This window comes from Opisthocomus hoazin, chromosome 7, assembly GCF_030867145.1.
Source record: "Opisthocomus hoazin isolate bOpiHoa1 chromosome 7, bOpiHoa1.hap1, whole genome shotgun sequence".
Classification (NCBI taxonomy): domain Eukaryota; kingdom Metazoa; phylum Chordata; class Aves; order Opisthocomiformes; family Opisthocomidae; genus Opisthocomus; species Opisthocomus hoazin.
Window position 1 is genome coordinate 2,429,926 of NC_134420.1, and position 272,318 is coordinate 2,702,243.

General features: G+C 51.9%; 5 protein-coding genes across 6 annotated transcripts; 4 read left to right on the forward strand and 1 right to left on the reverse strand.

Moving 5' to 3' along the window:
* The first annotated feature begins 15,340 nt into the window (after nt 1-15,340).
* On the forward strand, nt 15,341-16,336 carry LOC104333427 (olfactory receptor 5F1). Its single transcript, XM_009938932.2, has one exon. The coding sequence runs from the start codon at nt 15,341-15,343 to the stop codon at nt 16,334-16,336; it is 996 nt and encodes a 331-aa protein (XP_009937234.2).
* A 1,843-nt stretch (nt 16,337-18,179) lies between these two features.
* Nucleotides 18,180-233,172, forward strand: LOC104333438 (actin, cytoplasmic 1-like). Its single transcript, XM_075426458.1, is given in 3 exon segments — nt 18,180-18,684; nt 232,823-232,940; nt 232,943-233,172. Coding segments are annotated over 3 exon segments (771 nt in total). The 5' UTR covers nt 18,180-18,261.
* A 6,394-nt stretch (nt 233,173-239,566) lies between these two features.
* On the forward strand, nt 239,567-240,502 carry LOC104339413 (olfactory receptor 5J3). Its single transcript, XM_009945566.2, has one exon. The coding sequence runs from the start codon at nt 239,567-239,569 to the stop codon at nt 240,500-240,502; it is 936 nt and encodes a 311-aa protein (XP_009943868.2).
* A 4,636-nt stretch (nt 240,503-245,138) lies between these two features.
* LOC104339412 (olfactory receptor 2D2) lies at nt 245,139-246,080 on the reverse strand. The gene has a single exon (XM_009945565.2). The coding sequence runs from the start codon at nt 246,078-246,080 to the stop codon at nt 245,139-245,141; it is 942 nt and encodes a 313-aa protein (XP_009943867.2).
* Nucleotides 246,081-256,639: 10,559 nt separating this feature from the next.
* On the forward strand, nt 256,640-260,901 carry LOC104339411 (olfactory receptor 5AS1). Of its 2 annotated transcripts, XM_075425599.1 has the most exons (2): nt 256,640-256,654; nt 259,975-260,901. In XM_075425599.1, the coding sequence occupies exons 1-2, from the start codon at nt 256,640-256,642 to the stop codon at nt 260,899-260,901; spliced, it is 942 nt and encodes a 313-aa protein (XP_075281714.1). The 2 variants fall into 2 exon arrangements, with proteins under 2 accessions (XP_075281714.1, XP_009943866.2); XM_009945564.2 differs by lacking the exon at nt 256,640-256,654 and having other exon boundaries at nt 259,963-260,901.
* The last annotated feature ends 11,417 nt before the right edge of the window (nt 260,902-272,318 follow it).

The window sequence follows — 272,318 nt, forward strand, 5'->3', positions numbered from 1 at the left end:
AGTAGTTCTGGAGCCTGAGTGACTTCTTTTTCCACATTGTTAGTGAAAGAAAATAATTTCCTCTACTTGCTCTGAAATCATTAGGTCTGTGGAAGAAAAGACTTCAGTGTCCACAGCAACTAGCATTAGGCCTCTAAGTTTTTAGACTGCTTCTTGTTTTTTGGACTGCTTCTTATAGACATTTTAGGAATAATGTGAAATAACAGAGACAAAGTCAGATTCTATTTAAGGCTGGGCTTAAATTTAGCAAAACAACATTTCAGGACAATGTGGAACTGGAAGATTACAGTCGAAGAATCCCAGCATAGTCTTATTCCAGTTTTGGTAACTCCCAGCACTGTAAAAATAAAAAGCAGCTCCAAAAAGGCTTGCATTGGGTTAACAATGGAACTTCTATGGGTATGTATAGATATCGGCAGATCAAAGGTCTATAGGGAAATCTGGCAAGTATCCCAGTCCCTACCAGAGAGATTGACAGGCAGTTACACAGCAGCTTCTGCTTGGCTGATACAAGAACTGCTGAAATGCCCACCCAGATTATTTCCCAATTCGGAAAGCAAGCAACTCTGCCTGTGTTGAAATCCGCTGTTCTAGCAGAATTGAACAGTAGCTACGACAGCAGAATTGGCCTTCTGTCATAACGAAGAAACTGGTAATGGGAAACAGGTCTTTCACCACTAATTTTTAAGACCTGAAGAACACAAGTTTCATACTAACCAGTGTAACTGCTGAATTCCCTCCTGCAAGAAGCAAGAATTAGTTGCTTTTGGTTGGGGTTTTCTTGACCTTAGTGCTTATTATACGCCAAAGACCTGTCTTACCTTAGCCCAACAGGGTGGCATGGCTATACCTGACTCAATCAGTATTTCAGGACACATGAGAGAGCATGGGGTTATGTTTACATTTGGTCACTTGGATCCCCCAATTTGAAGGACAAGGTGTGAGTTTTTGCTTTCTACACTTTACCTCTCTGTGATGTGAGGTACATGATCTCAGAAGTAATCAGCTTCACTTGTGTTGTTCATCCGATCTTTCTAGTTAACAAAGTAGATGTGTATGAACATGTCTATTCTAAGGGAAGATGAACAGTGCCCAAGAAGTGCTTTTTTTTTGACCATGAAGGAATTTTAGACTGATGAGATCGGATGGACTCACTTCTGGTGCAGATTTGGGTGAGATGCGCTCATCCATATTTGGAATAACTTGGGACAGCCTGTGGCTGAAGCTTATAGCTACAATCATGCTCAGCTATTTGATCAGAGCATGTCTTATATCTTGCTGTCACCACATCAATACATAATTCAATGGTATAGTGTTCAATACAATATAACACAAGGCAATACATCATCAACAACTAGCAGCAGTAAACAATAAATATCACACAGTCAAGGATCAACAAAAAACAAGCTCTTCAAATTACGCATATATATATATATATAACTGGTAATATTAAAAGTAAATGTTGAAAACCTGAAACTTTCTAAACAGTTTCATTTGTGTGGGATCATAATTTTCAAAGAAATAAATCCAGCACAAGAATTCTCTCCCTCTCTGACGTGCTATTACTGTGCTTTGGCACCAGATGGCAGAGGCACACATGTGAAATGTATCTAAACGCATCCACTGGTGGAGATTTTGTTCGTAGAACTTTCTTTAGACATATAAGGAGGCGACTTTTTTTAACGTTTCAGAAAATAGTCATAATTCTTTCATACAAGCAAATTAGTGAAATCATGCAAGGGACAATATATAGAGGAAGAAGAAACACAAGCCAGCCATTGTATCTGGGGAGACAGCAACAGTGTTTGGGGAAGAAGACTAAAGAAAAGACAACAGGATTTTGTTATGTGATGTGTTTTTAATAGCTGACATTTCCACCTTGGAGTAATTAAGTTTCTGTACTCCTTTAGCAAAATTTATCCTTTATGAGGATAGCAATTAGATCACCAAATCCCTCAGAAGTTCAGTGTGCCAAGAGGAGAACACAGTAAGTTTCTGTATGCTGGAATGACTTAGGGTTGGATTCATCCCACCTCAATTAGGGCATCCAAGTGCAGCATCTCATTCTGGAGCGTGGGTGGTTCAAGGGCTCTCAATAGAGAAAAAGATACCTTTAAAGTGGAAAAAATAGTGAGAGTTCAGTGTGAAAAAGTTGGTGCCATCTAGCAGTAAGCATGTACAAGTGTTATCTGAGTCTGATCTTGTCATCCAAGCTCCCTCCATACTCAGTGGAGAAAGGCAGTTCCTGGAAATCACAGAATCACACAGAATCACAGAATGGTCGGGGTTGGAAGGGACCTCTGTGGGTCATCTAGTCCAACCCTCCTGCCAAAGCAGGGTCACCCAGAGCAGGCTGCACAGCACCGCGTCCAGGTGGGTCTGGAATGTCTCCAGAGAAGGAGACTCCACAACCTCCCTGGGCAGCCTGGGCCAGGGCTCCGTCACTGATTCATCCCCCCCCTCAGGAAGACTCACTCTTTGAAAACACTGCTTTCTTTCTCTCTGATGAATATAGAGGAAGCCTGATTAAACAGGTCATTTATGTACAGTGAAAGTTCAGTAAGGAAATCTTCCTATATGTTTACCCCAAGTGTTTGACACATCCGAGTGTTTGAAACAGTTCGTTGTGGAGACTTACTTCATGGATTGGTGTGGTGTGGAAAATGGCGTTATGGCGTGGGACAAAACTGTGGGCTTCGAGGGTAAGGCAGGTGGATTTCCAGGGCAGGCATTTTTATGCATGTATTTGCCATTTCAGACATGCCTTGTCCACGTCTGTTAAGTGCAGTGCATCCCAAATACGGCTGGTTTGCTGTGCACGTGGAGATTGTCAGAGCAACACGGTATTTCACAGCTGCAGCCATCTCTGGGCATAGCTGTGCGGTAGATCCAGAAACACCTGGCTTACTGAGTATATACAAGTAGGATTCATCTCTCTGAAGTCAAGCTATTTAAATATTAGGTGACTTGATCTAATCTAGTTGTCTAGGCTCCCTTTACAATAGAGGAAAGAAACAGACCCTTTCAGAAGATAAATAATCATCTCTCTTACAAACTCTTCCTAGGGGTCCTGAGTTGTCTTCTGAATCTGCTTGTCCATAACCTTTCACTGCAGAGAGAGCTGATAACCTAGTTACTGACAGGTGAGATTTTTTGCATCCTGCATCTCCTCCATCTTACTTGCATCGAAACTTGTTGCTTGTGCTGCAGCAGTGATCTGAGATATTTGATCTGCCCAGGGCACAGGGACAGCTCTGAAAATGCTGTACAAAACGAGCTGAGTGGCCATAGCACCAGCTACATGTCTGTCTTTTGTAGCCATCACTGCAGTTTCTAATTCCAATTTGAGACTCGGACGATGGCAACACGGAAGACTCTAACAGCTTTCCTTTGCAGACTGTCCAGACTTTCAGCCTTGTGGCTCGGGGGCACACAGATACCAGCCCATTTGTAATGTCCCCAGGATAGATACGTGGGGGAGACTAGATGGAGAATAAACTTGTGCCTTGATCCCAACCTTCTTTTCTGAGCAGGTGAATTGCTGCAAGGAAGTGAGAGGCTTTCCACTTCCCTGTCTCTCCTCTGGCAGAGCGCGATCTTAAATTGGCCCTCACTCCCACACCAGGAGAAAGAGGAGGAAAATCAGAAGCACTGATGAGTCATTGATCCTCCTGGTCAAGACAGATAGCCAAATATCTCCTATCTCTGTAGAAATGGTATTCCTTTTCAATGGTGAATTCCTGCTTCTGTAATCTTCCTTTGTATTAGAGATAAATGTTTAGTAAAATGTCCGCTGGGTCAATTAGGGTAAATGTCAATTGAGAAAAATAAAAATGTATAATTTTGATAATATTGAATAATTTCAGTAAAGTTTTTGTTAGATGTTTCAGAGTGTGCATTATAGAAACCATGCACAATCATATAATATTTTATAATAGTATTTAAAAACAGATAAAACTAGACAGGAAAATAGGCATGAATGGTGTTTTGTCTTTCTGAGGCAAATGCTTCAATGTTACAAGATACCAACTCCCCAAACTTATCTGGCATTTTGAAACTTGTGATCTAAAATGTAATAATGGATTCATGTCAGACTATGCCAGCTGACTAGCTATGCAGCTAGCTTAAAAGAAGGAAAAACAGTTTAAAATGTGCATAGACCAGGATCACTTACATGATTGGGAGAAACGTCTCATTCGGTGCAAAATGCTGTATCTAAACTGAGGACAAACCCCCAGATCTTAGCTGATACGAATGAGCGCAGCTCCTGTGAAGACCAAGTAGCTAAGGTGTAGGTTAGAGGCAATCACCTGTAACGCAGAGAGGCTAGCGTTGGGTAAACGTGCTCTATTCTGCTGACATGGCCCAGCTCTGGTGAATCACCACCACCTCTGGTAAAATCCTTTGGCTAAACAGTACTCCACTGCAGTATTTTTTCCAGAACTTCTTGTGTTGTAGAGTATTAACACCTCCACTTAAGATACTGGGTAAAAACTTTTGTAGAAAAAATAACTTTTGCACCACTGAGGCTTATAAACCAAATCCTCAGAACAGGGTAAGCACAGCTACGGGAAACAGGTGGAAAAAGCTTCAGCTGTTGCAAATCAATGCAAGCCTAATCAGAGCTGTGGTCCAGTTGTTCAGCTGATGTTAATTTGTTTTGTTTCATTTGTTCAGCACGTGTAAATCAGGAGCATCAAGAGGTCAGAGCTGCTAGAAGCTGCTAGAGTGAGCTCATGTCTGAGGTAAGCAAGTGCTGTCTCTGGGAAAAGGTCAGAACTTCTCCTAGCAGAGAGAGGTAGTCAAGAGTGTGAGTGATGTTGCAGTGACAGCCCTTGGCCAAGTATCTTGAAGTTGGGGGGGGCCTCTGTACCCTAGAAATGCTGCTGCAGCTGCTTACATACAGCAAGTGCAAACTGGCAGTGGCTCTTCTGTCAGTTAAGGGACCTATTTTCCTATTTGTAAGGAGTCTGTGTAACTAAAAAACCAGATTACTCCTATTGTCATTCAGTCTCTCAAGAAGCCTGGGGGTTTTAGCAGATTGTGTTAAGTTAGAACTGTTGCTTTGGGATCTGCAGATTTTTGAATTAGGCTGAAAGGCCCTGTGTGTGTTATCCAGGTGAATGTAAGGAAACTAATAGATGGGGCAGCAGGATCAGAGGGGACTGGGATAGGAGACTGAGTCCTCCTGCTCAGAGAGGCAGAAGGGATGTCACCAGCAATCTTCACTGTTTCTGTTACTTACTGGTATTCATGAACCTATTCATAAATATCTAAACCTGGATTTGTGGAATATTTAATTAGTTTTAAGCTCTCCTGCTACATAGTGTCAGTCCCTGTTACCTGTTTCCTCACATTGAAATTGGCCTGCAAGGTGCTGGTTGGCCTCCCCAAAGGCACAGAGGCTTGGCATATCTACTCTAAATCATTTCTTAATACTGGTGTTGCTTTGTGCTGAACTTGCCACTGGATCTTACAGTGGAAGTAGTAAATCCAGGGATGTTTTTTAAAAGAGGAATAACCATAATGTAAAAGGCAAAAAGTGAAATTTCAAGTGGTTGATGTAGAAATAAGTCTGTATTTGTGCCTGTCACACTAATCTAAGCATGTAAGATTTATCAACTGAAAATAATTGGGAATGTAATTATTTCCCAGGAACAGCTTATGGGAAAGGTGTCTCTGAATCTGTGTGGGGGTGAGGGCAGGCTGAAACAGCAGAGGTGGCTGTGCTGTAAAACGGCACTGGTGCAGCTGGATGCTGGGGAGATTTCACAGGATGGCGATGGTGGTGAGTCTAGGAGCAGAACTATCCTGAGGACATGTCTGCTGAGGACATGTAGACTAGTTTTATCTTCGCAATATCTGATCACCTTGCTCAAATGAGGTATGTCCTAGCACCAGGTTGGGGTAGCGCTGTCAGTCATTGCCAACACTCAGTCTGCACCCCTGCCTGGAGGCCAGGCCAGTCCTCCAGCTGCTTGTCTTTATCCTGCCCTCAACTACACTTCTTGCTCTTGCTTTGGGCCCTTGCTTCCCTTACTCATGCCTTTTCCTTCCCCTGCATTATAATGTCTCTTTTTACTCTCTCCTTCCCTTCCCCTGCCTGTCTTCCATCCCAAGCCAGAATCCTCCCACACAGCCAAACCCACCCCACCACTGTGGTTTGCTTTCTTCCCCACACACCCCAGAGTCTTCCTCAACCAGGTCACTTGCTCTGCCCATTCTGCCCCAGCTTGGCATGTACTCCACAGCCTGTAGCAGTGTTGGCTGCAGCTGGTTCAATCACCCAGATGTATAGGTTCCCTCACCTCCAGGTTCTGGCGTCGCAGCAACAGTCAGATTATCCTTGGCCCTGAGGTTTTTTCCCTGTCTGAAAGACATTTCAATATAACGAGGCCAGAGCTGATGTTCACTGGTGGATGCAAGCGGTGCCTCTGCATGGTCTGCTGTTGTGTAAATACATTCTGGGGTGCCAAAGGTCTTTTTGGAACAGGGGACTGAATCCTGTGTTTCCAGGTATTTAACTAGCAGCCTGCATTTGGGTCTGTGGGTTGATACATATGGGGAGATGGGATGGAGATGCCTTTGGTTGTTGATATCGTAGGGAAAACGGGAGAGCACGTGAGGATTTGGGAGCCTTCATCAAACTATGGGGTGCTTGTGGGGCAGGGTTTGAGGTATGAGCCGCATTGGCAGAGCTGGAGGGGTTGGCTGACAGACTTCTCAGCAGTTACCTGAAAACTGCCAACCCTGAAAGCAGAGTGTTGTGCAGGAGCAACTTGGGGGTGGTCAAAAGACTGCAAGAGGTTGCCCAGAGAGGCTGTGGAGTCTCCATCCTTGAAGATATTAAGAACCTGGTTGGACGCGGTCCTGGACAGCCTGTTCTAGCTGATTCTACTTGAGCAGAGGCGTTGAACTGGATGATCTCAGGAAGTCCCTTCCAACCTCAGTGATTTAATGATTTAGTCATTCTGTGACATGTTAACAGACAGCCCTGAAGAGCTGCAACTTACTGCTCACTACCAAGGAGACTGGCAATTGTGTCCTGGTTTTCCTGTTTTGGGAGGGGGCTCTTCCTTTCCCGCCCCTTCATAACCACAACCTTCTGCCACTCTGTACATCTATCAGGATCTGGCCATGCTGGGGTCGTGGCTGTTTTGCTGCCACAGGTGATCTGCTGCCCAAGGCAACCTGTCTGCCCTGACACACCAGAAGAGGTGGCAAAGAGGGACCAAAGTGGACAGAATTTACATATTGGGTACAATAAGAGACCCTTTGGGTGGCGAGCAGGTAGATTTTTGAAAAGTGCATGCCCAAGTTGAGTGACTTTTTTTCTTGACAGTGTTTCAGTCTTTGTTGTAGTTTCGATCTCGGAGACCGCTGAGAAAATTCAAGACTCAGTCTTGCCTCAGAGTCACACTCCACAGCACAAGGTTGCGGAGCGAACCCTGTGGATTTTAAAACTAGAAAGGACCTTGCTCTTTGTCTGTGGGATGTACACTGTCCCATTTCGCTTACTTTACTCTGAAAGCTTTCTTCATATGAGGCAATCTGTTTCACAGTCTGTGTCAGTGATGGACATTTTTGTTCAACACAGGATTTCTCAATTGCCATCTTTTTCTCTCAGCGGTCCGGTATTTACCATTAAGAAGAAATGATTGTGCTGGGGAGCCAGAAGAGAAAGACCATGCAAAATGGGCATGCCAGGCTGTAACTACTAGTTGATGACTAACAGTTTTTGTCTGATGACAAAGTCCCCATCAGAACAAGTGCTGAATTTCAGCTGTTTCTTTTTGTTCTATCTGTGATTGCAAAGCTGTAATTTCCTACTTTCTTTTTTTTTTAAGTTCCGCATATCCTCTAGGGGAAGTGCCTGCTGTTTCCTTTGCTTTTGTATGAGCAAACACTATGCAGATCATGGCCTGTATTGGTTTGAAATAATCACTGATTTTGACAAGGAAGCTAAATGTAAATTCTGTGTCGCTTTTGGGAGCCTGTGTCTCAAGACAAGCAATTTAATAGAATTGATTTGTCTCTCCAGGAAATAGCTTGGGATGACTTTTAATAAGGCCTCAGTAGATGCTGTTAAAAAGTTGGTGCCTGACAAATTGTGATGGTGCAACTTGGCAAGTTAGTTTATAAGTGTGTGTAAATTGGGTCCACTGTGCATCATTAAAAGCTCAACTTCTTTTTCTCCTGGAAATTAGCAGCTCTCTGAGCTTACACTTGGGTTTGGCTATTGCCCTAATCTAGAGGACAGTGAAAGACAGCCTCAAAGGAAAAAAAAGTCCCTTGAAAATTGGCAGGATCTGTACATTTCATTTGTTAAATCCCACAAGAACTGAAGAGATCTGGTCTAATCAATTTTATTTAAAGATTATGGGTCAAGCAGAGCTATCTGCGTTGCACTGTTGGGGGTGCAGCTTTAAAATTGCTTGGATTGGGCTGGTTTCAAATATCTTTTGTGGGGTGACACTGGAAACTAATGAATCTGGTCTTCACAGCAAGAACTAAACTCAGAAATGGTTCTTGGCAAAGATAAGGCCAGTCCAGAGCCGTCCCAGGGCTCCTGCAGAACTCTTCTGGCTGGTCTTTCTTGCCAGAACCACTTGCCATTCACTAGGCCATGGCAAGCATACAGTAAATTAAACTTATTACAGTAACAGCACGGCTGAGGAAGCTTTTGTAAGTGTTGATAATTCTTCATGAGAGCTTAAAGACTGTGTTTGCATGTGGCACACACTGGTGGCATATATATTTCACAGGCATGATAGTCCTTGGGGGTTAGGCCTTTGTAATGTTGGACTAGCAATGTCACAAATAACCTTGTTAAATGGAATGCCTGATTAGATTAGGTGAAAAGAATCTCTCTAATACTGTCCTGTGCTTCTACTTCTGACAACACAGCTAAGAACATTCCTGCAAATACACAAGTGAGCACTAGATATGGAGTTGAGAGAGAGCAGCAAAAGGTGCTCACCATAGCCACTGGTGACTGCCACCTGGATGGGGCCAATGCATCCCACCCCAAAAGAAGCATTGAAGATTTGACACAAACCTATCCTTGAAGATGTTTATACCTGCACGCATTACCACATTGCCATGTTGCAGAAGTTTGCGTTTTGGTGAGACAGCTACCTACCACATGTACACGACGCTGGTGGCCAGCAATAAACAGTTTAGCAGAATGTCACGCATTATCACAAACCCAAGTGTGGTAGGGGTTGGAAGGGACTTCTGTGGATCATGTAGTCCAAACCCCCCTGTCAAAGCAGGGTCACCAAGAACAGGCTTGGTAATACCTTGCCAAGGTGGGTTTTGATTCTGTCCAGAGAAGGAGACTCTACAACCTCTCTGGGCAGCCTATTCCAGTGCTCTGTCACCCTCAGAGTGAAGAAGTTCTTCCTCATGTTCAGGTGAAACTTCCTATGGCTCAGTTTAAGCCTGTTGCCCCTTGTCCTGTTGCTGGGCACCACTGGAAAGAGTCTGGCCCCATCCTCCTGACCCCCACCCTTCAGATATTTAGAGGCATTTCTAAGGTCCCCTCTCAGCCTTCCCTTCTCCAGGCTAAACAAGCCCAGCTCCCTCAGCCTTTCATCATAGGAGAGATGCTCCAGTCACCTCATCATCCTTGCAGCCCTCCGCTGGACTCTCTCCAGTAGTTCCCCATCTTTCTTAGACTGGGGAGCCCAGAACTGGACACAGTGGGGCCTCACCAGGGCAGAGCAGAGGGGGCTGGATGGCCGGCTCCTCCTCTGAGATGTGCTGGCTGTGCGGCTCCTGCTCTCTCTCCTTGGGGTGTCCCACTTTGCAGGCCTGGGCCTGGGGCCACCCCGCACTGTGCTGCTGGGGGAACTGCAGGTCCAGGGCAGCAAGCTGGAGTGGGCGGCACAGCTCCAGCAGGGACAGGGACTCCTCAGTGGGGTTGGTATCCCCCCACAGCCTCCACACTTCCTTCTCCCTGGTGTTGCCCACAATGGCGTTCGCCTTCACCTGCAGCGAGGGGCACAGCCTGCTCCGCAGCAAGGGCTGGCTCTGGCCTGGTCGGATGAGCTTGGGCAGGACACAGCAGCCCTGCTGCTGCACTGCTTGCTGCTGGGACAGCTGCACTGGCACGGGCAGGACCCCCAGCTGCACCTCCAGCCTTTTCCTGGCCACGTGCATCTTCAGGACTGAACGGGCTCTGCTCACACACCCGGCTCTGAGGGAGCAGGCAGAGCTCCTCTCCATGGAGGCTTCTCCATCCTGAGTCAGGCACATGTCTCTCCCGCTCTCGCAGGACTTGAAGCTCTCGAGGGAGCAGGATGAGGTGCAGCCAGAGCAGGAGAGGTGGCCCCACCCCACCACTGCCTCCAGCTCCTGGCATATGTCCTGCCAGGTGTCCGCATTTGGTGTGGCTGAGGCCCCGTTCCCAGTATATGCCAACAGCAGCAGCTTCTGCAGCTCCTGGGCAGCCTTCATGCAGTGGGTGCAGCTGGGGCTGCAGGGACAGGGCACCCACAGGAGCACCTGCAAGGCAGGGAGAGGTTGACTGAGCTGTGGGGGCCAGGGGCACTGGGACCACCCAGGGACCGTCCACCTGGGCTGCTCGGCAGCGGGGCTCGGCTACTCTGAGAGGCCCTGGCCTGTCCTGGGGATGTTCCTGTGCAGCCCCGGGGGGACCCGCAGGGGTCTCCAAACTGTCTCCGCTTGCTGCCTCCATCTCCGGCGTTGCTGGCTGCAGCTGTCACCTTGTGGGCACAGGAGTGTGGCAGTGTCACCTGCCTGGGGCCAGCCCCTGCCAGCGCTGGCCACGAGCGGCCCCTTGGCCCCGAGAGGACTCGTGCCTGTTGGCAATGGCTGATGGCGAGCAGGATGGCCCTGGAGCCAGGAACAGGATGCTGAGGCCAAGAAGAAAGCTGTTGTTGCTCAAGTGCAGAGTCTGACAGTGGAAGCTGTGGGAGGGTGGCACATGTCTTACACTGCTGCTACTGCGAGGTCACAGTTCTGTGGGTGGGGGCACCTCAGTCCCGCATCACGCCAGCGCTAGCTGCTAATACCAGCCGGACTGTCATTGTTTGAGGGTTGTGTTTCACATGTTATGCTTCTATTTCCCTCTGCCAAATTCATGTTAACGAGTGGCAATCCTAAATCTGTACAATTATAGCTTGCTTTGTTAGCCATTGTTTCTGCAATGCACTCGGGCGTTAGCATGGTTATGACCATTACCACATTGATTAGTACAAATAAAGTAAGCCAGGTTCTACAGGCTGTACGTCAGGGTTGTCAACGTATAATTTGGATGAGATTCAAGCTGATTACTCCTTCAAGAAGGAAAAGTATTCTTGCAGTGACTGACCCAGTCTCCATGGAGGTGTTTTGGTATCATTCCCGCTACTGTTCCTGGAAAGGTCAATAACACAAGTCTTAGCGGGGAGACTCTAGACTGGCTACCCCTTCCAGAGAGTGGCTAGGGTATGTCTACCTAGTGCTAGCACTATGTTTAGCTCCACTGAGCTACAGCAGGTGAACGCTTATAGCCCTGAAGAAGTCCACTAAAATTAAAAGGTAATAGGGCTCCCCGCTGTCCCAAGGGTCTGTGCCCCGTGCCCAATACGCTCGGTGTCAGGGGCTGGTCACTCATTCAAGGACACTCCTGGTCCTCAAAAGCTACCTGCTTTGCCGTGATCTGACTTAATAGGGTCCCCCCCAGTTAGGAAGATGTGCCACAGATACTCAGTCTCACTCTTGGCAGGCTTCTGCCCAGACTTTTCTTGCAGATTGGCCAGTTCAAGGGGATCCCATGGAGTGGTTTTGATGGTGTCTCTGCAGTTGGCCCCTTGGCGTCCAGCAGATACCTCAGCTTTAGTGATAGGGACTGCCTTAAATTCTGATTCATCTCTCTCCCTCTTCTCGCTAAATTCTTGGTCAAGGTCCTGCCACGTATGTCCATCCCAGTCTTCTGGGGACACAATTAGCTTACGGATCTTCACAGGATCTGGGGTTTTGGGGGCCCAAGTTATCGTGAATTCTTGTTTGTCCTCTACTCTTTCTTGCTTTTCCTTTTCCTCTCCCAGGTGTTTCTGCAATGGTTCTATTTGCAGAGAGCAAACTTGAACTGGGGAGCCCAGAACTAGATGCAGTATTCCAGATGGGGCCTCACCAGGGCAGAGCAGAGGGGGAGAGACCCTCCCTCGACCTACTGGACACACTCTTCTTAATGCACCCTAGGATCCCATTGACCTTCTTGGCAGCAAGGGCACCCTGTTGGCTCATTATGTTGTACTAAGCTTGGATTATCAGCACTGGGCTTTAGACATATGGTGTCAGTTTAAAAATACCGAAAGGAAACAGTAGGAGGCCTCTTTCCGGGGCCAACATTAGCACATCATCTCTTGGCTGTTGGTACAGCAATGTAATTTGAAGCCTTCCTCCACGCAGGGATTTGACATGAGATCTTGCCCTCTTGTGGCTGCTCAACAAAAAGATAGGTAACAGTCAGTCAGTGGAAGTGGCACGACACCAGTTTAGGAAGAAAAAAGGGCACAGTCGCAATTCTTCTCACACCTATGGATGAGTTTTATTTCTCATTGTATCTTGTTTCTGGCATCTGGGTTTATTACAAAATAATTAGCTCCATTCTTTGTTGCAAAACTTCACGGGAAGTATGATGGTCCTAGAGCTAACTGCAGTACACAGAGCGAGATCGGGACCATGTGGGTTTATTCCAGCCAGGACCATGGCAGGACAGGCCCGTGCTTTGTAACCCTTGGAGAGCTCCAATTTATCTTCTGACAGATACACAGAAGTCTTAATTTTCTAAGTTGCACACTGCAAACACAGCAAACAGGCTTTAAGAATGATCGACAAATAGTATGATTCATGTTAACAGTGCAGAAGTTAAGGGCAGGCAATACTTGGAATAGGGACAGGTCTGGTTCTGTTCCTGTACATCATACGGGAAGTGGAGCTCCCATAAATGAAGGTGTAATGCGTGGATGCTTTCTGGAACCAGAGGGGAATCACAGAATCACAGAATAGTAGGGGTTGGAAGGGACCTCTGTGGGTCATCTAGTCCAACCCTCCTGCCGAAGCAGGGAATTTTCATTAGCTTTTCAAAGTAGTGTTGGTAATTTACATTTCTTCCTATGCCAGGGTACACATCTACTTCAAGAGGTGCATGGATTTCACAAGTGGTTTCTCTTCTGTCATTTCTGTAGGGGCTATACAAAACTAAAAGGTTGCTCCTGTGCAAGAATTAGAGATTGCTCATGAAGTCAGCATGGAAGGCATTTACACTGGCACATGATGCTGTGCTCTCTCCCCTTGCAACACCTGTACAACTGCTCCACAGCAGTCACTCAGGTTCTGCTCTTTACCCTGCAAAGACACTGTTGCCACTGCCCTCGTCTAGGGTATGCGCTTTTGCAGAGTAGCTGTTGTGACATTTATTGTGACCCAATATGTGTAAGCAACTGACTTCAGTCTCCAGAGCCAGATTTGTGATCAAGTAATTTTAAGGCTGTAGTTTAGTTTAAAGAAATCAGAACAGTGGAGCCTTGTGAGATGTAAAACTTCAGTAACCTGGATGGCACCTGAGGTGGGCTGGCAGGACCTAGGGAGAACACCATCATCTGTTTCTTTTTCCTGGGGTTAGACTCAAGTATCATACCACAGCCCTTTAAAAAGGTCCTACAACATGAAAGTCACAGGAATCAAAGGATTCAGGGTGAAGAAACAGTTTATCATATTTCTAGCCCCCTTTGACAATATTCTTTAAAAGGTAGTTCCAGGAAAGCTTCAGAGACGCTGCTCCCCAGATACATCCTCATGCGTTTATAAAGCCTCATTAAAGAAAAGAGGCGCTTGCCCTTGCAGTCAGGTTAGCAGCTTTGCCAGTGCTTGCAGACATCTGTATGAATATTCCTACGCTGCTAAATCTGGACCCATCACTTCCTTAATAGATGATGTTCCTGAGTCTACAGTGAAATAATTTTTCTGACATACGTAGATGTTCTAATCAGATGTAGAAAGAAGAAAAAGGATAGTTGCATTTCCTGGAGGTACAGACAACTTTATATGACCAGTAATTAGTTCTCTGTAGCAGTGAGCATTTCTGTGTTAAGTTTCTGTTGTATTTCACCTGAATAAGTTTCCCATTTTAAGAACAAGTGATGCTGTGATTTAAAGCACTGTATGCCCTTTATTTCTACTGACTACAACACTTCTTATGGCAGTTTAAGCTCTCGCTTCTGTCCCTTTCAAGCTGGAAGCAATCTTCAATGAGAACATGAGACAGTAGACAAGCCTGTCTCAGACGGGGTATGATAGTCACCTATTTAATTTGTTCTCTGTATCCCTTACAAATGAGAATGTGTTACAGTATTCATACTGTCTCATAATCATGCTCTAATCTGCAAACAAGGAGGTGCTTGTGCTGAACTTTGCTTCATCTCTCTATAGGACTACTAAGTAAATCGTTACCATAGGTACTGAGTTACATATGATATAGCAATGCAGGGTAGATGGAAAGATCCTTCAATGCCAACTCTTCCTAGACTTCTTTGAACTGGGAAAAGGGGGGCTTCGGGGAGAAGTCCAGCTAGATTCTAAAAGTACTAATACTGTTATGGAAATCTGTAGGGTAAAATTTATAGGATTGAGGGAGACCTTTAACTGGTTACTAGATCCCACTGAATAAAGCTGAAAAAACCAAAGTGCATCTGGGGTATACTACCTGTCTGTTGATTACCAGGGATTTAATTCTCCTGTGACAGCATTACTTGCTTAAAAAAAATTAGGTCTTTACCTCAGCTAGTAATGTAGACCCCTTTGGTGATACTATTACCACTAAACAATTTATACTGAAACAATTTATAGAGATGTGTACTGTGCTCCCCTTGCTCACAGTACAGCTACCTTCAAAGCCCAGTCAGGCTGCTGGGGGCTGTGTCCAACCAAGCTAGCCACCACAGAGGCGATATCTTTGTCTTCAGCTTTCAGCTGTTCAGTCTGAGAAGATGGTTTGCAAGAATTAAACTTTTTTGATTAATCAATCACTGTTAAGTTTAATGCCTATATTTTGCCTTTTGCATTAGGTATATGTGAGTAAAATTTAGATTCTGAATATGGCAATGCAAACTTGCAAATATTTTTGAACTAAAAACAGACAAAAAAAAAATCACACTCTTTAGAATGGAGATGCAATTTTGACTAAGTTATGACTTCTTTTTTCTGCCAGGTAAACCTCTGACAAAAAAAAAATCACACTCTTTAGAATGGAGATGCAATTTTGACTAAGTTATGACTTCTTTTTTCTGCCAGGTAAACCTCTGCAATCATTTCCGCAACAAAAGATAGGATGCAGAGGGTCAACTTATCAACGGTATCTGAATTTGTTCTTGTAGGCCTTTCTGATGCTCCGGAAGTCCGTTTTCTTCTCTTTGTGTTTTTTTTGATAATTTATTTGGCCACCATGACAGGCAACATCACAATCCTTGTTGCCATTAGCACAGACGCTCGTCTGCACACCCCCATGTACTTCTTCCTTGGCAACTTATCTTTGCTGGATATCTTATGCCCAACTATCACTGTGCCAAAGATGCTGGAGGCCTTGTTGCTTGAGAACAAGGTGATTTCATTCACTGGCTGTATGCTCCAGCTGTTCTTCCTCATTGATGTTGTAGGTACAGAGATTTTTCTCTTGGCTGTGATGGCGTATGACCGTTACGTTGCAATATGTCATCCGCTGCAGTACATGAATATCGCGACTATGAAACTGTGTGCTCACCTAGCCATCGGCACCTGGGTAGTAGGATTTTTTAATTCTCTGTTGCACACATCTATGATTTTTACACTCTTTTTTTGTGATTCTAATGAAGTTGATCAATATTACTGTGATATTCCTCCTGTGCTGGCCCTCTCCTGCTCGCCTACTTATAGTAGCGAACTGGTACTTCTCACAGTTGCTGGGGTCCTTGGAAGCGGTGCCTGTGTGGTCACTCTGATCTCGTATATCTATATCCTCTTGGCTATCCTGTGCATGAACTCTTCGGAGAGCAGGCAGAAAGCTTTCTCCACTTGTGGTTCTCACTTGACAGTAGTATGTCTTTTCTATGGGACCACCATTTGCACATATGTGCGGCCTTCCTCCACCTACTCACCTAATCAGGATAGGATAGTTTCCATGCTCTATGGAATCCTCACCCCCCTGCTAAACCCCATAATCTACAGTTTGAGGAACAAAGAAGTTAAATGTGCCCTAAGAAGAGTGATCAGTCAGGTAAGAACTGCTTTAACAAGACAAGAACATCCCTCTCCGTCTCTGGTGTCCTCTGGAGCCCTAGCAATTGGATAGACGCTGCAGTTTGACTGATCTTCTCTAACTTTAGCCATCTAAAAGTTAGATGCTGGAATCAAAACTCCTTCTCTGGACTCCCTTCACAGTTAAAAGGGGGAGGTGTGCACCTCCAGAAGGTCAACTGGATGGAACAGCTTTAAGTCATGATCACAGGAGGAGGTGACTTCAGCTGGTAATGTTTTTCTCCACTGACCACAGAGGAAGCTTAGATGAGAGCTTCAGCCTTAGACACAGGTGTTGGATGCATATCTTAGAGTGTGAATGCTGGGAATTGGTGCTGTAGGCACACTTAGATACACGTTCTTCTGTACTAACACATTTTATAGGGCTGGTGCCTCAAATTGACCCCATTGCTCCTGCAGAAAACGTAAGCACATCCTTTGCAGGAACCTGCAGACTGGAAGGAAGGCTCCTCTGCCATCATTTAAGGTCATTGCTCTAGGTGTGTTTTCAACGAACATGCCAAGAATCCAACTGCAACACCCACAGTGTCACCAGTCGCAATCTGGCCATCGTTTGCACGGGGGTGAAAGGGAGGCTTTGCAGTCATGGGCTTTGTGACCATCGCACAGCCATGCTCTCGCTTTTCTCACCATTGGCAGACTGAAGGAAGGTTTACAGAGTGTGCCTGAGATCTGTGTGAGTCCATAACTAGGAACAGTGCTTCACTCCAGGCAAAAAGGGAAGGCATGGCTGACAAAAAGGTGGAAATGGATGTGCGGGAGTGGAGGGGTGCTGTGCAGTCTCCTCTGTGAGCTGGAGCTATAAATCTGTATATAAGCTACGTGGCTCTGTGCTGGGGTGATAAACTCGTACAGCTTGAGCTGGACCTTGGGCTGTGTTAAAGTGCTGTGGCATGTCATTCTAGCTGTTGTGCCTGGGGTTAAATAACTGATGTGACTTACTTGTTTGCACACTACTTCTACTTCTTACTAAAAACAAATGTCAAGGACTTTCTCAGTGGCGTTTTTTGTGGTTGCTGTCTTGGTGTAAAGGATGAGCTAATGACTTTTCTGCAGGAACTCATATCTTAGTGGTAGCAAATGCACATCCTTAATATTAAACCAGTGGAAATAATTTAAGCTTCATCCATTCTCAGCTGTCATGTTCACAATGGGCTCAAAAGTCAACTGTAATGACCAAAGAGTTTTTCTCTAGGGTAATACATTCTGCATTTTCTGGGGCTTGCTTTTTTTTTTTTTTTTTAAAGTATATTTCACTGACTTAACAAAATGCATATAAGTCCATCCAAGACCACTCAAATTTTGAAGTCAAGCATTAAGAAGTTGGTAAGGCCACCCATATAGCTGCAACGCCACAGAGCTTCCCACCGAGTTCGATGTCCTGACCTACAGGACAGTTGGAATTCAGTTTTCTAAACACAAGTGCATGCAAGATGACCCAAGGTATCTTTCCTGGTCCATAGCTCCTGTTCCATAAAAAGTATAGACTACTTAGAGTCATGTTTCATTTCCACCAACTGGGTGAAAAGGTGAGATGTCCACTACTGCCTAACAGGGGCTATTTACCTATTATAAGCAGAGCAGCAGATGTTTACACAGGGTTTCCTGTGATTTGAACTATAACAGTGGAAACCGTTTAAAAAAAAGTCATTTATTCCAAAGCGATATGAAGAATCGCAAGACATGCATCAATGTGGACAAAGTAGAGCTAACGTGGACAGCAGAGCTAACGGACGGCCCTTTCAGTCCCCCCAAGACAGCTGAGGGCCAGGGCTGGCTCTGCAGCCCCTCCAGCAATCTCAGGCCAGCCTGTGGCCAAGTGCATCCTCTGTCCCCAACTGGGATGATATGGAACAGATCTGACACCATGCTTTCTACAGTGAGCTGAGAGTAGCCCCTGAGGAGCACCCTGTGCTGCTCACAGAGGCTCCCCTGAACCCCAAGGCCAGCAAAGAGAAGATGACACAGATCACATTTGCGACCTTCAACACCCCAGCCGTGTATGTAGCCATCCAGGCTGTGTTGTCCCTGTATGCCTCTGGTTGTACCACTGGTACTGTGATGGACTCTGGTGATGGTGTTACCAACACTGTGCCCAGCTGTGATAGTTATGCCCTCCCCCATACCTTCCTCTGTCTGGATCTGGCCGGCCTTGACCTGACGGACTATCTCGTGAAGCTCCTGACAGAGAGAGGCTACCGCTTCACCACCACAGCCGAGAGAGAAATCGTGCATGGCATCAAGGAGAAGCTGTGCTATGTCACCCTGGATTTTGAGCAGGAGATGGCCACAGCTGCCTCTAGCTCTTCCCTGGAGCAGAGCTACGAACTCCCGGATGGCCAGGTCATCATCATTGGCAAGGAGAGGTTCAGGTGCCCTGAGGCCCTCTTCCAGCCATCTTTCTTTGCTATGGAGTCCCGATGCAGCTTTGCAGGTAGAGCTCTGGTGGGAAAATGCTGCTTCCCTGGGGCCAGGCTGCCGGCTGTGCCCTGCTCATGCCAGTGCCGGATGCTTCCCCCTCCAGGCAGACAGGGCACCTGATACAGAGGATTCCCTAGCGTCTCCCCACCCGGGAGAACGCGGTGACTTGAGGGACAGGGGACAATGGTGACAAGCTCCTGACCGGCGCAGCAGGCCCATCTCCTCCGAGACCACCCCACCTTCCCTGGTGCCATTGCAGGTGGAGCTGAACGATGACAAGGATGATGGCTCATCTAGCTTGGAAATGTTGCCAAGGTTCGGTTGGCCTACGCCCTGTGTCAAAACCACTTCCATAAAGAAAAAGAGATGGATCACTGTCGTAGGAGACTCCCTTCCGAGGGGATCAGAAGGTCCAATATGCCGCTCTGATCCAGTACTTAGGCAAGTCTGCTGCCCTGCCTGGGCCCCAGGTTGAAGACGAAAAGACTTCCTACCCTAGTACTGCCCTCGGGTTATTATCCATTCCTGCTTTTTTGCGTAGCCTTCACTGCCTTCGTACTCACCGTGGTAGCATAGAACCATGCATTTACACGGAGACCACCCCAGGATGTGTCTCTGTGCAGAAGACGGCATTGGGTGGAACTTTGCCGAGGCCGCACCGAGCAGTGACTGCTGGCAGGAGAGCAGAGCCCCAAGGGGTCAGGGCAGAGGGTAAAGCCTGGAGGAGGCCAGGCCTGGGATAACGAGCAACGGGGCGCAGGCTGCACCTGGAGACCTCCCCAGACAAAGGGCGGCACGGCTGCACGCTCTCCCACCAGAAGGGCTCCTCTGACCTCAGGCTGCACGAGACTCACGAGGGGAAAGGGGTGCACAGCGCCAGGAGAAGGAGGAGAAAGCACCATGGGTGGCGGCGATCGCAATGCCAGCTGCGCTGCTTGTAAGGAGAGACTAAGACCTTTCCTGCTGTTTGCACAGTTTTATTTTCTTCTTTAATAACTAAATTACAAACAAGGGCCTCCAAGTCCCCTTGGGGGCCACCGTGTGCCCCAGCTGCTGACCCGGCCCTGGTGTTGCCAGCTCCTGGGGCACCCTACTGCTGCCGGCGGCATGGCCTCTTGTGGGCTGACAAGTCCTGGGAGCCGCTGGCCCTCCTCTTCGGGGGGTGCTGGGGCCCCCCGTGTGAGCAGTCCCTGCCCTGGGTGGGAGCAGAGGGACCTGCCACTGCCTGCCCCAGCTCCTCATAGGGCTCCTCCTGAGCGCTGGGGCTGCGGGCAGGAGTCCCCCCCGAGGAGGCAGTGGGTCCAGGGGTGGCCGCGGGGCTGTCCTCCTGCTGCTCAGCCCTGTTGGCATCATTGTGCTCCTCGGCACCATCAGCATCCTGCTGCTCCTCAGCACCATGGGCCTCCTCCTGCTCCTCGGCACCACGGGTGTCCAGGAGCTCCATCTCACGCAGGAGCTGCTCACTGCACCGGTCTGCGGTGACGCTGATGAGCCGGTGCACAAACGTCACCGTCTGGTGCTGCAGCAAGGGCTGCAGCTCCCGGACCAAGGCCTCCTCGTCCAGCCCGTAGCGGCACAGGTTTGCTATGACGGTGCTCTGTGCCACATCCACCTCCCACCAGCGGGCCCCGTACAGCACCGACAGCTCCTGGTGCAGCCAGGGCAGCACGGGCTCGAGCGTCTCCAGGGACTCCCGGAACAGGTAGGCCCAGAACCTGGGCTGGAAGAGAGCCACATAAGTCCTGGGCGATGGCTCCGCAGCCCCCTGCGCATCCTCACGGTTGACAACCGATGGATCTGAGCGGCGTTGAACACCCATCTCCAAAAAATCATGCTCTGACCGCACAGAAAAGATGATGCTGTTGACAGTCTGCCTGCAAAGGGGGCATGATGGTTTCCTCTTTGCCCACCGCACAATGCAGCCCAGGCAGAACTGGTGGAGGCAGGGGGTCACATAAGCCACATCATGTTCAGCATCGCGGCAGATGGGGCAGCTCCACTCTGCCACTGCGGCCATGTTTGCTCCTTGCTGCTGGCTGGGGAGGGACGAGGACAAGGAGCTGCTCTCCCTCACTGGTGTCACACGCTGCAAGATGGAGAGAGGCCACGGTCACTCGCTATCCCGCAGAGGAGAGGGGAGGAGATGAAGAAATGCCCAGGCCCCTCAAGAAGGACACTCTCCCGGCTCCGCGAGCCCTCTTGCCCACCCCATGGCCACAGCGGGGGGACATTTCCCAGCACACCTCACCTGCGCTGCTGCAAGCACAGCCCGCGGTGCCCGGCTGCCTGGAGCAGGCAGGGCCGGGGAAACACAGGCGATGGCTGCAGGACGGGCACCCGGGGATGTCGACCGCAGCCCCCACTGAACCCCCAGCAGCAGGAGAAGCCTCGCTCCACCGTCGAGACCTTGCAGGCTCGCTGGGCGCCAGGAGTCCAGGCAGGAGTCCAGGCAGGAGCCAGTCACAGTCCCTCGCTCGCTGACATCGCCATCCACCGCTCCGTGAGGTCACAGTGGGCTGTCTCCTCATCCGGCGCTCGCATGGGCAGCGCTCCGTCTGGCACTGGGACTCAGGCAGAGGAGAAGTGCAATCATTCCCATGCTCCTTGAACTGAGAAACTGGCCACTCCTCTACAGCTTGAGCATACTTGGTTGCAAGCAAAGTTGTCTAGAGATGCCCTAGCTGAAGCACGGCAGATGAGAAGAAGCCGTCAGTAGTCTTTACCGCCTAGGAAGCCGTGTTAGGAAGCTCAAAAGCAAAGACACAGTTTGCACAGAAAATGCCCTGAATGTGGCAGAAGCACAAATCTCACTTGCAGAGATCTGGGGAGAGTTGTTCAGTACGGGAAGGAGATGCCCCAAAAGATTTTCTCTGGGTTTCTTTGCCTCGTCACCATACGTAGCTTCAGTTCAATGTAAATGGCAGCACAAGGGAACATTCTGTTTGCCTGCAATTCATTGATTTGATAATAAACCGAGAAACACCTCGGAAGGAAGACTTGAGATGGCAATAGTTGAAATCGTACAATCTCCTGAAGAATCTGTGAGAAATACACGCTCTGACTGATGAGTTGGGGCTTCAGGGCAAGCTATGATAGACAGTGTGGAAGTTCCAATGCTGTTAATACGAGGCTTTAGCACAAGCCATAGAAGAATTTTCTTTTTTGAAAAAAGGCGTATTGAACAGGATTACTGGATTTCAAAGTTATGCCAAACTTTGACAAACACTTAATGCCTGGCTTTAACATCCTGCTTTCTGCCTTTCCAAACTCTGGCAGAAGTTTCACACTAGCCACCTCCAGCTAACACAGGGAGAGATCGCGGTGCTGCTTTTTGGGATACTCATAACCAATGCTGACACCTGACGTATCTGAAACCTTGTCATGGATACCACATTAAAAATATATGAAAGTCTTTATTTTAGCACACAGCAACATTTTGGCATACCCTTTTCCCCAAACCTGCAATTAGGCTCTTCCAAAATTTGCATTCTTTCCTGCATTTTCTTCACTTCTCACAATATCCTCCTGTCCCAGACCAGACAGAAAAACCCAACAGAGACACAGCCGCAGTATCGTGAGCTAACAAGCTAGTCGGACCAAGGACATTGAGATAACAAATTTTCCAGGCAGTGTCAAAGCGCTGGCACACCATGTGCCCGTGCCTCCACTCCCCTCCTCCCCACGCGCTGCCCGCTGATCCTCGCACGCTGCTGTCCTGTCTCCGATAAAGTTCTTACAGGCTTCACAGAAAGAGATCTTTCAGCAGTTCAGAAGTTTCCCTACCCAAGAGGCAGGTACCAATTTATCTTGCTTTGTCAGTCAGTGGAGCAACTTTTCCACCTAAGCTACTACCTTTTCCTATCCCTTTGCCCATTTTGAGCTCCCCAAGAGTATTCCTCGACTTACGGGGCACGACCAGCGAGCACTGAAAAGCCCCATCCCAGATTTCAATGGAAAGATTCCACCAACACATTATTTCTATTCTGGAGCCTTCCTGAACAACTCAATAGTAACAAGAGAACAAAGGTCGTGCTAGCCTGATGCAAATTGTCTTTTCAGCAGAATGAAGTTTCTTGACAGCTTTCTCCAGGTTTTGTCCTTCCTCTCCTGTACCATCCATAGCAGTCTGAAAACCACTGATGACTCTTTCGGGAATTTCTTTCAAGTCAGGTGTCATCTTATTAACCTCCGTTACAGATTTACGTATTTACTTATTTTTTTTAGTTAGACTTCCTGCAGAAGATGTTTAGTACTGCTAATCCTGCATCGTATTGAAGGTTAGGATGCCAAGTTGATGCCATCATTGAAAATAATCATCTTGTACTTCCTGCTTCATGGCACAGAAATCCAGCTCGGAGATGAATGTGGTACATCTCTGGCTACCCAAAGCTAATGTTTTTGTAATTGTGTGCGATTGTGTGCAAATCATGAACAATGTCTTACTGTTTTTATGACTCTCTGACTTTCTACGCTCACCACCTTTTTCATTTGCATGCATCTCTTGAACTTTACACCTCCCTGAATAGAAGAAGTTCAAAAAATGTTTGGCTTGGGGAAGAAGATTCCACAGAACTTCTTCACAAAACATCATTGCAGAAACACTGCTTTATGACAGGTAAAAGGAATGTGTCTCTCAGTTTATTACCAAATTGATGAATTCCAGGAAAACAGAATTTTTCCTTCATCACAGATTTGGGAAAATAATAGAATAGAATAGAATGGAATGGAAGGGAATGGAATGGAATGGAATATTTTAATTATATTTTCTCTCCCCTGTCCAGCTGAAGAGGGCTGTGATAGAGTGGCTTTTGTGGGCACCTGGCGTCCAGCTAAGGTCAAACCACCACACATTGTTTTATTCTTCAGAAAACATGCCGCCATCTCATACACACTTAGAAATGAAACTTTTTGTGATTAGCAAGAGATTGATGTTCCCCATATGCAAGAAACAGAGACTAGGATTTGTACCGAGGTTACACATCGGTCGGCACAAATTCTAAGAGTGGAGCCCACAAAGCCAGTCATGAAAAAGTGTCCGTGTACTGTAACAATTGTTTGTACCTCTCTGTAAGGAGACCCCGCAGCGAGCTGCCAACAGCCGGCGCAGACTCTCAGGTTCTCACTGCAGTTGATATTCTAGTACACTTCCGCTATGCAGACGATCAAGTGTGTAGTTGTGGGTGACGGTGCTGTTGGTAAAACCTGTCTCTTCATTTCTTACACAACAAATTTTACGGGAACAGGAAAGCCTTCTATCGGTATGTCAGCGATAGAAGGCAGACTAGGGAAAATGTGGGCCCTCTCCGGAAGGATGCTGGAGACCTGGTTATCCTGGAAGTGGAGAAAGCTGAGGTGCTGAACAACTTTTTTGCCTCAGTCTCCAACAGCAAGTGCTCTAGGCACACCGCTGAAATTGCAGAAGGCAAAGGCGGGGACTGGGAAAATGAAGACCCGCCCACTGTAGGAGGAGACCAGGTCTGAGACTGCCCAACATTTCCATGGGGCCTGATGAGATGCACCCGCGGGTCTTGAGGGAACTGGCGGACGAAGTTGCCAAACCACTCTCCATCACATTTGAGAGGTCATGGCGGTCTGGGGAGGTCCCCACCGAGTGGAGAAGGGGCAACAGCAGCCCAGTGCCATGGACAGGGTGGGCAGAAAGGCCGCTGCGGCTGTGCCAGCTTGAGCAGAGAGTGACAGTATCCACTGAGCAGAAAGCTGTGTCCTCTCTAAAGCCTGCACCTGCCACGACCGGTGCAGCTCTGCAGGCAGAGCTCTGGTGGGAAAATGCTGCTTCCCTGGGGCCAGGCTGCCGGCTGTGCCCTGCTCATGCCAGTGCCGGATGCTTCCCCCTCCAGGCAGACAGGGCGCCTGATACAGAGGATTCCCTAGCGTCTCCCCACCCGGGAGAACGCGGTGACTTGAGGGATAGGCGACAATGGTGACAAGCTCCTGACCGGCGCAGCAGGCCCATCTCCTCCGAGACCACCCCACCTTCCCTGGTGCCATTGCAGGTGGAACTGAACGATGACAAGGATGATGGCTCATCTAGCTTGGAAATGTTGCCAAGGTTCGGTTGGCCTACGCCCTGTGTCAAAACCACTTCCATAAAGAAAAAGAGATGGATCACTGTCGTAGGAGACTCCCTTCCGAGGGGATCAGAAGGTCTGGGATAATGAGCAACGGGGCGCAGGCTGCACCTGGAGACCTCCCCAGACAAAGGACGGCACGGCTGCACCCTCTCCCACCAGAAGGGCTCCTCTGACCTCAGGCTGCACGAGACTCACGAGGGGAAAGGGGTGCACAGCGCCAGGAGAAGGAGGAGAAAGCACCATGGGTGGCGGCGATTGCAATGCCAGCTGCGCTGCTTCTAAGGAGAGACTAAGACCTTTCCTGCAGTTTGCACAGTTTTATTTTCTTCTTTAATAACTAAATTACAAACAAGGGCCTCCAAGTCGCCTTGGGGGCCACCGTGTGCCCCAGCTGCTGACCCGGCCCTGGTGCCGCCGGCTCCTGGGGCACCCTACTGCTGCCGGCGGCATGGCCTCTTGTGGGCTGACGAGTCCTGGGAGCCGCTGGCCCTCCTCTTCGGGGGGTGTCGGGGCCCCCCGTGTGAGCAGTCCCTGCCCTGGGTGGGAGCAGAGGGACCTGCAACTGCCTGCCCCAGCTCCTCACAGGGCTCCTCATGTGCGCTGGAGCTGGGGGCAGGAGTCCCCCCCGAGGAGGCAGTGGGTCCAGGGGTGGCCGCGGGGCTGTCCTCCTGCTGCTCAGCACTGTTGGCATCATTGTGCTCCTCGGCACCACGGACATCCTGCTGCTCCTCAGCAGCATCAGCATCCTCCTGCTCCTCAGCACCATGGGCCTCCTCCTGCTCCTCGGCACCACGGGTGTCCAGGAGCTCCATCTCACGCAGGAGCTGCTCACTGCACCGGTCTGCGGCAACGCTGATGAGCCGGCGCACAAACGTCACCGTCTGGTGCTGCAGCAAGGGCTGCAGCTCCCGGACCAAGGCCTCCTCGTCCAGCCCGTAGCGGCACAGGTTTGCTATGACGGTGCTCTGTGCCACATCCACCTCCCACCAGCGGGCCCCGTACAGCACCGACAGCTCCTGGTGCAGCCAGGACAGCACGGGCTCGAGCGTTTCCAGGGACTCCCGGAACAGGTAGGCCCAGAACCTGGGCTGGAAGAGAGCCACATAAGTCCTGGGCGATGGCTCCGCAGGCCCCTGCGCATCCTCACGGTTGACAACTGATGGATCTGAGCGGCGTTGAACACCCATCTCCAAAAAATCATGCTCTGTCTGCACAGAAAAGATGATGCTGTTGACAGTCTGCCTGCAAAGGGGGCATGATGGTTTCCTCTTTGCCCACCGCACAATGCAGCCCAGGCAGAACTGGTGGAGGCAGGGGGTCACATAAGCCACATCATGTTCAGCATCGCAGCAGATGGGGCAGCTCCACTCTGCCACTGCGGCCATGTTTGCTCCTTGCTGCTGGCTGGGGAGGGACGAGGACAAGGAGCTGCTCTCCCTCACTGGTGTCACACGCTGCAAGATGGAGAGAGGCCACGGTCACTCGCTGTCCCGCAGAGGAGAGGGGAGGAGATGAAGAAATGCCCAGGCCCCTCAAGAAGGACACCCTCCCGGCTCCGCGAGCCCTCTTGCCCACCCCATGGCCACAGCGGGGGGACATTTCCCAGCACACCTCACCTGCGCTGCTGCAAGCACAGCCCGCGGTGCCTGGCTGCCTGGAGCAGGCAGGGCCGGGGAAACACAGGCGATGGCTGCAGGACGGGCACCCGGGGATGTCGACCGCAGCCCCCAGAGAACCCCCAGCAGCAGGAGAAGCCTCGCTCCACCGTCGAGACCTTGCAGGCTCGCTGGGCGCCAGGAGTCCAGGCAGGAGTCCAGGCAGGAGCCAGTCACAGTCCCTCGCTCGCTGACATCGCCATCCACCGCTCCGTGAGGTCACAGTGGGCTGTCTCCTCATCCGGTGCTCGCATGGGCAGCGCTCCGTCTGGCACTGGGACTCAGGCAGAGGAGAAGTGCAATCATTCCCATGCTCCTTGAACTGAGAAACTGGCCACTCTTCTACAGCTTGAGCATACTTGGTTGCAAACGAAGTTGTCTAGAGATGCCCTAGCTGAAGCATGGCAGATGAGAAGAAGCAGCCGTCAGTAGTCTTTACCGCCTAGAAACCGTGTTAGGAAGCTCAAAAGCAAAGACACAGTTTGCACAGAAAATGCCCTGAATGTGGCAGAAGCACAAATCTCACTTGCAGAGATCTGGGGAGAGTTGTTCAGTACGGGAAGCAGATGCCCCAAAAGATTTTCTCTGGGTTTCTTTGCCTCGTCACCATACGTAGCTTCAGTTCAATGTAAATGGCAGCACAAGGGAACATTCTGTTTGCCTGCAATTCATTGATTTGATAATAAACCGAGAAACACCTCGGAAGGAAGACTTGAGATGGCAATAGTTGAAATCGTACAATCTCCTGAAGAATCTGTGAGAAATACACGCTCTGACTGATGAGTTGGGGCTTCAGGGCAAGCTATGATAGACAGTGTGGAAGTTCCAATGCTGTTAATACGAGGCTTTAGCACAAGCCATAGAAGAATTTTCTTTTTTGTAAAAAGGTGTATTGAACAGGATTACTGGATTTTCGAAGTTATGCCAAACTTTGACAAACACTTAATGCCTGGCTTTCACATCCTGCTTTCTGCCTTTCCAAACTCTGGCAGAAGCATCACACCAGCCACCTCCAGGAAACACAGGGAGAGATCGTGGTGCTGCTTTTTGGGATACTCATAACCAATGCTGACACCTGAAGTATCTGAAACCTTGTCATGGATACCACATTAAAAATATATGAAAGTCTTTATTTTAGCACACAGCAACATTTTGGCGTACCCTTTTCCCCAAACCTGCAATTAGGCTCTTCCAAAATTTGCATTCTTTCCTGCATTTTCTTCACTTCTCACAATATCCTCCTGTCCCAGACCAGACAGAAAAACCCAACAGAGACACAGCCGCAGTATCGTGAGCTAACAACAAGCTAGTCGGACCAAGGACATTGAGATAACAAATTTTCCAGGCAGCGTCAAAGCCTTGCACACCATGTGCCCGTGCCTCCACTCCCCTCCTCCCCACGCGCTGCCCGCTGATCCTCGCACGCTGCTGTCCTGTCTCCGATAAAGTTCTTACAGGCTTCACAGAAAGAGATCTTTCAGCAGTTCAGAAGTTTCCCTACCCAAGAGGCAGGTACCAATTTATCTTGCTTTCTCAGTCAGTGGAGCAACTTTTCCACCTAAGCTACTACCTTTTCCTATCCCTTTGCCCATTTTGAGCTCCCCAAGAGTATTCCTTGACTTACGGGGCACGACCAGCGAGCACTGAAAAGCCCCATCCTAGATTTCAATGGAAAGATTCCACCAACACATTATTTCTATTATGGAGCCTTCCTGAACAACTCAATAGTAACAAGAGAACAAAGGTCGTGCTAGCCTGATGCAAATTGTCTTTTCAGCAGAATGAAGTTTCTTGACAGCTTTCTCCAGGTTTTGTCCTTCCTCTCCTGTACCATCCATAGCAGTCTGAAAACCACTGATGACTCTTTCGGGAATTTCTTTCAAGTCAAGTGTCATCTTATTAACCTCCGTTACAGATTTACGTATTTACTTATTTTTTTTAGTTAGACTTCCTGCAGAAGATGTTTAGTACTGCTAATCCTGCATCGTATTGAAGGTTAGGATGCCAAGTTGATGCCATCATTGAAAATAATCATCTTGTACTTCCTGCTTCATGGCACAGAAATCCAGCTCGGAGATGAATGTGGTACATCTCTGGCTACCCAAAGCTAATGTTTTTGTAATTGTGTGCGATTGTGTGCAAATCATGAACAATCTCTTACCGTTTTTATGACTCTGTGACTTTCTACGCTCACCACCTTTTTCATTTGCATGCATCTCTTGAACTTTACACCTCTCTGAATAGAAGAAGTTCAAAAAATGTTTGGCTTGGGGCAGAAGATTCCACAGAACTTCTTCACAAAACATCATTGCAGAAACACTGCTTTATGACAGGTAAAAGGAATGTGTCTCTCAGTTTATTACCAAATTGATGAATTCCAGGAAAACAGAATTTTTCCTTCATCACAGATTTGGGAAAATAATAGAATAGAATAGAATGGAATGGAATGGAATGGAATGGAATGGAATGGAATGGAATGGAATGGAATGGAAGGGAATGGAATGGAATATTTTAATTATATTTTCTCTCCCCTGTCCAGCTGAAGAGGGCTGTGATAGAGTGGCTTTTGTGGGCACCTGGCGTCCAGCTAAGGTCAAACCACCACACATTGTTTTATTCTTCAGAAAACATGCCGCCATCTCATACACACTTAGAAATGAAACTTTTTGTGATTAGCAAGAGATTGATGTTCCCCATATGCAAGAAACAGAGACTAGGATTTGTACCGAGGTTACACATCGGTCGGCACAAATTCTAAGAGTGGAGCCCACAAAGCCAGTCATGAAAAAGTGTCCGTGTACTGTAACAATTGTTTGTACCTCTCTGTAAGGAGACCCCGCAGCGAGCTGCCAACAGCCGGCGCAGACTCTGAGGTTCTCACTGCAGTTGATATTCTAGTACACTTCAGCTATGCAGACGATCAAGCGTGTAGTTGTGGGTGACGGTGCTGTTGGTAAAACCTGTCTCTTCATTTCTTACACAACAAATTTTACGGGAACAGGAAAGCCTTCTATCGGTATGTCAGCGATAGAAGGCAGACTAGGGAAAATGTGGGCCCTCTCCGGAAGGATGCTGGAGACCTGGTTATCCTGGAAGTGGAGAAAGCTGAGGTGCTGAACAACTTTTTTGCCTCAGTCTCCAACAGCAAGTGCTCTAGGCACACCGCCGAAACTGCAGAAGGCAAAGGCGGGGACTGGGAAAATGAAGACCCGCCCACTGTAGGAGAAGACCAGGTCTGAGACTGCCCAACAATTCCATGGGTCTTGATGAGATGCACCCGCGGGTCCTGAGGGAACTGGCGGACGAAGTTGCCAAACCACTCTCCATCACATTTGAGAGGTCATGGCGGTCTGGGGAGGTACCACCGAGTGGAGAAGGGGCAACATCACCCCAGTGCCGTGGACAGGGTGGGCAGAAAGGTCGCTGCAGCTGTGGCAGCTCGAGCAGAGAGTGACAGTATCCACCGAGCAGAAAGCTGTGTCCTCGCTAAAGCCTGCACCTGCCATGATGATGCAGCTTTGCAGGCAGAGCTCCGGTGGGAAAATGCTGCTTCCCTGGGGCCAGGCTGCCGGCTGTGCCCTGCTCATGCCAGTGCCGGATGCTTCCCCCTCCAGGCAGACAGGGCGCCTGATACAGAGGATTCCCTAGCGTCTCCCCACCCGGGAGAACGCGGTGACTTAAGGGATAGGGGACAATGGTGACAAGCTCCTGACCGGCGCAGCAGGCCCATCTCCTCCGAGACCACCCCACCTTCCCTGGTGCCATTGCAGGTGGAACTGAACGATGACAAGGATGATGGCTCATCTAGCTTGGAAATGTTGCCAAGGTTCGGTTGGCCTACGCCCTGTGTCAAAACCACTTCCATAAAGAAAAAGAGATGGATCACTGTCGTAGGAGACTCCCTTCCGAGGGGATCAGAAGGTCTGGGGATAATGAGCAACGGGGCGCAGGCTGCACCTGGAGACCTCCCCAGACAAAGGGCGGCATGGCTGCACCCTCTCCCACCAGAAGGGCTCCTCTGACCTCAGGCTGCACGAGACTCACGAGGGGAAAGGGGTGCACAGCGCCAGGAGAAGGAGGAGAAAGCACCATGGGTGGCGGCGATCGCAATGCCAGCTGCGCTGCTTCTAAGGAGAGACTAAGACCTTTCCTGCAGTTTGCACAGTTTTATTTTCTTCTTTAATAGCTAAATTACAAACAAGGGCCTCCAAGTCCCCTTGGGGGCCACCGTGTGCCCCAGCTGCTGACCCGGCCCTGGTGCCACCGGCTCCTGGGGCACCATACTGCTGCCGGCGGCATGGCCTCTTGTGGGCTGACGAGTCCTGGGAGCCGCTGGCCCTCCTCTTCGGGGGGTGCTGGGGCCCCTCGTGTGAGCAGTCCCTGCCCTGGGTGGGAGCAGAGGGACCTGCCACTGCCTGCCCCAGCTCCTCATAGGGCTCCTCATGTGCGCTGGAGCTGGGGGCAGGAGTCCCCCCCGAGGAGGCAGTGGGTCCAGGGGTGGCCGCGGGGCTGTCCTCCTGCTGCTCAGCCCTGTTGGCATCATCGTGCTCCTCGGCACCATCAGCATCCTGCTGCTCCTCAGCACCATGGGCCTCCTCCTGCTCCTCGGCACCACGGGTGTCCAGGAGCTCCATCTCACGCAGGAGCTGCTTACTGCACCGGTCTGCGGCAACGCTGATGAGCCGGTGCACAAACGTCACCGTCTGGTGCTGCAGCAAGGGCTGCAGCTCCCGGACCAAGGCCTCCTCGTCCAGCCCGTAGCGGCACAGGTTTGCTATGACGGTGCTCTGTGCCACATCCACCTCCCACCAGCGGGCCCTGTACAGCACCGACAGTTCCTAGTGCAGCCAGGACAGCACGGTCTCGAGCGTCTTCAGGGACTCCCAGAACAGGTAGGCCCAGAACCTGGGCTGGAAGAGAGCCACATAAGTCCTGGGCGATGGCTCCGCAGCCCCGTGCGCATCCTCACGGTTGACAACCGATGGATCTGAGCGGCGTTGAACACCCATCTCCAAAAAATCATCCTCTGACCGCACAGAAAAGATGATGCTGTTGACAGTCTGCCTGCAAAGGGGGCATGATGGTTTCCTCTTTGCCCACCGCACAATGCAGCCCAGGCAGAACTGGTGGAGGCAGGGGGTCACATAAGCCACATCACGTTCAGCATCGCGGCAGATGGGGCAGCTCCACTCTGCCACTGCGGCCATGTTTGCTCCTTGCTGCTGGCTGGGGAGGGGCGAGGACAAGGAGCTGCTCTCCCTCACTGGTGTCACACGCTGCAAGATGGAGAGAGGCCACGGTCACTCGCTGTCCCGCAGAGGAGAGGGGAGGAGATGAAGAAATGCCCAGGCCCCTCAAGAAGGACACCCTCCCGGCTCCGCGAGCCCTCTTGCCCACCCCATGGCCACAGCGGGGGGACATTTCCCAGCACACCTCACCTGCGCTGCTGCAAGCACAGCCCGCGGTGCCCGGCTGCCTGGAGCAGGCAGGGCCAGGGAAACACAGGCGATGGCTGCAGGACGGGCACCCGGGGATGTCGACCGCAGCCCCCAGAGAACCCCCAGCAGCAGGAGAAGCCTCGCTCCACCGTCGAGACCTTGCAGGCTCGCTGGGCGCCAGGAGTCCAGGCAGGAGTCCAGGCAGGAGCCAGTCACAGTCCCTCGCTCGCTGACATCGCCATCCACCGCTCCGTGAGGTCACAGTGGGCTGTCTCCTCATCCGGCGCTCGCATGGGCAGCGCTCCGTCTGGCACTGGGACTCAGGCAGAGGAGAAGTGCAATCATTCCCATGCTCCTTGAACTGAGAAACTGGCCACTCTTCTACAGCTTGAGCATACTTGGTTGCAAGCGAAGTTGTCTAGAGATGCCCTAGCTGAAGCATGGCAGATGAGAAGAAGAAGCCGTCAGTAGTCTTTACCGCCTAGGAAGCCGTGTTAGGAAGCTCAAAAGCAAAGACACAGTTTGCACAGAAAATGCCCTGAATGTGGCAGAAGCACAAATCTCACTTGCAGAGATCTGGGGAGAGTTGTTCAGTATGGGAAGGAGATGCCCCAGAAGATTTTCGCTGGGTTTCTTTGCCTCGTCACCATACGTAGCTTCAGTTCAATGTAAATGGCAGCACAAGGGAACATTCTGTTTGCCTGCAATTCATTGATTTGATAATAAACCGAGAAACACCTCGGAAGGAAGACTTGAGATGGCAATAGTTGAAATCGTACAATCTCCTGAAGAATCTGTGAGAAATACACGCTCTGACTGATGAGTTGGGGCTTCAGGGCAAGCTATGATAGACAGTGTGGAAGTTCCAATGCTGTTAATACGAGGCTTTAGCACAAGCCATAGAAGAATTTTCTTTTTTGAAAAAAGGTGTATTGAACAGGATTACTGGATTTCAAAGTTATGCCAAACTTTGACAAACACTTAATGCCTGGCTTTAACATCCTGCTTTCTGCCTTTCCAAACTCTGGCAGAAGCATCACACCAGCCACCTCCAGGAAACACAGGGAGAGATCGTGGTGCTGCTTTTTGGGATACTCATAACCAATGCTGACACCTGAAGTATCTGAAACCTTGTCATGGATACCACATTAAAAATATATGAAAGTCTTTATTTTAGCACACAGCAACATTTTGGCGTACCCTTTTCCCCAAACCTGCAATTAGGCTCTTCCAAAATTTGCATTCTTTCCTGCATTTTCTTCACTTCTCACAATATCCTCCTGTCCCAGACCAGACAGAAAAACCCAACAGAGACACAGCCGCAGTATCGTGAGCTAACAACAAGCTAGTCGGACCAAGGACATTGAGATGACAAATTTTCCAGGCAGTGTCAAAGCGCTGGCACACCATGTGCCCGTGCCTCCACTCCCCTCCTCCCCACGCGCTGCCCGCTGATCCTCGCACGCTGCTGTCCTGTCTCCGATAAAGTTCTTACAGGCTTCACAGAAAGAGATCTTTCAGCAGTTCAGAAGTTTCCCTACCCAAGAGGCAGGTACCAATTTATCTTGCTTTCTCAGTCAGTGGAGCAACTTTTCCACCTAAGCTACTACCTTTTCCTATCCCTTTGCCCATTTTGAGCTCCTCAAGAGTATTCCTTGACTTACGGGGCACGACCAGTGAGCACTGAAAAGCCCCATCCCAGATTTCAATGGAAAGATTCCACCAACACATTATTTCTATTCTGGAGCCTTCCTGAACAACTCAATAGTAACAACAGCACAAAGGTCGTGCTAGCCTGATGCAAATTGTCTTTTCAGCAGAATGAAGTTTCTTGACAGCTTTCTCCAGGTTTTGTCCTTCCTCTCCTGTACCATCCATAGCAGTCTGAAAACCACTGATGACTCTTTCGGGAATTTCTTTCAAGTCAAGTGTCATCTTATTAACCTCCGTTACAGATTTACGTATTTACTTATTTTTTTTAGTTAGACTTCCTGCAGAAGACGTTTAGTACTGCTAATCCTGCATCGTATTGAAGGTTAGGATGCCAAGTTGATGCCATCATTGAAAATAATCATCTTGTACTTCCTGCTTCATGGCACAGAAATCCAGCTCGGAGATGAATGTGGTACATCTCTGGCTACCCAAAGCTAATGTTTTTGTAATTGTGTGCGATTGTGTGCAAATCATGAACAATCTCTTACCGTTTTTACGACTCTGTGACTTTCTACGCTCACCACCTTTTTCATTTGCATGCATCTCTTGAACTTTACACCTCTCTGAATAGAAGAAGTTCAAAAAATGTTTGGCTTGGGGAAGAAGATTCCACAGAACTTCTTCACAAAACATCATTGCAGAAACACTGCTTTATGACAGGTAAAAGGAATGTGTCTCTCAGTTTATTACCAAATTGATGAATTCCAGGAAAACAGAATTTTTCCTTCATCACAGATTTGGGAAAATAATAGAATAGAATAGAATGGAATGGAATGGAATGGAATGGAATGGAATGGAATGGAATGGAATGGAATGGAATGGAAGGGAATGGAATGGAATATTTTAATTATATTTTCTCTCCCCTGTCCAGCTGAAGAGGGCTGTGATAGAGTGGCTTTTGTGGGCACCTGGCGTCCAGCTAAGGTCAAACCACCACACATTGTTTTATTCTTCAGAAAACATGCCGCCATCTAATACACACTTAGAAATGAAACTTTTTGTGATTAGCAAGAGATTGATGTTCCCCATATGCAAGAAACAGAGACTAGGATTTGTACCGAGGTTACACATCGGTCGGCACAAATTCTAAGAGTGGAGCCCACAAAGCCAGTCATGAAAAAGTGTCCGTGTACTGTAACAATTGTTTGTACCTCTCTGTAAGGAGACCCCGCAGCGAGCTGCCAACAGCCGGCGCAGACTCTGAGGTTCTCACTGCAGTTGATATTCTAGTACACTTCAGCTATGCAGACGATCAAGCGTGTAGTTGTGGGTGACGGTGCTGTTGGTAAAACCTGTCTCTTCATTTCTTACACAACAAATTTTACGGGAACAGGAAAGCCTTCTATCGGTATGTCAGCGATAGAAGGCAGACTAGGGAAAATGTGGGCCCTCTCCGGAAGGATGCTGGAGACCTGGTTATCCTGGAAGTGGAGAAAGCTGAGGTGCTGAACAACTTTTTTGCCTCAGTCTCCAACAGCAAGTGCTCTAGGCACACCGCCGAAACTGCAGAAGGCAAAGGCGGGGACTGGGAAAATGAAGACCCGCCCACTGTAGGAGAAGACCAGGTCTGAGACTGCCCAACAATTCCATGGGTCTTGATGAGATGCACCCGCGGGTCCTGAGGGAACTGGCGGACGAAGTTGCCAAACCACTCTCCATCACATTTGAGAGGTCATGGCGGTCTGGGGAGGTACCACCGAGTGGAGAAGGGGCAACATCACCCCAGTGCCGTGGACAGGGTGGGCAGAAAGGTCGCTGCAGCTGTGGCAGCTCGAGCAGAGAGTGACAGTATCCACCGAGCAGAAAGCTGTGTCCTCGCTAAAGCCTGCACCTGCCACGACCGGTGCAGCTCTGCAGGCAGAGCTCCGGTGGGAAAATGCTGCTTCCCTGGGGCCAGGCTGCCGGCTGTGCCCTGCTCATGCCAGTGCCGGATGCTTCCCCCCCCAGGCAGACAGGGCGCCTGATACAGAGGATTCCCTAGCGTCTCCCCACCCGGGAGAACGCGGTGACTTGAGGGATAGGGGACAATGGTGACAAGCTCCTGACCGGCGCAGCAGGCCCATCTCCTCCGAGACCACCCCACCTTCCCTGGTGCCATTGCAGGTGGAACTGAACGATGACAAGGATGATGGCTCATCTAGCTTGGAAATGTTGCCAAGGTTCGGTTGGCCTACGCCCTGTGTCAAAACCACTTCCATAAAGAAAAAGAGATGGATCACTGTCGTAGGAGACTCCCTTCCGAGGGGATCAGAAGGTCTGGGGATAATGAGCAACGGGGCGCAGGCTGCACCTGGAGACCTCCCCAGACAAAGGGCGGCACGGCTGCACCCTCTCCCACCAGAAGGGCTCCTCTGACCTCAGGCTGCACGAGATTCACGAGGGGAAAGGGGTGCACAGCGCCAGGAGAAGGAGGAGAAAGCACCATGGGTGGCGGCGATCGCAATGCCAGCTGAGCTGCTTCTAAGGAGAGACTAAGACCTTTCCTGCAGTTTGCACAGTTTTATTTTCTTCTTTAATAGCTAAATTACAAACAAGGGCCTCCAAGTCCCCTTGGGGGCCACCGTGTGCCCCAGCTGCTGACCCGGCCCTGGTGCCACCGGCTCCTGGGGCACCATACTGCTGCCGGCGGCATGGCCTCTTGTGGGCTGACGAGTCCTGGGAGCCGCTGGCCCTCCTCTTCGGGGGGTGCTGGGGCCCCTCGTGTGAGCAGTCCCTGCCCTGGGTGGGAGCAGAGGGACCTGCAACTGCCTGCCCCAGCTCCTCATAGGGCTCCTCATGTGCGCTGGAGCTGGGGGCAGGAGTCCCCCCCGAGGAGGCAGTGGGTCCAGGGGTGGCCGCGGGGCTGTCCTCCTGCTGCTCAGCCCTGTTGGCATCATCGTGCTCCTCGGCACCATCAGCATCCTGCTGCTCCTCAGCACCATGGGCCTCCTCCTGCTCCTCGGCACCACGGGTGTCCAGGAGCTCCATCTCACGCAGGAGCTGCTTACTGCACCGGTCTGCGGCAACGCTGATGAGCCGGCGCACAAACGTCACCGTCTGGTGCTGCAGCAAGGGCTGCAGCTCCCGGACCAAGGCCTCCTCGTCCAGCCCGTAGCGGCACAGGTTTGCTATGACGGTGCTCTGTGCCACATCCACCTCCCACCAGCGGGCCCTGTACAGCACCGACAGTTCCTAGTGCAGCCAGGACAGCACGGTCTCGAGCGTCTTCAGGGACTCCCAGAACAGGTAGGCCCAGAACCTGGGCTGGAAGAGAGCCACATAAGTCCTGGGCGATGGCTCCGCAGCCCCGTGCGCATCCTCACGGTTGACAACCGATGGATCTGAGCGGCGTTGAACACCCATCTCCAAAAAATCATCCTCTGACCGCACAGAAAAGATGATGCTGTTGACAGTCTGCCTGCAAAGGGGGCATGATGGTTTCCTCTTTGCCCACCGCACAATGCAGCCCAGGCAGAACTGGTGGAGGCAGGGGGTCACATAAGCCACATCACGTTCAGCATCGCGGCAGATGGGGCAGCTCCACTCTGCCACTGCGGCCATGTTTGCTCCTTGCTGCTGGCTGGGGAGGGGCGAGGACAAGGAGCTGCTCTCCCTCACTGGTGTCACACGCTGCAAGATGGAGAGAGGCCACGGTCACTCGCTGTCCCGCAGAGGAGAGGGGAGGAGATGAAGAAATGCCCAGGCCCCTCAAGAAGGACACCCTCCCGGCTCCGCGAGCCCTCTTGCCCACCCCATGGCCACAGCGGGGGGACATTTCCCAGCACACCTCACCTGCGCTGCTGCAAGCACAGCCCGCGGTGCCCGGCTGCCTGGAGCAGGCAGGGCCAGGGAAACACAGGCGATGGCTGCAGGACGGGCACCCGGGGATGTCGACCGCAGCCCCCAGAGAACCCCCAGCAGCAGGAGAAGCCTCGCTCCACCGTCGAGACCTTGCAGGCTCGCTGGGCGCCAGGAGTCCAGGCAGGAGTCCAGGCAGGAGCCAGTCACAGTCCCTCGCTCGCTGACATCGCCATCCACCGCTCCGTGAGGTCACAGTGGGCTGTCTCCTCATCCGGTGCTCGCATGGGCAGCGCTCCGTCTGGCACTGGGACTCAGGCAGAGGAGAAGTGCAATCATTCCCATGCTCCTTGAACTGAGAAACTGGCCACTCTTCTACAGCTTGAGCATACTTGGTTGCAAGCGAAGTTGTCTAGAGATGCCCTAGCTGAAGCATGGCAGATGAGAAGAAGAAGCCGTCAGTAGTCTTTACCGCCTAGGAAGCCGTGTTAGGAAGCTCAAAAGCAAAGACACAGTTTGCACAGAAAATGCCCTGAATGTGGCAGAAGCACAAATCTCACTTGCAGAGATCTGGGGAGAGTTGTTCAGTATGGGAAGGAGATGCCCCAGAAGATTTTCGCTGGGTTTCTTTGCCTCGTCACCATACGTAGCTTCAGTTCAATGTAAATGGCAGCACAAGGGAACATTCTGTTTGCCTGCAATTCATTGATTTGATAATAAACCGAGAAACACCTCGGAAGGAAGACTTGAGATGGCAATAGTTGAAATCGTACAATCTCCTGAAGAATCTGTGAGAAATACACGCTCTGACTGATGAGTTGGGGCTTCAGGGCAAGCTATGATAGACAGTGTGGAAGTTCCAATGCTGTTAGTACGAGGCTTTAGCACAAGCCATAGAAGAATTTTCTTTTTTGAAAAAAGGTGTATTGAACAGGATTACTGGATTTCAAAGTTATGCCAAACTTTGACAAACACTTAATGCCTGGCTTTAACATCCTGCTTTCTGCCTTTCCAAACTCTGGCAGAAGCATCACACCAGCCACCTCCAGGAAACACAGGGAGAGATCGTGGTGCTGCTTTTTGGGATACTCATAACCAATGCTGACACCTGAAGTATCTGAAACCTTGTCATGGATACCACATTAAAAATATATGAAAGTCTTTATTTTAGCACACAGCAACATTTTGGCGTACCCTTTTCCCCAAACCTGCAATTAGGCTCTTCCAAAATTTGCTTTTTTTCTTGCATTTTCTTCACTTCTCACAATATCCTCCTGTCCCAGACCAGACAGAAAAACCCAACAGAGACACAGCCGCAGTATCGTGAGCTAACAACAAGCTAGTCGGACCAAGGACATTGAGATGACAAATTTTCCAGGCAGTGTCAAAGCGCTGGCACACCATGTGCCCGTGCCTCCACTCCCCTCCTCCCCACGCGCTGCCCGCTGATCCTCGCACGCTGCTGTCCTGTCTCCGATAAAGTTCTTACAGGCTTCACAGAAAGAGATCTTTCAGCAGTTCAGAAGTTTCCCTACCCAAGAGGCAGGTACCAATTTATCTTGCTTTCTCAGTCAGTGGAGCAACTTTTCCACCTAAGCTACTACCTTTTCCTATCCCTTTGCCCATTTTGAGCTCCTCAAGAGTATTCCTTGACTTACGGGGCACGACCAGTGAGCACTGAAAAGCCCCATCCCAGATTTCAATGGAAAGATTCCACCAACACATTATTTCTATTCTGGAGCCTTCCTGAACAACTCAATAGTAACAACAGCACAAAGGTCGTGCTAGCCTGATGCAAATTGTCTTTTCAGCAGAATGAAGTTTCTTGACAGCTTTCTCCAGGTTTTGTCCTTCCTCTCCTGTACCATCCATAGCAGTCTGAAAACCACTGATGACTCTTTCGGGAATTTCTTTCAAGTCAAGTGTCATCTTATTAACCTCCGTTACAGATTTACGTATTTACTTATTTTTTTTAGTTAGACTTCCTGCAGAAGACGTTTAGTACTGCTAATCCTGCATCGTATTGAAGGTTAGGATGCCAAGTTGATGCCATCATTGAAAATAATCATCTTGTACTTCCTGCTTCATGGCACAGAAATCCAGCTCGGAGATGAATGTGGTACATCTCTGGCTACCCAAAGCTAATGTTTTTGTAATTGTGTGCGATTGTGTGCAAATCATGAACAATCTCTTACTGTTTTTATGACTCTGTGACTTTCTACGCTCACCACCTTTTTCATTTGCATGCATCTCTTGAACTTTACACCTCCCTGAATAGAAGAAGTTCAAAAAATGTTTGGCTTGGGGAAGAAGATTCCACAGAACTTCTTCACAAAACATCATTGCAGAAACACTGCTTTATGACAGGTAAAAGGAATGTGTCTCTCAGTTTATTACCAAATTGATGAATTCCAGGAAAACAGAATTTTTCCTTCATCACAGATTTGGGAAAATAATAGAATAGAATGGAATGGAATGGAATGGAATGGAATGGAATGGAATGGAATGGAAGGGAATGGAAGGGAATGGAATGGAATATTTTAATTATATTTTCTCTCCCCTGTCCAGCTGAAGAGGGCTGTGATAGAGTGGCTTTTGTGGGCACCTGGCGTCCAGCTAAGGTCAAACCACCACACATTGTTTTATTCTTCAGAAAACATGCCGCCATCTCATACACACTTAGAAATGAAACTTTTTGTGATTAGCAAGAGATTGATGTTCCCCATATGCAAGAAACAGAGACTAGGATTTGTACCGAGGTTACACATCGGTCGGCACAAATTCTAAGAGTGGAGCCCACAAAGCCAGTCATGAAAAAGTGTCCGTGTACTGTAACAATTGTTTGTACCTCTCTGTAAGGAGACCCCGCAGCGAGCTGCCAACAGCCGGCGCAGACTCTGAGGTTCTCACTGCAGTTGATATTCTAGTACACTTCAGCTATGCAGACGATCAAGCGTGTAGTTGTGGGTGACGGTGCTGTTGGTAAAACCTGTCTCTTCATTTCTTACACAACAAATTTTACGGGAACAGGAAAGCCTTCTATCGGTATGTCAGCGATAGAAGGCAGACTAGGGAAAATGTGGGCCCTCTCCGGAAGGATGCTGGAGACCTGGTTATCCTGGAAGTGGAGAAAGCTGAGGTGCTGAACAACTTTTTTGCCTCAGTCTCCAACAGCAAGTGCTCTAGGCACACCGCCGAAACTGCAGAAGGCAAAGGCGGGGACTGGGAAAATGAAGACCCGCCCACTGTAGGAGAAGACCAGGTCTGAGACTGCCCAACAATTCCATGGGTCTTGATGAGATGCACCCGCGGGTCCTGAGGGAACTGGCGGACGAAGTTGCCAAACCACTCTCCATCACATTTGAGAGGTCATGGCGGTCTGGGGAGGTACCACCGAGTGGAGAAGGGGCAACATCACCCCAGTGCCGTGGACAGGGTGGGCAGAAAGGTCGCTGCAGCTGTGGCAGCTCGAGCAGAGAGTGACAGTATCCACCGAGCAGAAAGCTGTGTCCTCGCTAAAGCCTGCACCTGCCACGACCGGTGCAGCTCTGCAGGCAGAGCTCCGGTGGGAAAATGCTGCTTCCCTGGGGCCAGGCTGCCGGCTGTGCCCTGCTCATGCCAGTGCCGGATGCTTCCCCCCCCAGGCAGACAGGGCGCCTGATACAGAGGATTCCCTAGCGTCTCCCCACCCGGGAGAACGCGGTGACTTGAGGGATAGGGGACAATGGTGACAAGCTCCTGACCGGCGCAGCAGGCCCATCTCCTCCGAGACCACCCCACCTTCCCTGGTGCCATTGCAGGTGGAACTGAACGATGACAAGGATGATGGCTCATCTAGCTTGGAAATGTTGCCAAGGTTCGGTTGGCCTACGCCCTGTGTCAAAACCACTTCCATAAAGAAAAAGAGATGGATCACTGTCGTAGGAGACTCCCTTCCGAGGGGATCAGAAGGTCTGGGGATAATGAGCAACGGGGCGCAGGCTGCACCTGGAGACCTCCCCAGACAAAGGGCGGCACGGCTGCACCCTCTCCCACCAGAAGGGCTCCTCTGACCTCAGGCTGCACGAGACTCACGAGGGGAAAGGGGTGCACAGCGCCAGGAGAAGGAGGAGAAAGCACCATGGGTGGCGGCGATCGCAATGCCAGCTGCGCTGCTTCTAAGGAGAGACTAAGACCTTTCCTGCAGTTTGCACAGTTTTATTTTCTTATTTAATAGCTAAATTACAAACAAGGGCCTCCAAGTCCCCTTGGGGGCCACCATGTGCCCCAGCTGCTGACCCGGCCCTGGTGCCACCGGCTCCTGGGGCACCATACTGCTGCCGGCGGCATGGCCTCTTGTGGGCTGACGAGTCCTGGGAGCCGCTGGCCCTCCTCTTCGGGGGGTGACGGGGCCCCCTGTGTGAGCAGTCCCTGCCCTGGGTGGGAGCAGAGGGACCTGCCACTGCCTGCCCCAGCTCCTCATAGGGCTCCTCATGTGCGCTGGAGCTGGGGACAGGAGTCCCCCCCGAGGAGGCAGTGGGTCCAGGGGTGGCCGCGGGGCTGTCCACCTGCTGCTCAGCCCTGTTGGCATCATTGTGCTCCTCGGCACCACGGACATCCTCCTGCTCCTCAGCACCATGGGCCTCCTCCTGCTCCTCAGCACCATGGGCCTCCTCCTGCTCCTCGGCACCACGGGTGTCCAGGAGCTCCATCTCACGCAGGAGCTGCTCACTGCACCGGTCTGCGGCAACACTGATGAGCCGGCGCACAAACGTCACCGTCTGGTGCTGCAGCAAGGGCTGCAGCTCCCGGACCAAGGCCTCTTCGTCCAGCCCGTAGCGGCACAGGTTTGCTATGACGGTGCTCTGTGCCACATCCACCTCCCACCAGCGGGCCCCGTACAGCACCGACAGCTCCTGGTGCAGCCAGGGCACCACGGGCTCGAGCATCTCCAGGGACTCCCGGAACAGGGAGGCCCAGAACTCAGGCTGGAAGCCAGCCACATAAGTCCTGGGCGATGGCTCCGCAGGCCCCTGTGCATCCTCACGGTTGACAACCGATGGATCTGAGCGGCGTTGAACACCCATCTCCAAAAAATCATGCTCTGACCGCACAGAATGGATGATGCTGTTGACAGTCTGCCTGCAAAGGGGGCATGATGGTTTCCTCTTTGCCCACCGCACAATGCAGCCCAGGCAGAACTGGTGGAGGCAGGGGGTCACATAAGCCACATCATGTTCAGCATCGCGGCAGATGGGGCAGCTCCACTCTGCCACTGCGGCCATGTTTGCTCCTTGCTGCTGGCTGGGGAGGGACGAGGACAAGGAGCTGCTCTCCCTCACTGGTGTCACACACTGCAAGATGGAGAGAGGCCATGGTCACTCGCTGTCCCGCAGAGGAGAGGGGAGGAGATGAAGAAATGCCCAGGCCCCTCAAGAAGGACACCCTCCCGGCTCCACGAGCCCTCTTGCCCACCCCATGGCCACAGCGGGGGGACATTTCCCAGCACACCTCACCTGCGCTGCTGCAAGCACAGCCCGCGGTGCCTGGCTGCCTGGAGCAGGCAGGGCTGGGGAAACAGAGGCGATGGCTGCAGGACGGGCACCCGGGGATGTCGACCGCAGGCCCCAGAGAACCCCCAGCAGCAGGAGAAGCCTCGCTCCACCGTCGAGACCTTGCAGGCTCGCTGGGCGCCAGGAGTCCAGGCAGGAGTCCAGGCAGGAGCCAGTCACAGTCCCTCGCTCGCTGACATCGCCATCCACCGCTCCGTGAGGTCACAGTGGGCTGTCTCCTCATCCGGCGCTCGCATGGGCAGCGCGCCGTCTGGCACTGGGACTCAGGCAGAGGAGAAGTGCAATCATTCCCATGCTCCTTGAACTGAGAAACTGGCCACTCTTCTACAGCTTGAGCATACTTGGTTGCAAGCGAAGTTGTCTAGAGATGCCCTAGCTGAAGCATGGCAGATGAGAAGAAGCCGTCAGTAGTCTTTACCGCCTAGGAAGCCGTGTTAGGAAGCTCAAAAGCAAAGACACAGTTTGCACAGAAAATGCCCTGAATATGGCAGAAGCACAAATCTCACTTGCAGAGATCTGGGGAGAGTTGTTCAGTACGGGAAGCAGATGCCCCAAAAGATTTCCTCTGGGTTTCTTTGCCTCGTCACCATACGTAGCTTCAGTTCAATGTAAATGGCAGCACAAGGGAACATTCTGTTTGCCTGCAATTCATTGATTTGATAATAAACCGAGACACACCTCGGAAGGAAGACTTGAGATGGCAATAGTTGAAATCGTACAATCTCCTGAAGAATCTGTGAGAAATACACGCTCTGACTGATGAGTTGGGGCTTCAGGGCAAGCTATGATAGACAGTGTGGAAGTTCCAAAGCTGTTAGTACGAGGCTTTAGCACAAGCCATAGAAGAATTTTCTTTTTTGAAAAAAGGTGTATTGAACAGGATTACTGGATTTCAAAGTTATGCCAAACTTTGACAAACATTTAATGCCTGGCTTTCACATCCTGCTTTCTGCCTTTCCAAACTCTGGCAGAAGCATCACACCAGCCACCTCCAGCTAACACAGGGAGAGATCGTGGTGCTGCTTTTTGGGATACTCATAACCAATGCTGACACCTGAAGTATCTGAAACCTTGTCATGGATACCACATTAAAAATATATGAAAGTCTTTATTTTAGCACTCAGCAACATTTTGGCGTACCCTTTTCCCCAAACCTGCAATTAGGCTCTTCCAAAATTTGCATTCTTTCCTGCATTTTCTTCACTTCTCACAATATCCTCCTGTCCCAGACCAGACAGAAAAACCCAACAGAGACACAGCCGCAGTATCGTGAGCTAACAACAAGCTAGTCGGACCAAGGACATTGAGATAACAAATTTTCCAGGCAGTGTCAAAGCGCTGGCACACCATGTGCCCGTGCCTCCACTCCCCTCCTCCCCACGCGCTGCCCGCTGATCCTCGCACGCTGCTGTCCTGTCTCCGATAAAGTTCTTACAGGCTTCACAGAAAGAGATCTTTCAGCAGTTCAGAAGTTTCCCTACCCAAGAGGCAGGTACCAATTTATCTTGCTTTCTCAGTCAGTGGAGCAACTTTTCCACCTAAGCTACTACCTTTTCCTATCCCTTTGCCCATTTTGAGCTCCTTAAGAGTATTCCTCGACTTAGGGGGCACGACCAGCGAGCACTGAAAAGCCCCATCCTAGATTTCAATGGAAAGATTCCACCAACACATTATTTCTATCCTGGAGCCTTCCTGAACAACTCAATAGTAACAACAGCACAAAGGTCGTGCTAGCCTGATGCAAATTGTCTTTTCAGCAGAATGAAGTTTCTTGACAGCTTTCTCAGGTTTTGTCCTGAGACGACTTTTTTTTTTTGTCCAGTCATGACTTTTTTTTTTAGTTAGACTTCCTGCAGAAGACGTTTAGTACTGCTAATCCTGCATCGTATTGAAGGTTAGGATGCCAAGTTGATGCCATCATTGAAAATACTCATCTTGTACTTCCTGCTTCATGGCACAGAAATCCAGCTCGGAGATGAATGTGGTACATCTCTGGCTACCCAAAGCTAATGTTTTTGTAATTGTGTGCGATTGTGTGCAAATCATGAACAATCTCTTACCGTTTTTATGACTCTGTGACTTTCTACGCTCACCACCTTTTTCATTTGCATGCATCTCTTGAACTTTACACCTCCCTGAATAGAAGAAGTTCAAAAAATGTTTGGCTTGGGGAAGAAGATTCCACAGAACTTCTTCACAAAACATCATTGCAGAAACACTGCTTTATGACAGGTAAAAGGAATGTGTCTCTCAGTTTATTACCAAATTGATGAATTCCAGGAAAACAGAATTTTTCCTTCATCACAGATTTGGGAAAATAATAGAATAGAATAGAATGGAATGGAAGGCAATGGAATGGAATGGAATGGAATATTTTAATTATATTTTCTCTCCCCTGTCCAGCTGAAGAGGGCTGTGATAGAGTGGCTTTTGTGGGCACCTGGCGTCCAGCTAAGGTCAAACCACCACACATTGTTTTATTCTTCAGAAAACATGCCGCCATCTCATACACACTTAGAAATTAAACTTTTTGTGATTAGCAAGAGATTGATGTTCCCCATATGCAAGAAACAGAGACTAGGATTTGTACCGAGGTTACACATCGGTCGGCACAAATTCTAAGAGTGGAGCCCACAAAGCCAGTCATGAAAAAGTGTCCGTGTACTGTAACAATTGTTTGTACCTCTCTGTAAGGAGACCCCGCAGCGAGCTGCCAACAGCTGGCGCAGACTCTGAGGTTCTCACTGCAGTTGATATTCTAGTACACTTCAGCTATGCAGACGATCAAGCGTGTAGTTGTGGGTGACGGTGCTGTTGGTAAAACCTGTCTCTTCATTTCTTACACAACAAATTTTATGGGAACAAGAAAGCCTTCTATCGGTATGTCAGTGATAGAAGGCAGACTAGGGAAAATGAGGGCCCTCTCCGGAAGGATGCTGGAGACCTGGTTATCCTGGAAGTGGAGAAAGCTGAGGTGCTGAACAACTTTTTTGCCCAAGTTGCAAAAGGCAAAGGGGATACTGGGAAAATGAAGACCGGTAGGAGAAGACCAGGTCTGAGACTGCCCAACAATTCCATGGGGCCTGATGAGATGCACCCGCGGGTCCTTAGGGAACTGGCGGACGAAGTTGTCAAACGACTCTCCATCACATTTGAGAGGTCATGGCGGTCTGGGGAGGTCCCCACCGAGTGGAGAAGGGGCAACATCACCCCAGTGCCGTGCACAGGGTGGGCAGAAAGGCCGCTGCGGCTGTGCCAGCTCGAGCAGGGAGTGACAGTATCCACCGAGCAGAAAGCTGTGTCCTCTCTAAAGCCTGCACCTGCCACGACCGGTGCAGCTCTGCAGGCAGAGCTCCGGTGGGAAAATGCTGCTTCCCTGGGGCCAGGCTGCCGGCTGTGCCCTGCTCATGCCAGTGCCGGATGCTTCCCCCTCCAGGCAGACAGGGCGCCTGATACAGAGGATTCCCTAGCGTCTCCCCACCCGGGAGAACGCGGTGACTTAAGGGATAGGGGACAATGGTGACAAGCTCCTGACAGGCGCAGCAGGCCCATCTCCTCCGAGACCACCCCACCTTCCCTGGTGCCATTGCAGGTGGAGCTGAACGATGACAAGGATGATGGCTCATCTAGCTTGGAAATGTTGCCAAGGTTCAGTTGGCCTACGCCCTGTGTCAAAACCACTTCCATAAAGAAAAAGAGATGGATCACTGTCGTAGGAGACTCCCTTCCGAGGGGATCAGAAGGTCTGGGATAATGAGCAACGGGGCGCAGGCTGCACCTGGAGACCTCCCCAGACAAAGGGCGGCACGGCTGCACGCTCTCCCACCAGAAGGGCTCCTCTGACCTCAGGCTGCACGAGACTCACGAGGGGAAAGGGGTGCACAGCGCCAGGAGAAGGAGGAGAAAGCACCATGGGTGGCGGCGATTGCAATGCCAGCTGCGCTGCTTCTAAGGAGAGACTAAGACCTTTCCTGCAGTTTGCACAGTTTTATTTTCTTCTTTAATAGCTAAATTACAAACAAGGGCCTCCAAGTCCCCTTGGGGGCCACCGTGTGCCCCAGCTGCTGACCCGGCCCTGGTGTTGCCAGCTCCTGGGGCACCCTACTGCTGCCGGCGGCATGGCCTCTTGTGGGCTGACGAGTCCTGGGAGCCGCTGGCCCTCCTCTTCGGGGGGTGACGGGGCCCCCTGTGTGAGCAGTCCCTGCCCTGGGTGGGAGCAGAGGGACCTGCCACTGCCTGCCCCAGCTCCTCATAGGGCTCCTCATGTGCGCTGGAGCTGGGGACAGGAGTCCCCCCCGAGGAGGCAGTGGGTCCAGGGGTGGCCGCGGGGCTGTCCACCTGCTGCTCAGCCCTGTTGGCATCATTGTGCTCCTCGGCACCACGGACATCCTGCTGCTCCTCAGCAGCATCAGCATCCTCCTGCTCCTCAGCACCACGGGCCTCCTCCTGCTCCTCAGCACCATGGGCCTCCTCCTGCTCCTCAGCACCATGGGCCTCCTCCTGCTCCTCGGCACCACGGGTGTCCAGGAGCTCCATCTCACGCAGGAGCTGCTCACTGCACCGGTCTGCGGCGACGCTGATGAGCCGGTGCACAAACGTCACCGTCTGGTGCTGCAGCAAGGGCTGCAGCTCCCGGACCAAGGCCTCTTCGTCCAGCCCGTAGCGGCACAGGTTTGCTATGACGGTGCTCTGTGCCACATCCACCTCCCACCAGCGGGCCCCGTACAGCACCGACAGCTCCTGGTGCAGCCAGGGCACCACGGGCTCGAGCATCTCCAGGGACTCCCGGAACAGGGAGGCCCAGAACTCAGGCTGGAAGCCAGCCACATAAGTCCTGGGCGATGGCTCCGCAGGCCCCTGTGCATCCTCACGGTTGACAACCGATGGATCTGAGCGGCGTTGAACACCCATCTCCAAAAAATCATGCTCTGACCGCACAGAATGGATGATGCTGTTGACAGTCTGCCTGCAAAGGGGGCATGATGGTTTCCTCTTTGCCCACCGCACAATGCAGCCCAGGCAGAACTGGTGGAGGCAGGGGGTCACATAAGCCACATCATGTTCAGCATCGCGGCAGATGGGGCAGCTCCACTCTGCCACTGCGGCCATGTTTGCTCCTTGCTGCTGGCTGGGGAGGGACGAGGACAAGGAGCTGCTCTCCCTCACTGGTGTCACACACTGCAAGATGGAGAGAGGCCATGGTCACTCGCTGTCCCGCAGAGGAGAGGGGAGGAGATGAAGAAATGCCCAGGCCCCTCAAGAAGGACACCCTCCCGGCTCCACGAGCCCTCTTGCCCACCCCATGGCCACAGCGGGGGGACATTTCCCAGCACACCTCACCTGCGCTGCTGCAAGCACAGCCCGCGGTGCCTGGCTGCCTGGAGCAGGCAGGGCTGGGGAAACAGAGGCGATGGCTGCAGGACGGGCACCCGGGGATGTCGACCGCAGGCCCCAGAGAACCCCCAGCAGCAGGAGAAGCCTCGCTCCACCGTCGAGACCTTGCAGGCTCGCTGGGCGCCAGGAGTCCAGGCAGGAGTCCAGGCAGGAGCCAGTCACAGTCCCTCGCTCGCTGACATCGCCATCCACCGCTCCGTGAGGTCACAGTGGGCTGTCTCCTCATCCGGCGCTCGCATGGGCAGCGCGCCGTCTGGCACTGGGACTCAGGCAGAGGAGAAGTGCAATCATTCCCATGCTCCTTGAACTGAGAAACTGGCCACTCTTCTACAGCTTGAGCATACTTGGTTGCAAGCGAAGTTGTCTAGAGATGCCCTAGCTGAAGCATGGCAGATGAGAAGAAGCCGTCAGTAGTCTTTACCGCCTAGGAAGCCGTGTTAGGAAGCTCAAAAGCAAAGACACAGTTTGCACAGAAAATGCCCTGAATATGGCAGAAGCACAAATCTCACTTGCAGAGATCTGGGGAGAGTTGTTCAGTACGGGAAGCAGATGCCCCAAAAGATTTCCTCTGGGTTTCTTTGCCTCGTCACCATACGTAGCTTCAGTTCAATGTAAATGGCAGCACAAGGGAACATTCTGTTTGCCTGCAATTCATTGATTTGATAATAAACCGAGACACACCTCGGAAGGAAGACTTGAGATGGCAATAGTTGAAATCGTACAATCTCCTGAAGAATCTGTGAGAAATACACGCTCTGACTGATGAGTTGGGGCTTCAGGGCAAGCTATGATAGACAGTGTGGAAGTTCCAAAGCTGTTAGTACGAGGCTTTAGCACAAGCCATAGAAGAATTTTCTTTTTTGTAAAAAGGTGTATTGAACAGGATTACTGGATTTTCGAAGTTATGCCATGTGGAGCCCTGGCTGGACGAGGAGGGACATAGTTTGGTGCCGCTGAGCAACCCAGGCTTTGAAACTAGAGATGGGCCATGAGAGCGGCGAACACGGAACCCTGTTGGGAAGGTAGAGCGACGAGCTCGGAACACTGGAGCATGGGGACTGTTACATTGCCACTTCCTGCCACGCTGTTGCTTCCTGTCATATCACTGCTTCCGCATCGAGAGATGAAGCTTTGCACCAATCGCAGCGAGTTATAGCAGTTTTGCCTATATATGGTTAAGCGTATCTAACCAATCAGATGCTGTTATTGCTTTGCTATATAAACCTGTTTTGCTGACTAATAAAGGAGAACAATCGTACTCATATTGGGATTGAATTGTTACTGCTGTTTTCCGTCTCCCATGCCAACAATGCCAAACTTTGACAAACAGTTAATGCCTGGCTTTCACATCCTGCTTTCTGCCTTTCCAAACTCTGGCAGAAGCATCACACCAGCCACCTCCAGCTAACACAGGGAGAGATCGTGGTGCTGCTTTTTGGGATACTCATAACCAATGCTGACACCTGAAGTATCTGAAACCTTGTCATGGATACCACATTAAAAATATATGAAAGTCTTTATTTTAGCACTCAGCAACATTTTGGCGTACCCTTTTCCCCAAACCTGCAATTAGGCTCTTCCAAAATTTGCATTTTTTTCTTGCATTTTCTTCACTTCTCACAATATCCTCCTGTCCCAGACCAGACAGAAAAACCCAACAGAGACACAGCCGCAGTATCGTGAGCTAACAACAAGCTAGTCGGACCAAGGACATTGAGATAACAAATTTTCCAGGCAGTGTCAAAGCGCTGGCACACCATGTGCCCGTGCCTCCACTCCCCTCCTCCCCACGCGCTGCCCGCTGATCCTCGCACGCTGCTGTCCTGTCTCCGATAAAGTTCTTACAGGCTTCACAGAAAGAGATCTTTCAGCAGTTCAGAAGTTTCCCTACCCAAGAGGCAGGTACCAATTTATCTTGCTTTCTCAGTCAGTGGAGCAACTTTTCCACCTAAGCTACTACCTTTTCCTATCCCTTTGCCCATTTTGAGCTCCTTAAGAGTATTCCTCGACTTAGGGGGCACGACCAGCGAGCACTGAAAAGCCCCATCCTAGATTTCAATGGAAAGATTCCACCAACACATTATTTCTATCCTGGAGCCTTCCTGAACAACTCAATAGTAACAACAGCACAAAGGTCGTGCTAGCCTGATGCAAATTGTCTTTTCAGCAGAATGAAGTTTCTTGACAGCTTTCTCAGGTTTTGTCCTGAGACGACTTTTTTTTTTTGTCCAGTCATGACTTTTTTTTTTAGTTAGACTTCCTGCAGAAGACGTTTAGTACTGCTAATCCTGCATCGTATTGAAGGTTAGGATGCCAAGTTGATGCCATCATTGAAAATACTCATCTTGTACTTCCTGCTTCATGGCACAGAAATCCAGCTCGGAGATGAATGTGGTACATCTCTGGCTACCCAAAGCTAATGTTTTTGTAATTGTGTGCGATTGTGTGCAAATCATGAACAATCTCTTACCGTTTTTATGACTCTGTGACTTTCTACGCTCACCACCTTTTTCATTTGCATGCATCTCTTGAACTTTACACCTCCCTGAATAGAAGAAGTTCAAAAAATGTTTGGCTTGGGGAAGAAGATTCCACAGAACTTCTTCACAAAACATCATTGCAGAAACACTGCTTTATGACAGGTAAAAGGAATGTGTCTCTCAGTTTATTACCAAATTGATGAATTCCAGGAAAACAGAATTTTTCCTTCATCACAGATTTGGGAAAATAATAGAATAGAATAGAATGGAATGGAAGGCAATGGAATGGAATGGAATGGAATATTTTAATTATATTTTCTCTCCCCTGTCCAGCTGAAGAGGGCTGTGATAGAGTGGCTTTTGTGGGCACCTGGCGTCCAGCTAAGGTCAAACCACCACACATTGTTTTATTCTTCAGAAAACATGCCGCCATCTCATACACACTTAGAAATTAAACTTTTTGTGATTAGCAAGAGATTGATGTTCCCCATATGCAAGAAACAGAGACTAGGATTTGTACCGAGGTTACACATCGGTCGGCACAAATTCTAAGAGTGGAGCCCACAAAGCCAGTCATGAAAAAGTGTCCGTGTACTGTAACAATTGTTTGTACCTCTCTGTAAGGAGACCCCGCAGCGAGCTGCCAACAGCCGGCGCAGACTCTGAGGTTCTCACTGCAGTTGATATTCTAGTACACTTCAGCTATGCAGACGATCAAGCGTGTAGTTGTGGGTGACGGTGCTGTTGGTAAAACCTGTCTCTTCATTTCTTACACAACAAATTTTATGGGAACAAGAAAGCCTTCTATCGGTATGTCAGTGATAGAAGGCAGACTAGGGAAAATGTGGGCCCTCTCCGGAAGGATGCTGGAGACCTGGTTATCCTGGAAGTGGAGAAAGCTGAGGTGCTGAACAACTTTTTTGCCTCAGTCTCCAACAGCAAGTGCTCTAGGCACACCGCCCAAGTTGCAGAAGGCAAAGGGGATACTGGGAAAATGAAGACCGGTAGGAGAAGACCAGGTCTGAGACTGCCCAACAATTCCATGGGGCCTGATGAGATGCACCCGCGGGTCCTTAGGGAACTGGCGGACGAAGTTGCCAAACCACTCTCCATCACATTTGAGAGGTCATGGCGGTCTGGGGAGGTCCCCACCGAGTGGAGAAGGGGCAACATCACCCCAGTGCCGTGCACAGGGTGGGCAGAAAGGCCACTGCGGCTGTGCCAGCTCGAGCAGGGAGTGACAGTATCGACCGAGCAGAAAGCTGTGTCCTCTCTAAAGCCTGCACCTGCCACGACTGGTGCAGCTCTGCAGGCAGAGCTCCGGTGGGAAAATGCTGCTTCCCTGGGGCCAGGCTGCCGGCTGTGCCCTGCTCATGCCAGTGCCGGATGCTTCCCCCTCCAGGCAGACAGGGCGCCTGATACAGAGGATTCCCTAGCGTCTCCCCACCCGGGAGAACGCGGTGACTTGAGGGATAGGGGACAATGGTGACAAGCTCCTGACCGGCGCAGCAGGCCCATCTCCTCCGAGACCACCCCACCTTCCCTGGTGCCATTGCAGGTGGAGCTGAACGATGACAAGGATGATGGCTCATCTAGCTTGGAAATGTTGCCAAGGTTCAGTTGGCCTACGCCCTGTGTCAAAACCACTTCCATAAAGAAAAAGAGATGGATCACTGTCGTAGGAGACTCCCTTCCGAGGGGATCAGAAGGTCCAATATGCCGCTCTGATCTGACTTCTTAGGCAAGTCTGCTGCCCTGCCTGGGCCCCAGGTTGAAGACGAAAAGACTTCCTACCCTAGTACTGCCCTCGGGTTATTATCCATTCCTGCTTTTTTGCGTAGCCTTCACTGCCTTCGTACTCACCGTGGTAGCGTAGAACCATGCATTTACACGGAGACCACCCCAGGATGTGTCTCTGTGCAGAAGACGGCATTGGGTGGAACTTTGCCGAGGCCGCACCGAGCAGTGACTGCTGGCAGGAGAGCAGAGCCCCAAGGGGTCAGGGCAGAAGGTAAAGCCTGGAGGAGGCCAGGCCTGGGATAATGAGCAACGGGGCGCAGGCTGCACCTGGAGACCTCCCCAGACAAAGGGCGGCACGGCTGCACGCTCTCCCACCAGAAGGGCTCCTCTGACCTCAGGCTGCACGAGACTCACGAGGGGAAAGGGGTGCACAGCGCCAGGAGAAGGAGGAGAAAGCACCATGGGTGGCGGCGATCGCAATGCCAGCTGCGCTGCTTCTAAGGAGAGACTAAGACCTTTCCTGCAGTTTGCACAGTTTTATTTTCTTCTTTAATAACTAAATTACAAACAAGGGCCTCCAAGTCGCCTTGGGGGCCACCGTGTGCCCCAGCTGCTGACCCGGCCCTGGTGTTGCGAGCTCCTGGGGCACCCTACTGCTGCCGGCGGCATGGCCTCTTGTGGGCTGACGAGTCCTGGGAGCCGCTAGCCCTCCTCTTCGGGGGGTGACGGGGCCCCCCGTGTGAGCAGTCCCTGCCCTGGGTGGGAGCAGAGGGACCTGCAACTGCCTGCCCCAGCTCCTCATAGGGCTCCTCATGTGCGCTGGAGCTGGGGACAGGAGTCCCCCCAGAGGAGGCAGTGGGTCCAGGGGTGGCCGCGGGGCTGTCCTCCTGTTGCTCAGCCCTGTTGGCATCATTGTGCTCCTCGGCACCACGGACATCCTGCTGCTCCTCAGCAGCATCAGCATCCTCCTGCTCCTCAGCACCACGGGCCTCCTCCTGCTCCTCAGCACCATGGGCCTCCTCCTGCTCCTCGGCACCATGGGCCTCCTCCTGCTCCTCGGCACCATGGGTGTCCAGGAGCTCCATCTCACGCAGGAGCTGCTCACTGCACCGGTCTGCGGCAACGCTGATGAGCCGGCGCACAAACGTCACCGTCTGGTGCTGCAGCAAGGGCTGCAGCTCCCGGACCAAGGCCTCCTCGTCCAGCCCGTAGCGGCACAGGTTTGCTATGACGGTGCTCTGTGCCACATCCACCTCCCACCAGCGGGCCCCGTACAGCACCGACAGCTCCTGGTGCAGCCAGGGCAGCACGGGCTCGAGCGTCTCCAGGGACTCCCGGAACAGGTAGGCCCAGAACCTGGGCTGGAAGAGAGCCACATAAGTCCTGGGCCATGGCTCCGCAGCCCCCTGCGCATCCTCACGGTTGACAACCGATGGATCTGAGCGGCGTTGAACAACCATCTCCAAAAAATCATGCTCTGACCGCACAGAATAGATGATGCTGTTGACAGTCTGCCTGCAAAGGGGGCATGATGGTTTCCTCTTTGCCCACCGCACAATGCAGCCCAGGCAGAACTGGTGGAGGCAGGGGGTCACATAAGCCACATCATGTTCAGCATCGCGGCAGATGGGGCAGCTCCACTCTGCCACTGCGGCCATGTTTGCTCCTTGCTGCTGGCTGGGGAGGGGCGAGGACAAGGAGCTGCTCTCCCTCACTGGTGTCACACGCTGCAAGATGGAGAGAGGCCACGGTCACTCGCTGTCCCGCAGAGGAGAGGGGAGGAGATGAAGAAATGCCCAGGCCCCTCAAGAAGGACACCCTCCCGGCTCCGCGAGCCCTCTTGCCCACCCCATGGCCACAGCGGGGGGACATTTCCCAGCACACCTCACCTGCGCTGCTGCAAGCACAGCCCGCGGTGCCCGGCTGCCTGGAGCAGGCAGGGCCGGGGAAACACAGGCGATGGCTGCAGGACGGGCACCCGGGGATGTCGACCGCAGCCCCCAGAGAACCCCCAGCAGCAGGAGAAGCCTCGCTCCACCGTCGAGACCTTGCAGGCTCGCTGGGCGCCAGGAGTCCAGGCAGGAGTCCAGGCAGGAGCCAGTCACAGTCCCTCGCTCGCTGACATCGCCATCCACCGCTCCGTGAGGTCACAGTGGGCTGTCTCCTCATCCGGCGCTCGCATGGGCAGCGCTCCGTCTGGCACTGGGACTCAGGCAGAGGAGAAGTGCAATCATTCCCATGCTCCTTGAACTGAGAAACTGGCCACTCTTCTACAGCTTGAGCATACTTGGTTGCAAGCGAAGTTGTCTAGAGATGCCCTAGCTGAAGCATGGCAGATGAGAAGAAGAAGCCGTCAGTAGTCTTTACCGCCTAGGAAGCCGTGTTAGGAAGCTCAAAAGCAAAGACACAGTTTGCACAGAAAATGCCCTGAATGTGGCAGAAGCACAAATCTCACTTGCAGAGATCTGGGGAGAGTTGTTCAGTATGGGAAGCAGACGCCCCAAAACATTTTCTCTGAGTTTCTTTGCCTCGTCACCATACGTAGCTTCAGTTCAATGTAAATGGCAGCACTAGGGAACATTCTGTTTGCCTGCAATTCATTGATTTGATAATAAACCGAGAAACACCTCGGAAGGAAGACTTGAGATGGCAATAGTTGAAATCGTACAATCTCCTGAAGAATCTGTGAGAAATACACGCTCTGACTGATGAGTTGGGGCTTCAGGGCAAGCTATGATAGACAGTGTGGAAGTTCCAAAGCTGTTAGTACGAGGCTTTAGCACAAGCCATAGAAGAATTTTCTTTTTTGAAAAAAGGCATATTGAACAGGATTACTGGGTTTTCGAAGTTATGCCATGTGGAGCCCTGGCTGGACGAGGAGGGACATAATTTGGTGCCGCTGAGCAACCCAGCCTTTGAAACTAGAGATGGGCCATGAGAGCGGCGAACACGGAACCCTGTTGGCAAGGTAGAGCGACGAGCTCGGAACACTGGAGCATGGGGACTGTTACATTGCCACTTCCTGCCACGCTGTTGCTTCCTGTCATATCACTGCTTCCGCATCGAGAGATGAAGATTTGCACCAATCGCAGCGAGTTATAGCAGTTTTGCCTATATATGGTTAAGCGTATCTAACCAATCAGATGCTGTTATTGCTTTGCTATATAAACCTGTTTTGCTGACTAATAAAGGAGAGCAATCGTACTCATATTGGGATTGAATTGTTACTGCTGTTTTCCGTCTCCCATGCCAACAATGCCAAACTTTGACAAACAGTTAATGCCTGGCTTTCACATCCTGCTTTCTGCCTTTCCAAACTCTGGCAGAAGCATCACACCAGCCACCTCCAGCTAACACAGGGAGAGATCGTGGTGCTGCTTTTTGGGATACTCATAACCAATGCTGACACCTGACGTATCTGAAACCTTGTCATGGATACCACATTAAAAATATATGAAAGTCTTTATTTTAGCACTCAGCAACATTTTGGCGTACCCTTTTCCCCAAACCTGCAATTAGGCTCTTCCAAAATTTGCATTCTTTCCTGCATTTTCTTCACTTCTCACAATATCCTCCTGTCCCAGACCAGACAGAAAAACCCAACAGAGACACAGCCGCAGTATCGTGAGCTAACAACAAGCTAGTCGGACCAAGGACATTGAGATAACAAATTTTCCAGGCAGTGTCAAAGCGCTGGCACACCATGTGCCCGTGCCTCCACTCCCCTCCTCCCCACGCGCTGCCCGCTGATCCTCGCACGCTGCTGTCCTGTCTCCGATAAAGTTCTTACAGGCTTCACAGAAAGAGATCTTTCAGCAGTTCAGAAGTTTCCCTACCCAAGAGGCAGGTACCAATTTATCTTGCTTTCTCAGTCAGTGGAGCAACTTTTCCACCTAAGCTACTACCTTTTCCTATCCCTTTGCCCATTTTGAGCTCCTTAAGAGTATTCCTCGACTTAGGGGGCACGACCAGCGAGCACTGAAAAGCCCCATCCTAGATTTCAATGGAAAGATTCCACCAACACATTATTTCTATCCTGGAGCCTTCCTGAACAACTCAATAGTAACAACAGCACAAAGGTCGTGCTAGCCTGATGCAAATTGTCTTTTCAGCAGAATGAAGTTTCTTGACAGCTTTCTCCAGGTTTTGTCCTTCCTCTCCTGTACCATCCATAGCAGTCTGAAAACCACTGATGACTCTTCCGGGAATTTCTTTCAAGTCAGGTGTCATCTTATTAACCTCCGTTACAGATTTACGTATTTACTTATTTTTTTTAGTTAGACTTCCTGCAGAAGATGTTTAGTACTGCTAATCCTGCATCGTATTGAAGGTTAGGATGCCAAGTTGATGCCATCATTGAAAATAATCATCTTGTACTTCCTGCTTCATGGCACAGAAATCCAGCTCGGAGATGAATGTGGTACATCTCTGGCTACCCAAAGCTAATGTTTTTGTAATTGTGTGCGATTGTGTGCAAATCATGAACAATCTCTTACCGTTTTTATGACTCTGTGACTTTCTACGCTCACCACCTTTTTCATTTGCATGCATCTCTTGAACTTTACACCTCCCTGAATAGAAGAAGTTCAAAAAATGTTTGGCTTGGGGAAGAAGATTCCACAGAACTTCTTCACAAAACATCATTGCAGAAACACTGCTTTATGACAGGTAAAAGGAATGTGTCTCTCAGTTTATTACCAAATTGATGAATTCCAGGAAAACAGAATTTTTCCTTCATCACAGATTTGGGAAAATAATAGAATAGAATAGAATGGAATGGAAGGCAATGGAATGGAATGGAATGGAATATTTTAATTATATTTTCTCTCCCCTGTCCAGCTGAAGAGGGCTGTGATAGAGTGGCTTTTGTGGGCACCTGGCGTCCAGCTAAGGTCTAACCACTACACATTGTTTTATTCTTCAGAAAACATGCCGCCATCTCATACACACTTAGAAAGTAAACTTTTTGTGATTAGCAAGAGATTGATGTTCCCCATATGCAAGAAACAGAGACTAGGATTTGTACCGAGGTTACACATCGGTCAGCACAAATTCTAAGAGTGGAGCCCACAAAGCCAGTCATGAAAAAGTGTCCGTGTACTGTAACAATTGTTTGTACCTCTCTGTAAGGAGACCCCGCAGCGAGCTGCCAACAGCTGGCGCAGACTCTGAGGTTCTCACTGCAGTTGATATTCTAGTACACTTCAGCTATGCAGACGATCAAGCGTGTAGTTGTGGGTGACGGTGCTGTTGGTAAAACCTGTCTCTTCATTTCTTACACAACAAATTTTATGGGAACAAGAAAGCCTTCTATCGGTATGTCAGTGATAGAAGGCAGACTAGGGAAAATGAGGGCCCTCTCCGGAAGGATGCTGGAGACCTGGTTATCCTGGAAGTGGAGAAAGCTGAGGTGCTGAACAACTTTTTTGCCCAAGTTGCAAAAGGCAAAGGGGATACTGGGAAAATGAAGACCGGTAGGAGAAGACCAGGTCTGAGACTGCCCAACAATTCCATGGGGCCTGATGAGATGCACCCGCGGGTCCTTAGGGAACTGGCGGACGAAGTTGTCAAACGACTCTCCATCACATTTGAGAGGTCATGGCGGTCTGGGGAGGTCCCCACCGAGTGGAGAAGGGGCAACATCACCCCAGTGCCGTGCACAGGGTGGGCAGAAAGGCCGCTGCGGCTGTGCCAGCTCGAGCAGGGAGTGACAGTATCCACCGAGCAGAAAGCTGTGTCCTCTCTAAAGCCTGCACCTGCCACGACCGGTGCAGCTCTGCAGGCAGAGCTCCGGTGGGAAAATGCTGCTTCCCTGGGGCCAGGCTGCCGGCTGTGCCCTGCTCATGCCAGTGCCGGATGCTTCCCCCTCCAGGCAGACAGGGCGCCTGATACAGAGGATTCCCTAGCGTCTCCCCACCCGGGAGAACGCGGTGACTTAAGGGATAGGGGACAATGGTGACAAGCTCCTGACAGGCGCAGCAGGCCCATCTCCTCCGAGACCACCCCACCTTCCCTGGTGCCATTGCAGGTGGAGCTGAACGATGACAAGGATGATGGCTCATCTAGCTTGGAAATGTTGCCAAGGTTCAGTTGGCCTACGCCCTGTGTCAAAACCACTTCCATAAAGAAAAAGAGATGGATCACTGTCGTAGGAGACTCCCTTCCGAGGGGATCAGAAGGTCTGGGATAATGAGCAACGGGGCGCAGGCTGCACCTGGAGACCTCCCCAGACAAAGGGCGGCACGGCTGCACGCTCTCCCACCAGAAGGGCTCCTCTGACCTCAGGCTGCACGAGACTCACGAGGGGAAAGGGGTGCACAGCGCCAGGAGAAGGAGGAGAAAGCACCATGGGTGGCGGCGATCGCAATGCCAGCTGCGCTGCTTCTAAGGAGAGACTAAGACCTTTCCTGCAGTTTGCACAGTTTTATTTTCTTCTTTAATAGCTAAATTACAAACAAGGGCCTCCAAGTCCCCTTGGGGGCCACCGTGTGCCCCAGCTGCTGACCCGGCCCTGGTGTTGCCAGCTCCTGGGGCACCCTACTGCTGCCGGCGGCATGGCCTCTTGTGGGCTGACGAGTCCTGGGAGCCGCTGGCCCTCCTCTTCGGGGGGTGACGGGGCCCCCTGTGTGAGCAGTCCCTGCCCTGGGTGGGAGCAGAGGGACCTGCCACTGCCTGCCCCAGCTCCTCATAGGGCTCCTCATGTGCGCTGGAGCTGGGGACAGGAGTCCCCCCCGAGGAGGCAGTGGGTCCAGGGGTGGCCGCGGGGCTGTCCACCTGCTGCTCAGCCCTGTTGGCATCATTGTGCTCCTCGGCACCACGGACATCCTGCTGCTCCTCAGCAGCATCAGCATCCTCCTGCTCCTCAGCACCACGGGCCTCCTCCTGCTCCTCAGCACCATGGGCCTCCTCCTGCTCCTCAGCACCATGGGCCTCCTCCTGCTCCTCGGCACCACGGGTGTCCAGGAGCTCCATCTCACGCAGGAGCTGCTCACTGCACCGGTCTGCGGCGACGCTGATGAGCCGGTGCACAAACGTCACCGTCTGGTGCTGCAGCAAGGGCTGCAGCTCCCGGACCAAGGCCTCTTCGTCCAGCCCGTAGCGGCACAGGTTTGCTATGACGGTGCTCTGTGCCACATCCACCTCCCACCAGCGGGCCCCGTACAGCACCGACAGCTCCTGGTGCAGCCAGGGCACCACGGGCTCGAGCATCTCCAGGGACTCCCGGAACAGGGAGGCCCAGAACTCAGGCTGGAAGCCAGCCACATAAGTCCTGGGCGATGGCTCCGCAGGCCCCTGTGCATCCTCACGGTTGACAACCGATGGATCTGAGCGGCGTTGAACACCCATCTCCAAAAAATCATGCTCTGACCGCACAGAATGGATGATGCTGTTGACAGTCTGCCTGCAAAGGGGGCATGATGGTTTCCTCTTTGCCCACCGCACAATGCAGCCCAGGCAGAACTGGTGGAGGCAGGGGGTCACATAAGCCACATCATGTTCAGCATCGCGGCAGATGGGGCAGCTCCACTCTGCCACTGCGGCCATGTTTGCTCCTTGCTGCTGGCTGGGGAGGGACGAGGACAAGGAGCTGCTCTCCCTCACTGGTGTCACACACTGCAAGATGGAGAGAGGCCATGGTCACTCGCTGTCCCGCAGAGGAGAGGGGAGGAGATGAAGAAATGCCCAGGCCCCTCAAGAAGGACACCCTCCCGGCTCCACGAGCCCTCTTGCCCACCCCATGGCCACAGCGGGGGGACATTTCCCAGCACACCTCACCTGCGCTGCTGCAAGCACAGCCCGCGGTGCCTGGCTGCCTGGAGCAGGCAGGGCTGGGGAAACAGAGGCGATGGCTGCAGGACGGGCACCCGGGGATGTCGACCGCAGGCCCCAGAGAACCCCCAGCAGCAGGAGAAGCCTCGCTCCACCGTCGAGACCTTGCAGGCTCGCTGGGCGCCAGGAGTCCAGGCAGGAGTCCAGGCAGGAGCCAGTCACAGTCCCTCGCTCGCTGACATCGCCATCCACCGCTCCGTGAGGTCACAGTGGGCTGTCTCCTCATCCGGCGCTCGCATGGGCAGCGCGCCGTCTGGCACTGGGACTCAGGCAGAGGAGAAGTGCAATCATTCCCATGCTCCTTGAACTGAGAAACTGGCCACTCTTCTACAGCTTGAGCATACTTGGTTGCAAGCGAAGTTGTCTAGAGATGCCCTAGCTGAAGCATGGCAGATGAGAAGAAGCCGTCAGTAGTCTTTACCGCCTAGGAAGCCGTGTTAGGAAGCTCAAAAGCAAAGACACAGTTTGCACAGAAAATGCCCTGAATATGGCAGAAGCACAAATCTCACTTGCAGAGATCTGGGGAGAGTTGTTCAGTACGGGAAGCAGATGCCCCAAAAGATTTCCTCTGGGTTTCTTTGCCTCGTCACCATACGTAGCTTCAGTTCAATGTAAATGGCAGCACAAGGGAACATTCTGTTTGCCTGCAATTCATTGATTTGATAATAAACCGAGACACACCTCGGAAGGAAGACTTGAGATGGCAATAGTTGAAATCGTACAATCTCCTGAAGAATCTGTGAGAAATACACGCTCTGACTGATGAGTTGGGGCTTCAGGGCAAGCTATGATAGACAGTGTGGAAGTTCCAAAGCTGTTAGTACGAGGCTTTAGCACAAGCCATAGAAGAATTTTCTTTTTTGTAAAAAGGTGTATTGAACAGGATTACTGGATTTTCGAAGTTATGCCATGTGGAGCCCTGGCTGGACGAGGAGGGACATAGTTTGGTGCCGCTGAGCAACCCAGGCTTTGAAACTAGAGATGGGCCATGAGAGCGGCGAACACGGAACCCTGTTGGGAAGGTAGAGCGACGAGCTCGGAACACTGGAGCATGGGGACTGTTACATTGCCACTTCCTGCCACGCTGTTGCTTCCTGTCATATCACTGCTTCCGCATCGAGAGATGAAGCTTTGCACCAATCGCAGCGAGTTATAGCAGTTTTGCCTATATATGGTTAAGCGTATCTAACCAATCAGATGCTGTTATTGCTTTGCTATATAAACCTGTTTTGCTGACTAATAAAGGAGAACAATCGTACTCATATTGGGATTGAATTGTTACTGCTGTTTTCCGTCTCCCATGCCAACAATGCCAAACTTTGACAAACAGTTAATGCCTGGCTTTCACATCCTGCTTTCTGCCTTTCCAAACTCTGGCAGAAGCATCACACCAGCCACCTCCAGCTAACACAGGGAGAGATCGTGGTGCTGCTTTTTGGGATACTCATAACCAATGCTGACACCTGAAGTATCTGAAACCTTGTCATGGATACCACATTAAAAATATATGAAAGTCTTTATTTTAGCACTCAGCAACATTTTGGCGTACCCTTTTCCCCAAACCTGCAATTAGGCTCTTCCAAAATTTGCATTCTTTCCTGCATTTTCTTCACTTCTCACAATATCCTCCTGTCCCAGACCAGACAGAAAAACCCAACAGAGACACAGCCGCAGTATCGTGAGCTAACAACAAGCTAGTCGGACCAAGGACATTGAGATAACAAATTTTCCAGGCAGTGTCAAAGCGCTGGCACACCATGTGCCCGTGCCTCCACTCCCCTCCTCCCCACGCGCTGCCCGCTGATCCTCGCACGCTGCTGTCCTGTCTCCGATAAAGTTCTTACAGGCTTCACAGAAAGAGATCTTTCAGCAGTTCAGAAGTTTCCCTACCCAAGAGGCAGGTACCAATTTATCTTGCTTTCTCAGTCAGTGGAGCAACTTTTCCACCTAAGCTACTACCTTTTCCTATCCCTTTGCCCATTTTGAGCTCCTTAAGAGTATTCCTCGACTTAGGGGGCACGACCAGCGAGCACTGAAAAGCCCCATCCTAGATTTCAATGGAAAGATTCCACCAACACATTATTTCTATCCTGGAGCCTTCCTGAACAACTCAATAGTAACAACAGCACAAAGGTCGTGCTAGCCTGATGCAAATTGTCTTTTCAGCAGAATGAAGTTTCTTGACAGCTTTCTCAGGTTTTGTCCTGAGACGACTTTTTTTTTTTGTCCAGTCATGACTTTTTTTTTTAGTTAGACTTCCTGCAGAAGACGTTTAGTACTGCTAATCCTGCATCGTATTGAAGGTTAGGATGCCAAGTTGATGCCATCATTGAAAATACTCATCTTGTACTTCCTGCTTCATGGCACAGAAATCCAGCTCGGAGATGAATGTGGTACATCTCTGGCTACCCAAAGCTAATGTTTTTGTAATTGTGTGCGATTGTGTGCAAATCATGAACAATCTCTTACCGTTTTTATGACTCTGTGACTTTCTACGCTCACCACCTTTTTCATTTGCATGCATCTCTTGAACTTTACACCTCCCTGAATAGAAGAAGTTCAAAAAATGTTTGGCTTGGGGAAGAAGATTCCACAGAACTTCTTCACAAAACATCATTGCAGAAACACTGCTTTATGACAGGTAAAAGGAATGTGTCTCTCAGTTTATTACCAAATTGATGAATTCCAGGAAAACAGAATTTTTCCTTCATCACAGATTTGGGAAAATAATAGAATAGAATAGAATGGAATGGAAGGCAATGGAATGGAATGGAATGGAATATTTTAATTATATTTTCTCTCCCCTGTCCAGCTGAAGAGGGCTGTGATAGAGTGGCTTTTGTGGGCACCTGGCGTCCAGCTAAGGTCAAACCACCACACATTGTTTTATTCTTCAGAAAACATGCCGCCATCTCATACACACTTAGAAATTAAACTTTTTGTGATTAGCAAGAGATTGATGTTCCCCATATGCAAGAAACAGAGACTAGGATTTGTACCGAGGTTACACATCGGTCGGCACAAATTCTAAGAGTGGAGCCCACAAAGCCAGTCATGAAAAAGTGTCCGTGTACTGTAACAATTGTTTGTACCTCTCTGTAAGGAGACCCCGCAGCGAGCTGCCAACAGCCGGCGCAGACTCTGAGGTTCTCACTGCAGTTGATATTCTAGTACACTTCAGCTATGCAGACGATCAAGCGTGTAGTTGTGGGTGACGGTGCTGTTGGTAAAACCTGTCTCTTCATTTCTTACACAACAAATTTTATGGGAACAAGAAAGCCTTCTATCGGTATGTCAGTGATAGAAGGCAGACTAGGGAAAATGTGGGCCCTCTCCGGAAGGATGCTGGAGACCTGGTTATCCTGGAAGTGGAGAAAGCTGAGGTGCTGAACAACTTTTTTGCCTCAGTCTCCAACAGCAAGTGCTCTAGGCACACCGCCCAAGTTGCAGAAGGCAAAGGGGATACTGGGAAAATGAAGACCGGTAGGAGAAGACCAGGTCTGAGACTGCCCAACAATTCCATGGGGCCTGATGAGATGCACCCGCGGGTCCTTAGGGAACTGGCGGACGAAGTTGCCAAACCACTCTCCATCACATTTGAGAGGTCATGGCGGTCTGGGGAGGTCCCCACCGAGTGGAGAAGGGGCAACATCACCCCAGTGCCGTGCACAGGGTGGGCAGAAAGGCCACTGCGGCTGTGCCAGCTCGAGCAGGGAGTGACAGTATCGACCGAGCAGAAAGCTGTGTCCTCTCTAAAGCCTGCACCTGCCACGACTGGTGCAGCTCTGCAGGCAGAGCTCCGGTGGGAAAATGCTGCTTCCCTGGGGCCAGGCTGCCGGCTGTGCCCTGCTCATGCCAGTGCCGGATGCTTCCCCCTCCAGGCAGACAGGGCGCCTGATACAGAGGATTCCCTAGCGTCTCCCCACCCGGGAGAACGCGGTGACTTGAGGGATAGGGGACAATGGTGACAAGCTCCTGACCGGCGCAGCAGGCCCATCTCCTCCGAGACCACCCCACCTTCCCTGGTGCCATTGCAGGTGGAGCTGAACGATGACAAGGATGATGGCTCATCTAGCTTGGAAATGTTGCCAAGGTTCAGTTGGCCTACGCCCTGTGTCAAAACCACTTCCATAAAGAAAAAGAGATGGATCACTGTCGTAGGAGACTCCCTTCCGAGGGGATCAGAAGGTCCAATATGCCGCTCTGATCTGACTTCTTAGGCAAGTCTGCTGCCCTGCCTGGGCCCCAGGTTGAAGACGAAAAGACTTCCTACCCTAGTACTGCCCTCGGGTTATTATCCATTCCTGCTTTTTTGCGTAGCCTTCACTGCCTTCGTACTCACCGTGGTAGCGTAGAACCATGCATTTACACGGAGACCACCCCAGGATGTGTCTCTGTGCAGAAGACGGCATTGGGTGGAACTTTGCCGAGGCCGCACCGAGCAGTGACTGCTGGCAGGAGAGCAGAGCCCCAAGGGGTCAGGGCAGAGGGTAAAGCCTGGAGGAGGCCAGGCCTGGGATAATGAGCAACGGGGCGCAGGCTGCACCTGGAGACCTCCCCAGACAAAGGGCGGCACGGCTGCACGCTCTCCCACCAGAAGGGCTCCTCTGACCTCAGGCTGCACGAGACTCACGAGGGGAAAGGGGTGCACAGCGCCAGGAGAAGGAGGAGAAAGCACCATGGGTGGCGGCGATCGCAATGCCAGCTGCGCTGCTTCTAAGGAGAGACTAAGACCTTTCCTGCAGTTTGCACAGTTTTATTTTCTTCTTTAATAACTAAATTACAAACAAGGGCCTCCAAGTCGCCTTGGGGGCCACCGTGTGCCCCAGCTGCTGACCCGGCCCTGGTGTTGCGAGCTCCTGGGGCACCCTACTGCTGCCGGCGGCATGGCCTCTTGTGGGCTGACGAGTCCTGGGAGCCGCTAGCCCTCCTCTTCGGGGGGTGACGGGGCCCCCCGTGTGAGCAGTCCCTGCCCTGGGTGGGAGCAGAGGGACCTGCAACTGCCTGCCCCAGCTCCTCATAGGGCTCCTCATGTGCGCTGGAGCTGGGGACAGGAGTCCCCCCAGAGGAGGCAGTGGGTCCAGGGGTGGCCGCGGGGCTGTCCTCCTGTTGCTCAGCCCTGTTGGCATCATTGTGCTCCTCGGCACCACGGACATCCTGCTGCTCCTCAGCAGCATCAGCATCCTCCTGCTCCTCAGCACCACGGGCCTCCTCCTGCTCCTCAGCACCATGGGCCTCCTCCTGCTCCTCGGCACCATGGGCCTCCTCCTGCTCCTCGGCACCACGGGTGTCCAGGAGCTCCATCTCACGCAGGAGCTGCTCACTGCACCGGTCTGCGGCAACGCTGATGAGCCGGCGCACAAACGTCACCGTCTGGTGCTGCAGCAAGGGCTGCAGCTCCCGGACCAAGGCCTCCTCGTCCAGCCCGTAGCAGCACAGGTTTGCTATGACGGTGCTCTGTGCCACATCCACCTCCCACCAGCGGGCCCCGTACAGCACCGACAGCTCCTGGTGCAGCCAGGGCAGCACGGGCTCGAGCGTCTCCAGGGACTCCCGGAACAGGTAGGCCCAGAACCTGGGCTGGAAGAGAGCCACATAAGTCCTGGGCCATGGCTCCGCAGCCCCCTGCGCATCCTCACGGTTGACAACCGATGGATCTGAGCGGCGTTGAACAACCATCTCCAAAAAATCATGCTCTGACCGCACAGAATAGATGATGCTGTTGACAGTCTGCCTGCAAAGGGGGCATGATGGTTTCCTCTTTGCCCACCGCACAATGCAGCCCAGGCAGAACTGGTGGAGGCAGGGGGTCACATAAGCCACATCATGTTCAGCATCGCGGCAGATGGGGCAGCTCCACTCTGCCACTGCGGCCATGTTTGCTCCTTGCTGCTGGCTGGGGAGGGGCGAGGACAAGGAGCTGCTCTCCCTCACTGGTGTCACACGCTGCAAGATGGAGAGAGGCCACGGTCACTCGCTGTCCCGCAGAGGAGAGGGGAGGAGATGAAGAAATGCCCAGGCCCCTCAAGAAGGACACCCTCCCGGCTCCGCGAGCCCTCTTGCCCACCCCATGGCCACAGCGGGGGGACATTTCCCAGCACACCTCACCTGCGCTGCTGCAAGCACAGCCCGCGGTGCCCGGCTGCCTGGAGCAGGCAGGGCCGGGGAAACACAGGCGATGGCTGCAGGACGGGCACCCGGGGATGTCGACCGCAGCCCCCAGAGAACCCCCAGCAGCAGGAGAAGCCTCGCTCCACCGTCGAGACCTTGCAGGCTCGCTGGGCGCCAGGAGTCCAGGCAGGAGTCCAGGCAGGAGCCAGTCACAGTCCCTCGCTCGCTGACATCGCCATCCACCGCTCCGTGAGGTCACAGTGGGCTGTCTCCTCATCCGGCGCTCGCATGGGCAGCGCTCCGTCTGGCACTGGGACTCAGGCAGAGGAGAAGTGCAATCATTCCCATGCTCCTTGAACTGAGAAACTGGCCACTCTTCTACAGCTTGAGCATACTTGGTTGCAAGCGAAGTTGTCTAGAGATGCCCTAGCTGAAGCATGGCAGATGAGAAGAAGAAGCCGTCAGTAGTCTTTACCGCCTAGGAAGCCGTGTTAGGAAGCTCAAAAGCAAAGACACAGTTTGCACAGAAAATGCCCTGAATGTGGCAGAAGCACAAATCTCACTTGCAGAGATCTGGGGAGAGTTGTTCAGTATGGGAAGGAGATGCCCCAGAAGATTTTCGCTGGGTTTCTTTGCCTCGTCACCATACGTAGCTTCAGTTCAATGTAAATGGCAGCACTAGGGAACATTCTGTTTGCCTGCAATTCATTGATTTGATAATAAACCGAGAAACACCTCGGAAGGAAGACTTGAGATGGCAATAGTTGAAATCGTACAATCTCCTGAAGAATCTGTGAGAAATACACGCTCTGACTGATGAGTTGGGGCTTCAGGGCAAGCTATGATAGACAGTGTGGAAGTTCCAAAGCTGTTAGTACGAGGCTTTAGCACAAGCCATAGAAGAATTTTCTTTTTTGAAAAAAGGCATATTGAACAGGATTACTGGGTTTTCGAAGTTATGCCATGTGGAGCCCTGGCTGGACGAGGAGGGACATAATTTGGTGCCGCTGAGCAACCCAGCCTTTGAAACTAGAGATGGGCCATGAGAGCGGCGAACACGGAACCCTGTTGGCAAGGTAGAGCGACGAGCTCGGAACACTGGAGCATGGGGACTGTTACATTGCCACTTCCTGCCACGCTGTTGCTTCCTGTCATATCACTGCTTCCGCATCGAGAGATGAAGCTTTGCACCAATCGCAGCGAGTTATAGCAGTTTTGCCTATATATGGTTAAGCGTATCTAACCAATCAGATGCTGTTATTGCTTTGCTATATAAACCTGTTTTGCTGACTAATAAAGGAGAGCAATCGTACTCATATTGGGATTGAATTGTTACTGCTGTTTTCCGTCTCCCATGCCAACAATGCCAAACTTTGACAAACAGTTAATGCCTGGCTTTCACATCCTGCTTTCTGCCTTTCCAAACTCTGGCAGAAGCATCACACCAGCCACCTCCAGCTAACACAGGGAGAGATCGTGGTGCTGCTTTTTGGGATACTCATAACCAATGCTGACACCTGACGTATCTGAAACCTTGTCATGGATACCACATTAAAAATATATGAAAGTCTTTATTTTAGCACACAGCAACATTTTGGCGTACCCTTTTCCCCAAACCTGCAATTAGGCTCTTCCAAAATTTGCTTTTTTTCTTGCATTTTCTTCACTTCTCACAATATCCTCCTGTCCCAGATCAGACAGAAAAACCCAACAGAGACACAGCCGCAGTATCGTGAGCTAACAACAAGCTAGTCGGACCAAGGACATTGAGATAACAAATTTTCCAGGCAGTGTCAAAGCGCTGGCACACCAAGTGCCCGTGCCTCCACTCCCCTCCTCCCCACCCGCTGCCCGCTGATCCTCGCACGCTGCTGTCCTGTCTCCGATAAAGTTCTTACAGGCTTCACAGAAAGAGATCTTCCAGCAGTTCAGAAGTTTCCCTACCCAAAAGGCAGGTACCAATTTATCTTGCTTTCTCAGTCAGTGGAGCAACTTTTCCACCTAAGCTACTACCTTTTCCTATCCCTTTGCCCATTTTGAGCTCCTTAAGAGTATTCCTCGACTTATGGGGCACGACCAGCGAGCACTGAAAAGCCCCATCCCAGATTTCAATGGAAAGTTTCCACCAACACATTATTTCTATTCTGGAGCCTTCCTGAACAACTCAATAGTAACAACAGCACAAAGGTCGTGCTAGCCTGATGCAAATTGTCTTTTCAGCAGAATGAAGTTTCTTGACAGCTTTCTCAGGTTTTGTCCTGAGATGACTTTTTTTTTTTGTCCAGTCATGACTTTTTTTTTTAGTTAGACTTCCTGCAGAAGACGTTTAGTACTGCTAATCCTGCATCGTATTGAAGGTTAGGATGCCAAGTTGATGCCATCATTGAAAATAATCATCTTGTACTTCCTGCTTCATGGCACAGAAATCCAGCTCGGAGATGAATGTGGTACATCTCTGGCTACCCAAAGCTAATGTTTTTGTAATTGTGTGCGATTGTGTGCAAATCATGAACAATCTCTTACCGTTTTTATGACTCTGTGACTTTCTACGCTCACCACCTTTTTCATTTGCATGCATCTCTTGAACTTTACACCTCCCTGAATAGAAGAAGTTCAAAAAATGTTTGGCTTGGGGAAGAAGATTCCACAGAACTTCTTCACAAAACATCATTGCAGAAACACTGCTTTATGACAGGTAAAAGGAATGTGTCTCTCAGTTTATTACCAAATTGATGAATTCCAGGAAAACAGAATTTTTCCTTCATCACAGATTTGGGAAAATAATAGAATAGAATGGAATGGAATGGAATGGAATGGAATGGAAGGGAATGGAATATTTTAATTATATTTTCTCTCCCCTGTCCAGCTGAAGAGGGCTGTGATAGAGTGGCTTTTGTGGGCACCTGGCGTCCAGCTAAGGTCAAACCACCACACATTGTTTTATTCTTCAGAAAACATGCCGCCATCTCATACACACTTAGAAATTAAACTTTTTGTGATTAGCAAGAGATTGATGTTCCCCATATGCAAGAAACAGAGACTAGGATTTGTACCGAGGTTACACATCGGTCGGCACAAATTCTAAGAGTGGAGCCCACAAAGCCAGTCATGAAAAAGTGTCCGTGTACTGTAACAATTGTTTGTACCTCTCTGTAAGGAGACCCCGCAGCGAGCTGCCAACAGCCGGCGCAGACTCTGAGGTTCTCACTGCAGTTGATATTCTAGTACACTTCAGCTATGCAGACGATCAAGCGTGTAGTTGTGGGTGACGGTGCTGTTGGTAAAACCTGTCTCTTCATTTCTTACACAACAAATTTTATGGGAACAAGAAAGCCTTCTATCGGTATGTCAGCGATAGAAGGCAGACTAGGGAAAATGTGGGCCCTCTCCGGAAGGATGCTGGAGACCTGGTTATCCTGGAAGTGGAGAAAGCTGAGGTGCTGAACAACTTTTTTGCCTCAGTCTCCAACAGCAAGTGCTCTAGGCACACCGCCGAAATTGCAGAAGGCAAAGGCGGGGACTGGGAAAATGAAGACCCGCCCACTGTAGGAGAAGACCAGGTCTGAGACTGCCCAACAATTCCATGGGGCCTGATGAGATGCACCCGCGGGTCCTGAGGGAACTGGCGGACGAAGTTGCCAAACCACTCTCCATCACATTTGAGAGGTCATGGCGGTCTGGGGAGGTACCACCGAGTGGAGAAGGGGCAACATCACCCCAGTGCCGTGGACAGGGTGGGCAGAAAGGTCGCTGCAGCTGTGGCAGCTCGAGCAGAGAGTGACAGTATCCACCGAGCAGAAAGCTGTGTCCTCGCTAAAGCCTGCACCTGCCACGACCGGTGCAGCTCTGCAGGCAGAGCTCCGGTGGGAAAATGCTGCTTCCCTGGGGCCAGGCTGCCGGCTGTGCCCTGCTCATGCCAGTGCCGGATGCTTGCCCCTCCAGGCAGACAGGGCGCCTGATACAGAGGATTCCCTAGCGTCTCCCCACCCGGGAGAACGCGGTGACTTGAGGGACAGGGGACAATGGTGACAAGCTCCTGACCGGCGCAGCAGGCCCATCTCCTCCGAGACCACCCCACCTTCTCTGGTGCCATTGCAGGTGGAGCTGAACGATGACAAGGATGATGGCTCATCTAGCTTGGAAATGTTGCCAAGGTTCGGTTGGCCTACGCCCTGTGTCAAAACCACTTCCATAAAGAAAAAGAGATGGATCACTGTCGTAGGAGACTCCCTTCCGAGGGGATCAGAAGGTCTGGGATAATGAGCAACGGGGCGCAGGCTGCACCTGGAGACCTCCCCAGACAAAGGACGGCACGGCTGCACCCTCTCCCACCAGAAGGGCTCCTCTGACCTCAGGCTGCACGAGACTCACGAGGGGAAAGGGGTGCACAGCGCCAGGAGAAGGAGGAGAAAGCACCATGGGTGGCGGCGATCGCAATGCCAGCTGCGCTGCTCGTAAGGAGAGACTAAGACCTTTCCTGCAGTTTGCACAGTTTTATTTTCTTCTTTAATAACTGAATTACAAACAAGGGCCTCCAAGTCGCCTTGGGGGCCACCGTGTGCCCCAGCTGCTGACCCGGCCCTGGTGTTGCCAGCTCCTGGGGCACCCTACTGCTGCCGGCGGCATGGCCTCTTGTGGGCTGACGAGTCCTGGGAGCCGCTGGCCCTCCTCTTCGGGGGGTGCTGGTGCCCCCCGTGTGAGCAGTCCCTGCCCTGGGTGGGAGCAGAGGGACCTGCAACTGCCTGCCCCAGCTCCTCATAGGGCTCCTCATGTGCGCTGGAGCTGGGGGCAGGAGTCCCCCCCGAGGAGGCAGTGGGTCCCCCCGAGGAGGCAGTGGGTCCAGGGGTGGCCGCGGGGCTGTCCTCCTGCTGCTCAGCCCTGTTGGCATCATCGTGCTCCTCGGCACCATCAGCATCCTGCTGCTCCTCAGCAGCACCATGGGCCTCCTCCTGCTCCTCGGCACCACGGGTGTCCAGGAGCTCCATCTCACTCAGGAGCTGCTCACTGCACCGGTCTGCGGCAACGCTGATGAGCCGGCGCACAAACGTCACCATCTGGTGCTGCAGCAAGGGCTGCAGCTCCCGGACCAAGGCCTCCTCGTCCAGCCCGTAGCGGCACAGGTTTGCTATGACGGTGCTCTGTGCCACATCCACCTCCCACCAGCGGGCCCCGTACAGCACCGACAGTTCCTAGTGCAGCCAGGACAGCACGGTCTCGAGCGTCTTCAGGGACTCACAGAACAGGTAGGCCCAGAACCTGGGCTGGAAGAGAGCCACATAAGTCCTGGGCCATGGCTCCGCAGCCCCGTGCGCATCCTCACGGTTGACAACCGATGGATCTGAGCGGCGTTGAACACCCATCTCCAAAAAATCATGCTCTGACCGCACAGAAAAGATGATGCTGTTGACAGCCTGCCTGCAAAGGGGGCATGATGGTTTCCTCTTTGCCCACCGCACAATGCAGCCCAGGCAGAACTGGTGGAGGCAGGGGGTCACATAAGCCACATCATGTTCAGCATCGCGGCAGATGGGGCAGCTCCACTCTGCCACTGCGGCCATGTTTGCTCCTTGCTGCTGGCTGGGGAGGGGCGAGGACAAGGAGCTGCTCTCCCTCACTGGTGTCACACGCTGCAAGATGGAGAGAGGCCACGGTCACTCGCTGTCCCGCAGAGGAGAGGGGAGGAGATGAAGAAATGCCCAGGCCCCTCAAGAAGGACACCCTCCCGGCTCCGCGAGCCCTCTTGCCCACCCCATGGCCACAGCGGGGGGACATTTCCCAGCACACCTCACCTGCGCTGCTGCAAGCACAGCCCGCGGTGCCCGGCTGCCTGGAGCAGGCAGGGCCGGGGAAACACAGGCGATGGCTGCAGGACGGGCACCCGGGGATGTCGACCGCAGCCCCCACTGAACCCCCAGCAGCAGGAGAAGCCTCGCTCCACCGTCGAGACCTTGCAGGCTCGCTGGGCGCCAGGAGTCCAGGCAGGAGTCCAGGCAGGAGCCAGTCACAGTCCCTCGCTCGCTGACATCGCCATCCACCGCTCCGTGAGGTCACAGTGGGCTGTCTCCTCATCCGGCGCTCGCATGGGCAGCGCTCCGTCTGGCACTGGGACTCAGGCAGAGGAGAAGTGCAATCATTCCCATGCTCCTTGAACTGAGAAACTGGCCACTCTTCTACAGCTTGAGCATACTTGGTTGCAAGCGAAGTTGTCTAGAGATGCCCTAGCTGAAGCACGGCAGATGAGAAGAAGCCGTCAGTAGTCTTTACCACCTAGGAAGCCGTGTTAGGAAGCTCAAAAGCAAAGACACAGTTTGCATAGAAAATGCCCTGAATATGGCAGAAGCACAAATCTCACTTGCAGAGATCTGGGGAGAGTTGTTCAGTACGGGAAGCAGATGCCCAAAAACATTTTCTCTGGGTTTCTTTGCCTCGTCACCATACGTAGCTTCAGTTCAATGTAAATGGCAGCACAAGGGAACATTCTGTTTGCCTGCAATTCATTGATTTGATAATAAACCGAGAAACACCTCGGAAGGAAGACTTGAGATGGCAATAGTTGAAATCGTACAATCTCCTGAAGAATCTGTGAGAAATACACGCTCTGACTGATGAGTTGGGGCTTCAGGGCAAGCTATGATAGACAGTGTGGAAGTTCCAAAGCTGTTAGTACGAGGCTTTAGCACAAGCCATAGAAGAATTTTCTTTTTTGTAAAAAGGTGTATTGAACAGGATTACTGGATTTTCGAAGTTATGCCATGTGGAGCCCTGGCTGGATGAGGAGGGACATAGTTTGGTGCCGCTGAGCAACCCAGGCTTTGAAACTAGAGATGGGCCTTGAGAGCGGCGAACACGGAACCCTGTTGGGAAGGTAGAGCGACGAGCTCGGAACACTGGAGCATGGGGACTGTTACATTGCCACTTCCTGCCACGCTGTTGCTTCCTGTCATATCACTGCTTCCGCATCGAGAGATGAAGCTTTGCACCAATCGCAGCGAGTTATAGCAGTTTTGCCTATATATGGTTAAGCGTATCTAACCAATCAGATGCTGTTATTGCTTTGCTATATAAACCTGTTTTGCTGACTAATAAAGGAGAACAATCGTACTCATATTGGGATTGAATTGTTACTGCTGTTTTCCGTCTCCCATGCCAACAATGCCAAACTTTGACAAACAGTTAATGCCTGGCTTTCACATCCTGCTTTCTGCCTTTCCAAACTCTGGCAGAAGCATCACACCAGCCACCTCCAGCTAACACAGGGAGAGATCGTGGTGCTGCTTTTTGGGATACTCATAACCAATGCTGACACCTGACGTATATGAAACCTTGTCATGGATACCACATTAAAAATATATGAAAGTCTTTATTTTAGCACTCAGCAACATTTTGGCGTACCCTTTTCCCCAAACCTGCAATTAGGCTCTTCCAAAATTTGCTTTTTTTCTTGCATTTTCTTCACTTCTCACAATATCCTCCTGTCCCAGACCAGACAGAAAAACCCAACAGAGACACAGCCGCAGTATCGTGAGCTAACAACAAGCTAGTCGGACCAAGGACATTGAAATAACAAATTTTCCAGGCAGTGTCAAAGCGCTGGCACACCATGTGCCCGTGCCTCCACTCCCCTCCTCCCCACGCGCTGCCCGCTGATCCTCGCACGCTGCTGTCCTGTCTCCGATAAAGTTCTTACAGGCTTCACAGAAAGAGATCTTTCAGCAGTTCAGAAGTTTCCCTACCCAAAAGGCAGGTAGCAATTTATCTTGCTTTCTCAGTCAGTGGAGCAACTTTTCCACCTAAGCTACTACCTTTTCCTATCCCTTTGCCCATTTTGAGCTCCTTAAGAGTATTCCTCGACTTAGGGGGCACGACCAGCGAGCACTGAAAAGCCCCATCCCAGATTTCAATGGAAAGTTTCCACCAACACATTATTTCTATTCTGGAGCCTTCCTGAACAACTCAATAGTAACAACAGCACAAAGGTCGTGCTAGCCTGATGCAAATTGTCTTTTCAGCAGCATGAAGTTTCTTGACAGCTTTCTCAGGTTTTGTCCTGAGACGACTTTTTTTTTTTGTCCAGTCATGACTTTTTTTTTTAGTTAGACTTCCTGCAGAAGACGTTTAGTACTGCTAATCCTGCATCGTATTGAAGGTTAGGATGCCAAGTTGATGCCATCATTGAAAATAATCATCTTGTACTTCCTGCTTCATGGCACAGAAATCCAGCTCGGAGATGAATGTGGTACATCTCTGGCTACCCAAAGCTAATGTTTTTGTAATTGTGTGCGATTGTGTGCAAATCATGAACAATCTCTTACCGTTTTTATGACTCTGTGACTTTCTACGCTCACCACCTTTTTTATTTGCATGCATCTCTTGAACTTCACACCTCCCTGAATAGAAGAAGTTCAAAAAATGTTTGGCTTGGGGAAGAAGATTCCACAGAACTTCTTCACAAAACATCATTGCAGAAACACTGCTTTATGACAGGTAAAAGGAATGTGTCTCTCAGTTTATTACCAAATTGATGAATTCCAGGAAAACAGAATTTTTCCTTCATCACAGATTTGGGGAAAATAATGGAATGGAATGGAATGGAATGGAATGGAATGGAATGGAATGGAATGGAATGGAATGGATTGGAATGGAATGGAATATTTTAATTATATTTTCTCTCCCCTGTCCAGCTGAAGAGGGCTGTGATAGAGTGGCTTTTGTGGGCACCTGGTGTCCAGCTAAGGTCAAACCACCACACATTGTTTTATTCTTCAGAAAACATGCCGCCATCTCATACACACTTAGAAATTAAACTTTTTGTTATTAGCAAGAGATTGATGTTCCCCATATGCAAGAAACAGAGACTAGGATTTGTACCGAGGTTACACATCGGTCGGCACAAATTCTAAGAGTGGAGCCCACAAAGCCAGTCATGAAAAAGTGTCCGTGTACTGTAACAATTGTTTGTACCTCTCTGTAAGGAGACCCCGCAGCGAGCTGCCAACAGCCGGCGCAGACTCTGAGGTTCTCACTGCAGTTGATATTCTAGTACACTTCAGCTATGCAGACGATCAAGCGTGTAGTTGTGGGTGACGGTGCTGTTGGTAAAACCTGTCTCTTCATTTCTTACACAACAAATTTTACGGGAACAAGAAAGCCTTCTATCGGTATGTCAGTGATAGAAGGCAGACTAGGGAAAATGTGGGCCCTCTCCGGAAGGATGCTGGAGACCTGGTTATCCTGGAAGTGGAGAAAGCTGAGGTGCTGAACAACTTTTTTGCCTCAGTCACGTTGTCACTAACTGCAGGCTTGAGCGTCTGATGATCAGGCTGGAAGAAACGACCATAAATGCACAGCATGATCTGTGAGCTGAAGGGGTGTGGCAAGGACATTTCTTTGGAGAAATTGCCCTCCTCTTTTTCTCCCCTATACACCTGTGATTCTCCTTTATAAAATGCATTTGTAGGACAACAGGAGTGGAGCTCCCTTGGCAGCTGAATCCTAAAGCAAGCGTTCTTGAGAAACCTTCTGGTTTGTGCTTTCTGGGACCAACTGAAAGGAAGAATATCTCGGTCCCGTAAGGACCTGTATGCCAACACAGTGCTGTCGGTGGTACCACAGTGCACCCTGGCATTGCTGACAGGATGCGGAAGCAGATCCCAGCCCTGGCACCCAGCGCAATGAAAATCAAGATCATTGCCCCACCTGAGCGCAAGGACTCTGCCTGGATCCGAGGCTCCATCCTGGCCTCCCTGTCCACCTCCCAGCTGGTGTGGATCAGCAAGCAGGAGTACGATGAATCTGGACCCTCCACTGCCCACTGCTAATGCTTCTAAAATGGACTGTTATCAACACCCACACCCTTGTGATGAAATGAAACCCACAAATGCGCTTTCTGGGACCAACTGAAAGGAAGAAAATCTCCTTTTAATTAACGGATTAACCTCCAGTGCTGTATGTGAGAAAAAAGAATTCTTCTTTTAAGCTTGGCAACTTTAAAAAATTCGAACTCTTAATGAGAAAACAGAGAAGTCCACCCACATGCTTGCAAAGAGTGGGGAGATGAGAAGATAGAGTGGACCGACCGCAGTTGCTGAGGGTTCCCCCATCTTGGGAAGGTCTTGCCATGTCCCGGGCTGGCAACGCTGTCTCTCCATGCACTGCTGGGCGCATCCAAAGCAGGGCTCCACACAGAGACACGGTGGCCGAGCACGATGCACGGTGGGTGGGGCTGGGGTGGGTTGGGTTCCTAAACTGGGGGAACCTCAGGGGAGCTGACAGACCTGGGCAGGAGCCCGCGGCCCCAGCCCCAGCAGCTGAGGAGACCTGGGCAGGGCCAAGCCTTCCTCCCCAGGGAGCGTGAGCGACCAGCAGTGCCATGGACAGGGTGGGCAGAAAGGCCGCTGCGGCTGTGCCAGCTCGAGCAGGGAGTGACAGTATCCACCGAGCAGAAAGCTGTGTCCTCTCTAAAGCCTGCACGTGCCACGATGATGAAGCTTTGCAGGCAGAGCTCCGGTGGGAAAATGCTGCTTCCCTGGGGCCAGGCTGCCGGCTGTGCCCTGCTCATGCCAGTGCCGGATGCTTCCCCCTCCAGGCAGACAGGGCGCCTGATACAGAGGATTCCCTAGCGTCTCCCCACCCGGGAGAACGCGGTGACTTGAGGGACAGGGGACAATGGTGACAAGCTCCTGACCGGCGCAGCAGGCCCATCTCCTCCGAGACCACCCCACCTTCCCTGGTGCCATTGCAGGTGGAGCTGAACGATGACAAGGATGATGGCTCATCTAGCTTGGAAATGTTGCCAAGGTTCGGTTGGCCTACGCCCTGTGTCAAAACCACTTCCATAAGAAAAAGAGATGGATCACTGTCGTAGGAGACTCCCTTCCGAGGGGATCAGAAGGTCTGGGATAATGAGCAACGGGGCGCAGGCTGCACCTGGAGACCTCCCCAGACAAAGGACGGCACGGCTGCACCCTCTCCCACCAGAAGGGCTCCTCTGACCTCAGGCTGCACGAGACTCACGAGGGGAAAGGGGTGCACAGCGCCAGGAGAAGGAGGAGAAAGCACCGTGGGTGGCGGCAATCGCAATGCCAGCTGCGCTGCTTCTAAGGAGAGACTAAGACCTTTCCTGCAGTTTGCACAGTTTTATTTTCTTCTTTAATAACTAAATTACAAACAAGGGCTTCCAAGTCCCTTTGGGGGCCACCGTGTGCCCCAGCTGCTGACCCGGCCCTTGTGTTGCCGGCTCCTGGGGCACCCTACTGCTGCCGGCGGCATGGCCTCTTGTGGGCTGACGAGTCCTGGGAGCCGCTGGCCCTCCTCTTCGGGGGGTGACGGGGCCCCCCGTGTGAGCAGTCCCTGCCCTGGGTGGGAGCAGAGGGACCTGCAACTGCCTGCCCCAGCTCCTCATAGGGCTCTTCCTGAGCGCTGGGGCTGGGGGCAGGAGTCCCCCCGGAGGAGGCAGTGGGTCCAGGGGTGGCCGCGGGGCTGTCCTCCTGCTGCTCAGCCCTGTTGGCATCATCGTGCTCCTCGGCACCATCAGCATCCTGCTGCTCCTCAGCACCACGGGCCTCCTCCTGCTCCTCGGCACCACGGGTGTCCAGGAGCTCCATCTCACGCAGGAGCTGCTCACTGCACCGGTCTGCGGCGACGCTGATGAGCCGGCGCACAAACGTCACCGTCTGGTGCTGCAGCAAGGGCTGCAGCTCCCGGACCAAGGCCTCCTCGTCCAGCCCGTAGCGGCACAGGTTTGCTATGACGGTGCTTTGTGCCACATCCACCTCCCACCAGTGGGCCCCGTACAGCACCGACAGCTCCTGGTGCAGCCAGGGCAGCACGGGCTCGAGCGTCTCCAGGGACTCCCGGAACAGGGAGGCCCAGAACCTGGGCTGGAAGAGAGCCACATAAGTCCTGGGCCATGGCTCCGCAGCCCCCTGCGCATCCTCACGGTTGACAACCGATGGATCTGAGCGGCGTTGAACAACCATCTCCAAAAAATCATGCTCTGACCGCACAGAATAGATGATGCTGTTGACAGTCTGCCTGCAAAGGGGGCATGATGGTTTTCTCTTTGCCCACCGCACAATGCAGCCCAGGCAGAACTGGTGGAGGCAGGGGGTCACATAAGCCACATCATGTTCAGCATCGCGGCAGATGGGGCAGCTCCACTCTGCCACTGCGGCCATGTTTGCTCCTTGCTGCTGGCTGGGGAGGGACGAGGACAAGGAGCTGCTCTCCCTCACTACTGGTGTCACACGCTGCAAGATGGAGAGAGGCCATGGTCACTCGCTGTCCCGCAGAGGAGAGGGGAGGAGATGAAGAAATGCCCAGGCCCCTCAAGAAGGACACCCTCCCGGCTCCGCGAGCCCTCTTGCCCACCCCATGGCCACAGCAGGGGGACATTTCCCAGCACACCTCACCTGCGCTGCTGCAAGCACAGCCCACGGTGCCCGGCTGCCTGGAGCAGGCAGGGCCGGGGAAACACAGGCGATGGCTGCAGGACGGGCACCCGGGGATGTCGACCGCAGCCCCCAGAGAACCCCCAGCAGCAGGAGAAGCCTCGCTCCACCGTCGAGACCTTGCAGGCTCGCTGGGCGCCAGGAGTCCAGGCAGGAGTCCAGGCAGGAGCCAGTCACAGTCCCTCGCTCGCTGACATCGCCATCCACCGCTCCGTGAGGTCACAGTGGGCTGTCTCCTCATCCGGCGCTCGCATGGGCAGCGCTCCGTCTGGCACTGGGACTCAGGCAGAGGAGAAGTGCAATCATTCCCATGCTCCTTGAACTGAGAAACTGGCCACTCTTCTACAGCTTGAGCATACTTGGTTGCAAGCGAAGTTGTCTAGAGATGCCCTAGCTGAAGCATGGCAGATGAGAAGAAGAAGCCGTCAGTAGTCTTTACCGCCTAGGAAGCCGTGTTAGGAAGCTCAAAAGCAAAGACACAGTTTGCACAGAAAATGCCCTGAATATGGCAGAAGCACAAATCTCACTTGCAGAGATCTGGGGAGAGTTGTTCAGTACGGGAAGCAGATGCCCAAAAACATTTTCTCTGGGTTTCTTTGCCTCGTCACCATACGTAGCTTCAGTTCAATGTAAATGGCAGCACTAGGGAACATTCTGTTTGCCTGCAATTCATTGATTTGATAATAAACCGAGAAACACCTCGGAAGGAAGACTTGAGATGGCAATAGTTGAAATCGTACAATCTCCTGAAGAATCTGTGAGAAATACACGCTCTGACTGATGAGTTGGGGCTTCAGGGCAAGCTATGATAGACAGTGTGGAAGTTCCAAAGCTGTTAGTACGAGGCTTTAGCACAAGCCATAGAAGAATTTTCTTTTTTGTAAAAAGGTGTATTGAACAGGATTACTGGATTTTCGAAGTTATGCCATGTGGAGCCCTGGCTGGACGAGGAGGGACATAATTTGGTGCCGCTGAGCAACCCAGGCTTTGAAACTAGAGATGGGCCATGAGAGCGGCGAACACGGAACCCGGTTGGGAAGGTAGAGCGACGAGCTCGGAACACTGGAGCATGGGGACTGTTACATTGCCACTTCCTGCCACGCTGTTGCTTCCTGTCATATCACTGCTTCCGCATCGAGAGATGAAGCTTTGCACCAATCGCAGCGAGTTACAGCAGTTTTGCCTACATATGGTTAAGGGTATCTAACCAATCAGATGCTGTTATTGCTTTGCTATATAAACCTGTTTTGCTGACTAATAAATGAGAACAATCGTACTCATATTGGGATTGTATCGTTACTGCCTTTTTCCGTCTCCCATGCCAACAATGCCAAACTTTGACAAACATTTAATGCCTGGCTTTCACATCCTGCTTTCTGCCTTTCCAAACTCTGGCAGAAGCATCACACCAGCCACCTCCAGCTAACACAGGGAGAGATCGTGGTGCTGCTTTTTGGGATACTCATAACCAATGCTGACACCTGGGCTATCTGAAACCTTGCCGTGGATACCACATTAAAAATATATGAAAGTCTTTATTTTAGCACTCAGCAACATTTTGGCGTACCCTTTTCCCCAAACCTGCAATTAGGCTCTTCCAAAATTTGCATTTTTTTCTTGCATTTTCTTCACTTCTCACAATATCCTCCTGTCCCAGACCAGACAGAAAAACCCAACAGAGACACAGCCGCAGTATCGTGAGCTAACAACAAGCTAGTCGGACCAAGGACATTGAGATAACAAATTTTCCAGGCAGTGTCAAAGCGCTGGCACACCATGTGCCCGTGCCTCCACTCGCCTCCTCCCCACCCGCTGCCCGCTGATCCTCGCACGCTGCTGTCCTGTCTCCGATAAAGTTCTTACAGGCTTCACAGAAAGAGATCTTTCAGCAGTTCAGAAGTTTCCCTACCCAAAAGGCAGGTAGCAATTTATCTTGCTTTATCAGTCAGTGGAGCAACTTTTCCACCTAAGCTACTACCTTTTCCTATCCCTTTGCCCATTTTGAGCTCCTTAAGAGTATTCCTTGACTTAGGGGGCACGACCAGCGAGCACTTAAAAGCCCCATCCTAGATGTCAATGGAAAGATTCCACCAACACATTATTTCTATTCTGGAGCCTTCCTGAACAACTCAATAGTAACAATAGCACAAAGGTCGTGCTAGCCTGATGCAAATTGTCTTTTCAGCAGAATGAAGTTTCTTGACAGCTTTCTCCAGGTTTTGTCCTTCCTCTCCTGTACCATCCATAGCAGTCTGAAAACCACTGATGACTCTTTCGGGAATTTCTTTCAAGTCAGGTGTCATCTTATTAACCTCCGTTACAGATTTACTTATATTTTTTCAGTTAGACTTCCTGCAGAAGATGTTTAGTACTGCTATTCCTGCATCGTATTGAAGGTTAGGATTCCAAGTTGATGCCATCATTGAAAATAATCATCTTGTACTTCCTGCTTCATGGCACAGAAATCCAGCTCGGAGATGAATGTGGTACATCTCTGGCTACCCAAAGCTAATGTTTTTGTAATTGTGTGCGATTGTGTGCAAATCATGAACAATCTCTTACTGTTTTTATGACTCTGTGACTTTCTACGCTCACCACCTTTTTCATTTGCATGCATCTCTTGAACTTTACACCTCCCTGAATAGAAGAAGTTCAAAAAATGTTTGGCTTGGGGAAGAAGATTCCACGGAACTTCTTCACAAAACATCATTGCAGAAACACTGCTTTATGACAGGTAAAAGGAATGTGTCTCTCAGTTTATTACCAAATTGATGAATTCCAGGAAAACAGAATTTTTCCTTCATCACAGATTTGGGGAAAATAATGGAATGTAATGGAATGGAATGGAATGGAAGGGAATGGAATGGAATATTTTAATTATATTTTCTCTCCCCTGTCCAGCTGAAGAGGGCTGTGATAGAGTGGCTTTTGTGGGCACCTGGCGTCCAGCTAAGGTCAAACCACCACACATTGTTTTATTCTTCAGAAAACATGCCGCCATCTCATACACACTTAGAAATTAAACTTTTTGTGATTAGCAAGAGATTGATGTTCCCCATATGCAAGAAACAGAGACTAGGATTTGTACCGAGGTTACACATCGGTCGGCACAAATTCTAAGAGTGGAGCCCACAAAGCCAGTCATGAAAAAGTGTCCGTGTACTGTAACAATTGTTTGTACCTCTCTGTAAGGAGACCCCGCAGCGAGCTGCCAACAGCCGGCGCAGACTCTGAGGTTCTCACTGCAGTTGATATTCTAGTACACTTCAGCTATGCAGACGATCAAGCGTGTAGTTGTGGGTGACGGTGCTGTTGGTAAAACCTGTCTCTTCATTTCTTACACAACAAATTTTATGGGAACAAGAAAGCCTTCTATCGGTATGTCAGCGATAGAAGGCAGACTAGGGAAAATGTGGGCCCTCTCCGGAAGGATGCTGGAGACCTGGTTATCCTGGAAGTGGAGAAAGCTGAGGTGCTGAACAACTTTTTTGCCTCAGTCACGTTGTCACTAACTGCAGGCTTGAGCGTCTGATGATCAGGCTGGAAGAAACGACCATAAATGCACAGCATGATCTGTGAGCTGAAGGGGTGTGGCAAGGACATTTCTTTGGGGAAATTGCCCTCCTCTTTTTCTCCCCTATACACCTGTGATTCTCCTTTATAAAATGCATTTGTAGGACAACAGGAGTGGAGCTCCCTTGGCAGCTGAATCCTAAAGCAAGCGTTCTTGAGAAACCTTCTGGTTTGTGCTTTCTGGGACCAACTGAAAGGAAGAAAATCTCGGTCCCGTAAGGACCTGTATGCCAACACAGTGCTGTCGGTGGTACCACAGTGCACCCTGGCATTGCTGACAGGATGCGGAAGCAGATCCCAGCCCTGGCACCCAGCGCAATGAAAATCAAGATCATTGCCCCACCTGAGCGCAAGGACTCTGCCTGGATCCGAGGCTCCATCCTGGCCTCCCTGTCCACCTCCCAGCTGGTGTGGATCAGCAAGCAGGAGTACGATGAATCTGGACCCTCCACTGCCCACTGCTAATGCTTCTAAACTGGACTGTTATCAACACCCACACCCTTGTGATGAAATGAAACCCACAGATGCGCTTTCTGGGACCAACTGAAAGGAAGAAAATCTCCTTTTAATTAACTGGTTGACCTCCAGTGCTTTATGTGAGAAAAAAGAATTCTTCTTTTAAGCTTGGCAACTTTAAAAAATTCGAACTCTTAATGAGAAAACAGAGAAGTCCACCCACATGCTTGCAAAGAGTGGGGAGATGAGAAGATAGTGTGGAACGACCGCAGTTGCTGAGGGTTCCCCCATCTTGGGAAGGTCTTGCCATGTCCCGGGCTGGCAACGCTGTCTCTCCATGCACTGCTGGGCGCATCCAGAGCAGGGCTCCACACAGAGACACGGTGGCCGAGCACGATGCACGGTGGGTGGGGCTGGGGTGGGTTGGGTTCCTAAACTGGGGGAACCTCAGGGGAGATGACAGACCTGGGCAGGAGCCCGCGGCCCCAGTCCCAGCAGCTGAGGAGACCTGGGCAGGGCCAAGCCTTCCTCCCTAGGGAGCGTGAGCGACCAGCAGTGCCATGGACAGGGTGGGCAGAAAGGCCGCTGCGGCTGTGCCAGCTCGAGCAGGGTGTGACAGTATCCACCGAGCAGAAAGCTGTGTCCTCTCTAAAGCCTGCATCTGCCACGACCGGTGCAGCTCTGCAGGCAGAGCTCCGGTGGGAAAATGCTGCTTCCCTGGGGCCAGGCTGCCGGCTGTGCCCTGCTCATGCCAGTGCCGGATGCTTCCCCCTCCAGGCAGACAGGGCGCCTGATACAGAGGATTCCCTAGCGTCTCCCCACCCGGGAGAACGCGGTGACTTGAGGGACAGGGGACAATGGTGACAAGCTCCTGACCGGCGCAGCAGGCCCATCTCCTCCGATACCACCCCACCTTCCCTGGTGCCATTGCAGGTGGAGCTGAACGATGACAAGGATGATGGCTCATCTAGCTTGGAAATGTTGCCAAGGTTCGGTTGGCCTACGCCCTGTGTCAAAACCACTTCCATAAAGAAAGAGAGATGGATCACTGTCGTAGGAGACTCCCTTCCGAGGGGATCAGAAGGTCCAATATGCCGCTCTGATCTGACTTCTTAGGCAAGTCTGCTGCCCTGCCTGGGCCCCAGGTTGAAGACGAAAAGACTTCCTACCCTAGTACTGCCCTCGGGTTATTATCCATTCCTGCTTTTTTGCGTAGCCTTCACTGGCTTCGTACTCACCGTGGTAGCGTAGAACCATGCATTTACACGGAGACCACCCCAGGATGTGTCTCTGTGCAGAAGACGGCATTGGGTGGAACTTTGCCGAGGCCGCACCGAGCAGTGACTGCTGGCAGGAGAGCAGAGCCCCAAGGGGTCAGGGCAGAGGGTAAAGCCTGGAGGAGGCCAGGCCTGGGATAATGAGCAACGGGGCGCAGGCTGCACCTGGAGACCTCCCCAGACAAAGGACGGCACGGCTGCACCCTCTCCCACCAGAAGGGCTCCTCTGACCTCAGGCTGCACGAGACTCACGAGGGGAAAGGGGTGCACAGCGCCAGGAGAAGGACGAGAAAGCACCATGGGTGGCGGCGATCGCAATGCCAGCTGCACTGCTTCTAAGGAGAGACTAAGACCTTTCCTGCAGTTTGCACAGTTTTATTTTCTTCTTTAATAACTAAATTACAAACAAGGGCTTCCAAGTCCCCTTGGGGGCCACCGTGTGCCCCAGCTGCTGACCCGGCCCTGGTGTTGCCAGCTCCTGGGGCACCCTACTTCTGCCGGCGGCATGGCCTCTTGTGGGCTGACGAGTCCTGGGAGCCGCTGACCCTCCTCTTCGGGGGGTGCCGGGGCCCCCCGTGTGAGCAGTCCCTGCCCTGGGTGGGAGCAGAGGGACCTGCCACTGCCTGCCCCAGCTCCTCATAGGGCTCCTCCTGAGCGCTGGAGCTGGGGGCAGGAGTCCCCCCCGAGGAGGCAGTGGGTCCAGGGGTGGCCACGGGGCTGTCCTCCTGCTGCTCAGCACTGTTGGCATCATTGTGCTCCTCGGCACCATCAGCATCCTGCTGCTCCTCAGCACCATGGGCCTCCTCCTGCTCCTCGGCACCACGGGTGTCCAGGAGCTCCATCTCATGCAGGAGCTGCTCACTGCACCGGTCTGCGGTGACGCTGATGAGCCGGCGCACAAACGTCACCGTCTGGTGCTGCAGCAAGGGCTGCAGCTCCCGGACCAAGGCCTCCTCGTCCAGCCCGTAGCGGCACAGGTTTGCTATGACGGTGCTCTGTGCCACATCCACCTCCCACCAGCGGGCCCCGTACAGCACCGACAGCTCCTGGTGCAGCCAGGGCAGCACGGGTTCGAGCGTCTCCAGGGACTCCCGGAACAGGGAGGCCCAGAACTCGGGCTGGAAGCCAGCCACATAAGTCCTGGGCCATGGCTCCGCAGGCCCCTGTGCATCCTCACGGTTGACAACCGATGGATCTGAGCGGCGTGGAGCAAATATCTCCAAAAATCATGCTCTGACCGCACAGAATAGATGATGCTGTTGACAGTCTGCCTGCAAAGGGGGCATGATGGTTTCCTCTTTGCCCACCGCACAATGCAGCCCAGGCAGAACTGGTGGAGGCAGGGGGTCACATAAGCCACATCATGTTCAGCATCGTGGCAGATGGGGCAGCTCCACTCTGTCACTGCGGCCATGTTTGCTCCTTGCTGCTGGCTGGGGAGGGGCGAGGACAAGGAGCTGCTCTCCCTCACTGGTGTCACACGCTGCAAGATGGAGAGAGGCCACGGTCACTCGCTGTCCCGCAGAGGAGAGGGGAGGAGATGAAGAAATGCCCAGGCCCCTCAAGAAGGACACCCTCCCGGCTCCACGAGCCCTCTTGCCCACCCCATGGCTACAGCGGGGGGACATTTCCCAGCACACCTCACCTGCGCTGCTGCAAGCACAGCCCGCGGTGCCCGGCTGCCTGGAGCAGGCAGGGCCGGGGAAACACAGGCGATGGCTGCAGGACGGGCACCCGGGGATGTCGACCGCAGCCCCCAGAGAACCCCCAGCAGCAGGAGAAGCCTCGCTCCACCGTCGAGACCTTGCAGGCTCGCTGGGCGCCAGGAGTCCAGGCAGGAGTCCAGGCAGGAGCCAGTCACAGTCCCTCGCTCGCTGACATCGCCATCCACCGCTCCGTGAGGTCACAGTGGGCTGTCTCCTCATCCGGCGCTCGCATGGGCAGCGCTCCGTCTGGCACTGGGACTCAGGCAGAGGAGAAGTGCAATCATTCCCATGCTCCTTGAACTGAGAAACTGGCCACTCCTCTACAGCTTGAGCATACTTGGTTGCAAGCGAAGTTGTCTAGAGATGCCCTAGCTGAAGCATGGCAGATGAGAAGAAGCCGTCAGTAGTCTTTACCGCCTAGGAAGCCGTGTTAGGAAGCTCAAAAGCAAAGACACAGTTTGCACAGAAAATGCCCTGAATATGGCAGAAGCACAAATCTCACTTGCAGAGATCTGGGGAGAGTTGTTCAGTACGGGAAGCAGATGCCCAAAAAGATTTTCTCTGAGTTTCTTTGCCTCGTCACCATACGTAGCTTCAGTTCAATGTAAATGGCAGCACAAGGGAACATTCTGTTTGCCTGCAATTCATTGATTTGATAATAAACCGAGAAACACCTCGGAAGGAAGACTTGAGATGGCAATAGTTGAAATCGTACAATCTCCTGAAGAATCTGTGAGAAATACACGCTCTGACTGATGAGTTGGGGCTTCAGGGCAAGCTATGATAGACAGTGTGGAAGTTCCAATGCTGTTAATACGAGGCTTTAGCACAAGCCATAGAAGAATTTTCTTTTTTGTAAAAAGGTGTATTGAACAGGATTACTGAATTTTCAAAGTTATGCCAAACTTTGACAAACATTTAATGCCTGGCTTTAACATCCTGCTTTCTGCCTTTCCAAACTCTGGCAGAAGCATCACACCAGCCACCTCCAGGAAACACAGGGAGAGATCGTGGTGCTGCTTTTTGGGATACTCATAACCGATGCTGACACCTGAAGTATCTGAAACCTTGTCATGGATACCACATTAAAAATATATGAAAGTCTTTATTTTAGCACTCAGCAACATTTTGGCGTACCCTTTTCCCCAAACCTGCAATTAGGCTCTTCCAAAATTTGCTTTTTTTCTTGCATTTTCTTCACTTCTCACAATATCCTCCTGTCCCAGACCAGACAGAAAAACCCAACAGAGACACAGCCGCAGTATCGTGAGCTAACAACAAGCTAGTCGGACCAAGGACATTGAGATGACAAATTTTCCAGGCAGTGTCAAAGCGCTGGCACACCATGTGCCCGTGCCTCCACTCCCCTCCTCCCCACGCGCTGCCCGCTGATCCTCGCACGCTGCTGTCCTGTCTCCGATAAAGTTCTTACAGGCTTCACAGAAAGAGATCTTTCAGCAGTTCAGAAGTTTCCCTACCCAAGAGGCAGGTACCAATTTATCTTGCTTTCTCAGTCAGTGGAGCAACTTTTCCACCTAAGCTACTACCTTTTCCTATCCCTTTGCCCATTTTGAGCTCCTTAAGAGTATTCCTCGACTTAGGGGGCACGACCAGCGAGCACTGAAAAGCCCCATCCTAGATTTCAATGGAAAGATTCCACCAACACATTATTTCTATTCTGGAGCCTTCCTGAACAACTCAATAGTAAGAACAGCACAAAGGTCGTGCTAGCCTGATGCAAATTGTCTTTTCAGCAGAATGAAGTTTCTTGACAGCTTTCTCCAGGTTTTGTCCTTCCTCTCCTGTACCATCCATAGCAGTCTGAAAACCACTGATGACTCTTTCGGGAATTTCTTTCAAGTCAGGTGTCATCTTATTAACCTCCGTTACAGATTTATGTATTTACTTATTTTTTTTAGTTAGACTTCCTGCAGAAGATGTTTAGTACTGCTAATCCTGCATCGTATTGAAGGTTAGGATGCCAAGTTGATGCCATCATTGAAAATAATCATCTTGTACTTCCTGCTTCATGGCACAGAAATCCAGCTCGGAGATGAATGTGGTACATCTCTGGCTACCCAAAGCTAATGTTTTTGTAATTGTGTGCGATTGTGTGCAAATCATGAACAATCTCTTACCGTTTTTATGACTCTGTGACTTTCTACGCTCACCACCTTTTTTATTTGCATGCATCTCTTGAACTTTACACCTCTCTGAATAGAAGAAGTTCAAAAAATGTTTGGCTTGGGGAAGAAGATTCCACAGAACTTCTTCACAAAACATCATTGCAGAAACACTGCTTTATGACAGGTAAAAGGAATGTGTCTCTCAGTTTATTACCAAATTGATGAATTCCAGGAAAACAGAATTTTTCCTTCATCACAGATTTGGGAAAATAATAGAATAGAATAGAATAGAATGGAATGGAATGGAATGGAATGGAATGGAATGGAATGGAATGGAAGGGAATGGAATGGAATATTTTAATTATATTTTCTCTCCCCTGTCCAGCTGAAGAGGGCTGTGATAGAGTGGCTTTTGTGGGCACCTGGCGTCCAGCTAAGGTCAAACCACCACACATTGTTTTATTCTTCAGAAAACATGCCGCCATCTAATACACACTTAGAAATGAAACTTTTTGTGATTAGCAAGAGATTGATGTTCCCCATATGCAAGAAACAGAGACTAGGATTTGTACCGAGGTTACACATCGGTCGGCACAAATTCTAAGAGTGGAGCCCACAAAGCCAGTCATGAAAAAGTGTCCGTGTACTGTAACAATTGTTTGTACCTCTCTGTAAGGAGACCCCGCAGCGAGCTGCCAACAGCCGGCGCAGACTCTGAGGTTCTCACTGCAGTTGATATTCTAGTACACTTCAGCTATGCAGACGATCAAGCGTGTAGTTGTGGGTGACGGTGCTGTTGGTAAAACCTGTCTCTTCATTTCTTACACAACAAATTTTATGGGAACAAGAAAGCCTTCTATCGGTATGTCAGTGATAGAAGGCAGACTAGGGAAAATGTGGGCCCTCTCCGGAAGGATGCTGGAGACCTGGTTATCCTGGAAGTGGAGAAAGCTGAGGTGCTGAACAACTTTTTTGCCTCAGTCTCCAACAGCAAGTGCTCTAGGCACACCGCCCAAGTTGCAGAAGGCAAAGGGGATACTGGGAAAATGAAGACCGGTAGGAGAAGACCAGGTCTGAGACTGCCCAACAATTCCATGGGGCCTGATGAGATGCACCCGCGGGTCCTTAGGGAACTGGCGGACGAAATTGTCAAACCACTCTCCATCACATTTGAGAGGTCATGGCGGTCTGGGGAGGTCCCCACCGAGTGGAGAAGGGGCAACATCACCCCAGTGCCGTGCACAGGGTGGGCAGAAAGGTCGCTGCAGCTGTGGCAGCTCGAGCAGGGAGTGACAGTATCCACCGAGCAGAAAGCTGTGTCCTCGCTAAAGCCTGCACCTGCCACGATGATGCAGCTTTGCAGGCAGAGCTCCGGTGGGAAAATGCTGCTTCCCTGGGGCCAGGCTGCCGGCTGTGCCCTGCTCATGCCAGTGCCGGATGCTTCCCCCTCCAGGCAGACAGGGCGCCTGATACAGAGGATTCCCTAGCGTCTCCCCACCCGGGAGAACGCAGTGACTTGAGGGATAGGGGACAATGGTGACAAGCTCCTGACCGGCGCAGCAGGCCCATCTCCTCCGAGACCACCCCACCTTCCCTGGTGCCATTGCAGGTGGAGCTGAACGATGACAAGGATGATGGCTCATCTAGCTTGGAAATGTTGCCAAGGTTCGGTTGGCCTACGCCCTGTGTCAAAACCACTTCCATAAAGAAAAAGAGATGGATCACTGTCGTAGGAGACTCCCTTCCGAGGGGATCAGAAGGTCCAATATGCCGCTCTGATCTGACTTCTTAGGCAAGTCTGCTGCCCTGCCTGGGCCCCAGGTTGAAGACGAGAAGACTTCCTACCCTAGTACTGCCCTCGGGTTATTATCCATTCCTGCTTTTTTGCGTAGCCTTCACTGCCTTCGTACTCACCGTGGTAGCGTAGAACCATGCATTTACACGGAGACCACCCCAGGATGTGTCTCTGTGCAGAAGACGGCATTGGGTGGAACTTTGCCGAGGCCGCACCGAGCAGTGACTGCTGGCAGGAGAGCAGAGCCCCAAGGGGTCAGGGCAGAAGGTAAAGCCTGGAGGAGGCCAGGCCTGGGATAATGAGCAACGGGGCGCAGGCTGCACCTGGAGACCTCCCCAGACAAAGGGCGGCACGGCTGCACGCTCTCCCACCAGAAGGGCTCCTCTGACCTCAGGCTGCACGAGACTCACGAGGGGAAAGGGCTGCACAGCGCCAGGAGAAGGAGGAGAAAGCACCATGGGTGGCGGCGATCGCAATGCCAGCTGCGCTGCTTCTAAGGAGAGACTAAGACCTTTCCTGCAGTTTGCACAGTTTTATTTTCTTCTTTAATAACTAAATTACAAACAAGGGCCTCCAAGTCGCCTTGGGGGCCACCGTGTGCCCCAGCTGCTGACCCGGCCCTGGTGTTGCCAGCTCCTGGGGCACCCTACTGCTGCCGGCGGCATGGCCTCTTGTGGGCTGACGAGTCCTGGGAGCCGCTAGCCCTCCTCTTCGGGGGGTGACGGGGCCCCCCGTGTGAGCAGTCCCTGCCCTGGGTGGGAGCAGAGGGACCTGCAACTGCCTGCCCCAGCTCCTCATAGGGCTCCTCATGTGCGCTGGAGCTGGGGACAGGAGTCCCCCCAGAGGAGACAGTGGGTCCAGGGGTGGCCGCGGGGCTGTCCTCCTGCTGCTCAGCCCTGTTGACATCATCGTGCTCCTCAGCACCACGGACATCCTGCTGCTCCTCAGCACCATGGGCCTCCTCCTGCTCCTCGGCACCACGGGTGTCCAGGAGCTCCATCTCACGCAGGAGCTGCTCACTGCACCGGTCTGCGGCAACGCTGATGAGCCGGCGCACAAACGTCACCGTCTGGTGCTGCAGCAAGGGCTGCAGCTCCCGGACCAAGGCCTCCTCGTCCAGCCCGTAGCGGCACAGGTTTGCTATGACGGTGCTCTGTGCCACATCCACCTCCCACCAGCGGGCCCCGTACAGCACCGACAGCTCCTGGTGCAGCCAGGGCAGCACAGGCTCGAGCGTCTCCAGGGACTCCCGGAACAGGTAGGCCCAGAAACTGGGCTGGAAGAGAGCCACATAAGTCCTGGGCCATGGCTCTGCAGCCCCCTGCGCATCCTCACGGTTGACAACCGATGGATCTGAGCGGCGTTGAACACCCATCTCCAAAAAATCATGCTCTGACCGCACAGAATAGATGATGCTGTTGACAGTCTGCCTGCAAAGGGGGCATGATGGTTTCCTCTTTGCCCACCGCACAATGCAGCCCAGGCAGAACTGGTGGAGGCAGGGGGTCACATAAGCCACATCATGTTCAGCATCGTGGCAGATGGGGCAGCTCCACTCTGTCACTGCGGCCATGTTTGCTCCTTGCTGCTGGCTGGGGAGGGACGAGGACAAGGAGCTGCTCTCCCTCACTGGTGTCACACGCTGCAAGATGGAGAGAGGCCACGGTCACTCGCTGTCCCGCAGAGGAGAGGGGAGGAGATGAAGAAATGCCCAGGCCCCTCAAGAAGGACACCCTCCCGGCTCCGCGAGCCCTCTTGCCCACCCCATGGCCACAGCGGGGGGACATTTCCCAGCACACCTCACCTGCGCTGCTGCAAGCACAGCCCGCGGTGCCCGGCTGCCTGGAGCAGGCAGGGCCGGGGAAACACAGGCGATGGCTGCAGGACGGGCACCCGGGGATGTCGACCGCAGCCCCCACTGAACCCCCAGCAGCAGGAGAAGCCTCGCTCCACCGTCGAGACCTTGCAGGCTCGCTGGGCGCCAGGAGTCCAGGCAGGAGTCCAGGCAGGAGCCAGTCACAGTCCCTCGCTCGCTGACATCGCCATCCACCGCTCCGTGAGGTCACAGTGGGCTGTCTCCTCATCCGGCGCTCGCATGGGCAGCGCTCCGTCTGGCACTGGGACTCAGGCAGAGGAGAAGTGCAATCATTCCCATGCTCCTTGAACTGAGAAACTGGCCACTCCTCTACAGCTTGAGCATACTTGGTTGCAAGCGAAGTTGTCTAGAGATGCCCTAGCTGAAGCATGGCAGATGAGAAGAAGCCGTCAGTAGTCTTTACCGCCTAGGAAGCCGTGTTAGGAAGCTCAAAAGCAAAGACACAGTTTGCATAGAAAATGCCCTGAATATGGCAGAAGCACAAATCTCACTTGCAGAGATCTGGGGAGAGTTGTTCAGTACGGGAAGCAGATGCCCCAAAAGATTTTCTCTGGGTTTCTTTGCCTCGTCACCATACGTAGCTTCAGTTCAATGTAAATGGCAGCACAAGGGAACATTCTGTTTGCCTGCAATTCATTGATTTGATAATAAACCGAGAAACACCTCGGAAGGAAGACTTGAGATGGCAATAGTTGAAATCGTACAATCTCCTGAAGAATCTGTGAGAAATACACGCTCTGACTGATGAGTTGGGGCTTCAGGGCAAGCTATGATAGACAGTGTGGAAGTTCCAAAGCTGTTAGTACGAGGCTTTAGCACAAGCCATAGAAGAATTTTCTTTTTTGTAAAAAGGTGTATTGAACAGGATTACTGGATTTTCGAAGTTATGCCATGTGGAGCCCTGGCTGGATGAGGAGGGACATAGTTTGGTGCCGCTGAGCAACCCAGGCTTTGAAACTAGAGATGGGCCTTGAGAGCGGCGAACACGGAACCCTGTTGGGAAGGTAGAGCGACGAGCTCGGAACACTGGAGCATGGGGACTGTTACATTGCCACTTCCTGCCACGCTGTTGCTTCCTATCATATCACTGCTTCCGCATCGAGAGATGAAGATTTGCACCAATCGCAGCGAGTTATAGCAGTTTTGCCTATATATGGTTAAGCGTATCTAACCAATCAGATGCTGTTATTGCTTTGCTATATAAACCTGTTTTGCTGACTAATAAAGGAGAACAATCGTACTCATATTGGGATTGAATTGTTACTGCTGTTTTCCGTCTCCCATGCCAACAATGCCAAACTTTGACAAACAGTTAATGCCTGGCTTTCACATCCTGCTTTCTGCCTTTCCAAACTCTGGCAGAAGCATCACACCAGGCACCTCCAGCTAACACAGGGAGAGATCGTGGTGCTGCTTTTTGGGATACTCATAACCAATGCTGACACCTGACGTATATGAAACCTTGTCATGGATACCACATTAAAAATATATGAAAGTCTTTATTTTAGCACACAGCAACATTTTGGCGTACCCTTTTCCCCAAACCTGCAATTAGGCTCTTCCAAAATTTGCTTTTTTTCTTGCATTTTCTTCACTTCTCACAATATCCTCCTGTCCCAGATCAGACAGAAAAACCCAGCAGAGACACAGCCGCAGTATCGTGAGCTAACAACAAGCTAGTCGGACCAAGGACATTGAGATGACAAATTTTCCAGGCAGTGTCAAAGCGCTGGCACACCATGTGCCCGTGCCTCCACTCCCCTCCTCCCCACGCGCTGCCCGCTGATCCTCGCACGCTGCTGTCCTGTCTCCGATAAAGTTCTTACAGGCTTCACAGAAAGAGATCTTTCAGCAGTTCAGAAGTTTCCCTACCCAAGAGGCAGGTACCAATTTATCTTGCTTTCTCAGTCAGTGGAGCAACTTTTCCACCTAAGCTACTACCTTTTCCTATCCCTTTGCCCATTTTGAGCTCCTTAAGAGTATTCCTCGACTTAGGGGGCACGACCAGCGAGCACTGAAAAGCCCCATCCCAGATTTCAATGGAAAGATTCCACCAACACATTATTTCTATTCTGGAGCCTTCCTGAACAACTCAATAGTAACAACAGCACAAAGGTCGTGCTAGCCTGATGCAAATTGTCTTTTCAGCAGCATGAAGTTTCTTGACAGCTTTCTCAGGTTTTGTCCTGAGACGACTTTTTTTTTTTGTCCAGTCATGACTTTTTTTTTTAGTTAGACTTCCTGCAGAAGACGTTTAGTACTGCTAATCCTGCATCGTATTGAAGGTTAGGATGCCAAGTTGATGCCATCATTGAAAATAATCATCTTGTACTTCCTGCTTCATGGCACAGAAATCCAGCTCGGAGATGAATGTGGTACATCTCTGGCTACCCAAAGCTAATGTTTTTGTAATTGTGTGCGATTGTGTGCAAATCATGAACAATCTCTTACTGTTTTTATGACTCTGTGACTTTCTACGCTCACCACCTTTTTTATCTGCATGCATCTCTTGAACTTTACACCTCCCTGAATAGAAGAAGTTCAAAAAATGTTTGGCTTGGGGAAGAAGATTCCACGGAACTTCTTCACAAAACATCATTGCAGAAACACTGCTTTATGACAGGTAAAAGGAATGTGTCTCTCAGTTTATTACCAAATTGATGAATTCCAGGAAAACAGAATTTTTCCTTCATCACAGATTTGGGAAAATAATGGAATGTAATGGAATGGAATGGAATGGAAGGGAATGGAATGGAATATTTTAATTATATTTTCTCTCCCCTGTCCAGCTGAAGAGGGCTGTGATAGAGTGGCTTTTGTGGGCACCTGGCGTCCAGCTAAGGTCAAACCACCACACATTGTTTTATTCTTCGGAAAACATGCCGCCATCTAATACACACTTAGAAATGAAACTTTTTGTGATTAGCAAGAGATTGATGTTCCCCATATGCAAGAAACAGAGACTAGGATTTGTACCGAGGTTACACATCGGTCGGCACAAATTCTAAGAGTGGAGCCCACAAAGCCAGTCATGAAAAAGTGTCCGTGTACTGTAACAATTGTTTGTACCTCTCTGTAAGGAGACCCCGCAGCGAGCTGCCAACAGCCGGCGCAGACTCTGAGGTTCTCACTGCAGTTGATATTCTAGTACACTTCAGCTATGCAGACGATCAAGCGTGTAGTTGTGGGTGACGGTGCTGTTGGTAAAACCTGTCTCTTCATTTCTTACACAACAAATTTTATGGGAACAAGAAAGCCTTCTATCGGTATGTCAGCGATAGAAGGCAGACTAGGGAAAATGTGGGCCCTCTCTGGAAGGATGCTGGAGACCTGGTTATCCTGGAAGTGGAGAAAGCTGAGGTGCTGAACAACTTTTTTGCCTCAGTCACGTTGTCACTAACTGCAGGCTTGAGCGTCTGATGATCAGGCTGGAAGAAACGACCATAAATGCACAGCATGATCTGTGAGCTGAAGGGGTGTGGCAAGGACATTTCTTTGGAGAAATTGCCCTCCTCTTTTTCTCCCCTATACACCTGTGATTCTCCTTTATAAAATGCATTTGTAGGACAACAGGAGTGGAGCTCCCTTGGCAGCTGAATCCTAAAGCAAGCGTTCTTGAGAAACCTTCTGGTTTGTGCTTTCTGGGACCAACTGAAAGGAAGAAAATCTCGGTCCCATAAGGACCTGTATGCCAACACAGTGCTGTCTGGTGGTACCACAGTGCACCCTGGCATTGCTGACAGGATGCGGAAGCAGATCCCAGCCCTGGCACCCAGCGCAATGAAAATCAAGATCATTGCCCCACCTGAGCGCAAGGACTCTGCCTGGATCCGAGGCTCCATCCTGGCCTCCCTGTCCACCTCCCAGCTGGTGTGGATCAGCAAGCAGGAGTACGATGAATCTGGACCCTCCACTGCCCACTGCTAATGCTTCTAAAATGGACTGTTATCAACACCCACACCCTTGTGATGAAATGAAACCCACAAATGCGCTTTCTGGGACCAACTGAAAGGAAGAAAATCTCCTTTTAATTAACTGGTTAACCTCCAGTGCTTTATGTGAGAAAAAAGAATTCTTCTTTTAAGCTTGGCAACTTTAAAAAATTCAAACTCTTAATGAGAAAACAGAGAAGTCCACCCACATGCTTGCAAAGAGTGGGGAGATGACAAGATAGTGTGGACCGACCGCAGTTGCTGAGGGTTCCCCCATCTTGGGAAGGTCTTGCCATGTCCCGGGCTGGCAACGCTGTCTCTCCATGCACTGCTGGGCGCATCCAGAGCAGGGCTCCACACAGAGACACGGCGGCCGAGCACGATGCACGGTGGGTGGGGCTGGGGTGGGTTGGGTTCCTAAACTGGGGGAACCTCAGGGGAGCTGACAGACCTGGGCAGGAGCCCGCGGCCCCAGCCCCAGCAGCTGAGGAGACCTGGGCAGGGCCAAGCCTTCCTCCCTAGGGAGCGTGAGCGACCAGCAGTGCCATGGACAGGGTGGGCAGAAAGGCCGCTGCGGCTGTGCCAGCTCGAGCAGGGAGTGACAGTATCCACCGAGCAGAAAGCTGTGTCCTCTCTAAAGCCTGCACCTGCCACGACCGGTGCAGCTCTGCAGGCAGAGCTCCGGTGGGAAAATGCTGCTTCCCTGGGGCCAGGCTGCCGGCTGTGCCCTGCTCATGCCAGTGCCGGATGCTTCCCCCTCCAGGCAGACAGGGCGCCTGATACAGAGGATTCCCTAGCGTCTCCCCACCCGGGAGAACGCGGTGACTTAAGGGATAGGGGACAATGGTGACAAGCTCCTGACCGGCGCAGCAGGCCCATCTCCTCCGAGACCACCCCACCTTCCCTGGTGCCATTGCAGGTGGAGCTGAACGATGACAAGGATGATGGTTCATCTAGCTTGGAAATGTTGCCAAGGTTCGGTTGGCCTACGCCCTGTGTCAAAACCACTTCCATAAAGAAAGAGAGATGGATCACTGTCGTAGGAGACTCCCTTCCGAGGGGATCAGAAGGTCTGGGATAATGAGCAACGGGGCGCAGGCTGCACCTGGAGACCTCCCCAGACAAAGGACGGCACGGCTGCACGCTCTCCCACCAGAAGGGCTCCTCTGACCTCAGGCTGCACGAGACTCACGAGGGGAAAGGGGTGCACAGCGCCAGGAGAAGGAGGAGAAAGCACCATGGGTGGCGGCGATCGCAATGCCAGCTGCGCTGCTCGTAAGGAGAGACTAAGACCTTTCCTGCAGTTTGCACAGTTTTATTTTCTTCTTTAATAGCTAAATTACAAACAAGGGCCTCCAAGTCCCCTTGGGGGCCACCGTGTGCCCCAGCTGCTGACCCGGCCCTGGTGTTGCCGGCTCCTGGGGCACTCTACTTCTGCCGGTGGCATGGCCTCTTGTGGGCTGACGAGTCCTGGGAGCCGCTGGCCCTCCTCTTCGGGGGGTGCCGGGGCGCCCCGTGTGAGCAGTCCCTGCCCTGGGTGGGAGCAGAGGGACCTGCCACTGCCTGCCCCAGCTCCTCATAGGGCTCCTCCTGAGCGCTGGAGCTGGGGGCAGGAGTCCCCCCCGAGGAGGCAGTGGGTCCAGGGGTGGCCACGGGGCTGTCCTCCTGCTGCTCAGCACTGTTGACATCATTGTGCTCCTCGGCACCATCAGCATCCTGCTGCTCCTCAGCACCATGGGCCTCCTCCTGCTCCTCGGATGAGCCGGCGCACAAACGTCACCGTCTGGTGCTGCAGCAAGGGCTGCAGCTCCCGGACCAAGGCCTCCTCGTCCAGCCCGTAGCGGCACAGGTTTGCTATGACGGTGCTCTGTGCCACATCCACCTCCCACCAGCGGGCCCCGTACAGCACCGACAGCTCCTGGTGCAGCCAGGGCACCACGGGCTCGAGCATCTCCAGGGACTGCCGGAACAGGGAGGCCCAGAACTCGGGCTGGAAGCCAGCTACATAAGTCCTGGGCCATGGCTCTGCAGGCCCCTGCGGAGTATCTGAAGCTACGTATGATGACACGTGAAGTATCTGAAACCTTGTCATGGATACCACATTAAAAATATATGAAAGTCTTTATTTTAGCACACAGCAACATTTTGGCGTACCCTTTTCCCCAAACCTGCAATTAGGCTCTTCCAAAATTTGCATTCTTTCCTGCATTTTCTTCACTTCTCACAATATCCTCCTGTCCCAGACCAGACAGAAAAACCCAACAGAGACACAGCCGCAGTATCGTGAGCTAACAACAAGCTAGTCGGACCAAGGACATTGAGATAACAAATTTTCCAGGCAGTGTCAAAGCGCTGGCACACCATGTGCCCGTGCCTCCACTCCCCTCCTCCCCACGCGCTGCCCGCTGATCCTCGCACGCTGCTGTCCTGTCTCCGATAAAGTTCTTACAGGCTTCACAGAAAGAGATCTTTCAGCAGTTCAGAAGCTTCCCTACCCAAAAGGCAGGTACCAATTTATCTTGCTTTCTCAGTCAGTGGAGCAACTTTTCCACCTAAGCTACTACCTTTTCCTATCCCTTTGCCCATTTTGAGCTCCTCAAGAGTATTCCTTGACTTAGGGGGCACGACCAGCGAGCACTGAAAAGCCCCATCCTAGATTTCAATGGAAAGATTCCACCAACACATTATTTCTATTCTGGAGCCTTCCTGAACAACTCAATAGTAACAAGAGAACAAAGGTCGTTGTCCTGGGTTTGGCCAGAACAGGGTTAATTTTCACTGGAATCCAGGAAGGGGCACAGCCGGGGGGTGGGGGCTGACCCCACCTGGCCAAACAGAGCCTGGTATTCCATACCATGTGCCGTCACGCTGGGTTCCGGTGGGGGGGGGGGCGGTGCGGCGGGAAGGCTCTCGCGGCTTGGGCGGGCGCAGCGCCGGTCCGGTTTTCGGGAGAGCGGCTGTTGTACGGTTCGTGGTTGTGTTTTCTCCTTATTTGTATCGTTGTTGTTCCTGTTTTCCCTCTGTTTGCTGTTCTGTTAAACTGCCCTTATCCCGACCCACCAGTTTCTGCCTCTTTCTTTCCATTCTCCTCCGCACGCCGGCGGGGGGAGGGGCGGCCGCGTGGCGCTTTTGTTGCCGGCGGCAGCCGAAACCAAAACATTTAATTGGCGCCCAGACGTGGAGCGGGGATAACGGCAGGGCTGAGCAGCGGGTGTTAAAACTGCTTTCATAGATTTTGTTAAAATTTATCATACGCATTTACTGTGTTAGTTAAAGTCGCCGGTAAAAATGTTTCTGTCTGTGATCAGATGGCTGTGGTTTTTGAATCCGTACTTGCACTATGTTTTCCCTGTGGTGCTGTTCATTACCTCGGGGAAAAGGATCAGGGTGATGATTTTGCTATACTGTATGATGTCGACTTATGACATGATAACGTCAATGTGCATGAAATTAGGCTTGTGTTTGCATGCGGCACTGCGCTCATTTCCGTACCTCGGGTCCTATGTCTTAGATTTTGTTAGTAATCAAACCCAATCTGTGGGGAAAACCGAAGGGGATACCTTCCCCCACTCTTTCGCCCCCCCTCTCTCCCTCAGGCTGGTCCTAACGGCTTTTGAGAATTTTGAGTACCCGTGGGATGCTCAGGGCAGCACTCTCCTTTTGTTATGCCTCCTGAATGGGTTGCAGGTTTTGTTTAGGGTTAAGCAAGTCGTTAAGAACATCCTGCAGAGACCTGCCCCGGGGCTGGATAGCTGTGAGTGGCTGGGTGTGTGGGACAGCATGGGCAGATGTCTAGAGCAGTGGGCACCTGCGGTGTGTTTTAAACTCACCCCTGAACAAATACAGAATCCGGACAATCTGGTAAAATATCTGAAAAAAGTGTGCTGCCACCCTGGGAACTCCAGAGAGACACAGATCACCACAATGTGCTGGGCTCTGGCCCACGCCTACCGAGCCCTGTTCAACACTGTTCAGTGCCTTAGGAGGGAAAGGGGGGGAAATGAAGCGGCAGGCACTGCAGCTGGCGCTGCCTCCCCAGCCGGCCCTGCAGCCCCTCCAGCCCAGCAGGCAGTCCCAGCCCCCCCGACTGGCACCACGGCTGCTGCAGCCACAGCTGCAGGGTCTGCCTCGATTTCCCCAGCGGGCACAGCAGCTGCTCCAGCCCCAGCTCCAGCCACAGGCACAGTGACTGAGCCCAATGACCAACCTGTGCAGGTAGCAGTCGCCCCTGTAAAACTAAAGAAAGACGCAAAGAGAGCAGATCGCTCCGGGAGGGATGACGATGAGCCAGGGTCATCACGGGAGATAGAGACAGAGATCATCACCCGGTCCCTGTCCCTGGGCGAGCTGCGAGACATGCGGAAAGATTTCAGCCGCCATCCAGGAGAGCACATTGCCACCTGGCTGCTGCGGTGCTGGGATAACGGGGCCAGCAGCTTGGAGTTAGAGGGCAAGGAAGCCAAGCAGCTGGGATCCCTGGCCAGGGATGGGGGCATTGACAAGGCCATTGGGAAAAAGGAACAAGTCCTCAGCCTCTGGAGGAGACTTCTCTCAGGGGTGAGGGAGAGATACCCCTTCAGTGACGATTTTGTATGCTATCCTGGCAAGTGGACCAATATGGAAAGGGGTATTCAGTACTTGAGGGAATTGGCTGTGCGGGAGCTGGTTTACTGTGACACAGACGATGAGCAGGTACCCACAGACCCAGATGAACTCCAGTGCTCACAATCCATGTGGAGGAAGTTTGTGCGGAGTGCACCCTCCTCGCATGCCAACTCACTGGCAGTTGTAAACTGGAAAGGTAAAGACACACCAACAGTGGACGAGGTGGCTGTCAGACTCCGCCAATATGAGGAAAGTCTCTCTTCCTCCCTTGTCTCAGCTGTAAATAAATTGTCCCAGAAGGTCCAGCGACTCGAACAGAGTATGTCCTACTCCCCACCTGTACGGGCCAGTGTCTCAGCTATTAGGGGCAAGCGTTTCTCTGCTCAGGAGAGGGAATACAGAGGCTATACACCCCGGGGCACCCTGTGGTTCTACTTGCGTGACCACGGAGAGGACATGAGGAAGTGGGATGGAAAACCCACCTCAAGTCTAGAGGCCCGAGTACGTGAGTTGCGAGGTAAAACAATCACCAAAGGGGATTCTGTTAGGAAAAGTGCCGCTCCAGTTTCCAAAAGCCAGCTCTCCAGACCAGGTAGAAAGTTTGACCTTGATTCTGATCCTCTGGAGGGGACCTCCAAGTCATTTTTACAGCAGGTGAGCAGCAATTTCTCTGACGAGGATTAGAGGGGCCCTGCCTCCAGCCAGGTGGAGGAAAGGGACAACCGTGTCTATTGGACGGTGTGGATTCGGTGGCCTGGCACGTCAGATCCACAAGAGTATAAAGCTCTAGTGGACACTGGTGCACAGTGTACTTTAATGCCATCAGAGTTCAAAGGGTCAGAGTCCATTTGCATTTCGGGAGTGACAGGGGGGTCCCAAGAGCTGAGTCTACTGGAGGCTGAAGTGAGCCTCACTGGGCAGGACTGGCAGAAGCACCCCATTGTAACTGGCCCCGAGGCTCCGTGCATCCTTGGGATAGACTATCTTAGGAGAGGCTATTTCAAGGACCCAAAGGGGTATCGGTGGGCTTTTGGCATAGCTGCTGTGGAGACGGAAGAAATTAAACAGCTGTCCATTTTGCCTGGTCTCTCAGAGGATCCTTCCGTTGTGGGGTTGCTGAGGGTTGAAGAACAACAGGTACCCATCGCAACCACAACGGTGCACCGGCGACAGTATCGTACCAACCGAGACTCCCTTCTCCCCATTCATCAGCTGATCCGCCAGCTGGAGAGTCAAGGAGTGATCAGTAAAACTCGCTCACCCTTTAATAGTCCCATATGGCCAGTGAGAAAATCTACTGGAGAGTGGAGACTGACAATAGACTACCGTGGCCTGAATGAAGTCACACCACCGCTGAGTGCTGCCGTGCCAGACATGCTAGAACTTCAATATCAGCTGGAGTCAAAGGCAGCCAAGTGGTATGCTACAATTGACATCGCTAATGCATTCTTCTCCATCCCTTTGGCAGCAGAGTGCAGGCCACAGTTTGCTTTCACCTGGAGGGGCATCCAGTACACCTGGAATCGACTGCCCCAGGGGTGGAAACACAGTCCCACCATTTGCCATGGACTAATCCAGACTTCACTGGAAAAGGGTGAAGCCCCAGAACATCTGCAGTACATCGACGACATCATTATATGGGGCGACACAGCGGAGGAGGTTTTCGAGAAAGGGGAGAAAATAGTTCAAATCCTTCTGAAAGCCGGTTTCGCCATTAAGCGAAGTAAAGTCAAGGGACCTGCGCAAGAGATCCAGTTTTTGGGAATAAAGTGGCAGGATGGGCGCCGTCAAATCCCAATGGATGTTATCAACAAAATAGCAGCTATGTCTCCACCCACCAGCAAAAAGGAAGCACAGGCCTTCCTGGGTGTTGTGGGTTTTTGGAGGATGCACATCCCAAATTACAGCCAGATTGTAAGTCCTCTGTACCACGTGACCCGGAAGAAGAATGATTTTGAATGGGGCCCTGAGCAACGACAGGCATTTGAACAGATTAAACGGGAGATAGTTCATGCCGTAGCCCTTGGTCCAGTCCGGTCAGGGCAAGATGTTAAAAACGTGCTCTACACCGCAGCCGGGGAGAATGGCCCAACCTGGAGTCTCTGGCAGAAAGCACCAGGGGAGACTCGAGGTCGACCCCTGGGGTTCTGGAGCCGGGGATACAAAGGATCCGAGGCCCGCTATACTCCCACTGAAAAAGAGATTCTGGCAGCATATGAAGGCGTTCGAGCTGCTTCAGAAGTGGTCGGCACTGAAGCACAGCTCCTCCTAGCTCCACGATTGCCGGTCCTGGGCTGGATGTTCAAAGAGAGGGTCGCCTCTACGCATCATGCCACCGATGCTACGTGGAGTAAGTGGGTCGCTCTGATCACCCAGCGCGCCCGAATGGGAAACCCCAGTCGCCCAGGAATTCTGGAGGTAATAATGGACTGGCCAGAAGGCAAAGATTTTGGAGCATCGCCAGAGGAGGAGGTGACACGTGCTGAAGAGGCCCCACTGTATAACCAGCTGCCAGAAGATAAGAAACAGTATGCCCTGTTCACGGATGGGTCCTGTCGCATTGTGGGGAAGCAGCGGAGGTGGAAGGCTGCTGTATGGAGCCCTACACGACAAGTCGCGGAAACTGCTGAGGGAGAAGGTGAGTCCAGCCAGTTTGCAGAGGTGAAAGCCATCCAGCTGGCTTTAGACATTGCCAGTCGAGAGAAGTGGCCAGTGCTCTATCTTTACACTGACTCTTGGATGGTGGCCAATGCCTTGTGGGGGTGGCTGCAGCAATGGAAGAAGAACAACTGGCAGCGCAGAGGCAAACCTATCTGGGCTGCCCCGTTGTGGCAAGATATTGCTGCCCGGCTAGAGCAGTTGGCTGTAAAAGTCCGTCACGTGGACGCCCACGTCCCTAAGAGTCGGGCCACTGAAGAACATCAAAACAACCACCAGGTAGATCAGGCTGCTAAGATTGAAGTGGCTCAGGTGGATCTGGACTGGCAACATAAGGGTGAACTCTTTATAGCTCGGTGGGCCCATGACACCTCGGGCCACCAAGGAAGAGACGCGACATACAGATGGGCTCGTGACCGAGGGGTGGACTTGACCATGGACACTATTGCACAGGTTATCCATGAATGTGAAACATGCGCTGCAATCAAGCAAGCCAAGCGGGTAAAGCCTCAGTGGTATGGAGGACGATGGCTAAAATATAAATACGGGGAGGCTTGGCAGATTGACTACATCACACTGCCACAAACCCGCCAAGGCAAGCGCTATGTGCTCACAATGGTGGAGGCCACCACCGGATGGCTGGAAACCTACCCTGTGCCCCATGCCACTGCCCGGAATACCATCCTGGGCCTGGAAAAACAAGTCCTGTGGCGGCATGGCACTCCCGAAAGAATCGAGTCGGACAACGGGACTCACTTTCACAACAGCCTCATAGACACCTGGGCCAAAGAACACGGTATCGAGTGGGTGTATCACATCCCCTACCATGCACCAGCCTCTGGAAAGATCGAACGTTACAATGGGCTGCTAAAAACCACTTTGAGGGCAATGGGGGGTGGGACTTTCAAAAATTGGGATACCCATTTAGCAAAGGCCACCTGGTTGGTTAACACCAGAGGGTCCACCAACCGGGCTGGTCCTGCCCAGTCAAAACCTCAGCGCCCAGTAGAAGGGGATAAAGTCCCTGTAGTGCACATGCGGAACATGTTAGGGAAGACGGTTTGGGTCAGTCCTGCCTCGGGCAAAGGCAAGCCCGTCCGCGGGATTGCTTTTGCTCAAGGACCTGGGTGTACCTGGTGGGTAATGCGGAAGGATGGGGAAGTCCGATGTGTACCTCATGGGGATTTAATTTTGGGCGAGAATAGTCCATAAATAAATTGTATAAAGTTAGTTGTTAAATAACCCTGTCACTGTCTGTTATCACTGTTATAATTGTTATATTTTGTACCAGTAGTAGCATAGTAAGAATCGTCCAGATTAAAGAAGGATGGACTTTTTCGATGAAAACCTAGCAGAGCACAGCGATGATGGAACTGGACCTGGTTTTCAACAACTAGCATCCAGCAACTTCATCAAGATCAACATCTCCTGCAGACTGTGGGCACGGGCCGCACCAGATACATCAGCCGTAAGCTCCGGATGCAGCAAGTGACCGCCCATCACCACACATCACCTCCCCTGCCACGGAAGACCGTAACGACAGATGGAGCCCGAAGTCATGGATTAAATGAACTCAACGGACACTTTAGAGTGATGATCCATAGACTAAAGGAATGATATCTGGAGACAGGAGAAGTGGTGGTGATCAACTGGACAATGGGGGACCTGGGAATGACGTAGATGGTATGGAATAAGGGGTGGATAATGTCCTGGGTTTGGCCAGAACAGGGTTAATTTTCACTGGAATCCAGGAAGGGGCACAGCCGGGGGGTGGGGGCTGACCCCACCTGGCCAAACAGAGCCTGGTATTCCATACCATGTGATGTCACGCTGGGTTCCGGTGGGGGGGGGGGCGGTGCGGCGGGAAGGCTCTCGCGGCTTGGGCGGGCGCAGCGCCGGTCCGGTTTTCGGGAGAGCGGCTGTTGTACGGTTCGTGGTTGTGTTTTCTCCTTATTTGTATCGTTGTTGTTCCTGTTTTCCCTCTGTTTGCTGTTCTGTTAAACTGCCCTTATCCCGACCCACCAGTTTCTGCCTCTTTCTTTCCATTCTCCTCCGCACGCCGGCGGGGGGAGGGGCGGCCGCGTGGCGCTTTTGTTGCCGGCAGCAGCCGAAACCAAAACAGTCGTGCTAGCCTGATGCAAATTGTCTTTTCAGCAGAATGAAGTTTCTTGACAGCTTTCTCCAGGTTTTGTCCTTCCTCTCCTGTACCATCCATAGCAGTCTGAAAACCACTGATGACTCTTTCGGGAATTTCTTTCAAGTCAAGTGTCATCTTATTAACCTCCGTTAGAGATTTACGTGTTTACTTATTTTTTTTAGTTAGACTTCCTGCAGAAGATGTTTAGTACTGCTAATCCTGCATCGTATTGAAGGTTAGGATGCCAAGTTGATGCCATCATTGAAAATAATCATCTTGTACTTCCTGCTTCATGGCACAGAAATCCAGCTCGGAGATGAATGTGGTACATCTCTGGCTACCCAAAGCTAATGTTTTTGTAATTGTGTGCGATTGTGTGCAAATCATGAACAATCTCTTACCGTTTTTATGACTCTGTGACTTTCTACGCTCACCACCTTTTTCATTTGCATGCATCTCTTGAACTTTACACCTCCCTGAATAGAAGAAGTTCAAAAAATGTTTGGCTTGGGGAAGAAGATTCCACAGAACTTCTTCACAAAACATCATTGCAGAAACACTGCTTTATGACAGGTAAAAGGAATGTGTCTCTCAGTTTATTACCAAATTGATGAATTCCAGGAAAACAGAATTTTTCCTTCATCACAGATTTGGGAAAATAATAGAATAGAATGGAATGGAATGGAATGGAATGGAATGGAATGGAATGGAATGGAATATTTTAATTATATTTTCTCTCCCCTGTCCAGCTGAAGAGGGCTGTGATAGAGTGGCTTTTGTGGGCACCTGGCGTCCAGCTAAGGTCAAACCACCACACATTGTTTTATTCTTCAGAAAACATGCCGCCATCTCATACACACTTAGAAATTAAACTTTTTGTGATTAGCAAGAGATTGATGTTCCCCATATGCAAGAAACAGAGACTAGGATTTGTACCGAGGTTACACATCGGTCGGCACAAATTCTAAGAGTGGAGCCCACAAAGCCAGTCATGAAAAAGTGTCCGTGTACTGTAACAATTGTTTGTACCTCTCTGTAAGGAGACCCCGCAGTGAGCTGCCAACAGCCGGCGCAGACTCTGAGGTTCTCACTGCAGTTGATATTCTAGTACACTTCAGCTATGCAGACGATCAAGCGTGTAGTTGTGGGTGACGGTGCTGTTGGTAAAACCTGTCTCTTCATTTCTTACACAACAAATTTTATGGGAACAAGAAAGCCTTCTATCGGTATGTCAGTGATAGAAGGCAGACTAGGGAAAATGTGGGCCCTCTCCGGAAGGATGCTGGAGACCTGGTTATCCTGGAAGTGGAGAAAGCTGAGGTGCTGAACAACTTTTTTGCCTCAGTCACGTTGTCACTAACTGCAGGCTTGAGCGTCTGATGATCAGGCTGGAAGAAACGACCATAAATGCACAGCATGATCTGTGAGCTGAAGGGGTGTGGCAAGGACATTTATTTGGAGAAATTGCCCTCCTCTTTTTCTCCCCTATACACCTGTGATTCTCCTTTATAAAATGCATTTGTAGGACAACAGGAGTGGAGCTCCCTTGGCAGCTGAATCCTAAAGCAAGCGTTCTTGAGAAACCTTCTGGTTTGTGCTTTCTGGGACCAACTGAAAGGAAGAAAATCTCGGTCTCGTAAGGACCTGTATGCCAACACAGTGCTGTCGGTGGTACCACAGTGTACCCTGGCATTGCTGACAGGATGCGGAAGCAGATCCCAGCCCTGGCACCCAGCGCAATGAAAATCAAGATCATTGCCCCACCTGAGCGCAAGGACTCTGCCTGGATCCGAGGCTCCATCCTGGCCTCCCTGTCCACCTCCCAGCTGGTGTGGATCAGCAAGCAGGAGTACGATGAATCTGGACCCTCCACTGCCCACTGCTAATGCTTCTAAAATGGACTGTTATCAACACCCACACCCTTGTGATGAAATGAAACCCACAAATGCGCTTTCTGGGACCAACTGAAAGGAAGAAAATCTCCTTTTAATTAACGGATTAACCTCCAGTGCTTTATGTGAGAAAAAAGAATTCTTCTTTTAAGCTTGGCAACTTTAAAAAATTCGAACTCTTAATGAGAAAACAGAGAAGTCCACCCACATGCTTGCAAAGAGTGGGGAGATGACAAGATAGTGTGGACCGACCGCAGTTGCTGAGGGTTCCCCCATCTTGGGAAGGTCTTGCCATGTCCCGGGCTGGCAACGCTGTCTCTCCATGCACTGCTGGGCGCATCCAGAGCAGGGCTCCACACAGAGACACGGCGGCCGAGCACGATGCACGGTGGGTGGGGCTGGGGTGGGTTGGGTTCCTAAACTGGGGGAACCTCAGGGGAGCTGACAGACCTGGGCAGGAGCCCGCGGCCCCAGCCCCAGCAGCTGAGGAGACCTGGGCAGGGCCAAGCCTTCCTCCCCAGAGAGCGTGAGCGACCAGCAGTGCCATGGACAGGGTGGGCAGAAAGGCCGCTGCGGCTGTGCCAGCTCGAGCAGGGAGTGACAGTATCCACCGAGCAGAAAGCTGTGTCCTCTCTAAAGCCTGCACCTGCCACGACCGGTGCAGCTCTGCAGGCAGAGCTCCGGTGGGAAAATGCTGCTTCCCTGGGGCCAGGCTGCCGGCTGTGCCCTGCTCATGCCAGTGCCGGATGCTTCCCCCTCCAGGCAGACAGGGCGCCTGATACAGAGGATTCCCTAGCGTCTCCCCACCCGGGAGAACGCGGTGACTTGAGGGATAGGGGACAATGGTGACAAGCTCCTGACCGGCGCAGCAGGCCCATCTCCTCCGAGACCACCCCACCTTCCCTGGTGCCATTGCAGGTGGAGCTGAACGATGACAAGGATGATGGCTCATCTAGCTTGGAAATGTTGCCAAGGTTCGGTTGGCCTACGCCCTGTGTCAAAACCACTTCCATAAAGAAAAAGAGATGGATCACTGTCGTAGGAGACTCCCTTCCGAGGGGATCAGAAGGTCCAATATGCCGCTCTGATCTGACTTCTTAGGCAAGTCTGCTGCCCTGCCTGGGCCCCAGGTTGAAGACGAAAAGACTTCCTACCCTAGTACTGCCCTCGGGTTATTATCCATTCCTGCTTTTTTGCGTAGCCTTCACTGGCTTCGTACTCACCGTGGTAGCGTAGAACCATGCATTTACACGGAGACCACCCCAGGATGTGTCTCTGTGCAGAAGACGGCATTGGGTGGATCTTTGCCGAGGCCGCACCGAGCAGTGACTGCTGGCAGGAGAGCAGAGCCCCAAGGGGTCAGGGCAGAAGGTAAAGCCTGGAGGAGGCCAGGCCTGCGATAATGAGCAACGGGGCGCAGGCTGCACCTGGAGACCTCCCCAGACAAAGGACGGCACGGCTGCACCCTCTCCCACCAGAAGGGCTCCTCTGACCTCAGGCTGCACGAGACTCACGAGGGGAAAGGGGTGCACAGCGCCAGGAGAAGGAGGAGAAAGCACCATGGGTGGCGGCGATCGCAATGCCAGCTGCGCTGCTTCTAAGGAGAGACTAAGACCTTTCCTGCAGTTTGCACAGTTTTATTTTCTTCTTTAATAACTGAATTACAAACAAGGGCCTCCAAGTCCCCTTGGGGGCCACCGTGTGCCCCAGCTGCTGACCCGGCCCTGGTGTTGCCAGCTCCTGGGGCACCCTACTGCTGCCGGCGGCATGGCCTCTTGTGGGCTGTCGAGTCCTGGGAGCCGCTGGCCCTCCTCTTCGGGGGGTGCTGGTGCCCCCCGTGTGAGCAGTCCCTGCCCTGGGTGGGAGCAGAGGGACCTGCAACTGCCTGCCCCAGCTCCTCATAGGGCTCCTCATGTGCGCTGGAGCTGGGGGCAGGAGTCCCCCCCGAGGAGGCAGTGGGTCCAGGGGTGGCCGCGGGGCTGTCCTCCTGCTGCTCAGCCCTGTTGGCATCATCGTGCTCCTCGGCACCATCAGCATCCTGCTGCTCCTCAGCAGCACCATGGGCCTCCTCCTGCTCCTCGGCACCACGGGTGTCCAGGAGCTCCATCTCACTCAGGAGCTGCTCACTGCACCGGTCTGCGGCAACGCTGATGAGCCGGCGCACAAACGTCACCGTCTGGTGCTGCAGCAAGGGCTGCAGCTCCCGGACCAAGGCCTCCTCGTCCAGCCCGTAGCGGCACAGGTTTGCTATGACGGTGCTCTGTGCCACATCCACCTCCCACCAGCGGGCCCCGTACAGCACCGACAGTTCCTAGTGCAGCCAGGACAGCACGGTCTCGAGCGTCTTCAGGGACTCACAGAACAGGTAGGCCCAGAACCTGGGCTGGAAGAGAGCCACATAAGTCCTGGGCCATGGCTCCGCAGCCCCGTGCGCATCCTCACGGTTGACAACCGATGGATCTGAGCGGCGTTGAACACCCATCTCCAAAAAATCATGCTCTGACCGCACAGAAAAGATGATGCTGTTGACAGCCTGCCTGCAAAGGGGGCATGATGGTTTCCTCTTTGCCCACCGCACAATGCAGCCCAGGCAGAACTGGTGGAGGCAGGGGGTCACATAAGCCACATCATGTTCAGCATCGCGGCAGATGGGGCAGCTCCACTCTGCCACTGCGGCCATGTTTGCTCCTTGCTGCTGGCTGGGGAGGGGCGAGGACAAGGAGCTGCTCTCCCTCACTGGTGTCACACGCTGCAAGATGGAGAGAGGCCACGGTCACTCGCTGTCCCGCAGAGGAGAGGGGAGGAGATGAAGAAATGCCCAGGCCCCTCAAGAAGGACACCCTCCCGGCTCCGCGAGCCCTCTTGCCCACCCCATGGCCACAGCGGGGGGACATTTCCCAGCACACCTCACCTGCGCTGCTGCAAGCACAGCCCGCGGTGCCCGGCTGCCTGGAGCAGGCAGGGCCGGGGAAACACAGGCGACGGCTGCAGGACGGGCACCCGGGGATGTCGACCGCAGCCCCCAGAGAACCCCCAGCAGCAGGAGAAGCCTCGCTCCACCGTCGAGACCTTGCAGGCTCGCTGGGCACCAGGAGTCCAGGCAGGAGTCCAGGCAGGAGCCAGTCACAGTCCCTCGCTCGCTGACATCGCCATCCACCGCTCCGTGAGGTCACAGTGGGCTGTCTCCTCATCCGGCGCTCGCATGGGCAGCGCTCCGTCTGGCACTGGGACTCAGGCAGAGGAGAAGTGCAATCATTCCCATGCTCCTTGAACTGAGAAACTGGCCACTCTTCTACAGCTTGAGCATACTTGGTTGCAAGCGAAGTTGTCTAGAGATGCCCTAGCTGAAGCATGGCAGATGAGAAGAAGCCGTCAGTAGTCTTTACCGCCTAGGAAGCCGTGTTAGGAAGCTCAAAAGCAAAGACACAGTTTGCACAGAAAATGCCCTGAATGTGGCAGAAGCACAAATCTCACTTGCAGAGATCTGGGGAGAGTTGTTCAGTACGGGAAGCAGATGCCCAAAAACATTTTCTCTGGGTTTCTTTGCCTCGTCACCATACGTAGCTTCAGTTCAATGTAAATGGCAGCACAAGGGAACATTCTGTTTGCCTGCAATTCATTGATTTGATAATAAACTGAGAAACACCTCGGAAGGAAGACTTGAGATGGCAATAGTTGAAATCGTACAATCTCCTGAAGAATCTGTGAGAAATACACGCTCTGACTGATGAGTTGGGGCTTCAGGGCAAGCTATGATAGACAGTGTGGAAGTTCCAAAGCTGTTAGTACGAGGTTATAGCACAAGCCATACAAGAATTTTCTTTTTTGAAAAAAGGTGTATTGAACAGGATTACTGGATTTTCAAAGTTATGCCAAACTTTGACAAACACTTAATGCCTGGCTTTCACATCCTGCTTTCTGCCTTTCCAAACTCTGGCAGAAGCATCACACCAGCCACCTCCAGGAAACACAGGGAGAGATCGTGGTGCTGCTTTTTGGGATACTCATAACCGATGCTGACACCTGAAGTATCTGAAACCTTGTCATGGATACCACAATAAAAATATATGAAAGTCTTTATTTTAGCACACAGCAACATTTTGGCATACTCTTTTCCCCAAACCTGCAATTAGGCTCTTCCAAAATTTGCATTCTTTCCTGCATTTTCTTCACTTCTCACAATATCCTCCTGTCCCAGACCAGACAGAAAAACCCAACAGAGACACAGCCGCAGTATCGTGAGCTAACAACAAGCTAGTCGGACCAAGGACATTGAGATAACAAATTTTCCAGGCAGTGTCAAAGCGCTGGCACACCATGTGCCCGTGCCTCCACTCCCCTCCTCCCCACGCGCTGCCCGCTGATCCTCGCACGCTGCTGTCCTGTCTCCGATAAAGTTCTTACAGGCTTCACAGAAAGAGATCTTTCAGCAGTTCAGAAGTTTCCCTACCCAAGAGGCAGGTACCAATTTATCTTGCTTTCTCAGTCAGTGGAGCAACTTTTCCACCTAAGCTACTACCTTTTCCTATCCCTTTGCCCATTTTGAGCTCCTCAAGAGTATTCCTCGACTTACGGGGCACGACCAGCGAGCACTGAAAAGCCCCATCCTAGATTTCAATGGAAAGATTCCACCAACACATTATTTCTATTCTGGAGCCTTCCTGAACAACTCAATAGTAAGAACAGCACAAAGGTCGTGCTAGCCTGATGCAAATTGTCTTTTCAGCAGAATGAAGTTTCTTGACAGCTTTCTCCAGGTTTTGTCCTTCCTCTCCTGTACCATCCATAGCAGTCTGAAAACCACTGATGACTCTTTCGGGAATTTCTTTCAAGTCAAGTGTCATCTTATTAACCTCCGTTATAGATTTACGTATTTACTTATTTTTTTTAGTTAGACTTCCTGCAGAAGATGTTTAGTACTGCTAATCCTGCATCGTATTGAAGGTTAGGATGCCAAGTTGATGCCATCATTGAAAATAATCATCTTGTACTTCCTGCTTCATGGCACAGAAATCCAGCTCGGAGATGAATGTGGTACATCTCTGGCTACCCAAAGCTAATGTTTTTGTAATTGTGTGCGATTGTGTGCAAATCATGAACAATCTCTTACCGTTTTTATGACTCTCTGACTTTCTACGCTCACCACCTTTTTCATTTGCATGCATCTCTTGAACTTTACACCTCTCTGATTAGAAGAAGTTAAAAAAATGTTTGGCTTGGGGAAGAAGATTCCACAGAACTTCTTCACAAAACATCATTGCAGAAACACTGCTTTATGACAGGTAAAATGAATGTGTCTCTCAGTTTATTACCAAATTGATGAATTCCAGGAAAACAGAATTTTTCCTTCATCACAGATTTGGGAAAATAATAGAATGGAATGGAATGGAATGGAAGGGAATGGAATATTTTAATTATATTTTCTCTCCCCTGTCCAGCTGAAGAGGGCTGTGATAGAGTGGCTTTTGTGGGCACCTGGCGTCCAGCTAAGGTCAAACCACCACACATGTTTTTATTCTTCAGAAAACATGCCGCCATCTCATACACACTTAGAAATGAAACTTTTTGTGATTAGCAAGAGATTGATGTTCCCCATATGCAAGAAACAGAGACTAGGATTTGTACCGAGGTTACACATCGGTCGGCACAAATTCTAAGAGTGGAGCCCACAAAGCCAGTCATGAAAAAGTGTCCGTGTACTGTAACAATTGTTTGTACCTCTCTGTAAGGAGACCCCGCAGCGAGCTGCCAACAGCCGGCGCAGACTCTGAGGTTCTCACTGCAGTTGATATTCTAGTACACTTCAGCTATGCAGACGATCAAGCGTGTAGTTGTGGGTGACGGTGCTGTTGGTAAAACCTGTCTCTTCATTTCTTACACAACAAATTTTATGGGAACAAGAAAGCCTTCTATCGGTATGTCAGTGATAGAAGGCAGACTAGGGAAAATGTGGGCCCTCTCCGGAAGGATGCTGGAGACCTGGTTATCCTGGAAGTGGAGAAAGCTGAGGTGCTGAACAACTTTTTTGCCTCAGTCACGTTGTCACTAACTGCAGGCTTGAGCGTCTGATGATCAGGCTGGAAGAAACGACCATAAATGCACAGCATGATCTGTGAGCTGAAGGGGTGTGGCAAGGACATTTCTTTGGAGAAATTGCCTTCCTCTTTTTCTCCCCTATACACCTGTGATTCTCCTTTATAAAATGCATTTGTAGGACAACAGGAGTGGAGCTCCCTTGGCAGCTGAATCCTAAAGCAAGCGTTCTTGAGAAACCTTCTGGTTTGTGCTTTCTGGGACCAACTGAAAGGAAGAAAATCTCGGTCTCGTAAGGACCTGTATGCCAACACAGTGCTGTCGGTGGTACCACAGTGTACCCTGGCATTGCTGACAGGATGCGGAAGCAGATCCCAGCCCTGGCACCCAGCGCAATGAAAATCAAGATCATTGCCCCACCTGAGCGCAAGGACTCTGCCTGGATCCGAGGCTCCATCCTGGCCTCCCTGTCCACCTCCCAGCTGGTGTGGATCAGCAAGCAGGAGTACGATGAATCTGGACCCTCCACTGCCCACTGCTAATGCTTCTAAAATGGACTGTTATCAACACCCACACCCTTGTGATGAAATGAAACCCACAAATGCGCTTTCTGGGACCAACTGAAAGGAAGAAAATCTCCTTTTAATTAACGGATTAACCTCCAGTGCTTTATGTGAGAAAAAAGAATTCTTCTTTTAAGCTTGGCAACTTTAAAAAATTCGAACTCTTAATGAGAAAACAGAGAAGTCCACCCACATGCTTGCAAAGAGTGGGGAGATGAGAAGATAGTGTGGACCGACCGCAGTTGCTGAGGGTTCCCCCATCTTGGGAAGGTCTTGCCATGTCCCGGGCTGGCAACGCTGTCTCTCCATGCACTGCTGGGCGCATCCAGAGCAGGGCTCCACACAGAGACACGGTGGCCGAGCACGATGCACGGTGGGTGGGGCTGGGGTGGGTTGGGTTCCTAAACTGGGGGAACCTCAGGGGAGCTGACAGACCTGGGCAGGAGCCCGCGGCCCCAGCCCCAGCAGCTGAGGAGACCTGGGCAGGGCCAAGCCTTCCTCCCCAGAGAGCGTGAGCGACCAGCAGTGCCATGGACAGGGTGGGCAGAAAGGTCGCTGCGGCTGTGCCAGCTCGAGCAGGGAGTGACAGTATCCACCGAGCAGAAAGCTGTGTCCTCTCTAAAGCCTGCACCTGCCACGACCGGTGCAGCTCTGCAGGCAGAGCTCCGGTGGGAAAATGCTGCTTCCCTGGGGCCAGGCTGCCGGCTGTGCCCTGCTCATGCCAGTGCCGGATGCTTCCCCCTCCAGGCAGACAGGGGCGCCTGATACAGAGGATTCCCTAGCGTCTCCCCACCCGGGAGAACGCAGTGACTTGAGGGATAGGGGACAATGGTGACAAGCTCCTGACCGGCGCAGCAGGCCCATCTCCTCCGAGACCACCCCACCTTCCCTGGTGCCATTGCAGGTGGAGCTGAACGATGACAAGGATGATGGCTCATCTAGCTTGGAAATGTTGCCAAGGTTCGGTTGGCCTACGCCCTGTGTCAAAACCACTTCCATAAAGAAAGAGAGATGGATCACTGTCGTAGGAGACTCCCTTCCGAGGGGATCAGAAGGTCCAATATGCCGCTCTGATCTGAATTCTTAGGCAAGTCTGCTGCCCTGCCTGGGCCCCAGGTTGAAGACGAAAAGACTTCCTACCCTAGTACTGCCCTCGGGTTATTATCCATTCCTGCTTTTTTGCGTAGCCTTCACTGGCTTCGTACTCACCGTGGTAGCGTAGAACCATGCATTTACACGGAGACCACCCCAGGATGTGTCTCTGTGCAGAAGACGGCATTGGGTGGATCTTTGCCGAGGCCGCACCGAGCAGTGACTGCTGGCAGGAGAGCAGAGCCCCAAGGGGTCAGGGCAGAGGGTAAAGCCTGGAGGAGGCCAGGCCTGCGATAATGAGCAACGGGGCGCAGGCTGCACCTGGAGACCTCCCCAGACAAAGGACGGCACGGCTGCACCCTCTCCCACCAGAAGGGCTCCTCTGACCTCAGGCTGCACGAGACTCACGAGGGGAAAGGGGTGCACAGCGCCAGGAGAAGGAGGAGAAAGCACCATGGGTGGCGGCGATCGCAATGCCAGCTGCGCTGCTTCTAAGGAGAGACTAAGACCTTTCCTGCAGTTTGCACAGTTTTATTTTCTTCTTTAATAGCTAAATTACAAACAAGGGACTCCAAGTCGCCTTGGGGGCCACCGTGTGCCCCAGCTGCTGACCCGGCCCTGGTGCCGCCGGCTCCTGGGGCACCCTACTGCTGCCGGCGGCATGGCCTCTTGTGGGCTGTCGAGTCCTGGGAGCCGCTGGCCCTCTTCTTTGGGGGGTGCTGGTGCCCCCCGTGTGAGCAGTCCCTGCCCTGGGTGGGAGCAGAGGGACCTGCAACTGCCTGCCCCAGCTCCTCATAGGGCTCCTCATGTGCGCTGGAGCTGGGGGCAGGAGTCCCCCCCGAGGAGGCAGTGGGTCCAGGGGTGGCCACGGGGCTGTCCTCCTGCTGCTCAGCACTGTTGACATCATTGTGCTCCTCGGCACCATCAGCATCCTGCTGCTCCTCAGCACCATGGGCCTCCTCCTGCTCCTCGGCACCACGGGTGTCCAGGAGCTCCATCTCACGCAGGAGCTGCTCACTGCACCGGTCTGCGGCAACGCTGATGAGCCGGCGCACAAACGTCACCGTCTGGTGCTGCAGCAAGGGCTGCAGCTCCCGGACCAAGGCCTCCTCGTCCAGCCCGTAGCGGCACAGGTTTGCTATGACGGTGCTCTGTGCCACATCCACCTCCCACCAGCGGGCCCCGTACAGCACCGACAGTTCCTAGTGCAGCCAGGACAGCACGGTCTCGAGCGTCTTCAGGGACTCACAGAACAGGTAGGCCCAGAACCTGGGCTGGAAGAGAGCCACATAAGTCCTGGGCCATGGCTCCGCAGCCCCGTGCGCATCCTCACGGTTGACAACCGATGGATCTGAGCGGCGTTGAACACCCATCTCCAAAAAATCATCCTCTGACCGCACAGAAAAGATGATGCTGTTGACAGCCTGCCTGCAAAGGGGGCATGATGGTTTCCTCTTTGCCCACCGCACAATGCAGCCCAGGCAGAACTGGTGGAGGCAGGGGGTCACATAAGCCACATCATGTTCAGCATCGCGGCAGATGGGGCAGCTCCACTCTGCCACTACGGCCATGTTTGCTCCTTGCTGCTGGCTGGGGAGGGGCGAGGACAAGGAGCTGCTCTCCCTCACTGGTGTCACATGCTGCAAGATGGAGAGAAGCCATGGTCACTCGCTGTCCCGCAGAGGAGAGGGGAGGAGATGAAGAAATGCCCAGGCCCCTCAAGAAGGACACCCTCCCGGCTCCACGAGCCCTCTTGCCCACCCCATGGCCACAGCGGGGGGACATTTCCCAGCACACCTCACCTGCGCTGCTGCAAGCACAGCCCGCGGTGCCCGGCTGCCTGGAGCAGGCAGGGCCGGGGAAACACAGGCGATGGCTGCAGGACGGGCACCCGGGGATGTCGACCGCAGCCCCCAGAGAACCCCCAGCAGCAGGAGAAGCCTCGCTCCACCGTCGAGACCTTGCAGGCTCGCTGGGCGCCAGGAGTCCAGGCAGGAGTCCAGGCAGGAGCCAGTCACAGTCCCTCGCTCGCTGACATCGCCATCCACCGCTCCGTGAGGTCACAGTGGGCTGTCTCCTCATCCGGCGCTCGCATGGGCAGCGCTCCGTCTGGCACTGGGACTCAGGCAGAGGAGAAGTGCAATCATTCCCATGCTCCTTGAACTGAGAAACTGGCCACTCTTCTACAGCTTGAGCATACTTGGTTGCAAGCGAAGTTGTCTAGAGATGCCCTAGCTGAAGCACGGCAGATGAGAAGAAGCCGTCAGTAGTCTTTACCGCCTAGGAAGCCGTGTTAGGAAGCTCAAAAGCAAAGACACAGTTTGCACAGAAAATGCCCTGAATATGGCAGAAGCACAAATCTCACTTGCAGAGATCTGGGGAGAGTTGTTCAGTACGGGAAGCAGATGCCCAAAAACATTTTCTCTGGGTTTCTTTGCCTCGTCACCATACGTAGCTTCAGTTCAATGTAAATGGCAGCACAAGGGAACATTCTGTTTGCCTGCAATTCATTGATTTGATAATAAACCGAGAAACACCTCGGAAGGAAGACTTGAGATGGCAATAGTTGAAATCGTACAATCTCCTGAAGAATCTGTGAGAAATACACGCTCTGACTGATGAGTTGGGGCTTCAGGGCAAGCTATGATAGACAGTGTGGAAGTTCCAATGCTGTTAATATGAGGCTTTAGCACAAGCCATAGAAGAATTTTCTTTTTTGAAAAAAGGTGTATTGAACAGGATTACTGGATTTTCAAAGTTATGCCAAACTTTGACAAACACTTAATGCCTGGCTTTAACATCCTGCTTTCTGCCTTTCCAAACTCTGGCAGAAGCATCACACCAGCCACCTCCAGGAAACACAGGGAGAGATCGTGGTGCTGCTTTTTGGGATACTCATAACCAATGTTGACACCTGAAGTATCTGAAACCTTGTCATGGATACCACATTAAAAATATATGAAAGTCTTTATTTTAGCACACAGCAACATTTTGGCGTACCCTTTTCCCCAAACCTGCAATTAGGCTCTTCCAAAATTTGCATTCTTTCCTGCATTTTCTTCACTTCTCACAATATCCTCCTGTCCCAGATCAGACAGAAAAACCCAACAGAGACACAGCCGCAGTATCGTGAGCTAACAACAAGCTAGTCGGACCAAGGACATTGAGATGACAAATTTTCCAGGCAGTGTCAAAGCGCTGGCACACCATGTGCCCGTGCCTCCACTCCCCTCCTCCCCACGCGCTGCCCGCTGATCCTCGCACGCTGCTGTCCTGTCTCCGATAAAGTTCTTACAGGCTTCACAGAAAGAGATCTTTCAGCAGTTCAGAAGTTTCCCTACCCAAAAGGCAGGTACCAATTTATCTTGCTTTCTCAGTCAGTGGAGCAACTTTTCCACCTAAGCTACTACCTTTTCCTATCCCTTTGCCCATTTTGAGCTCCTTAAGAGTATTCCTCGACTTACGGGGTACGACCAGCGAGCACTGAAAAGCCCCATCCTAGATTTCAATGGAAAGATTCCACCAACACATTATTTCTATTCTGGAGCCTTCCTGAACAACTCAATAGTAACAACAGCACAAAGGTCGTGCTAGCCTGATGCAAATTGTCTTTTCAGCAGAATGAAGTTTCTTGACAGCTTTCTCCAGGTTTTGTCCTTCCTCTCCTGTACCATCCATAGCAGTCTGAAAACCACTGATGACTCTTTCGGGAATTTCTTTCAAGTCAAGTGTCATCTTATTACCCTCCGTTACAGATTTACGTATTTACTTATTTTTTTTAGTTAGACTTCCTGCAGAAGATGTTTAGTACTGCTAATCCTGCATCGTATTGAAGGTTAGGATGCCAAGTTGATGCCATCATTGAAAATAATCATCTTGTACTTCCTGCTTCATGGCACAGAAATCCAGCTCGGAGATGAATGTGGTACATCTCTGGCTACCCAAAGCTAATGTTTTTGTAATTGTGTGCGATTGTGTGCAAATCATGAACAATCTCTTACTGTTTTTATGACTCTGTGACTTTCTACGCTCACCACCTTTTTCATTTGCATGCATCTCTTGAACTTTACACCTCTCTGAATAGAAGAAGTTCAAAAAATGTTTGGCTTGGGGAAGAAGATTCCACAGAACTTCTTCACAAAACATCATTGCAGAAACACTGCTTTATGACAGGTAAAATGAATGTGTCTCTCAGTTTATTACCAAATTGATGAATTCCAGGAAAACAGAATTTTTCCTTCATCACAGATTTGGGAAAATAATAGAATGGAATGGAATGGAATGGAATGGAATGGAATATTTTAATTATATTTTCTCTCCACTGTCCAGCTGAAGAGGGCTGTGATAGAGTGGCTTTTGTGGGCACCTGGCGTCCAGCTAAGGTCAAACCACCACACATTGTTTTATTCTTCAGAAAACATGCCGCCATCTCATACACACTTAGAAAGTAAACTTTTTGTGATTAGCAAGAGATTGATGTTCCCCATATGCAAGAAACAGAGACTAGGATTTGTACCGAGGTTACACATCGGTCGGCACAAATTCTAAGAGTGGAGCCCACAAAGCCAGTCATGAAAAAGTGTCCGTGTACTGTAACAATTGTTTGTACCTCTCTGTAAGGAGACCCCGCAGCGAGCTGCCAACAGCCGGCGCAGACTCTGAGGTTCTCACTGCAGTTGATATTCTAGTACACTTCAGCTATGCAGACGATCAAGCGTGTAGTTGTGGGTGACGGTGCTGTTGGTAAAACCTGTCTCTTCATTTCTTACACAACAAATTTTATGGGAACAAGAAAGCCTTCTATCGGTATGTCAGTGATAGAAGGCAGACTAGGGAAAATGTGGGCCCTCTCCGGAAGGATGCTGGAGACCTGGTTATCCTGGAAGTGGAGAAAGCTGAGGTGCTGAACAACTTTTTTGCCTCAGTCACGTTGTCACTAACTGCAGGCTTGAGCGTCTGATGATCAGGCTGGAAGAAACGACCATAAATGCACAGCATGATCTGTGAGCTGAAGGGGTGTGGCAAGGACATTTCTTTGGAGAAATTGCCTTCCTCTTTTTCTCCCCTATACACCTGTGATTCTCCTTTATAAAATGCATTTGTAGGACAACAGGAGTGGAGCTCCCTTGGCAGCTGAATCCTAAAGCAAGCGTTCTTGAGAAACCTTCTGGTTTGTGCTTTCTGGGACCAACTGAAAGGAAGAAAATCTCGGTCCCATAAGGACCTGTATGCCAACACAGTGCTGTCGGTGGTACCACAGTGTACCCTGGCATTGCTGACAGGATGCGGAAGCAGATCCCAGCCCTGGCACCCAGCGCAATGAAAATCAAGATCATTGCCCCACCTGAGCGCAAGGACTCTGCCTGGATCCGAGGCTCCATCCTGGCCTCCCTGTCCACCTCCCAGCTGGTGTGGATCAGCAAGCAGGAGTACGATGAATCTGGACCCTCCACTGCCCACTGCTAATGCTTCTAAAATGGACTGTTATCAACACCCACACCCTTGTGATGAAATGAAACCCACAAATGCGCTTTCTGGGACCAACTGAAAGGAAGAAAATCTCCTTTTAATTAACGGATTAACCTCCAGTGCTTTATGTGAGAAAAAAGAATTCTTCTTTTAAGCTTGGCAACTTTAAAAAATTCGAACTCTTAATGAGAAAACAGAGAAGTCCACCCACATGCTTGCAAAGAGTGGGGAGATGAGAAGATAGTGTGGACCGACCGCAGTTGCTGAGGGTTCCCCCATCTTGGGAAGGTCTTGCCATGTCCCGGGCTGGCAACGCTGTCTCTCCATGCACTGCTGGGTGCATCCAAAGCAGGGCTCCACAAAGAGACACGGTGGCCGAGCATGATGCACGGTGGGTGGGGCTGGGGTGGGTTGGGTTCCTAAACTGGGGGAACCTCAGGGGAGCTGACAGACCTGGGCAGGAGCCCGCGGCCCCAGCCCCAGCAGCTGAGGAGACCTGGGCAGGGCCAAGCCTTCCTCCCCAGGGAGCGTGAGCGACCAGCAGTGCCATGGACAGGGTGGGCAGAAAGGCCGCTGCGGCTGTGCCAGCTCGAGCAGGGAGTGACAGTATCCACCGAGCAGAAAGCTGTGTCCTCTCTAAAGCCTGCACCTGCCACGACCGGTGCAGCTCTGCAGGCAGAGCTCCGGTGGGAAAATGCTGCTTCCCTGGGGCCAGGCTGCCGGCTGTGCCCTGCTCATGCCAGTGCCGGATGCTTCCCCCTCCAGGCAGACAGGGCGCCTGATACAGAGGATTCCCTAGCGTCTCCCCACCCGGGAGAACGCGGTGACTTGAGGGATAGGGGACAATGGTGACAAGCTCCTGACCGGCGCAGCAGGCCCATCTCCTCCGAGACCACCCCACCTTCCCTGGTGCCATTGCAGGTGGAACTGAACGATGACAAGGATGATGGCTCATCTAGCTTGGAAATGTTGCCAAGGTTCGGTTGGCCTACGCCCTGTGTCAAAACCACTTCCATAAAGAAAAAGAGATGGATCACTGTCGTAGGAGACTCCCTTCCGAGGGGATCAGAAGGTCTGGGATAATGAGCAACGGGGCGCAGGCTGCACCTGGAGACCTCCCCAGACAAAGGACGGCATGGCTGCACCCTCTCCCACCAGAAGGGCTCCTCTGACCTCAGGCTGCACGAGACTCACGAGGGGAAAGGGGTGCACAGCGCCAGGAGAAGGAGGAGAAAGCACCATGGGTGGCGGCGATCGCAATGCCAGCTGCGCTGCTTCTAAGGAGAGACTAAGACCTTTCCTGCAGTTTGCACAGTTTTATTTTCTTCTTTAATAACTAAATTACAAACAAGGGCCTCCAAGTCCCCTTGGGGGCCACCGTGTGCCCCAGCTGCTGACCCGGCCCTGGTGTTGCCAGCTCCTGGGGCACCCTACTTCTGCCGGCGGCATGGCCTCTTGTGGGCTGACGAGTCCTGGGAGCCGCTGGCCCTCCTCTTCGGGGGGTGCCGGGGCCCCCCGTGTGAGCAGTCCCTGCCCTGGGTGGGAGCAGAGGGACCTGCCACTGCCTGCCCCAGCTCCTCATAGGGCTCCTCATGTGTGCTGGAGCTGGGGGCAGGAGTCCCCCCCGAGGAGGCAGTGGGTCCAGGGGTGGCCGCGGGGCTGTCCTCCTGCTGCTCAGCCCTGTTGGCATCATTGTGCTCCTCGGCACCACGGACATCCTGCTGCTCCTCAGCACCATGGGCCTCCTCCTGCTCCTCAGCACCATGGGCCTCCTCCTGCTCCTCGGCACCATGGGCCTTCTCCTGCTCCTCGGCACCACGGGTGTCCAGAAGCTCCATCTCACAGAATCACAGAATCACAGAATAGTAGGGGTTGGAAGGGACCTCTGTGGGTCATCTAGTCCAACCCCCCTGCCGAAGCAGGGTCACCTACAGCAGGCTGCACAGGACCTTGTCCAGGCGGGTCTTGAATATCTCCAGAGAAGGAGACTCCACAACCTCCCTGGGCAGCCTGTTCCAGTGCTCCGTCACCCTCAGAGGGAAGAAGTTCTTCCTCATGTTCAGACGGAACTTCCTGTGCCTCAGTTTGTGCCCATTGCCCCTTGTCCTGTCACTGGGCACCACTGAAAAGAGCTTGGCCCCATCCTCCTGACACCCACCCTTCAGATATTTGTAGGCATTTATAACGTCCCCTCGCAGCCTTCTCTTCTTCAGGCTGAACAAGCCCAGTTCCCTCAACCTCTCCTCGTAGGGGAGATGCTCCAGTCCCCTCACCATCCTCGTAGCCCTCCGCTGGACTCTCTCCAGTAGCTCTTCATCTTTCTTGAACTGGGGAGCGCAGAACTGGACACAGTACTCCAGATGAGGCCTCACCAGGGCAGCGTAGAGGGGAAGGAGAACCTCCCTCGTCCTGCTGGCCACACTCTTCTTGATGCACCCCAGGATCCCATTGGCTTTCTTGGCAGCCAGGGCACACTGCTGGCTCATGGTTAACCTGTCGTCCACCAGGACACCCAGGTCCCTCTCCGCAGAGCTGCTCTCCAGCAGGTCCACCCCAAGCCTGTACTGGTGCATGAGGTTGTTCCTCCCCAGGTGCAGGACCCTGCACTTGCCCTTGTTGAACCTCATCAGGTTCCTCTCTGCCCAGCTTTCCAGCCTATCCAGGTCACGCTGAATGGCAGCACAGCCTTCTGGTGTATCTACCACACCTCCCAGTTTGGTGTCGTCAGCAAACTTGCTGAGGGTACATTTAACTCTTCATCCAGGTCGTTGATGAAGAAGTTAAACAAGACTGGGCCCAGTACTGACCCCTGGGGGACACCACTTGTCGCCAGCCTCCAACTAGACTCAGCGCCGCTGATGACAACCCTCTGAGTTCTGCCGTTCAGCCAGTTCTCTATCCACTTCACCGACCACTCATCCAGCCCACACTTCCTCAGCTTCCCTAGGAGGATATCATGGGAGACTGTGTCGAAAGCCTTGCTGAAGTCAAGGTAGACAACATCCACGGCTCTCCCTTCGTCTACCCAGCCAGTCATGTCATCATAGAAAGCTATCAGATTGGTCAGGCATGATTTCCCTTTGGTGAATCCATGCTGACTACTCCTGATAACCTTCTTTTCTTCCACTTGCTTCATGATGGCCTCCGGGATAAGCTGCTCCATCACCTTTCCTGGGATGGAGGTGAGGCTGACCGGCCTGTAGTTCCCTGGGTCCTCCTCCTTGCCCTTTTTGAAGATTGGAGTGACATTGGCCTTTCTCCAGTCCTCGGGCACCTCTCCTGTCCTCCAGGACCTCTCAAAGATGATGGAGAGTGGCTCAGCAATGACATCCGCCAGCTCCCTCAGCACTCGTGGGTGCATTCCATCGGGGCCCATGGATTTGTGGACATCCAGATCACTTAAGCGATCCCTCACACAGTCCTCCTCGACCAAGGGAAAGTCGTCCTCTTTGTAGGCTTCTTCTCTTACCTCCGGGGCCTGGGATTTCTGAGGGCCAGTCTTAGCACTGAAGACTGAAGCAAAGAAGGCATTCAGTAGCTCTGCCTTCTCTGTATCCTCCGTCACCAGGACACCCGCCTCATTCAGCAGCGGCCCCACGTTGTCCCTAGCCTTCCTTTTGCTGCTGATGTAGTTGAAGAAGCCCTTCTTGTTGTTTTTGACATCCCTTGCCAGCTTCAATTCCAGGTGAGCCTTGGCCTTCCTCGTCGCATCCCTGCATGCTCTCACCACGTTTCTGTACTCTTCCCAAGTGGCCTGTCCCTCTTTCCACATTCCATGGACCTTTCTCTTCTGCCTGATCTCCGCTAGAAGCTCCTTGTTTAACCATGCAGGTCTCCTGCCTCCTTTGCTAAATTTCTTTCTCAGGGGGATGCATTGCTCCTGTGCATGGAAGAAGTGTTGTTTAAAGAGCGACCAGCACTCATGGACCCCCCTGCCTTCGAGAGCCCTGGCCCACGGGATTCCTCCCAGTAGCTCCTTGAAGAGGGCAAAGTCAGCCCTCCTGAGGTCCAGGGTTTTGATCCTGCTTATCGCCCTGCTTCCTCCACGCAGGATCCTGAACTCAACCATTTCATGGTCACTGCAGCCGAGTCCACCTCCAACCTTCACATCCTCCACCAGTCCCTCCTTGTTTGTTAACACGAGGTCCAGCAGTGCGCCTTTCCTTGTTGGTTCCTCCACCACTTGCATCAGAAAGTTATCATCGATGCTCTGTAGGAACCTCCTGGATTGCGCCTGCCTAGCTGTATGGTCTTCCCAGCTGATGTCAGGGTGGTTGAAGTCCCCCATGAGAACCAGGGCCTGTGACTGTGAGGCTGCTTGCAGCTGCCTGTAGAAGGCCTCATCAACCTCCTCCTCCTGGTCAGGTGGCCTGTAGTATACACCCACCGTAATGTCACCCTTAGGAGCCTGTCCCTTAATTCTAACCCACAAGCTTTCAACTCGTTCCTCATTTGCCCCCAGGCCAAGCTCAATGCATTCCAGTTGCTCCCTCACATATAGAGCAACTCCCCCTCCTCTCCTTGTTGGTCTGTCTTTCCTAAAGAGTCTGTAGCCATCTATGACAGCATGCCAGTCATGCGAGTTGTCCCACCACGTTTCTGTGATGGCGACCAAGTCGTAGCCGTCCTGCTGTATAATGGCGTCCAGCTCCTCCTGTTTATTGCCCATGCTACGTGCATTGGTGTAAACACACTTGAGCTGGGCTGTCAATCTCACCCCTGGCCTTGGCACTCCAAGCCTAGGCTCATCCCTAGTGAGCTGGGCAATATCCCCTTCCCCCTTCGAACCTAGTTTAAAGCCCTCTCAATGAGCCCCGCCAGCTCGTGGCCAAGAATTCTTTTTCCCCTTTGTGATAGCTGCGATCCACCTGTTGCCAGCAGGCCCGGTGCTGTGTACACCTCCCCATGATCAAAGAAGCCAAAATTTGACCGATGGCACCAGTCCCTGAGCCACCTGTTAACCAGGCGAGTTTTCCTGCCCCTTTCAGTGCTGTCCCCTGCCACTGATGGGATGGAGGAAAACACCACCTGCGCCCCTGATCCCTCAACCAGTCGCCCCAGTGCCCTGAAGTCCCTTTTGATGGCCTTGGGACTTCTCTCTGCGATCTCGTCCCCGCCAACCTGCATTACCAAGAGGGGGTAGTAATCAGAAGGCCGCACCAGACCAGGGAGTTTCTTCGCAACATCCCTAACCCGGGCCCCAGGGAGGCAGCAGACTGCCCTGTGGGATGGGTCCGGTCGGCAGATCGGGCCCTCTGTTCCCCTCAGAAGGGAATCACCTATGACAATGACCCTCCTTTTTTTCTTAGTTGAGGCAGTCGTAATTCTTGGGGCTGTCTGACTCGTTCTAGGCAACCCCTTGGATGGAGCCTCACCTTCACCCACATCCTCTGTGGCCAGTCCCTCACATTCCAGAGCCCCATACCTGTTGCTTAAGGGCAACTGGGCAGGTGAGGGAGGCCGGGGGGAGATTCGCTTGCCCCCCCGAGCAGGGACCCGTTTCCATTCCCCCCCATCTCTTAGGCCCCCTCTTTCTGCTCGGTGGCAAGAGGGTTGGGGGTTCTCTGCTTTCTGTGGAGCCGCCTCCTGCTGCCTGGGCCTCAGGGAGGGCAGGGTGCGGCTCCACCAGTCGATCTCCCTCTCACACTCCCGGATGCTCCTCAGCCTCTCCACTTCCTCCTTCAGCTCTGCCACCAGGCTGAGCAGGTCATTCCCCTGCTCGCACCGAACACAGCCGTTGTCTCTGCTGTCCTCCGGTACGAGCGCCAGGCTCAGGCACTCCCTGCAGCCGGAGACCTGGACACCCGCGTGCTTGCGTGGGGCCTCCGTCTGGGTCCCCACACTCCTTCGAGCACAGCTTTACCACGGGTGGTAACCCTGGCCAGAATATCTCCTGGAAGAGCGATGCCCACTACTTGAGTTGCCAGAAGGGGCGGCTGTACCCTGCCAGTCGCCTTCCCCGCTCGCCCTGCCCGCGCGAACTCCCGCGAGAACTGCCGCGAGAACTGCCGCGCCGCTCCCGGGCTGCTGCGCCGCCTCTGTTCGCCCGCGCTCCTGGTCGCTCGCGCTCCCTGGGAGCTGCTCTGATCCGTGAGGGGGTTTGGCCGCTGCCACACTCGGGTCCGCCCCCGCTGAGGCAGAGCGGCCGCTCGTTGGCACTTCCCGCTTTCCCGCTGGGGGGGGGGCTGGGGTCTCCTCTCTCTCTCTCCCGGCGCTTTTTGCCGCCTCGCCGCTGCGGTTTTGCCACCGGAGAGAGGGTCCCTCGGCGCGAGCCTCTGCTCCAGAACCCTTCACCTTCAGCAGCTTCGCAGGAGCTGCTCACTGCACCGGTCTGCGGCAACGCTGATGAGCCGGCGCACAAACGTCACCGTCTGGTGCTGCAGCAAGGGCTGCAGCTCCCGGACCAAGGCCTCCTCGTCCAGCCCGTAGCGGCACAGGTTTGCTATGACGGTGCTCTGTGCCACATCCACCTCCCACCAGCGGGCCCCGTACAGCACCGACAGCTCCTGGTGCAGCCAGGGCAGCACGGGCTCGAGCGTCTTCAGGGACTCACAGAACAGGTAGGCCCAGAACCTGGGCTGGAAGAGAGCCACATAAGTCCTGGGCCATGGCTCCGCAGCCCCGTGCGCATCCTCACGGTTGACAACCGATGGATCTGAGCGGCGTTGAACAACGATCTCCAAAAAATCATGCTCTGACCGCACAGAAAAGATGATGCTGTTGACAGTCTGCCTGCAAAGGGGGCATGATGGTTTTCTCTTTGCCCACCGCACAATGCAGCCCAGGCAGAACTGGTGGAGGCAGGGGGTCACATAAGCCACATCATGTTCAGCATCGCGGCAGATGGGGCAGCTCCACTCTGCCACTGCGGCCATGTTTGCTCCTTGCTGCTGGCTGGGGAGGGGCGAGGACAAGGAGCTGCTCTCCCTCACTGGTGTCACACGCTGCAAGATGGAGAGAGGCCATGGTCACTCGCTGTCCCGCAGAGGAGAGGGGAGGAGATGAAGAAATGCCCAGGCCCCTCAAGAAGGACACCCTCCCGGCTCCACGAGCCCTCTTGCCCACCCCATGGCCACAGCGGGGGGACATTTCCCAGCACACCTCACCTGCGCTGCTGCAAGCACAGCCCGCGGTGCCTGGCTGCCTGGAGCAGGCAGGGCCGGGGAAACACAGGCGATGGCTGCAGGACGGGCACCCGGGGATGTCGACCGCAGCCCCCAGAGAACCCCCAGCAGCAGGAGAAGCCTCGCTCCACCGTCGAGACCTTGCAGGCTCGCTGGGCGCCAGGAGTCCAGGCAGGAGTCCAGGCAGGAGCCAGTCACAGTCCCTCGCTCGCTGACATCGCCATCCACCGCTCCGTGAGGTCACAGTGGGCTGTCTCCTCATCCGGCGCTCGCATGGGCAGCGCTCCGTCTGGCACTGGGACTCAGGCAGAGGAGAAGTGCAATCATTCCCATGCTCCTTGAACTGAGAAACTGGCCACTCTTCTACAGCTTGAGCATACTTGGTTGCAAGCGAAGTTGTCTAGAGATGCCCTAGCTGAAGCATGGCAGATGAGAAGAAGAAGCCGTCAGTAGTCTTTACCGCCTAGGAAGCCGTGTTAGGAAGCTCAAAAGCAAAGACACAGTTTGCACAGAAAATGCCCTGAATGTGGCAGAAGCACAAATCTCACTTGCAGAGATCTGGGGAGAGTTGTTCAGTATGGGAAGCAGATGCCCCAAAAGATTTTCTCTGGGTTTCTTTGCCTCGTCACCATACGTAGCTTCAGTTCAATGTAAATGGCAGCACAAGGGAACATTCTGTTTGCCTGCAATTCATTGATTTGATAATAAACCGAGAAACACCTCGGAAGGAAGACTTGAGATGGCAATAGTTGAAATCGTACAATCTCCTGAAGAATCTGTGAGAAATACACGCTCTGACTGATGAGTTGGGGCTTCAGGGCAAGCTATGATAGACAGTGTGGAAGTTCCAAAGCTGTTAGTACGTGGCTTTAGCACAAGCTATAGAAGAATTTTCTTTTTTGAAAAAAGGTGTATTGAACAGGATTACTGGATTTTCAAAGTTATGCCAAACTTTGACAAACATTTAATGCCTGGCTTTCACATCCTGCTTTCTGCCTTTCCAAACTCTGGCAGAAGCATCACACCAGCCACCTCCAGCTAACACAGGGAGAGATCGTGGTGCTGCTTTTTGGGATACTCATAACCGATGCTGACACCTGAAGTATCTGAAACCTTGTCATGGATACCACATTAAAAATATATGAAAGTCTTTATTTTAGCACACAGCAACATTTTGGCGTACCCTTTTCCCCAAACCTGCAATTAGGCTCTTCCAAAATTTGCATTCTTTCCTGCATTTTCTTCACTTCTCACAATATCCTCCTGTCCCAGACCAGACAGAAAAACCCAGCAGAGACACAGCCGCAGTATCGTGAGCTAACAACAAGCTAGTCGGACCAAGGACATTGAGATGACAAATTTTCCAGGCAGTGTCAAAGCGCTGGCACACCATGTGCCCGTGCCTCCACTCCCCTCCTCCCCACGCGCTGCCCGCTGATCCTCGCACGCTGCTGTCCTGTCTCCGATAAAGTTCTTACAGGCTTCACAGAAAGAGATCTTTCAGCAGTTCAGAAGTTTCCCTACCCAAGAGGCAGGTACCAATTTATCTTGCTTTCTCAGTCAGTGGAGCAACTTTTCCACCTAAGCTACTACCTTTTCCTATCCCTTTGCCCATTTTGAGCTCCTTAAGAGTATTCCTCGACTTACGGGGCACGACCAGCGAGCACTGAAAAGCCCCATCCTAGATTTCAATGGAAAGATTCCACCAACACATTATTTCTATTCTGGAGCCTTCCTGAACAACTCAATAGTAAGAACAGCACAAAGGTCGTGCTAGCCTGATGCAAATTGTCTTTTCAGCAGAATGAAGTTTCTTGACAGCTTTCTCCAGGTTTTGTCCTTCCTCTCCTGTACCATCCATAGCAGTCTGAAAACCACTGATGACTCTTTCGGGAATTTCTTTCAAGTCAAGTGTCATCTTATTAACCTCCGTTACAGATTTACGTATTTACTTATTTTTTTTAGTTAGACTTCCTGCAGAAGATGTTTAGTACTGCTAATCCTGCATCGTACTGAAGGTTAGGATTCCAAGTTGATGCCATCATTGAAAATAATCATCTTGTACTTCCTGCTTCATGGCACAGAAATCCAGCTCGGAGATGAATGTGGTACATCTCTGGCTACCCAAAGCTAATGTTTTTGTAATTGTGTGCGATTGTGTGCAAATCATGAACAATCTCTTACTGTTTTTATGACTCTGTGACTTTCTACGCTCACCACCTTTTTCATTTGCATGCATCTCTTGAACTTTACACCTCTCTGAATAGAAGAAGTTCAAAAAATGTTTGGCTTGGGGAAGAAGATTCCACAGAACTTCTTCACAAAACATCATTGCAGAAACACTGCTTTATGACAGGTAAAAGGAATGTGTCTCTCAGTTTATTACCAAATTGATGCATTCCAGGAAAACAGAATTTTTCCTTCATCACAGATTTGGGAAAATAATAGAATAGAATAGAATGGAATGGAATGGAAGGGAATGGAATGGAATATTTTAATTATATTTTCTCTCCCCTGTCCAGCTGAAGAGGGCTGTGATAGAGTGGCTTTTGTGGGCACCTGGCGTCCAGCTAAGGTCAAACCACCACACATTTTTTTATTCTTCAGAAAACATGCCGCCATCTAATACACACTTAGAAATGAAACTTTTTGTGATTAGCAAGAGATTGATGTTCCCCATATGCAAGAAACAGAGACTAGGATTTGTACCGAGGTTACACATCGGTCGGCACAAATTCTAAGAGTGGAGCCCACAAAGCCAGTCATGAAAAAGTGTCCGTGTACTGTAACAATTGTTTGTACCTCTCTGTAAGGAGACCCCGCAGCGAGCTGCCAACAGCCGGCGCAGACTCTGAGGTTCTCACTGCAGTTGATATTCTAGTACACTTCAGCTATGCAGACAATCAAGCGTGTAGTTGTGGGTGACGGTGCTGTTGGTAAAACCTGTCTCTTCATTTCTTACACAACAAATTTTATGGGAACAAGAAAGCCTTCTATCGGTATGTCAGTGATAGAAGGCAGACTAGGGAAAATGTGGGCCCTCTCCGGAAGGATGCTGGAGACCTGGTTATCCTGGAAGAGGAGAAAGCTGAGGTGCTGAACAACTTTTTTGCCTCAGTCTCCAACAGCAAGTGCTCTAGGCACACCGCCCAAGTTGCAGAAGGCAAAGGGGATACTGGGAAAATGAAGACCGGTAGGAGAAGACCAGGTCTGAGACTGCCCAACAATTCCATGGGGCCTGATGAGATGCACCCGCGGGTCCTTAGGGAACTGGCGGACGAAGTTGTCAAACCACTCTCCATCACATTTGAGAGGTCATGGCGGTCTGGGGAGGTCCCCACCGAGTGGAGAAGGGGCAACATCACCCCAGTGCCGTGCACAGGGTGGGCAGAAAGGCCGCTGCGGCTGTGCCAGCTCGAGCAGGGAGTGACAGTATCCACCGAGCAGAAAGCTGTGTCCTCTCTAAAGCCTGCACCTGCCACGACCGGTGCAGCTCTGCAGGCAGAGCTCCGGTGGGAAAATGCTGCTTCCCTGGGGCCAGGCTGCCGGCTGTGCCCTGCTCATGCCAGTGCCGGATGCTTGCCCCTCCAGGCAGACAGGGCGCCTGATACAGAGGATTCCCTAGCGTCTCCCCACCCGGGAGAACGCGGTGACTTGAGGGATAGGGGACAATGGTGACAAGCTCCTGACCGGCGCAGCAGGCCCATCTCCTCCGAGACCACCCCACCTTCCCTGGTGCCATTGCAGGTGGAACTGAACGATGACAAGGATGATGGCTCATCTAGCTTGGAAATGTTGCCAAGGTTCGGTTGGCCTACGCCCTGTGTCAAAACCACTTCCATAAAGAAAAAGAGATGGATCACTGTCGTAGGAGACTCCCTTCCGAGGGGATCAGAAGGTCCAATATGCCGCTCTGATCTGAATTCTTAGGCAAGTCTGCTGCCCTGCCTGGGCCCCAGGTTGAAGACGAAAAGACTTCCTACCCTAGTACTGCCCTCGGGTTATTATCCATTCCTGCTTTTTTGCGTAGCCTTCACTGGCTTCGTACTCACCGTGGTAGCGTAGAACCATGCATTTACACGGAGACCACCCCAGGATGTGTCTCTGTGCAGAAGACGGCATTGGGTGGAACTTTGCCGAGGCCGCACCGAGCAGTGACTGCTGGCAGGAGACCAGAGCCCCAAGGGGTCAGGGCAGAGGGTAAAGCCTGGAGGAGGCCAGGCCTGGGATAACGAGCAACGGGGCGCAGGCTGCACCTGGAGACCTCCCCAGACAAAGGGCGGCACGGCTGCACGCTCTCCCACCAGAAGGGCTCCTCTGACCTCAGGCTGCACGAGACTCACGAGGGGAAAGGGCTGCACAGCGCCAGGAGAAGGAGGAGAAAGCACCATGGGTGGCGGCGATCGCAATGCCAGCTGCGCTGCTTCTAAGGAGAGACTAAGACCTTTCCTGCAGTTTGCACAGTTTTATTTTCTTCTTTAATAACTAAATTACAAACAAGGGCCTCCAAGTCGCCTTGGGGGCCACCGTGTGCCCCAGCTGCTGACCCGGCCCTGGTGTTGCCAGCTCCTGGGGCACCCTACTGCTGCCGGCGGCATGGCCTCTTGTGGGCTGACGAGTCCTGGGAGCCGCTAGCCCTCCTCTTCGGGGGGTGACGGGGCCCCCCGTGTGAGCAGTCCCTGCCCTGGGTGGAAGCAGAGGGACCTGCAACTGCCTGCCCCAGCTCCTCATAGGGCTCCTCATGTGCGCTGGAGCTGGGGACAGGAGTCCCCCCAGAGGAGGCAGTGGGTCCAGGGGTGGCCGCGGGGCTGTCCTCCTGCTGCTCAGCACTGTTGGCATCATTGTGCTCCTCGGCACCACGGACATCCTGCTGCTCCTCAGCAGCATCAGCATCCTCCTGCTCCTCAGCACCACGGGCCTCCTCCTGCTCCTCAGCACCATGGGCCTCCTCCTGCTCCTCGGCACCATGGGCCTTCTCCTGCTCCTCGGCACCATGGGTGTCCAGGAGCTCCATCTCACGCAGGAGCTGCTCATTGCACCGGTCTGCGGCAACGCTGATGAGCCGGCGCACAAACATCACCGTCTGGTGCTGCAGCAAGGGCTGCAGCTCCCAGACCAAGGCCTCCTCGTCCAGCCCGTAGCGGCACAGGTTTGCTATGACGGTGCTCTGTGCCACATCCACCTCCCACCAGCGGGCCCCGTACAGCACCGACAGCTCCTGGTGCAGCCAGGACAGCACGGGCTCGAGCGTCTCCAGGGACTCCCGGAACAGGTAGGCCCAGAAACTGGGCTGGAAGAGAGCCACATAAGTCCTGGGCGATGGCTCTGCAGCCCCCTGCGCATCCTCACGGTTGACAACCGATGGATCTGAGCGGCGTTGAACACCCATCTCCAAAAAATCATGCTCTGACCGCACAGAATAGATGATGCTGTTGACAGTCTGCCTGCAAAGGGGGCATGATGGTTTCCTCTTTGCCCACCGCACAATGCAGCCCAGGCAGAACTGGTGGAGGCAGGGGGTCACATAAGCCACATCATGTTCAGCATTGCGGCACATGGGGCAGCTCCACTCTGCCACTGCGGCCATGTTTGCTCCTTGCTGCTGGCTGGGGAGGGACGAGGACAAGGAGCTGCTCTCCCTCACTGGTGTCACACGCTGCAAGATGGAGAGAGGCCACGGTCACTCGCTGTCCCGCAGAGGAGAGGGGAGGAGATGAAGAAATGCCCAGGCCCCTCAAGAAGGACACCCTCCCGGCTCCACGAGCCCTCTTGCCCACCCCATGGCCACAGCGGGGGGACATTTCCCAGCACACCTCACCTGCGCTGCTGCAAGCACAGCCCGCGGTGCCCGGCTGCCTGGAGCAGGCAGGGCCAGGGAAACACAGGCGATGGCTGCAGGACGGGCACCCGGGGATGTCGACCGCAGCCCCCACTGAACCCCCAGCAGCAGGAGAAGCCTCGCTCCACCGTCGAGACCTTGCAGGCTCGCTGGGCGCCAGGAGTCCAGGCAGGAGTCCAGGCAGGAGCCAGTCACAGTCCCTCGCTCGCTGACATCGCCATCCACCGCTCCGTGAGGTCACAGTGGGCTGTCTCCTCATCCGGCGCTCGCATGGGCAGCGCTCCGTCTGGCACTGGGACTCAGGCAGAGGAGAAGTGCAATCATTCCCATGCTCCTTGAACTGAGAAACTGGCCACTCCTCTACAGCTTGAGCATACTTGGTTGCAAGCGAAGTTGTCTAGAGATGCCCTAGCTGAAGCATGGCAGATGAGAAGAAGAAGCCGTCAGTAGTCTTTACCGCCTAGGAAGCCGTGTTAGGAAGCTCAAAAGCAAAGACACAGTTTGCACAGAAAATGCCCTGAATATGGCAGAAGCACAAATCTCACTTGCAGAGATCTGGGGAGAGTTGTTCAGTACGGGAAGCAGATGCCCCAAAAGATTTTCGCTGGGTTTCTTTGCCTCGTCACCATACGTAGCTTCAGTTCAATGTAAATGGCAGCACAAGGGAACATTCTGTTTGCCTGCAATTCATTGATTTGATAATAAACCGAGAAACACCTCGGAAGGAAGACTTGAGATGGCAATAGTTGAAATCGTACAATCTCCTGAAGAATCTGTGAGAAATACACGCTCTGACTGATGAGTTGGGGCTTCAGGGCAAGCTATGATAGACAGTGTGGAAGTTCCAATGCTGTTAATACGAGGCTTTAGCACAAGCCATAGAAGAATTTTCTTTTTGAAAAAGGTGTATTGAACACGATTACTGGATTTTCGAAGTTATGCCATGTGGAGCCCTGGCTGGACGAGGAGGGACATAGTTTGGTGCCGCTGAGCAACCCAGGCTTTCGAACTAGAGATGGGCCATGAGAGCGGCGAACACGGAACCCTTTTGGGAAGGTAGAGCGACGAGCTTGGAACACTGGAGCATGGGGACTGTTACATTGCCACTTCCTGCCACGCTGTTACTTCCTGTCATATCACTGCTTCCGCATCGAGAGATGAAGCTTTGCACCAATCGCAGCGAGTTATAGCAGTTTAGCCTATATATGGTTAAGGGTATCTAACCAATCAGATGCTGTTATTGCTTTGCTATATAAACCTGTTTTGCTGACTAATAAATGAGAACAATCGTACTCATATTGGGATTGTATTGTTACTGCTGTTTTCCGTCTCCCATGCCAACAATGCCAAACTTTGACAAACAGTTAATGCCTGGCTTTCACATCCTGCTTTCTGCCTTTCCAAACTCTGGCAGAAGCATCACACCAGCCACCTCCAGCTAACACAGGGAGAGATCGTGGTGCTGCTTTTTGGGATACTCATAACCGATGCTGACACCTGACGTATCTGAAACCTTGTCATGGATACCACATTAAAAATATATGAAAGTCTTTATTTTAGCACACAGCAACATTTTGGCGTACCCTTTTCCCCAAACCTGCAATTAGGCTCTTCCAAAATTTGCTTTTTTTCTTGCATTTTCTTCACTTCTCACAATATCCTCCTGTCCCAGATCAGACAGAAAAACCCAACAGAGACACAGCCGCAGTATCGTGAGCTAACAACAAGCTAGTCGGACCAAGGACATTGAGATAACAAATTTTCCAGGCAGTGTCAAAGCGCTGGCACACCATGTGCCCGTGCCTCCACTCCCCTCCTCCCCACGCGCTGCCCGCTGATCCTCGCACGCTGCTGTCCTGTCTCCGATAAAGTTCTTACAGGCTTCACAGAAAGAGATCTTTCAGCAGTTCAGAAGTTTCCCTACCCAAAATGCAGGTAGCAATTTATCTTGCTTTCTCAGTCAGTGGAGCAACTTTTCCACCTAAGCTACTACCTTTTCCTATCCCTTTGCCCATTTTGAGCTCCTTAAGAGTATTCCTCGACTTAGGGGGCACGACCAGCGAGCACTGAAAAGCCCCATCCCAGATTTCAATGGAAAGTTTCCACCAACACATTATTTCTATTCTGGAGCCTTCCTGAACAACTCAATAGTAACAATAGCACAAAGGTCGTGCTAGCCTGATGCAAATTGTCTTTTCAGCAGAATGAAGTTTCTTGACAGCTTTCTCAGGTTTTGTCCTGAGACGACTTTTTTTTTTTGTCCAGTCATGACTTTTTTTTTTAGTTAGACTTCCTGCAGAAGATGTTTAGTACTGCTAATCCTGCATCGTATTGAAGGTTAGGATGCCAAGTTGATGCCATCATTGAAAATAATCATCTTGTACTTCCTGCTTCATGGCACAGAAATCCAGCTCGGAGATGAATGTGGTACATCTCTGGCTACCCAAAGCTAATGTTTTTGTAATTGTGTGCGATTGTGTTTAAATCATGAACAATCTCTTACTGTTTTTATGACTCTGTGACTTTCTACGCTCACCACCTTTTTCATTTGCATGCATCTCTTGAACTTTACACCTCTCTGAATAGAAGAAGTTCAAAAAATGTTTGGCTTGGGGAAGAAGATTCCACAGAACTTCTTCACAAAACATCATTGCAGAAACACTGCTTTATGACAGGTAAAAGGAATGTGTCTCTCAGTTTATTACCAAATTGATGCATTCCAGGAAAACAGAATTTTTCCTTCATCACAGATTTGGGAAAATAATAGAATAGAATAGAATGGAATGGAAGGCAATGGCATGGAATGGAATGGAAGGGAATGGAATGGAATATTTTAATTATATTTTCTCTCCCCTGTCCAGCTGAAGAGGGCTGTGATAGAGTGGCTTTTGTGGGCACCTGGCGTCCAGCTAAGGTCAAACCACCACACATTGTTTTATTCTTCAGAAAACATGCCGCCATCTAATACACACTTAGAAATGAAACTTTTTGTGATTAGCAAGAGATTGATGTTCCCCATATGCAAGAAACAGAGACTAGGATTTGTACCGAGGTTACACATCGGTCGGCACAAATTCTAAGAGTGGAGCCCACAAAGCCAGTCATGAAAAAGTGTCCGTGTACTGTAACAATTGTTTGTACCTCTCTGTAAGGAGACCCCGCAGCGAGCTGCCAACAGCCGGCGCAGACTCTGAGGTTCTCACTGCAGTTGATATTCTAGTACACTTCAGCTATGCAGACGATCAAGCGTGTAGTTGTGGGTGACGGTGCTGTTGGTAAAACCTGTCTCTTCATTTCTTACACAACAAATTTTATGGGAACAAGAAAGCCTTCTATCGGTATGTCAGCGATAGAAGGCAGACTAGGGAAAATGTGGGCCCTCTCCGGAAGGATGCTGGAGACCTGGTTATCCTGGAAGTGGAGAAAGCTGAGGTGCTGAACAACTTTTTTGCCTCAGTCTCCAACAGCAAGTGCTCTAGGCACACCGCCCAAGTTGCAGAAGGCAAAGGGGATACTGGGAAAATGAAGACCGGTAGGAGAAGACCAGGTCTGAGACTGCCCAACAATTCCATGGGGCCTGATGAGATGCACCCGCGGGTCCTTAGGGAACTGGCGGACGAAGTTGTCAAACCACTCTCCATCACATTTGAGAGGTCATGGCGGTCTGGGGAGGTCCCCACCGAGTGGAGAAGGGGCAACATCACCCCAGTGCCGTGCACAGGGTGGGCAGAAAGGCCGCTGCGGCTGTGCCAGCTCGAGCAGGGAGTGACAGTATCCACCAAGCAGAAAGCTGTGTCCTCTCTAAAGCCTGCACCTGCCACGACCGGTGCAGCTCTGCAGGCAGAGCTCCGGTGGGAAAATGCTGCTTCCCTGGGGCCAGGCTGCCGGCTGTGCCCTGCTCATGCCAGTGCCGGATGCTTGCCCCTCCAGGCAGACAGGGCGCCTGATACAGAGGATTCCCTAGCGTCTCCCCACCCGGGAGAACGCGGTGACTTGAGGGATAGGGGACAATGGTGACAAGCTCCTGACCGGCGCAGCAGGCCCATCTCCTCCGAGACCACCCCACCTTCCCTGGTGCCATTGCAGGTGGAGCTGAACGATGACAAGGATGATGGCTCATCTATCTTGGAAATGTTGCCAAGGTTCGGTTGGCCTACGCCCTGTGTCAAAACCACTTCCATAAAGAAAAAGAGATGGATCACTGTCGTAGGAGACTCCCTTCCGAGGGGATCAGAAGGTCCAATATGCCGCTCTGATCTGACTTCTTAGGCAAGTCTGCTGCCCTGCCTGGGCCCCAGGTTGAAGACGAAAAGACTTCCTACCCTAGTACTGCCCTCGGGTTATTATCCATTCCTGCTTTTTTGCGTAGCCTTCACTGGCTTCGTACTCACCGTGGTAGCGTAGAACCATGCATTTACACGGAGACCACCCCAGGATGTGTCTCTGTGCAGAAGACGGCATTGGGTGGAACTTTGCCGAGGCCGCACCGAGCAGTGACTGCTGGCAGGAGACCAGAGCCCCAAGGGGTCAGGGCAGAGGGTAAAGCCTGGAGGAGGCCAGGCCTGGGATAACGAGCAACGGGGCGCAGGCTGCACCTGGAGACCTCCCCAGACAAAGGACGGCACGGCTGCACCCTCTCCCACCAGAAGGGCTCCTCTGACCTCAGGCTGCACGAGACTCACGAGGGGAAAGGGCTGCACAGCGCCAGGAGAAGGAGGAGAAAGCACCATGGGTGGCGGCGATCGCAATGCCAGCTGCGCTGCTTCTAAGGAGAGACTAAGACCTTTCCTGCAGTTTGCACAGTTTTATTTTCTTCTTTAATAACTAAATTACAAACACGGGCTTCCAAGTCCCTTTGGGGGCCACCGTGTGCCCCAGCTGCTGACCCGGCCCTGGTGTTGCCAGCTCCTGGGGCACCCTACTGCTGCCGGCGGCATGGCCTCTTGTGGGCTGACGAGTCCTGGGAGCCGCTGGCCCTCCTCTTCGGGGGGTGACGGGGCCCCCCGTGTGAGCAGTCCCTGCCCTGGGTGGGAGCAGAGGGACCTGCAACTGCCTGCCCCAGCTCCTCATAGGGCTCCTCCTGAGCGCTGGGGCTGGGGGCAGGAGTCCCCCCGGAGGAGGCAGTGGGTCCAGGGGTGGCCGCGGGGCTGTGCTCCTGCTGCTCAGCACTGTTGGCATCATCGTGCTCCTCGGCACCATCAGCATCCTGCTGCTCCTCAGCACCATGGGCCTCCTCCTGCTCCTCGGCACCACGGGTGTCCAGGAGCTCCATCTCACGCAGGAGCTGCTCACTGCACCGGTCTGCGGCGACGCTGATGAGCCGGCGCACAAACGTCACCGTCTGGTGCTGCAGCAAGGGCTGCAGCTCCCGGACCAAGGCCTCCTCGTCCAGCCCGTAGCGGCACAGGTTTGCTATGACGGTGCTCTGTGCCACATCCACCTCCCACCAGCGGGCCCCGTACAGCACCGACAGCTCCTGGTGCAGCCAGGGCAGCACGGTCTCGAGCGTCTCCAGGGACTCCCGGAACAGGGAGGCCCAGAACCTGGGCTGGAAGAGAGCCACATAAGTCCTGGGCCATGGCTCCGCAGCCCCCTGCGCATCCTCACGGTTGACAACCGATGGATCTGAGCAGCGTTGAACAACCATCTCCAAAAAATCATGCTCTGACCGCACAGAATAGATGATGCTGTTGACAGTCTGCCTGCAAAGGGGGCATGATGGTTTCCTCTTTGCCCACCGCACAATGCAGCCCAGGCAGAACTGGTGGAGGCAGGGGGTCACATAAGCCACATCATGTTCAGCATCGTGGCAGATGGGGCAGCTCCACTCTGCCACTGCGGCCATGTTTGCTCCTTGCTGCTGGCTGGGGAGGGACGAGGACAAGGAGCTGCTCTCCCTCACTGGTGTCACACGCTGCAAGATGGAGAGAGGCCACGGTCACTCGCTGTCCCGCAGAGGAGAGGGGAGGAGATGAAGAAATGCCCAGGCCCCTCAAGAAGGACACCCTCCCGGCTCCGCGAGCCCTCTTGCCCACCCCATGGCCACAGCGGGGGGACATTTCCCAGCACACCTCACCTGCGCTGCTGCAAGCACAGCCCGCGGTGCCCGGCTGCCTGGAGCAGGCAGGGCCGGGGAAACACAGGCGATGGCTGCAGGACGGGCACCCGGGGATGTCGACCGCAGCCCCCAGAGAACCCCCAGCAGCAGGAGAAGCCTCGCTCCACCGTCGAGACCTTGCAGGCTCGCTGGGCGCCAGGAGTCCAGGCAGGAGTCCAGGCAGGAGCCAGTCACAGTCCCTCGCTCGCTGACATCGCCATCCACCGCTCCGTGAGGTCACAGTGGGCTGTCTCCTCATCCGGCGCTCGCATGGGCAGCGCTCCGTCTGGCACTGGGACTCAGGCAGAGGAGAAGTGCAATCATTCCCATGCTCCTTGAACTGAGAAACTGGCCACTCTTCTACAGCTTGAGCATACTTGGTTGCAAGCGAAGTTGTCTAGAGATGCCCTAGCTGAAGCATGGCAGATGAGAAGAAGCCGTCAGTAGTCTTTACCACCTAGGAAGCCGTGTTAGGAAGCTCAAAAGCAAAGACACAGTTTGCATAGAAAATGCCCTGAATATGGCAGAAGCACAAATCTCACTTGCAGAGATCTGGGGAGAGTTGTTCAGTACGGGAAGCAGATGCCCAAAAACATTTTCTCTGGGTTTCTTTGCCTCGTCACCATACGTAGCTTCAGTTCAATGTAAATGGCAGCACAAGGGAACATTCTGTTTGCCTGCAATTCATTGATTTGATAATAAACCGAGAAACACCTCGGAAGGAAGACTTGAGATGGCAATAGTTGAAATCGTACAATCTCCTGAAGAATCTGTGAGAAATACACGCTCTGACTGATGAGTTGGGGCTTCAGGGCAAGCTATGACAGACAGTGTGGAAGTTCCAAAGCTGTTAGTACGAGGCTTTAGCACAAGCCATAGAAGAATTTTTTTTTTGAAAAAGGTATATTGAACACGATTACTGGATTTTCGAAGTTATGCCATGTGGAGCCCTGGCTGGACGAGGAGGGACATAGTTTGGTGCCGCTGAGCAACCCAGGCTTTCGAACTAGAGATGGGCCATGAGAGCGGCGAACACGGAACCCTGTTGGGAAGGTAGAGCGACGAGCTCGGAACACTGGAGCAGGGGGACTGTTACATTGCCACTTCCTGCCACGCTGTTGCTTCCTGTCATATCACTGCTTCCGCATCGAGAGATGAAGCTTTGCACCAATCGCAGCGAGTTATAGCAGTTTTGCCTATATATGGTTAAGGGTATCTAACCAATCAGATGCTGTTATTGCTTTGCTATATAAACCCTGTTTTGCTGACTAATAAATGAGAACAATCGTACTCATATTGGGATTGTATCGTTACTGCCTTTTTCCGTCTCCCATGCCAACAATGCCAAACTTTGACAAACACTTAATGCCTGGCTTTCACATCCTGCTTTCTGCCTTTCCAAACTCTGGCAGAAGCATCACACCAGCCACCTCCAGGAAACACAGGGAGAGATCGTGGTGCTGCTTTTTGGGATACTCATAACCGATGCTGACACCTGAAGTATCTGAAACCTTGTCATGGATACCACATTAAAAATATATGAAAGTCTTTATTTTAGCACACAGCAACATTTTGGCGTACCCTTTTCCCCAAACCTGCAATTAGGCTCTTCCAAAATTTGCATTCTTTCCTGCATTTTCTTCACTTCTCACAATATCCTCCTGTCCCAGACCAGACAGAAAAACCCAGCAGAGACACAGCCGCAGTATCGTGAGCTAACAACAAGCTAGTCGGACCAAGGACATTGAGATGACAAATTTTCCAGGCAGTGTCAAAGCGCTGGCACACCATGTGCCCGTGCCTCCACTCCCCTCCTCCCCACGCGCTGCCCGCTGATCCTCGCACGCTGCTGTCCTGTCTCCGATAAAGTTCTTACAGGCTTCACAGAAAGAGATCTTTCAGCAGTTCAGAAGCTTCCCTACCCAAAAGGCAGGTACCAATTTATCTTGCTTTCTCAGTCAGTGGAGCAACTTTTCCACCTAAGCTACTACCTTTTCCTATCCCTTTGCCCATTTTGAGCTCCTCAAGAGTATTCCTCGACTTAGGGGGCACGACCAGTGAGCACTGAAAAGCCCCATCCTAGATTTCAATGGAAAGATTCCACCAACACATTATTTCTATTCTGGAGCCTTCCTGAACAACTCAATAGTAACAATAGCACAAAGGTCGTGCTAGCCTGATGCAAATTGTCTTTTCAGCAGAATGAAGTTTCTTGACAGCTTTCTCCAGGTTTTGTCCTTCCTCTCCTGTACCATCCATAGCAGTCTGAAAACCACTGATGACTCTTTCGGGAATTTCTTTCAAGTCAGGTGTCATCTTATTAACCTCCGTTACATATTTACTTATATTTTTTCAGTTAGACTTCCTGCAGAAGATGTTTAGTACTGCTAATCCTGCATCGTATTGAAGGTTAGGATGCCAAGTTGATGCCATCATTGAAAATAATCATCTTGTACTTCCTGCTTCATGGCACAGAAATCCAGCTCGGAGATGAATGTGGTACATCTCTGGCTACCCAAAGCTAATGTTTTTGTAATTGTGTGCGATTGTGTGCAAATCATGAACAATCTCTTACCGTTTTTATGACTCTGTGACTTTCTACGCTCACCACCTTTTTCATTTGCATGCATCTCTTGAACTTTACACCTCCCTGAATAGAAGAAGTTCAAAAAATGTTTGGCTTGGGGAAGAAGATTCCACAGAACTTCTTCACAAAACATCATTGCAGAAACACTGCTTTATGACAGGTAAAAGGAATGTGTCTCTCAGTTTATTACCAAATTGATGAATTCCAGGAAAACAGAATTTTTCCTTCATCACAGATTTGGGAAAATAATAGAATAGAATGGAATGGAATGGAATGGAATGGAATGGAATATTTTAATTATATTTAATCTCCCCTGTCCAGCTGAAGAGGGCTGTGATAGAGTGGCTTTTGTGGGCACCTGGCGTCCAGCTAAGGTCAAACCACCACACATTGTTTTATTCTTCAGAAAACATGCCGCCATCTCATACACACTTAGAAAGTAAACTTTTTGTGATTAGCAAGAGATTGATGTTCCCCATATGCAAGAAACAGAGACTAGGATTTGTACCGAGGTTACACATCGGTCGGCACAAATTCTAAGAGTGGAGCCCACAAAGCCAGTCATGAAAAAGTGTCCGTGTACTGTAACAATTGTTTGTACCTCTCTGTAAGGAGACCCCGCAGCGAGCTGCCAACAGCCGGCGCAGACTCTGAGGTTCTCACTGCAGTTGATATTCTAGTACACTTCAGCTATGCAGACGATCAAGCGTGTAGTTGTGGGTGACGGTGCTGTTGGTAAAACCTGTCTCTTCATTTCTTACACAACAAATTTTATGGGAACAAGAAAGCCTTCTATCGGTATGTCAGCGATAGAAGGCAGACTAGGGAAAATGTGGGCCCTCTCCGGAAGGATGCTGGAGACCTGGTTATCCTGGAAGTGGAGAAAGCTGAGGTGCTGAACAACTTTTTTGCCTCAGTCTCCAACAGCAAGTGCTCTAGGCACACCGCCGAAATTGCAGAAGGCAAAGGCGGGGACTGGGAAAATGAAGACCCGCCCACTGTAGGAGAAGACCAGGTCTGAGACTGCCCAACAATTCCATGGGTCTTGATGAGATGCACCCGCGGGTCCTGAGGGAACTGGCGGACGAAGTTGCCAAACCACTCTCCATCACATTTGAGAGGTCATGGCGGTCTGGGGAGGTACCACCGAGTGGAGAAGGGGCAACATCACCCCAGTGCCGTGGACAGGGTGGGCAGAAAGGTCGCTGCAGCTGTGGCAGCTCGAGCAGAGAGTGACAGTATCCACTGAGCAGAAAGCTGTGTCCTCGCTAAAGCCTGCACCTGCCACGACCGGTGCAGCTCTGCAGGCAGAGCTCCGGTGGGAAAATGCTGCTTCCCTGGGGCCAGGCTGCCGGCTGTGCCCTGCTCATGCCAGTGCCGGATGCTTGCCCCTCCAGGCAGACAGGGCGCCTGATACAGAGGATTCCCTAGCGTCTCCCCACCCGGGAGAACGCGGTGACTTGAGGGATAGGGGACAATGGTGACAAGCTCCTGACCGGCGCAGCAGGCCCATCTCCTCCGAGACCACCCCACCTTCCCTGGTGCCATTGCAGGTGGAACTGAACGATGACAAGGATGATGGCTCATCTAGCTTGGAAATGTTGCCAAGGTTCGGTTGGCCTACGCCCTGTGTCAAAACCACTTCCATAAAGAAAAAGAGATGGATCACTGTCGTAGGAGACTCCCTTCTGAGGGGATCAGAAGGTCTGGGATAATGAGCAACGGGGCGCAGGCTGCACCTGGAGACCTCCCCAGAGAAAGGGCGGCACGGCTGCACCCTCTCCCACCAGAAGGGCTCCTCTGACCTCAGGCTGCACGAGACTCACGAGGGGAAAGGGGTGCACAGCGCCAGGAAAAGGAGGAGAAAGCACCATGGGTGGCGGCGATCGCAATGCCAGCTGCGCTGCTTCTAAGGAGAGACTAAGACCTTTCCTGCAGTTTGCACAGTTTTATTTTCTTCTTTAATAACTAAATTACAAACAAGGGCCTCCAAGTCCCCTTGGGGGCCACCGTGTGCCCCAGCTGCTGACCCGGCCCTGGTGTTGCCAGCTCCTGGGGCACCCTACTTCTGCCGGCGGCATGGCCTCTTGTGGGCTGACGAGTCCTGGGAGCCGCTGGCCCTCCTCTTCGGGGGGTGCCGGGGCCCCCCGTGTGAGCAGTCCCTGCCCTGGGTGGGAGCAGAGGGACCTGCAACTGCCTGCCCCAGCTCCTCATAGGGCTCCTCCTGAGCGCTGGGGCTGGGGGCAGGAGTCCCCCCCGAGGAGGCAGTGGGTCCAGGGGTGGCCACGGTTCTGTCCTCCTGCTGCTCAGCCCTGTTGACATCATCGTGCTCCTCGGCACCATCAGCATCCTGCTGCTCCTCAGCACCATGGGCCTCCTCCTGCTCCTCGGCACCACAGGTGTCCAGGAGCTCCATCTCACGCAGGAGCTGCTCACTGCACCGGTCTGCGGCAACGCTGATGAGCCGGTGCACAAACGTCACCGTCTGGTGCTGCAGCAAGGGCTGCAGCTCCCGGACCAAGGCCTCCTCGTCCAGCCCGTAGCGGCACAGGTTTGCTATGACGGTGCTCTGTGCCACATCCACCTCCCACCAGCGGGCCCCGTACAGCACCGACAGCTCCTGGTGCAGCCAGGGCAGCACGGGCTCGAGCGTCTCCAGGGACTCCTGGAACAGGGAGGCCCAGAACCTGGGCTGGAAGAGAGCCACATAAGTCCTGGGCCATGGCTCCGCAGCCCCGTGCGCATCCTCACGGTTGACAACCGATGGATCTGAGCGGCGTTGAACACCCATCTCCAAAAAATCATCCTCTGACCGCACAGAAAAGATGATGCTGTTGACAGTCTGCCTGCAAAGGGGGCATGATGGTTTCCTCTTTGCCCACCGCACAATGCAGCCCAGGCAGAACTGGTGGAGGCAGGGGGTCACATAAGCCACATCATGTTCAGCATCGTGGCAGATGGGGCAGCTCCACTCTGCCACTGCGGCCATGTTTGCTCCTTGCTGCTGGCTGGGGAGGGACGAGGACAAGGAGCTGCTCTCCCTCACTGGTGTCACACGCTGCAAGATGGAGAGAGGCCACGGTCACTCGCTGTCCCGCAGAGGAGAGGGGAGGAGATGAAGAAATGCCCAGGCCCCTCAAGAAGGACACCCTCCCGGCTCCACGAGCCCTCTTGCCCACCCCATGGCCACAGCGGGGGGACATTTCCCAGCACACCTCACCTGCGCTGCTGCAAGCACAGCCCGCGGTGCCCGGCTGCCTGGAGCAGGCAGGGCCGGGGAAACACAGGCGATGGCTGCAGGACGGGCACCCGGGGATGTCGACCGCAGCCCCCAGAGAACCCCCAGCAGCAGGAGAAGCCTCGCTCCACCGTCGAGACCTTGCAGGCTCGCTGGGCGCCAGGAGTCCAGGCAGGAGTCCAGGCAGGAGCCAGTCACAGTCCCTCGCTCGCTGACATCGCCATCCACCGCTCCGTGAGGTCACAGTGGGCTGTCTCCTCATCCGGCGCTCGCATGGGCAGCGCTCCGTCTGGCACTGGGACTCAGGCAGAGGAGAAGTGCAATCATTCCCATGCTCCTTGAACTGAGAAACTGGCCACTCTTCTACAGCTTGAGCATACTTGGTTGCAAGCGAAGTTGTCTAGAGATGCCCTAGCTGAAGCATGGCAGATGAGAAGAAGCCGTCAGTAGTCTTTACCGCCTAGGAAGCCGTGTTAGGAAGCTCAAAAGCAAAGACACAGTTTGCACAGAAAATGCCCTGAATGTGGCAGAAGCACAAATCTCACTTGCAGAGATCTGGGGAGAGTTGTTCAGTACGGGAAGCAGATGCCCCAAAAGATTTTCTCTGGGTTTCTTTGCCTCGTCACCATACGTAGCTTCAGTTCAATGTAAATGGCAGCACAAGGGAACATTCTGTTTGCCTGCAATTCATTGATTTGATAATAAACCGAGAAACACCTCGGAAGGAAGACTTGAGATGGCAATAGTTGAAATCGTACAATCTCCTGAAGAATCTGTGAGAAATACACGCTCTGACTGATGAGTTGGGGCTTCAGGGCAAGCTATGATAGACAGTGTGGAAGTTCCAAAGCTGTTAGTACGTGGCTTTAGCACAAGCTATAGAAGAATTTTCTTTTTTGAAAAAAGGTGTATTGAACAGGATTACTGGATTTTCAAAGTTATGCCAAACTTTGACAAACATTTAATGCCTGGCTTTCACATCCTGCTTTCTGCCTTTCCAAACTCTGGCAGAAGTATCACACTAGCCACCTCCAGCTAACACAGGAAGAGATCGTGGTGCTGCTTTTTGGGATACTCATAACCAATGCTGACACCTGAAGTATCTGAAACCTTGTCATGGATACCACATTAAAAATATATGAAAGTCTTTATTTTAGCACACAGCAACATTTTGGCGTACCCTTTTCCCCAAACCTGCAATTAGGCTCTTCCAAAATTTGCATTCTTTCCTGCATTTTCTTCACTTCTCACAATATCCTCCTGTCCCAGACCAGACAGAAAAACCCAACAGAGACACAGCCGCAGTATCGTGAGCTAACAACAAGCTAGTCGGACCAAGGACATTGAGATAACAAATTTTCCAGGCAGTGTCAAAGCGCTGGCACACCATGTGCCCGTGCCTCCACTCCCCTCCTCCCCACGCGCTGCCCGCTGATCCTCACACGCTGCTGTCCTGTCTCCGATAAAGTTCTTACAGGCTTCACAGAAAGAGATCTTTCAGCAGTTCAGAAGTTTCCCTACCCAAAATGCAGGTACCAATTTATCTTGCTTTCTCAGTCAGTGGAGCAACTTTTCCACCTAAGCTACTACCTTTTCCTATCCCTTTGCCCATTTTGAGCTCCTCAAGAGTATTCCTCGACTTACGGGGCACGACCAGCGAGCACTGAAAAGCCCCATCCTAGATTTCAATGGAAAGTTTCCACCAACACATTATTTCTATTCTGGAGCCTTCCTGAACAACTCAATAGTAACAAGAGAACAAAGGTCGTGCTAGCCTGATGCAAATTGTCTTTTCAGCACAATGAAGTTTCTTGACAGCTTTCTCAGGTTTTGTCCTGAGATGACTTTTTTTTTTGTCCAGTCATGACTTTTTTTTTAGTTAGACTTCCTGCAGAAGACGTTTAGTACTGCTAATCCTGCATCGTATTGAAGGTTAGGATGCCAAGTTGATGCCATCATTGAAAATAATCATCTTGTACTTCCTGCTTCATGGCACAGAAATCCAGCTCGGAGATGAATGTGGTACATCTCTGGCTACCCAAAGCTAATGTTTTTGTAATTGTGTGCGATTGTGTGCAAATCATGAACAATCTCTTACCGTTTTTATGACTCTGTGACTTTCTACGCTCACCACCTTTTTTATTTGCATGCATCTCTTGAACTTCACACCTCTCTGAATAGAAGAAGTTCAAAAAATGTTTGGCTTGGGGAAGAAGATTCCACAGAACTTCTTCACAAAACATCATTGCAGAAACACTGCTTTATGACAGGTAAAAGGAATGTGTCTCTCAGTTTATTACCAAATTGATGAATTCCAGGAAAACAGAATTTTTCCTTCATCACAGATTTGGGAAAAATAATGGAATGGAATAGAATGGAATGGAATGGAATGGAATGGAATGGAATATTTTAATTACATTTTCTCTCCCCTGTCCAGCTGAAGAGGGCTGTGATAGAGTGGCTTTTGTGGGCACCTGGCGTCCAGCTAAGGTCAAACCACCACACATTTTTTTATTCTTCAGAAAACATGCCGCCATCTCATACACACTTAGAAATTAAACTTTTTGTGATTAGCAAGACATTGATGTTCCCCATATGCAAGAAACAGAGACTAGGATTTGTACCGAGGTTACACATCGGTCGGCACAAATTCTAAGAGTGGAGCCCACAAAGCCAGTCATGAAAAAGTGTCCGTGTACTGTAACAATTGTTTGTACCTCTCTGTAAGGAGACCCCGCAGCGAGCTGCCAACAGCCGGCGCAGACTCTGAGGTTCTCACTGCAGTTGATATTCTAGTACACTTCAGCTATGCAGACGATCAAGCGTGTAGTTGTGGGTGACGGTGCTGTTGGTAAAACCTGTCTCTTCATTTCTTACACAACAAATTTTATGGGAACAAGAAAGCCTTCTATCGGTATGTCAGTGATAGAAGGCAGACTAGGGAAAATGTGGGCCCTCTCCGGAAGGATGCTGGAGACCTGGTTATCCTGGAAGTGGAGAAAGCTGAGGTGCTGAACAACTTTTTTGCCTCAGTCTCCAACAGCAAGTGCTCTAGGCACACCGCCGAAATTGCAGAAGGCAAAGGCGGGGACTGGGAAAATGAAGACCCGCCCACTGTAGGAGAAGACCAGGTCTGAGACTGCCCAACAATTCCATGGGTCTTGATGAGATGCACCCGCGGGTCCTGAGGGAACTGGCGGACGAAGTTGCCAAACCACTCTCCATCACATTTGAGAGGTCATGGCGGTCTGGGGAGGTACCACCGAGTGGAGAAGGGGCAACATCACCCCAGTACCGTGGACAGGGTGGGCAGAAAGGTCGCTGCAGCTGTGGCAGCTCGAGCAGGGAGTGACAGTATCCACCGAGCAGAAAGCTGTGTCCTTGCTAAAGCCTGCACCTGCCACGATGATGCAGCTCTGCAGGCAGAGCTCCGGTGGGAAAATGCTGCTTCCCTGGGGCCAGGCTGCCGGCTGTGCCCTGCTCATGCCAGTGCCGGATGCTTCCCCCTCCAGGCAGACAGGGCGCCTGATACAGAGGATTCCCTAGCGTCTCCCCACCCGGGAGAACGCGGTGACTTGAGGGATAGGGGACAATGGTGACAAGCTCCTGACCGGCGCAGCAGGCCCATCTCCTCCGAGACCACCCCACCTTCCCTGGTGACATTGCAGGTGGAACTGAACGATGACAAGGATGATGGTTCATCTAGCTTGGAAATGTTGCCAAGGTTCGGTTGGCCTACGCCCTGTGTCAAAACCACTTCCATAAAGAAAAAGAGATGGATCACTGTCGTAGGAGACTCCCTTCCGAGGGGATCAGAAGGTCCAATATGCCGCTCTGATCTGACTTCTTAGGCAAGTCTGCTGCCCTGCCTGGGCCCCAGGTTGAAGACGAGAAGACTTCCTACCCTAGTACTGCCCTCGGGTTATTATCCATTCCTGCTTTTTTGCGTAGCCTTCACTGCCTTCGTACTCACCGTGGTAGCGTAGAACCATGCATTTACACGGAGACCACCCCAGGATGTGTCTCTGTGCAGAAGACGGCATTGGGTGGAACTTTGCCGAGGCCGCACCGAGCAGTGACTGCTGGCAGGAGAGCAGAGCCCCAAGGGGTCAGGGCAGAAGGTAAAGCCTGGAGGAGGCCAGGCCTGGGATAATGAGCAACGGGGCGCAGGCTGCACCTGGAGACCTCCCCAGACAAAGGGCGGCACGGCTGCACCCTCTCCCACCAGAAGGGCTCCTCTGACCTCAGGCTGCACGAGACTCACGAGGGGAAAGGGGTGCACAGTGCCAGGAGAAGGAGGAGTAAGCACCGTGGGTGGCGGCGATCACAATGCCAGCTGTGCTGCTTCTAAGGAGAGACTAAGACCTTTCCTGCAGTTTGCACAGTTTTATTTTCTTCTTTAATAACTAAATTACAAACAAGGGCCTCCAAGTCCCCTTGGGGGCCACCGTGTGCCCCAGCTGCTGACCCGGCCCTGGTGTTGCCAGGTCCTGGGGCACCCTACTGCTGCCGGCGGCATGGCCTCTTGTGGGCTGACGAGTCCTGGGAGCCGCTGGCCCTCCTCTTTGGGGGGTGACGGGGCCCCCCGTGTGAGCAGTCCCTGCCCTGGGTGGGAGCAGAGGGACCTGCCACTGCCTGCCCCAGCTCCTCATAGGGCTCCTCATGTGCGCTGGAGCTGGGGACAGGAGTCCCCCCCGAGGAGGCAGTGGGTCCAGGGGTGGCCGCGGGGCTGTCCTCCTGCTGCTCAGCCCTGTTGGCATCATTGTGCTCCTCGGCACCACGGACATCCTGCTGCTCCTCAGCAGCATCAGCATCCTCCTGCTCCTCAGCACCACGGGCCTCCTCCTGCTCCTCAGCACCATGGGCCTCCTCCTGCTCCTCAGCACCATGGGCCTCCTCCTGCTCCTCGGCACCACGGGTGTCCAGGAGCTCCATCTCACGCAGGAGCTGCTCACTGCACCTGTCTGCGGCAACGCTGATGAGCCGGTGCACAAACGTCACCGTCTGGTGCTGCAGCAAGGGCTGCAGCTCCCGGACCAAGGCCTCCTCGTCCAGCCCGTAGCAGCACAGTTTTGCTATGACGGTGCTCTGTGCCACATCCACCTCCCACCAGCGGGCCCCGTACAGCACCGACAGCTCCTGGTGCAGCCAGGGCAGCACGGGCTCGAGCATCTCCAGGGACTCCCGGAACAGGGAGGCCCAGAACTCGGGCTGGAAGCCAGCCACATAAGTCCTGGGCGATGGCTCCGCAGGCCCCTGTGCATCCTCACGGTTGACAACCGATGGATCTGAGCGGCGTTGAGCAAATATCTCCAAAAAATCATCCTCTGACCGCACAGAATAGATGATGCTGTTGACAGTCTGCCTGCAAAGGGGGCATGATGGTTTCCTCTTTGCCCACCGCACAATGCAGCCCAGGCAGAACTGGTGGAGGCAGGGGGTCACATAAGCCACATCATGTTCAGCATCGTGGCAGATGGGGCAGCTCCACTCTGCCACTGCGGCCATGTTTGCTCCTTGCTGCTGGCTGGGGAGGGACGAGGACAAGGAGCTGCTCTCCCTCACTGGTGTCACACGCTGCAAGATGGAGAGAGGCCACGGTCACTCGCTGTCCCGCAGAGGAGAGGGGAGGAGATGAAGAAATGCCCAGGCCCCTCAAGAAGGACACCCTCCCGGCTCCGCGAGCCCTCTTGCCCACCCCATGGCCACAGCGGGGGGACATTTCCCAGCACACCTCACCTGCGCTGCTGCAAGCACAGCCTGCGGTGCCTGGCTGCCTGGAGCAGGCAGGGCCGGGGAAACACAGGCGATGGCTGCAGGACAGGCACCCGGGGATGTCGACCGCAGCCCCCAGAGAACCCCCAGCAGCAGGAGAAGCCTCGCTCCACCGTCGAGACCTTGCAGGCTCGCTGGGCGCCAGGAGTCCAGGCAGGAGTCCAGGCAGGAGCCAGTCACAGTCCCTCGCTCGCTGACATCGCCATCCACCGCTCCGTGAGGTCACAGTGGGCTGTCTCCTCATCCGGCGCTCGCATGGGCAGCGCGCCGTCTGGCACTGGGACTCAGGCAGAGGAGAAGTGCAATCATTCCCATGCTCCTTGAACTGAGAAACTGGCCACTCTTCTACAGCTTGAGCATACTTGGTTGCAAGCGAAGTTGTCTAGAGATGCCCTAGCTGAAGCATGGCAGATGAGAAGAAGCCGTCAGTAGTCTTTACCGCCTAGGAAGCCGTGTTAGGAAGCTCAAAAGCAAAGACACAGTTTGCACAGAAAATGCCCTGAATGTGGCAGAAGCACAAATCTCACTTGCAGAGATCTGGGGAGAGTTGTTCAGTATGGGAAGCAGATGCCCCAAAAGATTTTCGCTGGGTTTCTTTGCCTCGTCACCATACGTAGCTTCAGTTCAATGTAAATGGCAGCACAAGGGAACATTCTGTTTGCCTGCAATTCATTGATTTGATAATAAACCGAGAAACACCTGGGAAGGAAGACCTGAGATGGCAATAGTTGAAATCGTACAATCTCCTGAAGAATCTGTGAGAAATACACGCTCTGACTGATGAGTTGGGGCTTCAGGGCAAGCTATGATAGACAGTGTGGAAGTTCCAATGCTGTTAATACGAGGCTTTAGCACAAGCCATAGAAGAATTTTCTTTTTTGAAAAAGGTGTATTGAACAGGATTACTGGATTTTCAAAGTTATGCCAAACTTTGACAAACACTTAATGCCTGGCTTTCACATCCTGCTTTCTGCCTTTCCAAACTCTGGCAGAAGCATCACACCAGCCACCTCCAGCTAAGACAGGGAGAGATCGTGGTGCTGCTTTTTGGGATACTCATAACCAATGCTGACACCTGGGCTATCTGAAACCTTGCCGTGGATACCACATTAAAAATATATGAAAGTCTTTATTTTAGCACACAGCAACATTTTGGCGTACCCTTTTCCCCAAACCTGCAATTAGGCTCTTCCAAAATTTGCATTCTTTCCTGCATTTTCTTCACTTCTCACAATATCCTCCTGTCCCAGACCAGACAGAAAAACCCAGCAGAGACACAGCCGCAGTATCGTGAGCTAACAACAAGCTAGTCGGACCAAGGACATTGAGATAACAAATTTTCCAGGCAGTGTCAAAGCGCTGGCACACCATGTGCCCGTGCCTCCACTCCCCTCCTCCCCACGCGCTGCCCGCTGATCCTCGCACGCTGCTGTCCTGTCTCCGATAAAGTTCTTACAGGCTTCACAGAAAGAGATCTTTCAGCAGTTCAGAAGCTTCCCTACCCAAAAGGCAGGTAGCAATTTATCTTGCTTTCTCAGTCAGTGGAGCAACTTTTCCACCTAAGCTACTACCTTTTCCTATCCCTTTGCCCATTTTGAGCTCCTTAAGAGTATTCCTTGACTTACGGGGCACGACCAGCGAGCACTGAAAAGCCCCATCCTAGATTTCAATGGAAAGATTCCACCAACACATTATTTCTATTCTGGAGCCTTCCTGAACAACTCAATAGTAAGAACAGCACAAAGGTCGTGCTAGCCTGATGCAAATTGTCTTTTCAGCAGAATGAAGTTTCTTGACACCTTTCTCCAGGTTTTGTCCTTCCTCTCCTGTACCATCCATAGCAGTCTGAAAACCACTGATGACTCTTTCGGGAATTTCTTTCAAGTCAGGTGTCATCTTATTAACCTCCGTTACAGATTTACTTATATTTTTTCAGTTAGACTTCCTGCAGAAGATGTTTAGTACTGCTAATCCTGCATCGTATTGAAGGTTAGGATTCCAAGTTGATGCCATCATTGAAAATAATCATCTTGTACTTCCTGCTTCATGGCACAGAAATCCAGCTCGGAGATGAATGTGGTACATCTCTGGCTACCCAAAGCTAATGTTTTTGTAATTGTGTGCGATTGTGTGCAAATCATGAACAATCTCTTACCGTTTTTATGACTCTCTGACTTTCTACGCTCACCACCTTTTTCATTTGCATGCATCTCTTGAACTTTACACCTCCCTGAATAGAAGAAGTTCAAAAATGTTTGGCTTGGGGAAGAAGATTCCACAGAACTTCTTCACAAAACATCATTGCAGAAACACTGCTTTATGACAGGTAAAATGAATGTGTCTCTCAGTTTAGTACCAAATTGATGAATTCCAGGAAAACAGAACTTTTCCTTCATCACAGATTTGGGGAAAATAATAGAATAGAATGGAATGGAATGGAATGGAATGGAATGGAATATTTTAATTATATTTTCTCTCCCCTGTCCAGCTGAAGAGGGCTGTGATAGAGTGGCTTTTGTGGGCACCTGGCGTCCAGCTAAGGTAAAACCACCACACATTTTTTTTATTCTTCAGAAAACATGCCGCCATCTTATACACACTTAGAAATTAAACTTTTTGTGATTAGCAAGAGATTGATGTTCGCCATATGCAAGAAACAGAGACTAGGATTTGTACCGAGGTTACACATCGGTCGGCACAAATTCTAAGAGTGGAGCCCACAAAGCCAGTCATGAAAAAGTGTCCGTGTACTGTAACAATTGTTTGTACCTCTCTGTAAGGAGACCCCGCAGCGAGCTGCCAACAGCCGGCGCAGACTCTGAGGTTCTCACTGCAGTTGATATTCTAGTACACTTCAGCTATGCAGACGATCAAGCGTGTAGTTGTGGGTGACGGTGCTGTTGGTAAAACCTGTCTCTTCATTTCTTACACAACAAATTTTATGGGAACAAGAAAGCCTTCTATCGGTATGTCAGCGATAGAAGGCAGACTAGGGAAAATGTGGGCCCTCTCCGGAAGGATGCTGGAGACCTGGTTATCCTGGAAGTGGAGAAAGCTGAGGTGCTGAACAACTTTTTTGCCTCAGTCACGTTGTCACTAACTGCAGGCTTGAGCGTCTGATGATCAGGCTGGAAGAAACGACCATAAATGCACAGCATGATCTGTGAGCTGAAGGGGTGTGGCAAGGACATTTCTTTGGAGAAATTGCCCTCCTCTTTTTCTCCCCTATACACCTGTGATTCTCCTTTATAAAATGCATTTGTAGGACAACAGGAGTGGAGCTCCCTTGGCAGCTGAATCCTAAAGCAAGCGTTCTTGAGAAACCTTCTGGTTTGTGCTTTCTGGGACCAACTGAAAGGAAGAAAATCTCGGTCTCGTAAGGACCTGTATGCCAACACAGTGCTGTCGGTGGTACCACAGTGTACCCTGGCATTTCTGACAGGATGCAGAAGCAGATCCCAGCCCTGGCACCCAGCGCAATGAAAATCAAGATCATTGCCCCACCTGAGCGCAAGGACTCTGCCTGGATCCGAGGCTCCATCCTGGCCTCCCTGTCCACCTCCCAGCTGGTGTGGATCAGCAAGCAGGAGTACGATGAATCTGGACCCTCCACTGCCCACTGCTAATGCTTCTAAACCGGACTGTTATCAACACCCACACCCTTGTGATGAAATGAAACCCACAAATGCGCTTTCTGGGACCAATTGAAAGGAAGAAAATCTCCTTTTAATTAACGGATTAACCTCCAGTATATTATGTGAGAAAAAAGAATTCTTCTTTTAAGCTTGGCAACTTTAAAAAATTCAAACTCTTAATGAGAAAACAGAGAAGTCCACCCACATGCTTGCAAACAGTGGGGAGATGAGAAGATAGTGTGGACCGACCGCAGTTGCTGAGGGTTCCCCCATCTTGGGAAGGTCTTGCCATGTCTCGGGCTGGCAACGCTGTCTCTCCATGCACTGCTGGGCGCATCCAAAGCAGGGCTCCACACAGAGACACGGTGGCCGAGCACGATGCACGGTGGGTGGGGCTGGGGTGGGTTGGGTTCCTAAACTGGGGGAACCTCAGGGGAGCTGACAGACCTGGGCAGGAGCCCGCGGCCCCAGCCCCAGCAGCTGAGGAGACCTGGGCAGGGCCAGGCCTTCCTCCCTAGGGAGCGTGAGCGACCAGCAGTGCCATGGACAGGGTGGGCAGAAAGGCCGCTGCGGCTGTGCCAGCTTGAGCAGGGAGTGACAGTATCCACCGAGCAGAAAGCTGTGTCCTCTCTAAAGCCTGCAACTGCCACGACCGATGCAGCTCTGCAGGCAGAGCTCCGGTGGGAAAATGCTGCTTCCCTGGGGCCAGGCTGCCGGCTGTGCCCTGCTCATGCCAGTGCCGGATGCTTCCCCCTCCAGGCAGACAGGGCGCCTGATACAGAGGATTCCCTAGCGTCTCCCCACCCGGGAGAACGCGGTGACTTGAGGGACAGGGGACAATGGTGACAAGCTCCTGACCGGCGCAGCAGGCCCATCTCCTCTGAGACCACCCCACCTTCCCTGGTGCCATTGCAGGTGGAGCTGAACGATGACAAGGATGATGGTTCATCTAGCTTGGAAATGTTGCCAAGGTTCGGTTGGCCTACGCCCTGTGTCAAAACCACTTCCATAAAGAAAAAGAGATGGATCACTGTCGTAGGAGACTCCCTTCCGAGGGGATCAGAAGGTCTGGGATAATGAGCAACGGGGCGCAGGCTGCACCTGGAGACCTCCCCAGACAAAGGGCGGCACGGCTGCACCCTCTCCCACCAGAAGGGCTCCTCTGACCTCAGGCTGCACGAGACTCACGAGGGGAAAGGGGTGCACAGCGCCAGGAGAAGGAGGAGAAAGCACCATGGGTGGCGGCGATCGCAATGCCAGCTGCGCTGCTTCTAAGGAGAGACTAAGACCTTTCCTGCAGTTTGCACAGTTTTATTTTCTTCTTTAATAACTAAATTACAAACAAGGGCCTCCAAGTCCCCTTGGGGGCCACCGTGTGCCCCAGCTGCTGACCCGGCCCTGGTGTTGCCAGCTCCTGGGGCACCCTACTTCTGCCGGCGGCATGGCCTCTTGTGGGCTGACGAGTCCTGGGAGCCGCTGGCCCTCCTCTTCGGGGGGTGCCGGGGCCCCCCGTGTGAGCAGTCCCTGCCCTGGGTGGGAGCAGAGGGACCTGCCACTGCCTGCCCCAGCTCCTCATAGGGCTCCTCCTGAGCGCTGGGGCTGGGGGCAGGAGTCCCCCCCGAGGAGGCAGTGGGTCCAGGGGTGGCCACGGGGCTGTGCTCCTGCTGCTCAGCACTGTTGACATCATTGTGCTCCTCGGCACCATCAGCATCCTGCTGCTCCTCAGCACCATGGGCCTCCTCCTGCTCCTCGGCACCACGGGTGTCCAGGAGCTCCATCTCACGCAGGAGCTGCTCACTGCACCGGTCTGCGGCAACACTGATGAGCCGGCGCACAAACGTCACCGTCTGGTGCTGCAGCAAGGGCTGCAGCTCCCGGACCAAGGCCTCCTCGTCCAGCCCGTAGCGGCACAGGTTTGCTATGACGGTGCTCTGTGCCACATCCACCTCCCACCAGCGGGCCCCGTACAGCACCGACAGCTCCTGGTGCAGCCAGGGCAGCACGGGCTCGAGCGTTTCCAGGGACTCCCGGAACAGGGAGGCCCAGAACTCGGGCTGGAAGCCAGCCACATAAGTCCTGGGCCATGGCTCCGCAGGCCCCTGCGGAGTATCTGAAGCTACGTATGATGACACCTGAAGTATCTGAAACCTTGTCATGGATACCACATTAAAAATATATGAAAGTCTTTATTTTAGCACACAGCAACATTTTGGCGTACCCTTTTCCCCAAACCTGCAATTAGGCTCTTCCAAAATTTGCATTCTTTCCTGCATTTTCTTCACTTCTCACAATATCCTCCTGTCCCAGACCAGACAGAAAAACCCAACAGAGACACAGCCGCAGTATCGTGAGCTAACAACAAGCTAGTCGGACCAAGGACATTGAGATAACAAATTTTCCAGGCAGTGTCAAAGCGCTGGCACACCATGTGCCCGTGCCTCCACTCCCCTCCTCCCCACGCGCTGCCCGCTGATCCTCGCACGCTGCTGTCCTGTCTCCGATAAAGTTCTTACAGGCTTCACAGAAAGAGATCTTTCAGCAGTTCAGAAGTTTCCCTACCCAAGAGGCAGGTACCAATTTATCTTGCTTTCTCAGTCAGTGGAGCAACTTTTCCACCTAAGCTACTACCTTTTCCTATCCCTTTGCCCATTTTGAGCTCCTTAAGAGTATTCCTCGACTTAGGGGGCACGACCAGCGAGCACTGAAAAGCCCCATCCTAGATTTCAATGGAAAGATTCCACCAACACATTATTTCTATTCTGGAGCCTTCCTGAACAACTCAATAGTAACAAGAGAACAAAGGTCGTGCTAGCCTGATGCAAATTGTCTTTTCAGCAGAATGAAGTTTCTTGACAGCTTTCTCCAGGTTTTGTCCTTCCTCTCCTGTACCATCCATAGCAGTCTGAAAACCACTGATGACTCTTTCGGGAATTTCTTTCAAGTCAAGTGTCATCTTATTAACCTCCGTTATAGATTTACATATTTACTTATTTTTTTTAGTTAGACTTCCTGCAGAAGATGTTTAGTACTGCTAATCCTGCATCGTATTGAAGGTTAGGATGCCAAGTTGATGCCATCATTGAAAATAATCATCTTGTACTTCCTGCTTCATGGCACAGAAATCCAGCTCGGAGATGAATGTGGTACATCTCTGGCTACCCAAAGCTAATGTTTTTGTAATTGTGTGCGATTGTGTGCAAATCATGAACAATCTCTTACCGTTTTTATGACTCTGTGACTTTCTACGCTCACCACCGTTTTCATTTGCATGCATCTCTTGAACTTTACACCTCCCTGAATAGAAGAAGTTCAAAAAATGTTTGGCTTGGGGAAGAAGATTCCACAGAACTTCTTCACAAAACATCATTGCAGAAACACTGCTTTATGACAGGTAAAAGGAATGTGTCTCTCAGTTTATTACCAAATTGATGAATTCCAGGAAAACAGAATTTTTCCTTCATCACAGATTTGGGAAAATAATAGAATGGAATGGAATGGAATGGAATGGAATGGAATGGAATATTTTAATTATATTTTCTCTCCCCTGTCCAGCTGAAGAGGGCTGTGATAGAGTGGCTTTTGTGGGCACCTGGCGTCCAGCTAAGGTCAAACCACCACACATTGTTTTATTCTTCAGAAAACATGCCGCCATCTCATACACACTTAGAAATGAAACTTTTTGTGATTAGCAAGAGATTGATGTTCCCCATATGCAAGAAACAGAGACTAGGATTTGTACCGAGGTTACACATCGGTCGGCACAAATTCTAAGAGTGGAGCCCACAAAGCCAGTCATGAAAAAGTGTCCGTGTACTGTAACAATTGTTTGTACCTCTCTGTAAGGAGACCCCGCAGCGAGCTGCCAACAGCCGGCGCAGACTCTGAGGTTCTCACTGCAGTTGATATTCTAGTACACTTCAGCTATGCAGACGATCAAGCGTGTAGTTGTGGGTGACGGTGCTGTTGGTAAAACCTGTCTCTTCATTTCTTACACAACAAATTTTATGGGAACAAGAAAGCCTTCTATCGGTATGTCAGTGATAGAAGGCAGACTAGGGAAAATGTGGGCCCTCTCCGGAAGGATGCTGGAGACCTGGTTATCCTGGAAGTGGAGAAAGCTGAGGTGCTGAACAACTTTTTTGCCTCAGTCTCCAACAGCAAGTGCTCTAGGCACACCGCCGAAATTGCAGAAGGCAAAGGCGGGGACTGGGAAAATGAAGACCCGCCCACTGTAGGAGAAGACCAGGTCTGAGACTGCCCAACAATTCCATGGGTCTTGATGAGATGCACCCGCGGGTCCTGAGGGAACTGGCGGACGAAGTTGCCAAACCACTCTCCATCACATTTGAGAGGTCATGGCGGTCTGGGGAGGTCCCCACCGAGTGGAGAAGGGGCAACATCACCCCAGTGCCGTGCACAGGGTGGGCAGAAAGGCCGCTGCGGCTGTGCCAGCTCGAGCAGGGAGTGACAGTATCCACCGAGCAGAAAGCTGTGTCCTCGCTAAAGCCTGCACCTGCCACGACCGGTGCAGCTCTGCAGGCAGAGCTCCGGTGGGAAAATGCTGCTTCCCTGGGGCCAGGCTGCCGGCTGTGCCCTGCTCATGCCAGTGCCGGATGCTTCCCCCTCCAGGCAGACAGGGCACCTGATACAGAGGATTCCCTAGCGTCTCCCCACCCGGGAGAACGCGGTGACTTGAGGGATAGGGGACAATGGTGACAAGCTCCTGACCGGCGCAGCAGGCCCATCTCCTCCGAGACCACCCCACCTTCCCTGGTGCCATTGCAGGTGGAACTGAACGATGACAAGGATGATGGCTCATCTAGCTTGGAAATGTTGCCAAGGTTCGGTTGGCCTACGCCCTGTGTCAAAACCACTTCCATAAAGAAAAACAGATGGATCACTGTCGTAGGAGACTCCCTTCTGAGGGGATCAGAAGGTCTGGGATAATGAGCAACGGGGCGCAGGCTGCACCTGGAGACCTCCCCAGACAAAGGGCGGCACGGCTGCACCCTCTCCCTCCAGAAGGGCTCCTCTGACCTCAGGCTGCACGAGACTCACGAGGGGAAAGGGGTGCACAGCGCCAGGAAAAGGAGGAGAAAGCACCATGGGTGGCGGCGATCGCAATGCCAGCTGCGCTGCTTCTAAGGAGAGACTAAGACCTTTCCTGCAGTTTGCACAGTTTTATTTTCTTCTTTAATAACTAAATTACAAACAAGGGCCTCCAAGTCCCCTTGGGGGCCACCGTGTGCCCCAGCTGCTGACCCGGCCCTGGTGATGCCGGCTCCTGGGGCACCCTACTTCTGCCGGCGGCATGGCCTCTTGTGGGCTGACGAGTCCTGGGAGCCGCTGGCCCTCCTCTTCGGGGGGTGACGGGGCCCCCCGTGTGAGCAGTCCCTGCCCTGGGTGGGAGCAGAGGGACCTGCAACTGCCTGCCCCAGCTCCTCATAGGGCTCCTCCTGAGCGCTGGGGCTGGGGGCAGGAGTCCCCCCCGAGGAGGCAGTGGGTCCAGGGGTGGCCACGGTTCTGTCCTCCTGCTGCTCAGCCCTGTTGACATCATCGTGCTCCTCGGCACCATCAGCATCCTGCTGCTCCTCAGCACCATGGGCCTCCTCCTGCTCCTCGGCACCACAGGTGTCCAGGAGCTCCATCTCACGCAGGAGCTGCTCACTGCACCGGTCTGCGGCAACGCTGATGAGCCGGTGCACAAACGTCACCGTCTGGTGCTGCAGCAAGGGCTGCAGCTCCCGGACCAAGGCCTCCTCGTCCAGCCCGTAGCGGCACAGGTTTGCTATGACGGTGCTCTGTGCCACATCCACCTCCCACCAGCGGGCCCCGTACAGCACCGACAGCTCCTGGTGCAGCCAGGGCAGCACGGGCTCGAGCGTCTCCAGGGACTCCCGGAACAGGGAGGCCCAGAACCTGGGCTGGAAGAGAGCCACATAAGTCCTGGGCCATGGCTCCGCAGCCCCCTGTGCATCCTCACGGTTGACAACCGATGGATCTGAGCGGCGTGGAGCAAATATCTCCAAAAAATCATGCTCTGACCGCACAGAATAGATGATGCTGTTGACAGTCTGCCTGCAAAGGGGGCATGATGGTTTCCTCTTTGCCCACCGCACAATGCAGCCCAGGCAGAACTGGTGGAGGCAGGGGGTCACATAAGCCACATCATGTTCAGCATCGTGGCAGATGGGGCAGCTCCACTCTGTCACTGCGGCCATGTTTGCTCCTTGCTGCTGGCTGGGGAGGAACGAGGACAAGGAGCTGCTCTCCCTCACTGGTGTCACACGCTGCAAGATGGAGAGAGGCCACGGTCACTCGCTGTCCCGCAGAGGAGAGGGGAGGAGATGAAGAAATGCCCAGGCCCCTCAAGAAGGACACCCTCCCGGCTCCGCGAGCCCTCTTGCCCACCCCATGGCCACAGCGGGGGGACATTTCCCAGCACACCTCACCTGCACTGCTGCAAGCACAGCCCGCGGTGCCCGGCTGCCTGGAGCAAACAGGGCCGGGGAAACACAGGCGATGGCTGCAGGACGGGCACCCGGGGATGTCGACCGCAGCCCCCAGAGAACCCCCAGCAGCAGGAGAAGCCTCGCTCCACCGTCGAGACCTTGCAGGCTCGCTGGGCGCCAGGAGTCCAGGCAGGAGTCCAGGCAGGAGCCAGTCACAGTCCCTCGCTCGCTGACATCGCCATCCACCGCTCCGTGAGGTCACAGTGGGCTGTCTCCTCATCCGGCGCTCGCATGGGCAGCGCTCCGTCTGGCACTGGGACTCAGGCAGAGGAGAAGTGCAATCATTCCCATGCTCCTTGAACTGAGAAACTGGCCACTCTTCTACAGCTTGAGCATACTTGGTTGCAAGCGAAGTTGTCTAGAGATGCCCTAGCTGAAGCATGGCAGATGAGAAGAAGAAGCCGTCAGTAGTCTTTACCACCTAGGAAGCCGTGTTAGGAAGCTCAAAAGCAAAGACACAGTTTGCACAGAAAATGCCCTGAATGTGGCAGAAGCACAAATCTCACTTGCAGAGATCTGGGGAGAGTTGTTCAGTACGGGAAGCAGATGCCCCAAAAGATTTTCTCTGGGTTTCTTTGCCTCGTCACCATACGTAGCTTCAGTTCAATGTAAATGGCAGCACAAGGGAACATTCTGTTTGCCTGCAATTCATTGATTTGATAATAAACCGAGAAACACCTCGGAAGGAAGACTTGAGATGGCAATAGTTGAAATCGTACAATCTCCTGAAGAATCTGTGAGAAATACACGCTCTGACTGATGAGTTGGGGCTTCAGGGCAAGCTATGATAGACAGTGTGGAAGTTCCAAAGCTGTTAGTACGTGGCTTTAGCACAAGCTATAGAAGAATTTTCTTTTTTGAAAAAAGGCGTATTGAACAGGATTACTGGATTTTCAAAGTTATGCCAAACTTTGACAAACATTTAATGCCTGGCTTTCACATCCTGCTTTCTGCCTTTCCAAACTCTAGCAGAAGTATCACACTAGCCACCTCCAGCTAACACAGGGAGAGATCGTGGTGCTGCTTTTGGGATACTCATAACCAATGCTGACACCTGAAGTATCTGAAACCTTGTCATGGATACCACATTAAAAATATATGAAAGTCTTTATTTTAGCACACAGCAACATTTTGGCGTACCCTTTTCCCCAAACCTGCAATTAGGCTCTTCCAAAATTTGCATTCTTTCCTGCATTTTCTTCACTTCTCACAATATCCTCCTGTCCCAGACCAGACAGAAAAACCCAACAGAGACACAGCCGCAGTATCGTGAGCTAACAACAAGCTAGTCGGACCAAGGACATTGAGATAACAAATTTTCCAGGCAGTGTCAAAGCGCTGGCACACCATGTGCCCGTGCCTCCACTCCCCTCCTCCCCACGCGCTGCCCGCTGATCCTCGCACGCTGCTGTCCTGTCTCCGATAAAGTTCTTACAGGCTTCACAGAAAGAGATCTTTCAGCAGTTCAGAAGTTTCCCTACCCAAAATGCAGGTACCAATTTATCTTGCTTTCTCAGTCAGTGGAGCAACTTTTCCACCTAAGCTACTACCTTTTCCTATCCCTTTGCCCATTTTGAGCTCCTCAAGAGTATTCCTCGACTTACGGGGCACGACCAGCGAGCACTGAAAAGCCCCATCCCAGATTTCAATGGAAAGTTTCCACCAACACATTATTTCTATTCTGGAGCCTTCCTGAACAACTCAATAGTAACAACAGCACAAAGGTCGTGCTAGCCTGATGCAAATTGTCTTTTCAGCACAATGAAGTTTCTTGACAGCTTTCTCAGGTTTTGTCCTGAGATGACTTTTTTTTTTTGTCCAGTCATGACTTTTTTTTTTTAGTTAGACTTCCTGCAGAAGACGTTTAGTACTGCTAATCCTGCATCGTATTGAAGGTTAGGATTCCAAGTTGATGCCATCATTGAAAATAATCATCTTGTACTTCCTGCTTCATGGCACAGAAATCCAGCTCGGAGATGAATGTGGTACATCTCTGGCTACCCAAAGCTAATGTTTTTGTAATTGTGTGCGATTGTGTGCAAATCATGAACAATCTCTTACCGTTTTTATGACTCTCTGACTTTCTACGCTCACCACCTTTTTTATTTGCATGCATCTCTTGAACTTCACACCTCTCTGAATAGAAGAAGTTCAAAAAATGTTTGGCTTGGGGAAGAAGATTCCACAGAACTTCTTCACAAAACATCATTGCAGAAACACTGCTTTATGACAGGTAAAAGGAATGTGTCTCTCAGTTTATTACCAAATTGATGAATTCCAGGAAAACAGAATTTTTCCTTCATCACAGATTTGGGGAAAATAATGGAATGGAATAGAATGGAATGGAATGGAATGGAATGGAATGGAATGGAATATTTTAATTACATTTTCTCTCCCCTGTCCAGCTGAAGAGGGCTGTGATAGAGTGGCTTTTGTGGGCACCTGGCGTCCAGCTAAGGTCAAACCACCACACATTGTTTTATTCTTCAGAAAACATGCCGCCATCTCATACACACTTAGAAATGAAACTTTTTGTGATTAGCAAGAGATTGATGTTCCCCATATGCAAGAAACAGAGACTAGGATTTGTACCGAGGTTACACATCGGTCGGCACAAATTCTAAGAGTGGAGCCCACAAAGCCAGTCATGAAAAAGTGTCCGTGTACTGTAACAATTGTTTGTACCTCTCTGTAAGGAGACCCCGCAGCGAGCTGCCAACAGCCGGCGCAGACTCTGAGGTTCTCACTGCAGTTGATATTCTAGTACACTTCAGCTATGCAGACGATCAAGCGTGTAGTTGTGGGTGACGGTGCTGTTGGTAAAACCTGTCTCTTCATTTCTTACACAACAAATTTTATGGGAACAAGAAAGCCTTCTATCGGTATGTCAGTGATAGAAGGCAGACTAGGGAAAATGTGGGCCCTCTCCGGAAGGATGCTGGAGACCTGGTTATCCTGGAAGTGGAGAAAGCTGAGGTGCTGAACAACTTTTTTGCCTCAGTCACGTTGTCAGTAACTGCAGGCTTGAGCGTCTGATGATCAGGCTGGAAGAAACGACCATAAATGCACAGCATGCTCTGTGAGCTGAAGGGGTGTGGCAAGGACATTTCTTTGGAGAAATTCCCCTCCTCTTTTTCTCCCCTATACACCTGTGATTCTCCTTTATAAAATGCATTTGTAGGACAACAGGAGTGGAGCTCCCTTGGCAGCTGAATCCTAAAGCAAGCGTTCTTGAGAAACCTTCTGGTTTGTGCTTTCTGGGACCAACTGAAAGGAAGAAATCTCGGTCCTGTAAGGACCTGTATGCCAACACAGTGCTGTCGGTGGTACCACAGTGCACCCTGGCATTGCTGACAGGATGCGGAAGCAGATCCCAGCCCTGGCACCCAGCGCAATGAAAATCAAGATCATTGCCCCACCTGAGCGCAAGGACTCTGCCTGGATCCGAGGCTCCATCCTGGCCTCCCTGTCCACCTCCCAGCTGGTGTGGATCAGCAAGCAGGAGTACGATGAATCTGGACCCTCCACTGCCCACTGCTAATGCTTCTAAACTGGACTGTTATCAACACCCACACCCTTGTGATGAAATGAAACCCACAGATGCGCTTTCTGGGACCAACTGAAAGGAAGAAAATCTCCTTTTAATTAACTGGTTGACCTCCAGTGCTTTATGTGAGAAAAAAGAATTCTTCTTTTAAGCTTGGCAACTTTAAAAAATTCGAACTCTTAATGAGAAAACAGAGAAGTCCACCCACATGCTTGCAAAGAGTGGGGAGATGAGAAGATAGTGTGGACCGACCGCAGTTGCTGAGGGTTCCCCCATCTTGGGAAGGTCTTGCCATGTCCCGGGCTGGCAACGCTGTCTCTCCATGCACTGCTGGGCGCATCCAGAGCAGGGCTCCACACAGAGACACGGTGGCCGAGCACGATGCACGGTGGGTGGGGCTGGGGTGGGTTGGGTTCCTAAACTGGGGGAACCTCGGGGAGCTGACAGACCTGGGCAGGAGCCCGCGGCCCCAGCCCCAGCAGCTGAGGAGACCTGGGCAGGGCCAAGCCTTCCTCCCCAGGGAGCGTGAGCGACCAGCAGTGCCATGGACAGGGTGGGCAGAAAGGCCACTGCGGCTGTGCCAGCTCGAGCAGGGAGTGACAGTATCCACCGAGCAGAAAGCTGTGTCCTCTCTAAAGCCTGCACCTGCCACGATGATGCAGCTTTGCAGGCAGAGCTCCGGTGGGAAAATGCTGCTTCCCTGGGGCCAGGCTGCCGGCTGTGCCCTGCTCATGCCAGTGCCGGATGCTTCCCCCTCCAGGCAGACAGGGCACCTGATACAGAGGATTCCCTAGCGTCTCCCCACCCGGGAGAACGCGGTGACTTGAGGGATAGGGGACAATGGTGACAAGCTCCTGACCGGCGCAGCAGGCCCATCTCCTCCGAGACCACCCCACCTTCCCTGGTGCCATTGCAGGTGGAACTGAACGATGACAAGGATGATGGCTCATCTAGCTTGGAAATGTTGCCAAGGTTCGGTTGGCCTACGCCCTGTGTCAAAACCACTTCCATAAAGAAAAAGAGATGGATCACTGTCGTAGGAGACTCCCTTCCGAGGGGATCAGAAGGTCTGGGATAATGAGCAACGGGGCGCAGGCTGCACCTGGAGACCTCCCCAGACAAAGGACGGCATGGCTGCACCCTCTCCCACCAGAAGGGCTCCTCTGACCTCAGGCTGCACGAGACTCACGAGGGGAAAGGGGTGCACAGCGCCAGGAGAAGGAGGAGAAAGCACCATGGGTGGCGGCGATCGCAATGCCAGCTGCGCTGCTTCTAAGGAGAGACTAAGACCTTTCCTGCAGTTTGCACAGTTTTATTTTCTTCTTTAATAACTAAATTACAAACAAGGGCCTCCAAGTCCCCTTGGGGGCCACCGTGTGCCCCAGCTGCTGACCCGGCCCTGGTGTTGCCAGCTCCTGGGGCACCCTACTTCTGCCGGCGGCATGGCCTCTTGTGGGCTGACGAGTCCTGGGAGTCGCTGGCCCTCCTCTTCGGGGGGTGCCGGGGCCCCCCGTGTGAGCAGTCCCTGCCCTGGGTGGGAGCAGAGGGACCTGCAAGTGCCTGCCCCAGCTCCTCATAGGGCTCCTCAAGTGTGCTGGAGCTGGGGGCAGGAGTCCCCCCCGAGGAGGCAGTGGGTCCAGGGGTGGCCGCGGGGCTGTCCTCCTGCTGCTCAGCCCTGTTGGCATCATTGTGCTCCTCGGCACCACGGACATCCTGCTGCTCCTCAGCACCATGGGCCTCCTCCTGCTCCTCAGCACCATGGGCCTCCTCCTGCTCCTCGGCACCATGGGCCTTCTCCTGCTCCTCGGCACCACGGGTGTCCAGGAGATCCATCTCACAGAATCACAGAATCACACAATAGTAGGGGTTGGAAGGGACCTCTGTGGGTCATCTAGTCCAACCCCCCTGCCGAAGCAGGGTCACCTACAGCAGGCTGCACAGGACCTTGTCCAGGTGGGTCTTGAATATCTCCAGAGAAGGAGACTCCACAACCTCCCTGGGCAGCCTGTTCCAGTGCTCCGTCACCCTCAGAGGGAAGAAGTTCTTCCTCATGTTCAGACGGAACTTCCTATGCCTCAGTTTGTGCCCATTGTCCCTTGTCCTGTCACTGGGCACCACTGAAAAGAGCTTGGCCCCATCCTCCTGACACCCACCCTTCAGATATTTGTAGGCATTTATAAGGTCCCCTCGCAGCCTTCTCTTCTTCAGGCTGAACAAGCCCAGTTCCCTCAACCTCTCCTCGTAGGGGAGATGCTCCAGTCCCCTCACCATCCTCGTAGCCCTCCGCTGGACTCTCTCCAGTAGCTCTTCATCTTTCTTGAACTGGGGAGCGCAGAACTGGACACAGTACTCCAGATGAGGCCTCACCAGGGCAGTGTAGAGGGGAAGGAGAACCTCCCTCGTCCTGCTGGCCACACTCTTCTTGATGCACCCCAGGATCCCATTGGCTTTCTTGGCAGCCAGGGCACACTGCTGGCTCATGGTTAACCTGTCGTCCACCAGGACACCCAGGTCCCTCTCCGCAGAGCTGCTCTCCAGCAGGTCCACCCCAAGCCTGTACTGGTGCATGAGGTTGTTCCTCCCCAGGTGCAGGACCCTGCACTTGCCCTTGTTGAACCTCATCAGGTTCCTCTCTGCCCAGCTTTCCAGCCTATCCAGGTCACGCTGAATGGCAGCACAGCCTTCTGGTGTATCTACCACACCTCCCAGTTTGGTGTCGTCAGCAAACTTGCTGAGGGTACATTCTAACTCTTCATCCAGGTCGTTGATGAAGAAGTTAAACAAGACTGGGCCCAGTACTGACCCCTGGGGGACACCACTTGTCGCCAGCCTCCAACTAGACTCAGCGCCGCTGATGACAACCCTCTGAGTTCTGCCGTTCAGCCAGTTCTCTATCCACTTCACCGACCACTCATCCAGCCCACACTTCCTCAGCTTCCCTAGGAGGATATCATGGGAGACTGTGTCGAAAGCCTTGCTGAAGTCAAGGTAGACAACATCCACGGCTCTCCCTTCGTCTACCCAGCCAGTCATGTCATCGTAGAAAGCTATCAGATTGGTCAGGCATGATTTCCCTTTGGTGAATCCATGCTGACTACTCCTGTTAACCTTCTTTTCTTCCACTTGCTTCATGATGGCCTCCAGGATAAGCTGCTCCATCACCTTTCCTGGGATGGAGGTGAGGCTGACCGGCCTGTAGTTCCCTGGGTCCTCCTCCTTGCCCTTTTTGAAGATTGGAGTGACATTGGCCTTTCTCCAGTCCTCGGGCACCTCTCCTGTCCTCCAGGACCTCTCAAAGATGATGGAGAGTGGCTCAGCAATGACATCCGCCAGCTCCCTCAGCACTCGTGGGTGCATTCCATCGGGGCCCATGGATTTGTGGACATCCAGATCACTTAAGCGATCCCTCACACAGTCCTCCTCGACCAAGGGAAAGTCGTCCTCTTTGTAGGCTTCTTCTCTTACCTCCGGGGCCTGGGATTCCTGAGGGCCAGTCTTAGCACTGAAGACTGAAGCAAAGAAGGCATTCAGTAGCTCTGCCTTCTCTGTATCCTCCGTCACCAGGACACCCGCCTCATTCAGCAGCGGCCCCACGTTGTCCCTAGCCTTCCTTTTGCTGCTGATGTAGTTGAAGAAGCCCTTCTTGTTGTTTTTGACATCCCTTGCCAGCTTCAATTCCAGGTGAGCCTTGGCCTTCCTCGTCGCATCCCTGCATGCTCTCACCACGTTTCTGTACTCTTCCCAAGTGGCCTGTCCCTCTTTCCACATTCCATGGACCTTTCTCTTCTGCCTGATCTCCGCTAGAAGCTCCTTGTTTAACCATGCAGGTCTCCTGCCTCCTTTGCTAAATTTCTTTCTCAGGGGGATGCATTGCTCCTGTGCATGGAAGAAGTGTTGTTTAAAGAGCGACCAGCACTCATGGACCCCCCTGCCTTCGAGAGCCCTGGCCCACGGGATTCCTCCCAGTAGCTCCTTGAAGAGGGCAAAGTCAGCCCTCCTGAGGTCCAGGGTTTTGATCCTGTTTATCGCCCTGCTTCCTCCACGCAGGATCCTGAACTCAACCATTTCATGGTCACTGCAGCCGAGTCCACCTCCAACCTTCACATCCTCCACCAGTCCCTCCTTGTTTGTTAACACGAGGTCCAGCAGCGCGCCTTTCCTTGTTGGTTCCTCCACCACTTGCATCAGAAAGTTATCATCGATGCTCTGTAGGAACCTCCTGGATTGCGCCTGCCTAGCTGTATGGTCTTCCCAGCTGATGTCAGGGTGGTTGAAGTCCCCCATGAGAACCAGGGCCTGTGACTGTGAGGCTGCTTGCAGCTGCCTGTAGAAGGCCTCATCAACCTCCTCCTCCTGGTCAGGTGGCCTGTAGTATACACCCACCGTAATGTCACCCTTAGGAGCCTGTCCCTTAATTCTAACCCACAAGCTTTCAACTCGTTCCTCATTTGCCCCCAGGCCAAGCTCAATGCATTCCAGTTGCTCCCTCACATATAGAGCAACTCCCCCTCCTCTCCTTGTTGGTCTGTCTTTCCTAAAGAGTCTGTAGCCATCTATGACAGCATGCCAGTCATGCGAGTTGTCCCACCACGTTTCTGTGATGGCGACCAAGTCGTAGCCGTCCTGCTGTATAATGGCTTCCAGCTCCTCCTGTTTATTGCCCATGCTACGTGCATTGGTGTAAACACACTTGAGCTGGGCTGTCAATCTCACCCCTGGCCTTGGCACTCCAAGCCTAGGCTCATCCCTAGTGAGCTGGGCAATATCCCCTTCCCCCTTCGAACCTAGTTTAAAGCCCTCTCAATGAGCCCCGCCAGCTCGTGGCCAAGAATTCTTTTTCCCCTTTGTGATAGCTGCGATCCACCTGTTGCCAGCAGGCCCGGTGCTGTGTACACCTCCCCATGATCAAAGAAGCCAAAATTTGACCGATGGCACCAGTCCCTGAGCCACCTGTTAACCAGGCGAGTTTTCCTGCCCCTTTCAGTGCTGTCCCCTGCCACTGATGGGATGGAGGAAAACACCACCTGCGCCCCTGATCCCTCAACCAGTCACCCCAGTGCCCTGAAGTCCCTTTTGATGGCCTTGGGACTTCTCTCTGCGATCTCGTCCCCGCCAACCTGCATTACCAAGAGGGGGTAGTAATCAGAAGGCCGCACCAGACCAGGGAGTTTCTTCGCAACATCCCTAACCCGGGCCCCAGGGAGGCAGCAGACTGCCCTGTGGGATGGGTCCGGTCGGCAGATCGGGCCCTCTGTTCCCCTCAGAAGGGAATCACCTATGACAATGACCCTCCTTTTTTTCTTAGTTGAGGCAGTCGTAATTCTTGGGGCTGTCTGACTCGTTCTAGGCAACCCCTTGGATGGAGCCTCACCTTCACCCACATCCTCTGTGGCCAGTCCCTCACATTCCAGAGCCCCGGACCTGTTGCTTAAGGGCAACTGGGCAGGTGAGGGAGGCCGGGGGGAGATTCGCTTGCTCCCCCCGAGCAGGGACCCGTTTCCATTCCCCCCCATCTCTTAGGCCCCCTCTTTCTGCTCGGTGGCAAGAGGGATGGGGGTTCTCTGCTTTCTGTGGAGCCGCCTCCTGCTGTCTGGGCCTCAGGGAGGGCAGGGAGCGGCTCCACCAGTCGATCTCCCTCTCACACTCCCGGATGCTCCTCAGCCTCTCCACTCCCTCCTTCAGCTCTGCCACCAGGCTGAGCAGGTCATTCCCCTGCTCGCACCGAACACAGCCCCTGTCTCTGCTGTCCTCCGGTACGAGCGCCAGGCTCAGGCACTCCCTGCAGCCGGAGACCTGGACACCCGCGTGCTTGCGTGGGGCCTCCGTCTGGGTCCCCACACTCCTTCGAGCAACAGCTTTACCACGGGTGGTAACCATGGCCACAATATATCTCCTGGAAGAGCGATGCCCACTACTTGAGTTGCCAGAAGGGGCGGCTGTACCCTGCCAGCCGCCTTCCCCGCTCGCCCTGCCCGCGCGAACTCCCGCGAGAACTGCCGCGAGAACTGCCGCGCCGCTCCCGGGCTGCTGCGCCGCCTCTGTTCGCCCGCGCTCCTGGTCGCTCGCGCTCCCTGGGAGCTGCTCTGATCCGTGAGGGGGTTTGGCCGCTGTCACACTCGGGTCCGCCCCCGCTGAGGCAGAGCTGCCGCTCGTTGGCACCTCCCGCTTTCCCGCTGAGGGGGGGGAGGGGGGCTGGGGTCTCCTCTCTCTCTCTCCCGGCGCTTTTTGCCGCCTCGCCGCTGCGGTTTTGCCACCGGAGAGAGGGTCCCTCGGCGCGAGCCTCTGCTCCAGAACCCTTCACGTTCAGCAGCTTCGCAGGAGCTGCTCACTGCACCGGTCTGCGGCAACGCTGATGAGCCGGCGCACAAACGTCACCGTCTGGTGCTGCAGCAAGGGCTGCAGCTCCCGGACCAAGGCCTCCTCGTCCAGCCCGTAGCGGCACAGGTTTGCTATGACGGTGCTCTGTGCCACATCCACCTCCCACCAGCGGGCCCCGTACAGCACCGACAGCTCCTGGTGCAGCCAGGGCAGCACGGGCTCGAGTGTCTCCAGGGACTCCCGGAACAGGTAGGCTCAGAACCTGGGCTGGAAGAGAGCCACATAAGTCCTGGGCGATGGCTCCGCAGCCCCGTGCGCATCCTCACGGTTGACAACCGATGGATCTGAGCGGCGTGGAGCAAATATCTCCAAAAAATCATCCTCTGACCGCACAGAATAGATGATGCTGTTGACAGTCTGCCTGCAAAGGGGGCATGATGGTTTCCTCTTTGCCCACCGCACAATGCAGCCCAGGCAGAACTGGTGGAGGCAGGGGGTCACATAAGCCACATCATGTTCAGCATCGCGGCAGATGGGGCAGCTCCACTCTGCCACTGCGGCCATGTTTGCTCCTTGCTGCTGGCTGGGGAGGGACGAGGACAAGGAGCTGCTCTCCCTCACTGGTGTCACACGCTGCAAGATGGAGAGAGGCCATGGTCACTCGCTGTCCCGCAGAGGAGAGGGGAGGAGATGAAGAAATGCCCAGGCCCCTCAAGAAGGACACCCTCCCGGCTCCGCGAGCCCTCTTGCCCACCCCATGGCCACAGCGGGGGGACATTTCCCAGCACACCTCACCTGCGCTGCTGCAAGCACAGCCCGCGGTGCCCGGCTGCCTGGAGCAGGCAGGGCCGGGGAAACACAGGCGATGGCTGCAGGACGGGCACCCGGGGATGTCGACCGCAGCCCCCAGAGAACCCCCAGCAGCAGGAGAAGCCTCGCTCCACCGTCGAGACCTTGCAGGCTCGCTGGGCGCCAGGAGTCCAGGCAGGAGTCCAGGCAGGAGCCAGTCACAGTCCCTCGCTCGCTGACATCGCCATCCACCGCTCCGTGAGGTCACAGTGGGCTGTCTCCTCATCCGGCGCTCGCATGGGCAGCGCTCCGTCTGGCACTGGGACTCAGGCAGAGGAGAAGTGCAATCATTCCCATGCTCCTTGAACTGAGAAACTGGCCACTCTTCTACAGCTTGAGCATACTTGGTTGCAAGCGAAGTTGTCTAGAGATGCCCTAGCTGAAGCATGGCAGATGAGAAGAAGAAGCCGTCAGTAGTCTTTACCGCCTAGGAAGCCGTGTTAGGAAGCTCAAAAGCAAAGACACAGTTTGCATAGAAAATGCCCTGAATATGGCAGAAGCACAAATCTCACTTGCAGAGATCTGGGGAGAGTTGTTCAGTATGGGAAGCAGATGCCCCAAAAGATTTTCTCTGGGTTTCTTTGCCTCGTCACCATACGTAGCTTCAGTTCAATGTAAATGGCAGCACAAGGGAACATTCTGTTTGCCTGCAATTCATTGATTTGATAATAAACCGAGAAACACCTCGGAAGGAAGACTTGAGATGGCAATAGTTGAAATCGTACAATCTCCTGAAGAATCTGTGAGAAATACACGCTCTGACTGATGAGTTGGGGCTTCAGGGCAAGCTATGATAGACAGTGTGGAAGTTCCAATGCTGTTCATACGAGGCTTTAGCACAAGCCATAGAAGAATTTTCTTTTTTGAAAAAAGGTGTATTGAACAGGATTACTGGATTTTCAAAGTTATGCCAAACTTTGACAAACACTTAATGCCTGGCTTTCACATCCTGCTTTCTGCCTTTCCAAACTCTGGCAGAAGCATCACACCAGCCACCTCCAGGAAACACAGGGAGAGATCGTGGTGCTGCTTTTTGGGATACTCATAACCAATGCTGACACCTGACGTATCTGAAACCTTGTCATGGATACCACATTAAAAATATATGAAAGTCTTTATTTTAGCACACAGCAACATTTTGGCGTACCCTTTTCCCCAAACCTGCAATTAGGCTCTTCCAAAATTTGCTTTTTTTCTTGCATTTTCTTCACTTCTCACAATATCCTCCTGTCCCAGATCAGACAGAAAAACCCAACAGAGACACAGCCGCAGTATCGTGAGCTAACAACAAGCTAGTCGGACCAAGGACATTGAGATAACAAATTTTCCAGGCAGCGTCAAAGCCTTGCACACCATGTGCCTGTGCCTCCACTCCCCTCCTCCCCACGCGCTGCCCGCTGATCCTCGCACGCTGCTGTCCTGTCTCCGATAAAGTTCTTACAGGCTTCACAGAAAGAGATCTTTCAGCAGTTCAGAAGTTTCCCTACCCAAGAGGCAGGTACCAATTTATCTTGCTTTCTCAGTCAGTGGAGCAACTTTTCCACCTAAGCTACTACCTTTTCCTATCCCTTTGCCCATTTTGAGCTGCCCAGGAGTATTCCTTGACTTACGGGGCACGACCAGCGAGCACTGAAAAGCCCCATCCCAGATTTCAATGGAAAGATTCCACCAACACATTATTTCTATTCTGGAGCCTTCCTGAACAACTCAATAGTAACAAGAGAACAAAGGTCGTGCTAGCCTGATGCAAATTGTCTTTTCAGCAGAATGAAGTTTCTTGACAGCTTTCTCCAGGTTTTGTCCTTCCTCTCCTGTACCATCCATAGCAGTCTGAAAACCACTGATGACTCTTTCGGGAATTTCTTTCAAGTCAGGTGTCATCTTATTAACCTCCGTTACAGATTTACGTATTTCCTTATTTTTTTTAGTTAGACTTCCTGCAGAAGACGCTTAGTACTGCTAATCCTGCATCGTATTGAAGGTTAGGATGCCAAGTTGATGCCATCATTGAAAATAATCATCTTGTACTTCCTGCTTCATGGCACAGAAATCCAGCTCGGAGATGAATGTGGTACATCTCTGGCTACCCAAAGCTAATGTTTTTGTAATTGTGTGCGATTGTGTGCAAATCATGAACAATCTCTTACCGTTTTTATAACTCTGTGACTTTCTACGCTCACCACCTTTTTCATTTGCATGCATCTCTTGAACTTTACACCTCCCTGAATAGAAGAAGTTCAAAAAATGTTTGGCTTGGGGAAGAAGATTCCACAGAACTTCTTCACAAAACATCTTTGCAGAAACACTGCTTTATGACAGGTAAAAGGAATGTGTCTCTCAGTTTATTACCAAATTGATGAATTCCAGGAAAACAGAATTTTTCCTTCATCACAGATTTGGGAAAATAATAGAATAGAATAGAATGGAATGGAATGGAATGGAATGGAATGGAATGGAATGGAATGGAATGGAATATTTTAATTATATTTTCTCTCCCCTGTCCAGCTGAAGAGGGCTGTGATAGAGTGGCTTTTGTGGGCACCTGGCGTCCAGCTAAGGTCAAACCACCACACATTGTTTTATTCTTCAGAAAACATGCCGCCATCTCATACACACTTAGAAATGAAACTTTTTGTGATTAGCAAGAGATTGATGTTCCCCATATGCAAGAAACAGAGACTAGGATTTGTACCGAGGTTACACATCGGTCGGCACAAATTCTAAGAGTGGAGCCCACAAAGCCAGTCATGAAAAAGTGTCCGTGTACTGTAACAATTGTTTGTACCTCTCTGTAAGGAGACCCCGCAGCGAGCTGCCAACAGCCGGCGCAGACTCTGAGGTTCTCACTGCAGTTGATATTCTAGTACACTTCAGCTATGCAGACGATCAAGCGTGTAGTTGTGGGTGACGGTGCTGTTGGTAAAACCTGTCTCTTCATTTCTTACACAACAAATTTTATGGGAACAAGAAAGCCTTCTATCGGTATGTCAGTGATAGAAGGCAGACTAGGGAAAATGTGGGCCCTCTCCGGAAGGATGCTGGAGACCTGGTTATCCTGGAAGTGGAGAAAGCTGAGGTGCTGAACAACTTTTTTGCCTCAGTCACGTTGTCACTAACTGCAGGCTTGAGCGTCTGATGATCAGGCTGGAAGAAACGACCATAAATGCACAGCATGATCTGTGAGCTGAAGGGGTGTGGCAAGGACATTTATTTGGAGAAATTGCCCTCCTCTTTTTCTCCCCTATACACCTGTGATTCTCCTTTATAAAATGCATTTGTAGGACAACAGGAGTGGAGCTCCCTTGGCAGCTGAATCCTAAAGCAAGCGTTCTTGAGAAACCTTCTGGTTTGTGCTTTCTGGGACCAACTGAAAGGAAGAAAATCTCGGTCCCGTAAGGACCTGTATGCCAACACAGTGCTGTCGGTGGTACCACAGTGCACCCTGGCATTGCTGACAGGCTGCGGAAGCAGATCCCAGCCCTGGCACCCAGCGCAATGAAAATCAAGATCATTGCCCCACCTGAGCGCAAGGACTCTGCCTGGATCCGAGGCTCCATCCTGGCCTCCCTGTCCACCTCCCAGCTGGTGTGGATCAGCAAGCAGGAGTACGATGAATCTGGACCCTCCACTGCCCACTGCTAATGCTTCTAAACTGGACTGTTATCAACACCCACACCCTTGTGATGAAATGAAACCCACAAATGCGCTTTCTGGGACCAACTGAAAGGAAGAAAATCTCCTTTTAATTAACTGGTTGACCTCCAGTGCTTTATGTGAGAAAAAAGAATTCTTCTTTTAAGCTTGGCAACTTTAAAAAATTCGAACTCTTAATGAGAAAACAGAGAAGTCCACCCACATGCTTGCAAAGAGTGGGGAGATGAGAAGATAGTGTGGACCGACCGCAGTTGCTGAGGGTTCCCCCATCTTGGGAAGGTCTTGCCATGTCCCGGGCTGGCAACGCTGTCTCTCCATGCACTGCTGGGCGCATCCAGAGCAGGGCTCCACACAGAGACACGGCGGCCGAGCACGATGCACGGTGGGTGGGGCTGGGGTGGGTTGGGTTCCTAAACTGGGGGAACCTCAGGGGAGCTGACAGACCTGGGCAGGAGCCCGCGGCCCCAGCCCCAGCAGCTGAGGAGACCTGGGCAGGGCCAAGCCTTCCTCCCCAGGGAGCGTGAGCGACCAGCAGTGCCATGGACAGGGTGGGCAGAAAGGATGCTGCGGCTGTGCCAGCTCGAGCAGGGAGTGACAGTATCCACCGAGCAGAAAGCTGTGTCCTCTCTAAAGCCTGCACCTGCCACGACCGGTGCAGCTCTGCAGGCAGAGCTCCGGTGGGAAAATGCTGCTTCCCTGGGGCCAGGCTGCCGGCTGTGCCCTGCTCATGCCAGTGCCGGATGCTTCCCCCTCCAGGCAGACAGGGCGCCTGATACAGAGGATTCCCTAGCGTCTCCCCACCCGGGAGAACGCGGTGACTTGAGGGACAGGGGACAATGGTGACAAGCTCCTGACCGGCGCAGCAGGTCCATCTCCTCCGAGACCACCCCACCTTCCCTGGTGCCATTGCAGGTGGAGCTGAACGATGACAAGGATGATGGCTCATCTAGCTTGGAAATGTTGCCAAGGTTCGGTTGGCCTACGCCCTGTGTCAAAACCACTTCCATAAAGAAAAAGAGATGGATCACTGTCGTAGGAGACTCCCTTCCGAGGGGATCAGAAGGTCCAATATGCCGCTCTGATCTGACTTCTTAGGCAAGTCTGCTGCCCTGCCTGGGCCCCAGGTTGAAGACGAAAAGACTTCCTACCCTAGTACTGCCCTCGGGTTATTATCCATTCCTGCTTTTTTGCGTAGCCTTCACTGGCTTCGTACTCACCGTGGCAGCGTAGAACCATGCATTTACACGGAGACCACCCCAGGATGTGTCTCTGTGCAGAAGACGGCATTGGGTGGAACTTTGCCGAGGCCGCACCGAGCAGTGACTGCTGGCAGGAGAGCAGAGCCCCAAGGGGTCAGGGCAGAAGGTAAAGCCTGGAGGAGGCCAGGCCTGGGATAATGAGCAACGGGGCGCAGGCTGCACCTGGAGACCTCCCCAGACAAAGGACGGCACGGCTGCACCCTCTCCCACCAGAAGGGCTCCTCTGACCTCAGGCTGCACGAGACTCACAAGGGGAAAGGGGTGCACAGCACCAGGAGAAGGAGGAGAAAGCACCATGGGTGGCGGCGATCGCAATGCCAGCTGCGCTGCTTCTAAGGAGAGACTAAGACCTTTCCTGCAGTTTGCACAGTTTTATTTTCTTCTTTAATAACTAAATTACAAACAAGGGCCTCCAAGTCGCCTTGGGGGCCACCGTGTGCCCCAGCTGCTGACCCGGCCCTGGTGTTGCCAGCTCCTGGGGCACCCTACTGCTGCCGGCGGCATGGCCTCTTGTGGGCTGACGAGTCCTGGGAGCCGCTAGCCCTCCTCTTCGGGGGGTGACGGGGCCCCCTGTGTGAGCAGTCCCTGCCCTGGGTGGGAGCAGAGGGACCTGCAACTGCCTGCCCCAGCTCCTCATAGGGCTCCTCATGTGCGCTGGAGCTGGGGACAGGAGTCCCCCCCGAGGAGGCAGTGGGTCCAGGGGTGGCCGCGGGGCTGTCCACCTGCTGCTCAGCCCTGTTGGCATCATTGTGCTCCTCGGCACCACGGACATCCTGCTGCTCCTCAGCAGCATCAGCATCCTCCCGCTCCTCAGCACCACGGGCCTCCTCCTGCTCCTCAGCACCATGGGCCTCCTCCTGCTCCTCGGCACCACGGGTGTCCAGGAGCTCCATCTCACGCAGGAGCTGCTCACTGCACCGGTCTGCGGCAACACTGATGAGCCGGTGCACAAACGTCACCGTCTGGTGCTGCAGCAAGGGCTGCAGCTCCCGGACCAAGGCCTCCTCGTCCAGCCCGTAGCGGCACAGGTTTGCTATGACGGTGCTCTGTGCCACATCCACCTCCCACCAGCGGGCCCCGTACAGCACCGACAGCTCCTGGTGCAGCCAGGGCAGCACGGGCTCGAGCATCTCCAGGGACTCCCGGAACAGGGAGGCCCAGAACTCAGGCTGGAAGCCAGCCACATAAGTCCTGGGCGATGGCTCCGCAGGCCCCTGTGCATCCTCACGGTTGACAACCGATGGATCTGAGCGGCGTGGAGCAAATATCTCCAAAAAATCATGCTCTGACCGCACAGAATAGATGATGCTGTTGACAGTCTGCCTGCAAAGGGGGCATGATGGTTTCCTCTTTGCCCACCGCACAATGCAGCCCAGGCAGAACTGGTGGAGGCAGGGGGTCACATAAGCCACATCATGTTCAGCATCGTGGCAGATGGGGCAGCTCCACTCTGCCACTGTGGCCATGTTTGCTCCTTGCTGCTGGCTGGGGAGGGACGAGGACAAGGAGCTGCTCTCCCTCACTGGTGTCACACGCTGCAAGATGGAGAGAGGCCACGGTCACTCGCTGTCCCGCAGAGGAGAGGGGAGGAGATGAAGAAATGCCCAGGCCCCTCAAGAAGGACACCCTCCCGGCTCCGCGAGCCCTCTTGCCCACCCCATGGCCACAGCGGGGGGACATTTCCCAGCACACCTCACCTGCGCTGCTGCAAGCACAGCCCGCGGTGCCCGGCTGCCTGGAGCAGGCAGGGCCGGGGAAACACAGGCGATGGCTGCAGGACGGGCACCCGGGGATGTCGACCGCAGCCCCCAGAGAACCCCCAGCAGCAGGAGAAGCCTCGCTCCACCGTCGAGACCTTGCAGGCTTGCTGGGCGCCAGGAGTCCAGGCAGGAGTCCAGGCAGGAGCCAGTCACAGTCCCTCGCTCGCTGACATCGCCATCCACCGCTCCGTGAGGTCACAGTGGGCTGTCTCCTCATCCGGCGCTCGCATGGGCAGCGCGCCGTCTGGCACTGGGACTCAGGCAGAGGAGAAGTGCAATCATTCCCATGCTCCTTGAACTGAGAAACTGGCCACTCTTCTACAGCTTGAGCATACTTGGTTGCAAGCGAAGTTGTCTAGAGATGCCCTAGCTGAAGCATGGCAGATGAGAAGAAGCCGTCAGTAGTCTTTACCGCCTAGGAAGCCGTGTTAGGAAGCTCAAAAGCAAAGACACAGTTTGCACAGAAAATGCCCTGAATATGGCAGAAGCACAAATCTCACTTGCAGAGATCTGGGGAGAGTTGTTCAGTACGGGAAGCAGATGCCCCAAAAGATTTTCGCTGGGTTTCTTTGCCTCGTCACCATACGTAGCTTCAGTTCAATGTAAATGGCAGCACAAGGGAACATTCTGTTTGCCTGCAATTCATTGATTTGATAATAAACCGAGAAACACCTCGGAAGGAAGACTTGAGATGGCAATAGTTGAAATCGTACAATCTCCCGAAGAATCTGTGAGAAATACACGCTCTGACTGATGAGTTGGGGCTTCAGGGCAAGCTATGATAGACAGTGTGGAAGTTCCAAAGCTGTTAGTACGAGGCTTTAGCACAAGCCATAGAAGAATTTTCTTTTTTGTAAAAAGGTGTATTGAACAGGATTACTGGATTTTCGAAGTTATGCCATGTGGAGCCCTGGCTGGACGAGGAGGGACATAGTTTGGTGCCGCTGAGCAACCCAGGCTTTGAAACTAGAGATGGGCCATGAGAGCGGCGAACACGGAACCCTGTTGGGAAGGTAGAGCGACGAGCTCGGAACACTGGAGCATGGGGACTGTTACATTGCCACTTCCTGCCACGCTGTTGCTTCCTGTCATATCACTGCTTCCGCATCGAGAGATGAAGCTTTGCACCAATTGCAGCGAGTTATAGCAGTTTTGCCTATATATGGTTAAGCGTATCTAACCAATCAGATGCTGTTATTGCTTTGCTATATAAACCTGTTTTGCTGACTAATAAAGGAGAACAATCGTACTCATATTGGGATTGAATTGTTACTGCTGTTTTCCGTCTCCCATGCCAACAATGCCAAACTTTGACAAACAGTTAATGCCTGGCTTTCACATCCTGCTTTCTGCCTTTCCAAACTCTGGCAGAAGCATCACACCAGCCACCTCCAGCTAACACAGGGAGAGATCGTGGTGCTGCTTTTTGGGATACTCATAACCAATTCTGACACCTGACGTATCTGAAACCTTGTCATGGATACCACATTAAAAATATATGAAAGTCTTTATTTTAGCACACAGCAACATTTTGGCGTACCCTTTTCCCCAAACCTGCAATTAGGCTCTTCCAAAATTTGCTTTTTTTCTTGCATTTTCTTCACTTCTCACAATATCCTCCTGTCCCAGATCAGACAGAAAAACCCAACAGAGACACAGCCGCAGTATCGTGAGCTAACAACAAGCTAGTCGGACCAAGGACATTGAGATGACCAATTTTCCAGGCAGTGTCAAAGCGCTGGCACACCATGTGCCCGTGCCTCCACTCGCCTCCTCCCCACGCGCTGCCCGCTGATCCTCGCACGCTGCTGTCCTGTCTCCGATAAAGTTCTTACAGGCTTCACAGAAAGAGATCTTTCAGCAGTTCAGAAGTTTCCGTACCCAAAATGCAGGTAGCAATTTATCTTGCTTTCTCAGTCAGTGGAGCAACTTTTCCACCTAAGCTACTACCTTTTCCTATCCCTTTGCCCATTTTGAGCTCCTTAAGAGTATTCCTCGACTTAGGGGGCACGACCAGCGAGCACTGAAAAGCCCCATCCCAGATTTCAATGGAAAGATTCCACCAACACATTATTTCTATTCTGGAGCCTTCCTGAACAACTCAATAGTAACAAGAGAACAAAGGTCGTGCTAGCCTGATGCAAATTGTCTTTTCAGCAGCATGAAGTTTCTTGACAGCTTTCTCAGGTTTTGTCCTGAGACGACTTTTTTTTTTTGTCCAGTCATGACTTTTTTTTTTAGTTAGACTTCCTGCAGAAGACGTTTAGTACTGCTAATCCTGCATCGTATTGAAGGTTAGGATGCCAAGTTGATGCCATCATTGAAAATAATCATCTTGTACTTCCTGCTTCATGGCACAGAAATCCAGCTCGGAGATGAATGTGGTACATCTCTGGCTACCCAAAGCTAATGTTTTTGTAATTGTGTGCGATTGTGTGCAAATCATGAACAATCTCTTACCGTTTTTATGACTCTGTGACTTTCTACGCTCACCACCTTTTTCATTTGCATGCATCTCTTGAACTTTACACCTCCCTGAATAGAAGAAGTTCAAAAAATGTTTGGCTTGGGGAAGAAGATTCCACGGAACTTCTTCACAAAACATCATTGCAGAAACACTGCTTTATGACAGGTAAAAGGAATGTGTCTCTCAGTTTATTACCAAATTGATGAATTCCAGGAAAACAGAATTTTTCCTTCATCACAGATTTGGGGAAAATAATGGAATGTAATGGAATGGAATGGAATGGAAGGGAATGGAATGGAATATTTTAATTATATTTTCTCTCCCCTGTCCAGCTGAAGAGGGCTGTGATAGAGTGGCTTTTGTGGGCACCTGGCGTCCAGCTAAGGTCAAACCACCACACATTTTTTTATTCTTCAGAAAACATGCCGCCATCTCATACACACTTAGAAAGTAAACTTTTTGTGATTAGCAAGAGATTGATGTTCCCCATATGCAAAAAACAGAGACTAGGATTTGTACCGAGGTTACACATCGGTCGGCACAAATTCTAAGAGTGGAGCCCACAAAGCCAGTCATGAAAAAGTGTCCGTGTACTGTAACAATTGTTTGTACCTCTCTGTAAGGAGACCCCGCAGCGAGCTGCCAACAGCCGGCGCAGACTCTGAGGTTCTCACTGCAGTTGATATTCTAGTACACTTCAGCTATGCAGATGATCAAGCGTGTAGTTGTGGGTGACGGTGCTGTTGGTAAAACCTGTCTCTTCATTTCTTACACAACAAATTTTATGGGAACAAGAAAGCCTTCTATCGGTATGTCAGTGATAGAAGGCAGACTAGGGAAAATGTGGGCCCTCTCCGGAAGGATGCTGGAGACCTGGTTATCCTGGAAGTGGAGAAAGCTGAGGTGCTGAACAACTTTTTTGCCTCAGTCTCCAACAGCAAGTGCTCTAGGCACACCGCCCAAGTTGCAGAAGGCAAAGGGGATACTGGGAAAATGAAGACCGGTAGGAGAAGACCAGGTCTGAGACTGCCCAACAATTCCATGGGGCCTGATGAGATGCACCCGCGGGTCCTTAGGGAACTGGCGGACGAAGTTGTCAAACCACTCTCCATCACATTTGAGAGGTCATGGCGGTCTGGGGAGGTCCCCACCGAGTGGAGAAGGGGCAACATCACCCCAGTGCCGTGCACAGGGTGGGCAGAAAGGCCGCTGCGGCTGTGCCAGCTCGAGCAGGGAGTGACAGTATCCACCGAGCAGAAAGCTGTGTCCTCTCTAAAGCCTGCACCTGCCACGACCGGTGCAGCTCTGCAGGCAGAGCTCCGGTGGGAAAATGCTGCTTCCCTGGGGCCAGGCTGCCGGCTGTGCCCTGCTCATGCCAGTGCCGGATGCTTCCCCCTCCAGGCAGACAGGGCGCCTGATACAGAGGATTCCCTAGCGTCTCCCCACCCGGGAGAACGCGGTGACTTGAGGGACAGGGGACAATGGTGACAAGCTCCTGACCGGCGCAGCAGGTCCATCTCCTCCGAGACCACCCCACCTTCCCTGGTGCCATTGCAGGTGGAGCTGAACGATGACAAGGATGATGGCTCATCTAGCTTGGAAATGTTGCCAAGGTTCGGTTGGCCTACGCCCTGTGTCAAAACCACTTCCATAAAGAAAAAGAGATGGATCACTGTCGTAGGAGACTCCCTTCCGAGGGGATCAGAAGGTCCAATATGCCGCTCTGATCTGACTTCTTAGGCAAGTCTGCTGCCCTGCCTGGGCCCCAGGTTGAAGACGAAAAGACTTCCTACCCTAGTACTGCCCTCGGGTTATTATCCGTTCCTGCTTTTTTGCGTAGCCTTCACTGGCTTCGTACTCACCGTGGCAGCGTAGAACCATGCATTTACACGGAGACCACCCCAGGATGTGTCTCTGTGCAGAAGACGGCATTGGGTGGAACTTTGCCGAGGCCGCACCGAGCAGTGACTGCTGGCAGGAGAGCAGAGCCCCAAGGGGTCAGGGCAGAAGGTAAAGCCTGGAGGAGGCCAGGCCTGGGATAATGAGCAATGGGGCGCAGGCTGCACCTGGAGACCTCCCCAGACAAAGGACGGCACGGCTGCACGCTCTCCCACCAGAAGGGCTCCTCTGACCTCAGGCTGCACGAGACTCACGAGGGGAAAGGGGTGCACAGCACCAGGAGAAGGAGGAGAAAGCACCATGGGTGGCGGCGATCGCAATGCCAGCTGCGCTGCTTCTAAGGAGAGACTAAGACCTTTCCTGCAGTTTGCACAGTTTTATTTTCTTCTTTAATAACTAAATTACAAACAAGGGCCTCCAAGTCCCCTTGGGGGCCACCGTGTGCCCCAGCTGCTGACCCGGCCCTGGTGTTGCCAGCTCCTGGGGCACCCTACTGCTGCCGGCGGCATGGCCTCTTGTGGGCTGACGAGTCCTGGGAGCCGCTGGCCCTCCTCTTTGGGGGGTGACGGGGCCCCCCGTGTGAGCAGTCCCTGCCCTGGGTGGGAGCAGAGGGACCTGCAACTGCCTGCCCCAGCTCCTCATAGGGCTCCTCATGTGCGCTGGAGCTGGGGACAGGAGTCCCCCCAGAGGAGGCAGTGGGTCCAGGGGTGGCCGCGGGGCTGTCCACCTGCTGCTCAGCCCTGTTGGCATCATTGTGCTCCTCGGCACCACGGACATCCTGCTGCTCCTCAGCAGCATCAGCATCCTCCTGCTCCTCAGCACCACGGGCCTCCGCCTGCTCCTCAGCACCATGGGCCTCCTCCTCCTCCTCGGCACCATGGGCCTTCTCCTGCTCCTCGGCACCATGGGTGTCCAGGAGCTCCATCTCACGCAGGAGCTGCTCATTGCACCGGTCTGCGGCAACGCTGATGAGCCGGCGCACAAACGTCACCGTCTGGTGCTGCAGCAAGGGCTGCAGCTCCCGGACCAAGGCCTCCTCGTCCAGCCCGTAGCGGCACAGGTTTGCTATGACGGTGCTCTGTGCCACATCCACCTCCCACCAGCGGGCCCCGTACAGCACCGACAGCTCCTGGTGCAGCCAGGGCAGCACGGGCTCGAGCGTCTCCAGGGACTCCCGGAACAGGGAGGCCCAGAACTCGGGCTGGAAGAGAGCCACATAAGTCCTGGGCCATGGCTCTGCAGCCCCCTGCGCATCCTCACGGTTGACAACCGATGGATCTGAGCGGCGTTGAACACCCATCTCCAAAAAATCATGCTCTGACCGCACAGAATAGATGATGCTGTTGACAGTCTGCCTGCAAAGGGGGCATGATGGTTTCCTCTTTGCCCACCGCACAATGCAGCCCAGGCAGAACTGGTGGAGGCAGGGGGTCACATAAGCCACAGCATGTTCAGCATCGTGGCAGATGGGGCAGCTCCACTCTGCCACTGCGGCCATGTTTGCTCCTTGCTGCTGGCTGGGGAGGGACGAGGACAAGGAGCTGCTCTCCCTCACTGGTGTCACACGCTGCAAGATGGAGAGAGGCCACGGTCACTCGCTGTCCCGCAGAGGAGAGGGGAGGAGATGAAGAAATGCCCAGGCCCCTCAAGAAGGACACCCTCCCGGCTCCACGAGCCCTCTTGCCCACCCCATGGCCACAGCGGGGGGACATTTCCCAGCACACCTCACCTGCGCTGCTGCAAGCACAGCCCGCGGTGCCCGGCTGCCTGGAGCAGGCAGGGCCGGGGAAACACAGGCGATGGCTGCAGGACGGGCACCCGGGGATGTCGACCGCAGCCCCCAGAGAACCCCCAGCAGCAGGAGAAGCCTCGCTCCACCGTCGAGACCTTGCAGGCTCGCTGGGCGCCAGGAGTCCAGGCAGGAGTCCAGGCAGGAGCCAGTCACAGTCCCTCGCTCGCTGACATCGCCATCCACCGCTCCGTGAGGTCACAGTGGGCTGTCTCCTCATCCGGCGCTCGCATGGGCAGCGCTCCGTCTGGCACTGGGACTCAGGCAGAGGAGAAGTGCAATCATTCCCATGCTCCTTGAACTGAGAAACTGGCCACTCTTCTACAGCTTGAGCATACTTGGTTGCAAGCGAAGTTGTCTAGAGATGCCCTAGCTGAAGCATGGCAGATGAGAAGAAGCCGTCAGTAGTCTTTACCGCCTAGGAGGCCGTGTTAGGAAGCTCAAAAGCAAAGACACAGTTTGCACAGAAAATGCCCTGAATATGGCAGAAGCACAAATCTCACTTGCAGAGATCTGGGGAGAGTTGTTCAGTACGGGAAGCAGATGCCCCAAAAGATTTTCGCTGGGTTTCTTTGCCTCGTCACCATACGTAGCTTCAGTTCAATGTAAATGGCAGCACAAGGGAACATTCTGTTTGCCTGCAATTCATTGATTTGATAATAAACCGAGAAACACCTCGGAAGGAAGACTTGAGATGGCAATAGTTGAAATCGTACAATCTCCTGAAGAATCTGTGAGAAATACACGCTCTGACTGATGAGTTGGGGCTTCAGGGCAAGCTATGATAGACAGTGTGGAAGTTCCAAAGCTGTTCATACGAGGCTTTAGCACAAGCCATAGAAGAATTTTCTTTTTTGAAAAATGTGTATTGAACACGATTACTGGATTTTCGAAGTTATGCCATGTGGAGCCCTGGCTGGACGAGGAGGGACATAGTTTGGTGCCGCTGAGCAACCCAGGCTTTGAAACTAGAGATGGGCCATGAGAGCGGCGAACACGGAACCCTGTTGGGAAGGTAGAGCGACGAGCTCGGAACACTGGAGCATGGGGACTGTTACATTGCCACTTCCTGCCACGCTGTTGCTTCCTATCATATCACTGCTTCCGCATCGAGAGATGAAGCTTTGCACCAATCGCAGCGAGTTATAGCAGTTTTGCCTATATATGGTTAAGCGTATCTAACCAATCAGATGCTGTTATTGCTTTGCTATATAAACCTGTTTTGCTGACTAATAAAGGAGAACAATCGTACTCATATTGGGATTGAATTGTTACTGCTGTTTTCCGTCTCCCATGCCAACAATGCCAAACTTTGACAAACAGTTAATGCCTGGCTTTCACATCCTGCTTTCTGCCTTTCCAAACTCTGGCAGAAGCATCACACCAGCCACCTCCAGCTAACACAGGGAGAGATCGTGGTGCTGCTTTTTGGGATACTCATAACCGATGCTGAAACCTGACGTATCTGAAACCTTGTCATGGATACCACATTAAAAATATATGAAAGTCTTTATTTTAGCACACAGCAACATTTTGGCATACCCTTTTCCCCAAACCTGCAATTAGGCTCTTCCAAAATTTGCTTTTTTTCTTGCATTTTCTTCACTTCTCACAATATCCTCCTGTCCCAGACCAGACAGAAAAACCCAACAGAGACACAGCCGCAGTATCGTGAGCTAACAACAAGCTAGTCGGACCAAGGACATTGAGATGACCAATTTTCCAGGCAGTGTCAAAGCGCTGGCACACCATGTGCCCGTGCCTCCACTCGCCTCCTCCCCACGCGCTGCCCGCTGATCCTCGCACGCTGCTGTCCTGTCTCCGATAAAGTTCTTACAGGCTTCACAGAAAGAGATCTTTCAGCAGTTCAGAAGTTTCCGTACCCAAAATGCAGGTAGCAATTTATCTTGCTTTCTCAGTCAGTGGAGCAACTTTTCCACCTAAGCTACTACCTTTTCCTATCCCTTTGCCCATTTTGAGCTCCTCAAGAGTATTCCTCGACTTAGGGGGCACGACCAGCGAGCACTGAAAAGCCCCATCCCAGATTTCAATGGAAAGATTCCACCAACACATTATTTCTATTCTGGAGCCTTCCTGAACAACTCAATAGTAACAATAGCACAAAGGTCGTGCTAGCCTGATGCAAATTGTCTTTTCAGCAGCATGAAGTTTCTTGACAGCTTTCTCAGGTTTTGTCCTGAGACGACTTTTTTTTTTTGTCCAGTCATGACTTTTTTTTTTAGTTAGACTTCCTGCAGAAGACGTTTAGTACTGCTAATCCTGCATCGTATTGAAGGTTAGGATGCCAAGTTGATGCCATCATTGAAAATAATCATCTTGTACTTCCTGCTTCATGGCACAGAAATCCAGCTCGGAGATGAATGTGGTACATCTCTGGCTACCCAAAGCTAATGTTTTTGTAATTGTGTGCGATTGTGTGCAAATCATGAACAATCTCTTACTGTTTTTATGACTCTGTGACTTTCTACGCTCACCACCTTTTTCATTTGCATGCATCTCTTGAACTTTACACCTCTCTGAATAGAAGAAGTTCAAAAAATGTTTGGCTTGGGGAAGAAGATTCCACAGAACTTCTTCACAAAACATCATTGCAGAAACACTGCTTTATGACAGGTAAAAAGAATGTGTCTCTCAGTTTATTACCAAATTGATGAATTCCAGGAAAACAGAATTTTTCCTTCATCACAGATTTGGGAAAATAATAGAATAGAATAGAATGGAATGGAAGGCAATGGCATGGAATGGAATGGAAGGGAATGGAATGGAATATTTTAATTATATTTTCTCTCCCCTGTCCAGCTGAAGAGGGCTGTGATAGAGTGGCTTTTGTGGGCACCTGGCGTCCAGCTAAGGTCAAACCACCACACATTGTTTTATTCTTCAGAAAACATGCCGCCATCTCATACACACTTAGAAATTAAACTTTTTGTGATTAGCAAGAGATTGATGTTCCCCATATGCAAGAAACAGAGGATTTGTACCGAGGTTACACATCGGTCGGCACAAATTCTAAGAGTGGAGCCCACAAAGCCAGTCATGAAAAAGTGTCCGTGTACTGTAACAATTGTTTGTACCTCTCTGTAAGGAGACCCCGCAGCGAGCTGCCAACAGCCGGCGCAGACTCTGAGGTTCTCACTGCAGTTGATATTCTAGTACACTTCAGCTATGCAGATGATCAAGCGTGTAGTTGTGGGTGACGGTGCTGTTGGTAAAACCTGTCTCTTCATTTCTTACACAACAAATTTTATGGGAACAAGAAAGCCTTCTATCGGTATGTCAGTGATAGAAGGCAGACTAGGGAAAATGTGGGCCCTCTCCGGAAGGATGCTGGAGACCTGGTTATCCTGGAAGTGGAGAAAGCTGAGGTGCTGAACAACTTTTTTGCCTCAGTCACGTTGTCACTAACTGCAGGCTTGAGCGTCTGATGATCAGGCTGGAAGAAACGACCATAAATGCACAGCATGATCTGTGAGCTGAAGGGGTGTGGCAAGGACATTTCTTTGGAGAAATTGCCTTCCTCTTTTTCTCCCCTATACACCTGTGATTCTCCTTTATAAAATGCATTTGTAGGACAACAGGAGTGGAGCTCCCTTGGCAGCTGAATCCTAAAGCAAGCGTTCTTGAGAAACCTTCTGGTTTGTGCTTTCTGGGACCAACTGAAAGGAAGAAAATCTCGGTCCCGTAAGGACCTGTATGCCAACACAGTGCTGTCGGTGGTACCACAGTGCACCCTGGCATTGCTGACAGGATGCGGAAGCAGATCCCAGCCCTGGCACCCAGCGCAATGAAAATCAAGATCATTGCCCCACCTGAGCGCAAGGACTCTGCCTGGATCCGAGGCTCCATCCTGGCCTCCCTGTCCACCTCCCAGCTGGTGTGGATCAGCAAGCAGGAGTACGATGAATCTGGACCCTCCACTGCCCACTGCTAATGCTTCTAAACCGGACTGTTATCAACACCCACACCCTTGTGATGAAATGAAACCCACAAATGCGCTTTCTGGGACCAACTGAAAGGAAGAAAATCTCCTTTTAATTAACTGGTTAACCTCCAGTGCTTTATGTGAGAAAAAAGAATTCTTCTTTTAAGCTTGGCAACTTTAAAAAATTCAAACTCTTAATGAGAAAACAGAGAAGTCCACCCACATGCTTGCAAAGAGTGGGGAGATGAGAAGATAGTGTGGACTGATCGCAGTTGCTGAGGGTTCCCCCATCTTGGGAAGGTCTTGCCATGTCCCGGGCTGGCAACGCTGTCTCTCCATGCACTGCTGGGCGCATCCAGAGCAGGGCTCCACACAGAGACACGGCGGCCGAGCACGATGCACGGTGGGTGGGGCTGGGGTGGGTTGGGTTCCTAAACTGGGGGAACCTCAGGGGAGCTGACAGACCTGGGCAGGAGCCCGCGGCCCCAGCCCCAGCAGCTGAGGAGACCTGGGCAGGGCCAAGCCTTCCTCCCTAGGGAGCGTGAGCGACCAGCAGTGCCATGGACAGGGTGGGCAGAAAGGCCGCTGCGGCTGTGCCAGCTCGAGCAGGGAGTGACAGTATCCACCGAGCAGAAAGCTGTGTCCTCTCTAAAGCCTGCACCTGCCACGACCGGTGCAGCTTTGCAGGCAGAGCTCCGGTGGGAAAATGCTGCTTCCCTGGGGCCAGGCTGCCGGCTGTGCCCTGCTCATGCCAGTGCCGGATGCTTCCCCCTCCAGGCAGACAGGGCGCCTGATACAGAGGATTCCCTAGCGTCTCCCCACCCGGGAGAACGCGGTGACTTGAGGGATAGGGGACAATGGTGACAAGCTCCTGACCGGCGCAGCAGGCCCATCTCCTCCGAGACCACCCCACCTTCCCTGGTGCCATTGCAGGTGGAACTGAACGATGACAAGGATGATGGTTCATCTAGCTTGGAAATGTTGCCAAGGTTCGGTTGGCCTACGCCCTGTGTCAAAACCACTTCCATAAAGAAAAAGAGATGGATCACTGTCGTAGGAGACTCCCTTCCGAGGGGATCAGAAGGTCTGGGATAATGAGCAACGGGGCGCAGGCTGCACCTGGAGACCTCCCCAGACAAAGGGCGGCACGGCTGCACCCTCTCCCACCAGAAGGGCTCCTCTGACCTCAGGCTGCACGAGACTCACGAGGGGAAAGGGGTGCACAGCGCCAGGAAAAGGAGGAGAAAGCACCATGGGTGGCGGCGATCGCAATGCCAGCTGCGCTGCTTCTAAGGAGAGACTAAGACCTTTCCTGCAGTTTGCACAGTTTTATTTTCTTCTTTAATAACTAAATTACAAACAAGGGCTTCCAAGTCCCTTTGGGGGCCACCGTGTGCCCCAGCTGCTGACCCGGCCCTGGTGTTGCCAGCTCCTGGGGCACCCTACTTCTGCCGGTGGCATGGCCTCTTGTGGGCTGACGAGTCCTGGGAGCCACTGGCCCTCCTCTTTGGGGGGTGCCGGGGCCCCCCGTGTGAGCAGTCCCTGCCCTGGGTGAGAGCAGAGGGACCTGCAACTGCCTGCCCCAGCTCCTCATAGGGCTCCTCCTGAGCGCTGGGGCTGGGGGCAGGAGTCCCCCCCGAGGAGGCAGTGGGTCCAGGGGTGGCCACGGGGCTGTCCTCCTGCTGCTCAGCCCTGTTGACATCATTGTGCTCCTCGGCACCGTCAGCATCCTGCTGCTCCTCAGCACCATGGGCCTCCTCCTGCTCCTCGGCACCACGGGTGTCCAGGAGCTCCATCTCACGCAGGAGCTGCTCACTGCACCGGTCTGCGGCAACACTGATGAGCCGGCGCACAAACGTCACCGTCTGGTGCTGCAGCAAGGGCTGCAGCTCCCGGACCAAGGCCTCCTCGTCCAGCCCGTAGCGGCACAGGTTTGCTATGACGGTGCTCTGTGCCACATCCACCTCCCACCAGCGGGCCCCGTACAGCACCGACAGCTCCTGGTGCAGCCAGGGCAGCACGGGCTCGAGCATCTCCAGGGACTCCCGGAACAGGGAGGCCCAGAACTCGGGCTGGAAGCCAGCCACATAAGTCCTGGGCGATGGCTCCGCAGGCCCCTGTGCATCCTCACGGTTGACAACCGATGGATCTGAGCGGCGTGGAGCAAATATCTCCAAAAAATCATGCTCTGACCGCACAGAATAGATGATGCTGTTGACAGTCTGCCTGCAAAGGGGGCATGATGGTTTCCTCTTTGCCCACCGCACAATGCAGCCCAGGCAGAACTGGTGGAGGCAGGGGGTCACATAAGCCACAGCATGTTCAGCATCGCGGCAGATGGGGCAGCTCCACTCTGCCACTGCGGCCATGTTTGCTCCTTGCTGCTGGCTGGGGAGGGACGAGGACAAGGAGCTGCTCTCCCTCACTGGTGTCACACGCTGCAAGATGGAGAGAGGCCACGGTCACTCGCTGTTCCACAGAGGAGAGGGGAGGAGATGAAGAAATGCCCAGGCCCCTCAAGAAGGACACCCTCCCGGCTCCGCGAGCCCTCTTGCCCACCCCATGGCCACAGCGGGGGGACATTTCCCAGCACACCTCACCTGCGCTGCTGCAAGCACAGCCCGCGGTGCCCGGCTGCCTGGAGCAGGCAGGGCCGGGGAAACACAGGCGATGGCTGCAGGACGGGCACCCGGGGATGTCGACCGCAGCCCCCAGAGAACCCCCAGCAGCAGGAGAAGCCTCGCTCCACCGTCGAGACCTTGCAGGCTCACTGGGCGCCAGGAGTCCAGGCAGGAGTCCAGGCAGGAGCCAGTCACAGTCCCTCGCTCGCTGACATCGCCATCCACCGCTCCGTGAGGTCACAGTGGGCTGTCTCCTCATCCGGCGCTCGCATGGGCAGCGCTCCGTCTGGCACTGGGACTCAGGCAGAGGAGAAGTGCAATCATTCCCATGCTCCTTGAACTGAGAAACTGGCCACTCCTCTACAGCTTGAGCATACTTGGTTGCAAGCGAAGTTGTCTAGAGATGCCCTAGCTGAAGCACGGCAGATGAGAAGAAGCCGTCAGTAGTCTTTACCGCCTAGGAAGCCGTGTTAGGAAGCTCAAAAGCAAAGACACAGTTTGCACAGAAAATGCCCTGAATATGACAGAAGCACAAATCTCACTTGCAGAGATCTGGGGAGAGTTGTTCAGTACGGGAAGCAGATGCCCAAAAACATTTTCTCTGGGTTTCTTTGCCTCGTCACCATACGTAGCTTCAGTTCAATGTAAATGGCAGCACAAGGGAACATTCTGTTTGCCTGCAATTCATTGATTTGATAATAAACCGAGAAACACCTCGGAAGGAAGACTTGAGATGGCAATAGTTGAAATCGTACAATCTCCTGAAGAATCTGTGAGAAATACACGCTCTGACTGATGAGTTGGGGCTTCAGGGCAAGCTATGATAGACAGTGTGGAAGTTCCAAAGCTGTTCATACGAGGCTTTAGCACAAGCCATAGAAGAATTTTTTTTTTGAAAAAGGTGTATTGAACACGATTACTGGATTTTCGAAGTTATGCCATGTGGAGCCCTGGCTGGACGAGGAGGGACATAGTTTGGTGCCGCTGAGCAACCCAGGCTTTCGAACTAGAGATGGGCCTTGAGAGCGGCGAACACGGAACCCTGTTGGGAAGGTAGAGCGACGAGCTCGGAACACTGGAGCAGGGGGACTGTTACATTGCCTCTTCCTGCCACGCTGTTACTTCCTGTCATATCACTGCTTCCGCATCGAGAGATGAAGCTTTGCACCAATCGCAGCGAGTTATAGCAGTTTTGCCTATATATGGTTAAGGGTATCTAACCAATCAGATGCTGTTATTGCTTTGCTATATAAACCCTGTTTTGCTGACTAATAAATGAGAACAATCGTACTCATATTGGGATTGTATCGTTACTGCCGTTTTCCGTCTCCCATGCCAACAATGCCAAACTTTGACAAACAGTTAATGCCTGGCTTTCACATCCTGCTTTCTGCCTTTCCAAACTCTGGCAGAAGCATCACACCAGCCACCTCCAGGAAACACAGGGAGAGATCGTGGTGCTGCTTTTTGGGATACTCATAACCAATGCTGACACCTGGGCTATCTGAAACCTTGCCGTGGATACCACATTAAAAATATATGAAAGTCTTTATTTTAGCACACAGCAACATTTTGGCGTACCCTTTTCCCCAAACCTGCAATTAGGCTCTTCCAAAATTTGCATTTTTTTCTTGCATTTTCTTCACTTCTCACAATATCCTCCTGTCCCAGACCAGACAGAAAAACCCAGCAGAGACACAGCCGCAGTATCATGAGCTAACAACAAGCTAGTCGGACCAAGGACATTGAGATAACAAATTTTCCAGGCAGTGTCAAAGCGCTGGCACACCATGTGCCCGTGCCTCCACTCCCCTCCTCCCCACGCGCTGCCCGCTGATCCTCGCACGCTGCTGTCCTGTCTCCGATAAAGTTCTTACAGGCTTCACAGAAAGAGATCTTTCAGCAGTTCAGAAGCTTCCCTACCCAAAATGCAGGTACCAATTTATCTTGCTTTCTCAGTCAGTGGAGCAACTTTTCCACCTAAGCTACTACCTTTTCCTATCCCTTTGGCCATTTTGAGCTCCTCAAGAGTATTCCTTGACTTACGGGGCACGACCAGCGAGCACTGAAAAGCCCCATCCTAGATTTCAATGGAAAGATTCCACCAACACATTATTTCTATTCTGGAGCCTTCCTGAACAACTCAATAGTAACAATAGCACAAAGGTCGTGCTAGCCTGATGCAAATTGTCTTTTCAGCAGCATGAAGTTTCTTGACAGCTTTCTCCAGGTTTTGTCCTTCCTCTCCTGTACCATCCATAGCAGTCTGAAAACCACTGATGACTCTTTCGGGAATTTCTTTCAAGTCAAGTGTCATCTTATTAACCTCCGTTACAGATTTACGTATTTACTTATTTTTTTTAGTTAGACTTCCTGCAGAAGATGTTTAGTACTGCTATTCCTGCATCGTATTGAAGGTTAGGATGCCAAGTTGATGCCATCATTGAAAATAATCATCTTGTACTTCCTGCTTCATGGCACAGAAATCCAGCTCGGAGATGAATGTGGTACATCTCTGGCTACCCAAAGCTAATGTTTTTGTAATTGTGTGCGATTGTGTGCAAATCACTGATACAGAGGATTCCCTAGCGTCTCCCCACCCGGGAGAACGCGGTGACTTGAGGGATAGGGGACAATGGTGACAAGCTCCTGACCGGCGCAGCAGGCCCATCTCCTCCGAGACCACCCCACCTTCCCTGGTGCCATTGCAGGTGGAACTGAACGATGACAAGGATGATGGTTCATCTAGCTTGGAAATGTTGCCAAGGTTCGGTTGGCCTACGCCCTGTGTCAAAACCACTTCCATAAAGAAAAAGAGATGGATCACTGTCGTAGGAGACTCCCTTCCGAGGGGATCAGAAGGTCTGGGATAATGAGCAACGGGGCGCAGGCTGCACCTGGAGACCTCCCCAGACAAAGGGCGGCACGGCTGCACCCTCTCCCACCAGAAGGGCTCCTCTGACCTCAGGCTGCACGAGACTCACGAGGGGAAAGGGGTGCACAGCGCCAGGAAAAGGAGGAGAAAGCACCATGGGTGGCGGCGATCGCAATGCCAGCTGCGCTGCTCATAAGGAGAGACTAAGACCTTTCCTGCAGTTTGCACAGTTTTATTTTCTTCTTTAATAACTAAATTACAAACAAGGGCTTCCAAGTCCCTTTGGGGGCCACCGTGTGCCCCAGCTGCTGACCCGGCCCTGGTGTTGCCAGCTCCTGGGGCACCCTACTTCTGCCGGTGGCATGGCCTCTTGTGGGCTGACGAGTCCTGGGAGCCACTGGCCCTCCTCTTTGGGGGGTGCCGGGGCCCCCCGTGTGAGCAGTCCCTGCCCTGGGTGAGAGCAGAGGGACCTGCAACTGCCTGCCCCAGCTCCTCATAGGGCTCCTCCTGAGCGCTGGGGCTGGGGGCAGGAGTCCCCCCCGAGGAGGCAGTGGGTCCAGGGGTGGCCACGGGGCTGTCCTCCTGCTGCTCAGCCCTGTTGACATCATTGTGCTCCTCGGCACCGTCAGCATCCTGCTGCTCCTCAGCACCATGGGCCTCCTCCTGCTCCTCGGCACCACGGGTGTCCAGGAGCTCCATCTCACGCAGGAGCTGCTCACTGCACCGGTCTGCGGCGACGCTGATGAGCCGGTGCACAAACGTCACCGTCTGGTGCTGCAGCAAGGGCTGCAGCTCCCGGACCAAGGCCTCCTCGTCCAGCCCGTAGCGGCACAGGTTTGCTATGACGGTGCTCTGTGCCACATCCACCTCCCACCAGCGGGCCCCGTACAGCACCGACAGCTCCTGGTGCAGCCAGGGCAGCACGGGCTCGAGCATCTCCAGGGACTCCCGGAACAGGGAGGCCCAGAACTCGGGCTGGAAGCCAGCCACATAAGTCCTGGGCGATGGCTCCGCAGGCCCCTGTGCATCCTCACGGTTGACAACCGATGGATCTGAGCGGCGTGGAGCAAATATCTCCAAAAAATCATGCTCTGACCGCACAGAATAGATGATGCTGTTGACAGTCTGCCTGCAAAGGGGGCATGATGGTTTCCTCTTTGCCCACCGCACAATGCAGCCCAGGCAGAACTGGTGGAGGCAGGGGGTCACATAAGCCACAGCATGTTCAGCATCGTGGCAGATGGGGCAGCTCCACTATGCCACTGTGGCCATGTTTGCTCCTTGCTGCTGGCTGGGGAGGGACGAGGACAAGGAGCTGCTCTCCCTCACTGGTGTCACACGCTGCAAGATGGAGAGAGGCCACGGTCACTCGCTGTCCCGCAGAGGAGAGGGGAGGAGATGAAGAAATGCCCAGGCCCCTCAAGAAGGACACCCTCCCGGCTCCGCGAGCCCTCTTGCCCACCCCATGGCCACAGCGGGGGGACATTTCCCAGCACACCTCACCTGCGCTGCTGCAAGCACAGCCCGCGGTGCCCGGCTGCCTGGAGCAGGCAGGGCCGGGGAAACACAGGCGATGGCTGCAGGATGGGCACCCGGGGATGTCGACCGCAGCCCCCAGAGAACCCCCAGCAGCAGGAGAAGCCTTGCTCCACCGTCGAGACCTTGCAGGCTCGCTGGGCGCCAGGAGTCCAGGCAGGAGTCCAGGCAGGAGCCAGTCACAGTCCCTCGCTCGCTGACATCGCCATCCACCGCTCCGTGAGGTCACAGTGGGCTGTCTCCTCATCCGGCGCTCGCATGGGCAGCGCTCCGTCTGGCACTGGGACTCAGGCAGAGGAGAAGTGCAATCATTCCCATGCTCCTTGAACTGAGAAACTGGCCACTCTTCTACAGCTTGAGCATACTTGGTTGCAAGCGAAGTTGTCTAGAGATGCCCTAGCTGAAGCATGGCAGATGAGAAGAAGCCGTCAGTAGTCTTTACCACCTAGGAAGCCGTGTTAGGAAGCTCAAAAGCAAAGACACAGTTTGCATAGAAAATGCCCTGAATATGGCAGAAGCACAAATCTCACTTGCAGAGATCTGGGGAGAGTTGTTCAGTACGGGAAGCAGATGCCCAAAAACATTTTCTCTGGGTTTCTTTGCCTCGTCACCATACGTAGCTTCAGTTCAATGTAAATGGCAGCACAAGGGAACATTCTGTTTGCCTGCAATTCATTGATTTGATAATAAACCGAGAAACACCTCGGAAGGAAGACTTGAGATGGCAATAGTTGAAATCGTACAATCTCCTGAAGAATCTGTGAGAAATACACGCTCTGACTGATGAGTTGGGGCTTCAGGGCAAGCTATGATAGACAGTGTGGAAGTTCCAAAGCTGTTCATACGAGGCTTTAGCACAAGCCATAGAAGAATTTTTTTTTTGAAAAAGGTGTATTGAACACGATTACTGGATTTTCGAAGTTATGCCATGTGGAGCCCTGGCTGGACGAGGAGGGACATAGTTTGGTGCCGCTGAGCAACCCAGGCTTTCGAACTAGAGATGGGCCTTGAGAGCGGCGAACACGGAACCCTGTTGGGAAGGTAGAGCGACGAGCTCGGAACACTGGAGCAGGGGGACTGTTACATTGCCTCTTCCTGCCACGCTGTTACTTCCTGTCATATCACTGCTTCCGCATCGAGAGATGAAGCTTTGCACCAATCGCAGCGAGTTATAGCAGTTTTGCCTATATATGGTTAAGGGTATCTAACCAATCAGATGCTGTTATTGCTTTGCTATATAAACCCTGTTTTGCTGACTAATAAAGGAGAACAATCGTACTCATATTGGGATTGTATCGTTACTGCCGTTTTCCGTCTCCCATGCCAACAATGCCAAACTTTGACAAACAGTTAATGCCTGGCTTTCACATCCTGCTTTCTGCCTTTCCAAACTCTGGCAGAAGCATCACACCAGCCACCTCCAGGAAACACAGGGAGAGATCGTGGTGCTGCTTTTTGGGATACTCATAACCAATGCTGACACCTGGGCTATCTGAAACCTTGCCGTGGATACCACATTAAAAATATATGAAAGTCTTTATTTTAGCACACAGCAACATTTTGGCGTACCCTTTTCCCCAAACCTGCAATTAGGCTCTTCCAAAATTTGCATTTTTTTCTTGCATTTTCTTCACTTCTCACAATATCCTCCTGTCCCAGACCAGACAGAAAAACCCAGCAGAGACACAGCCGCAGTATCATGAGCTAACAACAAGCTAGTCGGACCAAGGACATTGAGATAACAAATTTTCCAGGCAGTGTCAAAGCGCTGGCACACCATGTGCCCGTGCCTCCACTCCCCTCCTCCCCACGCGCTGCCCGCTGATCCTCGCACGCTGCTGTCCTGTCTCCGATAAAGTTCTTACAGGCTTCACAGAAAGAGATCTTTCAGCAGTTCAGAAGCTTCCCTACCCAAAATGCAGGTACCAATTTATCTTGCTTTCTCAGTCAGTGGAGCAACTTTTCCACCTAAGCTACTACCTTTTCCTATCCCTTTGGCCATTTTGAGCTCCTCAAGAGTATTCCTTGACTTACGGGGCACGACCAGCGAGCACTGAAAAGCCCCATCCTAGATTTCAATGGAAAGATTCCACCAACACATTATTTCTATTCTGGAGCCTTCCTGAACAACTCAATAGTAACAATAGCACAAAGGTCGTGCTAGCCTGATGCAAATTGTCTTTTCAGCAGCATGAAGTTTCTTGACAGCTTTCTCCAGGTTTTGTCCTTCCTCTCCTGTACCATCCATAGCAGTCTGAAAACCACTGATGACTCTTTCGGGAATTTCTTTCAAGTCAGGTGTCATCTTATTAACCTCCGTTACAGATTTACGTATTTCCTTATTATTTTTTAGTTAGACTTCCTGCAGAAGATGTTTAGTACTGCTAATCCTGCATCGTATTGAAGGTTAGGATGCCAAGTTGATGCCATCATTGAAAATACTCATCTTGTACTTCCTGCTTCATGGCACAGAAATCCAGCTCGGAGATGAATGTGGTACATCTCTGGCTACCCAAAGCTAATGTTTTTGTAATTGTGTGCGATTGTGTGCAAATCATGAACAATCTCTTACTGTTTTTATGACTCTGTGACTTTCTACGCTCACCACCTTTTTCATTTGCATGCATCTCTTGAACTTTACACCTCTCTGAATAGAAGAAGTTCAAAAAATGTTTGGCTTGGGGAAGAAGATTCCACGGAACTTCTTCACAAAACATCATTGCAGAAACACTGCTTTATGACAGGTAAAAGGAATGTGTCTCTCAGTTTATTACCAAATTGATGAATTCCAGGAAAACAGAATTTTTCCTTCATCACAGATTTGGGAAAATAATGGAATGGAATGGAATGGAATGGAATGGAAGGGAATGGAATGGAATATTTTAATTATATTTTCTCTCCCCTGTCCAGCTGAAGAGGGCTGTGATAGAGTGGCTTTTGTGGGCACCTGGCGTCCAGCTAAGGTCAAACCACCACACATTTTTTTATTCTTCAGAAAACATGCCGCCATCTCATACACACTTAGAAATTAAACTTTTTGTGATTAGCAAGAAATTGATGTTCCCCATATGCAAGAAACAGAGACTAGGATTTGTACCGAGGTTACACATCGGTCGGCACAAATTCTAAGAGTGGAGCCCACAAAGCCAGTCATGAAAAAGTGTCCGTGTACTGTAACAATTGTTTGTACCTCTCTGTAAGGAGACCCCGCAGCGAGCTGCCAACAGCCGGCGCAGACTCTGAGGTTCTCACTGCAGTTGATATTCTAGTACACTTCAGCTATGCAGACGATCAAGCGTGTAGTTGTGGGTGACGGTGCTGTTGGTAAAACCTGTCTCTTCATTTCTTACACAACAAATTTTATGGGAACAAGAAAGCCTTCTATCGGTATGTCAGTGATAGAAGGCAGACTAGGGAAAATGTGGGCCCTCTCCGGAAGGATGCTGGAGACCTGGTTATCCTGGAAGTGGAGAAAGCTGAGGTGCTGAACAACTTTTTTGCCTCAGTCACGTTGTCACTAACTGCAGGCTTGAGCGTCTGATGATCAGGCTGGAAGAAACGACCATAAATGCACAGCATGATCTGTGAGCTGAAGGGGTGTGGCAAGGACATTTCTTTGGAGAAATTGCCTTCCTCTTTTTCTCCCCTATACACCTGTGATTCTCCTTTATAAAATGCATTTGTAGGACAACAGGAGTGGAGCTCCCTTGGCAGCTGAATCCTAAAGCAAGCGTTCTTGAGAAACCTTCTGGTTTGTGCTTTCTGGGACCAACTGAAAGGAAGAAAATCTCGGTCTCGTAAGGACCTGTATGCCAACACAGTGCTGTCGGTGGTACCACAGTGCACCCTGGCATTGCTGACAGGATGCGGAAGCAGATCCCAGCCCTGGCACCCAGCGCAATGAAAATCAAGATCATTGCCCCACCTGAGCGCAAGGACTCTGCCTGGATCCGAGGCTCCATCCTGGCCTCCCTGTCCACCTCCCAGCTGGTGTGGATCAGCAAGCAGGAGTACGATGAATCTGGACCCTCCACTGCCCACTGCTAATGCTTCTAAACCGGACTGTTATCAACACCCACACCCTTGTGATGAAATGAAACCCACAAATGCGCTTTCTGGGACCAACTGAAAGGAAGAAAATCTCCTTTTAATTAACTGGTTAACCTCCAGTGCTTTATGTGAGAAAAAAGAATTCTTCTTTTAAGCTTGGCAACTTTAAAAAATTCGAACTCTTAATGAGAAAACAGAGAAGTCCACCCACATGCTTGCAAAGAGTGGGGAGATGACAAGATAGAGTGGACCGACCGCAGTTGCTGAGGGTTCCCCCATCTTGGGAAGGTCTTGCCATGTCCCGGGCTGGCAACGCTGTCTCTCCATGCACTGCTGGGCGCATCCAGAGCAGGGCTCCACACAGAGACACGGCGGCCGAGCACGATGCACGGTGGGTGGGGCTGGGGTGGGTTGGGTTCCTAAACTGGGGGAACCTCAGGGGAGCTGACAGACCTGGGCAGGAGCCCGCGGCCCCAGCCCCAGCAGCTGAGGAGACCTGGGCAGGGCCAAGCCTTCCTCCCTAGGGAGCGTGAGCGACCAGCAGTGCCATGGACAGGGTGGGCAGAAAGGACGCTGCGGCTGTGCCAGCTCGAGCAGGGAGTGACAGTATCCACCGAGCAGAAAGCTGTGTCCTCTCTAAAGCCTGCACCTGCCACGACCGGTGCAGCTCTGCAGGCAGAGCTCCGGTGGGAAAATGCTGCTTCCCTGGGGCCAGGCTGCTGGCTGTGCCCTGCTCATGCCAGTGCCGGATGCTTCCCCCTCCAGGCAGACAGGGCGCCTGATACAGAGGATTCCCTAGCGTCTCCCCACCCGGGAGAACGCGGTGACTTGAGGGACAGGGGACAATGGTGACAAGCTCCTGACCGGCGCAGCAGGCCCATCTCCTCCGAGACCACCCCACCTTCCCTGGTGCCATTGCAGGTGGAGCTGAACGATGACAAGGATGATGGCTCATCTAGCTTGGAAATGTTGCCAAGGTTCGGTTGGCCTACGCCCTGTGTCAAAACCACTTCCATAAAGAAAAAGAGATGGATCACTGTCGTAGGAGACTCCCTTCCGAGGGGATCAGAAGGTCTGGGATAATGAGCAACGGGGCGCAGGCTGCACCTGGAGACCTCCCCAGACAAAGGGCGGCACGGCTGCACCCTCTCCCACCAGAAGGGCTCCTCTGACCTCAGGCTGCACGAGACTCACGAGGGGAAAGGGGTGCACAGCGCCAGGAAAAGGAGGAGAAAGCACCATGGGTGGCGGCGATCGCAATGCCAGCTGCGCTGCTCATAAGGAGAGACTAAGACCTTTCCTGCAGTTTGCACAGTTTTATTTTCTTCTTTAATAACTAAATTACAAACAAGGGCTTCCAAGTCCCTTTGGGGGCCACCGTGTGCCCCAGCTGCTGACCCGGCCCTGGTGTTGCCAGCTCCTGGGGCACCCTACTTCTGCCGGTGGCATGGCCTCTTGTGGGCTGACGAGTCCTGGGAGCCACTGGCCCTCCTCTTTGGGGGGTGCCGGGGCCCCCCGTGTGAGCAGTCCCTGCCCTGGGTGAGAGCAGAGGGACCTGCAACTGCCTGCCCCAGCTCCTCATAGGGCTCCTCCTGAGCGCTGGGGCTGGGGGCAGGAGTCCCCCCCGAGGAGGCAGTGGGTCCAGGGGTGGCCACGGGGCTGTCCTCCTGCTGCTCAGCCCTGTTGACATCATTGTGCTCCTCGGCACCGTCAGCATCCTGCTGCTCCTCAGCACCATGGGCCTCCTCCTGCTCCTCGGCACCACGGGTGTCCAGGAGCTCCATCTCACGCAGGAGCTGCTCACTGCACCGATCTGCGGCGACGCTGATGAGCCGGTGCACAAACGTCACCGTCTGGTGCTGCAGCAAGGGCTGCAGCTCCCGGACCAAGGCCTCCTCGTCCAGCCCGTAGCGGCACAGGTTTGCTATGACGGTGCTCTGTGCCACATCCACCTCCCACCAGCGGGCCCCGTACAGCACCGACAGCTCCTGGTGCAGCCAGGGCAGCACGGGCTCGAGCATCTCCAGGGACTCCCGGAACAGGGAGGCCCAGAACTCGGGCTGGAAGCCAGCCACATAAGTCCTGGGCGATGGCTCCGCAGGCCCCTGTGCATCCTCACGGTTGACAACCGATGGATCTGAGCGGCGTGGAGCAAATATCTCCAAAAAATCATGCTCTGACCGCACAGAATAGATGATGCTGTTGACAGTCTGCCTGCAAAGGGGGCATGATGGTTTCCTCTTTGCCCACCGCACAATGCAGCCCAGGCAGAACTGGTGGAGGCAGGGGGTCACATAAGCCACAGCATGTTCAGCATCGTGGCAGATGGGGCAGCTCCACTATGCCACTGTGGCCATGTTTGCTCCTTGCTGCTGGCTGGGGAGGGACGAGGACAAGGAGCTGCTCTCCCTCACTGGTGTCACACGCTGCAAGATGGAGAGAGGCCACGGTCACTCGCTGTCCCGCAGAGGAGAGGGGAGGAGATGAAGAAATGCCCAGGCCCCTCAAGAAGGACACCCTCCCGGCTCCGCGAGCCCTCTTGCCCACCCCATGGCCACAGCGGGGGGACATTTCCCAGCACACCTCACCTGCGCTGCTGCAAGCACAGCCCGCGGTGCTCGGCTGCCTGGAGCAGGCAGGGCCGGGGAAACACAGGCGATGGCTGCAGGATGGGCACCCGGGGATGTCGACCGCAGCCCCCAGAGAACCCCCAGCAGCAGGAGAAGCCTTGCTCCACCGTCGAGACCTTGCAGGCTCGCTGGGCGCCAGGAGTCCAGGCAGGAGTCCAGGCAGGAGCCAGTCACAGTCCCTCGCTCGCTGACATCGCCATCCACCGCTCCGTGAGGTCACAGTGGGCTGTCTCCTCATCCGGCGCTCGCATGGGCAGCGCTCCGTCTGGCACTGGGACTCAGGCAGAGGAGAAGTGCAATCATTCCCATGCTCCTTGAACTGAGAAACTGGCCACTCTTCTACAGCTTGAGCATACTTGGTTGCAAGCGAAGTTGTCTAGAGATGCCCTAGCTGAAGCATGGCAGATGAGAAGAAGCCGTCAGTAGTCTTTACCACCTAGGAAGCCGTGTTAGGAAGCTCAAAAGCAAAGACACAGTTTGCATAGAAAATGCCCTGAATATGGCAGAAGCACAAATCTCACTTGCAGAGATCTGGGGAGAGTTGTTCAGTACGGGAAGCAGATGCCCAAAAACATTTTCTCTGGGTTTCTTTGCCTCGTCACCATACGTAGCTTCAGTTCAATGTAAATGGCAGCACAAGGGAACATTCTGTTTGCCTGCAATTCATTGATTTGATAATAAACCGAGAAACACCTCGGAAGGAAGACTTGAGATGGCAATAGTTGAAATCGTACAATCTCCTGAAGAATCTGTGAGAAATACACGCTCTGACTGATGAGTTGGGGCTTCAGGGCAAGCTATGATAGACAGTGTGGAAGTTCCAAAGCTGTTCATACGAGGCTTTAGCACAAGCCATAGAAGAATTTTTTTTTTGAAAAAGGTGTATTGAACACGATTACTGGATTTTCGAAGTTATGCCATGTGGAGCCCTGGCTGGACGAGGAGGGACATAGTTTGGTGCCGCTGAGCAACCCAGGCTTTCGAACTAGAGATGGGCCTTGAGAGCGGCGAACACGGAACCCTGTTGGGAAGGTAGAGTGACGAGCTCGGAACACTGGAGCAGGGGGACTGTTACATTGCCTCTTCCTGCCACGCTGTTACTTCCTGTCATATCACTGCTTCCGCATCGAGAGATGAAGCTTTGCACCAATCGCAGCGAGTTATAGCAGTTTTGCCTATATATGGTTAAGGGTATCTAACCAATCAGATGCTGTTATTGCTTTGCTATATAAACCCTGTTTTGCTGACTAATAAAGGAGAACAATCGTACTCATATTGGGATTGTATCGTTACTGCCGTTTTCCGTCTCCCATGCCAACAATGCCAAACTTTGACAAACAGTTAATGCCTGGCTTTCACATCCTGCTTTCTGCCTTTCCAAACTCTGGCAGAAGCATCACACCAGCCACCTCCAGGAAACACAGGGAGAGATCGTGGTGCTGCTTTTTGGGATACTCATAACCAATGCTGACACCTGGGCTATCTGAAACCTTGTCATGGATACCACATTAAAAATATATGAAAGTCTTTATTTTAGCACACAGCAACATTTTGGCGTACCCTTTTCCCCAAACCTGCAATTAGGCTCTTCCAAAATTTGCATTTTTTTCTTGCATTTTCTTCACTTCTCACAATATCCTCCTGTCCCAGACCAGACAGAAAAACCCAGCAGAGACACAGCCACAGTATCATGAGCTAACAACAAGCTAGTCGGACCAAGGACATTGAGATAACAAATTTTCCAGGCAGTGTCAAAGCGCTGGCACACCATGTGCCCGTGCCTCCACTCCCCTCCTCCCCACGCGCTGCCCGCTGATCCTCGCACGCTGCTGTCCTGTCTCCGATAAAGTTCTTACAGGCTTCACAGAAAGAGATCTTTCAGCAGTTCAGAAGCTTCCCTACCCAAAATGCAGGTACCAATTTATCTTGCTTTCTCAGTCAGTGGAGCAACTTTTCCACCTAAGCTACTACCTTTTCCTATCCCTTTGGCCATTTTGAGCTCCTCAAGAGTATTCCTTGACTTACGGGGCACGACCAGCGAGCACTGAAAAGCCCCATCCTAGATTTCAATGGAAAGATTCCACCAACACATTATTTCTATTCTGGAGCCTTCCTGAACAACTCAATAGTAACAATAGCACAAAGGTCGTGCTAGCCTGATGCAAATTGTCTTTTCAGCAGCATGAAGTTTCTTGACAGCTTTCTCCAGGTTTTGTCCTTCCTCTCCTGTACCATCCATAGCAGTCTGAAAACCACTGATGACTCTTTCGGGAATTTCTTTCAAGTCAAGTGTCATCTTATTAACCTCCGTTACAGATTTACGTATTTACTTATTTTTTTTAGTTAGACTTCCTGCAGAAGATGTTTAGTACTGCTATTCCTGCATCGTATTGAAGGTTAGGATGCCAAGTTGATGCCATCATTGAAAATAATCATCTTGTACTTCCTGCTTCATGGCACAGAAATCCAGCTCGGAGATGAATGTGGTACATCTCTGGCTACCCAAAGCTAATGTTTTTGTAATTGTGTGCGATTGTGTGCAAATCATGAACAATCTCTTACCGTTTTTATGACTCTGTGACTTTCTACGCTCACCACCTTTTTCATTTGCATGCATCTCTTGAACTTTACACCTCTCTGAATAGAAGAAGTTCAAAAAATGTTTGGCTTGGGGAAGAAGATTCCACGGAACTTCTTCACAAAACATCATTGCAGAAACACTGCTTTATGACAGGTAAAAGGAATGTGTCTCTCAGTTTATTACCAAATTGATGAATTCCAGGAAAACAGAATTTTTCCTTCATCACAGATTTGGGAAAATAATGGAATGGAATGGAATGGAATGGAATGGAAGGGAATGGAATGGAATATTTTAATTATATTTTCTCTCCCCTGTCCAGCTGAAGAGGGCTGTGATAGAGTGGCTTTTGTGGGCACCTGGCGTCCAGCTAAGGTCAAACCACCACACATTTTTTTATTCTTCAGAAAACATGCCGCCATCTCATACACACTTAGAAATTAAACTTTTTGTGATTAGCAAGAAATTGATGTTCCCCATATGCAAGAAACAGAGACTAGGATTTGTACCGAGGTTACACATCGGTCGGCACAAATTCTAAGAGTGGAGCCCACAAAGCCAGTCATGAAAAAGTGTCCGTGTACTGTAACAATTGTTTGTACCTCTCTGTAAGGAGACCCCGCAGCGAGCTGCCAACAGCCGGCGCAGACTCTGAGGTTCTCACTGCAGTTGATATTCTAGTACACTTCAGCTATGCAGACGATCAAGCGTGTAGTTGTGGGTGACGGTGCTGTTGGTAAAACCTGTCTCTTCATTTCTTACACAACAAATTTTATGGGAACAAGAAAGCCTTCTATCGGTATGTCAGTGATAGAAGGCAGACTAGGGAAAATGTGGGCCCTCTCCGGAAGGATGCTGGAGACCTGGTTATCCTGGAAGTGGAGAAAGCTGAGGTGCTGAACAACTTTTTTGCCTCAGTCACGTTGTCACTAACTGCAGGCTTGAGCGTCTGATGATCAGGCTGGAAGAAACGACCATAAATGCACAGCATGATCTGTGAGCTGAAGGGGTGTGGCAAGGACATTTCTTTGGAGAAATTGCCTTCCTCTTTTTCTCCCCTATACACCTGTGATTCTCCTTTATAAAATGCATTTGTAGGACAACAGGAGTGGAGCTCCCTTGGCAGCTGAATCCTAAAGCAAGCGTTCTTGAGAAACCTTCTGGTTTGTGCTTTCTGGGACCAACTGAAAGGAAGAAAATCTCGGTCTCGTAAGGACCTGTATGCCAACACAGTGCTGTCGGTGGTACCACAGTGCACCCTGGCATTGCTGACAGGATGCGGAAGCAGATCCCAGCCCTGGCACCCAGCGCAATGAAAATCAAGATCATTGCCCCACCTGAGCGCAAGGACTCTGCCTGGATCCGAGGCTCCATCCTGGCCTCCCTGTCCACCTCCCAGCTGGTGTGGATCAGCAAGCAGGAGTACGATGAATCTGGACCCTCCACTGCCCACTGCTAATGCTTCTAAACCGGACTGTTATCAACACCCACACCCTTGTGATGAAATGAAACCCACAAATGCGCTTTCTGGGACCAACTGAAAGGAAGAAAATCTCCTTTTAATTAACTGGTTGACCTCCAGTGCTTTATGTGAGAAAAAAGAATTCTTCTTTTAAGCTTGGCAACTTTAAAAAATTCGAACTCTTAATGAGAAAACAGAGAAGTCCACCCACATGCTTGCAAAGAGTGGGGAGATGACAAGATAGAGTGGACCGACCGCAGTTGCTGAGGGTTCCCCCATCTTGGGAAGGTCTTGCCATGTCCCGGGCTGGCAACGCTGTCTCTCCATGCACTGCTGGGCGCATCCAGAGCAGGGCTCCACACAGAGACACGGCGGCCGAGCACGATGCACGGTGGGTGGGGCTGGGGTGGGTTGGGTTCCTAAACTGGGGGAACCTCAGGGGAGCTGACAGACCTGGGCAGGAGCCCGCGGCCCCAGCCCCAGCAGCTGAGGAGACCTGGGCAGGGCCAAGCCTTCCTCCCTAGGGAGCGTGAGCGACCAGCAGTGCCATGGACAGGGTGGGCAGAAAGGACGCTGCGGCTGTGCCAGCTCGAGCAGGGAGTGACAGTATCCACCGAGCAGAAAGCTGTGTCCTCTCTAAAGCCTGCACCTGCCACGACCGGTGCAGCTCTGCAGGCAGAGCTCCGGTGGGAAAATGCTGCTTCCCTGGGGCCAGGCTGCCGGCTGTGCCCTGCTCATGCCAGTGCCGGATGCTTGCCCCTCCAGGCAGACAGGGCGCCTGATACAGAGGATTCCCTAGCGTCTCCCCACCCGGGAGAACGCGGTGACTTGAGGGACAGGGGACAATGGTGACAAGCTCCTGACCGGCGCAGCAGGCCCATCTCCTCCGAGACCACCCCACCTTCCCTGGTGCCATTGCAGGTGGAGCTGAACGATGACAAGGATGATGGCTCATCTAGCTTGGAAATGTTGCCAAGGTTCGGTTGGCCTACGCCCTGTGTCAAAACCACTTCCATAAAGAAAAAGAGATGGATCACTGTCGTAGGAGACTCCCTTCCGAGGGGATCAGAAGGTCCAATATGCCGCTCTGATCTGACTTCTTAGGCAAGTCTGCTGCCCTGCCTGGGCCCCAGGTTGAAGACGAAAAGACTTCCTACCCTAGTACTGCCCTCGGGTTATTATCCATTCCTGCTTTTTTGCGTAGCCTTCACTGCCTTCGTACTCACCGTGGTAGCGTAGAACCATGCATTTACACGGAGACCACCCCAGGATGTGTCTCTGTGCAGAAGACGGCATTGGGTGGATCTTTGCCGAGGCCGCACCGAGCAGTGACTGCTGGCAGGAGAGCAGAGCCCCAAGGGGTCAGGGCAGAAGGTAAAGCCTGGAGGAGGCCAGGCCTGGGATAATGAGCAACGGGGCGCAGGCTGCACCTGGAGACCTCCCCAGACAAAGGACGGCACGGCTGCACGCTCTCCCACCAGAAGGGCTCCTCTGACCTCAGGCTGCACGAGACTCACGAGGGGAAAGGGGTGCACAGCGCCAGGAGAAGGAGGAGAAAGCACCATGGGTGGCGGCGATCGCAATGCCAGCTGCGCTGCTTCTAAGGAGAGACTAAGACCTTTCCTGCAGTTTGCACAGTTTTATTTTCTTCTTTAATAACTAAATTACAAACAAGGGCCTCCAAGTCCCCTTGGGGGCCACCGTGTGCCCCAGCTGCTGACCCGGCCCTGGTGTTGCCAGCTCCTGGGGCACCCTACTGCTGCCGGCGGCATGGCCTCTTGTGGGCTGACGAGTCCTGGGAGCCGCTGGCCCTCCTCTTCGGGGGGTGCTGGGGCCCCCCGTGTGAGCAGTCCCTGCCCTGGGTGGGAGCAGAGGGACCTGCAACTGCCTGCCCCAGCTCCTCATAGGGCTCCTCATGTGCGCTGGTGCTGGGGACAGGAGTCCCCCCCGAGGAGGCAGTGGGTCCAGGGGTGGCCGCGGGGCTGTCCTCCTGCTGCTCAGCACTGTTGGCATCATCCTGCTCCTCGGCACCACGGACATCCTGCTGCTCCTCAGCAGCATCAGCATCCTCCTGCTCCTCAGCACCATGGGCCTCCTCCTGCTCCTCGGCACCACGGGTGTCCAGGAGCTCCATCTCACGCAGGAGCTGCTCACTGCACCGGTCTGCGGCGACGCTGATGAGCCGGTGCACAAACGTCACCGTCTGGTGCTGCAGCAAGGGCTGCAGCTCCCGGACCAAGGCCTCCTCGTCCAGCCCGTAGCGGCACAGGTTTGCTATGACGGTGCTCTGTGCCACATCCACCTCCCACCAGCGGGCCCCGTACAGCACCGACAGCTCCTGGTGCAGCCAGGGCAGCACGGGCTCGAGCGTCTCCAGGGACTCCCGGAACAGGGAGGCCCAGAACCTGGGCTGGAAGAGAGCCACATAAGTCCTGGGCCATGGCTCCGCAGCCCCGTGCGCATCCTCACGGTTGACAACCGATGGATCTGAGCAGCGTTGAACAACCATCTCCAAAAAATCATGCTCTGACCGCACAGAATAGATGATGCTGTTGACAGTCTGCCTGCAAAGGGGGCATGATGGTTTCCTCTTTGCCCACCGCACAATGCAGCCCAGGCAGAACTGGTGGAGGCAGGGGGTCACATAAGCCACATCATGTTCAGCATCGTGGCAGATGGGGCAGCTCCACTCTGCCACTGCGGCCATGTTTGCTCCTTGCTGCTGGCTGGGGAGGGATGAGGACAAGGAGCTGCTCTCCCTCACTGGTGTCACACGCTGCAAGATGGAGAGAGGCCACGGTCACTCGCTGTCCCACAGAGGAGAGGGGAGGAGATGAAGAAATGCCCAGGCCCCTCAAGAAGGACACCCTCCCGGCTCCGCGAGCCCTCTTGCCCACCCCATGGCCACAGCGGGGGGACATTTCCCAGCACACCTCACCTGCGCTGCTGCAAGCACAGCCCACGGTGCCCGGCTGCCTGGAGCAGGCAGGGCCGGGGAAACACAGGCGATGGCTGCAGGACGGGCACCCGGGGATGTCGACCGCAGCCCCCAGAGAACCCCCAGCAGCAGGAGAAGCCTCGCTCCACCGTCGAGACCTTGCAGGCTCGCTGGGCGCCAGGAGTCCAGGCAGGAGTCCAGGCAGGAGCCAGTCACAGTCCCTCGCTCGCTGACATCGCCATCCACCGCTCCGTGAGGTCACAGTGGGCTGTCTCCTCATCCGGCGCTCGCATGGGCAGCGCTCCGTCTGGCACTGGGACTCAGGCAGAGGTGAAGTGCAATCATTCCCATGCGCCTTGAACTGAGAAACTGGCCACTCTTCTACAGCTTGAGCATACTTGGTTGCAAGCGAAGTTGTCTAGAGATGCCCTAGCTGAAGCATGGCAGATGAGAAGAAGCCGTCAGTAGTCTTTACCACCTAGGAAGCCGTGTTAGGAAGCTCAAAAGCAAAGACACAGTTTGCACAGAAAATGCCCTGAATATGGCAGAAGCACAAATCTCACTTGCAGAGATCTGGGGAGAGTTGTTCAGTACGGGAAGCAGATGCCCAAAAACGTTTTCTCTGGGTTTCTTTGCCTCGTCACCATACGTAGCTTCAGTTCAATGTAAATGGCAGCACAAGGGAACATTCTGTTTGCCTGCAATTCATTGATTTGATAATAAACCGAGAAACACCTCGGAAGGAAGACTTGAGATGGCAATAGTTGAAATCGTACAATCTCCTGAAGAATCTGTGAGAAATACACGCTCTGACTGATGAGTTGGGGCTTCAGGGCAAGCTATGACAGACAGTGTGGAAGTTCCAAAGCTGTTAGTACGAGGCTTTAGCACAAGCCATAGAAGAATTTTTTTTTTGAAAAAGGTGTATTGAACACGATTACTGGATTTTCGAAGTTATGCCATGTGGAGCCCTGGCTGGACGAGGAGGGACATAGTTTGGTGCCGCTGAGCAACCCAGGCTTTCGAACTAGAGATGGGCCTTGAGAGCGGCGAACACGGAACCCTGTTGGGAAGGTAGAGCGACGAGCTCGGAACACTGGAGCAGGGGGACTGTTACATTGCCACTTCCTGCCACGCTGTTGCTTCCTGTCATATCACTGCTTCCGCATCGAGAGATGAAGCTTTGCACCAATCGCAGCGAGTTATAGCAGTTTTGCCTATATATGGTTAAGGGTATCTAACCAATCAGATGCTGTTATTGCTTTGCTATATAAACCCTGTTGTGCTGACTAATAAATGAGAACAATCGTACTCATATTGGGATTGTATCGTTACTGCCTTTTTCCGTCTCCCATGCCAACAATGCCAAACTTTGACAAACACTTAATGCCTGGCTTTCACATCCTGCTTTCTGCCTTTCCAAACTCTGGCAGAAGTTTCACACCAGCCACCTCCAGGAAACACAGGGAGAGATCGTGGTGCTGCTTTTTGGGATACTCATAACCGATGCTGACACCTGAAGTATCTGAAACCTTGTCATGGATACCACATTAAAAATATATGAAAGTCTTTATTTTAGCACACAGCAACATTTTGGCGTACCCTTTTCCCCAAACCTGCAATTAGGCTCTTCCAAAATTTGCATTCTTTCCTGCATTTTCTTCACTTCTCACAATATCCTCCTGTCCCAGACCAGACAGAAAAACCCAACAGAGACACAGCCGCAGTATCGTGAGCTAACAACAAGCTAGTCGGACCAAGGACATTGAGATGACAAATTTTCCAGGCAGTGTCAAAGCGCTGGCACACCATGTGCCCGTGCCTCCACTCCCCTCCTCCCCACGCGCTGCCCGCTGATCCTCGCACGCTGCTGTCCTGTCTCCGATAAAGTTCTTACAGGCTTCACAGAAAGAGATCTTTCAGCAGTTCAGAAGTTTCCCTACCCAAAATGCAGGTAGCAATTTATCTTGCTTTCTCAGTCAGTGGAGCAACTTTTCCACCTAAGCTACTACCTTTTCCTATCCCTTTGCCCATTTTGAGCTCCCCAAGAGTATTCCTCGACTTAGGGGGCACGACCAGCGAGCACTGAAAAGCTCCATCCTAGATTTCAATGGAAAGATTCCACCAACACATTATTTCTATTCTGGAGCCTTCCTGCACAACTCAATAGTAACAACAGCACAAAGGTCGTGCTAGCCTGATGCAAATTGTCTTTTCAGCAGCATGAAGTTTCTTGACAGCTTTCTCCAGGTTTTGTCCTTCCTCTCCTGTACCATCCATAGCAGTCTGAAAACCACTGATGACTCTTTCGGGAATTTCTTTCAAGTCAGGTGTCATCTTATTAACCTCCGTTACAGATTTACGTATTTCCTTATTATTTTTTAGTTAGACTTCCTGCAGAAGATGTTTAGTACTGCTAATCCTGCATCGTATTGAAGGTTAGGATGCCAAGTTGATGCCATCATTGAAAATACTCATCTTGTACTTCCTGCTTCATGGCACAGAAATCCAGCTCGGAGATGAATGTGGTACATCTCTGGCTACCCAAAGCTAATGTTTTTGTAATTGTGTGCGATTGTGTGCAAATCATGAACAATCTCTTACTGTTTTTATGACTCTGTGACTTTCTACGCTCACCACCTTTTTCATTTGCATGCATCTCTTGAACTTTACACCTCCCTGAACAGAAGAAGTTCAAAAAATGTTTGGCTTGGGGAAGAAGATTCCACAGAACTTCTTCACAAAACATCATTGCAGAAACACTGCTTTATGACAGGTAAAAGGAATGTGTCTCTCAGTTTATTACCAAATTGATGAATTCCAGGAAAACAGAATTTTTCCTTCATCACAGATTTGGGAAAATAATAGAATAGAATAGAATGGAATGGAAGGCAATGGCATGGAATGGAATGGAAGGGAATGGAATGGAATATTTTAATTATATTTTCTCTCCCCTGTCCAGCTGAAGAGGGCTGTGATAGAGTGGCTTTTGTGGGCACCTGGCGTCCAGCTAAGGTCAAACCACCACACATTTTTTTATTCTTCAGAAAACATGCCGCCATCTAATACACACTTAGAAATGAAACTTTTTGTGATTAGCAAGAGATTGATGTTCCCCATATGCAAGAAACAGAGACTAGGATTTGTACCGAGGTTACACATCGATCGGCACAAATTCTAAGAGTGGAGCCCACAAAGCCAGTCATGAAAAAGTGTCCGTGTACTGTAACAATTGTTTGTACCTCTCTGTAAGGAGACCCCGCAGCGAGCTGCCAACAGCCGGCGCAGACTCTCAGGTTCTCACTGCAGTTGATATTCTAGTACACTTCAGCTATGCAGACGATCAAGCGTGTAGTTGTGGGTGACGGTGCTGTTGGTAAAACCTGTCTCTTCATTTCTTACACAACAAATTTTATGGGAACAAGAAAGCCTTCTATCGGTATGTCAGCGATAGAAGGCAGACTAGGGAAAATGTGGGCCCTCTCCGGAAGGATGCTGGAGACCTGGTTATCCTGGAAGTGGAGAAAGCTGAGGTGCTGAACAACTTTTTTGCCTCAGTCACGTTGTCACTAACTGCAGGCTTGAGCGTCTGATGATCAGGCTGGAAGAAACGACCATAAATGCACAGCATGATCTGTGAGCTGAAGGGGTGTGGCAAGGACATTTCTTTGGGGAAATCGCCCTCCTCTTTTTCTCCCCTATACACCTGTGATTCTCCTTTATAAAATGCATTTGTAGGACAACAGGAGTGGAGCTCCCTTGGCAGCTGAATCCTAAAGCAAGCGTTCTTGAGAAACCTTCTGGTTTGTGCTTTCTGGGACCAACTGAAAGGAAGAAAATCTCGGTCTCGTAAGGACCTGTATGCCAACACAGTGCTGTCTGGTGGTACCACAGTGTACCCTGGCATTGCTGACAGGATGCGGAAGCAGATCCCAGCCCTGGCACCCAGCGCAATGAAAATCAAGATCATTGCCCCACCTGAGCGCAAGGACTCTGCCTGGATCCGAGGCTCCATCCTGGCCTCCCTGTCCACCTCCCATCTGGTGTGGATCAACAAGCAGGAGTACGATGAATCTGGACCCTCCACTGCCCACTGCTAATGCTTCTAAACTGGACTGTTATCAACACCCACACCCTTGTGATGAAATGAAACCCACAAATGCGCTTTCTGGGACCAACTGAAAGGAAGAAAATCTCCTTTTAATTAACTGGTTGACCTCCAGTGCTTTATGTGAGAAAAAAGAATTCTTCTTTTAAGCTTGGCAACTTTAAAAAATTCGAACTCTTAATGAGAAAACAGAGAAGTCCACCCACATGCTTGCAAAGAGTGGGGAGATGAGAAGATAGTGTGGACCGACCGCAGTTGCTGAGGGTTCCCCCATCTTGGGAAGGTCTTGCCATGTCCCGGGCTGGCAACGCTGTCTCTCCATGCACTGCTGGGCGCATCCAGAGCAGGGCTCCACACAGAGACACGGCGGCCGAGCACGATGCACGGTGGGTGGGGCTGGGGTGGGTTGGGTTCCTAAACTGGGGGAACCTCAGGGGAGCTGACAGACCTGGGCAGGAGCCCGCGGCCCCAGCCCCAGCAGCTGAGGAGACCTGGGCAGGGCCAAGCCTTCCTCCCCAGGGAGCGTGAGCGACCAGCAGTGCCATGGACAGGGTGGGCAGAAAGGCCGCTGCGGCTGTGCCAGCTCGAGCAGGGAGTGACAGTATCCACCGAGCAGAAAGCTGTGTCCTCTCTAAAGCCTGCACCTGCCACGATGATGCAGCTCTGCAGGCAGAGCTCCGGTGGGAAAATGCTGCTTCCCTGGGGCCAGGCTGCCGGCTGTGCCCTGCTCATGCCAGTGCCGGATGCTTCCCCCTCCAGGCAGACAGGGCACCTGATACAGAGGATTCCCTAGCGTCTCCCCACCCGGGAGAACGCGGTGACTTGAGGGATAGGGGACAATGGTGACAAGCTCCTGACCGGCGCAGCAGGCCCATCTCCTCCGAGACCACCCCACCTTCCCTGGTGCCATTGCAGGTGGAGCTGAACGATGACAAGGATGATGGCTCATCTAGCTTGGAAATGTTGCCAAGGTTCGGTTGGCCTACGCCCTGTGTCAAAACCACTTCCATAAAGAAAGAGAGATGGATCACTGTCGTAGGAGACTCCCTTCCGAGGGGATCAGAAGGTCCAATATGCCGCTCTGATCTGACTTCTTAGGCAAGTCTGCTGCCCTGCCTGGGCCCCAGGTTGAAGATGAGAGGACTTCCTACCCTAGTACTGCCCTCGGGTTATTATCCATTCCTGCTTTTTTGCGTAGCCTTCACTGCCTTCGTACTCACCGTGGTAGCGTAGAACCATGCATTTACACGGAGACCACCCCAGGATGTGTCTCTGTGCAGAAGACGGCATTGGGTGGAACTTTGCCGAGGCCGCACCGAGCAGTGACTGCTGGCAGAAGAGCAGAGCCCCAAGGGGTCAGGGCAGAAGGTAAAGCCTGGAGGAGGCCAGGCCTGGGATAATGAGCAACGGGGCGCAGGCTGCACCTGGAGACCTCCCCAGACAAAGGACGGCACGGCTGCACGCTCTCCCACCAGAAGGGCTCCTCTGACCTCAGGCTGCACGAGACTCACGAGGGGAAAGGGGTGCACAGCGCCAGGAGAAGGACGAGAAAGCACCATGGGTGGCGGCGATCGCAATGCCAGCTGCGCTGCTTCTAAGGAGAGACTAAGACCTTTCCTGCAGTTTGCACAGTTTTATTTTCTTCTTTAATAACTAAATTACAAACAAGGGCCTCCAAGTCCCTTTGGGGGCCACCGTGTGCCCCAGCTGCTGACCCGGCCCTGGTGTTGCCAGCTCCTGGGGCACCCTACTGCTGCCGGCGGCATGGCCTCTTGTGGGCTGACGAGTCCTGGGAGCCGCTGGCCCTCCTCTTCGGGGGGTGCCGGGGCCCCCCGTGTGAGCAGTCCCTGCCCTGGGTGGGAGCAGAGGGACCTGCCACTGCCTGCCCCAGCTCCTCATAGGGCTCCTTATGTGCGCTGGAGCTGGGGGCAGGAGTCCCCCCCGTGGAGGCAGTGGGTCCAGGGGTGGCCGCGGGGCTGTCCTCCTGCTGCTCAGCCCTGTTGGCATCATTGTGCTCCTCGGCACCACGGACATCCTGCTGCTCCTCAGCAGCATCAGCATCCTGCTGTTCCTCAGCACCATGGGCCTACTCCTGCTCCTCAGCACCATGGGCCTCCTCCTGCTCCTCGGCACCATGGGCCTTCTCCTACTCCTCGGCACCACGGGTGTCCAGAAGCTCCATCTCACAGAATCACAGAATCACACAATAGTAGGGGTTGGAAGGGACCTCTGTGGGTCATCTAGTCCAACCCCCCTGCCGAAGCAGGGTCACCTACAGCAGGCTGCACAGGACCTTGTCCAGGCGGGTCTTGAATATCTCCAGAGAAGGAGACTCCACAACCTCCCTGGGCAGCCTGTTCCAGTGCTCCGTCACCCTCAGAGGGAAGAAGTTCTTCCTCATGTTCAGACGGAACTTCCTGTGCCTCAGTTTGTGCCCATTGTCCCTTGTCCTGTCACTGGGCACCACTGAAAAGAGCTTGGCCCCATCCTCCTGACACCCACCCTTCAGATATTTGTAGGCATTTATAAGGTCCCCTCGCAGCCTTCTCTTCTTCAGGCTGAACAAGCCCAGTTCCCTCAACCTCTCCTCGTAGGGGAGATGCTCCAGTCCCCTCACCATCCTCGTAGCCCTCCGCTGGACTCTCTCCAGTAGCTCTTCATCTTTCTTGAACTGGGGAGCGCAGAACTGGACACAGTACTCCAGATGAGGCCTCACCAGGGCAGTGTAGAGGGGAAGAAGAACCTCCCTCGTCCTGCTGGCCACACTCTTCTTGATGAACCCCAGGATCCCATTGGCTTTCTTGGCAGCCAGGGAACACTGCTGGCTCATGGTTAACCTGTCGTCCACCAGGACACCCAGATCCCTCTCCGCAGAGCTGCTCTCCAGCAGGTCCACCCCAAGCCTGTACTGGTGCATGAGGTTGTTCCTCCCCAGGTGCAGGACCCTGCACTTGCCCTTGTTGAACCTCATCAGGTTCCTCTCTGCCCAGCTTTCCAGCCTATCCAGGTCACGCTGAATGGCAGCACAGCCTTCTGGTGTATCTACCACACCTCCCAGTTTGGTGTCGTCAGCAAACTTGCTGAGGGTACATTCTAACTCTTCATCCAGGTCGTTGATGAAGAAGTTAAACAAGACTGGGCCCAGTACTGACCCCTGGGGGACACCACTTGTCACCAGCCTCCAACTAGACTCAGCGCCGCTGATGACAACCCTCTGAGTTCTGCCGTTTAGCCAGTTCTCTATCCACTTCACCGACCACTCATCCAGCTCACACTTCCTCAGCTTCCCTAGGAGGATATCATGGGAGACTGTGTCGAAAGCCTTGCTGAAGTCAAGGTAGACAACATCCACGGCACTCCCTTCGTCTACCCAGCCAGTCATGTCATCGTAGAAAGCTATCAGATTGGTCAGGCATGATTTCCCTTTGGTGAATCCATGCTGACTACTCCTGATAACCTTCTTTTCTTCCACTTGCTTCATGATGGCCTCCAGGATAAGCTGCTCCATCACCTTTCCTGGGATGGAGGTGAGGCTGACTGGCCTGTAGTTCCCAGGGTCCTCCTTCTTGCCCTTTTTGAAGATTGGAGTGACATTGGCCTTTCTCCAGTCCTCGGGCACCTCTCCTGTCCTCCAGGACCTCTCAAAGATGATGGAGAGTGGCTCAGCAATGACATCCGCCAGCTCCCTCAGCACTTGTGGGTGCATTCCATCGGGGCCCATGGATTTGTGGACATCCAGATCACTTAAGCGATCCCTCACACAGTCCTCCTCGACCAAGGGAAAGTCGTCCTCTCTGTAGGCTTCTTCTCTTACCTCCGGGGCCTGGGATTCCTGAGGGCCAGTCTTAGCACTGAAGACTGAAGCAAAGAAGGCATTCAGTAGCTCTGCCTTCTCTGTATCCTCCGTCACCAGGACACCCGCCTCATTCAGCAGCGGCCCCACGTTGTCCCTAGCCTTCCTTTTGCTGCTGATGTAGTTGAAGAAGCCCTTCTTGTTGTTTTTGACATCCCTTGCCAGCTTCAATTCCAGGTGAGCCTTGGCCTTCCTCGTCGCATCCCTGCATGCTCTCACCACGTTTCTGTACTCTTCCCAAGTGGCCTGTCCCTCTTTCCACATTCCATGGACCTTTCTCTTCTGCCTGATCTCCGCTAGAAGCTCCTTGTTTAACCATGCAGGTCTCCTGCCTCCTTTGCTAAATTTCTTTCTCAGGGGGATGCATTGCTCCTGTGCATGGAAGAAGTGTTGTTTAAAGAGCGACCAGCACTCATGGACCCCCCTGCCTTCGAGAGCCCTGGCCCACGGGATTCCTCCCAGTAGCTCCTTGAAGAGGGCAAAGTCAGCCCTCCTGAGGTCCAGGGTTTTGATCCTGCTTATCGCCCTGCTTCCTCCACGCAGGATCCTGAACTCAACCATTTCATGGTCACTGCAGCCGAGTCCACCTCCAACCTTCACATCCTCCACCAGTCCCTCCTTGTTTGTTAACACGAGGTCCAGCAGTGCGCCTTTCCTTGTTGGTTCCTCCACCATTTGCATCAGAAAGTTATCATCGATGCTCTGTAGGAACCTCCTGGATTGCGCCTGCCTAGCTGTATGGTCTTCCCAGCTGATGTCAGGGTGGTTGAAGTCCCCCATGAGAACCAGGGCCTGTGACTGTGAGGCTGCTTGCAGCTGCCTGTAGAAGGCCTCATCAACCTCCTCCTCCTGGTCAGGTGGCCTGTAGTATACACCCACCGTAATGTCACCCTTAGGAGCCTGTCCCTTAATTCTAACCCACAAGCTTTCAACTCGTTCCTCATTTGCCCCCAGGCCAAGCTCAATGCATTCCAGTTGCTCCCTCACATATAGAGCAACTCCCCCTCCTCTCCTTGTTGGTCTGTCTTTCCTAAAGAGTCTGTAGCCATCTATGACAGCATGCCAGTCATGCGAGTTGTCCCACCACGTTTCTGTGATGGCGACCAAGTCGTAGCCGTCCTGCTGTATAATGGCTTCCAGCTCCTCCTGTTTATTGCCCATGCTACGTGCATTGGTGTAAACACACTTGAGCTGGGCTGTCAATCTCACCCCTGGCCTTGGCACTCCAAGCCTAGGCTCATCCCTAGTGAGCTGGGCAATATCCCCTTCCCCCTTCGAACCTAGTTTAAAGCCCTCTCAATGAGCCCCGCCAGCTCGTGGCCAAGAATTCTTTTTCCCCTTTGTGATAGCTGCGATCCACCTGTTGCCAGCAGGCCCGGTGCTGTGTACACCTCCCCATGATCAAAGAAGCCAAAATTTGACCGATGGCACCAGTCCCTGAGCCACCTGTTAACCAGGTGAGTTTTCCTGCCCCTTCCAGTGCTGTCCCCTGCCACTGATGGGATGGAGGAAAACACCACCTGCGCCCCTGATCCCTCAACCAGTCACCCCAGTGCCCTGAAGTCCCTTTTGATGGCCTTGGGACTTCTCTCTGCGATCTCGTCCCCGCCAACCTGCATTACCAAGAGGGGGTAGTAATCAGAAGGCCGCACCAGACCAGGGAGTTTCTTCGCAACATCCCTAACCCGGGCCCCAGGGAGGCAGCAGACTGCCCTGTGGGATGGGTCCGGTCAGCAGATCGGGCCCTCTGTTCCCCTCAGAAGGGAATCACCTATGACAATGACCCTCCTTTTTTTCTTAGCCGAGGCAGTCGTAATTCTTGGGGCTGTCTGACTCGTTCTAGGCAACCCCTTGGATGGAGCCTCACCTTCACCCACATCCTCTGTGGCCAGTCCCTCACATTCCAGAGCCCCATACCTGTTGCTTAAGGGCAACTGGGCAGGTGAGGGAGGCCGGGGGGAGATTCGCTTGCCCCCCCGAGCAGGGACCCGTTTCCATTCCCCCCCATCTCTTAGGCCCCCTCTTTCTGCTCGGTGGCAAGAGGGTTGGGGGTTCTCTGCTTTCTGTGGAGCCGCCTCCTGCTGCCTGGGCCTCAGGGAGGGCAGGGTGCGGCTCCACCAGTCGATCTCCCTCTCACACTCCCGGATGCTCCTCAGCCTCTCCACTTCCTCCTTCAGCTCTGCCACCAGGCTGAGCAGGTCATTCCCCTGCTCGCACCGAACACAGCCGTTGTCTCTGCTGTCCTCCGGTACGAGCGCCAGGCTCAGGCACTCCCTGCAGCCGGAGACCTGGACACCCGCGTGCTTGCGTGGGGCCTCCGTCTGGGTCCCCACACTCCTTCGAGCAACAGCTTTACCACGGGTGGTAACCATGGCTAGAATATCTCCTGGAAGAGCGATGCCCACTACTTGAGTTGCCAGAAGGGGCGGCTGTACCCTGCCAGCCGCCTTCCCCGCTCGCCCTGCCCGCGCGAACTCCCGCGAGAACTGCCGCGAGAACTGCCGCGCCGCTCCCGGGCTGCTGCGCCGCCTCTGTTCGCCCGCGCTCCTGGTCGCCCGCGCTCCCTGGGAGCTGCTCTGATCCGTGAGGGGGTTTGGCCGCTGCCACACTCGGGTCCGCCCCCGCTGAGGCAGAGCTGCCGCTCGTTGGCACCTCCCGCTTTCCCGCTGAGGGGGGGGGGGGCTGGGGTCTCCTCTCTCTCTCTCCCGGCGCTTTTTGCCGCCTCGCCGCTGCGGTTTTGCCACCGGAGAAAGGGTCCCTCGGCGCGAGCCTCTGCTCCAGAACCCTTCACGTTCAGCAGCTTCGCAGGAGCTGCTCACTGCACCGGTCTGCGGCAACGCTGATGAGCCGGCGCACAAACGTCACCGTCTGGTGCTGCAGCAAGGGCTGCAGCTCCCGGACCAAGGCCTCCTCGTCCAGCCCGTAGCGGCACAGGTTTGCTATGACGGTGCTCTGTGCCACATCCACCTCCCACCAGCGGGCCCCGTACAGCACCGACAGCTCCTGGTGCAGCCAGGGCAGCACGGGCTCGAGCGTCTCCAGGGACTCCTGGAACAGGGAGGCCCAGAACTCGGGCTGGAAGAGAGCCACATAAGTCCTGGGCCATGGCTCCGCAGCCCCCTGCGCATCCTCACGGTTGACAACCGATGGATCTGAGCGGCGTTGAACACCCATCTCCAAAAAATCATGCTCTGACCGCACAGAATAGATGATGCTGTTGACAGTCTGCCTGCAAAGGGGGCATGATGGTTTCCTCTTTGCCCACCGCACAATGCAGCCCAGGCAGAACTGGTGGAGGCAGGGGGTCACATAAGCCACATCATGTTCAGCATCGCGGCAGATGGGGCAGCTCCACTCTGCCACTGCAGCCATGTTTGCTCCTTGCTGCTGGCTGGGGAGGGACGAGGACAAGGAGCTGCTCTCCCTCACTGGTGTCACACGCTGCAAGATGGAGAGAGGCCACGGTCACTCGCTGTCCCGCAGAGGAGAGGGGAGGAGATGAAGAAATGCCCAGGCCCCTCAAGAAGGACACCCTCCCGGCTCCGCGAGCCCTCTTGCCCACCCCATGGCCACAGCGGGGGGACATTTCCCAGCACACCTCACCTGCGCTGCTGCAAGCACAGCCCGCGGTGCCTGGCTGCCTGGAGCAGGCAGGGCTGGGGAAACACAGGCGATGGCTGCAGGACGGGCACCCGGGGATGTCGACCGCAGCCCCCACTGAACCCCCAGCAGCAGGAGAAGACTCGCTCCACCGTCGAGACCTTGCAGGCTCGCTGGGCGCCAGGAGTCCAGGCAGGAGCCAGTCACAGTCCCTCGCTCGCTGACATCGCCATCCACCGCTCCGTGAGGTCACAGTGGGCTGTCTCCTCATCCGGCGCTCGCATGGGCAGCGCTCCGTCTGGCACTGGGACTCAGGCAGAGGAGAAGTGCAATCATTCCTATGCTCCTTGAACTGAGAAACTGGCCACTCTTCTACAGCTTGAGCATACTTGGTTGCAAGCGAAGTTGTCTAGAGATGCCCTAGCTGAAGCACGGCAGATGAGAAGAAGCCGTCAGTAGTCTTTACCACCTAGGAAGCCGTGTTAGGAAGCTCAAAAGCAAAGACACAGTTTGCATAGAAAATGCCCTGAATATGGCAGAAGCACAAATCTCACTTGCAGAGATCTGGGGAGACTTGTTCAGTATGGGAAGCAGATGCCCCAAAAGATTTTCGCTGGGTTTCTTTGCCTCGTCACCATACGTAGCTTCAGTTCAATGTAAATGGCAGCACAAGGGAACATTCTGTTTGCCTGCAATTCATTGATTTGATAATAAACCGAGAAACACCTCGGAAGGAAGACTTGAGATGGCAATAGTTGAAATCGTACAATCTCCTGAAGAATCTGTGAGAAATACACGCTCTGACTGATGAGTTGGGGCTTCAGGGCAAGCTATGATAGACAGTGTGGAAGTTCCAATGCTGTTAATACGAGGCTTTAGCACAAGCCATAGAAGAATTTTCTTTTTTGAAAAAAGGTGTATTGAACAGGATTACTGGATTTTCAAAGTTATGCCAAACTTTGACAAACACTTAATGCCTGGCTTTAACATCCTGCTTTCTGCCTTTCCAAACTCTGGCAGAAGCATCACACCAGCCACCTCCAGCTAACACAGGGAGAGATCGTGGTGCTGCTTTTTGGGATACTCATAACCAATGCTGACACCTGAAGTATCTGAAACCTTGTCATGGATACCACATTAAAAATATATGAAAGTCTTTATTTTAGCACACAGCAACATTTTGGCGTACCCTTTTCCCCAAACCTGCAATTAGGCTCTTCCAAAATTTGCATTCTTTCCTGCATTTTCTTCACTTCTCACAATATCCTCCTGTCCCAGACCAGACAGAAAAACCCAACAGAGACACAGCCGCAGTATCGTGAGCTAACAACAAGCTAGTCGGACCAAGGACATTGAGATGACAAATTTTCCAGGCAGTGTCAAAGCGCTGGCACACCATGTGCCCGTGCCTCCACTCCCCTCCTCCCCACGCGCTGCCCGCTGATCCTCGCACGCTGCTGTCCTGTCTCCGATAAAGTTCTTACAGGCTTCACAGAAAGAGATCTTTCAGCAGTTCGGAAGTTTCCCTACCCAAGAGGCAGGTACCAATTTATCTTGCTTTCTCAGTCAGTGGAGCAACTTTTCCACCTAAGCTACTACCTTTTCCTATCCCTTTGCCCATTTTGAGCTCCTTAAGAGTATTCCTCGACTTACGGGGCACGACCAGCGAGCACTGAAAAGCCCCATCCTAGATTTCAATGGAAAGATTCCACCAACACGTTATTTCTATTCTGGAGCCTTCCTGAACAACTCAATAGTAACAACAGCACAAAGGTCGTGCTAGCCTGATGCAAATTGTCTTTTCAGCAGAATGAAGTTTCTTGACAGCTTTCTCCAGGTTTTGTCCTTCCTCTCCTGTACCATCCATAGCAGTCTGAAAACCACTGATGACTCTTTCGGGAATTTCTTTCAAGTCAAGTGTCATCTTATTAACCTCCGTTACAGATTTACGTATTTACTTATTTTTTTTAGTTAGACTTCCTGCAGAAGATGTTTAGTACTGCTAATCCTGCATCGTATTGAAGGTTAGGATGCCAAGTTGATGCCATCATTGAAAATACTCATCTTGTACTTCCTGCTTCATGGCACAGAAATCCAGCTCGGAGATGAATGTGGTACATCTCTGGCTACCCAAAGCTAATGTTTTTGTAATTGTGTGCGATTGTGTGCAAATCATGAACAATCTCTTACCGTTTTTATAACTCTGTGACTTTCTACGCTCACCACCTTTTTCATTTGCATGCATCTCTTGAACTTTACACCTCCCTGAATAGAAGAAGTTCAAAAAATGTTTGGCTTGGGGAAGAAGATTCCACAGAACTTCTTCACAAAACATCATTGCAGAAACACTGCTTTATGACAGGTAAAAGGAATGTGTCTCTCAGTTTATTACCAAATTGATGAATTCCAGGAAAACAGAATTTTTCCTTCATCACAGATTTGGGAAAATAATAGAATAGAATAGAATGGAATGGAATGGAATGGAATGGAATGGAATGGAATGGAATGGAATGGAATGGAATGGAATATTTAAATTATATTTTCTCTCCCCTGTCCAGCTGAAGAGGGCTGTGATAGAGTGGCTTTTGTGGGCACCTGGCGTCCAGCTAAGGTCAAACCACCACACATTGTTTTATTCTTCAGAAAACATGCCACCATCTCATACACACTTAGAAAGTAAACTTTTTGTGATTAGCAAGAGATTGATGTTCCCCATATGCAAGAAACAGAGACTAGGATTTGTACCGAGGTTACACATCGGTCGGCACAAATTCTAAGAGTGGAGCCCACAAAGCCAGTCATGAAAAAGTGTCCGTGTACTGTAACAATTGTTTGTACCTCTCTGTAAGGAGACCCCGCAGCGAGCTGCCAACAGCCGGCGCAGACTCTCAGGTTCTCACTGCAGTTGATATTCTAGTACACTTCAGCTATGCAGACGATCAAGCGTGTAGTTGTGGGTGACGGTGCTGTTGGTAAAACCTGTCTCTTCATTTCTTACACAACAAATTTTATGGGAACAAGAAAGCCTTCTATCGGTATGTCAGCGATAGAAGGCAGACTAGGGAAAATGTGGGCCCTCTCCGGAAGGATGCTGGAGACCTGGTTATCCTGGAAGTGGAGAAAGCTGAGGTGCTGAACAACTTTTTTGCCTCAGTCACGTTGTCACTAACTGCAGGCTTGAGCGTCTGATGATCAGGCTGGAAGAAACGACCATAAATGCACAGCATGATCTGTGAGCTGAAGGGGTGTGGCAAGGACATTTATTTGGAGAAATTGCCCTCCTCTTTTTCTCCCCTATACACCTGTGATTCTCCTTTATAAAATGCATTTGTAGGACAACAGGAGTGGAGCTCCCTTGGCAGCTGAATCCTAAAGCAAGCGTTCTTGAGAAACCTTCTGGTTTGTGCTTTCTGGGACCAACTGAAAGGAAGAAAATCTCGGTCCCGTAAGGACCTGTATGCCAACACAGTGCTGTCGGTGGTACCACAGTGCACCCTGGCATTGCTGACAGGATGCGGAAGCAGATCCCAGCCCTGGCACCCAGCGCAATGAAAATCAAGATCATTGCCCCACCTGAGCGCAAGGACTCTGCCTGGATCCGAGGCTCCATCCTGGCCTCCCTGTCCACCTCCCAGCTGGTGTGGATCAGCAAGCAGGAGTACGATGAATCTGGACCCTCCACTGCCCACTGCTAATGCTTCTAAACTGGACTGTTATCAACACCCACACCCTTGTGATGAAATGAAACCCACAAATGCGCTTTCTGGGACCAACTGAAAGGAAGAAAATCTCCTTTTAATTAACTGGTTGACCTCCAGTGCTTTATGTGAGAAAAAAGAATTCTTCTTTTAAGCTTGGCAACTTTAAAAAATTCGAACTCTTAATGAGAAAACAGAGAAGTCCACCCACATGCTTGCAAAGAGTGGGGAGATGACAAGATAGAGTGGACCGACCGCAGTTGCTGAGGGTTCCCCCATCTTGGGAAGGTCTTGCCATGTCCCGGGCTGGCAACGCTGTCTCTCCATGCACTGCTGGGCGCATCCAGAGCAGGGCTCCACACAGAGACATGGCGGCCGAGCACGATGCACGGTGGGTGGGGCTGGGGTGGGTTGGGTTCCTAAACTGGGGGAACCTCAGGGGAGCTGACAGACCTGGGCAGGAGCCCGCGGCCCCAGCCCCAGCAGCTGAGGAGACCTGGGCAGGGCCAAGCCTTCCTCCCCAGAGAGCGTGAGCGACCAGCAGTGCCATGGACAGGGTGGGCAGAAAGGACGCTGCGGCTGTGCCAGCTCGAGCAGGGAGTGACAGTATCCACCGAGCAGAAAGCTGTGTCCTCTCTAAAGCCTGCACCTGCCACGACCGGTGCAGCTCTGCAGGCAGAGCTCCGGTGGGAAAATGCTGCTTCCCTGGGGCCAGGCTGCCGGCTGTGCCCTGCTCATGCCAGTGCCGGATGCTTGCCCCTCCAGGCAGACAGGGCGCCTGATACAGAGGATTCCCTAGCGTCTCCCCACCCGGGAGAACGCGGTGACTTGAGGGATAGGGGACAATGGTGACAAGCTCCTGACCGGCGCAGCAGGCCCATCTCCTCCGAGACCACCCCACCTTCCCTGGTGCCATTGCAGGTGGAGCTGAACGATGACAAGGATGATGGCTCATCTAGCTTGGAAATGTTGCCAAGGTTCGGTTGGCCTACGCCCTGTGTCAAAACCACTTCCATAAAGAAAAAGAGATGGATCACTGTCGTAGGAGACTCCCTTCCGAGGGGATCAGAAGGTCCAATATGCCGCTCTGATCTGACTTCTTAGGCAAGTCTGCTGCCCTGCCTGGGCCCCAGGTTGAAGACGAAAAGACTTCCTACCCTAGTACTGCCCTCGGGTTATTATCCATTCCTGCTTTTTTGCGTAGCCTTCACTGCCTTCGTACTCACCGTGGTAGCGTAGAACCATGCATTTACACGGAGACCACCCCAGGATGTGTCTCTGTGCAGAAGACGGCATTGGGTGGAACTTTGCCGAGGCCGCACCGAGCAGTGACTGCTGGCAGGAGAGCAGAGCCCCAAGGGGTCAGGGCAGAAGGTAAAGCCTGGAGGAGGCCAGGCCTGGGATAATGAGCAACGGGGCGCAGGCTGCACCTGGAGACCTCCCCAGACAAAGGACGGCACGGCTGCACCCTCTCCCACCAGAAGGGCTCCTCTGACCTCAGGCTGCACGAGACTCACAAGGGGAAAGGGGTGCACAGCGCCAGGAGAAGGAGGAGAAAGCACCATGGGTGGCGGCGATCGCAATGCCAGCTGCGCTGCTTCTAAGGAGAGACTAAGACCTTTCCTGCAGTTTGCACAGTTTTATTTTCTTCTTTAATAACTAAATTACAAACAAGGGCCTCCAAGTCCCCTTGGGGGCCACCGTGTGCCCCAGCTGCTGACCCGGCCCTGGTGTTGCCAGCTCCTGGGGCACCCTACTGCTGCCGGCGGCATGGCCTCTTGTGGGCTGACGAGTCCTGGGAGCCGCTGGCCCTCCTCTTCGGGGGGTGCCGGGGCCCCCCGTGTGAGCAGTCCCTGCCCTGGGTGGGAGCAGAGGGACCTGCCACTGCCTGCCCCAGCTCCTCATAGGGCTCCTCCTGAGCGCTGGGGCTGGGGGCAGGAGTCCCCCCCGAGGAGGCAGTGGGTCCAGGGGTGGCCACGGGGCTGTCCTCCTGCTGCTCAGCACTGTTGACATCATTGTGCTCCTCGGCACCATCAGCATCCTGCTGCTCCTCAGCACCATGGGCCTCCTCCTGCTCCTCGGCACCACGGGTGTCCAGGAGCTCCATCTCACGCAGGAGCTGCTCACTGCACCGGTCTGCGGCAACACTGATGAGCCGGCGCACAAACGTCACCGTCTGGTGCTGCAGCAAGGGCTGCAGCTCCCGGACCAAGGCCTCCTCGTCCAGCCCGTAGCGGCACAGGTTTGCTATGACGGTGCTCTGTGCCACATCCACCTCCCACCAGCGGGCCCCGTACAGCACCGACAGCTCCTGGTGCAGCCAGGGCAGCACGGGCTCGAGTGTTTCCAGGGACTCCCGGAACAGGGAGGCCCAGAACTCGGGCTGGAAGCCAGCCACATAAGTCCTGGGCCATGGCTCCGCAGGCCCCTGCGGAGTATCTGAAGCTACTTATGATGACACCTGAAGTATCTGAAACCTTGTCATGGATACCACATTAAAAATATATGAAAGTCTTTATTTTAGCACACAGCAACATTTTGGCATACCCTTTTCCCCAAACCTGCAATTAGGCTCTTCCAAAATTTGCATTCTTTCCTGCATTTTCTTCACTTCTCACAATATCCTCCTGTCCCAGACCAGACAGAAAAACCCAACAGAGACACAGCCGCAGTATCGTGAGCTAACAACAAGCTAGTCGGACCAAGGACATTGAGATAACAAATTTTCCAGGCAGTGTCAAAGCCTTGCACACCATGTGCCCGTGCCTCCACTCCCCTCCTCCCCACGCGCTGCCCGCTGATCCTCGCACGCTGCTGTCCTGTCTCCGATAAAGTTCTTACAGGCTTCACAGAAAGAGATCTTTCAGCAGTTCAGAAGTTTCCCTACCCAAGAGGCAGGTACCAATTTATCTTGCTTTCTCAGTCAGTGGAGCAACTTTTCCACCTAAGCTACTACCTTTTCCTATCCCTTTGGCCATTTTGAGCTCCTCAAGAGTATTCCTTGACTTACGGGGCACGACCAGCGAGCACTGAAAAGCCCCATCCCAGATTTCAATGGAAAGATTCCACCAACACATTATTTCTATTCTGGAGCCTTCCTGAACAACTCAATAGTAACAATAGCACAAAGGTCGTGCTAGCCTGATGCAAATTGTCTTTTCAGCAGAATGAAGTTTCTTGACAGCTTTCTCCAGGTTTTGTCCTTCCTCTCCTGTACCATCCATAGCAGTCTGAAAACCACTGATGACTCTTTCGGGAATTTCTTTCAAGTCAGGTGTCATCTTATTAACCTCTGTTACAGATTTACGTATTTACTTATTTTTTTTAGTTAGACTTCCTGCAGAAGATGTTTAGTACTGCTAATCCTGCATCGTATTGAAGGTTAGGATGCCAAGTTGATGCCATCATTGAAAATAATCATCTTGTACTTCCTGCTTCATGGCACAGAAATCCAGCTCGGAGATGAATGTGGTACATCTCTGGCTACCCAAAGCTAATGTTTTTGTAATTGTGTGCGATTGTGTGCAAATCATGAACAATCTCTTACCGTTTTTATGACTCTGTGACTTTCTACGCTCACCACCTTTTTTATTTGCATGCATCTCTTGAACTTTACACCTCCCTGAATAGAAGAAGTTCAAAAAATGTTTGGCTTGGGGAAGAAGATTCCACAGAACTTCTTCACAAAACATCATTGCAGAAACACTGCTTTATGACAGGTAAAAGGAATGTGTCTCTCAGTTTATTACCAAATTGATGAATTCCAGGAAAACAGAATTTTTCCTTCATCACAGATTTGGGGAAAATAATGGAATGTAATGGAATGGAATGGAATGGAATGGAATGGAATGGAATATTTTAATTATATTTTCTCTCCCCTGTCCAGCTGAAGAGGGCTGTGATAGAGTGGCTTTTGTGGGCACCTGGCGTCCAGCTAAGGTCAAACCACCACACATTGTTTTATTCTTCAGAAAACATGCCGCCATCTCATACACACTTAGAAATGAAACTTTTTGTGATTAGCAAGAGATTGATGTTCCCCATATGCAAGAAACAGAGACTAGGATTTGTACCGAGGTTACACATCGGTCGGCACAAATTCTAAGAGTGGAGCCCACAAAGCCAGTCATGAAAAAGTGTCCGTGTACTGTAACAATTGTTTGTACCTCTCTGTAAGGAGACCCCGCAGCGAGCTGCCAACAGCCGGCGCAGACTCTCAGGTTCTCACTGCAGTTGATATTCTAGTACACTTCAGCTATGCAGACGATCAAGCGTGTAGTTGTGGGTGACGGTGCTGTTGGTAAAACCTGTCTCTTCATTTCTTACACAACAAATTTTATGGGAACAAGAAAGCCTTCTATCGGTATGTCAGCGATAGAAGGCAGACTAGGGAAAATGTGGGCCCTCTCCGGAAGGATGCTGGAGACCTGGTTATCCTGGAAGTGGAGAAAGCTGAGGTGCTGAACATCTTTTTTGCCTCAGTCACGTTGTCACTAACTGCAGGCTTGAGCGTCTGATGATCAGGCTGGAAGAAACGACCATAAATGCACAGCATGATCTGTGAGCTGAAGGGGTGTGGCAAGGACATTTCTTTGGAGAAATTGCCCTCCTCCTTTTCTCCCCTATACACCTGTGATTCTCCTTTATAAAATGCATTTGTAGGACAACAGGAGTGGAGCTCCCTTGGCAGCTGAATCCTAAAGCAAGCGTTCTTGAGAAACCTTCTGGTTTGTGCTTTCTGGGACCAACTGAAAGGAAGAATATCTCGGTCCCGTAAGGACCTGTATGCCAACACAGTGCTGTCGGTGGTACCACAGTGTACCCTGGCATTGCTGACAGGATGCGGAAGCAGATCCCAGCCCTGGCACCCAGCGCAATGAAAATCAAGATCATTGCCCCACCTGAGCGCAAGGACTCTGCCTGGATCCGAGGCTCCATCCTGGCCTCCCTGTCCACCTCCCAGCTGGTGTGGATCAGCAAGCAGGAGTACGATGAATCTGGACCCTCCACTGCCCACTGCTAATGCTTCTAAACTGGACTGTTATCAACACCCACACCCTTGTGATGAAATGAAACCCACAAATGCGCTTTCTGGGACCAACTGAAAGGAAGAAAATCTCCTTTTAATTAACGGATTAACCTCCAGTATATTATGTGAGAAAAACGAATTCTTCTTTTAAGCTTGGCAACTTTAAAAAATTCAAACTCTTAATGAGAAAACAGAGAAGTCCACCCACATGCTTGCAAACAGTGGGGAGATGAGAAGATAGAGTGGACCGACCGCAGTTGCTGAGGGTTCCCCCATCTTGGGAAGGTCTTGCCATGTCCCGGGCTGGCAACGCTGTCTCTCCATGCACTGCTGGGCGCATCCAGAGCAGGGCTCCACACAGAGACACGGTGGCCGAGCACGATGCACGGTGGGTGGGGCTGGGGTGGGTTGGGTTCCTAAACTGGGGGAACCTCAGGGGAGCTGACAGACCTGGGCAGGAGCCCGCGGCCCCAGCCCCAGCAGCTGAGGAGACCTGGGCAGGGCCAAGCCTTCCTCCCCAGGGAGCGTGAGCGACCAGCAGTGCCATGGACAGGGTGGGCAGAAAGGCCGCTGCGGCTGTGCCAGCTCGAGCAGGGAGTGACAGTATCCACCGAGCAGAAAGCTGTGTCCTCTCTAAAGCCTGCACCTGCCACGACCGGTGCAGCTCTGCAGGCAGAGCTCCGGTGGGAAAATGCTGCTTCCCTGGGGCCAGGCTGCCGGCTGTGCCCTGCCCATGCCAGTGCCGGATGCTTCCCCCTCCAGGCAGACAGGGCACCTGATACAGAGGATTCCCTAGCGTCTCCCCACCCGGGAGAACGCGGTGACTTGAGGGATAGGGGACAATGGTGACAAGCTCCTGACCGGCGCAGCAGGCCCATCTCCTCCGAGACCACCCCACCTTCCCTGGTGCCATTGCAGGTGGAGCTGAACGATGACAAGGATGATGGCTCATCTAGCTTGGAAATGTTGCCAAGGTTCGGTTGGCCTACGCCCTGTGTCAAAACCACTTCCATAAAGAAAAAGAGATGGATCACTGTCGTAGGAGACTCCCTTCCGAGGGGATCAGAAGGTCTGGGATAATGAGCAACGGGGCGCAGGCTGCACCTGGAGACCTCCCCAGACAAAGGGCGGCACGGCTGCACGCTCTCCCACCAGAAGGGCTCCTCTGACCTCAGGCTGCACGAGACTCACGAGGGGAAAGGGGTGCACAGCGCCAGGAGAAGGAGGAGAAAGCACCATGGGTGGCGGCGATCGCAATGCCAGCTGCGCTGCTTCTAAGGAGAGACTAAGACCTTTCCTGCAGTTTGCACAGTTTTATTTTCTTCTTTAATAACTAAATTACAAACAAGGGCCTCCAAGTCGCCTTGGGGGCCACCGTGTGCCCCAGCTGCTGACCCGGCCCTGGTGTTGCCAGCTCCTGGGGCACCCTACTGCTGCCGGCGGCATGGCCTCTTGTGGGCTGACGAGTCCTGGGAGCCGCTGGCCCTCCTCTTTGGGGGGTGACGGGGCCCCCCGTGTGAGCAGTCCCTGCCCTGGGTGGGAGCAGAGGGACCTGCAACTGCCTGCCCCAGCTCCTCATAGGGCTCCTCATGTGCGCTGGAGCTGGGGGCAGGAGTCCCCCCCGAGGAGGCACTGGGTCCAGGGGTGGCCGCGGGGCTGTCCTCCTGCTGCTCGGCACTGTTGGCATCATTGTGCTCCTCGGCACCACGGACATCCTGCTGCTCCTCAGCAGCATCAGCATCCTCCTGCTCCTCAGCACCATGGGCCTCCTCCTGCTGCTCGGCACCATGGGCCTCCTCCTGCTCCTCGGCACCACGGCTGTCCAGGAGCTCCATCTCACGCAGGAGCTGCTCACTGCACCGGTCTGCGGCAACACTGATGAGCCGGCGCACAAACGTCACCGTCTGGTGCTGCAGCAAGGGCTGCAGCTCCCGGACCAAGGCCTCCTCGTCCAGCCCGTAGCGGCACAGGTTTGCTATGACGGTGCTCTGTGCCACATCCACCTCCCACCAGCGGGCCCCGTACAGCACCGACAGCTCCTGGTGCAGCCAGGGCAGCACGGGCTCGAGCGTCTCCAGGGACTCCCGGAACAGGGAGGCCCAGAACCTGGGCTGGAAGAGAGCCACATAAGTCCTGGGCGATGGCTCCGCAGGCCCCTGTGCATCCTCACGGTTGACAACCGATGGATCTGAGCGGCGTGGAGCAAATATCTCCAAAAAATCATGCTCTGACCGCACAGAATAGATGATGCTGTTGACAGTCTGCCTGCAAAGGGGGCATGATGGTTTCCTCTTTGCCCACCGCACAATGCAGCCCAGGCAGAACTGGTGGAGGCAGGGGGTCACATAAGCCACAGCATGTTCAGCATCGCGGCAGATGGGGCAGCTCCACTCTGCCACTGCGGCCATGTTTGCTCCTTGCTGCTGGCTGGGGAGGGACGAGGACAAGGAGCTGCTCTCCCTCACTGGTGTCACACGCTGCAAGATGGAGAGAGGCCACGGTCACTCGCTGTCCCGCAGAGGAGAGGGGAGGAGATGAAGAAATGCCCAGGCCCCTCAAGAAGGATACCCTCCCGGCTCCACGAGCCCTCTTGCCCACCCCATGGCCACAGCGGGGGGACATTTCCCAGCACACCTCACCTGCGCTGCTGCAAGCACAGCCCGCGGTGCCCGGCTGCCTGGAGCAGGCAGGGCCGGGGAAACACAGGCGATGGCTGCAGGACGGGCACCCGGGGATGTCGACTGCAGCCCCCAGAGAACCCCCAGCAGCAGGAGAAGCCTCGCTCCACCGTCGAGACCTTGCAGGCTCGCTGGGCGCCAGGAGTCCAGGCAGGAGTCCAGGCAGGAGCCAGTCACAGTCCCTCGCTCGCTGACATCGCCATCCACCGCTCCGTGAGGTCACAGTGGGCTGTCTCCTCATCCGGCGCTCGCATGGGCAGCGCTCCGTCTGGCACTGGGACTCAGGCAGAGGAGAAGTGCAATCATTCCCATGCTCCTTGAACTGAGAAACTGGCCACTCCTCTACAGCTTGAGCATACTTGGTTGCAAGCGAAGTTGTCTAGAGATGCCCTAGCTGAAGCATGGCAGATGAGAAGAAGCCGTCAGTAGTCTTTACCACCTAGGAAGCCGTGTTAGGAAGCTCAAAAGCAAAGACACAGTTTGCATAGAAAATGCCCTGAATATGGCAGAAGCACAAATCTCACTTGCAGAGATCTGGGGAGAGTTGTTCAGTATGGGAAGCAGATGCCCAAAAACATTTTCTCTGGGTTTCTTTGCCTCGTCACCATACGTAGCTTCAGTTCAATGTAAATGGCAGCACAAGGGAACATTCTGTTTGCCTGGAGCCGAGCTACGAACTCCCGGATGGCCATGTCATCACCATTGGCAAGGAGAGGTTCAGGTGCCCGAGGCCCTCTTCCAGCCGTTTTTCTTGGCTATGGAGTCCTGTGGTATCCATGAAACTACCTGCAACTCCATCATGAAGTGTCACAGTGATACCCGTAAGGACCTGTATGCCAACACAGTGCTGTCGGTGGTACCACAGTGTACCCTGGCATTGCTGACAGGATGCGGAAGCAGATCCCAGCCCTGGCACCCAGCGCAATGAAAATCAAGATCATTGCCCCACCTGAGCGCAAGGACTCTGCCTGGATCCGAGGCTCCATCCTGGCCTCCCTGTCCACCTCCCAGCTGGTGTGGATCAGCAAGCAGGAGTACGATGAATCTGGACCCTCCACTGCCCACTGCAAATGCTTCTAAACTGGACTGTTATCAACACCCACACCCTTGTGATGAAATGAAACCCACAAATGCACATAAAACGAGACTGGCATGGCTGTATCTTGGGTTTTTTTGGCGCTTGACTCAGGATTGAAAAGCTGCAAGGGTGAAGGTGTCAGCTGCAGCCCTAAAATAAAACCTGATGCAGAGAATGCCCCCAAAGTTCTACAATGCATCTGAGGACTTTGATTGTACATTTGTTTTTTACAAATGCTTATAACTATCTTCAAGCTTGGTGTCAGGAGGATGGGACTTTGTACTATAAATAATTACGGTGTCTGAATAATTCTGAATGAGCCCATATACCCGTCTTTCGTAGGGCCCAAGTTGGGAGCAGATGAGTCCTATCTGTGTTCCGTGTTGCTCTCCTGCATGTTCTATGTGTTGGGCTGGGGCTGAGCCACAAATTACGACGTCAATGGCTCTGGGCTTAAACCTGTGACAGTCCCAAACGCTGCAAAGCAGCTGCCTTTGCTGTTTTGTTTCCCGTGTGTTCTGTTCAAAAGTACCTTACAGTGTGAGTGTTTACACTCAGAAAAGAGATAATGCCACAAGGTTCAGCTTCTAGATGGGATCACTTCTGAAGGGAAGGTACATATCCATCACACCTTCTCGCAGGTACTTTTAGAGAACAATTTGTATCGGCTCTATATCACTGTTGGAATTATCAGTGAGTCCGCGGTGTAAGACACGTTCCACCGTCCCACAGCTTCAGGTAAGCAACCATGCTCAACATGAGCAACGGTACCGTGAGCAACGACAGCTTTCTTCTCGGCCTGAGCATCCTGCTCCTGGCTGCCGGGGCCATCCTGCTCGCCATCAGCTGTTGCCGACAGGTAAGGGTCCGTTTGGGGCCAAGGGGATGCTCGGGGCCAGCGCTGGCAGGGGCTGGCCCCAGGTGGGCGACACTGCCACACTCCTGTGCCCACAGGGTGATGGCTGGAGCCAGTGACACCAGAGACGGAGGCAGCAAATGGAGAGAGCAGAGCCATGTAAGTCCCCTGCGGGTCCCCCCGGGGCTGCACAGGAACATCCCCAGGACAGGCCAGGGCCTCTCAGAGTAGCCGAGCCCCGCTGCCGAGCAGCCCAGGTGGACGGTCCCTGGGTGGTCCCAGTGCCCCTGGCCCCCACAGCTCAGTCAACCTCTCCCTGCCTTGCAGGTGCTCCTGTGGGTGCCCTGTCCCTGCAGCCCCAGCTGCACCCACTGCATGAAGGCTGCCCAGGAGCTGCAGAAGCTGCTGCTGTTGGCATATACTGGGAACGGGGCCTCAGCCACACCGAACGTGAACACTTGGCAGGACATATGCCAGGAGCTGGAGGCAGTGGTGGGGCGGGGTCACCTCTCCTGCTCTGGCTGCACCTCATCCTGCTCCCTCGAGAGCTTCAAGTCCTGCGAGAGCGGGAGAGACATGTGCCTGACTCAGGATGGAGAAGCCTCCATGGAGAGGAGCTCTGCCTGCTCCCTCAGAGCCGGGTGTGAGAGCAGAGCCCGTTCAGTCTTGAAGATGCACGTGGCCAGGAAAAGGCTGGAGGTGCAGCTGGGGGTCCTGCCCGTGCCAGTGCAGCTGTCCCAGCAGCAAGCAGTGCAGCAGCAGGGCTGCTGTGTCCTGCCCAAGCTCATCTGACCAGGCCAGAGCCAGCCCTTGCTGCGGAGCAGGCTGTGCCCCTCGCTGCAGGTGAAGGCGAACGCCATTGTGGGCAACACCAGGGAGAAGGAAGTGTGGAGGCTGTGGGGGGATACCAACCCCACCGAGGAGACCCTGACCCTGTTTCTGTCAGCTTTCATCCCGTCAAAGGAAGATGTCAGCTGTCAGAGCAGCATCTCCACCCAGGGCGGGTCTGAGGCCGATGTGGAGGAGAGGAGCCAGCCCCATGCGGCAGCGCCTGTCGTCATGCCAAGGCTGGATCTGACCAGGAGGTGTGCAGCAGACTGTCGATGCACACAACAAGAAAGCTCCTGGAGATCAATCTGTAAGGGCTCCCCGTGGCAGTGCAGAAGTCCATGGCAATGCTGCAGTAGTCGTTGCCCAACCTGCAGTGGGCTGGGGATGGGCCCCTGGGGCCGCGCAGTGCCTCTCCCCCCTTGCTGATGCCAAACCACCATGTCCAGACGGACCGGGACGGGCTGCAGCAGAAGCAAACCAGCAAAGCAGGAGCAGCCAACAGCAAAGTAGGGGCTGCAGCATCCAAGCCCCATGGGGCTGAGACAGGCCACAAACAGCGAAGGTGGTGGTCCTTGAGGAGGCAGAGCCCTGGCAGCTCCGAGAGCTCCCCGGGCTCAGGGGCATGGTGCCAGGGCACCTCCAGCAGCACGGACTTGCAGTGGGCTCCTGCTGGCTTCCCCCAGCAAATGCCAGCCCAGACGGCCGTGGAACCTCCCACCTTCACACCCTCCAGCCCAGAAGGGACCCCCAGACAGTACAGCCCATCCTGGCAGCAGCACTGCAGTGTCCCTGCCACCACGTATGCATGCTGCTGCCAACTGCGCCCAGCCCACGATGCCCAGGACACCGCAGCCGTGTCAACCAGGAGCATCCTCTGGTTCGTCAAGGAGAGGATTTGCTGGTGGTGAAGGAAGCTGTCTCCATCTCTGGAGAGCTCTGTCTCGGAGCACAGCTGCCACACTGTGCAGTGGCAGGGCTAGGCGTGCTGCAGCTCCTGCTCTTCAAAAGTTCTCTATTATTGTAAATAAACACAGTGTCTTGTTCTGCAGAGAGCTGTGTGAGGGATCTCACCCTGTCAGTGTGGCAGGGTGCCTTGGGGACGGGCAAGAGAAGGTGTCTCAGGGGCACTTGTGAAACTGTGCTGTTGCGGCAGGATGACGAGGCACTGAGGATAAGCTTGGGCAAGATGGCTGCTCCTCCTGGGAGCTGCCAGCAGCCACTCTCAGCGAAGGCTGGGACCACAGGTTCCTGAGTGATGGCCACACTGGGAGCTCACACCAGCACTTGCACCCGCTACAACAACCCTGTGTTGGTGCAAGCTGGTGCCTACCAAAAGGCTGCGCAAGCCAGTGCTGCCCTCCATGGAAGGAAAATGGTCCTCCTGAGATGACAGCGTCCTGGAGGGAGTGGATCTGCAAGACAAGAAGGCCCAGGCTTCTCACCAGCTGGTGTGGTGCCATGGGGCTCTGGTGTGGGGCTGTCCCTGGGTGCAGGCAGGGTGCTCACTTCAAAGTCACAGAGGCAAAGCCGCAGTCCCCAAGGTTGATGCTTATTCTGCAGGGGAAGCAGGCAAGTTTCAAGGGAGATACAGTGCATCACCTGCATTGCTACAAGAGCTTACATCCTGACTGTTCATCCACCTTCAGTTTCCATCACCTTCAAGAAGTGGCGTCCCACTGGAGTCAGCTAGGAAAACAGCCTGATGGGTTAAAGGAACCGCCAAACTCAGATGGTCCTTGGTGTTACCTTTCTGGACAGAATAACTGTCTATTTTGCCCTCTGTGCTCTTCACACTTCAGTTACCATCACAGAACTGGGTAAAATGTGGAGAGCAGAATGCTGTGGTGAAGCCAGGGCTTCATCCTCATACAAATGAGCGCAGCTGTGAGCAGAGAGCATCAAGTAAGCCCACCGCAAGCCCACCCGCACAAGCCAGAGGAGTAGAGGGATGCACAGTGGCAGGTGGGAACCCAAATCAAGGACTTGCAAGGAACAACCATCCCATCTGCAACCCTCCCAGACCTGGCCCATCAGCTCCGGTGCCCGGTTGTGAAACCCGTCACCATCAGCCACTGGGAGCAGCTCTCCAGATCAGGCAGGTCAGCTCCTGGGGCCTGGAAAGCCCTGGCCAGTGTGACAGTCAGTACCAGCAACCGGAGCAGTGTGGCAGCCTTGGGAACCCACGTGTCAGCAACGGAGGAGACTGGGATCCAGGGCTGGTTACTGGGCAGACTGCATGTCTGAGTCCCGCTACTGGAGGATCCACCTTTAACATATGAGTGTATACATATATATACATATATATATATATATATATATATATGTTCTCACCAGTGGACTTCCATCCTGCCCAGCCAGAGAGGGGAGCGGGATGAGGCCGTTGGTGCTGCCTGTGTTCATGTGGGAGCTCTGAGCATCTGTCTGTGATCCGTGTAGCCAGCCATGTATGTACACGTGTGCACACACATCTACCTGGACACATATATACAGATAGTGTGCATACGTGCTCTGTGTGCATGCGCCTGCTGGGAATACTGATTTCCCTAAACTGACCCATTAATAACAGTCACTGTAGTTTATTCTCCAGAAACACAGGAAGAAAAAGTTCTTCCGATTCAAATCCTTCTACAAAAATGTGTCATCTTGTGCCTACTTTTGTCTTGCAAAGTTAAGTGTGTTAAGTAGAGTTGCTTCTCCCCCTCACACAATATTTCTGATGTTTTGACAAATTCCCAAAGCGAAAACTTCAGAGAGAAATCCCTGCAGGACGCCCTGGGGGAAATCTGACTCTGTTTTCCAGGTGCCCTAGAGAGGCTGTGTTGGTTTATCCCATGAGCGTGGGATCAACGGCACATCCTTGTGGTCTCCTAAGGACCGACGGAGCCCGTATTTTGACTTCAGCAGAATAATCGCTGAGCGTGGCGCTGCAAATACCGCAGGGGAGCTTTGGAATGAGAGAGGGTGGGTGAATTTCTGATCCAAAGTCCTGTTGTATGGTAAAGTGTTGACTGTCCTCCTGAGTCTCTGTTAACAACTGAATAAATTTGTGCGTGGACAAAGTCTTCCATCAGCACCTGTGTGATGATCCTACTTGCCTGTAGTTTCACTGGGATGGAGGAGAACTAGTTAAAACTGCAGAAGCTCTCATATAAGGTAGGAAAATTACGAATATTATTAAGAACCGAGTGGTAAAGAATGCAGCAAAGATGCAAAAGAACAGGAGGAAAATGACAGTGCACGTTGAGTTCACATTGAATAACACTTTTACACATGAATTCATGAGGAATTTGAGTATCACAGTAGCTAATAAACACAACGAATAAGGACTCTTAGTTTGGCACTGTGTGTAAATCACATGGCTAAAGGTAGCTTTTCCCAAGTTTGTGATTTTGTCTCATCCATAGCCCATCTTCAAAAGAAGGGTGGCAAAATTGCTCACCACTGTTGTTCAGTTCTGAAAGTTTGTCTGAATCACACTAGGCGCTGTTCATCAGTATTGTTGTTTCAGTGGTTATATGCACTTGGTTATACCTTAGATCATTTGTTCCTTTGCTGTCTGTGCAGACCTTTCTCCTCTTAGGCATCATAACATAAATTTAGACTCCCAAGCCTTGTAAGTGTAGCTCTACACTGTCTCCCCTCTCGTTAAACGCAGGAAGGAAGCAACTACAAATGCTAATTCACCTCAAATATCTGCGAGCTTTTCCAGATGGACAGAATTGCCCCATGGAAGCGTCTGACTCCGATCTTAGCAAGCAGATTTTCTGAGAACGATATTGAGAGCTTCTCAGCGAAGACATTAGTGGGAGTGAAAGACAAGGATTATATCCTGCACCGACTTGGAGGACCATGTTGGCACTCCTTGGAAAATCCTGTCTAAAGCCTAGGAAAATGAGATCTTAAGGTATGTCTTAGTATACTGAAAGGGGGTTTGGAAGGTGTAAAATTGTAGGCATCTTTGAGGCTGTTTGAGGAAGGTTGAACAATGAAAACTTTACAGAGAAGTGATATGTCATTCTCTAAAAATGCTGAGATTGTTCTCACTTGACTGAACCCAGAAGTTGCTGATTAGATATGTTCTGTCACTATATAACGTACATTACATGATCTGTGTTGTTTAACTACAATTGGCTCTGGATATTTAAAGGAATGATATGTATTTTAGATGTCTGCTTGAGCAGTTTCACATCAGCTATGCACAAGAGACCAAAATCCTGAACCGGAAAGGAAGTGGTTAGGGGAAAATATGCCTTAAGCTTTGTCCACGTTGGCAATCTTTGGTCAAAACCTTAGAAGTGAAAGCATCAATCTCCAGGAGTTATGCTGCATGCTTGATGGTCTGCAGGGAGTCAGCTGGGACTGATCTCTCCCGCTCAACATCTACGGTGCAAGCATCAGCCTCTGAACAGGTCACCTACCCTCTGAGGGTACCCCTAGTCAAGGCACCCTCAGATGGTGAGTTGTCAAAGGTTGTGACAAACTGCCTTCTGTTAAGGACTTAACTCAAAAACCCTTCTAAACACTGCAGATTTTTTTCCCAGCGATGGCACTGCCATTGCAAGAAAAGAATCAGCAGTTCTTACATTTTTTCATTTTCCATTTAAATTTGATGACAGGGTCAGCCTTTTACATTGATATTTACGAAGTGGAAATTGCATCAGGAATTTTTTCACCCTCTTCCCTCCATGTCTCTCCACAGTACTGTAAAAATGCCTGATGACAACTGCACCCAGGTGACCCAGTTCACCTTCTCGGGGCTCACAGAGCACCCACAACTGAAGCACATCCTCTTTGCACTCTTCCTGGGCACCTACGTGCTGACGCTAGCGGGAAACCTCAGCCTGACCATCCTGATCAGGGTCAGCCCCCAGCTGCACACCCCCATGTACTTTTTGCTTGGTAGCTTGTCCTTCTTAGACATTTGCTACTCCTCCACCATCAGCCCCAAAATGCTGCTGGACCTTCCAACCAAAACCAAAGACATTTCTTTTGCTGGCTGCCTCACACAGTTTTATTTCTACACTGTATTTGCCACAGCTGAGATTTACCTGCTGGCTGCCATGGCCTATGACCGGTATGTGGCCATCTCCAAGCCCCTTCTCTATGAAGTTGTCATGTCTCCTAACGTCTGCATGAGCCTGGTTGCTGTGTCCTACATTGCAGGGTTTCTGAATGCCATCGTTCACACCAGTGCCCTGCTCCGGCTGTCCTTCTGCAGTCCCTCGGTCATCAACAACTTCTACTGCGATGCGCCACCGCTGTTTGTTGCTGCCTCCACTGACACGCGCTTCAACGAGGCTTTAGTGTTTCTGCTTGTGGGTGTCAACATATTTGCCAGCAACCTGCTCATCTTCACCTCCTATGCCTGCATCGTGGTGGCCGTGAGCAGGATGGGCTCTGCCGCAGGCAGGCGCAAAGCCTGCTCCACCTGCGCCTCCCACTTGGCAGCCATCATCATTTTCTATGTGTCTGGTGCTTTTAATTACATGCAACCCAGTTCATCAAACTCACTGGAGAGCAAGAAAATCTCATCCATCTTTTACACCATTATAGTCCCCATGCTGAACCCCGTGATTTACAGCCTGAGAAACAAGGAGGTGAAGCATGCCCTAAGCAGTTTTATCAGGAGGAAAACGTGCTTCTGAAAGACAGTCTCGTGTTCTATTATTTCCTTTTTCTCTCTCTCTCTAAGGAGAATGTTTCACGCAAGTCTCTCTTGCTTCCAAAAACATGTGGCACCTCAAAGGCATCTCAAGCAGAGAGGCAGCCAATCATAGAATCATAGAATCATAGAAAGTTTTGGGTTGGAAGGGACCCCTAGAGGTCACCTAGTCCAAACCCCCTACAGTGAGCAGGGACACCACTAACTAGATCAGGTTGCTCAGAGCCCTGTCCAACCTGGTCTTGAATGTTTCCAGGGATGGGGCCTCCACTACCTCTCTGGGCAACCCGGGTTTTGAGTATCTTCAAGGATGGAGAGCCCAAAAACCTTCTGGTCTTCCAGTGCTTGATCACCCTTACGGGAATAAAGCTGTTTCTTATGTTTACATGGAATTCCCTGTATTTCAATATATCTTCTCACTGGGCACCACTGAGAAGAGTCTGCTTCTGTTTTCTTTATCCGCCCCCCAACAGGTACTGACACAGTGCTAAGATCGCCCCTGAGCCTTCACTTCTCTGGGCTCAGATATCGGAGCTCTCTGCTGGTATGAGAAGTTCTAGTCCCTTAATCCCCTTCACTGCTGCTGTTCCAGCATGTCCTTGTCTTTCTCGCACTCAGCAGCAACAGCCCAGGTGTGGTCTCCCCGATGTGACCTGCTGGCAGTGCCTTCCCTTACGTAGACCAGGAGGGTTTTGACCTTTGCGCAAGGGCTGGCTCCAGGTTATCCCGGTGTCCCACTGGACCCCAGCTCCTTCTCTGCCAAGCTGCTCTCCAGCTGGTCAGCCCCCAGCCTGTACTGGTGCCTGGGGTTATTCCTCCCCAGGTGCAGGACTTGGAATTTCCCTTTGCTGAATTCCACAAGGTTCCTCTTGACCCATCTGTCCAGCCTTTCCTGGACTCTCTGAATGACAGCACAACCATTTGGTCTACCAGCCACTCCTCCCAGCTCTGTATCAACTGTAACCTTGCTGAGGGTGTAGCAGTTGGAATTCCTGTCAAAATATTTGCAGCCACTTAGAATCATCACTCTTTTTTGGTTAGCCAGAACTTTTTTTTCTATTTTCCATTTTTGTTAAGCAGCCTGATCGCAAACCGTATTTCCCAAATGCTTGGTAGATATGCTGACGGAGCATGAAATTCGATGTGCAGTACTAAATGAACAATGCTTTAAAAGCCATGATAAAATATAAAGTTCTATTAGTTCTGAACAAACTTATGTTATATATCTGAAAATTTTTAGGCTGAATCATAAAATGTTGCACTAATTTATGAGTTGACCACCACTAGCCTCCAGGATTGTAAATGTATAACTTCACATCCTTCTACTGAATACATATTTCTGTATATATAAAGAACACATTAAATGAGCTGTTCAAATTCATTTTCTGAGTCTTCCCTTAAAGTAAGCTTTTATCTCTAGATGATACGAAGAGCCAGAGATACTTTTTCCATTTGCTTAGTTCAGTGCAGAATATGAAACAGTGATCAAGTACAAAACCTGGGGCTCTGAGCTAAAGTTAATGGTTTTTATTTCCCCCCGTGCATTGCTTTAGAGAGATATCATATATTGAGATATGCTGAATTTCATCAACCTGCATTGTGCTCAGTGTTTCTCGATTTTCCTGGTGTTCAGGTGGGCTAGCTCCAGGTTGCACCAAGGAGCTCACACCATGCGCCACCCCACTGGTGATTCAGGCAAGCACTCGATTCCCAGAGGTTCTCTAAGAGAAATAAGATGCTCATGTCCTCCTCCCCAATTTGAAGTGAGAGGTTAGGAACTCCCCCAGGTTTGCCAAGATGCTGGCCTGTGTGAACAGTGAATTCACTAGGACTGGTAGCACTTTTCACAACATTTAGCATTTCTAACACATCGATGTTCTTCAATACTCTATCGAAGTGAATTGTTTTCAGGCAGCAGCATGTCTCGGGGAGATGCGAGTCTCCAACACAGCAGGCGACAGGACTATATTTTAACTTGTGCAAGGGAAGGAGACAGAGGTCAAGTGTTGGGATGAGCCTTGGATAGCTGCAGATCAAGCCGTGCTTTTACTGACAGAGCCAGCTTTGGAGGAGACCACCTCACAGTCTTCAGCCCCTCAAGCAGCAGAAAGCAACTGAGAACGACCAGCACCGCTGGCATCCATGAGCTGAGGCATTTCATGTGGGTCAGGACCCTGATGGCAACAACACGTCGTAGTGGTCCTCACCAGACTCACCTGGTGCTTCCCCCCTTGCCACATGCACTCTTGCCCTCTCCCATGGACTAGGACCCCTCATTTTAGGGGGCCTTCAGGCCTTTCCTACACCATACTGTAGGTGTGCCTGGCTGCATCTGGCTCCTGGATCAACCTTGGACCTGTGCTGTTATTCCTGGATGAGCAAATGTATGTACATTGTACTTTCCCTCCAGCCACATCTCCTGTTGCTTCTGACTGGAACCCCTGGATGAACCCTGAATCTGGTTCATCATCTGCCATGGCTGTGGCTGTTGATGGACCCCTCACAATGTGCCAAGCACTTGTTGCAAGATATTGAGTGGCTTCTGCCAACCAGACGTTGTTGGCCAGGGGCAGCTGCTCTCTCCACTGCTGGTGGTGTCACACACAGATCTGTTATCCTTCGAACTCCAGTGGTAACTTCTGTACCAACTGAGTGGAGGACTGGAAAGGTGTACACCAACCCATAAACTCTTCAACCCCTGATTTCAGAGTGTGGTTGTATTCAGGGTTTTGTGTGACAAACGTACCTGCTTTAGCAGTGCTCATTGCCTTTAACAAAGAGGAAACTTTCCTTCTCCTTAAGTGTCTGTGAAGTTGTCTCCCAGGGACTTGTTAGAAAAAATGAGGCAGGTTCACTACAAGCTTTCTAAGAAGGTTTCAAGATCATTAGAGTCTTCTTCACCAGGTCCAGAAGGGCTTGTTAAGCTGATGACTCCTGGGTGGCTGGCCCCTAAGGGGGGAAGTGTAATTTGTGATGGAAATAGATTTAACAACTCAGTTGATGTTGTACTTCAGGCCTGCCTGGAGGCTTCCGGCGTGCCCGTAGTGCTATGACCATTGCCTCCACCTACTGCTAGACAAGGCCTCTTATTTAGTCTCTTAAGAGTTAAGAAATCACCTGTTTTCCCTACATGTACGGTTCATGTGCATTTGTTTGCCTTCACTAATCAGACACTTTATCTTTGCCTTATCTTCCCATCTTTCACTCAACTCACAGGAAGAAGAGTTTTTTAAAAGTAGTCCTTTAGGTGTGGTAGGAGCCTGGGTTGGTCTGGGAAAGGGCTGGTGTCTGGCTCTGGCTACAATTCCCCTTTTCTGGCTTACTCTGCACTAAATATCTTTGTGTTTATCTTTGTATTTAGCTGCTAAAGGCTTCATCTATCCAAGGGCTCACTTTCCCTACCCCAAGAGACGCTGCAGGAGATGCAGACTTCTCCAGTACGTAGCCCACCAAGTCCAAGCTCATTTCTGTGTGTGTTCAACTGGCATAATTCAAGGCTAACTAATGGTCCTTGTAGATGGCTGGCAGGTCTTGGTCTGGGATGGTGCTGAGCAGCAGGAATAACTGTCAGCATGGCACGTGAAATTGGAATTACAGTGGCATCCAATGGCATCCTGATTTTGGCTATCATGAGCAACAAATAAACCCACACCACAGAAAGGAGGATGGAGAGGCATCCGTGATGGAGAAAGCTAGTGGGTGGGGAGCAAAACCACCTGTGTTGCACGAATGTGAGTACAAAGCACATCTTTAAAAAGGTTAGCTTAATCATGAGTTCAGGAGGTCTGAAACACTCTTCATCTCACCTGGGTTACTTAAAACCTAAAGATCTGTCTTTGAGTTACAGAAAGAAAACCTCTCTCATAATCACGTCTGATTATGCCCCACTCAAATCAGAAAACAAAATAATCTACTGTCAGCTGTCCACACGGCAAAATAAAATCGAAGGATCTTGGCCCACGAGGACCTCAGTGCAGCAGGAATTAACAGGGGCAGAAATCAGTTACAGAGGAAGCAAAGCAGGTTATGGAAACAGGGTTGCTCACAGAGCAAGGGGGTAAACATTAGCTGCAAATAACCGCACCCTTTATTGGAGAAGATGGCAGTTTTGTTTGCTAACCAACAGAACAGACGTTGAGAAATTTTCGGGTCTGAAGAGAAATCACAGTACCAGCTCATGTTTGCAACATAAATGTTTATAGGCTCTAAGTTAGTTATGAGACCCTTCAGAAGCAAAATAGATTTAAAGCTATATATAAAATACTTAATTTTTCTCACAGCTCTTTAACTTGTTTTTCTTATTCCTTCTTTTTTTCTTTCTTATAATGCTATTGGCATTTTCCAATTCTTTTTTAAATGAATTGCCACAGTGAGGCAGGCTGAAGTTGCAACATCTTTATTTAGATTCTGGGTTTTAGGCCAAATCCCAAATGTTCTTCAGAAGGTTATTTGTATGCAAGGCCTTTTGTTTAGGTGCTGTTGAATTTAGCACATTTATGACTTCATCTCAGTCTTTGTAAAAATAAGTCTAGGACAATTGCAAACAGAGAAATAATCACATTTGAGTATTGCTTCAATTCACAGAGCTCAGTGCAATACTACCGATCCTGGAGAAGCCTTTAAATAAAGAGGGATTTGGGTCTACTCATTGCCCTTCTCAGGGCGTGCTTCATGTCCTTGTTCCTGAGGCTGTAGATAAGGGGGTTCAGCATTGGGGCTACAACGGTGTAAAACAATGCAACAACTTTGTCACTGTTCTGTGGCGGCCTTGACTTAGGATTCATGTATGTGCAGATGGCTGTCCCATAGAATATGGTTACCACCATCAGGTGGGATCCACAGGTGGAGAAGGCCTTGGACTGCACGTGTGCAGACTGAATCTTCAAGATGGCGGAAAGGATGTGGGCGTAGGAGGTGATGATCAGAAGAAAGGGGATGAAGATTATGAGGATGCTGAAGATGAAGATGACCAGCTCTATGAGGGCAGTGCCAGTGCAGGCCAAGGCCAGCACTGCTGGCACTTCGCAGAAGTAATGGTTCAAGATGCCAGGCCCACAGAAGGGCAGCTGCAGGGTGAGGCTGTTGATCACCATGGAGTTCAGCAGGCTGCTGGTCCAGGAAGCTACAACCATGTGAATGCAAACCTTCCTGCTCATGACAGTGGTGTAACGCAAGGGGTGACATATTGCCATATATCGATCATAGGCCATGACTCCAAGCAGAACACACTCTGTCATGCCAAAAGCCAGAGAGAAATACATCTGAGCAGCACATCCGGAGAAGGAGATGGTCCTCTTCTTGGTCAAGAGGTTCACCAGCATCTGGGGGATGTTGCTGGAGATGTAGCAGATATCTAAGAAGGACAGGTTGGCAAGGAAAAAGTACATGGGTGACTGCAACAGGCAATCTGCTCTGATCACTGTAATGATCATGATATTCCCAACAACCACGAACAGATAAAAAACCAGGAACACTATGAAAAGAACAGTCTGTGCCCTTGGCTGGGAGGAAAGGCCTTGAAAGATGAGATCTGTTACTATGCTTTGGTTTTCCCTGGCCATTATTGTTATTCCAGTGGTTTAACTGTCAAGATAAGAAAGAGTAACAAAGTCAACTCAAATCTGTTCCAAGATAGGTGTAACAAGAGCTTACATTTCTCTCTGAAGGGGAGAGAATCTACCATGGAAAAAAATGTACCAGACACAACATACCATCCATTTTATACTACCTATTACGGTGACCAGAGAAGTGAGAAAACGTTTAGAAGTTTTCTCATGGTACATTTAGCTGAACCCCTGTTCATGTTGGTTGCAGTCTAATTACAGGGATTTAACATAAGAATGCCTAATTTATACACATTTTCATGCCCAACAGAGTTACTATCCTCTTTAGAAAATCAAAATTCAATGTTAGCTCAAAAGATTATATGTTAAAATCCCAGTTCTCAATATCCTTTCTTAACACGGGAAGAAACACTATACAGTTTTTCTCACCGCCTGATGGCCAGTTCCACAGCCTGTGAGAAACTCGTGGAACTCACAGATCCCTGTCCCCTGGCCAACCCCTTTTTCTATACTGAGCACGATGTCTATGGTATGGAATATTTCCATTGGCCAGCTGGGCTACCTGTCTGGCCATGCTTCTTCCCAGCTCTTGTAGACCTGCTCATTAGTTGAATATGGGAATCTGAAAAAATATCTCCGATTTCTTAGCAAAAACTAAAAACATCAGTGTGGTATCAATGGTCTTCTCATACTAAATCCAAAACACAGCAGCTACTGGGAAGAAAATTACCTCTATCCCAGCCGAAACCAGGACACTTCTGGAGTGAAACAATCCTTAAGACATTCTCATTACGACACAGATCTACTCTTTTGGACAAATATCCATAGACCTGTATATTTTTCTTGCAATAAAGCCAAAATTCAGCACACAGACCACATCTAACAAATTAAGTACGTCCAACCACCTTCATGTATATCTAGGATCTTGTGGCATTCTCATCACTATAGCTCCTTGTTCCATCTTTGCGCAGTATTGTTTAAGATGTTTTAAGGCTTTACTATGACAAGAAAGTTTCTGAGTAGCACATGGTCGCAGCTGCTGGATCCTGAGTCTTCGTGCAGTAAAAGGACAGTAGCAGAAAGCCTACATTAATAATGCTGTGGAAGACACTAATAAATGTCACTTGATATTCCGTAGGGTATCTGAGACTTCTGAAGGCGGCCGTCACATTTGATGTAGGGATGTTGGAGGGCTTGTGCTCCTCTGGAATGAAAATTGGACAAATGACAGGTCACACCACGATGTCTCAAGTGGTACCAGACTGCTACAGCTGAGCAAATTATTCGGATGCCTAGCTGATACAGCCAGTGGACTCTAAAGGGCAATCTAGATGACCCACTAGTAGCTGATAACTTTAGCTATGTCAACATCTCAGCTGTTCCTGAGAACTCGAGTAGCCTTCTGGACTTAACCTTGACACCTGGTTTATTCCTCATTCGTGACAGAAATTTAGATGTATAACTTACGTATAAATGTTTAAATGTAGATGCCTAAATCTGATGCCTTAACCTGAAACTGAATCCTACCCTATGTTTTTAAGACCAAGCAGACTCTCACAACTTGAATTAGCAATTATGCCGTGAAGGGAAAGCATTGCGAAATGAAGCACCTTTCCAAAACAGAAACTGTTTGGAAGGGAGGTTAAGAAATAATCCTAAAAAGCTCCATTCAAGGAGGCAGTGTGATTCAGGCCAAGGTTGCTGTCTCAGGTAGGTGAGATGGCTGAGCTGTCACCCCGGTCAATACAACCACAGGACTCTGTCTCTGCTGCAGCCCAGGGAGCCCAGACTGCTCAGCACCTTTCTCCTAGGCAGCAAAGGCAGGGAGGGCATCCCTCCTGACTTGAATGGAATGATTAAGGTACCGAAGCATCGGTGCCTGTTACCATTTGATATCCAAGACGTCTGTATGGGACAGGCACATGTGACAAAACAGCTGCAGAAGACTTGTATCAACTTGTACCAGCTGTATCAAACCAGCTTTTCACTGGCATCCCTGCAAATGTGGCAGTCAGCTCACGTGTAAACACCTACATTTCGGTGAGATGGGTCTGATCCTTCATGTTTAAGGAGATTAACCCAATTCTTATTCAAGGCATGAACTCTCTAGACTAGGTGGACTCTTACCAGTTGTGATGTCAACTACAAGAACCTGAATAATATGAAATTCAGCATCTTTCTTAAGACGGATGTAGAACTTGAGAAACATCTTCCTGTCATTTCAGCACATATATGCACAATCATTTTAAAGCCTGTGCCAACAGAAACAGCTACATTCAACTTCTGATTCTGTTCAGGCATTTATAATTTACATAACTACACCACGTAGGCAAAGGACAATTAAATTTTGCCGTCAGTAAACCTGTTGTGGTAATGGTTTTGAACAATACCATACCACATTAAAAAACATCCTTCAGGATCTGAAAACTGCAAGCCTTTAGGACCGAGAAAGGAAATTTACTCTAGCAGTAGTATAAATAACAAGAGTGGGATTCTCTATAGAATTTAGTTTTCTAAATACTTTGGAATATCTGAGAAAGTGGCTCATGAGGAGTTCTATGGTCTGGAGATCTGTGCTTGTAGATCACCTGCCTACTTCTGAAAATCCTCTCCTTGTATTATTGACGCTAGTAGATAGCACAAGCTCTGAACTTTGCATCTTTTGATTTCAAAGCAAGTTGAAGGATGAGAGTAATTTATGTTTTAGAGGTGAGAAAAAGCAGATAAAAATAAGGTAAGCGCTTTGCTCAAGGTTAAAAGAGGTTTCTTAGTGAATCCATTATCTCATCATGGCATATCTAGGAGCAGTGGCAAATGTGCCTTGGACCTATATAAATTATTGTATAGACTTAAAATACCTTGAAGTCACCATGATGTATCTCTGTTAAAGATTTGTAAAATTAAAGAATGCTTTTTCTGTACCTGAAAATGTCCAATCTGCAAGAAGGTTGAAACTCATCCAGTAACAGGAATACTGACAGCAGAATACACAAAAGAAAATTGCAGACACCCCTTGCCCAGCCTCCAGAAAAGTTACATATTTGTAGGTAAGAAAGAAATGCAAAGTGGCTTAGTCCTTTACAACGATTTAATCCATTCAAAGTGGTAGCAAAGTAGTGGAAGAATTGAAATCACATTTCAAAGTTTCCCCTTTGAGACGCCATAACCAATTTTGAATGCCAAAGGGAAGTGGTCCCAGAGGTAGCACTGCAATTACTTCTTGTGAGCACAAGCCCAAGTATAATTTTAAGTCACAAACAATTGTAGTTTTGGGAAAAGTTTCAAATTGCCTGTTCAAGACTTAGTGAACTGTATGTTACACTTGAAATCTTAAGAAAGCAAATATTTTAACAGATTTGTGGGATTTTTAGAGGATTGTCTATACATGGAATTTCATCCAGTTATTCCAATCTTGAGCCAAATGACTTCTGTGAGGGTGAAACACACTAACACTCCAATTTAGGTCTGAAGACATCAGGAGATGCAGAATCTGATACATCTCATACGGTGAAATCCTCCTCTGATGTCCAAAAGTTAGTTATCTAGAGCTAAGCTACTAACTTTCCATATAGTTAACAGTGGGAAATAGCCATTTTCAGAGCACAAGGAAAACCACGCTTCCTCCATATTCAGCTCAGAGGAATCAGCATTTCTAGAGTGCGACTGATCTCTCTGTTTGGAAACTGGAGGATAAATACCTGTATTTGGTGAAATGACTTCCCAAGGGCTGGTGGAGTGGGAAGGCAGTGGTAGAAAGGATAGTCTAGATAATTTCCCCTAGCACCAGGTATTCATCTCTTTCCCATCCACCTGGACTCAAGATGGACACCTCAAGAAGAGGGAACTGCAGTGGATTCAGCAAATATGGGGTTTCAGCTGTTTGAACTGCAAAAATTTGGACTCGGTGACTGGGCTTGTTTCATGACACATTTTTAAGGAGGTGTCAGTGCTGGATGTGGTGTGCGAAAGGTTCATTCAAGCTTTTGGAGGCCTGAGGGGAAGTGAGACCTGACTTTGGACCTGCATCCCTTAGGAGTATGAGCATGCTCAGCCAGGATAAAGAAGTGCACTCATCTCTGAGGAGAGGTCATCAGCTGTAACCCTGTCCTGGAACGAGGTGCTCATCCATAAATGTTCCTCAAAAATGAGACGTTGTTTTTTTTTCTTGTGCACAATAGCCTACAACATTAGAAAGAGGGAGCTCTGTGACACAGCTGTGATCTTCTTTGCCAGAGCTGGCAAAATTTTAACAGGGAAGGATTGCAGTATACTCGTCCAGTTTCTGATACTCTTTCTCTGAAAATCTATTTTTGGCTGCTGTCAGAAATCGATACCCCTGGGCTGACTCGCCTCTCACCGCAGAGCTATTCTCATACTCTTACCAGTGGGGCTGCTGTGTTGGAACAGCAGTGTGGGAGTAGAGGCTGCGCCACCACCGAACGGCCAGCTGGAACCAGCAGAAAAATGTTGGCAGGCTCTGTTTGGTGACCTTTTTTTATACTGCTGCTTCAGGAGAATCTCCAGTCTTTCCCTGCAGTTGCTCGCTCACATCTCTACAAATACAGGTTTCTCGGATGTGCTCTTTTGCACCAGGATGTGGGATGAGTTCCTCGCTAATGGTATGCAGCTATCCCTGTACACGAATAAAATATGGGGGGGTCCAAATGTAGTGAAGCAAAATATCCTGCATCAGTGAAATCCCCATACTAACCACCATCAGCGCATTTGCACTTCACATTTGCCACTGAAAATCAGCCTTCGCCTATTTGCATATCTGGCTAACCTCATACAACCAGCGAGGGATGAAAGTGAGCCATTTTCATGTATCTATTCCTAAAGACAAAGGATTCCTGAAATTCTTGATGTGCCTTCAGAAAAAATTCATATACCTATTGCTATCAAACTTCAACTGAAACTTTGACAGACATTGACTTTTATTGCTTAATATAATCATATAAGCCAGTTGTAGACGGCTTAATATACGTCCTGAGCCACTCCGACAACCACTGCCATAATTAATTTCTCATATGAATATCTCGTATTCTTACAAAGTGTATGTTAGCCTAAATGTAGAACCAGTGCACAAGAATGCAGTGAAGTTGTGAATATTCACCTGTTTTCTCACTTCTCCATATTTGCTGTGGAGCAGGCATTTCTTAAGAAAAAAAAAGGATTTTTTTTCCTTAAGCGAAATTCAAATATATTATTAATGTGTGGGTTTTTTACTGTTTGCAATGCAACCAGGGCAGATTCTCCTGTCTGTCTTTTGTATGGTGCTGTCATATATGAAAATGTGCAACACAAAAGTAGTTGAGAATTATTTTTCTCCTTTAAAAAATACTCTCAGTTGTGAAATCCAGGTTGGTTTACAGTTCTGGCTTTAAAATTCTGAAGGCTTTGGGGATCAAAAAAAGTTAGCATTCAGTGTTTCAGTGCCATTCTCTCCTCTCTTGCCTCGGTATTTTTTTTTTTAATTCAGTATACAAAAGATAGAATCGTAGAATCACAGAATGGTTGGGGTTAGAAGGGACCTTTAAAGACCATCTCGTCTACCCCCCTGCCATGGGCAGGGACATCTTCCACTAGATCAGGTTGCCCAAAGTTATGTGCAAAGATGCACCTATCTGTCATGGCCACCTTCCTTATACCCATGGAGCATGATAAGTTTGGAATCATGGACTTCAACAACTTCAAACCTGAGACTTCTACAGCAGAAAGCGGATGAGTAAATATAATGATGTTTTGCCAAGATACCGTCTTTCCTCTAAATAGGTTGTTTTCCACTGAAAGTCTTTTTTACTCTCTCAAATATTTATGCACATACGATACGCGAGATAGACAGGGCAATCCACAGAACCAACATCAGCACAGAGAACACGGAGATAAAGATTAATACTTAACTATCGTTCACCTTGGACTGCACATGCATACATGCATGCACACACATGGAGTAGCGTTTATTACTTTGGTGGCACTTCATGGAATCATCATAGAATAGCCCAGGCTGGAAGTGACCTCAGAAGACCCTCTGGTCCAACCTTCCGCGCGGAAAGGGAGCCTAGATGAGATTATTGAGCACCCTGTCCAACTGTATCCTGAAAACCTCCAGCGATGGGGCATCTACCACATCCCTAGGGAGGCTGTTCCAGTGAACGATTGCTCTTACAGTAAAAAATTTTTCTCTTACGTCGAGATTAAATGTATCCCAGTGCAACCTGTACTTGTTCCCCATTGTCTTCTCCATATGGCTCCACAGGGAGAACCTCCACCCTCTTCATAGCCACCCTTTAAGTACTTTGAGTCTTCATGTATTAGAAACTATCATTCCTCTACTTGGGAAGCAGTGGATGCTTGAAAACCTGCTACCATGTAAAGTGAGTATTCAGAAAGTGAGGTTTGTGTTTAGTTCTTTCAATCTGGAATGCAAAAGTAGGAGTTAAATAGCATAGGACAGCCCTTATCAGTGGACTCTTAATGACTTCTCCAAAAGAATCACTCTTACAGAGATTCATCCTCTCACTAGTATAATTTTACTAACTCATGAACAAAACTCAGCCTTCCTGCTACTACTTCCCAACTCCACCTACAAGCTGCCAGGGCCTTGAGGGCACTAATAGGTTTTAACGGTCCTGACCAGCCTCACTTGGACCACTCCACGCCCCCGCCCATGGCCCACGAGCCCCATTTAAGCTCAGTCTATGGCTATCAGCTCTTCTTTGATCACACTGTAGGTGCATCTGGCTGCAGCTACATCTCTGCCTCCTGGATGGACACTGGATCAAGACTGCAGCTTCATCTCCAGCCCTGTTCCTGACCTATCTCCCTTTGCTCCTGATGGCATGCTGTGGATGGATCTTGTTCCTAGTATGCTACTCAGTCTGTGTATCCCAGGTAAGAAATATCCCTGAATAACTTCAGTATAAGCCCCTTTCCTTTTTCTTCACAAAAATTCTTGTTTCTAGGACTAGACTCTGGTCTTCTGCTCCATCTCTCCTTCAAGCTGTTTTCTTTCTGCTCCCACCCTATCACGTACAGTAGAAGTGAGTAGGAGCTCTCATTTTACTAGGTGTGTGCATTTTCTTCTGTCTCTGCACGGTCACATGGATGGAAGGTTTTCACACAGTTTGTCCCAGCTGACTATGGTGAAATAATTGCATTACTTATACCTGGCATGTAGTTGCATCTCTTCCCCAAAAGAATTTCTAAGCTCTAAAACTCGGTTGTTGGCAGAAGTAGTCATAAATACATAGCTCACTGTTGGGAATACAATTTATTAAGAGGATGGGACCTGCTGTGGTGGTCAAACACAGGGCTTGGCCAGACAAACAAACTGACCAGCAGCCTGCTTAGAGGCCACCAGCCTCTTTTAATGCCTTCTTTCTCTCATTGTCCCCTTCCTGCTCTTTCCTCATCAGCCATGATGCCCCAGTTTCTCCACTGTTGTCTCCTCCCAAATAAATGGTCTGCTCTGACCGTTTCCCCATGTTCTTTCTGGTTTTGCTACATTCACACCTGAATTTGCTATTCATGATACCCAGGTGAGCTAGGTCTTATGTGGTGTTTCTGGTATGGTTTCTAGGCACTGCTGGCCTTGTGAGGGTCTGCTGCCCAACAGGTGCCCAATGCTTTCCCTTCAGCCGCCTGTGGAGTGTGCCCATCTCCCAGCCACTGGTGAAACATGGCCATCCATCATGGTGCTGTTAATTTGACAGCTCTTCATTGCTCCTTGTTATGTCCAGTGGTTTTTCATGGTCTGTTCAGTGAGTTTCACATCAGGCTAGTGACTAGTCATCCTAAATATATTTTCTAAGATGAACATTGTGTCACAGGTGGGTCTGAACTGTTTCTGCATGGCTAAGATTCATGTCTCTAATCTTGTGTAGCTAACAGGGAAACAGGCAATTCACATTTACTTGTCTCTGAGCACTTCATTATCAAAGGGGTGAACAACGTATCACCTAAGGGTAACTTTTCCTAAGTGTGGCATACAGGAAGAGCTTCCCCACAAATATTTTGAGACAAAAGCTCTTCTCTCTGCTGCTCCTAAGGGCTTCAGTTGATGTGGTGTGGTCTGGCATTGGTTCTGCTAATGAATAAGTATTTGCGAGGGGTGATCAATCATCTTAGATGACACTGTCTATTTAAATCCACCACGGGGACTTGCAAATTTTTGTTGTCTTTTAAAAATAGATGGGTTTACTGTATCAGCAAAGGGTCCTATAAAGATGTCACACAGAATGGATTGCATCAAGCTATTCCTGATTGCTGACCCTCATCTGGAGAATGCACATATGTAGCATTCATTCATTTGACCTTAAAACAGCACTGCTCATTAGTAATGCTAAACCTGGCTTCTGAAAGCTCAGACCACATTGCCAATTGGAAATGTTCCTGGTTTCAAACACATTAGCCCAGACTTATTCTTAGCAAACACCCGTGAGGACCTGGATGCTCTCCTGAAAATCTGCCAGAAGAACTAAATGATGTGACTGATGCTTCCCAATCTGAAAAATCCAGCTCCTTATGGAGTGACACAAAGAACACTGAGTCTTTAGTGGGTGGCATGTGGGAATGGAGTGCATGTGAGGCTTTGAGTATAATTAGTGGGTTTAAGGTAAAACCAGACAGTATAGTTGCACCTTGACAGAGGAGGAAGGCAGCAGTGGCTTACTGTATCTTATAGCAATGACACGCTCAAGCACTTGGGTCCTCAAGATTGTGAACTACTTCTTGCTTTTACTTTAAATGGTCAGCAGCCAAATGGAGACTGAAATTCAGGAATGTCAAGTTTATGACATTCCTTTACCAGTTTGATTTCTAAAGGAAACAAGTCCTCTTTCTAAGAGTCTCATGAGAGCATCCTTCACCTCTCTCTTCCTCAGGCTGTAGATCAGGGGGTTCAGCATCGGAATTGCCAGGGTGTAGACAATGGACACCACTTTGTCCTGGTCCAGGAAGCAGCTAGAACTGGGCCGGAGGCAGATGGAGATCGTAGCTCCGTAAAAAAAACGAGACTGCTGTCAAATGTGATGAACAGATAAAGTCTCAGTGATTACTTTTGTTCCATTGCTGGGATTCTTCTAAGAAAGAGGAGAAACTTATTATCCATTCTGATTTTTTTTTTTTTTTTTTAGTATTTCCTGCTTAGTTCTACTGTTAAATTTTCTCAAATGCTTATCTGTGTCCATAGTGCCTAGAACACTAACAGGATGGTTCTGGTTATCTGCTCTGTCTGTAAACAGTGGAGCAGTAAATTGCTCTCAGCTTCTAAGGATGACATTTAAGTTGACCAGTGGTTCTCAAAGAGAAGCCCTCATAGGAAGATACCCCCCCCAAAAAAAAAAAAAAAAAAAAATCCAAATCCATGTAGAAAAGCAGTTTGTTAAAAAGCAGATGACAATTTCATCAAAGTTTATTTGCTGATTCCAAACATAACAATTCAAAGGAGAAGACAGGGCAGCGTAGTCCTGGACCTTGCCCTGTGCCCCTGAACCTGTTCGTGCTAATGGCAGGAGGAAAGTCTGTCCTGACAAAATCACACTTGTTTTCTCCAATCTTAAGAAAGGAGCTGTGTATAAATGGAAAGAAACATAGGAGCTGACACTGAAGACAGAATCCTTCTTGCCTAACACTGCCTGCTTCCCAGGAGTATAGTTCCATTTGAAGTGACCACTCAAGGCTTCACTTACAGGCACAGAAAAGAAGTAGGTGCTCTAAGGCAAGATGCATGTAAGCTACTTAAAATCTGTGCTCACTTTGGGGTGAAATGAATTGCTGCTTAGAGGTGCCGGTTTCTCATCATAGCTTATAAAGAACACCCAATTATCAGACAAAGTGTAGACATCTATCTCTGTAGGGAAGGATATTTAGTCAGACAAATCCTCATAATTACTTTTTCACTTCTCTTAAACTGCTGACTTCAAGAAAAATGCCTCTCTTGTCAGATTGTGGGGTTTTTTTGACATTTCTGTCTAGAGTTGTGTAGAACCTTCAGTTGCAGGTGTATTAAATGAATGCCTGAGCTTGCAGGGTGGAGCTTCTTAACGAAACAACTGAGTGACTGAAATATCTTTTAAGCTGTTGCTATTCGTATTGTTTTGAGAGTAATTAAGAGTGCACTTCCAGACACAGTAGTTCATCAGATCCGCAGCAACCTGCAGAGCCCAACAGCTTGACTGCTAGTAATGTTCTGTGCTACAGAAAATTCTAGACAAGTCAGTTGTACTATTTGTGGTGACCAATGCTACAGTCTGTGTGACAAGCTGGTGTTGTTAAATGGTGGTTCTTTTGCTCTAACCCCACATTTCAGTGCTCATCAAGCCAATATGAGACCTTCTGTGGGTTTTGGTGGTTTGAGATTAAGACTTAAATGCATGTTTAAGACTTAAACACACTCAGGTCTTAAACCAACCCTGCACCTGCTGTAACCCCAGAGAAAGGCTGAACTGCAGCTATCAGATCTGCCCCAGCTGAGGCTGTTGCCTCAGTGGTGTCACCTGCGAACTCCCACCCCAGAGCTTCAGGCTGTGTTCTGTGTAAGTGCCAAGGGACAGGGTATGGGGGTGGGAAGGGCAGGATCTGTTTTGTCTAACTTCAGCAGCATAACATTGAGCTATGCAAGCTTAACCTAGCTGCTTGGGCTTATTTTATAGGCAGTGTAGGGAGGGGGAGAGACCTGCAGAAAGCAATACATGCCATTTTCCTTAAACTTATTTTACGATGGGGTGAGTTATCCTTTGGAAGTGCCTATTTCTTGCCAGTGATAGCTAAAAGAACCCAACTAACTTAGATTAATAGCTTTTAGGTGCCTAAAACTAGTGAAGATGAATTTTCATGTGGTTTTAGGGTTCCTCTGACCTCTGGAGCCTTTGCGGTCTGGTGGTGTGCCCCACACGAATTGCATGCCATACAAACTTATCCTCACCCCATTTAGATGTTACTGGAGACTACTGGGAGGAATGGCTCAGGTTCAGATGAAATGAAACCAAGAGCTGAAGTGCCTGCCTGCGAACATGCATATGCCTTCCACTGCACACATGAACTAGACAGAAGGAAGGAAAAGGCAAGCAATGCAGAGAAGCTTGTTAGTTGGAGAATAAAAATGTCAAAAGAGTTACCCAGGTTTTCTAACAGAACAATACATCAGCTGCACATTTGCCAAACAAATTAAACATCCGCTAATGAAGAGCAGTTGAATGGAAAGCTTTTTTAGTGTATCTGTCCACTTAGATAGTGGCTTGATAGTCTTACTTCATTCACAGTCAATTAATATCACAAACCTCCTATGAAAGAACAAGGATTAGCTCCTTTTTTTAAAACTAAATTGATATTAATGAAATGGATTAACTACTGCTTAACAGAAGTAGTAAAGTAACAAGTTAAACTGCTCTAAACCTTCCTCTGGGTGTGTAATTCCTCTATTACATAGGCTCTTTCACTAGTGAGAAGCAGCACCTTTTAATTTGATAAGATCATAATCACGTTCCCAAAAAGTTCTAATGACCGCCTGAATTCCATTCTCTAAATTGTTGTGATCACTTTGCGGTGCATCTGAATTTTTGTCAAAAAGTGGTTGCTTCAAGGCCACAGTGGCTTTGTGGCCCTGACTCCAGGTGACAGTCTGGGGTTTTGCCAAGAGGTCTGTCCTCATTTTGGCACTGTTTTGATGCCTTAATAAAATACTGTTGATGAGTTTCCAGTCAAAGGAAAAATGAGAATAATTTTAAAGAGTGCTTACAATATCTTCAGAACATACTATTTCATGGAAACTTTTCCCCACTGAGACAACACCAGCAGCTTTCTAATCGTTTGTTCTGCCCTTCCCTTGAGAACATCCCACTCTCCTGTGTCCAAAAGGAAGAAATAAAATCTGTGACGTTCCCCAAAAGGAACATTTCCTGCATCCAGGAAAAAGAAATGTTCCTCTAGCAGGTAAGTCTCCTAATGAGTAAAATTTCCTTCCATTCAGGGAGCTGCGTAGAAATTGTTCTAAGTCAGGTGCCTTGTTGGCTGAATGAATTTCAGATGTGCTAAATGAAAAGCATTGCTGTGTCATGATACAACAAAAGAAAAAATAAATATGAATGTATCCTTAAAAAGGCCAGGAAGATTTGTTGGGGTGTTTTTTTAACTTTTGCACCTAGATTTTGATCTGGGAACTGAAATCTCTGGCAGGTCTTCAGCAGAGACCACTGAATTGCTAGCAGCTGCTAGGTTTTCTGTTTCTTAATTTCTGAGTATAATCAACAGCTGAAAATAGGAAGAAACAGCCACGTGTGTGTAACTATGGAATATTTTTTCGGAAAGGTTCTTTTTTGACTTTCACCAGAAAGCTCTGAAGTGGATAAAACACAACTGATTTTGTGGAATTTGTCACCTTATTCTAGGAACGTAACTGGGGAACCTTTGTCATGACCTGACTCACCCCAGATGTCTTCTAGAGTAAACGGTCACATCCAGAAAATGATTCAGATTTGAGGATGCACCAAGCCTTCACTAGGAACGAAGGATCTTGAGAGACAAGATCAAAGCTGCCTAAAAGGGGATTCATCTGACTCAAGTGAAACCATCTAAAATTGTGGCAGTGAATTTATATCAGTCGCCCGGGCTTCCTTTCTCACCAACCGACGCGCACAGAGCCGGGATATGATGCCTCCCTCCTGCCCCTCTGTGCTGGTTACAGATGGAGCTGAAGATGATGTGCTCAGACCAACCTTTCGACAGCCAAATGCAGGTGAGATTTGTTGCAAGCAGAGTGGCTGGAAACCCAGCTGGGAACCGAAGCCCTCTGTCCTGAATGAACCACCTTAGATTATTCATTTTTTTGAGGAACACATACATTTGTGGTTTGTCTGTGCCTTTGTCCACACAGCATTGATGTTGACAGGATTATTTAACTGACCTGTACTAGCAGTTATTTTATTAGATGTCCTTCTGTAATCCTTATATTTTCTGTAAAGGTGAGCAAGATATCTGCCCTGCCTAGAATTCCTACTGGCATCAGCAGAAGTGTGTGTTAATTTTTGCACAGTTAAGTTAATTTACGCACTTTTTCTAGAAAGTTAAAATAAATACCCAGAATTAATTTTCTAGGGGACTGAGTCTAATTCAAATTCAATTAATAGTTTCAGCCAAAAAAAAATGTGGGGAAAACTGCTTGGAAAATCTAAAAATGTTTGTGTTTGAACATTTAAAAACAATATTCGCGGCTTTCTTTTCATCAGTTGCTTAACAATTAAGCAGGCTCGGGAAAACAAACCCACAAAATATTTTGTAAGAAATCCCCGAATGAGATGCAATGTTTCATTTAATTTGAAACTCAATGATTTGTGTTTATTCTGAACTAATTATTTTATTTTTTTTATATCTGTTTATGTTCCAGCATTTCAATCCATTTTTTCCAGTGTTCAATTTAACTGCTGACTCGGAAAGGTCGTTATTAACTGTGCCTGGACTCCTTACTCTACCATTCACACAGGTAAATGTGTAGCAGCTGTGACACTTGATTAATGTTTTTCCTCAAGTGATATATCATACAAAGCTGCTTCTATACCTGCACTATGGTCCAGCTCTTAAATAAAAACCCCTCTGAGGTCCTATTTTGTATACAGGATGAATACATTGGATACGCAGGAAGGAATTCCACGCAGAAGGGATGTTTGTAAAGCTCTCCTTGAATGTCCTCGTAAGCTTTCCTTTCAATGGGCATCATCTAAGCCATTGGTTTCCCCCTCTGATGCTGGGCGAGATGCTTACATTTCCACTACCTCTGACTTGTGAAGGGTGTGATGTGTTTGTGCATTGCTTACCCACTAAGACTGACTGATCCCCTGACAAATCCTACGTGTACGAAGCCAAACACAAGGTAAAAGGTAATGAAATGCCTGACGAGAACTGCACCGTGCTGACCGAGTTCATTCTCTTGGGTTTCACTGACCGTCTGGAGCTGGAGATACCTTTGTTTGGGCTCTTCCTACTCATCTACGCCACCACTTTGGTGGGGAACGCTGGCCTCATTGTGCTCGTCCAGCTCAATGCCTGCCTTCACACCCCCATGTACTACTTCCTAAGCAATTTATCCTTCTTAGACCTTAGCTGTTCATCTGCCATTGCTCCCAAGATGCTGGTCAATCTGTTAGCACGGCGGAAGACCATTTCTTTAGTTGGCTGCGCGTCACAGATGTTTCTCTCTGCTGCCTTCACCGATGCAGAGTGCCTCATTCTGGCTGCGATGGCCTACGACCGCTACGTGGCCATATGTCATCCTCTCGTCTACACCGTTGCCATGTCCCGCAGGGTCTGCACCTCCATGGTAGCTGGGGCTTATCTCAGCGGGGGTCTGACCTCGCTGGTGCACACATCTTTCACATTCACGTTGTCGTTCTGCAGCTCCAATGTAATCAACCATTTCTTCTGTGACGTTCCCCCACTGCTGGAGCTCTCCTGCTCCAGCACGCGCACCAGCGAGGTGCTGCTCTTCACCTTCTGCGGCTTTGTACAAACCAGCACCTTCCTGAGCATTGCTGTCTCCTACGCCTGCATCCTCAGCACCATCCTGCGGATCCACGGGGCAGACAGCAGGCACAAAGCCTTCTACACCTGCACCTCCCATCTGATGGCTGTTGGGTTGTTCTACGGCTCCCTCCTCTTCATGTATTTACGGCCCAGCTCCAGCTACTCGCTGGACACAGACAAAGCGATCTCTGCGTTTTATACTGTCGTCTTTCCCATGCTCAACCCCCTGATTTATAGCCTGAGGAACAAAGAGGTGAAGGATGCCCTACAGAGAACAGCAGCGAGAAGAGTGTTTTCTCAGTGATTTTTCTAAGGAGTGAAAAGGTACAGTCTGTTTCTGGTGTGACAGACAATGAAAATACAAGAGATGGGATCCACCTGACTAAATGTAGATGACTTGTCAGGAATATCTGCATCTGAACTAGCTTTCCAGCTGAAGCAGGGTCACCCAGAGCAGGCTGCACAGCACTGCGTCCAGGTGGGGCTTGAAGATCTCCAGACAAGGAGACTCCACAGCCTCCCTGGGCAGCCTGGGCCAGGGCTCCGTCACCCTCAGAGGGAAGAAGTTCTTCCTCATCTTCAGCTGGAGTTTCCTCTGCTTCAGTTTGTGCCCGTTGCCCCTTGTCCTGTCACTGGGCACCACTGAAAAGAGTCTGGCCCCGTCCTCCTGACCCCCACCCTGCAGATATTTAGAGGCATTTCAAAGGTCCCCTCTCAGCCTTCTCTTCTCCAGGCTAAACAAGCCCAGCTCCCTCAGCCTCTCCTCGTAGGAGAGATGCTCCAGTCCCCTCCTCATCCTCGTAGCCCTCCGCTGGACTCTCTCCAGTAGCTCCTCATCTTTCTGGAACTGGGGAGCCCAGAACTGGACACAGCACTGCAGATGGGGCCTCACCGGGGCAGAGCAGAGGGGGAGGAGAACCTCCCTCGCCCTGCTGCCCACACTCCTCTGAATGCGCCCCAGCAAGGTTACAGGCACTTCGAGAGCGCAGCCCGGGAGCTGGAGGCTGACGCCTGCGGGGCACAGGCGCGGCCACAAGTCCCGACCCGCTCAGGGGGCCTCCCCCCAATATGGACGCCGCCTCCCGTTTCCCAGCAGGCTGCTTGGCGGCTCGGTGACGTCATCATCCCGCGACGTCGGAGCCTCATCCCCCTGCCTCCGCCGCGGCAGAGCCGGGGGATACCGGAAAACACTCCGCCCGCCTCCAGCTACCCGCGAGCCGCTGCCGCCAGTCCCGGCACCCCCCCCCCTACGCCGAACCGCAGAGAGCTCCGCACAGTCCCCGGCAGCGGCCCCGCCGAGGGTGGTAGCGGGGACGCGACGCTCCGCCTTCCCGCCACGGCGCCACGGACTACATCTCCCAGCATCCCCCGCGGCAGCGGCGCATGCGCCGCGCCTGTCCCGCGCACGGAGCCCTCCCATTGGCTCAGGTAGGAGCTCCGCAGCCGGCAGCGCCCCCTCGCGGCAGCGCACGCCGGGCCTCCCGCCCCACAGGCCAGGCCTCACCGGGGCCCTCGGGCGCCCCTCAGCGACGCGCGGGCTCCGTCCCGGGCCCCAGGCCCGGCCCGAGCTACCCCGCTGCTGCCTGGAGGGAGGGCGGGCCTGAGCTGGCGGCTGGGCTGGTAACGGGGCCGGGTGGTGCTGGGGCGGGACAAGGCCGGGGCCTGCTTCCTCCCGGGGCCTGCTGGGTGCGGAGGAGCCTGCGGGGCGGGTGCTGGCTTCTGGCTGACGGATCCCTGCGGCTCGCGGGGAGAGGAGAAGGGCAGCCGAGTGCTGCGCCCGCCTGCGTGTCCTTTACCATTGTTCCCTCTCTCCCCGGCGCTGCACCGACCCCGGCGCTGAAGACCTAACGCCTGAGTGGCCGGCTTTGGCCCCGCCGGCTGGCAGAGCGCGCTTGCTCGCGTCATGGCAAGCTGGAGGAGCTCAGGGCGCGGGCTGGCGGAGGAGGGAGATGCCCCAATGCGGTTCCAGCCAGCCTCAGGCAGTCAAATGAGGTAGAAGCGTCGCTCGGCTTGGTGCCGCTGAGGGGAAGAAGGCTCAGGCGAGTCCTGACAACAGTTGTATGGCTCAAGGAAGTGGAGCTAATGTACACGAAGGCCAACAAAGTGGAAAGTACTCATAGGAAGATGAGTGTTCTTGCTTTACGATGATGGGATTAGGCAGGTGTGTTGGCTGCGCAAATGGGAATGATACCGGGAGGTGCCACTGGCAGTTGGCAGCTTTCCGCTGTCCTTCCTCCCTCCCCCAAATTCCATTAAATCTCTGCGATTCTGGGGGGAAGGAGTTGATATGGGAGGAGGAGGGGTGCTGGGAAGCCTGACCAACTTCTCGGTCTGCTAGTGGATGACTGTAATGGTGCTGTAAGCAAGACGGGAACATTGACAGAGTTTCTGACGTCTTCCTCGAAAGAGTTGTAAGGGACGGCGTTCTTCCCAAGGCAGCTCTGAAATCAAAGCCGAGCGCTGTGACCTTTCGCATCTCCCCTGACTTGGGGTGTAGTGCAAGGACAATACGCTAGTTTTCAAAGATAAATGAAGATGCTTTTTAAAAGTTGCTCTTGGCAAACGAATAGCACCTCGGTTTGGTTACTGCAGACGTCAGACAAAACACGCTGCCTGGAAATGAAATGCTATCTCGTTCTCAAGGAGGAAAATGAATAAAAGCCTTGTGCTGGTCGGGAAGATTCTTTCTGCTTCCCGATTCCTAGCCCTTAGGGTTTGGTTGCTTTCGTAGGTGCTGTTGCTCAACCCTGGTACTCCCACCTAAGAGGAAAGCAGAAGCTGACTGAAACAAAAATTGGCCTGTCTGAGTATGGCTGGGGGTGGTACGGGGAAAGGGGTAGAGCTGTCTCCTACTGCTCATTTCTGGCAGAAGGCAATTCTGAAGGACTTGGTACGAGAAGAGAAAGTTAGAAAGTTCCCAGCTGATCCAGAGTAACGATGGTGTCCCTTTCTCTTCCCATTCCTCAGTCTCCCCATGCTCTGGTGTTTCTTACACTGGATGTGGCTGTAGAAACGGATAGATTCCTGGTCCCCTTCCTGCTTCCTTTTCAGCACCCTCAATTTCCAGCTTTTTTCCTGGTTTGTCAGCTGTGTTATTGTAGCCCTCTTTGCGGTCGTGTCACTGTGATGTGACTATGGGCCAGTGTAGGCCGAAGTAGTTTGGGAAGTCCTCTTTTCTCCTGTACTTGGCCACTTCTGGATTGAGCTGCTTTTCTGGCCTCTAGAGTGGAGCAAGAAGGTATTAAAGCCTTCCCACCTCAGGAAGTTTGTGATGACACAGGGCATTGCAAGCAGGACTGCGGTGGCGATGCAAAGGAGAAGGGTTTTCAGCAGAAAACACCAGAAGTGGATCATAGAATGCTTTGGATTGGAAGGGACCTTAAAGATCATCTGGTTCCAACCCCTCTGCCATGAGCAGGGACATCTTCCACCAGCCGAGGGTTCTCAGATCTCCATCCAACCTGGCCTTGAGCACTGCCAGGGAGGGGGCAGCCACAGCTTCTCTGGGCAACCTGTGCTAGTGTTTCACCACCCTCAGGGTGAAGAATTTCTTCCTAATATCTAATATATATCTGCCCTCTTTTAGTTTGAAGCCGTTGATGTTCTTCTTTCCTTTACTAGGCTGACAGCCGTGGTCCACCCTGCTCATCTTGAAGCATTCACATTTACGGGGCAGGAGGTAGATCCTAGTGACTCCACAGTACGTGAAAAGATGAAGAAAGCAGAGAGTAAACACAGGCTTTTCTTAAGAGGTGAGCTTCTGGGCAAATAATGAAGGCAGAGAAACAGTGGAGATCTGTTGTAGGGACTGGCGCTGCCGTCGTGCTGCTCTGCGGCTCAGCAGCAGGATCAGCAAATATCGCTTTACTGTTCAGACTGGCCATAACTGCTGGCAGAGTATGGACGGGCACTTCTGGCTCGTGGGGGATCGTGGATCCAAAATTGTTTTTTAGCAGGGCAGTGAGGCAGCCTTTTCCTCGTCTGCGGATGATCCGAGAGGAGCGTGGTGAGAGTGGGAGTTAAATAAGCACGAGGTCTGATGGCAAATCCAATTGACCTTTGCTTCTGGCAGCGAAGGGGCTGGGGTGCATAATCCTTGCCGGGCAAGGACCTGGACTTGACACAGCACCTTCTCCAGGGAAGCTCTGCTACAGTGAGGCTGTAGGGGCTGGGAAAGATGTAGGAATTGCCCATGCCAGGCAGTCTCCACTGCTAGTTAAGCCTCGTCATGGGTAGCGATGCAGTCGCTTGCGAATTCCGGTAAAAGGCTGGTAGCTTTTTTGTGTGGTCATGCTGAGCCAGTTCATGCAGCCGGACTTTACGGACAAAGTTTCCTGGATTAAGTAACAATGCTGCAATTCTGGCTTATTTTTCTTCCCTATGAGAAATTATGTTTTACATGGTGACCTTAGTAACGTCCGCGTGGTTTAGCATCTGAGCCACTCCCTCCGCCATCCTGTTATTTTAGCTGATGTCAGCCCCTTGCTCAATCTGCACCTCCTGACTGCAGAAATGCTTTGTAAGAGAACACACGACAGCCGCTTCCCTCTTGGGCCTGATTTAACATCTTCGCTGCTTCTTCCTGCCCCGGCACCTTGGCCAAATTCGAGGTGTTCAGCCTTTGCCGTTGCAGCAGGAGTCCCTGTCTGAGGAGTGGCTGGCTGTGAGCTGTCTCCTCGGAGGGTCTCCTCTCCACCTGCCCTGCAGTGCTGAAGGTCCTAACCCTGCTACCACGGCGTGCTTGGTGCCCGGCTGCTGTCGGAGCGTGTTGCAGACCTGCACCCACTGACCTCTGCGAGCAAGGCTGTGGTTGCCTCCTGTTTTGTTGTTGCTTTTTTTCTTTCATGGCTCGCACACACACACACACTGGAAACTTTAATTTCATGTGCAGAGGTGTTCTCGTGGGGTCGTGACAGGCAGCAGAAGTTCAGAGGGCTTGTCTAAATGGGAAGTTACATGGACAAAATTAGGCACAAGATTTATAGCCCATGCAGTTTGGGGAACAAGCGCCTTGGCCGCAGCAGGTGTGAGGAAGCACCCTCTGCTTTCAGGGAGGGTGGATGTTTGTTCAGTTTTGGGCCCCTCGCTACAAGAAGGACATTGAGTTGCTGGAGCGTGTCCGGAGAAGGGCAGTGAGGCTGGTGAGGGGTCTAGAGAACAAGTCCTGTGAGGAGCGACTGAGGGAGCTGGGGCTGTTCAGTCTGGAGAAGAGGAGGCTGAGGGGGGACCTTACTGCTCTCTACAACTACCTGAAAGGAGGCTGCAGTGAGGTGGATGTTGGTCTCTTCTCCCAAGTAACTAGCGATAGGATGAGAGGCAATGGCCTCAGGTTGCGTCAGGGGAAGTTTAGATTGGATATTAGGAAAAATATATTTACTGAAAGAGTGGTCAGGCATTGGACCAGGCTGCCCAGGGAGGTGGTGGAGTCCCCATCCCTGGAGGGGTTCACACAACATGTAGATGTGGCACTTCGGGATATGGTTTAGCAGGCACAGTGGTGTTGGGGTGACAGTTGGACTTGATGATCTTAGAGGTCTTCTCCAAGCTATGATTCTATGATTCTGTGCTATCTCTCAAGGATCTGCCTGTGGCATCTGAAGCAATTCCTTTCTGTTTCCCCCCCCCCCCTTTCTGCTTCCCATTGCTGTGGAGCTTGGCCAGCACCCCTAATCTACCGCCACATGAAGGCATAACCTGAAGGCGGGGGCTGATGGAGCAGCCTGCTGTCCTCCCGCCCCGCACCTGATTCTGGAGCTTGTTATGTCCATCCATGGGCCAAGCCAACCCTAGAAACAGGCCACAAAGAGTTGATTTTTCCTATTTTCTGCTAGGTTCATGAGCTGAACTGGCTGGTAGAGACCCCGATGAACAGTGAAGCTAGTGTGGGGTAAGCAGGGTGGCTGGAGACGGGAAAAGAGGCAAAGGAGGTGTGTGGGTGTGAGGAATGCAGTCTCCCCTTTTTGACGGCCTCAAGCTGTGTGAACGTTTCAGCTGCACGGTGTAGCTTTACTCTGACCCTACTGCTGTCCTGTGGGTTGTGTCCCTGTCACGGTGGCTTTTAAGAAGCACCCAAGAGCATCAAACAGAAAGACAAGGAGTACAGCCTGTGCTAAATACACATGGAGCGGAAATCTTTCTTTTCTTATCGGACTGGAAAGTTCCTGATTTGACTGGTTTCAGTCTTGGTCATCACAGCTTATTTAGACAGGTTTTGGGCAGTGTAGCCATGCATGACTGAGCAAGCCTACTCATAACATAGAGCAACTGAGGGGAGGGACTGATTCCTTAGACCAGGCAGAGCATTCCTCTGGCTGTCTTAAACCTGAAATGAAGCTGGCTGCTACCCTAGAATAGTCTGAGAGCCTTGCAGATGAGACTGATAATAACAGCTTTTAGTGGGAGCGTCTTTCCAGCCTGCTGACCAAAACTACAGGGCCACAATAGCTGATGGCCAGGGTGTAAGAGGCTACTGGTCTGCCTGGGTTTAACAGTCCTTCCTAGGCTGTTCAGCAGAGCATCTGCCAACATCTGCTACAGTCTGAAGTAGCCAGGTGTGACTGCTAAGGAGCTTACATGCTCCTTTCTGCAGCCACGCATGCTCCTGTAGCTGCCCTTCCGTGCCGGCTGCGTTTAGCGGGCGGCCCGTTCTGCCGCTGTTTTGTGGGTTGCTGAAATGTGGCTGTTGGGAGCCATGCTCCACCATCTGCTGAGCTGAGGGAGATGGCTTATACACGGTCCTCATATCCAATCCTATGGCTTAGTATCGAGGTCAGGTCTCGCCCCAGTAGAGCCTGCTGACCCTTTTCCCCATTTTATTTCTCTCTCTGTCCGGTTTCATTGCTTTTTTTTCCCCCCACAGATTCTGTGGTGGACAAAGTCCGAAAAGGGTGAACCAGGTTCTAAGGTCTGGGCTCTCCTTTTGCCCGGTTTGTTCAGTATGCGGGGCAGAAGCGGTCACGGCACAGGGAAAGCAGCAATGGGTCACTCTGCCACCAGCTGCCGCTGGCATCTGGAAGGAGCTGTGTCCGGGGGCTTCAACATGAGCCGTCTGCTCCGCAGGGAGCACACGCAGCTGGTCCACCAGCAACCTGCTGGTCCACCTTCAGCCCCCTGAACTGCTTTTGAATATTTTTACCCTGATGACGAGCGGCTGGACGTGGCTTAGGAGGAAATGACACCCAGCAGGAAAGGCGTGCGAGCGGGAGCCTGTGGAGCTGTGGCCGCATCTCAGCGGCACGAACCCCGCGGGTGTTTTCAGTGTCCCTTTACAGCACGGCAGGAACCAGCTTTTCCCACAGACTCTCAGAATTCGAACTCCTTCTGCTTTCTACTTGCCCTTACCCACCTATGCCTCATCTCTGTACCGAAAATCCCTCCAGCTCTTCTAAGCCGCTAAAACGATCTGATCTCTTCACTTCCTCTAAATAAGCCACGAAGTAATGAGTTCCTGGAGAGCCCTGCTCAACAGCGGCAGTTTGGAGGTGCCCCCCCCCCCCCATCAGCCTGTCGTGCCCGAGAGAGCTCGTGGCACAGGCCAGTGCTTGTTTTTGTGCTGGAGCTGGTGCTTTACCGGGCTGGTGCGTGTTCTTTAAGCTGGTGTTTAACTGCCAGTTCCCTGTAAAAGCTTGTTTCTTCTCATCATGCTTGAAAGCATTTGCCTGCCTGCCCCTTTTTGGGTGGCTAAATCTAAAAGCAAACACTGCCTACTCTGAAAGGCTTCATGCTGTGTGACGTCTGTTCCAGCTTGATGCTGTGCAGACTGTCAAAATGGCATCTTGGGGATGAGCAATAATTACAAATACGAGCCTGCGTTGGCAGGTGGGTAGCCTGGTTTATGGGCACAGTCGTGGGATAGGGAAGCTTCGAAAGAGCTGCGTGGCTCCACCTCAGATCTGCCGTGCTGCTGCCTCAGTTCCCCCACCAGCCCGAGTGCGATGCCACCACTTGTTTCTGCTTTGACAACCCTACGGCGCGCTGCGGCAGCGTGCGGGGAGCGGGTGGGCTCCCCGCCTCGCACGTGGGGCCAGGCGCGCTGCCGTCAGCCTGCCAGCCTCAAAACACGCCCGTGTGCCTCCGCACAGAATTAACCGATGGCCCCGGCTGACAGCCCGAGGGGTAGAGGGGACAGAGATCTGCTCGGAGTTGGTCTCTCTGATGGATCCCCGAATGAAACCCCATCTTTCAAAAAGCACATTTCGCCTGTGTGTCCTACTCGGAGTGAAAGCTGCCCGGCTTGAACACCTACCAGCGTTTTGCAGGGGAATTCATGATAGGAAGGAGGTGATTTCTGGCGTATTGAGACATTTCCCGATGGTTGTTGACTTTAGCTGGGTGGTTCTGTTTGCAATATTTGAGGAAAAAAGTTAAATACAACGGAAAGAGGGAATGGGAATGATACACGCCCCCTTGTTTTCAAGACTTGGTAAATCTGAGAGGGGGAAAAAAGTGGACAGTGCTATGAGATGATGATGACAGTAGAGCAAATGCTGTGGTTTGTGGCCTGTGGTGGAATGTCAACGTTCAACTAATTGTGGCTTCTGCAGCTTGGCAGACCTGTCTTGTGAGAGCTGCAGTGTGTCCGCCCAGTGCCCAGGCTGTCACAGGGATCCGAGCGGGAGCTGCTCACTCGCAGGCAGCGGAGTCAGCCTTGAAATTAAGTTAAATGGGGCCGATAGATGCTGGTAAACTCACCACATTCTGCCCCTGGGCATGCCGGGCAGGCAGAATTAGTGTATTATTGACATTGGTTTTCCTCACTCTTTTGCCTGTAAGCACGTTTTTAGAGGCACGCCAAAGAAGAAAAATTAAATTAAAAGGGTATTCTGAACAAATTGGAGAATTGCAGTCTCCTTGGGCATTTTGTTCAGACCGACCGCATGCAAAAATGATCCAGCGAGAGGAAAAAAAAACTAACACAACTTAGAAAATATTTGTCTAAACCGGGTTTTACATTACTTTGGTACAAATTCCTGTAGGACGGGCTGTTACAGATTATTTTATCTTTGGGACTTTTTTCCTACAGCAGAACAGCTCGCCGTTCGGTCGTCTCCTAAGCAGATTTCCTAGAGTAACTCCAGATATCCTTTGCCGCTCTGTTTTCGGACGGTGTTTCCAGGAACTGGCAGTTCTGCGTAACCCAGTCATCTGCGTCCCGCGCCGTAAGTACTCGGTGAAAACCCGCTGCCTGAACCCCGGGTTTCCCCCCTGTAGAAATTTGGGCACCTAAAAGAAATGACTGAAACATTTCCACAATGTTTTGCCCGAGGAACTAGAGGAGGAGTTTGCAGTTCATGGCGACTCCGCTTTGGAGGTATCTTACAGGACGAGTGGAGCCCAGATGTTTGTCGTAAACAGCTTTCAAAACTCACAGTTGAGATCAGCGTCAAATTTCCAGACACGTGATCAACCCTGGAGCCAAGTTTAGGGTGGCTTTTGTGTTTACAGAAGGTCTGTGAGCTGAAGTTTGTGAGCGAAATGGAAGTTCTCCATAACAAATATTTGACGGGATGCAGAGTTTATTGTACTTACAGGACTTTGAGCTTTGAAAAAAGGTTACTGTATTTTTGTTGATGTCGTATTCGAGGCATATTCAGCGCTTTCGTGCTCACTGGATTTGGAATAGTTGTTGGTTTTTCTGTTATTATGCTAACATTAAACTAGCATGGCAAAAAGCAAGCATTTTAAAGCTGGAGGGGAACCATTTCTACGGATGATAAATGAAACATCGTGTGTTGCCGAGCGTTCTGGCTTGACCAACTGCAGCGAGCTCTGTGCTGGCATCAGGGCAGCCCTCTCACTGAAGGTCTCGCTGGATGCCTGAGTCACACGCGAAGTTTTTGCTCAGTGACTTTATCAGCAAAAATCCAGCTTCTCTTTTTACAAGCTCAGAATTTACTTTGTGCCGATATTGTCCAGTGTCTGTTTAGAAGTCGTGTTTTCAGCCCACGGTGAGATCCCTGACATCATTTGGAGAGACCATGCAGAGAAGGGCACAGGCAGAGTCAGTATGGCTGCTGTTGAAGTGGGTGTCAGAGTCACGGAGGCTCTCCCCCTTTTTCCATAGCATACCCTAGGCCTTACCCCGTGCAAAGTCTTTGCCAACGTCAGATCTCTTGCGGCGTGGTGCTAGGCATGGCCCTGTCTGCGCAAACTAGCTGTAACCATGCGTTATGCCCTCTTAAAACCCCGCTCCGGGCTCCCAAACTAACAACTGTCTACCCTTGGTCCAGGCTGGGACTCCCTCGGACGGACAGACGGACGCACGCGCGTACCCACTCGCACGATGCGTGTCACTGCTGAGATACTCTGCGGTGCGCGCAGCGTCTCGGTGGAGCGTTCTGCGTCGAGGTCCAGCAGCTCTCTGACGTCGTCATCCTCTGTGTACACACAGAAACGTTTCTCAGAGGAGCTGAGATTATTTTTGCACACTTCAGTTGTCCTCTCCAGTTGTCATCTGAGGAAGCTGAGCGTTCCTGTCCCTAAACTGGCGGGTGTTTGGGTCTGCGCTGCGTGTGCAATAGCTAAGCTGTAAACAAGAGGCCTTGCTCCATTGTTTCTGATGGGACCTTGTCCAAGGCAAAACAGAGATTGCCTTCAGCAATTTGCAGCTTGCCCGGGCAGACAATACATTGCCTTTTGCCCGTGGGCAGCATGAAGCATGCCCCTTTTGCCCGTGGGCAGCACGAAGCATGCCTCTGCAGCAGACCAGGGAAGCAGCTGAGACCCGACACGAAGTCAAAGTAGCGTTGCACATGCTCTGGGCTGAGAGGATGGGTCAGTCCCTGGGCAGGTGGGATGTTTGTGTGTGAAAACTTACTGAAAGAAGGAATTTGGATTGCCAGGCTCTCTTTCCTCCATACACCAACACCTTCAGTCTACTGGATTTGAATGAGAAGGGCGAGGATCACCCCTCTAATTCAAATAGCTTAAGGGTCAGGTGTGCAATTAACTATTAGCTACTGAAAACAATATGATGGAAAGCAGTGTGTGAAGCATTGTCAGGTGCAAAAAATGAGCTTGCAGTCAGTGAGTGTGGATGAATGCCATTCGATGGGAAGTCCAGCCTGGGTACGGCAATGCTGTTAGCAGGCTTCTTCCCAAGAATGCTTGTAAATATATTTTTGGGGAAGAAAGGCACAAGATAAAAGAAGGCTTAAAGCAATCCATAACAAAACAGCACGAAATAAAGTCGCAAGTAAAACACAGTGTGACAATAGTTTGAGAGAGTCTGTTGCACAATCAGCAGGAAGGTCTGGGTATCGCCGAATCCAAACTCTTGTCAGAACAGAGCGCGAAACGCTCTTCACGTTGGTCACCGAGATAGCGTGACGCGTGGCTGTACCGCCCAGCGTTCCCTCTTCTGGCCCACATCAGTCTGCTGCCGCAAAGAGAACGCGCGTGGTTGTGCAGCTTGCAGTGGATCCAGAAAGCAGAAGGTAGCACTTCCCTGTTCTTCCTGACATTTAATCACAGGGGCTGTCCAAAATATTCCAAATATTCCAAATTATAATGGAATATTGGAATATTCCAATTAATAATAACTGGAAATATTCCAATTATTAAGGGATTTTGTGCTCAATTGCTTACAAACTGTGCTGTTGCACAGGCTTTTCGTGAAGCAATGTCCTGAGGATTTATGCGGGTTTAGTCAGGATGAGGTCAGAAAAAATAAACGGCGATAGCTTGCAATTTATGAGCTGCTGGGCAGCTCCCATCAGTCAC

What these genes read in the sequence shown, in the direction of transcription:
- LOC104333427 (XM_009938932.2), top strand. Translation starts at nt 15,341, where the DNA reads ATGCAGAGGGTCAACTTATCAACGGTATCTGAATTTGTTCTTGTAGGC.
- LOC104339413 (XM_009945566.2), top strand. Translation starts at nt 239,567, where the DNA reads ATGCCTGATGACAACTGCACCCAGGTGACCCAGTTCACCTTCTCGGGG.
- LOC104339412 (XM_009945565.2), bottom strand. Translation starts at nt 246,080, where the DNA reads ATGGCCAGGGAAAACCAAAGCATAGTAACAGATCTCATCTTTCAAGGC.